Raw genomic sequence first — 287,705 nt, 5'->3', positions numbered from 1 at the left:
CTTGAGCAGGGTGCCCACCTCTCTGAGTTGCAGTTTCCTTGTCTGTAGACCAGGAGTAACACACTCACTGGGAGAGCTGTTCAGATTGCAAAGCTGTTCAGAATCCCACCATGCAGCATTCTAGAGAGGCAGGGAGTGTGGAAGATGACAGCTATGGGGGTAGCCACTGAAAGGGGGTCAGCAGGGTTCATGGTGAAAGTGCATTATCTGCTAGGGTAGTTCGGGAGGGATCTTGTGGCTGGCATACATTAGCTCGGCTTTAGAAAGGGTGGAGTACCTGCTCAGCACGCATGAGATTCTGGGTCTCATTCCCAGCTCTACAGAACCCTACCACGGTAGTACCTGCCTGCCATCCTAGCAGGTGAGAAGTCGATGTAGGATGATTCAAAGTTCAAGGCAAAGCCGGGTATGGTGGTGCACACCTTTAATCAGGAGGCAGAGGCAGGCCGATTGTTGTGAGTTCGAGGCCAACCTGGCCTAAAAAGTGAGTCCAGGACAGACAGGGCTGTTACCCAGAGAAGCCTTGTCTGAAACAAAAAAACAAAAACAAAAAACAGGCTGGGTGTGGTGGTGCATACCTTTAATCCTTGCACTCCGGGAGGCATAGGCAGGTGAATCCCTGTGAGTTCATAGGCCAGCCTGGTCTACATAGTGAGTCCAGGACAGCCAGAGACACACACAGAGAAACCTTGTCTCAAAAAACCAAAACCAACCAACCAAACAAAACCGAAAAGATGAGCACAGGAATAGAGGGGGCTAAGGCCACATGCTAGTGGCACTTGACAAGATCTAGAAACTGTTTTCTCTCCCCTTCCCCTATTCCCAAAACATTTATTTATAAACTAAAGGAAATGTCAGGTTACTCTGGCCCAATATGCTTAAAGTGTAGTGTTGGGGTCCGTGTAAGAGGAACAGCAAAACAGCTCTAGCACTCATGGAATGTGGCCCACCAGTTAGCAAACCCACTATGGGTGTGTCTTGGCGAGGCACAAGCCCGGGAACTACGTGTCCTGAGGACTTCATGCTGTTATGGAGCACAGCTCTGCTCGTTACCTTTGCGGTCCTTATAATCCCCTTAATAGGTGAATTGTCTGAGTACTATAAAGGGGGCTCTCAGCCCCTCACTGGGCAGTGTCATTGACATACTCAATAACAATGCTTGATCTCTTTCAGGCATTGCTGCTGGAGTAGATTAATGATTCAACCACCATCTCTGAAAACAACCTGCAGATGTAGATTGTTAACAGTGATCACTACCCTTAGGGAGGATTGGGGAAAATAGACTGTTCAACAAGGTTAGGTAAAGATGCTTTTGCTAGTGGCTCTGATGTAGAAAGACTTAGGGAAAAGCAGATTGTTCAGCAAAGTAGGGTAAAGTTGGTTTTCCTATTGGTCCTGATGCAGGAAATCTTAGGGGACAATCGAAGTTAATAAAAAGTACTGCCTTAATAGTAAATCTAGAGACTTTTTTGAGGTTGGCAAAGCAAGAACAATGGCCCATAGCAGCATTGGCTGATGTGACTCTTTCAAGCTGGGCTGATGGCTGAGATGACAATTGATTTCCTTATTCTATTTTTCTGCCCTCAGCTTCCTGATATGATTTAATAAAACATAGTAATGAGTAGATGAGCACCTTTAGTACTTAAAGTAGAAATGGGTGATTATTTTTATATAGGAGTTTAGAGTTGTGATTCTTTTTTCCTTTTGTTTTGTTTTGTTTTTTTTTTTTTTGATTTGTGATTCTTTTAAGATCTTTGTAAGATGACTTCTTACAATCATTGATTCCTTCTTTGTAACTGCAAACTGCAGCCTGCCAGTAAAGAAAAGCTGGCTGAGAGATTCCCTTGCTTGCTTATACTCTGTAGTATGTAATAAGTTGCTTATGTACAAATGTATGTGGGTTCTCAGAAATAACTTGTTATTCATGTTTGTTCCTCACCCATAATATGTAAAACATTTGATCATGTGAAGGTATTGGGGAACATGTTTTTCTTGAGTATATCCATTGTAATCATTATCTATAGAGAAATAGAATGTAAACACATTGTGATTTTTATTTTTCTCTTTTTAAAAAATTATTTATTCATTGTATATGAGTGCTTTATCTGCAGAAGAAGGTGTCAGATCACATTATAGATGGCTGTGAGCCACCATGTGGTTGCTAGGAATTGAACTCAGGACCTCTGGAAGAGTAGGTGGCCCTCTTAACCACTGAGCCATCTCTCCAGCCCCACACTGTGATTTTCATACTGCTTGAAAGATTTTGTTGGGGTATTTAAACTGTGAGAATAAGGAGAAGGATAAGAAAATGGATGAGAATAAGGATACAGATGAAAATAAGATAATAATAAAAAGAAGAACAAGCAGCTTGTTGAAACCTACGTGCTGGAGTCTGGCTTACTTTGTTGTCTAGTGTAAGTGTGTGTGTGTGTGTGTGTGTGCGCGCGTGCGTGCACGCGCTCACACACGCATGTGTTTCTTTTCTCTCCTTTCCCTTTCTTTTTTAGACCCTTGCCACCATCAGTTCTAGCCTCCACTAGGAGCCATCAGCTCTAGCCCCCCACTAGGGGCCATCAGCTCTAGCCCCCGCTAGGAGCCATCAGCTCTAGTCCCCGGTTGTCACCATCAGTGGAAGCTATTGCTGGTAACTATCAGTTCCGGCTTGGAAGCTTGCCCTCAGAGAAAGTCCACATGGTCGCCAGCTAGCCAGCAACAGGATTCATGCCCCACCTCAGTTCTCCCCAGTTGATGTCGAAGCTGGACGTTGATAGTGTAGGTCCTAGAGACACTGGGTAAGTTAAGACAGCAGGAAGAAGGGTTTAGGTCATCCCACGGATAAGAAGAAACTAATGGGTTACTACAGGAAGGTAGGGTAGCTCCCAGCACACAAGGGACAAACAGGCCCATGAGGTATATAGGTGGGGAAGTCTGGATGTATGAGCTCAGGGTAGTGTTTCTGGGATGTTCTGTAAAGACTTGGTTTTTCTCTGGTGTTCAAAGGGTGGACTGAGAGAACTGAGAGGAAAGTACAACAGTCCACTGAAATACTACGAAAGCACCAAGGGATCCAGTATGGTTTTTTGAAGTGCTGTTCTGTAAAGCACCATATAGTAGTCCCCAGTTACCCTTCCCCACCCCCCCCCCCCATCCAGCTGAGCCAACCCTCCTGTGTTCGGTTTCATTCATGCCACTTTGGAATGAGAGAAAATTTCCAAAGCTACAACCTTTATATCCACCTTAACTTTTAAAAATTTGTGAACGAGAGCCAGGTGTGGTGACTCAGGCACATCTGTAATCTCAGGACTCCAGAGGCAGAGGCGAGTCTAGTCTACATAGTAAGTTCCAGGCTAGCTAGGATGAAGAGAGAGAGCCCTTTCTATGGAGTGGGTGTGTCTAGTTGGAGGACACAAGGCAGAGTCAATTACTGACTCACAATATCAAAAATATAATTTCGAGGGCTTTCCTTTATCATTACCCATGATCCTTCCCTCGGGGACAACTCTTCTAGGATGAGACATGTGCCTAAATCCAGACCTGAATGCCAGGGCTGAGGAATCGGGGGCACTGAGGGTTTTTTTTTTTTGTTTGTTTGTTTGTTTGTTTTTGTTTTCTGAGAGCCAAGGTGAAGGCCATTTCTTTGGTGCCCCAGCTTCTGGCCTTTTGCTGGGAGAATGAAGCCCAGAGGCTGCCACGGATCACTAGCTTGAAGGGATTTTTTTTTGGCAGCCTCTTCCACGAAAACATAAGTGTCCCCCCTCCCCCCACACCCCCACCCCATGGTTAATAAGAAAAAAGAAAAGACACTCAAAGATAGCTTTGTTGTATAGAAAGAAAAAAATATAAATCCACTTTAATGTACTTAAGAACTCTTCTGCGCTACATCAGGCCAGGCACTGGTCAGGCCTGGCCAATCTCGGGAGCAGGTTACCTGACGGAGTCCACCTCTACCAGCACATGGAGATTTATTAGCAGCACACCCAGGCAGGCAGACACTAGGCATTCGCTCTGCATCAGTCTTAAATTATGTTTCTAAGGTTTCCTAATAAACTTAGCATGTCAGTCTGAAACGGCCACTAGAAGCTTAATTTTCCCTCTCTCTTCCAAGGAAGATCACAATCCTTGCTCCCAACATCTAAGTCCCGTGGTATTGAGGCTGGGTACCAGGGCCAACCTGGTTCTTCACTCTCCTGTATTGATTCTTCTGACAGTTAGCTGGCTGCAGGAGACCTGGGACTGGACTAGGGGCCCAGCTGTCATCTGACCATTGCAGGCCCAAACTGCATGGGGAGGAGCATCTATATTTGGGTGGGGTCAGGAACAACCTAAGATTGAGCTCTCCAGTCCATGTCACCTTCAACGGTTCTGGATGAAGGGGAACAGGTGGCGCAGAAGGCCAGTGCCTTGTCCTCCCTGATTGCCCCCTGCCTTCTTCTCCTTGGCTGGCTGAGCCGCCGCCCCTTTGCTGTGTGTTCCCATGGACTTGAGGCGGGATGAGCTTGGGGCGCGTCTCAGCGACCACCCGGTAGTGGTGGTGGTGGAGGTCGTAGTGCTGCTGCTGCTGCTGTTGGCCTTGTCGCGCTCTTTGTCGCGTGCCAGCTCCCAGTCTTCTGCACCAGACAGCTCCCGCAGGCTCTGAGAAGCATTGGGACGCAGATAGTGACAAGGCCGGTGGCCACTGTAATCGCGACGCGTGGGGTCCGCCCCCAGGGCCCCCACCAGCACCTTGATGACCATATCATGGCCCTGCAGAGCCGCCAGGTGGAGCGGCGTGAGGCCACCGCTACCTGGGGCACTCACATCAAATGGCAGTCCCCTGTGCATGGCAAAATCATGCAACAGAATGAGCTCCTCGTGGCGCCCGTGCTTTGCCAGCCAGTGCAGCACATTGTAGCCCGTGATTGGGTCGTTCCGCATCAGCAAGCTGGGCTCAGCCTCCAGCAGGTCCAGCAGCACTTCATAACGCCCCTCGGCGGCCGCCAGAATCCACGCGTGCTCCCGCGGCTCAAGGCACACTCGGCTGCTGCCTTGCCCGCTTGAGCGGCGGGACCCAGTAGTGGCGGGCTCCGAGCGCTCCTCCGACAGCCACCCAGCGGGAGCCGCCCCCTGCAGCCCCAGCAGTTCCCGCAGCGCCCCCCGCCGGCGTGTACCGCTCGCCCTGGTTACCGTCTGGGAGCTGTGGAACATAGGCTCCCGGGACAGGATGGCACTGTCCGCGACGGCTTTGCCCGTGTACCTGCCAAGGCTACAGAAGTCAGTTCTGTAGGAGCGGCGCTGCTGGACGCTGGGCTCGATCTGAGGGGCGCTGGCCTCATTCAACTTGGCTGGCCCGTCCCAGGCCTTGGGCAGCGGGTTCGCGTCTCCTTGGGACTCGGCCATGATCTTCCAGCTGCCGCCCGGGTGGCTTCGATGTCTTAGCGTTCGTTGGCCTTCCAAGGGCCCCACAAGGAGAGGAACTGGCGCTAGTGGTGGGGAAGGAAGCGTCTTGAGCAACTGGGCTCCGAGGGAGGGAGTGAAGAAGGGGAGGAGAAGGACGGGTGGGAGGGAGCAAGCCAGGGGAGGGTGCCTTTGTGGGCGGTGGGGGGCGTGGAGGGGTGGGCGGTCCAGTCACGTCCTATATACCAGCTAGGCGTCTACGTTCTGGGTACCACTGTCTGGGCGAGCGAGCGCAGCGACCTCAGGACACAACCGGCTCCACTCCAAAAGGCCAGGTGAGCAGTAGCCCGGCCTTTGGCACCCGCCAGGCAAACACGGAAGGGGGTGGGGTGGATATGTAGTTCTCTGGTCACCCCGGTTCTCAGCATCCCTTCAGCTGCTGGCGTGAAAGGCTCCTAGGGTCGCGCTTTCCTCTGGGGACTGTGCTGGGCTTCCAGTCAGCCTTCAGGAGCTCAGTCTTCTAGTTTCTGGGGCGATCGCTCCCCACCTTCTTTTTTCCTTCACTCTTATCACTTCAGGAATCTTCCTGCACTTTGTCCCTGTGCGCTCTCTCCCTAAGCCTTCAGGGAGGCAGCTCCGCCGCCGCTGCCGCTCAGAGTGAGTCAGGCTCCTCTGTCCGGCTTGTTCTGTTACCTTGACCTTCTTTGCAACACCAGAGTGCTGTTGGGGATTCCTCCAGAGAAACTTGAGACCGGAACTTGGTAGAATAGGTATTCCCCAAAATTCAGCCCTGGATCTCTGCTTGCCTCTCTGTCGTCTCCCCTCTTTACTTCTCTGGGTTGGTTTTGAGAAAGCAGCTGCAGCCCGTGGCACACGCCTTTAATCCCAGCACTCGGAAGGCAGACCGCTGTGAGTTCGAGGCCAGCCTGGTCTACAAAGTGAGTCCAGGATGGCCAAGGCTACACAGAGAAACCCTGTCTCGAAAAACCAAAAAAGAAAAAAGAAGAGAGAGAGAGAGAGAGAGAGAGAGAGAGAGAGAGAGAGAGAGAGAGAGAGCAAGCAGCTGCAGGTGAGAAATTTAGCTGTCTGTCCTCTTTACAGTGTCATCCCTGATATTTCATTAGGAGATTTGCTGATGTTAGTAAATCATAGCTTCTAGTTTATTGAAAAATGTGGATAGTTTATCTTTTTAGCCTAACATTAGATTAATCTTAGTCTTTCCGTTTACCAACAGATGATTTTGCAGTTTGCTTGATTTTTGTTTTTGTTTAGAGACAGTATCTTATTCTAGCCCAGGCTGGCCTGGAACTGCAGGTGAACCTCCCTGACTCCAGTCCCAAGAGACAACAGTTCTTTTTTTTTTTTTTTCCTTCCGAGACAGGATCTCTTTGTGTTAGCCTTGGCTGTCCTGGACTTGCTTTGTAGACCAGGCTGGCCTCGAACTCACAGCGATCCACCTGCCTCTGCCTCCTAAGTGCTGGGACTAAAGCGTGCGCCACCACCGCCTGGCTAAGACGACAGTTCTTATATCTTGGAGATAGGGTCTTATGTGGCTATGGCTAGCCAACAATGACGCTGGATTTCTGATCCTTCTTTGTCCTCCTGAGGACAGGGTGCCATACTACTCCGTCCCCCAAGACAGTAGATTTTTTTTTCCGAGACAGGGTTTCCCTGTGTAGCCTTGGCTGTCCTGGACTCACTTTGTAGACCAGCCTGGCCTCGAACCTACAGCAATCCACCTGCCTCTGCCTCTCAGAGTGCTGGGATTATAGGCGTGCATTGCCACACCCTGCTAACACAGTAGTCTTAACCTCTCCCCTGTGATGTGGTGTTAAGGAACTTAGCCTACAAGCAAGAGGGAGGAGCCACAGAAGGTTTTTGAGCCAGGGAGGGACACAGCCATGATTCAGGTTGTGTTTGGAAGATGATTTCGGGAGAGGTAGAGGCTGGAAGCCAAAGTATTCAAGCAGCCCAGATGAGGGTGGGTGGTGACCAAGCCAGCCCTCTCTTGGATGTTACAGTGCCACCAGCCATGGGCAGTGTCACACAGTGGCTTTTTTCCCTTGCTGTTCAAATATTCAGGGTCATCTCTAAATTGTGTCTTTTGTGACAGTATATGAATTGTAGACTATTTTTAAAAATATTGACTCTACTATACACTGGCAGATGTTTTATGTGTGTTACTTCTTACTTCTCCCCCGCGGTCTTAGGAACGAAGAATCATTCCTACTTTCAGTTTGCAGAGAAGTTCGACCACTTGCCCAAGGTCACCCAGCAGGAAGTGGCAGCATAAGTCTGGGTGACACGGTAGCCTTTGTTCTGGCACAAAGAGCCTGGCATTCAAGCCAGGTTTATCTGCTGTAACTCACTCACATGGGCAACAAATTGTCACCAAATGGCAGAGTGTGACCTAGCTGATGCTATCTCTCATTCTCCTTCCTCTGCTTGGACCACCTTCCTGTCTCTCTCTTTTAAGTTAATCAATTTATTTGGGGGTTATTTTTGATATTAAGGTTTTATATAATCCACGTTGGCCTCAATCTCCTGATTCTCCTGCCTCCACTTACCAAGCAGTGAATTACATGCTTCTGTCATCATGCTTGGCTCTGTTTTTTTTCCCCCCTGAGACAGGATTTCTTTGTGTAGCCTCGGCTGTCCTAGACTCAGTTCATAGACCGGGCTGACCTCGAACTCACAGTGATCCACCTGCCTCTGCCTCTCAAGTGCTGGGATTAAAGGTGTGAGCCACCATGCCAGGCTTGTTTTGAGTTTTGAGATAGGATTGTTTTACATAGTTCAGGCTACCCTGCTACTCACTGTATAGCACTGACTGGTCTTGAACTCTTAGCAATCCCCCTGCTTCAGCCTCCCATTTCCTTCACACTCCCCAGCCCCCAGACAGGGTTTCTCTGTGTAGTTGTGGCTATCCTGACCTTGCTTTGTAGACCAGGCTGGCTTCAAACTCACAGAGATCCCCCTGCCCCTGCCTCCCGAGTGTTGGGATTAAAGGCGTGCACCACCACACCTGGCTTCCTTCACACTCTTCTCTAGTAGAATTCTTCATGTCTTTTTTTTTTTTTTCTTCCCCGAGAGAAGGTTTCTCTGTGTAATAGCCCTGGCTTTCCTGGACTCACTTTGTAGACCAGGCTGGCCTTGAACTCACAGTGATCCACCTGCCTCTGCCTCCTAAGTGCTGGGATTAAAGGCGTGCACCACCATGCGCAGCTTGTTGTTATTTATTTATAATATTTATTTATTTATATATGAGCGCACTACCTGCATGTACTCCTGCGGGCCAGAAGAGGGCACCAGATCACATTATAGATGGTTGTGAGCCACCATGTGGTTGTCAGGAATTGAACTCAGGACCTTTGGAAGAGCAGACAGTGCTCTTAACCTCTGAGCCATCTCTCCAGCCCCTTGTTGTTATTTTTGATTGATTGACCTAAGGCAATTTCTTCATGTTTTTTGTTTGTTTGCTTGATTTTTATTTTTTATTTTTTGTTTTGTTTTCAAGACAGGGTCTCTCTGTGTTAGCCTTAGCTGTCCTGGATTCACTTTTGTAGACTAGGCTGGCCTCGAACTCACAGCGATCTGCCTGCCTCTGCCTCCCGAGTGCTGAGATTAAAGGTGTGAGCCACCACAGTTAGCCTGAATGCTTCATGTTTTAAGATCAGCCTCAGCATCCACCTTATCCAGCCAGCCTCCTCTGACCCAGCCCAGAATGATCCTTTTCTTTCCCAACGCCCTGTTTCTGTCACTGCATTGTCATCCAGCTTGGAGGGTATTGCCTATTACATATCTCCTCTTTCTCTGACAGCTTACCCCGTTCATTGTACTTCTCCTTCTTTCTCTGGCAGGTCAATTAAACTCTGAACTCTTTGATGACCGTACCACACTATCCTTGTACATGCAGAAAAAATAAATAGATGCTACACTGCTCGGGTTGTCAGCCTGGGAAAATGTGATTTTGTGGCAACTGTGAGTGTGAGTGTGCGTGCAACTCCATGGAGCAAGCGTCCAGGGCAACTCTTATTACTGCATCAGACCAAATCTGTAGGGCTCAGAAACTCATTGATTTACTCAACTTATAAAACTAAAGAAAAAAATGTGATTAAGTTGTTTCTTCCTTGAGGCAAATGGCCAAAGCTACCTCTTGGCCTCTGTGGAGTCCTTAAAGATCAAGCCCAGTTCCAGGCCAGAGTGGACTCCAAGCTTTCGTTTTCAAAATGAATTCTGATTGACAAGCAGCTATTCCGTTGCTCTGGAAACTCCCCTCTGTAACCCCAAAATCTGTAAACACAAAACCACATGCATGCACACACACATACACTTCCAGAATATGTGAACAGCTGCAGTGACATTTTCTTTAAATCACAATGCCAGCATGGTTCATTTTCCTTGCTACTAAGCATGCAGTTAGCTCCCTTCCTATCAGCATTAATAACATGTCTAGTTCCGGTACAAAGACTGCAAAGGCGGGCACCTGCCAAGCACTACACACCCATGACACGTGCTCTTATTGAACTTTATTTCCAGAGACCAAAGCCACATTGCCTCTCTACTAACTTGTTTCATCTTTCCTTTGAAAGCCCTTTTGTGGATTCTTTTTCAGGGAGGCTGCTGAGAATCTGGTCTGAGAGTTTTCTTCAGCCTTCGGGAGGCTAGGTGAGGAAGGCTCTGTCCCAGAGAACTGTCACTCAGAAGGCCCCCTGGGCAGGGAGGGAGCTTTCCTGTCAGATCCCCTAGCTTGAGGGCCATGCACTTAGCTGGAGTCCGTGTCCCTTCCAGTGTGGGTAGGGATGGGGAAGCCTCAGACTTGGGAAAAGGCCAGATAACCTTGGTCAAAATAAAGACAGCCTCGAGTCAAAGAGCTAGGTTTTAATTCACTAATGTTCTAGCCAACTTAAAGATAAAAGAGAGACAAAGACAGGGAGCTAGAAGAAAAGAGAGATGAGAGTGTCTGCCTCACCCCTGAGTTTTTTAAAAATATATTTTATTAATTTACTCATATTACATCTCAAGTGTTATCCCATCCCTTGTATCCTCCCATTCCTCCCTCCCTCCCGCATTCCCCCTAACTTCCTTCCCCTATGACTGTGATTGAGGGGGACTTCCTCTCCCTGTATATGCTCATAGGGTATCAAGTCTCTTCTTGGTAGCCTGCTATCCTTCCTCTGAGTGCCACCAGGCCTCCCCATCCAGGGGATGTGGTCAAATATGGGGCACCAGAGTTCATGTGAAAGTCAGTTCCCACTCTCCACTCAACTGTGAAGAATGTCCTGTCCATTGGCTAGATCTGGGTAGGGGTTTGAAGTTTACTGCATGTTTTATCCTTGGCTGCTCTTGCCATAGTTTAAGCAGGACTCCTGGGCCCAGACCTGTCTGTCATAATGTTCTACTTGTAGAGGGTCCTAGAAACCTACAAGTACCACCCCTGAGTTTTAAGCCAAGGGTATGTAAATTGCAGGAGTCACACCCTGGACACCCCCTGGGGCTTGCCTCTGGGATCATTCAGGACAGCTTTGATATATGTTGCTTCAATGAGCCAGCTTTTGACACCTTTTGGCCTGAAGTCTGTGCGGTTTACCTTGAAAGTGACTCTGCAAGGAACTAACCAGCCTTTTCACCCATCTTGTCTAGGGTCTTAAAGGGGGGGGGCAGAGACTGCTGCCAGCAGGGTGTACATCAGCCTATTTCAAAGCTTAAGAGGAGGGGGCATGTCCTCCACCTCCAGACAAAGGCCCACACCTCCATGATGCCCACAACCACAGAACCCATGTGTATTTCAGCAGCAAGGGAATGGGGCGGAAGGGGTGAGAGACAAAAGGGATGCTGTCAATCTACTGAATGACTGAGATGCTAGTTGTATGAAGCAACTGCTGGACTTCGTCTCACTTGCATGTCCAGGATAGACCCTAGGTCCAAGCAAGTACTCCACTACTGAGCTACATCCCTAGCTCCCATCTGTTCAAGCCTCTGGAAATGATTGGCCCAGAGTTAGGGGGTAGCTATGTGTACCACCAGGGCCACCAATGCCACACCAAAAGGTGACTGTAAGGTGGGTAATTTGTATTGATGCTGCTCTGTCACCTCTAATGCCTCTGTGGTTTTAGGCGTGGATCCTGTACAGAAGAGAGAATGTTCAGAGAGGCTCTAGTGATGTTGTCTAGGCTGGCTTTCACCTTAAGATCTTGCTGCTTCAGTCCACTGAGTCTTGGGATTATGATGTGTTCCACAAAGCTGTGCCTAAAAGGAGTCTTTTTGGTGTTGTCTTGGGAAAGGGCCTCACTATGGAGCCCAGGTTATCTTCAAATGTGGTCTTCCTGACTCCACCCCAGATGCTGAGATTAGAAGCCTGCATCAGTGATTCTAGCTAATGCACGCTTGCTTAATTTCTCAGGAACACTGGTCAAAGCCATGTGTAGCCTATGATGTCAGTGGAATTTGGCAGCAGACATTATAGATTCCAAGAAACACACTAGTGCCCAGCAGGCAAGAGAAAGCTGTATAGAATATGGTAAGTAAATCTCTTAGACTCCCAGAGTCCTCTGTCAAAGAGGAAATGAAGAACATTCTGGAGGCTACAGGTGTAGTTTCCTTCCAAAGACCTATGCTAATGTCAAAGATTTGGGGGCAGGGTTATGAGACAGAGTCTCACTAATGTCCTTTCTGGTCTGGCACTGCTTCCCAGATACTAGAATTAAGTGTGCACCATGACGTCCAGATATAATGTCATCTGGTTCTTAGTGAGATAGAAATCTGGTTTTGCACACTATGTGGGTGTGAGTGTGTGGTAGTTGAATGTAAATGTTCCCCATAGGCTCCCACGTGACTGCTTGGACCCCACTTGGTGGGAGGTGTGGCCTTGTTGGAGGAGGTGTTCCACCAGTGGTGGGCTTTGAGCTTTTCATGCCGTTCCCTCTCCCCTTTCAAGATGTCCACTCTCAGATGTCCCTGCTGTCACACCTTGCTTCACCACCATGGACTCCAGCCGGCTGGAATCATATGTCCCAAGTCAACCCTTTCTTTTATAAGTTGCATTGGTCATGGTGTTTAGTCATAGCAATAGAAAAGTAACTAACTCAGAGTGTGTGTCCCAGAATGGATGTTTGAGTGGAGTGGTGGTGGTGGTAGCAGCAGCAGCAGCGTGTGTGTGTGTGTGTGTGTGTGTGTGTGTGTGTGTGTGTGTACAATGTCAGATGTTGATCTCTGTCATTTTCCCCTTCTTGAGGCTTTTACAGTCAGAGCTATTATTAAATTTAAAACAATTTTTGTTTTATTTATTGTGCATATGTGTGATTTGTGTGTGTGTGTGTGTGTGTGTGTGTGTGTGTGTACATGTGCTCAAGAGCACAAGGTAGTGTGCATTCCTGGTGTGGGTATGGAGATCAAAGCATAACTTTGTGGAGTCGGTTCTATCCTTCTACCTTTTTGTGCTTCTGTGGATTAAACTCAGGCCACCTGCTCTGTATCATCGAGGGGAGCAAGCAGCCTTCCTACTGAGCCATTTAGCCAAGCCAGGATCTCTTTTTCAGTATTTCCCTTCCTGACTATGAACAAGCTCTACTTTATACTTTCCCGGTACTTTGAGTTTTTTTTTTTCCTCTATTCTTTCACTGGAAAAAAAAAAAGTTCAAGTCTTATTTTGTGAGCTGGGGCTACTCAGATTAGAAGGTCGTGTAACCAAGTTGAAGTGTATTTGAATCACGTGTTCACACTACTCAAAATGACCGGACAGTGGGCAGGGAGCAGAAAGGAACCTTTCGGCCTGAGTGGAAGCAGGAAACCTGACTTGACACTAGGGATCGAACAGCCTGGCTGGAGCCCAACAATCCGTCTTCAGGTGTGAATTGTGAAGAGAAACGGTATTCCGATTTCATCCATACTGTGATGCTGCCCACTGCCTCCTCCAGGAAAACTCTGCAAGTATTACCATGTGCCGACACACGAGGGCGCTCTAGCAAGCCAATGAGTGAGAAAACTTGAGCCGCAGGGGTCCAGTTGGAGACAGGCTTTGCACGTTGTAGGTAATTCAGGCTCCTGCCACGCCCCCGACTGCTCAGCCTTGGCTTTTAAGCAGCAGCAAGGAAAGGAGTACTGGTGCCAGGACTTGTAAGACATAGATGCCATCCTGAAGAGGAGGGGAAGTATGTGGAGACGGAGAGGAGAGGACAGTGAGCAACACAGTGGTTTTTCACCTTATTCAAGAGATAGGAGGTGCTGGGTGGTGGTGGTAGTGCGCGCCTTTAGTCTCAACACTCAGGAGGCAGAGGCAGGCAGATCTCTGAGTTTGAGGCCAGCCTGGTCTAAAGGGTATACAGAGAAACTATGTCTCGAAAAACAAAACAGAGAGGGAGGTGGGGGTGGGGAAGAGCGCACGAGCGCTTTAGGAGTTAATTCAGTGTTAAAATGCTTGCTTAGCACGTGCAGGGCCTTGGGTTCCAGTCCCGTCACTGAAAATAATTGACTTCTGTAATAGTTAAGGCTTGGTATAATACTGTTTTAGATTTTTTTTTTTAAGGCATGTTTTTATTTTATTTTTTTATTTTTATTCTTTTATTTTTTGGTTTTTTTGTTTGTTTGTTTGTTTTTTCGAGACAGGGTCTCTTTGAGTAGCCTTGGCTGTCCTGGACTCGCTTTGTAGACCAGCAATCCGCCTGTCTCTGCCTCCCAAGTGCTGGGATTAAAGGTGTGCACCACCATGCCCGGCTTCTTTTTCTTTCTTTTTTGTATGTGTGCATGTGTGTTTCTTGGGCTGGGACTGAACTCAGGTTCTCACAAGTGCTAGGCAAGTGTGTTCTACTACTGAGCTACATTCTCAGCCCTCTCCCCTCCAGTTTAGACAAGGAGTTGTGTTATCTATGCTGGTCTTGAACTCCTGCACTCAAATAATTCTCCCACCTCAGGCCTCACCCTCAAGTATAGGCTCAAAGATCCTGGATCTTTTTTTTTTTTAAGATTTATTTATTATGTATACAGTATCACATTATAGATGATTGTGAGCCACCATGTGGTGGCTGGGAATTGAACTCAGGACCCCTGGAAGAGCAGCCAGTGCTCTTAACCGCTGAGCCATCTCTCCGGCCCCCAAGATCCTGGATCTTAACATTTTGTTTGTTTGTTTTTCAAGACAAGGTTTCTCTGTTTTAGCTCTAGCCTCCCTGTGACTCACTCTATAGACCAAGCTGGCCTTGAACTCAGAAATCTGCCCGTCTCTACCTCCCAAGTGCTGGGATTAAGGGCCTGTGCTGCCACCTGCTGGAACAAATCTTTATGTGCAAATGTGCTTTGCCTGCATGTATGTATGTGTAGTGCTCACCGAGTCCAGAAGGTGACACTGGATTCCCTGGAAGTAAAGTTGCAGACCGATGTGAGCCACCCATTGTGGATGCTGGCAACTGAACCTAGGTCCTCTGCAAAAGCAGCAAGTGCTCTTAATGACTGAATCATCTTTCCAGTCTGAGCCCTGGCTCTTTTGTATTTTTAACCATCTCTTTAATTTAGGCAACACGTCAACAAGGTTTGTATAGAAGACAGTGTTTATCTCCAATTCATACATAGGACTGGGGGGAGGTCAAGTGATCTGCCCAAAAAACTACCTGGCTCAAAAGCCATAGAGCATTCTTGGTATTGGTGGTGTGTGCCTCTGAGGTCAGCACTTGGGAGGTCCAGGATCAGATGCCCAAGGTGATCCGTGCTTTCAAAAGCCCACTCCAAGGCCCAGTGTATCTCCCTCTCTGCCTACAGACCAGGGCATAGCTCTCAGCCACTGCTCCCAACAGGACAGCAATCCACTAAGCCTCTGAAACTGTAAGGCGGCTCCCAGTTCAATGCTTTCTCTTATAAGAGTTGTTGTGGTCATACTATTTCTTCACAGCATTAGAACAGTGACTAAGACAGTGTTTTAAGGCAATACATAAAAGAAGGGTAGGGTAGGGCTGGAGAGATGGCTCAGCAGTTAGGAGCACTGACTGCTCTTCCAGAGGACCCGGGTTCAAATCCCAGCAACCACATGGCAGCTCACAACTGTCTATAGCTCCCAGATCTGACACTCACAGGCATACATGCAGGCAAAACACCAATGCACATAAAATAAAAGTAATACATTAAAAAAAAGAGGGGTAGGGGAAGGGGTCGGGACAGTTAAAAGAGGCCTGAGGTTCAGCTTCCAGCACAGCTCCCTGTAACTTCATTCCAGGTGACCCACCACCATATTTTGGCCTCTGAGGGCACTGTATGTATGTGGCACACCTGTGTACACACACACACACACACACACACACACACACACACACAGGAAGAGAGGGAGACAGACAGAGACTGACAGACAGACAGACAAATAAGTAAATAAATAAACCTTTTTTGAAAAAAGAAAGAAGAAGCCGGGCGGTGGTGGCGCACGCCTTTATTCCCAGCACTCGGGAGGCAGAGGCAGGTGGAGTTCGAGGCCAGCCTGGTCTACAAAGTGAGTCCAGGACAGACAAGATTACACAGAAAGACCCTGTCTTGAAAAAGAAAAACAAAAGAAATAAGAAAAAAGAAAAGAGAAAGGAAAGAAGAAAGCCAGGTGAGGTGGCACTCACTTTTGATGACAGCACTCAAGAGGCGGAGACAGACAGACTTCTGGATTTGAGGCCAGCCTAGTCTATAAAGAGTATAAAGGAGAGATAGGGCTATATAGAGAAACCAAAAGAAAAAACCAATCATAGACACATACACACCCAACCAAAAAAAAAAAAAAAAAAAAAAAAAGGAAGGAAGGAAGGGTTTGAGGGCTAGAGATTAAGTCAGCAGGAGATTGATTGGTACATTCAAGGCCCTGGGTTTGATCTCTATTACGGCATTAAAAAGGTGAAAAGGAAAAATAAAGGTGAACAGGAGCTAGATAGAGCCTTAGGTTCTGGCCCCAATACCCCTGTTTTGTGGTTTTTTTCCTTTTTTTTTTTTTTTTTTTTTTTTTCTTTTTCTTTTTTTTTTTTTTTTTTTTTTTTTTTCCGCTTTTCGAGACAGGGTTTCTCTGTGGAGCCTTGGGGAGGTGGAGGCAGAGGAAGGGTCTCTGTGATTTCAGGGCTAGCCTAGTCTACATACCTAGTAGTTCTGGGACAGCCAGGGATCCATGGTGAGACCCTACTTAAAACATGTTGCCCTTCCTGTTACATTTTGCTTTGATTTTCAGAAGCACTGATAGAATCCCTTGGCATACATAGGCAGCTACTGTACCACTGAGACACCCGCTTGTTTTGTTTAGTGTACTTTTTTTTAAAGATTTGTTTATTTATTATGTATATAGTGTTTCACCTGCATTATGCCTGTACACCAGAAGAGGGCACCAGATCCCAGTATAGATGGTTGTGGGCCACCACGTGATTGCTAGGAATTGAACTCAGGACCTTTGGAAGAGCAGCCAGTGCTCTTACCCTCTGAGCCATCTCTCCAGCCCCCCTGTTTAGTGTACTTTTTGGCTGTATGTATTGAATGTGTGTTATTGCTTGAGCCCGTGCCACAATGCATGTGTGGAGGTCAGAGGGCAACTTGTGGGTGTCAGTTCTCTCCTCCTACCCTATGGATTGAGCTCAGGTTTCAGGTGTCTCAGTAAGCGTCCACTGAACTACCTTGCCTACTGTGGTGGTTTGAATGAGAACAGCCCAGGAGGCTCATCTATTTAACTACTTGGTCCCAGTTAGGGACTGTTTGAGAAGGATTAGTTTGGCTAGGGATTTGTTTATTGTTCCTGTTTATAAACTTATTTTTCTTTCTTTCTTTTCTTTTATTAATTTATTCATATTACATCTCAATTGTTATCCCATCCCTTGTATCCTCCCATTCCTCGCTCCCTCCCTCCCGCTTTCCCCCTACTCCCCTCCCCTATGACTGTGACTGAGGGGGACCTCCTCCCCCTGTATATGCTCATAGGGTATCAAGTCTCTTCTTGGTAGCCTGCTATCCTTCCTCTGAGTGCCACCAGGTCTCCCCATCCACGGGACATGGTCAAATGTGAGGCACCAGAGTTCGTGTGAAAGTGAGTCCCCACTCTCCACTCAACTGTGGAGAATGTCCTCTCCATTGGCTAGATCTGGGTAGGGGCTATAACTTATTTTATTTTTATCTTTACTATGCTTTTGTTTTTATCAAGACTGGGTTCCACTGTGTAGTCTTGGCTATCCTTGGAACTCTCTGTAGACCAGGCTGGCCTCGAACTCACTGAGATCCACCTGCCTCTGCCTCCTCAGTATTGGGATTAAAGGCATGCGCAACTACCTACTCTCTTCAAGTCTTTTATCATTGAGGGTTGTTGGATTTTTGTCAAGGGTTTTTTTTTTTTTTTTCCCATCTAATTTCATGATCATGTGGGACATTTCTTTCAGTTTGTTTATTTGGTGGATTTCCGTATATTGAACCACCCCTGCATGCCTGGGTTGAAGTCTACTTGGTCGTGGTGAATGTTATTTTTGATGTTTTTTTGGGTTTGGTTTGAGAGTATTGAGTATTTTTGTATCAATGTTCATGAGTGAAATTGGTCTGAAATTCTTTTTGTTGGGTTTCTTTTGTGTGGTTTAGGTATCAAGTTGACTGTGGCCTAGTAGAATGAGTTTGGTAATGCTCCTTCTGTTTCTATTTTGTGGAATAGTTTGAGGAGTAATGGCATGTTAGCTCTTCTTTGAAAATCTGGTAGAATTCTTCACTAAAACCATCTGGCTCTGAGGTTTTGTTTTGTTTTGCTTTGCTTGTTTGAAGACTTTTAATGCCTGCTTCTATTTCCTTAGGGGTCTATTTAAAGTGTTTATCTTAATCTTGTTTTAAGAACTTGATCTTAATTCTTTTTTGTTTTGTTTTGTTTTTTGAGACAGCAGGGTCTCTCTGTGTTAGCCTTGGGTGTCCTGGACTCACTTTGTAGACCAGGCTGGCCTCAAACTCACAGAGATCTACTTGCCTCCGCCTCCCGAGTGCTGGGATTAAAGACATGCGCCACATGCTCAGCTGCATTTGCTTCTTTTTGTTCTAGAGTTTTCAAGTGTGCTATTAAGTTGCTTGTATGAGACAGCTACAACTTGTTTTATGTAGGCACTAGTGCTAGGAACTTTCCTCCTAGCACTGCTTTCATTGTGTCGCATAAGCTTGGGTGTGTTGTGTATTCATTTTCATTGAATTCTAGGGTCTTTAATTTCTTTATTTTGTCTTGACCCAGCTGTCATTGAGTAGGAAGTTGTTCAATTTCCATGAGTTTGTAGGCTTTGTGTTGTTTCTGTTGTTGTTGAAATCCATCTTTAGTCCATGGTGATCTGATAGGATGTAAGGGATTATTTCCATCTTCTTGAATCTGTTGAGGTTTGCTTTGTGACCAAGTATATGGTCAATTTTTGAGAAAGTTCCATGAGGTGCTGAGAAGAAGGTATATTCTTTTGTATTTGGTTGGAATGTCCTGTAAATACCTGCTAAGTCTAACATATATGTACATTGATTTATATCTGTTATCTCCAGTATTTCTCTGTTTAGTTTTTGCTTTATGCCCTGTCCACTGGTGAGAGTGGGGTGTTGAAGTCTCCCACTATTAATGTGTGGGGTTTGGTGTATGATTTAAGCTTTAGTAATGTTTCTTTTACAAACATGGGTGTCCAAGCGGGGCGTGGTGGCACCCGCCTTTATTCCCAGCACTCAGGAGGCAGAGACAGGTAGATCATTGTGAGTTGGAGGTCAGCCTGGTCTACAAAGTGACTTCATGACAGCCAAGGCTACAAAAGTAAACTTTGTCTCAAAAAACAAAAACAAAAACAAAAAACGTGGGTGTCGTTGCATTTGGGGCATAGATATTCATAATAGACATGTCATCTTGGTGGATTTTTTTTTTCAAGACAGGGTCTCTCTGTGTAACCTTGGCTGTCCTGAACTCCCTTTGTAGACCAGGCTGGCCTCGAACTCACAGCAATCTGCCTGCTTCTGCCTCCCCAGTGCTGAGATTAAAGGTGTTTGCCACCACACCCAGCTATTGGTGGATTTTTAAAAATGAGTATGAGGTGCCCTTCCCCATCTGTTTTGATTAATTTTGCCTGAAAGTCTTATTTTATTAAGTATTAGAATGACTAAACCAGTTTGCTTCTTAGGTCCATTTGCTTAGAAAACCTTTTCTCAGCATTTTACTCTTGAGGTAATATCTTTGATATCAAGGTGTGTTTCTTGTATGTAGAAGGATGGATCCTGTTTTCACATCCATTCTGTTAGTCTGTGTCTTTTTTTAAATTCAAGACAGGGTTTCTCTATGTAGCCTTGACTGTCCTGGACTCGCTTTGTAGTAGCTGGAGTTATGGAAGGTTCCATGGTCCAGCAGTGTGAGTCTGCACCTGAATCACCCTAGCTGTTCTTTTGGCTAGTGTGGCTTGCCGGGGCTGGACTGGAATTTTCTATGCAGCCTAGCCTGACCCCAAACTTGTCGTTCTCCTGAGGCCTGGGTTTATAGGTATGTAGCACTACACACTGAAAAAGTCTTACTTTTATACCATGAACCATATTGTTAAATCACACATTTGAGCTTTTAATATCTTTGCTTCTGGGGTAGGGGAATCTTATCAAAGTATCCTTTCATTCGTATAAAAAATTCTGTATTTTGAGGTTTAGTTTTATACATTTGCATTACATTTGTGTGTGTGTGTGTGTGTGTGTGTGTGTGTGTGTGTGTGTGTTGGAAACATGTATACCACAATGTGTGCTGGGGGCTTTGGGGGAACAGAGAACAACTTTCAAAAGTCAGTTGCCTCTTTCTATTACGTAGGTCCTGGGAATCAAGCTAAAATGGTGTCAAGCACCCTTAACCCTTGGGTCATCTGTTTTTCTGTCTCTGTGTGTCTTTGTTTTGTTGTTGTTTGTTTTTCTTTTCCATTGTTTTTGCACTCTACTAGTCAGAACAACGTTCTGTTCAGTGTTTCTATATTTAAACAAATCACTTTGGATCCTAATGTATCTTCTCCTTTACATTTTCCCTTAGGCCAGAAAGGTAGTATGCTGAGAATTCCCTCATCTTAATAGATTCTAGCAAATACACACCTGGAATTTTAGAGACATGTAGCTTCGCTGCAGGTAAAACTGCCCGTGCTGTCTTTTTGGTATAATGCTGATTGTTCAAGTCATTATCAATGATTTTAGATGTCTCCCAGAAGTGTTTTCTATAAAAGGCACGCATTTCAGTTTGTCACCACAGTGTTCCGTGGACATTATTTTGACTACTTTATCACTGATAAGTGAAATATATGTATCCCCAAAGGCTGGATGAGTGCTCGTCTTTTTGTTACTAAACAGAAACTTCAGGGCTTCGGGAAGGGGGCTGCTTAGTGCTAGAGCACAGACTTTAGCATCATTTACCTGACTTGGGTTCCCTCTCCAGTGCTGGGGGGAAAGAGAAGCCTTTTCACTTTTGGTTTTGTAGCCGTGGCTGTCCTGGACTCACCTTGTAGAGCAGGCCGGCCTCGAACTCACAGAGATCCACCTGCCTCTGCCTCCTGAGTGCTGGGATTAAACCATGCCGGGCAAGAAGCCTTTTCTAACCAAGTGCTTTACGAGAAAAAAAAAATCACAATTCTCTTTCTTCTTTGTTTTTTTTTGTTCTTGTTTTTGTTTTGTTTTGTTTTGTTTTTGAGACAGGGTCTCATATAGCCACCAAAGGACGTACATAACCTTATCCCACCTTTTCTGATGAAACCTATAATGACAAGGATGTTTGATGAGCACCGTGCGTGGCCCATGGGATTTCCCATGCAGGGACAAGGTGGTTCTGACAGAATGCTTCCTGGTTGAGGTGGGTGTCCCATGCTTCCTTCTAGAAGAAATTATGATATGAGCCCTTGTTGAGTACCTTCCCCTCCTGGTTGAGGTGGCTGCAGTGGCAGCAGAGCTTGGCATCTCCCTCTTCCTCCACCACCGCCATTTAGAGGCGATCTACTGGCTCACGACAGAAGAGGAAGGCCTGGAGACCACTATGATGGCATAGCTGGACTCAGTGCCGATGCACTGCATAGACACAGTAGACACAGGGAGCCCATCAGAATGGCAGATGGCTTATATACCTGGATATGTTAATTCCTATGCAGGGGTTTATGGCTCATATGATAGACTTGTTGAAGCTATTATTACTACACAGGTAACTAGTCCCAAAGATTTGGCCATCGCTGTTTTTGACAAAGGTGGTCAGTGAATTTAACAAATCTGGCATGAGTTGGGAGCCTCAATCAAAATTGAAGAGCCTTGATCCAAATCTTTGATCATTACCATCACAGGGACATAGGAACACATACTGTTGTGGTTTGATTGAGAATGGCCTACATAAGCTCATATAATAGTCCCCAGTTGATGAAGGATTAGGTGTGTCCTTGTTGGAGGATGTGTTTGCTTTTCAAGACAGAGTTTCTCTGTGTAGCCTTGGCTGTCCTGGACTCGCTTTGTAGACCAGTCTGGCCTCGAACTCACAGTGATCCACCTGCCTGCCTCTGGGCTTTGAGATTAAAAATATATATATATTTATTTATTTATTTATTTTTTAACATTGTTTTTTTTATTAATTTATTCTTGTTACATCTCAATGTTTATCCCATCCCTTGTATCCTCCCATTCCTCCCCCCCCCATTTTCCCATTATTCCCCTCCCCTATGACTGTTCCTGAGGGGGATTACGTCCCCCTATATATTCTCATAGGGTATCAAGTCTCTTCTTGGCTACTTGCTGTCCTTCCTCTGAGTGCCACCAGGTCTCCCCCTCCAGGGGACATGGTCAAATGTGAGGCACCAGAGTACGTGAGAAAGTCCTATCACACTCTCCACTCAACTGTGGAGAATATTCTGACCATTGGCTAGATCTGGGAAGGGGTATTTATTTATTATGTATACAGTGCTCTGCCTGCATGTACACCTGCAGGCCAGAAGAGGGCATCAGATCACATTATAGATGGTTGTGAGCCACCATGTGGTTGCTGGGAATTGAACTCAGGACCTCTGGAAGAGCAGCTAGTGCTCTTAACCTCTGAACCATCTCTCCAGCCCCGGGCATATTTATTTACCTATTGTATCTAGAAGTTAGTTTTCTTAAGTAATTTATTTAATTATGTAAATTTTATATGAGTTCATTTCCATCTGTTTTTAGTGTGATGCAGTTTTCTGAAAGTTTTTCTAAGAGTAGTGAAGATCTCAAGGGGTCCTGCATCTCTATTTCCATCTGTTTCTGTTTTAAAAGGCAGCATTTCCTTGTCCATAGGTGTTCTACATCTGAGATGTCATGAAAGTGTTGCCACCCAGCAGATGCAAGGGTTTTAGTACCGTACACACAGAATTGGGGGAAGGATGTGCAAAAATTAACACTGGAATTTGGAACAGCAGCAGAGTGAATATATTTTATTTTGTATCTATTGTTGGTGGCTTAAGATATCCATTTCCATGTGATTATTGTTTTTTTGTTTTTGTTTTTGTTTTGTTTTTTTTTGTTTTTTGAGACAGGGTTTCTCTGTGTAGCCCTGGCTGTCCTGGACTTGCTTTGTAGACCAGGCTGGCCTTGAACTCACAGAGATCCACCTGCCTCTGCCTCTCAGGTGCTGGGATTAAAGGCTTGGGCCACTATGCCCAGCTCCCCATGTAATTATTGTGAACAGCTTGCTTTATGGTCACTGTAACTTTAGGGAGTAGGAGAGACAGGAAATTAATAGTCCCCATGTCCCTGGAATTTGTTCAGAGCAGTGTGCGGAATGTAATGTTAATACATATAATTGTGTATGTACAAATATGCACAAACATGTATATGCTGTAGCATAAAGATCAGCACACAGACAGAAGGTGGTAGCACACGCCTTTAATCCCGGCACTCATGAGGCAAGCGGGTCTACAGAGCAGGTTCTAGGACAGCTACACATAGAAACCCTGTCTGGGAAAAAAAATCAGCATGCTTGAAGGCAGCCTTTCTTATCCGCTAAGCCATTGTCCCTGGCCCCTGGGCTTCCAACTCTTGGTCCTCCTGCTTCCCCTACAAGAGCTGGATTCCAGATGTGTGCCCCCACAGCCAGCTGATTCCTCATCAGAAGCAGTTTGTATCCTTCCTTTTGCTTCGTAATGGGGCCTCTGAAGAGTTAAGGGCAGGGGTGGGAGCTGCACAGCTGCAGTCTTTCTGCCATCCTCCTCTTGCCCACTGTGTCCTTCCAGGATCTCAGGTAGACTGTGCTTGCCTGGTAGGAATCTTTTCAAGCCAGTTTTCCATTTGGGGAAGGACTGGTTTAAGTAAAACCAGATGACATAATTTGTGACTTCATAGACCCAATACAGAAAATGCATAACTTTGGGACATACTAAAAATAAAATGAGAAAGAATGAGCGCCGAACTTTGATGTTGTCACTCTGATCCCTTCACTGTTTAGCGATGACCTCCTTACAAAGGAAGTGAGGGAGCCCTTGGCAAGCCATGTTTTGGGTACATTTAATTTAATTTCTTCATATATATATATATATATTTAACATTTATTTCATTTGTGTGTGTTTGTGCATGTGTCTGTGTTAGTGTATGTGCACATGTGTGTGCAGGTGCCCATAGAGGCCCAAAGAGGGTATTGGATCCCTTGGAGCTGGAGTTATAGGTGGCTGTGACCCACCCAATGTGGGTGCTGGAAACCAAACCTAGGTCCTCTGGAAGAGTAGCAAGTGCTCTTAACTGCTAAGCCATCTCTCCAGCCCTATTTATTTATTTTGCTACCAAACACATTTAAGTAGATGTCCTAATATTTTTTTCCATGCCTCAATGAACTGGTTTTTGTATACCACATTTTGGAGATGGTTTATTACATCGCGGCTGTTTTCCAAATAATGGCTAGACATGATGGAGGATGGCTTGTAATCTCAGTAACTGGGAGGTACAGGAAGGAGGACCTTGGGTTTGAACCAGGCTGGGCTACATAGCGAGTTCCTGGAGTATACAGCCATATTCTATCTCAAGCAACAAAACAAGAACAGCTAAGGTAAAGTGGCTACTGACAAGTGACAAAGCTAAGGCAGGGACATATGCTACGGTGTGATAGGGCCAGTATGCAAGTCCTTTTGTTAACCTCAGTGCTGTTTCTCCTTCTGGTTAAGTCAGTGGAGTAGTATTTCTTTTTTTTTTCTTTTTTTTGGGGGGGGAGGTTTAGAGACAGGGTTTCTCTGTGCAGCCTTGGCTGTCCTGGACTCACTTTGTAGACCAGGCTGGCCTCGAACTCACAGCGATCTGCCTGCCTCTGCATCCCGAGTGCTGCGATTAAAGGCGTGCGCCACCACGCCCGGAGTAGTATTTCCTAATTGTACTATCTCATCTGGAAGTGCCTTTCCCTCCGGGAAAGAGTATGACAGAGTAGGGCTGGGATTAGAGCAAGGTTGGGCAACACCAATGCTGTGCCTGTGACACAGTGCTAGGCGTTCCGTCCCCTCATGTGTTCAGGAGACAGCTACTACTAGAGGCTCTGGGACATGACTTACCCAACCAACCCCAAATGCAGTGTCTCCTAACCAACAGGTGAAACAGCCAGCCTGCCATCCATCTGCTCCAGTACGATGTTAGTTGTGTGCTAGCTAGGCACTGTGTAGCCTTCCATGATACTCTCTCGCTGGGTTGTCATAATGGCTTTCTAAGAACAGAGTTGTCAGGCTAGGAGAGATGATGGCTTTGCTGTTAAGAGCATGTAAGAACTTGTCTGAGGTCACTGACAACTAATTGATGTGGTTGCCTTCAATCATTGCTTGAGATGGAGAACAGACAGAATGGCCTTTCTTGGGGAAACGGAGTTCAGACACATCTAGAATGGTGCGGACTGCAGATTGGTGTTTCGCTAATGAGATAAGAAAGGAAACTGGGGCCGGTGGGATTTCTCAGGGTGTAAAAGCAGAGCCTGATGACCTGAGTTCAATCCCCGGGACCCACATGGTGGAAGGAGAGAACCAAATCCTACAGGCTGTCCTCTGACTTACACACACACACACACACACACACACACACACACACACACACACACACACATCATGGCACTGCCACCATACAAATGTAATTTTCAAAAAAGAAGCTGGAATGCTGGGTATTATATGACATACTTTAAAAAAAAAATAAAAGAAAGGAGCTGTGCAGAGTGGCACACCCCTGTAACCTCAGCACTGGGGAGGGGCACAGGCAGGCAGATCTCTGAGTTGGAGGTCAGCCTGGTCTACAAAGTGAGTCCAGGACAGCTAAGGCTACACCAAGAAATCCTGTCCCATAAAAACCAAACAACAACAAAACTCAAAGAAAAGGAAAGGAGATCAACCGGTTCTCAAACTTAGGATGTACTATATAGATGATACAGATATCGGTACAGATATCGGTATAGATATAGAGTTTTGAGTTCTAGCTCCCTACAGGACATAGCATGCTTTGAATGAGAAAGGTCTGGCCCCAGAAGCCCTGGCCCTAGGTTCCAAGATAAAGGCTTAGCTGCTAACTTCCAACTGGAGCATGTAGCCAAACCTACCTACAGATTTTCCTGGCTTTTGTCTGGTCCTTTTGGTGAGTGGTGATGCTTCCAGTGGCAACATAGAAACATTATAGAACTGTGACAATGCTCTACCACCCAAGAACGGGATCAATTGCTTTTTAGATTTTCAAACCTTTGCTGTTTCTGACATAGAGAGTCTCTCTACCTCCCTAGTCAAGGCTGGCCTGATACAATGTAGTAGTCTCAAACTCGTGGCCATCCTCCTGCCTCAGCTGAGATCACAGGTGTGAGCAGCTATGCCTGGCTTGTGGCTTTTAAAAATTATTTTCTAGAAGTACCTGTTGCTGACAGTAGAAATTTGGGAGACGAAGCAAAAACTTTATCTTCTAGTACACACTTACAGAAGCATTGGTATTGACAGTGGCCCTGGTCTGTCACCTTGAGAACAAGAGCAGTTAACACCAAGTAAGTGATCTGTCCTAGAGTGGTCCCCCAAAGAGTTTGGAAGTAATTTGATCTCCCATGAGTTGAACCCGAAGAGGGTTTGTGAGAGGCAGGGAGGCCTGACCTTATTCCTCTTAGAAGATTTCTAAGAATAGGGTGCTTGACAAAAGACTGAAGAGCCAGTCTAGCCTGCTTTTCTTCCCCACCCCCTTTTTTTTTTTAATTTTTTCGAGACAGGGTTTCTCTGTTACACAGAGCCCTGAATGTCCTGGACTCGCTTTGTAGACCAGGCTGGCTTCGAACTCACAGCGATCCACCTGCCTCTGCCTCCCAAGTGCTGGGATTAAAGACCTGCCTTCCTTATACTGATAAAAGCTAACACCAGAGCTACCAAGATGGCTCAGTTGGGAAAGGTGCTTGTGGCCAAGCCTGAGGACCTCAGTTTAATCCCCAGCACTCCATGGTGGAAGGGAGAGAACCAAGTGATACTAGCTGTCCTCTGATCTCCACATATGTGCCATGATATGCAGGAGTAAACCCGCACACACGCATAAACACAAAAGAAGTAAAAATGTAATAAAAACAGCTTTTAAAAGTAGCCAATGGGCTGGAGAGATGGTTCAGTGGTTAAGAGGACTGCCTGCTCTTCCAGAGGTCCTGAGTTCAATTCCCAGCAACCACATGGTGGCTCACAACCATCTATAATGAGATCTGATACCCTCTTCTACAGATAAAGCACTCATATACAATAAATAAAATAAATAAATCTTTTAAAAAGTCCTTTTTAAAAAAGTAGCCAATGGAGCTGGGTGTAGTGGCACCGCCTTTAATCCCAGCACTTGGGAGACAGAGGCAGGCGAATCTCTGTGAGTTTGAGGACAGCCTGGTCTACAAAGTGAGTCCAGGACAGCCAGGGCTACACAGAGAGACCCTGTCTCAAAAAACCGAAAAAAAAAAGTAGCCAATGGACAGCTCATTCTCCACATGGGGAAGGGGGCAGTGGGAACTGTCTCTGACATGAACTCTGGCACCCTGATTTCATCACTGCCCCTTGGTAGAGGAACAGGAAGCAGGCTACCAGGATGAGACCTGATAGGCTGTGGCCATATAGTGGGGGAGGAGGTCCCCTTCGGTCAGAGGTCTAGGGGAGGAGGAATAGGGCAGAACATGAGGGAGGATGGAAATGGGAAGATAAGAGAGACAGGACAACAATCCCGGATGTAATCTGAATAAATTATAATAAAATACTAGCTGGATGTGGTGGCACATGCCTTTAATCCCAGGATCCAGGGAGGCAGAGGCTTGTGGACCTCTGTGAGTTAAGAGTCCAGCCTGGTCTACAAAGAGAGTTCCAGGACAACTGGGAAAAAAAAAAAAAAAAGCTTGTACTTGCTGAGCTCTTCCCGCCACTGCTCCAACTCTTAAGTTTTCAAACACACCTTACACCTTACCAGTTGGTTCCATTCTCACCCCCATTTTCTAGGTATGGAAACTGAGGCCCAGAGTAGTTAGGTGTTTGCCTGAGACTGTACTGCTAGTATGTAGTGAGGCGGTGTGACTTTAGTTCAGTCTCAGCTCAGAGCTTACGCTCTGCAAATCGCTGCTTTGTGGGCGGGACCTTCAGTGCATTGACTCAACGGAATGGTTCTGATGACAGGCATCCCAGATGCAGAGGAACTCAATAGGGAGAGTGGCTGTGGTCACTAGCATCTTTCCTGGTGGTGCAGGTGACTGCCATCCAGGCCTTGGGGTTCGGGTTTGCTCATCTGGGAGACCACAGCCTCCTCATGTGGCACAAACCGTACGAGATGGACCTCTAACTGGAGTCATTCTAACTGACCTGGGGTGGTCAGCTGGCGCTTTTTGGTGGTTTTGTTTTTGTTTGAAACAGAGTCTCTCAGTGTAGCTCGGCCTGTTCTGGAATTCGCTATGTAGACCAGGCTAGCCTCTTACTCATGGAGGTGCACCTGTCTCTGCCTCCCAAGTGTGACAGCACACATGGCATGGTGTTGTTTGTTGATGGCAGTCTGCAGGTGTATGGGTTGTTTGCCTAAAGCATTCTGGCTTCAAGTGTGCAAGAATCTGGCGGAGCATTTGCTGGTCGCGTCATGGTTTGTGATCATGTAGAGATCAAGAAACAGGACCTGCGTCTTAGTTGGCACTGAGCTGGCAATGATCATCTGTGCCTTCTGTGATCTTAGAAAGCTGGAGAGAGAGCCTAGTGGTTAAGAGGACACAGTTCTCTCCCAGGGGACCAGAGTTTACTTCCCAACACGTATATCAGGCAGTTCACAATCGCCTGTAACTCCAGTTCTTGGGGAACCGACACCCTTTTCTGGCCTCCCCTCAGGATCCCACACAAATGTACATACACACACTCAACCACACACAAGTGCATATTTTTTTTTTAATCTTACTTTAAAAAGATTTAAAATGTGAAGAAAACTGGCCGCACCTGGCATCGCTGGGCTAGTGACCCAGAAGCCTGCAGTGGTTCCCACATGTCAGGAAGTGGTTCCAACTCTTTTGCAAGTTCAGCTCCTCCCTGAGGAATCTAGTCCCAGCTCCTTACAACCCATTCTGGTGGCCAGCTGGCATCATCGCCGGGACTTCTGTTCCTAGGGCCCCCTGGCAGCCAGCTTGGCAAGAGTGGTCTGGGAAGAGTAGTCATTTGATTTGTTTCCTGTCGGCCAGACACTTGGAGCTGCTTGGAAATGTGCGCAGATGCAATAACTAGATGTGCTTTCACCAGCCTAGATCTGGAGAGGGAGGTGGGGGAGGGGGTGGGGGTAGGGGGAGGAGATGTACTCCTTCCAGAGCAGATAGGGCTTGCATGCCTGCTCTAGAGAGCTGGGCAGACTTCACGTTTGCCCACACATTTCAAATGCTGTTAAGTGCTAGGGATCCGCCTCCTGCGTCTCCACCTGGGCTCACAGAACACGTGTTTCCCAGGACTCCTGCTGCAAAGGAACAAGACAGATGCGAACATCCAAACGGCCACACATACACACATCTGTATGAGTGAAAAACCGCAGATGGATGAGACTTTGCTACTCAAGCTATAGGAATGCGGAGTTGGATGGAGGCTCGTGCTCAAGGGTTGGAGTTCATCGGGAGCAGGGACCAGGAAGGGAAGGGCTTCTTGATAAGAAGTGACAGGGAGCACTAGACATGTTGAACTGAAGGAGAAGATATATTGCAAACGTGGCCGCTGCCTTTACAAAACAGGATGACCGGCCCATGGGAAAGATGACCAGGATGGATAGGTGAAGGCAGAGTGGGCGACTGCAGTGATCACGGGGCTTGAGAGTCAGGAATCTGGGTGAATTCATGTCTCTGCGACTTACTAGGCCTCCTCCCCTTGCTCAATCGCTCTGTCTCTCCTAGCTTTGGTTCCCCCACTGCTGTAGTGGGTAAGACACTAGTTTCTTCACTGCGCTGCTGTAAGGATGCCTGTAAAAGAGTGCTTGGAATCTGCAAAGATAGTCAGCAATTGGTATCAAGTCTCAGAGCAGAGAGCCTGGTCCAGTGGGTGATACCGACAAATAGATGGATTTCGGTTAGCTCCTTTAAGAAGAGCTACCTTTCTTGGTGCGTCTAAAACTTTGATTGTAAATCAATAGTCTTCATCACATCTTCTTCAAGGCTGTCAAATACAAATAGCCAAAACACTAAGAATGTAACATTTACATAATTCCTGATTGTTTCATGGTTCTTCTTGCTGTATGTAGTTTATTGTATATATGTGTAATAATATAAATGTATATGTAAAAATATGTTTAATTAAAAAAAAGTAGAGCTACATGCCAGGCATGGTGGCACATGCCTTTACTTCAAGGCCAACCTTGTCTACAAGGCGAGTACAGGACAGTCAAGGCTACACAGAGAGACCCTGTCTCTAAAAAACAAAAACATCAAAAAAAAAAAAAAAAAAAAAAAAAAAAAAAAAAAAAAAAGCTACCTAACCTGATAGGGGTCATATCAACCAGTTTTTAAACACTATAGCAAAATATCTATCCTAGAAAACTTAAAGGAAAAAAAAAAAGATGTATTTGGGCTTCTAGTTTTAGATGCTATCAGTAGTCGGGGTATGAGCTAGGTGTTTCCAGGTTCTTTTTTTTTTTTTTTTTTCCCAACCATTCTACTGGTCCTTTGATTTGGTCTAAGGCTGTATTTAGTGTGAGAAGAGAGAGAGGTTGGTTGGGGATGGACGGGCAGCAGCAGAACTCAAGCGGTGAAGTGTTTTGAAAAGGAGACCCAAAGGGCTTCATGGCGTGGATGTGATCTTGCTGCCTCCCTCCCTCACACCGAGTTTGGATGCCACCTTACCCTAATTGTGCCGGTCCCTGACCCCACTACCCCATTCGTCTTGTCAGTCACGTCCCTTTTCTCTCTTTCCCTTGGGCCTCCCTCTTAGAGAAGGATTCGGCTGTTTTCGTGGCTCCCTGTCCTACTTTCGTTTTCGCGGCCTCAGGGGACAGCCTGAGAGTCCAGGCCTCGTTCGCTCTGTTCGTGTGGGACAACGTCCACCATTCGTTCGTTCCGCTCGGGAGAGGTGGTGGGTACCCAGGTCAGCGGTGCGTGCGTGTCCCTCAGAGCAAGGGAGGACCCTCCGTGGTCACGCCAGGAGTCCGTGCTTTCTTTCCTGCGGCGGGCGCGTGAGCGAGCGATCTGTGTTGGGTTCCCAGGATGATCCGGCGGGTTGTCGGGTGAGGTTTCCAGGTTCTTGGTGTCCTGGTTTGTTTTCTATTGCTTTGATAAAACACTGACAAAAACCTTAGGGAGGAAAGGGTTGATTGGTTCTTGCAAGCCTCAAGCCACAATCCATCACTGAAGGGAGTCAGGACAGGAACTCAGTGCAGCAACCTGGAGGCAGAAACTAAAGCAGACACCGTAGAGGGAAGCTCCCTACTAGTTTACATTCTGTGGCTTGCTCAGCTTCCTTTCTTTTTTAAATTAAAAAAAAATAATTTATTCAGATTACATCTCATTTGTTATCCCCTCCCTTGTATCTTCCCGTTCCTCCCTCCTTCCTGCTTTCACCCTATTCCCCTCCCCTATGTCTGTGACTGAGGGGGACCTCCTTCACTTTATGGTCATAGGCTATCAGGTGTCATCCTGGTAGCCTGCTTCCCCTTCCTCTGAGTGCCACCAGGTCTCCCCACCAAGGGGAAGTGGTCAAATTGGGGCCACCAGAGTTCATGTCCAAGTCAGTCCCCGCTCTCCACACAGTGATGGATAACGTGATGTCCATTGGCTAGATCTGGATAGGTGTTCTTGGCTTACTGCGTGTATTGTCCTTGGTTGGTACAGCAGTTTGTGCATCAGCCTACTTTCTTATATATCAAGGCCCACCTGCCCAAGGGTGGCACTACCCGCACTGAGTAGGACCCTCATACATTAATCCTTAAGAATGAAGATGCTCAAGGATTGTGAGCATTGTTTGGTGCCTCCTTTATGGGGTTCGTAGGCAGGAGGAGCTGGCTCTCGATTTCGGTTGGTAGATTGGATCATATAATCATTTTCCTATTGAGCTTGTCCTTGTCATAAAGCATCTGATTTTATTCCTATGCACACCCTTACACGTAGGCATCCAGTGGTAAAGAGGGGATTCTCCATTAAAGTGCACTTGAGGCCACAGTTCTCCCTTACTGCACATGCGCTGAAAACTGGTTCAGGCCATAGCACCCTTTCCTTCTTTGTACTGAGACATATATTTGAATCGAAACTAGGTTCATTTGTCAGGGGAGGAAAAAAATCTATTCTATTGCTCAGAGAGGGTGCACATATAGGCTGGTGCGGTTGCTAGGTGCATTGTTCAGAGTGGAATGTGTGTGCTAAGCTATTCCTTATGCTTGTCTGCCTCACAGAGGGGTGCAGTTGATGGTGTCTCAGCCTCATGGGTTTGGGCCTGAAGAGAGACAGAACATCATGGTACAAGAATTCATGGTAGGGGTTGAGAGATGGCTCAGTGGTTAAGAGTACTCCCCTGCTCTTCCAAAGGACCCGGGTTCAATCCCTAATACCCACATGGCAGCTCACAACTGTCTGTAACTCCAGGACCTAACAACCTTATGCCAACGCACCTAAATTAGAATTAAGTAAATATTTTTTTTTTTAAAAAAGGAAAGAATTCATGGTAAAGTCAGGCACGGTAGCGCATGCCTAGAATCCCAGAACTTGAGAGGTAGAGTCAGGAGCTTCAGCAGCTTACAGTCATCCTTGATACACCGGGCCCTGTCAACAGAGTGAAAGCAAAGAGTTCATGGTGGAGTGAGCCAAGAAGCAGAGAGCCAGACCGGAAGAGGCCAAGGACAAATCCCTGGGGACTTTCTTCCTCCAGTCAGGCCCATCTCCTACCTAATAAACCCATTTATCTATGAGCTCAATAGTGCATGATCGATTAAGTCAGCGTCCTCACAGTCAGTCAGTAGCCTCTCAGGAGCACTACCACTTGGGGACTTTTGGGGCTGTCATATTTTATTTCATTTTTAAAATATCTTATTTTTACTTATGAAATATGGATGTATATTTCTCTGTATAAGTACGCACGCTTCTCTGTAGTGGGCACCCACAGAGGACAGAAGAGGGTGTTAGAGCCCCTGAAACTGCCCAACATGGGTGTGGGGGGGGATTAAATGATAGCCCTCTGGAAGAGCACTCTTATCATCTCTCAAACCCCTATCTTATTTTCTTTTTCTTTTTTTGGTTTTTTTTTTTTTTTTTTTTTGAGACAGGGTTTCTCTGTGTATCCTTGGCTGTCCTGGACTCACTCTGTAGACCAGGTTGGCCTCGAACTCACAGCAATCCACCTGCCTCTGCCTCTCGAGTGCTGGGATTAAAGGCGTGCGCCACCACGCCTGGCCTCTTATTTTCTTTTTATTTATGTGAGTATGCCCGTAAAGGCCAGGAGGGGGCATTGGGTCTGCTGGAGCCAGAGCTAGAGGAAATTGTTAGTCGCCTGATGTGGGTGCTAGGAACCAAACTCTGGTCCTCTGAAAGAGTAGCAAACACTCTTACCTGCTGAGTCGTCATGTCAACCCCCAGGGCTATTTTCTATTCGATTATAGCATGAGTTTTCTGAAGCAGGCAGGTTCATCTTCCTGAAGATGTTCAAGCAGCTGCTGGGCCAGTATTTTCTTGGGAGCTTCATGGAGGAACTCCTGTACATAGAATGCTGGACCATGTATGAAGGATTGTTTTGTTGCTATGACAAAATGTGTGACAAACGCAACTTAAGTTTGATGATACAGGTTGCCATGGCAGGAGAGGCAACATGACAGGAACTTGAGGCAGCTGGTGCTCAGCCACCTTTCTCTTTGTATTGAGTACAGGTGCCAAGCCCTTGGGTTAGTACTGTACACAGTGAGGGCCTCTTATGACATGCCCAGAGAGGCTCGGCTCCTAGGGGATTCTAGACTTTGTCAAGTTGTCAGTCAGTATGAACCATCACACAGCGTCACTGCTAAGGGCTCCTCCAACCCTTAGGGTTGAGGATTTTACCCTGTGTTTCCACAAAGTCCAGTCATTAGAATGTATTCTCCACCCTACACTTCTGTCTTTGATTCCACTGATTTTGACCTACACAAAGGCCCTGCCCCAAGAGTTATCACATTAAAACAATTATTTATGTGCATGTGTCTACGTAACCGTATGTCACATGCGTGGATGGCCACGGAGGCCAGAAGAGGGTGTCAAAATCCCCTAGATTGGGAGTTATAGGAAGTTTTGAGCTACCTGAAATGGGTGCAGGGAATTGAACTCAGGTCCTTTGGGAGAGCAGCCCAAGCTCTTAACTACTGCGCCATCTCCCCGGCCCCAAAGTCAGTTTATTATTATTATTTTTTTATGGTTTGAGAATTTCAGACATACATATGTATTTTGCTCAAATCTATCTGCCCAATCCCACCCTCCAATTCTTTCCTACCTACTCAATGTTTTCTTTTAAAGGACATCGCTGCAATCAGCTCACTGCCACAAAGGAGGAGTCTCGCCAGCTCTTAGTTTGCCCTCCTACCCATTGCTGCCACTCAGCCCAGCTCATCTGCAACAGTAGCTCCAACTGCCACCCAGATGTAGCATCGAGCAGGCAGCTGCTGGGCTTGGCCATGCTCCTAGGTGCCTCCTTTGTCTACTTTGCCAGCCTCTGGACAGATGGTCCTAATTCTCTTCTGGGCAGCCCTTGCCAGTGGCTGCTGTTTCTCCAGGCACCACTGTCTTTAGAATTTCCCTCCCAGTGGGGAGCTGGAAACGACTCAGACAAGATCTCCCTCCCTCCTTCTAAGATCCCAACGACAGACTACAGTTGCATCCCACAAACATTCTCCTTAGGAAACCCATGGCTTTATTGGGCTCTCTCAGAGAATATGAGTGGGTGGTTACGGGTAAAAGCATGGGTGACCCTAAAACAGCATCACTGGAAGCTCTGCACCCACTAGGGACAGTGACACCCCCATGGCTGCTTAAGGGGAACATCCTGGACCTAGCCCTATTCAGCCCATCTCCTCTAACTCCTTCCTGAGACCCCACACCCACCCCCAAGGCCACAGGCATACAGCTAAGAAGCCCCTGACTCTCCTACTCCTGCCCTCTCCAAGGAGGCACCGTCCATAGTGTCAATAGTTACCAAGCCCAGCTGTGATTTTTATTTTTTATTTATTTATTTTTTTTTTTGCAAGCATACACAGCTGGTCTTACAAAGACGGCAGCAGTTTGGCTCACAGGATGGTGCGGGATAACAACCACTGTTCTCTGGGGCAGAAGCAGGCAGCTTGTTCACCCCCAATGCCCTGTGGAACCCCCCCCCCGAGAATACTTGGCTTCAAGTGGGGCCTCTCCATGAGCATAGCTGGCTGCCAGCTGGCCAGCTCCACAGTGACTCCAGAGGAGAGCTGCCAAGGCCTGGCCTGGACCAGTGGCGCTGAAACACAGCCCCCTGATCCCCAGGGGGAACCCTGATTTCCACACTTGTAAGTGGCTCTCCCATCAGGAATGTGTTACTTCGCTGCTTGGGTGTTAAAAGCTGGCTGGAATGGGCACCCTAGGATGGCAGTGGCGGGTCGGGGGTGGAATGTTTGGAGTCCAGGGTCTGCCATTCATCGGCGCTGGGACCTTAGACAATGCTTATCTTTCCGAGCCTCCATTTTCCCATCCAGAAACTGGCCATGCAAATGACACCTCTCTTGCTTCAGCTGTCTCCCAAGATGATGACAAGGGCTGCTGCAGCTGCTTGGAGGTGGGGTGGCAGCATGGCAAGCAAGTCCTGAGTCACAGATTTTTTTTTTTAATTGTGGGAGAAGACAGCATTCACTATTGATTCTTTGAAGTGTTCAAGTTCACACAAAGACATGTCCCTCCTGTTCTGGCATCTGCTTCCCGTCCTACCCACAGAACATTGCTGTCCTTCCTACTCTTCTCTACTGGAAATCAAAGCCAGGCCCCTCCCTCATGCTAGGCAAGTACACTAACACCGACATATGTCTGTAGCCCTTTTTTCCCCCTCTTTACAAACTACGACCCAGATAGGCATGGGCATGACTGCGATCCCAGCACTCAGGAGACTGAAGCACCAGGGCCTTTGTACATGCAGTTTCTCTTTCATGATAGTCTCCATCCTTTGGTGAGGTCTGCTTCCTCACTTTGTTCTGTCCTGGTTAAATGCTGTCTGGCCAGGAGGACTCTGGAGAAAATTGCCGTGTTGCTGCTCTTCCGTTCCCATTACTAGCTTTGGTTGTATCCACAGATGTCACCCACACCACCTAACACAACACATACTATATCTGCATGACACTAAAAATGGAATTAGGAGCTGGAGAGATGGCTCAGCAGTTAAGAGCACAAGCAGCTCTTCCAAAGGACCTGGGTTCAATTCCCAGCACCCACACAGCAGCTCACAATTGTCTGTAACTTCAGTTGTAGAAGATCTGACACCCTCGCACAGACATGCATGCAGACGAAACACCAATGCCCAAAAAAAATCATTAAAAAAAAAAGGAATTTAGGGGACTCTGTTCCTGGATGAAAATAATTATAACAACATAGTCTTGTTCTTTAATGAATGGGTACCTAGCGGTAGATGCATGGTTTGGCCACAAGGGGGCAGAAAAGCTCTCTACTCAGAGGAAAGCTAGGCACCCTTGTGTGCAAATGGCGATCAACCAGCAGATCTTTAAACAACTGGGCACCACCCACACCAGGGTCATCATATGAAAAGGAAAGTATAGTTTAAGTCTCAGCTCAATTATTTACTATATGCCCTTGGTTTCATTATAACCTATAAAGGTGTTCACCACCACTGCTCAGCTGTGCCTTGTTTGGGGATACCATTTTTCTTATCTACAATAGCTAGTGAATCTAAGTACTGAAATAAACTGAGAACCACATCTATAGTGTTGTTTTGGGTTAAAGTTTGCTTTTAGATTTATTTATGTTGTATATGAGTGTTTTGCCTGCCTGCATGTTCGTGCATCACGTTTGTGCCTGGTACCCTCAGGTCAGAAGAGGGTGGCCAGATCCCCAGGAACTGGGGTTATGCATGATTGTGTGCTATTAATTGGCCATGGTCTTCTGTAAGAACAAGTGCTCTTGAACACTAAGGCTTCTCTTTAGCCCTTGTTTTGTGTTTTTCAGACACGGTTTCACCATGTAGTCTAACTGGACTCTAACTTACTAACCTCCTGTCTCATCCTCCTGAGTGCTGGGATTACAGGTATGGGTTACCACACCCACTTTGTGTAATATTTAAATCAGGTTACACAAATCTGGCTCAAACATTTATCATTTAGTTATGGTGAAATCATTCAATGTTCTTTCCTCTTTTTTTGGCTTTTCAAGACAGGGTTTCTCTGTGTAGCCTTGGCTATCCTGAACTTTGTAGACTAGGCTAGTTTCAAACTCATAGCAATCCACCTGCCTCTGCCTCCCGAGTGCTGGGATTAAAGGTGTGGGCCACCACGCCTGGCTTCTTTGTAACTTTTTAAAGTGTACCATATGTTAGCTATAGTTGCTGTACTGTGTAATGGCACACCAGAATGTCTTTCTCCTCTCTATAACCTTTTCCTTTTGAGCAGTCTCTCTCTCTCTCTCTCTCTCTCTCTCTCTCTCTCTCTCTCTCTCTCTCTCTCTCTCTCTCTCTCTCTCACTCTCTCTCTCTCTCCCGAGACAGGGTCTCTCTGTATAGCCTTGGCTCTCCTGAACTTGCTTTGTAGACCAGGCTGGCCTCAAACTCACAGCGATCCGCCTGCCTCTGCCTCCCGAGGGCTGGGATTAAAGGCGTGCACCACCACTGCCCGGCTTTGAACAGTCTCATACCTCAGGCTGGCCTGTAACTTATTATATAGCTCAGGCTGCCCTACGATTCTCCATCTTCCCGCTTCTCCATCCAGTTTCCTTCCAATTCTGAGATTGACATTGGTCTACCTGTTGTTTGGTGTCTGCCGACCAACCCTTCTTTTTCCTTATTGTGGTCAATGTCACTGCCATATTATTTTTGAGACAGGGCATCTCTTTGTAGTTCAGACTGACCTGGAGCTTCTGGAAATCATCCTGCCCCAACCTTACAAGTGCAGGGACTACGGGCCTGAACCACCCCACCTGACTCATTCACTGATAGGTTTTGCCTGTCCTTCCTCCTTGCTTACACTGGTTCCCGGTAACCACCATTCTCTTCCCAGCTTCTATGAGATCAGCTGTTACATATTCATATGTGATGGGTTAGATGCCCCACCACTCAACATAGTGATCTCCAGTGCTTTTCATGTTGTTTCTAGTAGCAGGCTTTCCTTCTTATGGTTGAATAGCATTCTATTGTGCATACGTGCCATATTTTCTTTATCAGCTCCTAAGTTGATGGATTTCGGTCCTTAGGTACTTCCTGTGGCCAGTGCTGAGATTAACACACAAGGACAGATGCCTTTTGGACATACTGATTTCATTTCCTCTTGGTACATACCCATCTGGGAGATTGCTGAATCATCTGATAGTCTTACTTTTATTTTTGGGGGGACCCCTGCCCCAGCCTGTTTTCCATAACGGCTATGTTAATTTACACTCCTAGCTTGCTCTGCATCCTAACCCTGATTACAGCTGTGACTTCATGTATCTTCATGAGCTTATGGGGAACTGACTTCTGCCAATCTGCAAGCTCTCTCAGGCCAACTTCATGTCAGTACTTCCCACAGCTGTGTTGTAGACCCTAGCACAGTGCTGGGTGCATATTACCTGCTCACCGAGTACCAGAGAGATAAGGGGAATGAAAAAGGATACTGATTTCTTCTTCTTCTTCTTCTTCTTCTTCTTCTTCTTTCTTCTTCTTCTTCTTCTTCTTCTTCTTCTTCTTCTTTCTTCTTCTTCTTCTTCTTCTTCTTCTTCTTCTTCTTCTTCCTCCTCCTCCTCTTCCTCCTCCTCCTCTTCATCATCATCATCATCATATTTTATGTATATGAGTATTTTGACTACATGTTTGTCTGTGTACCACATGCATGCCCATGTTCCTACAAGCTAAAAAAAAAAAAAAAAAAAAAAAACAAACTTTTATTGTACCTTACTATCAATTGCATATAAATATATAAAAAGTGAGCGGCCCCTATCCTCCCTTGGCCTCAAAGCCAAGGTCCTTGAAGAACTTTGTTCCTTTCTTTTCTTAAGCACTGGGTCTGATTGCCCAGAGAGGGTACTGCCTTCCCCCAAGGTCAGACAGGAGAAGAAGGGGAGGAGCTAGACTCCGGCGGGGGGGGGGGGGGGGTGGGGAGGAGGCTCAATAGCTGTGTGGGAAAACTGTTCCTCACTGCTGGGCCAGTAGGTGTCTGCCACTTTTCTTGAAGTTTCTGCATTAGCAGAAACACCCCCACTACTATGAGGAGGACTCCCAGAGTGGAAAAGACCACGGTGAGGGCTACAATGGCCTCTAAAGACATGTCTCCATTGGAACTGGAGGCCAGAAGGTTATAGGCCACCATGTTGGTTCTGAAAGTCAAACCTGGGTTCTCTGGAAGAGCAGCAAGTGCTTTTTAACCCCTGAGGCCCCTTTCCATCTCTGGGCACTGTTTTCTTTTGCCCAGAGCCAACTTCTAGCATTGGCTGTGCCACTTCATATCCAGGAAATTGGCTATTCTGGCCTACTTCTGCCAGGAGGAGGACTGGTTGATGGATGAAGCCATATACACGGGGCCAAGGAGTAATGCAAGCTAAGTATGCCGCCACTTTCAGTCACGGCTGTATTAGAAAAATGAAAACAGTCAGATGTGGTGTTGCTGGTCGTTATTCTCAGCACTTGGAGGGATGAAGCAGGAGGAGCTTGGGTTTGGGTCTAGTCTGAGATGGTTTGGGTCTAGTCTGAGATGGTTTGGGTCTAGTCTGAGATGGTTTGGGTCTAGTCCGAGATGGTTTGGATATAGTCTGAGATACAGGGCAGTTGCAAGCCAAGTTGGAATATATAGTGAGATGTTTGTCTCTAAAAATAAGATGAGGGCCAGGCGTGGTGGCGCACACCTTTGATCCCAGCACTCAGGAGGCAGAGGCAGGCGGATCCTATGAGTTCGAGGCCAGCCTGGTCTACAAAGTGAGTCCATAACAGCCAAGGCTACACAGAGAAACCCTGTCTTGGAAAACCAAAATAAATAAATAAACAAATAAATAAAACAATATGAGGGAGCGAGAAGAAAGAAAGGAAGGGGAGAGAATAGGAGAGGAAGAGAAAGAAGGAGAGGGACTGTCACTTCAGTCATGTTGACAAATGGCTTTGGATAAAGGAGGTGTTTAGATGGCACTGAAATCATACTTTCTAGGGCTTGGGGACACAGTGGTCATCAGGATTGGCATGACCTCTGCCCTTGAATAGAGTGGACCAGATAAGCAGGACATTATAGGACCACATGATTAGTCATCTCAGATGCACAAGCACTGTGCGCTCTGGAGTCCAGAAGTGGGCCTTGGTCTAAGTCGGGAGTGGGGGGGATAGCCTTGAACTTCATTTTTCTTCTTTTGCTCAATTTTTGAGGTCTGACTTAAGACCAAGTCAACGTATAAAGTAAAGCATTTAAGTGGGGATTGCCTACCGTTTCAGGGGGTGAGTGCATGGCCAGCATACTGGGGGAGCATGGAGGCAGGCAGGCAGGGTGATGGAGCAGGAGCTGAGAGCGTATACATCCATAATTGGGAGGTAGAGGAGGGTGGGGCTAGCATGGACTTGTGAAACCTCAAAGCCCACCCCCAGTGCCACACATTTTCTAACAAGGCCACACCTCCTTATCCTTCCCAAAAGAATTCTCCCAACTAGGGACCAATCATTCAAATATATGAGCCTGTGGAGGCCATTTTCACTGAAACCACCCCAAGGCCCCATCTCACTCATAGCACAGAGTAGCCTCAGATATACCATGAAGTCCAGGCTTGCCTTGGATCCCCAATCCTCTTGCTTTAGCCTCCTGATCATCTGGACTTGTAGGAGTAAGTCACTATGCCCCCTGAACCCAATTGACCCCACCCAAGTCATTGATGGTGGGGAACTGTGAAAGGTGTACTTTCGAAGAAATTTGAGCAAGGCACTCTCACAGGAAATCACTTGACTATGGAGCCCCCAAGCGTGGCTCTGCTTTGATGAGCAAGATTAACCTCCTCAGGGAAGGAAGCTGCAGGTCTGAAGCATCTGTCACTCAGTAGCTTGGACACTGTAACAAAGGCAGTGTAGAGAGCTTAGTGTAGGGCGATTCACAGGCAAGGGGTAAATTCGTGGTTTGGAAAGGTCTTGCCTATGCTGTATTGAAGACACTCTGGTTAAGCACTAGGAGTGACGACAGCTCAGAGGAGAGGTGATTCTGGGGAGTGGTTGCATATCTGAGAGATGTTTGCCCTAGCAACAACCCATTGTCCAAGGTACACAGTAAAGGCTACGTTGATTTAGTGGGTGAATACTGTGTTTGTCTAAACCCCCCATTGGACACAGTTAGATAACTCAGTAACAGCGAAGAAAATGGATGCCTCCTGTACCCAAGGAGCTCCCGCCCCAGCCCATCTGTCACAGAGAAGCCACACAGAAGGGAAATGACTAGAAGGCAGTTACAGAAATGATTAGTTTGGGTTTTTCTTATTTCTAGTTTATGGAAAAGATGCAAGGTCTCTGGGAAGAGATCTAGTTCACAAAGTATCTGTTCTCTGAGGGTGATGCTGGTCCTTTCTGACTGGGTCATGTACCTATGTCAACCTCTTAGCTGCCATGGAACCAGTGTAGTCAAGATAAGGCACTAAGTGAAGGGGTCAAAAGCTAGTCCCATGTCATCTAGAGGGCAGCACAAAGATGTGGAGCTTGACAGTGCTGCTGGATTGGGAGGTGCTACTCATGGCAGAAAGTGTCAGCTTAGCCCATGTGACAGAGGCAGTGACTTACCCACTCTGTTCAGGCACCACCTTGCTGATGTCTTTCTATGTGTTTTTGTGGATTTGTTTTCTTGACAAGATTTCAAATAATCCAGGCTGGCCTTCAGCTCACAGTCTTTCCCCAAAGATTTGTTTGTTTATGTGTTTTACATATATATGGGTATTTTATCTGCATGTGCAGTGGCCCATCACAAGAGGGCATCGAATCCCATGGGACTATGGGTATAGATGATTGTGAGCCACCATGTGTTTGCTGAGAGTTGAACTCAGGACTTCTGAAAGACTAGCCAGTGCTCTTTACTGCTGAGCCATCTCTCCAGACTCTATTGTGATATTTTCATCTTCTGTGTGTACACTCCAAGTACTGGGATTGTAGGCAATATCGCCATGCCTAGTTTATGAGGAGCTAGGGATGGAAGCCAGAGCTTTGCGCATGTCAGCCAAGCACTCTTATCAACTGCACTACATCTCTAGTGCTAGGTGTTTTGTGTTTTGCTTTTGTTTGTTTGTGTGGTGGTTTGAAAGACAATGGTCCACACAGGCTCACCTGTTTGAATGCCTGATCCCCAGTTGGTAGAACTGTTTGGGAGGGATCAGGTGTGTGGCCTTGTTGGAGGAGGTGTGTCACCAGGTACGGCCTTCCTCTCTGCCGTGTGATCGTGTCTCAATACAGGAGCCCTCAGCTGCTGCTCCAGCACCATGGCTGTCTGCTTGCTGCCATGCTCCCTGCCATGACGCCCATGCACTCCAATCCTCTGAAACTGATCCTAGGGCTTCAGCCTCCTGAACACTAGAAATACATGCATCCATATACAGCACTTTGCCTGTGTGTATACCTGCATGCCAGAAGAGGGCGCCAGATCACATTATAGATGGTTCTAAGCCACCCTGTGGTTGCAGGGAACTGAGCTCAGGACCTCTGGAAGAGCAGGCAGTGCTCTTATCCTCTGAGCCATCTCTCCAGCCCAAGGGTGCAATCTTATCCCTCAGTGTTAGTTGCAATATTTTTTTGAGACAAGGTTTCTCTGTGTAGCCTTGGTTGTCCTGGACTCACTTTGTAAACCAGGCTGGTCTCAAACTCACAGCGATCCACCTGCCCTTGCCTCCCAGGTGCTGGGATTAAAGGCGGGTGCCACCACCACCTGGCCCATTAGTTGCAAATTTTGAGGGGGAGTTTTTGCTAGAAAAAGAACATCTAGGGCCTGGTGAATGCCAGAGAAGCACCCTTACAATTGAACTAATCCCCTAGGCCATGAGAAACACTTTTTGAATATGATTCATACTGAGAAATTGCAATTTTCATTGTGGCCCAGCACACACACACACACACACACACACACACACACACACACACACACACACACACAAAACATACACATGACACCATCATAAAAGTTTCAAAATATAGTTAGATATTTTATTTTATATTTTACTGAACAGAAAATGCTTGATTAAGCAGGGCGGTGGTGGCACATGCCTTTCATCTCAGCACTCGAACTCACAGCAACCCACCTGCTTCTGCCTCCCGAGTGCTGGGATTAAAGGCAGGTGCCACCACTGCCCAGCCAAACGACTTTTTAAAAAGAGGACAATGAATGGATGACATCAGGGGGCCTAAAAATGTCCAATGTCATAAATAGGGTACACATATGCAGATGTGTGTAACCTATGTAAAAATGTATGATAGGTCTACACACTTCAGATGCGCAGACTGCTATTATCATGTTGCGGGGATGGCCCATGGTCAAGAACAAACATGGGGAGCACAGAGAATGAATTCAGATAGCTTTGAAGCCTGGCTCTGCTACTTCCCAACCGTGTGACCATAAGGGCAGGAAGGGAAGTCTTCTGAGTTCTGCATCCCACACCTCTACCATAGGGGTCATATGTGTTCCGAGGATGCGGTGACTAGTGAGCGTAATACAGCTGCTGGGCTCCCAGCACCTCTTAGGAGAACATCAGAGTCTGTGAGGGTCTTCCTCCCCTGTTGTGCTCTGTGTATCTGTTTCAGTATTCCTTTTGTGGAATGGTTTTCTCTGCTATGCTTGCCCATAGAGTTGGAAAACATTAGCCTTCAGCTCACGGTGTACCCAGTGCAATTCCGGCCACATCTGGACACGGTATGCTTCTTAGTCCCAGCGTTGAACCTATGACTGATACACCAGGTTGATTCAGGTGTTCACCCATTATCCAAGTAGCCATGGTAGAGAGAAGAGGTCTGATGGATGAGGTAGAGCCTAGGGGTCAAATTATGATTGCCTGAGGTTTGCTGAGGGTTAAATTGTATCCCTCCCTCCCTCAAAAGATGTGTCAAAGCCCCAAGCTTCATTACTGCAGAGCATGACCTTATTTGGAAACAGGAGTCTTTAGAGTGGAGTTCAAATGAAGGCTTCATTTAGGATGACTGGTGTCTTCATCAAAAAGGGGAACTTTGAATCCAGAGATGGGAGTGCATAAAAGGGACAGTAATGTGAAGACACACAGGGATGAGATGACCACATTAAGATGAAGGATCGGAAGGATGTCTCTCTTGAGACAAGGAGCCCCAAAGATGCCAGCAAAGCGACTCAGGTCTTAAGAGAGGCAAGGGCAGATTTCAGAGCGAACAAGGCTATGCCACAAGCTTGATTTTGGACTTTCCGCTTTCCAGAATTGTGAGATAATAAACTCCTGCTATTCTCAGCTCTGTTACTTCACTGGGTGGGGCGGGCGGGGGGTGTAGTACTTTGCTACTGTAGCCCTAGCAAGTGGATGCAGGCAATGCTTCCCAGGGAAGAGAAAACATGAGTCTAGAGCAGGCGGATGCCCAAACCAGAGACCATTCTGCTCAGCAAGCCCCTTCCACTGTCAGCCACTCTCCTTTCGGAATGAACCCATAATGCTTAGTGACACAGTATCCTCTGCAAGTGGTCCTCAAGGGGACTTGATAGGAGATGGCTGTTTCCAGAACACCACAGCTACTTGAAATCTACCGCCAAGTGTTTATTTAGTGCCTCCAGCTCCTTGATTCTGCACTAGGCTCAGAGGTTTAAGACAAGGGAGCGTGGGGGCAAGGGGGATGGGGACAAGGTGATAGCACTTGCTAATGGCCTGAGTTCAATTTTCCACACCTATGGCAGAAAGAGAGAACGGATGCCTCTGCATCTGGACTCACACTGTGGCACATGTGTGCCCCTACTCGCACATGTCATACACATGCATGATAATAAATGCATTTTCTAAAAGCCAAGGAAAGCAGGGTATCGTAACACATATTTTTAATCTCAGAACTCGGAGAAGCAGAGGCAAGAGGATTTTGGGAGTTCAGGGCCAACCTGGTTTATATGGTGAGGACAGTGGCAGGCAGAGCTGCATACTGAAAGTCTGTCTCCTTACTGCCAGTTTCCAAGTGTATACTTATCAAATAATTGTCAGAAACTGATTTCTTGTCTTCTAATTGCATATACGTCATTATGTTGAGAGAAATGAAAACTTGCCTTCGGGCAGACACCTTGTTCAAGAGCAGGGAAAACTGGGTATCACAAGGCTCTCTCCTGGGCCTGATGAAATGATGTGTCTTGGGGCTGAGGAGATGCCTCAGTTGCTGTATGTAACCATGAGGACGTAAGTTCAGATCCCCAGTACCCGTGTAAAAAGGAAGCTGCCCTACTGTGCACCTGTAAGCCCAGGGCAAGGAACAGTGACAGACGGATCCCTAAAGACTGGCCAGCTCCAGCTTTAGTGAAGGGCCAGCTCTCAAAAAAAAAAAAATCAATAATCAATGTGGACAGCAAAAGAACAAAACATTTAACATCAGCCTCTGTCCCCCACGAGCACGTGCACACACTTGCATGTACACCTGAGAGAACATGTGAACACACTCCAGACGTGCAGAGGCACACACACTAAGCACACATATCCAAGAAAACCGCTTCTCGTTTGTTCCTTTTTTTTTTTTTTTTTTTTCTGAGGCAGGGTTTTATTATGTAGGACAACTGGCCTCAGACTTGCTATGTAGCTCAAGCTAGCCATTTATTTATTTGCTTGTTCTGCATACAGCACGTATGTGAAGGTCGGAGGACAGCTTACAGAACTTGCTTCTCTCTTTTGACCACGTGGTCTCCAGGGCCATGCCTGTTCTTGAATTTTTTTTCTTTTTTTTTTTTTTAAATTTTGTGTATTGTGGGTGTTTTGCCTGCGTGCATATCCATATGCCACATGCATACCTAGTGCCCACAGAGGCCAGAAGAGGGCATTAGAGTCCCCACAACTGAGGCTGCATATAGGTTTTCCCCCAAAGGCTTGAACCTTTAAGAGCACACTGATCTAGAACTTGTAGGTGGTGTTCCAGCCCAGTCTCCTGAGTGCTTGAGATTTCTGTGCTACCATGCCCAGAAAATATTTGATGCAAATAGAAGTTATTTGGATCTCCACTGGCCACTATACCCTTCCCACCTGCATTTATTTAATTCATTTTTTTTGTTTTATTATATTTTAATTTAACGTCTATGAATATTTTGCTTGCATGTATGTATGTGGGCCACAAGTGTGCCTGGTGCTTACAGAGGCCAGAAGATGGCATCAGATGCTTTGGAACTGGAGATACAGAGGGTTTTGAGCTGCCATGTGGTTGCTGAGAATTGAACCAGGCCCTCTGCCAGAGCAGCCAGTGCTCTTAACTGCTGAGCCAACTCTCCAGCCCACTGATCATTTATTATTACACATTTACTATATAACATGGCTATGTTTTAGATGCAGTGGGTATATGAAGAATTTAAGTATGATTTGTTTTTATGAGTATGCACAGCCCACTTTTATAATCTTGGGAGCACTGAGGGGCTGAGGCAGGAGAATCACAAGTTGAAAGCTATCTGGACTACAGAGTAGAATTCTGTCGCACAAAACTATGGTTTGGTTTCCATGGACTACCAGCTTGATATCTGTGTACTCTTTCCTCAGAGTAAAAAAAAAAAAAAAAAAAAAAAAAAAGAGCACATGATGGGCACGATCTAGCATTTAAAACCACTTCAGGAGCAAAATATTACCAGGGCCTAAAGCAGAAATAAGAAATTGACTGTAGATGAGCAGATGGCACCAGAGTGAGTTCAAAGCGAGTCTGGAGAGCTCAGTGAAACTCTGTGTCAAGCAGTCCGAGAGGGCTTGGGATGGAGCTCAGTGAGGGTTAGGGCACGTGGCAATCAATCACAAGCACCACGCCCAGAAAACAAACTTCCTAAGCTAGGAAAAGAAGACATCTGACTGAGGACTCAGAGTCGTCATGACACTCAGAGAAATAAAACATTGAAAGAGAGCTGGGCAGTGGTGGCGCACACCTTTAATCTCAGCACTTGGGAGGCAGAGGCAGGTGGATCGCTGTGAGTTCGAGGCCAGCCTGGTCTACAAAGTGAGTCCGGGACAGCCAAGGATACACAGAGAAACCCTGTCTCAAAAAAACAAAACAAAACAAAAACCTTACAGGCAGTGGTGGCACACACCTTTAATCCCAGCACTCGGAAGGCAGAGGCAGGTGGATCGCTGTGAGTTCGAGGCCAGCCTGGTCTACAAAGGGAGTCCAGGACAGCCAAGGCTGCACAGAGAAACCCTGTCTCAAAAAACCAAATAATAATAATAATAATAATAATAATAATAATAATAATAATAATAATAATATTGTTGATGATGATGATAATGATAATAATAAAGAAAGAGAACTGGGTGTGGTGGCTCACGCCTTTAATCCTAGCACTCGGAAGGCAGAGGCAGACAAATCGCTGTTAGAGGACAACAGCCTGGTCTACAAAGTGAGTCCAGGACAGCCAAGGCTACACAGAGAAACCCTGTCTCGAAAAACCAAAAAAATAAAAACAAAAAATAAAAATAAAAAAGAAAGAAAGAGAAAGAGTTCATAGGTCCACCCAGTGTAGTGGAGTTCAGAGTCCCCCCCCCCCCACGCCAGCTTATTGAAAGGTTAGAGTTGCCCTCATTAGGAACTTTGTCTCCACCATGGGGGTTGGCCACAGAGAGTCAGAAGAGTACCGGATTGGGGTAGAAAATGAGTGACCTGAGGCAATCGATCAGAGGCTGTAGATGAAGCCTCAGGGACATCAAGGACAGATGCTGAAACAGAGGTTCAGAAACCAGACCACAGATGGCTGTAAAGCTTCATTGTGGAGAGGAGGGTTTGCAGTTAGCTAGCTAGAGATAATGGTGGGCAAGTGAAGTAAAATTGTATGCAAGCAAGGAGAGTCCAAGGAGATGCATCAACCACACTTGGGTGGATTCCTGGGGGCATTAGGCATTGAGTGTCTTGTATTTTGGGTTGTGAGCTTAGCCTTTAAGGGCAGAGCCATCTCTCCAGCCTGATGGTGAGTGTCCTAAATGTCATCTTGGAGCTGGCAGTGCAGCCCAGTGGTAGAGCACTTGCATAACATACCTGAGGTCCCAAGTTGCACAAATAGCACTACAGCAGTAAGAGTGAATGAGAACGCAGGGAAGAAAACCAAGGCTTGGGGGCTGGGAGAGGTGGCTCAGGGGTTAAGAGCACAGTTCGCTCTTTCAGAGGTCCTGAGTTCAATTCCCAGCACCCACATGGTTGCTCACAGCTATCTGTAATGCGATATGGTGCCCTCTGTGGATTGCAGGTGTACATGCAGTCAGACCACTGTTTACATAATAAATAAATAAATAAAAAATCTGAAAGAAAGAGAGAAAACCAAGGCTCAATGCAAGGCAGGCAGCTTGTCAGTTGAGTAGAGAAGATGTATCAGTCTCCCGTCGCTTGCTGTCTGCAGCCTTTAGAACACCCAGATAAGCTTTTTGCTCTGCTTCTCTGTTCACCAAGCAGCCTCCTTATTACTGTGCACATGGATCTCCAGCTCAGGGACAATGGGCTGAGTTCTCTCTTGTCCTTTATTTCTCAACCTGTTTTTTTCCCCCAAAGTGGAATGTACTTGATCATTCTCTTATTACAACAGTGATAAACGGTACTTATAGAAGAAATAGATGTGCAAAAAAAAAAGAGCATAACAATCACGAATAATCCTTGATTCCAGAACAGCTGCTGTCAAAAATTTCATGTGAGTTCAGATCCTCTTCATGTGGCTTTGTGCATACAATACATACATACATGCATACATACATACATACATTCCTATGCATATATTTTTTTAAAGATTTACTTTTTATGTATACAGTGTTGTGCCTGCATGTACACCTGCAGGCCAGAAGAGGGCACCAGATCTCATTATAGATGGTTGTGAGCCACCATGTGGTTGCTGGGAGTTGAACTCATGACCTTTTTTGGAAGAGCAGCCAGTGCTCTTAGCCTCTGAGCCATCTCTCCAGCCCTATGCATATTTATTTACCTTTTGTATCTAGAAGTTAGTTTTCTTAAGTAATTTATTTAATTATGTAAATTATATATGAATTCATTTCCATCTGTTTTTAGTGGTACTGGGCATTGAACCTCATTTACTTGTTTATTTTGTAAGTATTGCTGTATAGCCTAGGTTGTCTTTCAGTTGACTAGTAGACCGGGATGGCCTCAAACCCATGATCATCTTCCTGCCTCGGCTGCCCGGGTGCTGGGATTATAGGTGTGTGTCGCTGTGCCCAACTTGGTTTGTTTGTTCATTAGACGTGAAGCATTGACGAGATGGCTCAGTGGATAAAGGCACTTATTGCCAAGTCTGAGGACCTGAGTTCAATCCCTAAAACCCCCAGGTAGAAGAAGAAACCCAATTTCCCTAAGCTGTTCTCTGACCTCCATATATTTCCTGTGGCAAATACAACTCCCAACCTCACATACAAAATAAACAAATGAAAAGACAGCCATGTTACATAGTATTAAAATGGAGTTTAGGGTTCTTTCATCATCTTTTGGTAGCTATTTTTTCATAACTTTATTGTAAATAATGATAACAATTCAATTTTTATTGTCAGTTATATTATCATCATCATCATCATTAGTAGTAGTAGTAGTAGTAGTAATCTTGTGTGTGCATGAGTTATGGGCATGTGTGTACTTTGGCATATATGTTTTGGAGGGGAGCAAACCTTGGGTGTCAAGCCTCACCATCTCATCAAATTACACTGCAATTACAGACACACCCAGATTTCTGTGGATTCTGGGGGCTTTGGTCAGGTCCTTACGCTTTCGAGGTAAGTGCTGTATCCACTGAGCCATCTCCTCAGCCCTACATGACCATTTTCAATGGCCACACAATATTCTGTTGTGTGAGTTCTCTGTGACTTCTTTAAGTAGGGTCTCGTTGGTGAGCACTGAGGTTGTTTCCAGTGTTTGCCTACTGCAAATAACACCTCAGTCAGCATCCACCCAAGTAGACCGGTGTGCACGTGAGTGATCATGCGCTTGGGATAAGTTCTCAAGGGCAGAATAGTGAGATCAAGCCGTGTGAGCACCTGAAGGGCCACTTGGTCTCCGTGCAGGAGCTGTCAATCTGCACCCCACCACCTGGAGGAAGAGAGTGCTCATTTGCTGCAGCGCTTGCCCATAGTGGGCAGTTTCAGTCTTTTTAGGCTTTGCCAATCCATGGGCACAATGATAGGTTATTGTTGCTTTAATTAACATTTGAAATTGTTCCTGAGATTTATTCATTTATTTAACAAATATAATTCAGACCTGGTTGGATGTCAAACACTGCGTTAGAAGGAGACAAATGGGCACAGATGTTGATCTTACAAAGGTTCAATCTAATGAAAGAGACAGAAAGTCATGAAATAGTCTCGTAAACAAAGGCTACACACACACACACACACACACACACACACACACACACACACACACACACACGGCACGAAGGACAAGTACAAAGAGCTCTCTGAGCATAAAATAGGGGGAGTTGGGCTTTTTGGGAAGGCTTCCCTGAGCGAGTGGTGATTGGGTTGGTGAGTGAGGGGGGATGCGCATTAGCAGGTAAAGCAACAAAGGAAACATTCTATGGGCCAGCAATGTGCTCAAAGGTCCACTGGTAGAAGGGACCATGCTGTGCTTAGCACGGTGAGTTGAGGGTGAGTTATGTGCTGTGCCATGACTTCTGGACTTTCAGGGCAGGTCCATCATCCTGAGAATTTTGGTGTTTATCTCAAATGTCAAAGAAAAGCAGGATCAGACTTATGCTATGAAATGATCATTATGGCTGAAGTGTAGAGGACAGATTGGGGGGGGGCAGAGAACATAAGAAGATGAGGCAGAGGGGGTTTGTCCAAGAGGTGATGGGGCTTGAACCAGTGTGGTGGTCTTGCAGATGGAAACCAGTACACAGACACAGACTCTGGCAGGATTAGGATGGCTAAAACGGAAGCAGGAACTGCATTCAAAAGTCTTCTCTAAGGAGCTAATGGTAGTTAGTGGTTGCTGGAGAGGGAAAATGGCTTTCTGCAGTGCTGTAGACATTAGTAGGTTACCCATGCTCAGTAAATAACCCCTACCCATGTTCCTGCAAGCAACCCTAATTGAACTCAGCAAGTAGCTGGTACGATGGGCACACTTTTAATTCCATCATCAAGGAGGCAGAGGCAGGTGGATCTCTGTGAGCTGGAGAGACCAGCCTGGTCTACAGAGTGAGTTCTAGGACAGCCAGGGCTATACAGTGAGGTGTTGTTTACAAGCGAACAGACAAAACCAAACCAAACAACAAAACAAAGCAAAAGCCAAACAGACATGAAAGTATAAGGAGGACTGTAGAAGAAGGAAAAGCTTCTTTAGAAGAAGAGGCAGCAGCCGGGCATGGCGGGGGCACCCGGTGGAGGACAGAGGCAGGCAGATCTCTGTGAGTTCGAGGCCAGCCTGGTCTACAAAGTGAGTCCAGGACAGCCAGGGCTACACAGAGAAACCCTGTCTCAGAAAGAGGAAGAGGAAGAGAAAAAGCTTTATTGGAGGGATATGAGAAAATGATAGGGGTGAAAATGACACACATATATGCACATACTTTTTTTTTTAACAAAAATACATTAGGGGGCCAATAAAAGGCAGAAGGAAAGAACTGACTCTATGAAGTTATCCTCTGACCTCCACCCCCACACCCCATCACCCACACCCATATCTACACATCATCATCAATGCAACTTAATAAATTTTTCATGTGCGTGCATGTGAGTCTGTGCACCACCTGTGTGAGGTGCCCTCAGAGGCCAGAAGAGGGCTTGGAGTCCCTGGATCTGGAGTCACAGATGGCTGTGAACCACAGCATAGGTGCTGGGAATCAAAACTGGGTCCTCTGGAAATCTCTCCAGCCCCAGATGAAATACAAAATTTTAAATGCAAAACAAAAAAACAAAGCCCAATTAATTTTCAGTTGGATGTGGTGGCATGTACCTGTATTCTCAGCCTTGGGAGGCTGAAGACAGACGCTCATAAGTTCAAGACCAGACAGGCTTAATATAGTAAGCCATTCTCCCATCATAATCCCTAACCATCCCCCACCCACCCCCAAAACCACCCAAAACACCAATTGCCAGCAAGCGTTGACCTATCTCTATTCTGAGGTTATCTAGTTAATGAACCGTGTCCCAGGTTAGGCTCCCTTCTTCCACTCAGGGCAGGCACGGTTCATCCTATGACCTCCAGTCTTGCCTTTGTGGAGCTTTTGTAAAATAGCATCTTGACTGAGATAGAATTCATGTGCCCCACAATCAGCTCTTTAAAAATGTACAACTCACAACCAGAGAGATGTCCCGGCAGTTCAGAGCACCAGCTGCTCTTGTAGGGACCCAGGTTTGACTGCCAGCACCCACATGGTGGCTCAGAACCTTCTGTAACACCAGTTCCAGGGGATCTGATGCCCTAGTCTGGCCTTTGTGAGCACCAGGCACACATGTGATGCACACACGCACACATGGGCAAAACATCATACACATAAAATAAAAGTTATGTACAACTCACTGACTCTTAGCATTTAACCATATATGTGTGGCTTTTACAATCACCTATTTTTGGAACATTTCATCACTTTAAAAAAAAAGCCACCCCATACCCATCAGCAGTCCCTCCCCAGTCCTTCCTGCCCTCCAGCTCTTGGCTGTAATTACTAATTACTACTACTAATTTGTAATTAGTGGGTACCAATTCACTGTCTATCTCTGTAGAATTCTTTATTGTAGGCATTTCACACAATTAGAATCATGCAGTGTGGGGTTTCTTTTTATTTCTTTCTTGGTTCTTCATTTAGTCTGTGTTCACAGTTCATCCATGTTGTAGTGTTTATCAGAACCTCACTCATGAATTGTTGCAGACCATACTGTACTGTGCGGACACACTGCATTTTATTAAAAACCATCCATCTACTGATGGCATGTTTTACTTCTATCTTGGATTAATGCTGCCATGAACACTGATGTACACACTTTTGTATAGATATACGGTATTCTGAATGGTGTATATTTGCTATACATTATATTTTCATACACGAATATTATGTACCTTGCTCATCTAGTTCCTTACTACCCTTTCCTGTCCCCGCCTTTCCTGCTGGTCACCTTCCTCTTTTCAAGTAGTCATTCTATTTCCATGTAATGTGTGTGTGTGTGTGTGTGTGTGTGTGTGTGTGTGTGTGTGTGTGTGTGTGCATTTGTGGTGGCTACTGATACTGGGCATCTTGTTACAGTGGCTACATGGCAATCATCTTCTCTATTCACATCTTTTGCTTTAAAATTAGTTATTTGGTTTATGTGCTTGTGGCAATTCTTTATATATTTCATCATAAATGTCATCAGATATATAGTTTGCAAAAAGTCCTCCATTCTTTTTTTTTTTTTTTTTTGGTTTGGGTTTGCTGCATGCTGTTTTCACCACATGCTGGGATTGCTCTCAAAGCTATAGAACTTTAAATCTCAGCATTGACACACTGTTTCAATTCATTCGTTCTTTTTTTTTTTTTTTTTTTTTTTTTTGCTGTTTTGTTTTCTGAGACAGGGTTTCTCTGTGTAGCCCTGGCTGTCCTGGACTCACTTTGTAGACCAGGCTGGCCTCGAACTCACAGCGGTCCACCTGCCTCTGCCTCCCGAGTGCTGGGATTAAAGGCGTGTGCCACCACACCCGGCACGTCCTCCATTCTTTAGGTTCCCTTTTCCATTTCTTGTTTGGTATCCATTAGAGCACAAAAATTTTAGATTGTAATGAGGTTAAACTTATCCATATTTTAACAATACTAAATTTATTTTGTTGATACAAAAGAAGAGGGAGGGGTTAGAGACATTTCGAATAATAAGAGTGCTTGTCTGTCATGAACAAAGGCCTGGGTTTGTTCCTCATAGAGCAGTGGTACTGGTGTACAGTTGTAATCTCAGCACTCCAGAGTTTGTTTTGAGACCTGAGGATCGAGAGTTCAGGGTCATCCTCAGCTACATACTGAGTTCCAGAATAGTCTGGGACACATGAAACCCTGTCTCAAGTAGGAAAGGAAAAAGGAAGAGAAGATTGTTTTCAGGGATTATGCTGGGTGAGTAAAGCAGTGGTCACGAATTCTTCGCCAATGGCCAGGACGTCACCAGCACTGATTAGGTTGCTTTCCTGTAACACATGCGGTCCTGCTTGTTGGTCTTAAGAAACTTCTCTTTGCCACAGACACAACCAATCAAAATGCAGAGTCAGAGTCGCGGAGCACAATCCCAATGGACACATTTACAAAACACCCCCACACTTCATGCTCAGGGAACATTGCAGAAGAAGGGACCAGAAAGACTGTAAGAAACAAAGATTCAGGGAGGTTTTAGGCAGTTTGCTGTGAGACTGTATCTCCTCAAAACAACAGAAGCTGCACCCATAAAGTCTCATCAACATGACCACTCAAATGTGAGCTAAACAAGGATGACACTGAAAAGCCAGCCAAACTAGACAGGGAAAAGTCTACAGGGTCCCAAGCCTACACAAACAAGCAGGAGAGGTGGTCTTTCCCGGAGAAGAGCACACCAATTGATTGTTCAATGCCAAATATATATATGTGTACACACACACACACACACACACACACACACACACACACACACACATATAATAACAATGAAAAAAGAGACCATGAATTTAGGAATATATGTATGTGTATACACACATATATAATAACAATGAAAAAAGATCATGAATTTGAAGGAGAGTCAGGGAGGGATATATGAGAGGGTTTGGAGGGAAGGACGGGAAGGGAGAAAGCTACAGTTATAATCTCAAAAAGAGAATAAATATTTTAAAAGTACACATAGGACTGATAAAAATGTTAAAAAAAAAAAAAACAAGTCACTTTTACTCAGGTGTAGCAGCAGCCACATTTTAAAAAAAGATTTATTTATTGATTATGTATACAGTGTTCTGCCTGCATGTACCCCTCACACCAGAAGAGGGCACCAGATCTCATTATAGATGATTGTGAGCCACCATGTGGTTGCTGGGACTTGAACACAGGACCTTCGAAAGAGCAGCCAGTGTTCCTAACCACTGAGCTATCTCTCCAGCCCGTGCAATCACATTTTATGTAGATAAAAATAGGTAGTATCTGAGCAAATAAGAAGACACACCCCAGCTGGTTTTTGTAAGGATTATACTTTGCAGTGTCATGATTGAAGAGTATGAGAACGGGCGGAAACAATGATGCAAGGAAGCTAGCACAGCTGCGTGATAAGCCTTAAGACAAGGACTGATACTAGACGCAAAAGCAGATAGCTAATAATAAGGAAAAGGTCAATTCGTTAGGACAAAAAAAAAAATATATGTCTACCTGATAAAAGAGTTTCAAAGTTCACGAGGCAAAACTTGACAGGGCTACAGGGAGACATGCACAAATCCAGGATTGATTTTCAAGCATTAAATAAATCAACCTCACATTCCATTCCTGGGAGGAAAAAATCTCACTTGGTTATATTATGTTCCTATGTATTTATAAGTTGATGTGCTAATATTCTGTTAAATACTATCTATGCTTTTGGTTTCATATCTAAGGATCCATTGCCTAGTACATGATCACAAAGATTTACATTTAAGGGGTTTATACCACTGGTACTTACATTTTTTGATGAGTACACATGTGTGACATGCATGTAGGTGTGCGGTTATGTGACCTGTGTGTCCCATGCAAATGCAAGAAGGGGATGTTAGATATGTTCCTTTATCATTCTACCTGATTTCTTTAAGACAGAATCTGCCCTCTGAGTTTGAGGCCAGCCTGGTCTACAGAGAAAGTTCCAGGACAGCCAGGGCTACACAGAGAAACCATGTCTTGAAAAACAAAACAAACTAAGCAACCAGCCAACCAAACAAAGACAGAATCTCTCACTACACTTGAAGTTTGATGCTTGGCTAGGTTGGCTACCTAGTGAACTCCAGTGATAAACCTGTCTCTGTTCCCCAGTGCTGGGATTACAAATGTGCAGTCATACCTAGATAGTGTGGATTTGAACTCAGATCTTCATACTTGCACAAAACCTCTTACCCACTGAGCCATGACCCCAATATAGTATTTATATTTTAAGTCTTACATTTGAGTCATTTAAATTTAATTCTTTTTTATTTTAATATTTCTTATTTTTCACACATACATTTATATTATTATACATATATAAAATAAACTACATATATCAAGAAGAACCATGAAACAATCCGGAACTATATAAATGTTATGTTCATAGTGTTTTGGCTATTTGTATTTGGCAAACATATTTCCTATCTTGGTGAGTTTAAAGTTCTGAATGTAAATCAATATCATATCTCATCTATATCAACTTAAAACATCTATCTAGACTTAAAAACATCTTCACCTCTAACTAAGCTTAATTGGAAAACTAAAAGAAAACATTTTATCAATGGTTTGGAGAGATGGCTCAGCAGTTAAAGAGTACTGGCTGCTCTTGCAGAGGACCTGGGTTAGATTCCCAGCATGCATATAAATAAGTTTAAAAATTAAAAAAAGATTTTATCATTTTTATTTTATGCATGTGTTTACCTGTGTGTGTGTGACCTTTGCCCACAGAAGCCAAAAGAGGGCATCTGATACTCTGAAACTGGGGTTACAAATGATTGTGAGCCTCTGTGTGAATTCTCAGAATCCAATACAGGTTTTCTACAAGAGGAGCAAGTGTTCTTAAATTTTGAGCCATCTCATAAGACTGCTTTGTTTTTGAGGCAGAGTCTCACTGTATAGCCGAGAATGGTCTCAAACTCCCAGCGGTCTGCATGTGCCTCAGCCTTATGAGTACTGGGAACACAAGCACATAGCATCATACCAAGTTTGCCTTTTTGTACATGGGATGTGGTAGGAATGCAACTATTCTTTTACATGTAGATATCCATTTGTCTTAAAATACTTGGTTTGAGAGATTAATTCCCTCATTGAATTAGCTTGACAACTGCTCTGGTCCCTCCCCCAAATCCATGAATTGTGATTATAACCACTAGGTGATGGCACTAGAGGTGGGGTCTTTGGGAGATAAGCCTCAGACAGAAGAGAGCACAGAAGAGAGCTAGGTAATACCTTCCACTATGTGAGGACATAGCAAGAAAGTGCCATCTGTGAGCCAAAGAGAACTTGCCAACACCTTGATTGCAGATTTCCAAGCCTCTTGAACCAAGGAAAATAAATTTCTGTTGTTTATAAGCTGCCTGGCATATGATATTTTGTCAATAGCAACCTGAATGTGCAAGACAATACTCTTGCTGAAAATCAATTGACTATAAACCAGAGGGTTTATTTCTGTACTCAAATCTATTCAATTGATCTTTATGTCTATTCTTAAGCTAGGACCTTTCTGTCTTTTTCCCATTGTGTGTTTGTGTGTATGCGCATGGCTTGTGTGTGTGTAGGTACACATATGTGTGCTTGTGAGAGCCCACAGTTGATGTCAGGAATCGTCCTAGATGCTCTTCTACATTGTGCACTAGGGCGGGATCTCTCAGTCAAAGCCAGAGCTCACATGTGGCTATTCTTGCTAGCCAGCTTAGCAAGTGCTCCTGCACTATTCGGCCCCCCTGGGGAGCCTCTCTCTCTGCATCTTCTGAGGCTGAAATTGCAGGCTGGATGCCATGCCACTACCCAGAATTTGCATGGGTTTCTGAGGATCTGGAACTACAGTCTTCGTGGTTTTAATGCTTAACCACGGAGCCCTCTTCCTAACTCCTCACTATCTTATTGTAACTTTGTGATGAGCCCCCACCTCTGTCTCTGTCTCTGTCTCTCTGTCTGTCTCTGTCTGTGTCTGCCTGCCTGCCTCTCTCTCCCTCTCTCTCTCTCTCTCTCTCTCTCTCTCTCTCTCTCTCTCTCTCTCTCCCCCTCCCTCCCTCCCTCTCTCTCTCTCTGTATATTTATGACAGCATCTCTTTTTACTCCAAGCTGCCTCGCACCCACAATCTTCTTGCCTTGGATGTGATACATTTTTCTTCTTTTGGAGTATTTGTTTGAGACTTGGTCTTGCTAGTTAGCTCTGATTGCCTTGATATTTGCTTTTTAACTATATAGCCCAGGCTGGCCTCAGACTCACAGCGGTCTCTTCTCTCTCTCTCTCTCTCTCTCTCTCTCTCTCTCTCTCTCTCTCTCTCTCTCTCTCTCTCTCTCTCTCTCTCTCTCTCTCTCTCTCTCTCTCTGCCTTTCTTATCTCAACCTCTCTAGTGCTAGGATGACAGGCATGTACAACCACATTTGGTTAGCATTTTTTTCGGTTTCTTTTTTGATGTTTTGCACTTTTAGGAATCAAATCTAGGGTTCTACATATGCTTAGCAAGTGCTCCTGCACTATTCGGCCCCTTTGGCACCCTCTACAAACTATTTTCACTATTCTGTGTCCTTTAAATTGCCATAGGAATCTTGAGATCAGCTTTCCAATTTCAAGAAATAAAGGTAGCTTTGGTTTTGATATAGATTGTTTAAAATCTATAGTGTATTATGGACTTTTAAACAATTTTGGCCTTAATAAAAAAACATTACAGATACATTTAACAAAAGAAACACAACAGCTTGGAGAGATGGCTCAGTTGGTGGACTACCTGCCACACAAGCAGAGGTCTTGAATTCTGATCGCCAGCACCCACACAAAAAAAGCTTGGGTGATGGAGGTACTGTGCATCACGAACTCCAGCACGCAGGGAGATGGAGGTCATGAGAGGTGGAGACAGGGCGGACCCCTCAAGCTCGTTCAACACCAAAATCTAGCCAAAACTGATGAGTTTCAGGTCCAGTGAGAGACCCTGTCTAAAAGATAAGAAGATGAACAATCTAAGGAAATCACCCAACAGAACTGTCAGGCTTCCCCACACTCACCCCCACTCACTCACACTCACCCCCACTCACACTCACCCCCACTCACACTCACCCCACTCACACTCACCCCCACTCACACTCACCCCCACTCACACTCACATGGCCACACATACACACCACAGCCGATGCAAGAAAGCCAAGGCTGCTTCTCTTGGCAGGTGCTTGCCTAGCACGAAGGAGGCCCTGGAGTTGATCCCCAGCCCAGAATAAAACTAGTCCCCTTTAGGAAGGACCCATATCATGAGCTGGTAACGGTGGCTCAAGCCTGTAATCCCAGCTATGGGGAGGTAAAGGCAGGAAGAACAGAAGTTCAGGGTCATCTTTGGGCAAACTATAAGGACAGTTTGAGGCTCACCCGAGTTTCTTAAAACCTGTCTCAAAAAAGCAAAACAAAAGCAATTTATAAAACAATATCGAGCAGGGCATGGTGATGCATGCCTTTATTCCCAGCACTCAGGAGGCAGAGGCAGGTGGTTCTCTGTGAGTTCAAGGTCAGTCTGGTCTACAAAGTGAGTCCAGGACAGCCTAAGGCTATGCAGAGAAACCCTGTCTCAAAACAAACAAACAAACAAACAAAAAAACCACTGGGCGTGGGCGGCGCACTCCTTTAATCCCAGCACTCGGGAGGCAGGGGCAGGCGGATCGCTGTGAGTTCGAGGCCAGCCTGGTCTACAAAGGGAGTGAAGGACAGCCAAGGCTACACAAAGAAACCCTGTCTGAAAAAAAAACAAAACAAACAACAACAACAAAACAAAAACAAAAAAAGTTTGTCAACTTGATTTTTTCCCAAAGAATCAGCCTTCTGTTTCATCCATTCTCTCTGTTGCTTTTCTGCTTGCTTTTTTTTTTTTTTTTTTTTTTTTTTTAACTTCCACTCTAGTCTTCTTTCCTTTGGTGTTGTGGATTTTAAAAAATTATTATTTTAAAAATATTTATTATATTATGTATATGAGTGTTGTGCTTGTATACATGTATGTATATTACGTGTGCACATGGTACCTGAAGAGGTGAGAACAGTGTTGGGTCTCTGAGAACAGGAGTTAAAGATAGTTGTGGGTCACTATGCGGATGCTGGGTATCAGTGCCCTTAACTGAAGGGCCATCTTTCCAACCTTCTATTATTTTACTCTTGATGATGTGTATATGTGTGTGTTGGTGTAGAAGTATGTACGCCTAAGCCTAGTGTCCACAGAAGAGGTATAGACAAGGTTGTTGGATCCCTTGGAGCAGGTGATTGTGAGTCACCTGACATGGATCCTCAACACGAGCAGTGTGTGCCCTTAAATGCAGAACCATCTCTCCAGCCTCTACTGCGGGTTTCATTTGACCTCGCTTTTGTAGTTTCCTGGCGTGGAAGGTTAGGCTATTTGAGAGCTTTCTTCTTCTTTTTAGTGTATGTATTTAGAGCCCCACATTTCCCCCTATGCACTGCTCTAGCATTGCTCCTTAGCTGGTGGTATAGTATGCCATCGTTTTCATTCCTCATAAGAATTTTCCTCATTATCTTGTCATCTCTTCTTTGGCCCATTGCCGCTAGTGAAACTGTGTTGCTGACCTCTTTCCTGGTTACAGATCTCAGGCTTCTGGTTTCTTCTTTCAAGGACACTAGCCCCATTCAGGAAGGCCCCACCCTCATGAGCTAATTACTTCCCAAACATCCCAACTCCAAATACTGTCACAATAAGGATTGGGGTTCAGCCTATTAACTTAGTAGGGAGATGAACATGCTATGTATACTGGAAACTCACTAATTTGCTTAATAACCATATAGATGGGGCTGGAAAGTCGCTCAGTTGGTTAAGCTCTTGCCTAGCACTGGTGAAGCCCTCTGTTTGATCTCCGGCACCACACAAACAGGGTCATGGTAGTTCAAGCTTCTAATCTCAGCATTTGGGAGATGGAAGCAAGGTCATTTTTTGGCTGCATTGCAAGTTTGAGGCCAGCCTAGGATACTTGAGAGCCTGTCTTAAAACAACAAGAGAAAAACCCAAGAAAAACCAATTGACATAACTTTTAATTATATAACAGTGTTGTTTGAGCATCTAACAGATTTTGAAGTATTTAATTTCCATATGATCCTATACTGTAGGTTCTCTTCCTATCACCATCTCAATTATATGAGAAAACAAGCTTCAGGCCACATAGCTATCACGAGGCTTAAACCTAAGAGGTCTGGCTTCAGATTCCGTTAAAAAAAAAAAATGCCACGCTACAGGAATAGGAAATGGATGAACAGGCTCTACCAGCTCAAACTGAAGCCATTAAAAGGTCAAATATGTTCACTTGCTATTGGTGGGGTATGTGCACCAAAAGGCATGCAGGATTTAAACAGTGTAGTATTTAAGCCAAGAGAAGCTGGGTGAGTCCAGCTGTCATTGCCTCAGACCATGCACTTTGCAAATCCGATTTACCACATGAGGTGATGGAGGATGCTGCAAAGAGCATGCATCTTCTCAGCCCTCAAGCTCTAGCCACCACCAGCTACCAGCTTCCGGGTTGCCTGGAAGAGGCTGATACCAGATCTGAAGATGTACTGAACTGCAGCCGCTAGTCAAGGACTTTAGGGGAACAAGTCTTCCAATCCAACTTGCTAGCCCTCAGGTGATTTCCGACATTGTGTTTGCTCATGAAAGTGACAATACATCCGAACACACTGAACTTGAAACAACAGGAGGCAAACAAGACCTCTGCTGATTCGTTCAGAGAAGCGCTGACTCCAACTGGCCATGTGGATTAGGCAGATGGCAACTTGGAGTCTCTCATCTCCTATTGAGGGGCTGACTTGTGCCCAGCGCACTCATAGGCTTTGAAGAATGCTGTGCCGTATTTGGTGGGAAATAAGTCATGGTCACATGAGGATTCTCTTCTCTGACTATGGCTGGGTGGGGGGTTGGGAGGGTTGGGAAGGGTACAAAAAAGGGTTTAGAGTATGGGGTTCTGAGAGCTCAGGGCTGGAGGGGGGAAAAATCTCACTTTAGGTTAGATGTACAGAGCCAGGGACTCACAAGCCCAAAAGACTGGAGTCATAACAGTAGGGACAAGGCCAGCCTCAGGATGTGCAATGCCTAGCAGAGGTCTGGCACATTTGACTGTTTTGTCTTTTGTGTGGCAATCATGGTAGAGTGTAGAGGCCCACCTGAGTATAAGACAGTGATGGGATAGGTGGATGAGGCTCTGTAACAGCAGCAGCAAGTGCTCTTAGCTGCTGAACCGTCTCTGTAGCAACCCCTGTCTTTTGTTTGTTTTATTTTGTTTTCGAGATAAGGTTTCTCTGTGTAGCCTTGGCTGTCCTGGAACTCACTCTGTAGACCAGGCTGGCCTTGAACTCACAGAGATCTTCCTGCTCCTATCTCCCAAGTCCTGGGACTAAGGATGTGTGCCACTAGTACCCTGTAGTGAGATTTTGAAATGTTGGTTTCTTAAAAACAAACAAACAAACAAACACACACACACACACACACACACACACACACACACACACAGACATAAACCGGACAGGGTAGCACATGCCTTTAATCCCAGCACTTTGGAGGCAGAGGCAGGTGGATCTCTGTGAGTTTGAGGCTAGCCTGGTCTACAGAGTGAGTCCAGGACAGCCAAGGCTACGCAGAGAAACCTTGTCTCAGAAAAGGTAAAACAAAACAAAACAAAAACCTCAGAAATATTGTAAGAATATGTTTTCATTTTAATCCCAGGTGTGGGGATAAGGGACTGCTTCACAGCAGATGACTATAATTTGCTTCAAGGTCTAGCACAGGCATGATTTTGCCAGATGCAGATAGTTTCTGTGATTGTGTGATATTTGGAATTCTGAGGGTTTTTCATAGGGTATATAAGTGCTAGAGCCACAATAGGTGGGTTGTTGGGTGGTTGTTGGTGGCTCAGGGGGAGTTGATTGCAGTTTGTTAAGTAGTGGTGCACAAAGAAGAAAACCAAGAAGTAATTAGATACCCTGACAGCAAATATCAAACTTGCCCCAAGGAACTAACCAGCAGGAAGCAGCCTAAAGATAAAGTTGACCCCTTTCTCACCCCTGACTTTATTCAAGGATTTCATGCCTTTCCTCTCCGTCCCCTTTTTTTTTTTTCCTCTCTTATATCTAATGTTAGGGGTTGAAAGGGAAAAAGAAAAGGGGTGGAGAATGGTGGGAAAAAGGAGAACCCACAAAGTAGCTAAAGTTCAGTTACAGTGCCCAGGACTACCTCACTTCCTTAAAATTGTCAAAACCAAAGCCTCTATCACAAATCTGTCAATGGGACTCATCATGAGATAGGGCCAGACTAAATAGCTCCTACTGGCCTAGTTCATTTTGTTAAATACCAGTGTCCTATTCATATTATTGGGTCAATCAATACTGATCAATGGCCAACAGTAAGCCTGGAAATGTGCCCCGTTGAGTTCACACAGTTGATTAAACTCTTAGCGAATGCTTTTGCATTATTGTTCGTACAATACACATTATTGAATAGATAATAAGCCATCTTTTATCAATGATTTATTCCATACATATTTGTATTTTTTACTAGATGACCTGCAATAGCAAATGTGAGTAGTCTGTCTAAGCAAGCTTTCCTAAAACTTTAGGTATTTTGCTTGGATTTATAATCAGACCCACAGCAATTAATTTTTTTAAAAAACATTTTCTCATCGGTCTTCAGAAATTTTGTGCAGTATATTTTGATAACATTAACCTACCTTCCCCCATTTGCTCACAGATCCACCGCACCTTCCCTACCCACCCAACCTTATGCCATGGCAATTTATTTAAATCCCTACTTTCTGACACGGGATTTGAGAACTACTATTTTTATTGCTATCACTGCTGAAGGCTGATGCATTGCCTTTGGGAACCAGGAGAGGGGATGGCTTGTGAATATCCTATTATGAGACCTTTGATCTCACTTGAACAGACAGTAACAGGCCCTACATTGAGATGGGCTGGGAAACCATTTGTAGTAGAAGCCCATATCATGCCCAGAAGCAGCTTTGGCTCTTTGGCAACTTGTGTCACAAACCGAGCGCATCAGGTCCCCAAGTTCCACAATAAGAAGTGTATTCTCAGGTAGATGAGCCGCCATGTCATGCAGCAGCGCAAAGGCCATACGAGGACTCCTTTATGATATGACAGCATGGAGGATGCTTAGTTTATCTGATGCACTGACTGGCTTTAAGTGAGAAAAATGTTTCCATAAGATAGGACCATACATAGGTTGACCATAAAAACAAACAAGGACACCAGTCACCAATTGACTGAAGGTACTTAATGTGTATTTGCTAGAGTAGATAAAATAGCTGATCAGTGGAAAGGAATGTAGATTCAACTTTGAAAAGAAGGAAGCAGGCTATTTAAAAGTGCTCTCTGCACTGCTGTGATATTTAAAATACTTAGCTGAGGGACTAGGGATGTAGGACATTTGATTTAGTGTTTGCCTAGTTTACATAAAGACCTGAGTTCCATGCCAGCACATTATAAACAGGGCATTTTGATACATATCTGTGTGATCGCAGCACCTTGGTGTAGAGGAAGGTTAATTCAGAACATGGCTGCTCTGGCAAGAGATCACATCCAAAGATCTTCTGTGTGATCTGGCTGGAATACAAACATGTCTTTAATCCAGGGGACAGAGGCATGCAGATCTGAGTTCAAGACCAGCCTGGTAGAGCAAATATCAGGTAAAGAAAAGCTTAGATCCAGGCATGGTTGATATATGCCTTTAATCCCAATCAAAGGTAAAGTTAGTTTGTAGAGGGAAGCACCCATGTTTGAAAGTGAAGTTGAGTGGCAAAAAAGGTGACGAATCAGAGAAGATTTGACAGAATAGGACATGCCCAACTCTCATGAGAAGACGGAGGAAGGGAAGCTACTTAAGAGGCAGTTTTTCAGAGAGAGGAGGCAGTTTTACCAGGACAGCGAGAGATGAGTTGCAGAGAGAGAACTCAAGTGAAGACGAGACAAGGGAGAAAATGAGAAGAAGCCAGGAGATTAGAGCAGATCACTGAGTTAGTTTGAGGACAAGCAGAGCAATTCCAGGTCGAGAGAGAAGCCATATTAAATCAATCAGCTGGGAGAAGAGTTTGAGCCAGAACAGCTGAGCTGAACCAGCCAGCCCAGAGCTCAGAAAGAACTAGAAAGAGTGAGCTTATTCAGCAGTAAGTCTCAGAGGCTGAGAACATTCTAGGCGTAGGTTAGATTGTATGGAGGCTAGACGCTTCCAGGACTAGGCCTAAGTTAGCAGAAGGAGGCAATAAGACTCCCAGATAACAACTGAGCGAGGAGAATGAAATTACTTTTACACTTGGGAGGCAGAGGCAGGAGAGACTAAAAGTGCAAGGTCATCCTCACCTACATAGGGAATTCAGAGTCAACTGGAATGCATGAGATTTTTCTGGAGAGTGGAGGAGGGAGGGGGATCTGAAATATTTAGTTAGCCAAATATACACTAATCAAAGCAGAGTACTAATTTAATAGTTTACAAAAAAAAAAAAGTACAATACCAGGGGGCAAAAATCTTTGAGCGTAATGGTGATAGATTTGGGCATATAAATATTTCAGTCTCTTTACACAGAATAGGAACAAAATTAATGACTTCGTATGCTAATCCACATGGAAAGGCATCATAGGAGTTAACAAGAGAAAGACAAGCATTTCAGTGTAAAAGTAGGCAAAAGGCACATACGGGCAATTCACAAGACTGAAGAGCTACAGCTGGCCAGCAACTGAACATCCCAATCCTCTTTTCTGCTGCCAGTGTGCTTTTACCTGCTTGCCAAGCCCAAGATGTCATATTGATAACTTGAAATCAGTCGCGGTGAGAGTATTTACCCCATGGAAATCAGCAAGTGACGTAGAAGCGGGCTCGGTTTTTTTGTTTTTTGGGTTGTTTTTTTTTTTTTTTTTTTTTTTTTTTTTTTTTGGTATATTTTTTTTGGCGAGCTAGCTATTAAATATTTACTGGCTCGCTACTGGGTGCAGTCAATCAGTGCCTATCACCTGGACCTTTCCCAAGTACACCGAAATGTACGCATGTGTTCTGCCCTCGCAGTGTCTTTAAAGAAACTCTGAGCCCTACATACTTCTGCTTTCTTTCGCAGCTGATTGTGTGTGCTGAGTCTCTTTCTTCACGTCCCAGCCACTCTTCAACACACTTAAGAGGTTTGGGGGCTACCAGCCCATCTCTGAAATAGCTCTTGCTGATCTGAAAGACCTCCAAGAAGCTGGGATTTTATTTTATGAATATGTTTTTATCTTCATTGACCCCATCCCCCCATCCCCCCCCTCCCCGTGTGTGTGTGTGTGTGTGTGTGTGTGTGTGTGTGTGTGTGTGTGTGTGTGTGTGTGTGTGTGTGTGTGTGTTTCTGGCTGTGGAGCCCCAAGGACTCTCTCAGGCTAGGAAAGCACTGAACCCCAACCCAGACCTCCTGGGCTTTCCCACAGCAATCAGTTCTGTTGACTGTTACTTTCTTCTTGAAATTCTCTCCCACTTCTACTTCCATTTCCCTTCATTTTGGTGGCGCTGGACGTAGACCCCAAGGCCTCACACATGCAATTCGTTCTATCTGCTCAGCTTTGTCTTTGCCCCCGCTCCCACTTCTAAGTATTGGTATTTTCCAGAAATTAGTCTCCAACCTTCTCTATTCTCCCTGTATGTAATCTCATGGACTTAAATCCCATGTATACACACCAATGATTTCATGTTTATATTTCCCCTCTAAGCTGTACTTTCCCACTTGATGTTGTCCCTTCCAGTGTCAAGAGAGTTCCTAGGTTGATATTACTCTCCACATCACCAAACCCGGCTTGATTTTCTTTTCTTTTTCCTTTTTTTTTTTTTTTTTTCCCTGAGACAAGGTTTCTCTGTGTAGCCCTGGCTATCCTAGAACTTGCTTTGCAGAACAGAGATCTGGCTGCCTCTGGCTCCGGAGTGCTGGGATTAAAGGTGTGTGCCACCACCACCTGACTTTACTTTTAAAATTTCTGCCAAATGTGTCCTGTTATCTCCATGTCCGTCACTCTGTCAAAGAAGCCATGATCAATCACTCTGCTGGATTGCCTCAATAACCTTTCTGCTTGTAGTCTCCTTCTCCTTAGTCCACCCCACCCTGAAGCCAAGGATGTTCAAAACATGACTGTTGTTGGCTTCAGAGGAATTCTCTCTCTCTCTCTCTCTCTCTCTCTCTCACACACACACACACACACACACACACACACACACACACACGCACACAGACACACACAGACACACACACACACATACTCACACAGACACACACACATACTCACACACACATACTCACACAGACACACACACACACATACTCACACAGACACACACACATACTCACACACACATACTCACACAGACACACACACACACACATACTCACACAGACACACACATACACACACACATGTTCTTCAAGGCATTGGACCCAGGATCTCACGCACAGTAGGCAAACACCATCACTGAATGCATCCTCCCTCCACTCCCGTCTAGAATCTCAGGATAAAAACAATACAACAGCCTCGGGCCTTTCACTATCTTGTTCTGTGCCACCTCCACTCCAGACCCTGGTAATTCCAGCCACACTAGCTTTCGATCAGTACTCTACTGCTGAAGCCCAGGCCCAGCCCCAGCCCCAGCCCTGTCTGTTTCCTGGAACACAGACTTCACACATGCTCTTTCTTTACCCCGAGTGTTCTTGTCACTCTTGACTACTCTTATGTAATTTTCAGATCTCAATTCAAACATCACTTCTTCCACGGAGATCTACGCACTGATACCCTAAACTACTCGACGAAGTTCCATCACTCTTTTTTAATTTTTTTTATTTTTAGGTTTTTCGAGACAGGGTTTCTCTGAGTGTATCCCTGGCTGTCCTGGACTTGCTTTGTAGACCAGGCTGGCCTCGAACTCACAGGGATCCACCTGCCTCTGCCTCCCGAGTGCTGAGATTAAAGGCGTGCACCACCACGCCTGGCTAGTTCCATCATTCTTTAACCTGTTTTTCTACAATTATCTACTCTCCAGTTACCCTAAATCACTCCTTTTTGTTTTGTTTGTTCATGTTTTTGTTCGTTTATTTATGTTAAATTTTTTCTTTCTTTCTTTCTTTCTTTCTTTCTTTCTTTCGTTTGGAGAGGGAGGCAGGAGCATTCCACAGTGCATATGTAGAGATCAGAGGACAACTTGCAGGAGTTTGTTCTCTCCTTCCATCATGTGAGCTCCTGGAATTGAGGTTTAACTCCAGATCCTCTTATGTTAAGGCTTATTGCAGAAAAAAATTGTTCATCTAATAGAGAACTGGAGAGGAACAAAGAGTAAAAGATGAGCCCTGGATCCCACATACTCCTGTCACAGAATGATCTCTAATGAGGCTCTGATTCTTGAATTTTTTCTTTTACCACTTTTCCGTGGTGCCAAGTTGGGGATCAAACCTTTAGTGTATTGGCCTTTAGGGGGTAGTTAAGATCTAAGTAGAGTAATGGGGTACCATGATGTTTTGATGCACGCATACATTGTTTAAATTCAGGTAAACACATGCACATTTTTAATGATCCCTTTCAACAGTTTATCATTCAATTACGGTGAGAACATCCAAAATAATTTTTTATCTTTATGAAAGATACAGTGCATTATTACTATCTGTGATAACACGACTGCGTAATAACACACCAGAACTTTTGGGGAGGCAGCGCTGGGACTGAACCCAGAACCCGTTGTATGTTAGAGAAAAGCTGCACTACTGAAATGCATTCCTAGCTCTAGAATTGGTTTTTTTTTTTTTCATTTTAGAATGTTGTACATTTTGTTAATGTGTTTTGTTTTTTTGTTTTTTTGTTTTTTGTTTTTTTTTTTGCAGAAGGTCTCATGTAGCCATGCACTTGAGGAGAATCTTGAACTCCTGATTTTCTTGCCTTCCCTCCCAAGTGCTGGGATTACAGACATGCGCCCCTTGCTCAGCTTTAGAACATCTTCTTTTTATCTACCCCATTTCCTGGCCTTTCCCCATCCCCACTGGCCCTTCTAGTGCATATTAAGCGCCACCCATTAAGAAACATAGAGAGACTAGACAGGCGGCGCATGCTCATAAGCCCAGCACTCAAGCAGAGACAGGAGGGTCAGAGTTTCCTAATCAAGATGGAGAGATGAAGTGCCAGAAAAGAGCAGTTATTGCTCTTTCAGGGGACCTGAGTTCTGTTCCCAAGTTTAACAGCCTGGATCTCCAATTCCAGGGGAGCCAACCTTCTTCTGGCCTCTGAGGACCCCTGCACACATGTCACATACACTCACACGGATACATACATATACATAAAAATAAGTATTTTAAAAATTCAATGTTATTCCCGGTGTGGTGGCACATGCTTTTAATCCCAGCACTTGGGAGGCAGAGGCAGGAGGACCTCTGTGAGTTCGAGGCCAGCCTGGTCTACAAAATGAGTCCAGGACAACCAAGGCTACACAGAGAGACCCTGTCTCAAAAAACAAACAAACAAAACAAAACAAAACAAAGAAACACACACACTTATATATAAGTTTTTGCATGCCTCTGTTAGTTTCTTTACTCAGCAGCCATTTGGCTGAGCACCTGGCAGACACTGCACTGTACTGGGCCTTGGTTGCCAGGGCACCACAAGGACACCACACCTTACATGCACATATGTTCATGGTAGTGCCTATGAACTCAAAAATTCCTCTTCATGCCAGGTGCAGTGGCAGATGCCTGTAATCCCAGCACTTTGGGGGACAGAGGCAGGCAGATCTCTGTGAGTTCAAAGTCAGCCTGGACTACAAAGTGAATCCAGGACAGCGAAGGTACACAGAGAAACCCGTGTCGGAAAAATAATCCTCGTCATAAAAAGCATCCCCCCCTCTTTCTCTTCCTCCTCCTTTCAAAAAATGGAGACAGACTAGCACTTAAGCCAAGATTGCCTTGAGCTTGACTTGTAGCTGGAATAACCTCAAATATGCTGCTTCCCACTTCTGACATGCTGAGAGCACAGGCATGCTGGGGATGTGGTGCTGGGGATCAGGTCCGGGGCTTCCTGCACGGTAGGTGGACAAGTGCTCTATCAACTAAACAAACTACCCAGTCTCTTCTTTCTCTGACCTCTGTTTTTTTTTTTCCCCTCAAGTTGTTGTGTGTGTGGGGTTTTTGTTTTTTTTTTCCCTATCACGAAAGATCTTTTCAACCCTCTGGAAGGAGGAGAGGAGGAACAAAACTTAGCCACTTACTGACCACTTAATGAGATCTCTTCTCTCCTCAGCCTTTCTGCCTACCCTGTCCCTGAGAAGGGAACTAGGACCAAAGACTGGCAAGCACAACTCAAGCAGTTTCCAAAACCTCTGTAGAACTGAGTGTTCTTTGTCTAGATGGACAGCAGGTGAGTAAGAAAGGAACAATGGTGTCGCAGGAGATTTGAATTACACACTCCAACCCAGGCTGGGAGGTCCAGCGTTGTGAAGAGATCTTGTTCGGGTTCTGAAAGCCTCTAGGGACAGGAGGCTGAGGGTGGCACATCCGTTGGGCACCAAGGTGTCTGTGCTGAAGTGTCCCCAGTGCTTAGGAGGCAGTCTGTGTGGGATGTGTGTGTTGGGGGTGGAGGCTGGCAGGACTCCTGGGGAACCCCATTACCCCATTATGGCCTCCATCCAGCTCAACCCAACTGGTAGCAGCTTTGAAGTCTCTTTTCAGCCAAATGCCATGTATACACCTTGAGAACAAGGTGCCAATATCAGAGCTTGGCCTGGACCCTTTGGCAGGGAAGACTCAAGGGCTATCTACCAGAGGCCTAACCTGGAAGCTGCCAGCACTTCTGACTCCCCACCCCCATCTGGTTGAGGCCCAAGCCTTAAAGTAGTTCCTCAATTTGAGCCTTGGTTTAATGTGTTTCTGCTGTACCAGTCCAGGGCCTAGCTGTTCTCCAAGTGTTCACGAGGGTCTTCAAAACTACCGCTGGCTGCTCCTCTTCCTGTGGTCTCTGATTGTATCAGGTCCGCCTCTTTAGCCTACCCTCTTGAGTATCAAGAACAATTATGGAAGGCAAGAGACACATTGCCTCCCGAATCCTTAGTTCTTCATGGCTACCCTTCCTGCTACCTGCTCTTTATGGTACTTTCTTTTGTTCCGGGATCACTTAATGGACTACCACATCAGGCACTGGGGACATGTTTCATAGAGTCCATGTTGTCAACTTGTATACGTTACATAAAGAGCTCCCAGAGAGAACAGGAGAAGCAGTCACTGCCAGGTGGGATTGGAGGGCCAGGGGAGTTCTTTTGTGGTGACTGAGGTTCCCTGACTCCTCTCTCCACATACTTTCTAGGCCTGGCCTTTGTGTGAGATCCCCTCCCCAGTACCTTTCTTTTTTGGCTGCCTCCTCCTCAAGAGAGAGAACTAAAGATCCTATCATTTTGGAGCCAGGCGTGGTGGCACACGCCTTTAATCCCAGCACTCGGGAGGTAGAGGCAGGTGGATCGCTGTGAGTTCGAGGTCAGCCTGGTCTACAAAGTGAGTCCAGGATGGCCAAGGCTACACAGAGAAACCCTGTCTCGAAAAACCAAAAAAAAAAAAAAAAAAAAAAAAAAGATCCTATCATTTTGAAGAGTGAGGTGTCCCTCTTCGGCCTCTGGCAAACCATATCATGCCAAGTCCATCACTCACTCATAAGGCAACAAAGCCAATCCCAAGACAGAGAGAAGGGGATTCAGGGCTGAGATGATGGGGAGACATACCAGGGAGAGGACCACAGAAAGCAGTCTGCTGGGAGGGAAAGGAGAGCAGGCAGGTGCTCTAGCTTTGGATGATATGAGCTCTGTTCCAGGTCAGCCATGCAGTCCTGGGCTGAGTTAGTATTGCAGCTGGATACAGTGAGTTGCCCCTCTGTATCTCTGTCAGGCTCAACGGAGCTGGAGACCCTCAGCTCCCATTCTGAGACTCCCTTCTGGCTCCCTAACCTAGAAAGTGGTATGCTCTGCATCCCTGTTTATCCTGTTCATCCTGAGGGCAGGGACCAGTGAGGTCAGTTTTTTTTTTTTTATCAGGGAACCAGGTTCCCTGGAAATTACAGCCTACTGCAAGCGAGGCTTGGGAACCTTCGGACAGGAGAGGCAGGCGTCCTCCACAAGTCACAGCTCAGTTGTGGGGCTGCAGTGCGGCTCCCCCATTAACGCTTCATTTCTGAGCTATAATGTGGTGGCGCTGCAGGTGCCGCAACCCCTGCCCTGCCACGGCCCCACCCCCCACCCCAAGGAGATAACATGGTTAGGTAGGATGGACTATAGTGAAGCATTGAGACTCCAGAGGCCAGTGCTCCCATGCAAGCACCCGGGTTTCTCCGTGGGGAGCCTGAGGGGTTATGGGGGCTAGGAAAAGAAAGAGAACTGCAGATCCCAGCCTAGGAGCAGAGAGGGGGAGGGGCTGGACACCCTTCCAGCCTCAGGTCTTGGGGGGGGGCGCTCAGGATGTAAGGGAAAACGTGTGTGTATGTGTGTGTGTGTGTGTATGACAATTCAGCAGAGGTCGGGACGTACCACGGAGCCCAGTAGCCGCAGGGAGGGGGGTTGGAGGACGTGGTCACCGAGGGGAGCCCCCGCCCCCTTCACAGGGGCCGAGGCTGGGGTTGCAGAGAGAACTGGAACTGGGCTCGCCTTAGGGGAAGGCAGCTCGGCCAATCCGTCCCCTCCCACACCCTACTCCAAGGGGGTGGGTGATAGAGGAGAGGTTGGGGTTGGAGCAGCAGTGAGGGGGCCCCTCCCTGCACCTCCCCCCACCAGACTTGGTCGCGCCCGAAGTGTAACACTTTCTCTTTGTCGGAGGAGCTCCTCTGTTTCCTGTGCAGCGGCTCCCGTTGTGGAGGCACCCGAAGCAGCCCTGGCGGACCAAGGAGCGATGGCAGCGGCCGATATAACTCGCCAGGTGGTGAGTGCGGGGCTTGAGTACCAGCCCCTGGGCTAGGGGGTAAGGTTGGGGGGTTGGGGACGGCCGAGCAGACTTGACCACGAGGAGGGCAGTAGGGGTAGCATTCAGGAACAGAGGCAACGCGGGACTTTTTGCTCTGGGGGTCAGCCGCTCAGTCCACCCTCCCCCCAGCATGTCTTGGAGATCTGTGGTGGCGGGAGGGTGGGGGGCGGTTAGCAAAGCATACTGGCGGGCAGCTGAACTTGCATCGCGGGAGAGAGCTGCAGTGAGCGCCTCCGCCTCCCTTGCTGCAGCTGCGGCCCCGCCGCTGGGGCGTTGCCGAATGAATGGCCGCATGAGTCCGGAGCCCTAGGTGCCCCTGTCCACTTAGCTTGGCAGTGGCCCTGCCACAGCTGCCTGTTGGAACTCCAGCTTGTTCAGAAAAAGGGGCGCGGAGCTGGGGGTAGCCCGACCGAAGGCATAGTGTGGTGAGGGGGGCGGGGAGATGACTGGCTGGAGTAGGGTTTCTCCATATGCATTACATATGTGACTGCGTCTGTGTGTGTGTGTGTGTGTGTGTGTGTGTGTGTGTGTATCAGTGTATGCACATATATGTGCACCCTCCTGCCTTCCCTGTGGCAGGGTTATGTGTCCCTGAATGAGTCGGCCTGTTTCTATGTGCTCACCTCTATGGTGCATGTTCCTGTGTTCTCGAATGATTCTGTGTCAACTTGTACCCTGTCCTGCAGGGTCCCATTTGTGCCTCTGTGGAAGAGGAGGAGGGGTGCAGTTCACCCTGGCCTATAGGTGACTGGCTGCATATTTTGGCATGTTTCTGAGTGATTCTCTGAGGATCAGTCTTGGATTAAGTGTACATGGGCTTATATGCTAAAACCTGTGGAGCAGACATCTTTCTGTAGAGGCTGGAGAAACCAGCGTGAGACTTCCAGAAACAGTGTTCTCTTCATTTTGGTTGGTGACCAACTCTATAGAAACAACAACAATCATTTTAAAAACTAAAGTTTTCTAGCCTGGGATGTGCAGAGCAATCATACCCAAGAACCCAAGAGTCCATGTTTGTCTGATTCAGATCAGAAGTTTGGTTACAGAGGGCGATGAAAATTGGTGGGAACAATCTAGTTTTTATTCCACCAGCACCCAGAATGAGGTAGAAGTTGGGCAGTCATAGCCCACTACCACAAATAACTGCTGGATGAAAGATAATAACCCTGTTACCTCACATTTATTTAGAGAAATTGCCTGTACAATGTGAGTCCTGTGCCAAAGGCCGGAGTGGGAAGCAGCCCGTAGGTATTTTGTGTAATTGCAATTGATTTGTTTTCTAAATCTGAGTCCAGAATCTGATAGCATTTTTTCTCTACAGATAAAGAAATTTATTCCATTTCCTGTCTGGCTTTTGGAAAATCAGGGTCATTTATTTGAAACCTAATCTACTCTGTGCACCCCAGCACAGAGCTCCTCAGGCAGTCATGGTGTGGAAAGCCGGGGGGGCCGATAGGAGAGTGCCTGCTGATGATGGAATTTGAGAGACTTCTCAAGACTGACACTAATATTTATTGCTTCTAGTGTTCTGAGGACAAGCAGGGTGATTTCTCATCTGCATTTTCAAGATGCCATAGTTTTAAGTAGATGAATCAGTTTCCTGGATTACATTTGCTCTGTTCTTAGTGACCAAAAAAAAAAAAAAAAAAAAAAACACTAATGATTTTTTTCCTTGTCATAATGAATCTGCACCAACCTGCCCTCACTAGCCTCCCTTGCCTGGGTTAGGATTGCCAGGCTGATGTTGGCGCGGGAGACCGGTTCAGAAGGTTGTTGCACCTTAGGCACAACTCAGGCAATCCAGAGACCATCTTTGTTCTGCAGATGGAGGGGGCGGGGACGGCTGCAAGGGGGTGGTTTGGGGTCCCTTGGTTGGCTTTGGGTGATTCCAGTTTGCTCTGGCTGGCCTTACCACATTGTATATTGAAAAACATAATTGCATGGCGAATTCGGGAGCAGCCCAAGCACTTGAGACTTTGTTATCATGAAAAATGGGGTTCTGGGAAAACTGACGTCAATCTCTACGGCTTCCCTCCCCCAAGCCAGGGAAGCTCTTATTTATGTGTCATTTGTCTCTCTGCTTTCCTTTGTGTCTGCAAGAAGTTGTAATTCACCAGGGGAAGCTGGAATTAAGTCAAGAGACTTTGGGTGGCGGGATGCTTCTGGTTTCTTCAAAGGAATATGTGTCCAGGGCTTGCGAAGAGAAGACTAGAGAGTCAGGCTACGTGTTGTGAGCTTAGAAGTTCTTCTTTGTAAACTGAGGCACGATGATGCCATGTGAGTGGTGTCTTGCTGTGTGTGCTTTGGTATCTTCCCTGAGTCACTGGAGGGTCACCATGGACAAATATTGTTAGTGGTGAAACTGGCGTGGGAGTGGTTGAGTAGGGCCTACATTTGTGACTGTGCGCAGCTTGGAAGTTCCTAATTCAGTTGTGTCCCATCTGAATGAACAGCACAAAGGATTCTGGATGGCAGCACTATTTCTCCACTGTTGCTGTGAGTCCTTGTGTGATTGATGTGAACAATCCTATGGCCGGCCCTTGTCTACTATACCAAAAATGGGACAGCATACATAGTTCATGACTTTAAAGCTTCTAGTCTAGTTGGAGACACAAATTGTGGATGTAGAGAGAATTAAAGAAGTAATGAAAGATCTGTTGTGTGCTTCCTACCTGTGAGGTGACCTGAACTGTCGCTGTTGTGTTTAGAGAGGTTACTTGGCTGACTCATCCAAGGTTACCTAGGCAGGAACAGTGCCTCTCCTCCCAGGGAGATAGGGAGGGAGGGAGGGAGGGAGGGAGGGGGGAGATTGATTAGAGGAGTGCTAACCCTCCATGTACGGCCTCTTCCTTCAAAGGAGTTCCTGTCTAAAGGTGGAGGCAGACACAAGTCTTTATGTAGAGCTGGGCTCAGTGGGTAAAAAACACTTGCCTCGAAAGTCTGACTTTGGGGTTTGATCCCCAGAATCTACAGACTCAACACAACTCTCTGGCCTCTGCACACCTGCCATGGCATGCAAATCTCCCCGCGCCCCCCCCACAACCATACTTGAAAAATAATAATGTTTTTTTTAAACTCCTTATTTAATTATCATTATCCTAAGTGCTAAAGGAGAGAGCTACTGCCTGCCATGAGAAGTCATTATAGGGGACCTAATTCAGCTATGGATGAAGGCTGTGATAAGAGAGGCTTCCTGAGGACTTCCGGGTTGGAACAGGGTAGGTGTGAAGATAGGTGACATCACACTTCTGCCACTTGTTTGGGAGCAGTTCATTTGTCAATTCACTCACTGTTTTTATTCATTCTTCAACCTTCATTTCTTGGGCACTGACTCAGCTAGGTCCTGTGCCAAGGGCTGGGGATGTAGTGGTGGCCAAGGCATGGAGGAACCCTGCCCCCTCTCAGAGCTGCCAGATGAGGCAGGAACGAGCCCTGTTTCCTCTTGACATTTTAAAGCCAGGAAATGAGAGTGTTACTGGTGTATTTATTACAAAACTTCATTACAGTAGGCTAATAGGTCTGCATAATAAAATGGAAAATTGATGTGTAACCATATGCATAGCATTTGCTTTGTGGAGTGGCTGATATACACTTTTCTATTAATTGCTGGCTTTGTTACCAGTATGGCCCCCACACCTTGTGTCAATAAGGGAACAGCCCCATTGCTTTAACTTGAGCAAGCTAATTATGAAAGTTAGTCTGCTGTGGGGGGGAGTGGGGGTGGCGGTGGGGGGCGGGAAGCACTATTTCAAAATTAAATAGCACTGATTGCCAGACTTGCTGGGAGTTTTGAATTGTCAAAGCCATGACTTAATATTAGCCTGGACAATTGAGAAAGCCTTTATTTGCATCTGCATTGAGAATACATACAAGACACTGGGAAAGAAGAAAAGGGGATAGGGGAAGGAGGAAGGGTGAGGAAGAAAAAAGAAAAGCATACATAAATGTAAGATGCTTAGCTCTCTCGGGATGCTATGTTTGATCTCATTTTCCCCAACAACTTCCTGGACAGGTATTCCTAGCCTCTTCATTTTGTGCCTTCAGCAAGAAGAGACTTAATCCACATTGTTAAGGCTGGTCAGTGGATAAAGCAACGAAGCACCCACCAGAGCACAGTGACTTCCTTTTTAAAAAGTACTAGTCTTTCCAAGGTGTTTCTAAGAAATTAAAATTTGGCCACATCCTCATTTCCCCCTCTTCTTGCAGCTGCCAACATCCTCAAAGTGGTCAGAGGAGAGTGAACTCGGGAGACCTGGAGACCCTCTGGTGTTAAAACGATTCTCAGCTTAAATCCAAGATAGCACAGTCACGGGTTGTGTGGGTTTTCTTCTTCTTCTTCTTCTTTTTTTTTTTTTTCCTCTCTCCATATTGCTTTAAATAAAAATCTTGGAGCCACCAGCCATGTAATGATGGATTATTTTAAGTAACAACTGGAGGGGGTACAGAATAAATTAGAAACACAGACCCTTCCTCCTCAGTTTGGCAGGAGGCGGCTTCTGCTGCGGGGATTTGAAACCGTGGGTTTCTCGGCTGCCTGCACAGAGGAAGGAGGCCACATGCTCATGTCCTCCTCCTCCTCCTCCTCCCCAGTGTCTTCCCACTAGAGACAGCCATCTGCTGAAGTATGCAGCAGGCTCTCCACTGGCCCTGGAGTTGGGTCATTCCTGTGACCAGGGAAAGCTTTCCAGGCCTTCTCAGGGTTCCGGTTCCCTCTGCCAGGGCTCTCTCAGACCCCTAAGGAGGGCCCTGGGGTAACAGGAGCAGAGCTCTGCTCTCACAGTCCTGATGAGGTGCGAGGTGGTGTTCAGTTTCCTTTCACAGCAGAGGCCCCCAGCTCTGAACACTGGCGCAGAGGCAAGAACTGGGTTTTTTTTTTCAGATCCCCATTAAACGAGACCAGATGGAGGCAGAGGCAAATTCAGGCTCCCCAGAGGGCAGTTGGGCATTCACCCAGAGGCGTATGGGTAAACCTTTTCTTTCTTTCTTTAAAAAAAATTTTTTTTTAACAGATTGGAGGTAACAATGACCAGAACACTTAGAAAACTGTCCAAACTGTCTGACTTGAAGGAAATGTGTGTGGCTTTTGTGGGAAAGTTGACCCACCCAGAGTGGGGGGGGGGAGGATTACCCCCGGCCTGAAGTGGAGATATTTTACCTAGACAATGGCTCGTTGAGTTAGGTAGACTCATTAGCTCTGGGGCTCTTGAGTAGAGCTGGGCAGCTGGCCAAGCCTAGAATCAAGCTGGAGTCAGGAGAGAGACTAGAGAAGGAGAGAGAAGAGTAAGGGAGCAAGGTGAGAATTGAAGCCCACATCTTGGTGGCATGGGTTGCCTTAGTTGCCGGCTGCCGGCCAAGAGCTGTCCTGGTGAGGCCACAGGCTCATATTCCTTCTCCTTTCTCACTCCTACCTGCATCAAGCTGGGAGCCTCATGGACTGGAATTTTAGCAGCAGGAAGAAATACATCTGGTATTTAAGTCATATTTTCCATCTGAGAGAAGCCGTCTGCCTGGGTCCTAGCATCACCCTCTGCTGCTAAATCACTGGATGACTCTAGAACAAGTCACTTCCCAGACTCCGGGTCTCCGTTTCCCCCTTTGCGAAAGGAGCCCTTGGGTTAGGTGATCTTTAAGGGAGTTTCCAGCTCTCACGTTGTCCTGTCTTTATGTTTCAGTGTTCTCAAGACTTCATTCTGTTAGGTCCTTGCCTGCTTCTGCTTCTGAGGTGACAGAACTGAGCTCCGCCCCTTCCCTCCTTCAGCCTCTAGCTGAGTGAGAGGAGAGTTTTGGAGAAGGAACTTGTGCTTTTAGCTCAGCAGGGTCTCTGTAAGTGAACTAGAAACAACCATTTGAACATTGTCTGGAGATATACATACATACATACATACATTTTCGAAAGCTACATGATGACTGAATGTTTGTCTATGGAATCCCACTTCAAACGCACTAGGACAGTTGGCTACTTGATGGAGGCCTGCTGTGAATCCTTTTTATAGAATAAGGAACCACTTTGGAATTTATCTTTGGTAATAAAATCCATTGCCTCGATCAGCTTTGCCAAAGAGATGCTTTCGTCCTTGTCTAGTAAAGATGTTCTTCGTGTTTCCTTGAGGTCTCTTAAACTGCTTCTCCATGGAAGCTTTGGCAAACCTAATTTCTCCTTAGAATGGTCTCCAAATTTCTTTCCCAGCCCAGAACAACAGTATCAGCCCATGAAAACGCATGGCATATGATGTGTTGGGTTCATTGGTTTTTACCTTTTTTTTTTTTTTTTGGACCTTCTTAATGTTGTGTGGCTCTCAAGGCTGATGTATACTTTCCATCCCGTTGACAACATGGAAGGCTGCCGGGAGGGTTTTATCAAGGACTTTCAACACGTTTTAGGACATGTGCTTTGTCTTCTGATTTGCACAGCTCTATAATTATGTTGCATTGTTTAATAGTAAGTTATATATTATATGTAATAATAAGTCATAATAAAAGCTGATAATAAGAATTTATTGTATGGTTGGTAAAACAGCTGTCTTATATATAATAAAATTACCCAGATGCTAAAGTCTGTACTTAACCAAACTTGCTGATTATCTCCCTATGAAGCATTTTCTGGTTGAAGTTGAGGATTTTTTCTAAAATATCTGAGGCCACTTTCCTGCCTAGGAATGTATCATCATAGACTCTTTTTTCAAAACAAAACAAAACATTTTTTCCAGATTATAAAACTAAAGTATGCCTACTCTAGAAAAATTGGAAAACCAAAAGGCTCTCCCCAAAGTAACCCGCTATACTAGTTTTCTCTCCTCCCTAACCACTCGTGTGTCTGCAGGGTTTTTGTTTTGCTTTACATAACGGTTTTTGGCAGATGCTTCATGCCATTCTGCACTCTTATAAACTATTTTCATTAGTTGCTGGATATTCCATCATATATCATTGGATAGGTGAATTGCTTTCGAAAGTCTAGGAGATGTGTGGTTTCTCAGTGCCAGGTTGATGGTGCAGTGAGGTAAGGGGTGAAGGATTGGGCCCACCACTGAGCAGTCAATGAGGCTGCTGACAGACGATCTCATTTCAGCATTTGTCTCCTGATGTTTGAGTGCAAAAGACCAGAGGAGAAAGTTAAGGGAAAGCCAAGTCATAGGTCATGAGTTCCAAATGTTTCCCCTTCATCCTTTAGGATGACACGTGCTAAGTTAGCTACCTTGGCTTTGAACAGAGACAGGAAATTCTCTATTGACACAGGTGGGCCCTGACTTCCCAAGAGGCCTCACTTAACAACTTGCTTTCTCTACCAGGGCTGTTAGAGGACAGGCAATGGGCAGTGCAGGACAGCAGTTGCCTATTGGGTGCCACTTTACTTTCCAACCGAACAGCCACGGGAGAGAGCTACACAGCTGGAAGCGCCATACCTCCTTGTTCTTAGCATGTATAACACACATTTTCAATTAAAAACTGAAATTGGTGTGGCCTCAGGAGGAGGCGGGAGAGAGCAAGAGCTGTGTTTCTGCCTCTGCTACCAAATGTGGTATAACGTATTTCAAAACCGCAGGTGACTGCAGATGAGAAGCAAACAGGAAATGGAATTGGGAGGAGGGAAGTGGGGACTTTCTCAGTTCTCTGGAGCATCTCTTCATTTTGCCAGCCGTTAGCTCCTTTCAGACTATATCCTAACTAATTGCCCCCACTGCAAAGCTCAGTGAGCAAGACCTTTCCCTTTTTATTATTAAAAATATCTTGTAAATTATGCAGGCAACATGTGAGTTCATCTGTGTTATAAGAGAGTCAAACACTACAAAAGCGGATGACACCTCTGATTATGCCCCTGTTTCCATTTCCTGTCCTCTGAGGTAACTACCGGTATCTTTTGGTTTGGTGTCTTTTCATGCATCTGTCTAGGTATTGTCCTCTATTTATGTGCATATGATGCACCTATGGCAGACCTTTCGTGCATACATTACTCATTATGCACATTTTTCTTCAACTTGTGTTCTATAACCTATGGACCTGCGGCATTCTGGCTGCAGATTGTTCCAGAATATTTATGTTAATACATTTTTTTTTGGCTGTCTAGCATTTAAGGAGTTTCTAGCTTTTCCTTACTATAAACAATGCTTTAACACATTTCCTCAGACATGGATCTTTGTACACCTGGGCAGGCTTCCACAGAACAGATTCTAAGGATGGTTGCACGGTTATGGTAGATTAACGATTTTGATGATTGTGGCTGTGAACATGGTGACACCTGCTACTCAGGATAGCAAAGGTACCGTTTCAGTGTCAGATGTGCTGGGCCAGGTTGCTAGTCCCATTTCCTCTTCTGCACCTTGTAGTCAAGTGAACATTCAATTAACTGCAATCAGAGTAATTAGGATCTCAATTGATTATACCAACTTAAGAAGGACTAAAGAGATAAGGCATCAGCTGCGCTGTAAAAGAGAGGGAAAGACATTTCCAGGGTTGTCCTGGGGTCAGTGTACATTTAGCCCAGCATTTTGTTCGTAATTTGCATGCATAGTTTTCAGTCTGCATGATGATAATCTTGGTGTAAGATTTCTCAGAGCAAGACAGGTGCTCTCTAGACAATTTCCTTAATCAAGAACCGTACAAATACTTCACCACAGAGATTGAGACAAAAAGTTGGCTCCTCAACCCAGTAAGTAGCAAGAAAAACACATCAAGCAGCTCCTATGTTCCAAGTTTCCAGGCTCACTAGTTTAGGTAGAGTGGACCCAGAGTTAATGCACAGAAGATATAGAGATCCCAGGTCACCGGTGATGCCACGAAAGGCAAATCGATGGTCACTTTTCTGTAATTCTTAGTGCTTTTACTTTTTGCTTCAGATGACAGGAAACTATTGGGTCATCTTTTACTTTTCTGATTATTTCCCCCTCTTGGGAAAATCCCCTTTGTCTCCTCATTATTTGTGGGTGTTTCCCACATTCATTCTGTAGCTTACCCCCTTGACTACCTCTCAGAGAGCACACCCAATTTTATGTCTCTCACTCCTAAAATTTATATCTCAGTCTTAAATGCTCTCTGCACCTAAAACCCCATATTGCTAACTACTTATTGGCTTCTTTTCTCTTTGTTATCTCACCTTGAAATCAAATTTTATTTTCTTTGATACGTGTAAGGTTCTTACAAATCAAACAGAAAAGACATAGTTTTTAAGTGGGGAACATGACTAGATAAGTTATATACATGACAAAAAATAAACAGTTAATATTCTTCCGAGACAGGATTTCTCTGTATAGCCTTGGCTGTCCTGGACTTGCTTTGTAGACCAGGCTGGCCTCGAACTCACAGCGATCCACCTGCTTCTGCCTCTCAAGGGCTGGGATTACAGGCGTGTGCCACCACTCCCAGTTCGCAGTTGAAATTTTTTAATGTTCATTATCACTAATGAAATGCAAATAAAAGAATGTGATACCATTTTCCAATGAGTCATTTCACAGTAGATAAAAGTCCATGAAATGTCATGGATACACAGACACATATAGTAATTCAGGGAAACACACATTAGTACTGCCCTCTGTTAAGTGAGGTATCAGTGTTCAAAATGTGTGAATCTTTTGACCTGGCAAGATAGCTCAGTGGGTAAAGGCACCTGCTCCCAAGTCTGACAACTTGAGTTTGCCCCCCAAGGTCCACACAGAAGGAGAGAATTGACTCTTGGAATTTGTTTCTTACCTCCACATATGCACTGAGGCACGTGTGCTGCCATAGGTAGGTAGGTAGATAGATGTTAAAAATACGTAGACCCTTTGGTCTAGTAGGCTTCAATTTTAGGAAATAGAGACATTTGAAACCCTGCAAGAAGACTGTTGTTGGGTGTTTTTTTTTTGTTTTTTTTTTAAGTAGAAAACTTGGAGACACACACTAAATATCCAACAATAGAACATACATTAGGAAAAGGCGGCAGATTCCTGCACAGGTAGGCTATATGGCCAGGAAAAAATAATGATTTGGGGCCTAGAAAGATGGCTCAGTGGGTAAGGTCTCATCCCGTGCTTGCAGAAGATCTGCATGTGATCCCGCCATGTATATCACACGGCTTACAGGTGCTTGTAACTCCAGCTCCAAGGATTCTTCTCTCGTCTCTGCGGGCACCTGCACTCATGTACATGTACCTACAGACAGACAAACAGGAGTGTGCATCTTTGAAAAGAAAATACAGATCTTTAGAAAGATGCTTCTGAAGACATATACTTAATTACTCACGAAAACATATGCCCTAAGTGTCAGGGTATTAGATCAGATTATGGGAAAGGAACAGATAATATTATCCCTATTTTGTTAAAGAAAGGTATAACTGACTGGCAGGAAATACATAGACCTGTTGACCATCTTGTGAGATTGAGAATATGATCGATGATTTTTATTTTCTTCCTTATAATTTCTGTGTTTTCTAATAAGTTCTGCTGGGTATGATGGCCCAGGCCTAGTCTGAACACCTGGTAAGTAGAGGCAGAAAGATCAACGGTTTAAAAGCATTTTTGGGGGGGGGATATGTTGACTTTGCCACAAGCATGGGCTCCATAAGACCCTCCCTCACAATGAAAATTTGCCAAACCCTTACCATGTGCCCACCATGATCTCCCACAGCAGTATAAAGAGCCCCAAACAGCAGAGGGAAGAGCATAGGCTTTGCTCCCCAAGCAATGGGCTTGGGAGATTTGGGGGCATTTTTGAGCATGGAGTGCCGTGATCCACGTAGTATTTAAAAGAATTTTTTTAAAGATTTGTTTTATGTGATGAGTGTTTTGCCTACATGTATGTGTACATACAATGTGCATGCCTGGTGTGCCCAGTTTCTCAGGAACTACGGTTAGGAAATAATTGTGAGCCACCGCATTGAGTGTTGGGAGCTTGTCCTACCTACAGGGTACTTGACTGCCTGACAGAACAAGACCGTAGGGGCAGGATATGTCTCCACTGTTGAAGTGACCCGGTGACATTCACACATTAAAGTAACCTGACATGACTGGAGACTCAAGAGTGGGGAACTGGGCCTGGAGGTAGAGAGCTTAGCAGCACAGCGTGAGGATTGGAGCTGTGCACCACCACGCCCCATTTATGTGGTGCTGGGGATTGAACCTAGGGCTTTGTGTGTGTTTGCCCAAGCATTCTCTCAACAGAACTCCATCCTAGGCCCCATATTTGGTAATTCTTTTCATCGTGGAGTGGAGTGAATTTTTAAGGTAAGGACTTCTTCCCATTGCTTGCTAGCTTTAGTTTGAGAAGTCCTTGGACTTTTGGGCCACATAAAGTTTCCTAGTGCTGAATTTGGAGACAGGAAGAGATGATAAAATATGGCTCAGAAAAACCTCAGCCCTGAGTCTGTCCCAATTTTGGGGCCTGCTACGTAGGAGGCTCCCTGGAGAGAGCATATTGGCTCTGAAGTCTCTTTGCTTCTCTGAGGGCTGAGAACCGGCAGCGGTAAACTTCCAGCTTACTGTTTGCTTTAAGCAAGAATGAAAAAAAAAAAAAGGGAAATGGGGAAAGGGAAGTGGAAAGGGGTGGAGTGAGTACACAGCAGTGTGATGTGCATCCCTCATGAAGTTCCTCAGCTTTAGGTGAGCAAGGAATGCATCAACCTGACTCTGTGACGGCGTGTGGCAGTGGGTCAAGTGCGCTCTGTTGACAGTTTGTGCGGAGAGATGTGAGAGGGGAGCAAACGTGCCAGATGGTAGACACCTGTGCAAGCTCTGGGAGGATCCGATGGCTCTGATGGGAGCAAGGACCGTCCCCCCCAATGCGCCCCCCCCCCACTGGGTTAAGGAGTTGTCTGACCACATCAGTTGCTGAGGAGCTCCTCCACCATCACATCCCATCCTTTTGGGTGTGGACACCTAGTCCAGCAGCAGGCCCAGTCAACATAGGAGCTGCCTGCTGGCACAGCCTGGGATGCTGGGATGGTCCTCTTGGCGCAAACCGTGGCCTTTTGGGTTGCTTTTGGCATCTTGCTGGTTACGGAAAGTTTGGTGCGGCCTCACCCCACAGAATCTCTGCCTGCTTCCATAGCCCATCATTCCTGGGAAGTCCTGCCCCCAGCTTCCATTCCCCACCCTTCTCCTGACACCTCACCCTCTGCTGCGACCATTGGCAGTAAGCATATTTCATGAGTGCGCGCAGGCCCCTTTCATCCTTCTCCTTGCTTCCTTGGAAGGCTGCCTGAGTTTGAGACTCTCCTTGTTTTGTAAAATAACTATAAGAAGCTTTGGCCCTGTGCTTTCCAGGGCTGGGAGTGGCTTGGCTGACCCCTGTGGAGTCAAGGGAACCAGAGGAAACCTGGAGGCAGTTCCCTCCAAGCTTAGAGGGAGCTAGCTACAAGTGTTTTACTGCATGATGGGCCACTTTGTGGTCCAAAGTTCGCGCCCCACCCCACCCCTCCCCTGTGGTGATAAGGGCAGCTACTCTCTGACCACTTCCCACATGCCACGGCGTTTATGTGTCCTATGTAATCTGCACATTAGCTACCAAACTCCTGTCTTTATAATGGGGAGACTGAGCTGGGTGTGATGGTGCACACCTTTAATCCTAGCACTTGGGAGGCAGAGGCAGGCTGATCGCTGTGAGTTCGAGACTAGCCTGGTCTACAAAGTGTGTCCACTATAGCCAAGGCTACACAGAGAAATACTGTCTCCAAAAACCAAACCAAACTAACGGGGAGACTGAGAACTTATTAGAGTAAACTTCATGCGGAGGTTGACCTCTGACTCAGACATGCCTGATTTAAAAGTCAGTTCTTTAAAATTATTTTTACATTTATGTATTTATTTATTCACCTTCTCTCTCTCTCTCTCTCTCTCTCTCTCTCTCTCTCTCTCTCTCTCTCTCTCTCTCTCTGTCTCTGTCTCTCTCTCTCTCTGTGTGAGTGTGTGTGAGTGTGTGTGTGTTGGGAGGGGCTAGTGCCACACAAGTGTGGAGGTCAGAGGACAACCTTTGGGAATAGGTTCTCTCCTTCTACCATGTGAGTCCCAGATTTTGAACTAAGATCGTCAGGCTTGGCATCGGGCACCTTTACCCACTGAGCCATCTCGCCTGCCCAAATCTGTGAGCTTAACCTCTCCCTCTCTGCCGTGCCACCTTTGTAGGTTTCCAAAGTGTCCTGAGCCTTCTGAGGGCTTTGGGATGTTTGTTGAGTGCGTGGACACACATTAAGTTCATTACAGATATTAATAAACAGGCTGGAATCCTCTGGTCCCCTTTAAAGCACATCCTATTGTCTCATATGACAAATGTGGAAGGGAAGTGAGTGTCAGGGAGGTTCGCCCAGCCTCTAAATGATAGAACGGAGATCTCACCCAAGTTTGCATGGGCTGGTTAAGCTGCCCACCCCACATAGTTTGCTGTGTCTAGAACCACAGTGCTATTTATTACTGAACCTACTGACTACCTGTACCCAAGCATCCATGATTTTCAAGCTGATGGGTCATTTTGCTTTGAAGTGTATGTGTTGGGGGCACGGAGAGTGCAGGCCTTTCTGGTTGTTACTTCCTGGCACAGGATGGAGTGCATGTAGATGGGGTATGGTGATCCAAATGGCTTTTAAGCACATTGTCATTTTTCCCCCTCCCCTCCCTCTCTCTCCGAATTAGGACGAAGGTTGCCGAACTGTCCCCCTGGCTGGACATGTGGGGTTTGACAGCTTGCCTGACCAGCTGGTGAATAAGTCAGTCAGCCAGGGCTTCTGCTTCAACATCCTGTGCGTGGGTGAGTATTTCCAGGGCAGGAAATTCTATTACAGGATATAGATCCTTAATGTCTAGATGTGGCTTTGCAGGTAATTAGGTTAAATAATGTGTCATTCTCATGTAGTTGCAGGCTTGTTTCCCCACCCCATCCCACCCCCACACCTCTCTTCTTCTCTTACCCTTTTGTTTATTTTTGTAAGCACCCAGCTGTAATTAATTTTGTCCTCTGCCCAGCCCAGAATCTAGGGCCATACCTTGGGGGCGGGGGGTGGGTGGGGGGGCGGCGGGGCGGGAAATAGAGCTTTGTGAGCCTCAGTGGAAAATTTTGTTAAAGGGGACTGGCTGGCTGGCTGGGTTATTGTTGTCCGGTTCTTTTTGACTGCAGAAGATAAGAACCAGACAGGATTGGGAGCAAGGTGATGGCTAAGGAAATAGATGCCCGCCGTCTAGTTGTGGGTAGTTGGCTGGGTCTCTGTACTTTGTCTAGGCTTGGGACAGTTGGAGTGGAAGCATAGGAATCCCACAGCTGTGTGCAAAGATCTTTTATCCCCCCCCCCCCCCCGACCTGTATCTGCCTGGGTTTGATTTTGTTTTCAGACCGAGTCTCATTCTGTGGTCTAGCGGGGCACGAAAGTCAACAAGTCGCCCAGGCTAGCCTCTAATTCAACGTCTCCTACCATAACCTCCCAAGTCCTGCGCTTACGGTGCTGCACCATCACACCTAGGTGGGGAGGCGTTGTTTTTAGTCCCCTTGCTGTGCTAATCATGGCACAAGGAGAGTTCAATAATATTTCTGAAGTGAATGAATGAGTGAAGACCCCAGGAGCCACTCATTATTTTTCCCAACAGTTGCTCCCATTAGTTGGTTTGGCCCCAAAGTCTGCAAAGTGAGGCTTGGAAGCAGTGTTCTTCTCCTTGTGGAGAGGAAAACTGAGGCGGGCAAGGAAGGCATTTACCTGAGGAAACATGGGAAAGAATGACAGAGCCAACAACAAAACAGGGATGCAGGCCTGACTGGCCTCTTGTTCGTCTCACTGCCTCTAGCCACTGCCAGCAACATCCCTTGAGACCATGAAAGTACTTTAGAAACCATTGGGTACTGTCGAACAAACATGAGGAACAACTGTGCCTTGCCGTTCTTTAAGAAGAATGTGTTTTGAAACCTTAAAAAACCCCCAAATTTACAAACACGGTGGTAACATATAATTTTCACCCCACAGTGCAAGAAGGTATACCTGCATATTTTCAGTGAGTCCGTTCCAAACCTTAATGGTTGCATAAATACCATAATAATGCCAATTTTCACACTGGCTGGAACACTTACACACTTGTGCTAATTTTCCTTTTCTGAGTTTTGACTAAAGCATATGTGGGAACTCATTCACATCATAGATTCAAACTACCACTAATTAGGTACTTTACTGTTTAATGTACTGACAAAAATCCTTTTCTGTCAGATGTAGTAGTATAGGTCTGTAACCGCAGCACGTAGGAGGCCGAGACAGGGGAATTGTGAATTTGAGTCTAACCTGGACTGCACGATGAGACCTTGTCTCAACTAAGTAACTAACAGTCTTCAAATTTTGTTGAAGTCATTTGTTTACTTGGGCTTTGTTTTTCTTCTCCTTCATCTCCAATATTTTGAACCAAGCCATTTTCTGGAGGGAATTCACTGAACTTGTAAGGACAAGCAGAACAATAAGGTCTCGTATAAATATGGGTGGCAGGCAGTCAGCTCAGCTCACTCTCTAACAAAAGCAACTCCTGTCCATGTATCGGCTTCAGAGCCCAGGAGACAACATATGTGCTTCATGGGACTACACATCTGAACCCGTGGTTGCCAAGTCCTCGAATGCTGAAACTCGAGCACACAGCCATGTTTAGGTGCTAATTAGGATGGGGATACAAAATAAATGCAAGCCAGGGTAATCACCCTCAAGAACAAATGTCACCACGTCTAATATTGGCACTACCAAATTTCTGTTTAACTAACAAGATCAATCTTTGGCTAATGGCCAACTTATTTCACACAATATTTGATGACTGAAATATTCCAGTGCACACACATACCAGATTCCCTTGGCATTCCTCCCAGAGTGCCGTATGACCTGTGCTGAAGTTGAGATGAAAGCAAAATGACAAAGCCACTGTAAGCAACCTTTCAACCTCGAGCAATAGACTGGACTGGTAAAGCTCTGTGAGTCAGAAAGGCCCCTGATGGTAAAGTGTAGGGAAATTTGTCATATGGATCTTAAGACTCCCTGGGGCCCCCAGGATGAGGCAGCCAAGATCAAGACAAGGTGAGTAGGGCAGTCTCTCTCTCTCTCTCTCTCTCTCTCTCTCTCTCTCTCTCTCTCTCTCTCTCTCTCTCTCTCACACACACACACACACACACACACACATACACACACAGGAAGGGAGGGAAGAAAGGGAGAGCCTTTCATCTCCCAAGAAGTCATGTATTTTTTTCTTTCTCTTTCTGCTTGTCAAGATGCAGGAAATGGCTCTGCTCCTATAATGTCCCTAGAAGGACCATTAAGTAAAGCAGTTCCTGTACTGGATCCAAAACTGCTCACAGCACACACGTTCCCACTCTCTTGCTGTATTCATGACCGTTACATTGTTCAGAGAACCCTCACCTTGCGTCAAGGTCACAAATGGCTCTAGGTCTGCCATCTCAGCCCAGCCATAATCCTAGGGACTGTCATTGACACGGCTGAGTCCACGGTGAGGTTGCTGAAGGTGATCTTCGCTCCTGCAGGAATTTTGGTTACTATATTCTTATGCCTCATACCTGTGGGTGCCTATCAAATTTACCTCCTTGATGGCTGTTATAAAAATTATTCGGTTTGGTTACAGAAATTGTTCACCCAAAGTATTTTTAGTGTTGAATTATGGCAGTGCTAGCCCTGATTATTATTAATTGAGAGCTAGGATAGGTTTTCCCCCCATTATTGTTTATTTTCATGTTGGCTTGCTGATCTTATTTATACCCATACCCAACAAAGCAAGTATTATACATTCATGTATGCCTATGTGCATGTGTGTTTGTTGAGATTGACAGAGAAGGGAAAGAGACTTTTCATGAACCCACAACCTAATTCTATAGCGCCAATAATTGCCCTCTGTGATTGTTATGATTTTCAGCTGAGCACATAGACAGCAGCATATTATGACCTCAGCCTGATATAACTTCTAGGGTTGGCAGTAGTTACCTAGTAGGGTGATTTCCTCCTTTCCCCGCTCCATCAAAAATCATATCCCAATCAATCCCTTAGCTTTGGAAAACGTGAGGATCCAGGTACTGTAAGTAAGCATCCATGTAGGAGGTCTCAAAAGAACCACCTGCGCCAGCAATCCCGGTGCTTCATACGGCTGGGAAAGAACCCCAAAGAGACTTGCCCAACCAAATGTGCTGGCAGCGCTAATGGCCATGAGAGGCTCAAAGGCTCATTATGATAATATTTACTTTGAAGCTGCTCAGGATTCCAGGCTCAACTGGGCTTTGTTAAACTTGGAAAATACAGGGACAAGCAGGGTTGAGGCTTTACTGTGGGAGGTGAGGTGTGCAAAGGGCACCTAGTATCCCATGGAGGTCAGGGGCTAACGTTTCCATCCCTCTGCCTCTGGGGAAAGGCAGTTGTTAGCACAAGGTGGCTACAGGGCTTGGTCACTGGCTCACAAGGCATCATGGAAGAACCTGAGCCACGGGTTGTGGCATCCACTGATTTCCATGGTGTCATTACTTCCACCACAGCTGATTTGACGCTATCAGGCTTACAGCAGACGGGCTTGAGAAGAGGTGCAGGAAGCCGCCTGTGTTGGCTGAAACACCACCAGTCTGCCAGGCCCCTGCCAGAACAGGAAAGAGAGAGGACAAGGTCGTATAGCCAGGCGTGACCTTGTCTCTCTCCACAGACTCTCACGGCCAGCTGTAGTTCCTGGAGAGTTTCCTTTGGGACACCTCCCTGTTGAACTCAGTGGCCATTTCTCTTGGCTTATTTCACCATGTACAGCTGAGTGAGATTTCTCTCCAAGTGAACAGGGACTGTGGCTATCTTGCTCTTAGTTATATCTTTGGCCCCTATAACTGTTTCAGAGGCTCTTTAAATACTTGTTGAGTGACTAAATGAATGAATATATCAGGCTTGTGGGCCTCACTCCAGTATATTGGTTCAAAGCATGGGCCACAGATATAGCCTGCCTTGGTGAAAAGACTAGCTATGCTATTTATTAGTTTGTGACCTTGGACTGTCATTTCCTCTACAGTGTGTAGAAGAGGAAAAGCAGGTACAGAGGGGAGGAGGAACTTGCAAATTCACAAAGCTAGTGGGTAACAGGTTAACCTGACTATAAATTAAGGGCAAAATGTAATATCAAAGGCTTGTCCAGGTTGTAGTTGAGAGGTAAAGCTTTTTAGCCTGGCCTGACCTGGAACTCACAAACCTCTTCCTGCGATACAAACACCTGCCACTTTGCTCAGCCAGAGATAGAGCTCTTGCTTAACAGGACCAGCTTTCGTCCTCGGGCTCCATTACTAGCATTAAAAAAAATCATTGTGCCAGCTGGGCAGTGGTGGTGCACACCTGTAATCCCAGCATTCAGGGAGGCAGAGGCAGGCGGACCTCTGTGAGTTCGAGGCCAGCCTGGTCTACAAAGCGAGTCCAGGACAGCCAAGGCTACACAGAGAAACCCTGTCTTGGAAAACCATACAAAAAAGTGTCTACTTTATAAGCTTGCTGTGAGGAACAAATAAAGTATACAGAAGCTGAGGGCATGGTTCGGTAGATGAGAGCTTGCCTCACATGCGTGAGGCCCTGGGTCCCATCCCCAGCACTACAAAGACAAAAAGAAGATACGTGTTGACTCACAGCAACGCTTGGCACAGAGCACATAAATCTGCTACACTTGGGAGGCTGAGGCAGAGGACTGAGGAGTTCAAGTCATTGTCTTAAAATCAAGCCAAATCCAAAACATGCCCAATTATAAGTAAGTATATACCATTTGAGTCTTTCTGCTTCTGGGCTAACTCGCTCAGTATGATCATTTCTACTCCCATCTATTTGTCCACAAATTTCGGGATTTCCTTGTAAAACTCAAGTCCAGGTGGATTAAAAAAAACAAAACAAACCTCAACATAAAACTTCCATCTTCTTTTATTTTTATATTTTATTAATTTATTCATATTACATCTCAATGGTTATCCGTCTTCTAATGCTGCATTTATTGCATTTCCCAAGATAGGGAAGTTCTTCTCTTCCAGACTGTCATGGTCTAATATCTAGTTGCCACAATCCTTCTGGCTAGCAGGCATCTGGGTGGTCAGTTTCCTTGCTGTTCCTCCCTGCTGCTTGCCCTACCCCACCCAGCCCCCGTTTCTCCAGCTGTGCAAACAGGGTGGGTCTCTGGCTCTGTGGAGCTGCTCCCAAGACTGTCTAAGTGAGGCTTTCTTTCGGCACTCTCAAGTGGACAGAGGAGCCTCTGAGAAGTCTTAGGATGTGGAGGCAGGGAGCCCATTCGGGAGAGCTGGGGAGAGTGGACCCCTCTACTGTCTGGGAGCAACAGGGATATTTAGTAAGAGCTCAAGGGGCAAAGAGGGATGCAGTTGAAGAAAATTCACTAGACACAGGAAAAAACAATGGTTAAAATGCGCCTGAAACATGGGCGTCCAGAAAGAAGTGGAGTTAGAGCATGGTGCTCATCTTTGCATTCTCACCTCTGAGATTCTAGCCCTGTTTACAGCTGAGCTGCAGCAATGTCTTTTGGTGGGGGGATCGGTGGTGTCTTCTGCTGCATACTTGACTCTGTTGCCTCCCGTGGCAAAGACCCCACCGCACCAGATTTTTCTTGGGACCCGACTATTACTTTCTTTAGGGTTTCCCCAAAGACAATCTCTGTCCCTGCTGGATATAGGAGACCATAGCCTGAAAATGCAATCTGTGTGAGGAACGTTTTCGGTTTACCTTGGCAGTTCACCTCATTAGTCACACCTGGCTGTGAAACCGGCCTGGGCAAGAGGCAGGTTTGGTTCCCCATCATGCAGTTCTATGCACTGCCTTGCACGTGTGCACTGTTGGTCTCCAGGGGGAGATATGTCAGGTCAGGAATTACCCAGAGTAAAGCCTAATGGCAACTATGAGTATAAATCAAAGGTCACACAATCTCTCCTTGGCTGGAGATGGCTCGGGGCTAGTAAAAGAGTATTATGGTCTAAAGTGTTTAAAGAATAGTTCAGGGCCATTAACTTTGTTTGTTCGTCTGAGACAGGGTCTTTCTATATAGCCCTGGCTGTCCTAGAACTTACTCTGGAGGCCAGGGTGGCCTCGAACTCACAGAGGTCCACCTGCCTCTGCCTCCTGAGTGTTGGTATAAAGGGCATGTAACACCATGCCCAGCCTGACATTAACTATTGCTTTAAAGACTAGGCCAGTCTTAAACTGGGTATGTACCAGAGGTCCATCGTAGCCTTCTTACTTGTCTCCATGTTCCGAGTGGGAATACAGGTGTATGTGCTCCCTTGCTCAGTTTCTTCAATGCTGGGAATCAAACAGGGCTTCAAGTATATGTGTGTATGTATGTGTGTATGTATATATATTCTAAGCACACACTCTACTCACTGAGCTACATCTCCAGCTTGGCTACTGACTTTCATGTATAGGATTTCTGGTTCTCTTGGGGTGGCATGAGGAGCCAAATACAATCTGAATTCACAGGGATTATAAGTGATTTTAGTGCCTAGCCCAGCTGTGGCTTCATATCAGAATTCTGCCTAACTCCATGTCCCCTGATCCTCTCTGCTGTGTGACTGGGTTGTCTCATTCCCCCAAAGTCTCCTTGGTTCTAGGCAGTGGCTTGGTACCCTGTAGTCTCCCAGGAATAACCTCCGCAAACCATGAGCAATTCACCATAACCCTTCCCCCATTTTCCACCCAAGTGTGAAATTCTAGTGGTTGGGTTTATTAGTGTCACACAGCCAGCGTGCTAGTTAAGCAGGCAAATGCCTGGTTTGTTTGAAATTTAAGGAGAATAATTTGTGGCTTAAGGTCATTCCTCAGTAGACAAAAAATGATCTCAGTGAAAGGCTATCTAGGCTGGGAGAAGCCAAAAGTAGATACAGTCTCCCCAGTGGGAGACACAGCTGTGACATCTGCATGGAACATAGCTTAGGCCTGGCAGAACCTGAGGCAGGCAATGAGCGAAGGCATTTATTTGACAATTAGTATGTATTTACATGTTCTACTTAGAAAATACAGGAAAACTAAAGAAAAAAATGGAAATGACATGTAAGCCCACCAGTCAGAAATAAGCATTAACAAGACTGTTATATCTCTCTATAGTCTATTTCTAGGGATAATTATGCTCCTCTATCTGTAGGTATAGCATTTCTTTCTCTGCCTCTAAAAGCAGGATATGCTCAAGGTAAAGCTTCAAATAATAAAAATCTGAAGAGTAAAATGGAAATTTGCCCAGTTCTCTAGTATTTCAAGCTATTTGTTTCTGGCATGTGTGTTCTTTCCCTTTTCATATAATTAATACTATACATTCTATGTACTTTGGCATGAATTTTCATTTAGTGTTTTAGTATATATACTTCTCCCTAAACACATATGTGAAATGTGCTACGTAACGGCTACGTACATAGTCACTGTGTAATATTTTTTTACTTTCCAGGGGAGACAGGTTTGGGCAAGTCCACCCTCATGGATACCTTGTTCAACACCAAGTTTGAGGGGGATCCAGCCACCCACACACAGCCTGGTGTTCAGCTCCAATCCAACACCTATGACCTCCAGGAGAGCAATGTGGGACTGAAGCTCACCATTGTGAGCACAGTGGGCTTTGGGGACCAGATCAACAAGGAGGACAGGTAAGGAAGGCAGGGGGTGGGAGGGTGAATGGAGGAACTATGCAAAGGAGCTTACCATGGGAAGATTGGAGAGGGCACAGCTTCTGGGGCACAGCCTGTCTCACTAGAGCGATGGGTGTAGGCAGCTCGGAAACATGGCATCATTGTAGGGTCCCTATCTACAGCAACTGTGCCACTCCATATGCTTTGCCAAAGAAGGGTGACTTTCTAACACATGGGAGTGGAGCCTTGATTTCACTGAGCCTTGTGCCAGGCCCTTCTGTACTCTTAACCACCTAAAAAGGATTGGCTTAATCTCTGCTCTTGAGGCATTCATGGGAAAGGCTGGTCTTAAGCAAACAATTTCCATAGAGAGGACTATGATCTGTGAAGGACAGAGTACAAAGAGGTAAAGGATGGATTGCAATGAGACCATAAGGGCAAGAACAGTCCATACCATGCAGACAAGAAAGACAGGCCTTCACAGAAGAGCCTCTAAGCTAACTCTTGATGGGCTTGGCCACACACATGGGTGATGGGAGAGAAAGGCAATCCAGGAAACAGTCTGTTTCTTCAAAGGAAAAGTGGTCCAGAGAACTGTGCTATGGTCTAGGGGGCTGCAGCCTAGTGTGTTTCAGCAAAGAGGCAGGCGTCTTGAGAAATCAATGAACTTTAATCTTTGGGGTTCCTATGTGCAGGAAGCCCCTTTCACAGCCCCGTAGCTAACTTTTAGGATAACATAGTCTTTTTCTTGGGTTTTCATTTGAATTTTATAAGCATAAGTCCCCATTAAACTAGAACTTCCTCTGGGCTAATAATTGAAGGGAGCTTGGGAAAAATAAAAGGAGGTAAATGGAGATCAGATCTTGGAGGGTTTTATAGAATGTGCAAATATGGAGCCATTCAGAAGTTATAAGAAGCAGAATGTAGTCTGACTGGCTTTTGAGAAGAATCCTTTGGGCTAGTGTGGAGATACATTGACTGGGTAAGCAAGACCAATCAGGAAACTGAGGCAAGAGATAACATAGGAACTAAGAGAGGGAAGAGGGGCTGGATTCCGTCGATATAGGGTAAGTAAAACTGATAAAACATAGTAGGCAGAAGTATCTAGAACAGGGTCTGAATTTCTGGCTTCGGAGAATAGTTCAGTTATGATGGCCTCCTAGGAGATATGTAAGAGAACTGGATTTTGAAGTAACAGAAACAAGGCATTCTGAATTTGAGCTACGTGTAGAATATCTACATGCTTGATAACAGTACACAGTTGACCATGCAGAGTCACAAGTCCAGAGAAGGTCTAGGCTAGAAACGTAGGTAGATGATATGTATGTGTAAGCTCACCCACCAATCGGGGGGAGAAGGATGCTGTGCTAGACACAGAAACCTCAGGATGTCAGTGAGGTCAGCAGATGGAGGAGATTGTAAAAAGGGACCAAGAAGGTCTAAGCAGAGAGAAAGGAGGTGAGCCAGAAAAAGCTGTAGGACTTGGGGGTGCATGTGAGGGGTGAATGAAGCTCTGAGATGAGGATGTGATAAAGGGTGGGCTAGGGGAGGAAAGGCTGGTGGGACACGCATAGAAAGGGCCACTCAGCCGTCCTTTAGAAACAGCTTTGTGTATACAAGTGTAGGTGCATGTACCACAGCACATGTGTCATGGTGCGTGTGTGGAGTTAAAAGGACAACCTCTTGGCTGATGGTCGTCATCTTCACCCTTGTTTGAAAGTTTTTCTTTCTGTTCTAGGCATATGCCAGACTAGCTGGCCAGAAAGTGACTTCTCCTGTCTCAGCCTCCCATCCCGTTGTAAGGCCGCTCGGATTACAGATGGCTGCTACTTTCCCCAGCTTGACATAGGTTCTGGTGATGTGAACTCAGATCCTCATGTTTGTGTGACAAGTGCTTAACCCACTAAGCGTTCTTCCAGGCCTTTGATTTTTTTTTTAAAGATTTGTTCTATTTTTAAGCATATGTGTGTGTGTGTGTGTGTGTGTGTGTGTGCATACAGATGACTGTGGAGGCCACAGAAAGGCAACAGATTCCCTGGGCTGGAGTTGTAGGCATTTCTCAGGTGCCTGATGTGGCTGCCGGCAATGAAAATTGGCTTCTTTGGAAGAGTACAAACTCTTAACTGCTGAACCATTTCTCCAGCGTCCTGGGTTTGGTGGTGTATCCTTGGCTTGCCTGAAGCTCTCTTTGTAGACAAAGATGGCCTTGGCCTCACAGAGACCCATCTGTCTTTGTCTCCTGTGTGCTGGGATGAAAGGCATACACCACTACACCCAGCTTGCATTCGCTTTTTGTTTTTTATTTGTTTGGTTTTGTTTTTGTTTTTGAGACAAAGTCTTGCTATATATCCCTCTCTGGTCTGGAACTTGCTCTGTAGCTCAGGCTGTCCTCTGATTATTTGTGATCTTCCTACCCCTGCCTCCTGAGTGCTTGGATTATAGGTGTGCATCATCACACTCAACCTCCATCCATCATGTCCAGAGAAGCACATATTAATCCCTCAGGGGCTCTCTTGCTTCTTAAATGCACTGTATCTAAAAACTTCTATTTCTCCCTTGTCATTGGCTATTGCTGTGAAGAGACACCCAAACCAAGACAACTCCTCTAAAAGAAAGCATTTAACTGGGGGCTTGCTTACAGTTTCAGAGGGTGTGTCCATGACCAGCACAGAGGAGATGAAGACGGCAGGCAGGCATGGTGCTGAGAGCTTTTTTTTTTTTTTTTTTTTTTTTTTTTTTTTTGCTTTATTTATAGGAAATCATCCTTAAATTTTGTGATTCTTTTTTATTAACTTATTCATATTACATCTCAATAATTATCCCATCCCTTGTATCCTCCCATTCTTCCCTCCCTCCCATTTACCCCTTACTCCCCTCCCCTATGACTGTGACTGAGGGGCATTTCCTCCCTCTGTATATGCTCATAGGGTATCGCAGAGGCTTGTTTTTTGTTTTTGTTTTTCGAGACAGGGTCACACTGTGTAGCCTTAGCTGTCCTGAACTCTCTTTGTAGACCAGGCTGGCCTCGAACTCACAGCCATCCACCTGCCTCTGCCTCCCAAGTGCTGGGATTAAAGGCGTGCGCCACCACCGCCAGGCTCGAGAGCTTTTATCTTATGCACAAGCACAAGGTAGAGAGCCACTGGGCCTGGCATGGGCTCTTGAAACCTCAAAGCCCACCCCTAGTGACACACCTCCTCCAAAGAGGCCACAGTTTTTTGTTATTGCTTTTTGAGACAGTGTTTCTCTATGTAGCCCTGTTTATCCTGGACTTGCTTTGTAGACTAGGCTGGCCTCGAACTCACAGAGATCCACCTGCCTCTCCCTCCCAGGCCTGTGCCACCATATCTGGCTGAGGCCACAACTCTTAATGTTTCCCAAACTATTTACCAACTGGGAACCAAGGGCCATTCTCATTCAAACCACCACAAACTGTATCTAAAAAATTTTTTAAAGTTTTATTTATGTGTATGAGTACACTGTCTTCATGCACACCAGAACAGGGCATCAGATCCTATTACAGATGGTTGTGAGCCACCATGTGGTTGCTGGGAATTGAACTCAGGAAGAGCAGACAGTGTTCTTAACTGCTGAGCCATCTCTCTGGCCCTAATTTTTTTAACCTCTCCATTAATGTCATATTCTTGCCCTTATAATGAATGAACATGTGTAGCTTCTTTAAAAATATTTTTTTCAGCTGGCCAGTGATAGCGCACGCCTTTAATCCCAGAGCTCAAGAGGCAGAGGCAGGTGGATCTTTCTGAGTTTGAGGCTAGTCTGGTCTACAGAGTGAGCTCCCAGATGGCCAGGCTATACAGAGAAACCCTATCTCTAAAAAGCAAACATTTTAAACAATTTATTCTTTGACAATTTTATAGACGTATATAACAGATTTTAAGTCCATCCTCCACTTACTTCTCCCACTCCTACATGTCCCTCCCTGTATCCTTCCCCCATCCTTTTTCTTTCTAACTCACTGAGTCTGATTGGTACTTCTTACATGCATGTATCCACGGGGGCATGTGCAACTTATCAGCAGCTGTGCTCTGGAAGAAAATTGGCTCACTTTGCCAGCAGCCATCATCTGCCAGTAGCTCCTCAGCTAGGAGAGGGTCCTCGTCAACTCTTCCCCTATCTGGGCTGGAATGTTGTTGAGTGGCTTGATCCTGTGCAGGTCTTGTGTAGATAACAGTAGCAGTTTTGGACTTGTGAGTCCAATGGCTGTGTTTTGTCCAGAAGACGGCATTTCACAGCATTCCTCTCCATACTTTTACATTCTTCCATCTCTTCTTCTTTGCTGTTCCCTGACCCATTGTCGAGGGTTGATGGAGATGTCCCATTTAGGGCTGAGCACTCACACCCACGTATTAGCCCTTTTTGACCAGTTATGGACCACTGTGTTAAGTGCTATCCACGGCCAAAAGAATCTTCCTGAGCAAGGTTGAGAACAGCACTGATCTATGGGTAGAAACAAGTGCTTAGATAACAGAGCCACTCAGCAAACTAACAATAGCAGGTTACCCCCTAGAGCCTATTAGTGTCCCAGCCATAGGCTTTTGACAAAGCATATAGTAACAGGCATGAATTCCCTCTTGTGGATGAGCCTCAAATCCAGTTAGAAAGTAGTTAGTTACCCCATGACAGTTCTGCCATTACTGAAATGAACACAGCTTGCCTGGCAGATGAATATTCTAGGCTCTAGCACTGGATAAGGTCATCAGTGCCTTTTCTACCCCAGTGGCCTGTGTAATACCCCCAAGCACTACACTATGAAAGCTAGCCAGTAGAAGTTCTCAGGGCAGTTGCAGATTGATTTCTCTGTGTCCTACAAAATAATATAGTATCTTTAGAAATATGGTCTTCATATCTAGTTAGCCTGGACAACCAAGAGCATTAGTAATAGCCTCCAGGGCCTGCAAGACCAATAACTCAGAGGGAGGTATGTCATGCCTGGCACTTAGGTTTTTGTTTCAAAACCCATGTCTCCTAAGACCAGCATTGTGCACCCATTCAGTACACCTCTGTTCAAACTGTTTTGTTTTTAAATTATTATTTGTGCATGCGTGCTGAGGATTAAGCTTCAAGCTTGTGGCCTTTGAAGTCAGAAGAGGATGTTGGATGCCCTGGAACAGAAATTACATAGTTGGGAGCTGCCACATGGGTGCTGGAACCAAACCCAGGTCCTCTGCAAGAGCAGTGAGTGTTCTTAACCCCTCAGCCAGCTCTCCAGCCCTAACTTCTATTTTAAATTGCTTACAAAGTAGTAGCTTTCCATAAGCCTTTTTCATATATTCTTACTTGGGGTTACCTCTCTCCCTCCCTCTGCCTCCCCATCTTTCCACCTTATCTCTTCTTAGACTGTTACCCCCCTCCCCCCCGTAGACATGTAGTTTCCTTAAGAACTGAAACAGTCTGCTTTCTATATGAAACTCTAAAAGGAAGACACCTCTCTTCGTTAAATAATTACATTTCCTTAGACATTTATGTATCAATTAATGAATTTAATTACTTATTGTGTGTGTTTGTACACATGTGTACTGGTGCCATGGCATATTGTGGAGCTCAGAGGTCTACTTTGGGGAGTTCTACCATGTGAGACCCGGAGCTCAAACTCACTTTGTCAGGCTCTGTAACAAGTGCCTTAATTTGCTGCATCATCTCACTGGCCTCAACCACTTTTCCCCCTTTTACTAGATTGCTTATTATGTTACTCTTGTTTGGTTGAGCACCATTTATACCCTACTCCCATCAGTTGAGTCGTTGGACCGTTATTCTGAGCATTACTCTGAGCTGCACATTTTTTTTTCAAAGAAAGTCTTCAGTGAAATTTCTAACAGTCCTTTCAGTTGTAGATGTTCCACGTATGGATAGTGTCTTGATCATGATGGTCTGGGAATACTGAATAGATACTGTCTCTTAGATGCTAACCTATCTCTCTTTGATTTCTAGAATATCCTTAGTAGCTTTTTTATGATTATAAAACTGATAGCTGGACATGGTGGTGCATGCCTGTAATCAATCATAACACTTGGTAGGCTGAGCCAGGAAGATAGAGTTTAGTGCCAGTGTAGTTAACATACTGAGAAGTTGTCTTTAAAAAAAAAAAAATTCCCAAAACCTAGCTAACCAAATGAATGAAATATATGATACATACATATTTTTAAAAAGCAAATAGTGCAAACTCAAATGCTAATGCTTCCCTGAGATTGGGGTAGGAAGCAAGAATGAAGTAAGCGGCAGTCATCTGTAATAAAAAGCAGTTTATTTTTCTTCTTGAAATACTGGAGCTTGAGCCTAGGGACCTTTTGCATGCTAGACAAACACTCTACTACTGAGATACATCCCCAGCCATTTTAAATTTTTCTTATTTTGAGACGTGGTCTCACTAAACTTCCAACTCTGTCAGTCTGTACCACAAACAGGCTTTGACTTTGGGGTCCCCTCAGCCTCTCTAACAGTATAACTACAGGCCAGTGCCAGTGGGACCTATAAAGTCAGTGTTTTCTATATGCTGTCAAGGGTGTTTTACCAGACATATCCATATTGCTGCATTAAAACAGGTCTTCAGAACAACCTGCTCTTTCTTTTTTTTCTTTTTAAATTATTTATTTATTTATATTATTTATATACTTATTTATTTTTGGTTTTTCTGTTTTTATTTTTCTTTTTTACATATACATTTATATTATCACACACATTTATAATAAACTACATACAGCAAGAAGAACCATGAAACAATCAGGAATTATATAAATGTTACATTCAGAGTGATTTGGCTATTTTTATTTGGCAACCTTGAAGAAAACATCTTTCCTATCTGGATGAGTCTAAAATTGTGAATGTAAATCAATATCTATCATATCTCATCTCTGTCAACTTAAAACATCTATCTAGACCCAAAAGCATCTTAATCCCTAAACAACTAAGCTTCATTGTAAAACTAAGATACCTGGTCTTCAACCCCATCAGAGACTTGAGAAGGAAGAAAATGAATTGCCTGAGTAGACAGGAAGTGCAGGTTAGTAGCCACACCCTGCACTTTCCATGGCATATGTTTAAACAAGGACAAAACAACCCACACTAGGGGAATTCAATTTTGATGTTACACCCGGGTACTTCCAGTAGTTGGTAATCCAAGTGCTTAAGAGGCTGAGGCAGAAAGATCAAGCCCTGCCTTATAAAAAAAATATTAAAATAGGGACTGTTGTAGTTTAGTTGGTAGAGTACTCGCCTAGCATGCACAAAGCCCTGGGTCTGATATCAGCAGTGTACCAGGCATGGTGGCACACACCTGTAATCCCAGCCACAGGAAGGTAGAAGCAAGAAAATCTGAAGTTCAACGTCATCTTCACTGCGTAGTGAGTCTGCAGCCAGCCTGGGATATTTGAGACCCTGTCAACAAACAAACAAACAAACAAACAAACAAACTGATTGGTGCTACTTTTCTGTTCATAGTGGTGCATGCCTTGAATCCCAGCATGTAAAACAGAGAAGCAGGAAAACCAGGAATTCAGGGCCAGCTTCAGCTGCAGAGTGAGTTTGAGGCCAGCTTAGTTATATCATGGAACATTGCATAAAATCAAACACACACACACACACACACACACACACACACACACACACCTTGCCGGACATGGTGATACATACCTCTAATTCCAGTTCTTAGGAGACAGAGACAGACAGATCTCTATGAGTTCTAGGCCAGCCTGGTATACTTAGTGAGTTCAAGACTAGCGAGTGAGACTTTCTCTCAAAACAAACACCCCAAACAACCAACTAATACATAAAACCCCCAAATACTTAAAAAACCCTGAACACTACTAATAAATAAAATAAGAAAAGAAATGGGTGCTGGATACTAGAGAACCCAAGGGTGAGGCTTTTCAAGATAGGCTAGAGAGAAGAGTATCTACGAATTTAAGGTTGCTCTCGACAGGCCTGGGTTCAGATCTCATATTGCCATTTGCTAGACCAGGGGCCTTTGGCAAGATAGTTCAATTGCCTCTGCATCAGTTTTTAAGTCACTTGTAAAATGGGTGTGATGACCATAATAATCATTTTGTTTTGTTTTTTGTTTGTTTGTTTGTTTTTCGAGACAGGGTTTCTCTATGTTAGCCTTAGCTGTCCTGGACTCTCTTTGTAGACCAGGCTGGCCTCGAACTCACAGAGGTCCTCCTGCCTCTGCCTCTCGAGTGCTGGGATCAAAGGTGAGTGCCACCACGCCCAGCAACCATAATACTCTTTATTGATATCAAGTTATGCTATAACATAGTACACATGGATGACATAAAAAATACTAAAATCTTGCCGGTTCAGATAACTACCTAATAATAGATAGAATGTATTCTTGTGATCATGATTTTTATTGATAAGAATCAAAGGAGGGCAGCATTATGTAGCATTTAGGAGGAAATGATAAGTGGTATCCAAAGAAAAGGAAAAATTTTTAAACTCCACTGTGTTTGGCAGCATGCAAATTTTCAATGTATTTAGGAGTGATCATTCCCGGGAGACTGTAGGTAGAAATTAGGTTGCCATTCTTACTTGTGAATGAGACATAGAAGCATCCGAATGGGGGTAAAGTGATAGAAAAGAAAATTGAGTACAAGGTCAGATTCATGTTTGCATGGAAATCTCACATCTGTAAGTCAGCAGGAGGAGAAATGGTGCTGGGAAAAATAGGCCATCCATTTAGAAAAACATAAAATGAGACCCTCTCACACAAACACTGCTTATAAAAATAGATTCCTGTTGGACTAAAAACAAATTCTAAAAATATAAAGAGAAAATGTCGGAGATTATTTTTATAACTCTGGGGGTAGAGAAGGCTTTTTGAGTTGTGAAACAAAGTCTAAAAATCATAAGAGAAAGGCGCATTGGGTCTAAGTTAATTACAGGAAAAGTGCTTTGGGGATGGAGCCATGATTAATGGTTAAGAGCACCCACTGCTCCTCCAGAGGACCTGAGTTCAATTCCCTAACCCACATCAGGTAGCTCATAAGTACCTGTAACTCTACCTCCAAGGGACCTAATGCCTCTGTGGCAGACACTTGCACTCACATGCACAGACCCAGCCACACACATGTAACTAAAAATGGTAAAAAAAAAAAAAAAAGATAATAATAAAACATTTTAAAGTGCTTTATGTTTCAAAATGTAAAATACACAAAGCAAAAGTGAAAACAAGCTACAGATGGGGCAAAAAATATTTGTAACTATATAATAGAAGAGGATGTTAATGAAAAAAGGGCTTCTGCAGTTCTGTGAGAGAGAAACAGATGATTGACTGCAAAGGGTAATACAAATGGGGCAATCAACATTATGAAGTGATACAAATGGGACCATCAACATTATGAAGTGATGCCCATTCAGCTTCCCCAGCAATTAAGGGATGAAAAATACAACAACCATCTACTTCCCGCTCAGAGTTGCAAAAATAAAAGCATGATATAATCGCCACTACTACCAGGGAATTTCATTCACATGGGTGTGTAAATTGATGCAGATTTTTTTTTGGAGGGCAAATTTGGCACCATCCATTCGATTTTTGGATGTGAATAATTCATGACCCAGCAATTCCACTTTTCTTTACGTTGCCCATGCTTATAGGAAGCAATAGTGTTCACTGCAGCATTGGCTATCAAATGAAAATCCTTTAACCTGCCGAACTATGCATCAGTAGAGCAGCAACATTAGCTGTGATGGGACCATACCAAGGGAATGTATTTGCAGTTTATATTCACATGGATATAGCATCAGGTCATATTGTTACAAAAATGAGAAGAAGCTGAATCATGGTGCCACTTATGAAAAGCCCCCTTCCCTCACAACAAATAACCCTCTCTACATCTGCAGATAAATATATAGGAAAGCTCTGGAATAATATACAACAAACAGAAAATAGTGATTGCTGATAAGGCAGGAAGAATGTATATATAGATTGTATAATTGAAAGGATGCTGTTTTAAAAGAGGAAATAGATAAAGTAGGTGTAGACAGTGGATTTGTAAAGCAAGGAAGGAGATAAGGCAGTGTGTGATGAGAGATAAGGAGGGCAGGGACAGGTTTTTTGGTTTTGGTTGTTTTGGTTTGGTTTGGGTTTTTTGTTGTTGTTGTTTGGTTTTTCAAGAGAAGGTTTCTCTGTGGAGCTTTGGCTGTCCTGAACTTGCTTTGTAGACCAGGCTGGTCTCAAACTCACAGTGATCCACCTGCCTCTGCCTCCCAGAGTGCTGGGATTAAATGTGTGCATCACCACAACAGTTCTTGAGGATAAGAGAAATGATGAAAGCTTAATCAGGAACAGGAAGTTATAGGATAGAGAGTAGGGGGTAGACTTGAGAGAGAATCCACAAAACTTAGCATCCAAGTGGGTACAGAGGATCTTATTCAGTTTATCAACTGCTAAATGTCTATAGTGTGCCAGGAACAGTGTGAGAGGTTAGTGACCCTAAGAAACATGTTTATTTGCTTGTTTGTTTATTTATTTATTTTGCATGTGAGGACAGTGTTATGTGACAAGTGTTATGTGGGGAGACATGCCACACACATCTACTCACCCAGATAAGGAGCCCACAACAGACAAAATACAGATCCCACCAAAGTCCAATTTGGTGAACCAGTGAGTTTTATCCGGGGTTATTTATAGAGTACAGGGAGGAGCTACTTACAGAGGCAGAAATGACTCAAGGACAGCTGCATCTTCAAGGTCCACTCCAGCTTGGGTGACAGACAGCTCACAAAAGCGAGGAACCTCTAGCACACTGCAGTCTTCAGGCAGCTCAACAGGTTGAAGAGTGTCCTTTCTAGGTGCCTCGGTTGATCTAAACCTCTTCCAGGCTGCTGGGCCTGTTTTCTGCTTCTTCCAGTCTAAAAAATATTCTTTGAAGCTCGACTTATTTGAGAGTCTTCTTTGCAGGTTAGCCAGAGTGAAAGGGACTCTTAGCAGTCTTTATTACCTACTCTTGGAAGTGAGGAGCCTAAGTGAGTCTGGTCAGTTTCAGGAACTTCCTGAAGCTATTTTGAGTCGCTTACCTTCTACCTTAAGGAACATCCCTACAGTATGAAATGTTTCTGTTTCTGAGGAAACGACTACACAATAGCATCTGTGTTAGAGAGCTGGTGCCATGATACATGCCTGGAGGTCAGAAGACAACTTGTGGGAGTTCTTTCTGCCATGTGGGTCCAGGGCATCAAATTCAGCTCAGCAGCAAATGGCTCTTACCTCTGACTCATCCTGCCATCCTACTTCTGAAATACAAAGCACAGTGTTTGGTTAAGGAGCTTTTATCTTAGGGGCGGGGATAAATATATATGCAGATTCTGCTTAATGGGGTTAAGTACAGCAATAAAGATGTGAGGGGTTCAAAGTAAGGAAACAAGGAGGGATAACAATTGACCAGACCTTGATAAGACAGGGGAGCAAGTAGTCAGGAAATGCTGGGCTAATTCTTGAAATCGTCAAGGATAAGTACAAATTAGCCACCCTGCATGTAGTTAGTATTCAGTATATGATTGATGAATGAATGTATGAGCTGTACATTGGTAGGGAAAATAGAGTACCCATAAGTTTTTATCACTTGATAACAAATGTATCCATTAGATGTATTAACTAGGATGCTGACATGGGGTAGAAAATAGTCTACAGTGAGTTGAAGAGTGGATTAGATTTTTTATTTTTTATTTATTTTTTAAAGATTTATTTACTTATTATGTACACAGTGTTTTGCCTGCGTGTACACCTGCAGGCCAGAGGAAGGCACCAGATCTCATTACAGATGACTGTGAGCCACCATGTGGTTTCTGGGAATTGAACTCAGGACCTTTGGAAGAGCAGACAGTATTCTTAACCTCTGAGCCATCTCTCCAGCCCCTTGAGCCATCTCTCCAGCCCCTAGATTTTTTTTTTAAGCTAAATAGATTTTTCTTTTCAAGAAACTTCTATTTGAATCGAGGCATGGTAGTATAAGCCAACAATCCCAGGACTTAGTAGATAGAGGTAGATGGGTCAAAGTTCAGGATCATAGGGCCAGAAAGATGGTTCAGCAATTTAGAGTATATAGTGCATTTCTAGAGAGCAGAGTTAAATTCCAGCACATATGTCAGGTGGCTGTTTAACCACCTGTAACCATAGCTCCAGGGAATCTGATAGCTCTGACATACCCAGACCTCCACATCCATATGCACATCTCACTCCCACATACACACATGATTAAAAATAAGATGAATTAAGAGATTGGGAGAGATGGCCCAGCAGTTAAGAGCACTCTCCCACGGGACCTAGGTTCAATTGCTAGTACCCACGTAGCAGCCCTTAACCATCATCTGTAATTCCAATAGTAAGGATTTGTCACCCTCTTCTGTATCCACATGGTGCATATCTGTGAATGCGGGTTAAACACCCATATACATTAAAAAACACATATTTCTTATTTTTTGGTTTTTCATACATTATATGTTGATCATAATCTCTCCCCTCTCCCACATTTCCACAAATCCTACCCATTTCCTTACCCACCCAACGTCATGTTCTTTTTCTCCAAAAAGAGGGAAACCAAGAACACAAAATAAACAACAAAAGCAAGCCCCAAAGCAAAAAGAAAAACAAACCACCAAACATAACAAAAACACACACAGAAAAATATGGAGTCTGTGTAGTGCTGATCAGTGATTCCTCCTGAGCATGGAGCCTGCCTCAGAGGACAGTTGATTTAGCCACTGTCAGTCTATCGGAGAAAACGGATTTCCCCCTTTCCAGCAGCTGTCAATTGCAAATCGCTTCTTGGTTAGTGGGTGGGGCTTCTCAGTGCTGGGGTTGTGTCTGGCTTGAAGCTGTGTAGGTCTTGTGTATGCTGTTACAGTCTCTGTGGGTTCGGATGTGCATCAGCTCTATTATGGCCACAAGATGCTCTTTCCCTGGAGTCATTCACCACCGTTGGATTTTATAATCTTTCCATCCCTTCTTCTGCATAGACCCCTGAGCTTAAGAAGGGAAGGGGTTGATAACAACATCCCATTTAGGGCTGAGTGCTCCAAGGGTCTGTGTTAATAACCATCTATTCAAGGGCCATTTTCAGCTACAGAGTGGGTTTGAGGCCAGCTTGGGCTACATGAGACCCTTTCTTTAGGAAAAAAGATCTGAAAATGAGAGAAGAAAGAGACCTCTCTGCGCTCATTAAATATTTATTGGGTATTTGTGCTAGGTACAGGTTTCAAACTTGACTGCTTAGGGAAGGAACAGGAGTGTGGTTGGGGAGGTTCAGGGTTGAGGAGGCTTGGGTTGGGTTCTGAAAAGTTCTCTTTTGAGATGATGGAAGACTAAAGTACGCTTGTAAGTTGAGGGGAAAGAGTCAGTGGGAAGACAGGAGACGGAGTGTGGAGCAAGTGTTCCAGACTCTGCAAGGGATGTGCACAGGGACCACAAGCCTTGAAAAGATGAGAGATGCAGCATCCTTAGACTAGAAGGACACGGGAGAGTGGGTCCATTTTTTTAAAGCACAGGGAATGAGCGTGTTTGAGCTTCGTGGCCTCAGGGTTGTTGGTAAAGTCAGCTGTCAAGACTGTCATGTGAGTTCAGGCATCATATTGGAGCTCGAGCTAGCAAATGGAAGTCTGGAAGGAGCAATGAGAACACTGGGCAAGGAGCCAATCGAGGCCAAGTAAACAGGCTATTCTATTACTCCAGAGGCGCATATGAAGTTAGAGGCTGAGCCATAGTCGTAACAGCTTTTCAGATTGTCCCGTAGGTCCGAGGCCTTGGGATGTCCTGTGGCGTAGCCATGGCCATGTCAAAATATACATTCACGCAGGACTTCTCTCACTTGAGATTTCCTCTGCTCCCTAAAACAGCCTCTTGGGACTCTATGAGAATGAGCGTCTATGATTGGTCAGTATGTGCAAAGACGAGCAACTGCAGCTTCCTCCTCCCAGATGTTTACAGCTTGAGATGCTCACTTTCAGAGACCTCCTGTAGAGATGAGCTAGCCCTTGGCCCTGTGCTGTACCCGATGAGCACAGCAGGCCTCCAGCTGGTGGGGGTACAGATGGCAGAGCCTAACTTGATCCCAGCTTCACTGTACAGCTCTCTAGCCTTTCTTTATTCCCTTGCCATCCCTAAGGTTCTGGGACCCAGAACACGTGGGAGTTGTCAGGCCATGAATTTATAAAGGTATCAAGACCCACAGTTTTGTGTTTGTTTTCCACTAACTTTGGCGGCAAGAGAGCGGTCAGAACCTGAGATTTCTTGTTATTATTTTTTGTTTGTTTGTTTTGGTTTTTTTGAGGCAGGGTTTCTCTGTGTAGCCTTAGGTGTCCTGGATTCACTTTTGTAGACCAGGCTGGCCTCTAACTCACAGAGATCTGCCTGCCTCTGCCTCCCGATACTGGGATTAAAGGCATGTGCCACCATGCCCAGCAGTTTTCTTTTCTTTTTCGAGACAGGGTTTCCTCTGTGTAGCCTTAACTGTCCTGGACTTGCTTTGTAGACCAGGCTGGCCTCGAACTCACAGAGATCTGTCTGCCTGTTATTATTCTTTTACCAGGCCAGCAGGTTGGAAGGACAGGAATGGAACAGAGCTGAGGGTGTTGATAAGAATGTTTCAGAAGCCGGGAGGCGGAGGCAGGCAGATCGCTGTGAGTTCGAGGCCAGCCTGGTCTACAAAGTGAGTCCAGGACAGCCAAGGCTGCACAGAGAAACCCTGTCTCGAAAAACAAAACAAAACAACAACAAAAAAATGTTTCGGGATGGGCACCGTTTTGCACGTCTGTATTCCTGGCTACTACAAAGGCTGAGGCAGGAAACATTGCTTGAACCCAAGAGTTCAAGACCAGCCTGGCCAACATAGCAAGACCCTGTCTCAAAAATGAAAATCTGCTTCAATTGACCAGTCGTCTGATCCAACTTTGCCAGAGAAAGAGCTGAGATCAGGAAGACATTGATGTTCTATGAAATAAGGAAAGGGGCCAGATTCCTGGAGCGTTCTGAGGAGATAAATCATGTTTAGAGGGCTCAAAGACTTGAGAGACAGCTAGTAGATCCCGGGTCGTGGGCAGAGTGTTGGCTGTTACAGGGAGGATTTCTTGGGTGGGGAGCAAAGGGAGCCAAAGTTATAAAGTCAAGGTGGTTACAGCATGTGGAGCCTGAAAGTTGATGAAAGTCAGCAGGTACATTGTAATCACTGAGAGTGGGCAGAAAGATCAGCCCAGGTACCACCAAAAGAAGATGGGCTAGGTTAATGAATGATAGCTATTCTCCGCAAATGAAATGAGCCAATTCAAGCCAAATTCCAGAGTATATAAAGGCAGGTTTACCCTTTGGTGGAGTCACTGATGTCACAGGAGGAGGTCAGGGAAGTCAGGCAGGGAGACAGAAAAGGGGGACGGGGAGATGGGGGCACAGAGAGAGAGAGAAAATATGAAGTGGGGGGAGAGGGAAGGAGAGAGAGAGAGAAAGAGAAAGAGAGAGAGGGAGGGAGAGAGAGAGAGAAAGAGAGAGAGAGAGACAGAGACAGAGAGGGAACCAAAATGTCTGGATTATATAGTGAATGGCCTCTCAGGGAGAGGAAGCCCAGCCCCTGGCCTGGAAAGTTCAAGTAGGGACTGAGGGATGCTGGGAGAACCTGGAGGCCAGCTGCGTTAGCATGCTAAATAGGCACCTCAGCTGCTTGTCCCTGGTTTGAATCCCAACAGCCTCCAATGAAAAGAGGCTTTACATTGACATGGAGGAGGTGTCTAGAGGGATTGCCCAGAAGAGCTACACGCTTGCTCACCTTATCTCACCTCAAAGTGCATGGGTTGTTAGGGAAAAGAAACATATCCTGGAGATGGCTGCTGGGCGATGATAGTGTCTCCAGGGGAGAATTAGGTTTCAGTCAGGTGAGCAGGTAGATGCCAGATGCCAGCACTCCTCAGACTTTAAGTGTACTCAAGCCACTGAGACTCTTGACAAAACTCAGGTAAAGTTAACGATCCAGTGGCATTTAATACACTGTCAAGTACCACGATCTGTTGTTCAGCCATTGCCTCTGTGTAGTTCTGGCACTGGACAAGTCTCCGTTCCTTTCTCGCCTCAGCTTCTGGTGAACACTGTGTCCTCTATCTCTGTGATTGTCACTGTTCCGGGTGCCTCATATAGATGAAACCATGAAATTCGTCTGTATATGAGTGCCTTCCTCCCTCCAACCTCTCACTCCCTTTTCGGTGTTGGGGATTGAACGCAGGGCCGCACATGTGTCAGGCAGGTTATAGGAGAATGTCTTTCTATCTAAAGGTATTTTATTGTACGGGTAGTCCCCATTTTCTTTGTCCAGTCATCAGCTGTTGCAGTTGTATGGCTGTGGTTGACAGTTTCTCGTTCCTCAGCCATGCAGTACATTTTAGCTCCCTGCCTTTCTTCCTCTTGCTTAAGCTTGTCAGGCTGCCTTCGGCCTAGGATCATTATTCTGTGCCTAGTGCTTGGACTGCCCTTCACCTGGATCTCACTGTGGCTTGCAGCCCAGATATTATACCCTCCGAAGCTGTGCTTGGTCATGGTATCAAAAGTAGCTGAACACCCAGTACTTTCTAATCAGTACTCGGTTGTGGTGTCTCCATAGTGCATCTCCCTACCAGAAAGGAAGACGTATTTAGACCATTGTGTGGTTTAGATCATTTGGTACTGTGCTGTGGCCCATGGCCTCATTCTCAAAATAACTTTAAATGCCTAAAATGTACGAGTTATATTAAAAATACAGTTACCAGAATATTTTTAAGTTATGATTTAGTTACACATATGCTTCTCTGTTAGGTCCCAAAATAATATCTATTTGCAGGCTTAATAATTACCAGAATACAGAAACAATGATGGATGTAGATGCTATTTTGACATATGTACAACCACTGGCCTAGGAAGAAAAATATGAGTGATCTCTAACTGGATAGAAAAGTCACAGGTGCTGCAGACAGTACTATAGATTATTGTCTAGGTTCATAACAGAAGAGAATAGCAAACTTCAGTTAGACATGTATTTCGAAGAAAATAACAAACTTCAGTTAGACATGTATTTTGAAGAAAATAACAAACTTTAGTTAGACATGTATTTTGTTCCTGTCCAAGTTTGGGGATTCTCTAAATTCTATCCATGTGCTCCTTGAATGTCTGTGGACTCCATGTTTAGAATTGTATGGATAGGGCTGGAGAGATGGTTCAGCAGTAAAAGAGCACTTGTTGCTCTTCCAGAGGTCTCAGGTTCAATTCCCAGCGCCCACCTGGGGCCTTACAACTGTCTGTAACTTCATTTCCAGGTAAGCCATCGCCCTCTTCTGGCCTTCATAGACATTGGGCATGCATATGGTGCACATGCAGGCAAAACACCTATCAAGTTAGAAAAGTGCATGGATGGCTCGAAAAAGTATCAGTCTTGCTGCCTTAAAAGGGAAAAGATTAGCCAGGCGTGGTGGCGCACGCCTTTAATCCCAGCACTCGGGAGGCAGAGGCAGGTGGATCGCTGTGAGTTCGAGGCCAGCCTAGTCTACAAAGCAAGTCCAGGACAGCCAAGGCTACATAGAGAAACCCTGTCTCAAAAAATAAAAAAATAAAAAATAAAAAATAAATTAAAAAAGCTTTAAAAAAAAAAAAGGGAAAAGATTGATTGTGATGATGAAGAAGGATGGAGTCGGTTAGGGAAGAAAGTGCTAGAAGCAAAGCCATGTTCTAGACCTCTCCATGGAAACTAGGGCGTGGGACATAGAGAAACATTGTTTTGGAAGGGGCATGAGAAAAGCAGTGCCTTGAAAAAAAGGGGGGGCCATGCGTGGTGGCGTATACCTTTAATCTCAACACTTGGGGAGACAGAGGTAGGCTGATCGCTGTGAGTTCGAGTTCAGCCTGGTCTGGTCTACAAAGTGAGTCCAGGCCAACCAAGGCTACACAGAGAAACCCTATCTCCAAAAACCAAAAAGGAAGGAAAAAAAGGGCTGGTAATACAGTTTCATATAGAGTAAGGGTTTTCCTTGCCCCAGAGTGAAGTTGAGCAAGGATAGCAACATGTAAAGACAGGGCCACTGTGGGGAGATCAGCCATGGGGGCAGAGGTGAGGGAACTTGGAGAAGTAGGTGAAATCCTTACTGTAAGGCAGACAGCAGGCCAGACACCGGCAGGACAAAGCTGACTAAGTCAAAAGATGAGTCACCCAGCTTTCAGATCGCTCTAAACCGAATCCTGGTGGCCAATGGGCTGGTTTGGCAGGTCTGATCTATGCACCTCCTCAGAGATGCTGAGAGCCAGAGGCAGTAGGAATAAGATGAATGCTGGAGTTCAGATAGTCGACAGGAAGGAAGCTGAAGAAAAAAAATTAAGCTCTTCTGTTTCCTCCGCCCCTTTGGGTGAAGCAAAAAAAGAAGTTACGTAACAGAAGAAAGTAAAGCCATGGCCTGATCATAGAACTCAAATCAGCTACCCATCTAAAAATTAGCTACATCTGAGGATTGCATCCTCCACTCTCACTGTGAATTCTTCAGGGACCTCCTAAGACTCTTTGCTACCAAGGGATCATTTGCGCTTCAGAACAGTCTTGGCTGGGGTGGGTGGGAATCAAAGGAAGAAAGAATGATATTTTTAGATTTTTTTCCGCCCTTTAGGGTGCCAGAGATACCCTGCACCTGGGTCTCTTCCTGTATGCGCTTCTCAGGATGCAGCATTCGGTGGTTCTTTTTTTAAATGATGCTTTCCTCCTCTCTCCTAGGGGCCTCTTTCACAAAGGCTCAGCTTGGGAGCTGCTGGAGGTGGGAGGTGTTGGTTGGGCTCATGCCTTCCTTTGATCACTCTCTTCTGGCGATGGAATCTGACAACTCCCTGCCTGGGGCTGAGGGAATGATCCTCTTCTTCCCTAAAGGGAGGCAGCCTCTCTACTGGAGAGGCAGTATGCAAACTGAGGACAGGAGAAGGGAGGTGGGGCTGAAGCTGAGATGACCTAGTTAGAGCTTAAAGATGATGCTGGGGTCTGATGACACAGAGGCAGATAGGATGGCTCAGTGGGTAAAGATGTTTGCTGCCACCACCACGCGGGTGATATGAGGCCTCATCCCTGGATCTCTCATGGCGAAAAGATAGAACTGACTCCCACAAGTTACCCTCTGACCTCCACACTTATCCCATGGCACACACCCCCACATTCACCACACCCCCCGACACACACACACATGCACTCACACACCAAATATATGTATTTTTACAAAAAAGAAAGGAATGAAGAGAATGCCAGGGCAATTGGGGTGGCTTCAGTGCAGACAGGGCTAGGAAGAAAGGAATTTCCAGAAAAGGGAGGAGGACTGAGCTGACTATTCTTTTTTCGAGTTTTTAAAAATTAGCATATACTAATTATACATGATAATGGGCTTCATTATGATACTTTCGTGCATGTACATCATGTGGTTTTTATTTTAATAGTCACATTTTCATTTATTTGTTAGCGTGTGCAAACACGCCTGTGTGCGTGGGTATGCACACCATGGTCCATGTGTAAAGGTCAGAGGGCAGCTACAAGAGGCAGCTCTCTCCTTCCATCATCTGGTCTCTGGGAATCCAGTTCAGGTCCTCAGGCTTGATGGCAGATGCCCTTCCCCACCCAACCATCTTACCAGCTCTCTCTTCTACTTTTATGCCTTTGTGTATATACGTAAACAAGTAAGTTCAATTAAGGTTACTTATAGGAGCATGGATACGCTATTAGCTATAAAAACATGGGCAACTCAGCAGTGGCTACACTACTGAAGAAAATGTCATTCCCTCCCTTAGCAACTACTAACTACCTATAGACCTTCAGCCCACTGTTTTAGGAGGTGTTGATGAATTGGGTGTGGTGGTCCACAGAGCTAATTCTAGTACTTGGGAAGCTGAGGCAGGAGGTTCATGGATTTGAGGCCAGCCTGAGCTCCGTAATGAGTTCCACACCAGTGTAGGCTATGTAGCAAGACTTTGTTTCAAAAATAAACAAATAGACCTGTGCATGGTGGTGCACACCTTTATTCCTGGCACTGGGGAGGTAGAGACAGGCAGATCTCTGTGAGTTTGAGGCTAGCCTGGTATGCAAGTTCCAGACCAGCCAAGGCTACTATGAGACCCTGTGCCAAAAATGAATGAATGAATGAATGAATGAATGAATGAGTCTTCATGGAAGCTGCCTAGAAGAGCTTTGCACAGCTACTCAGTGAGCTGGGGGGGCTATGTAGATGATATGGGGGATATATCTTTATCAAAGTTTGTCTGGTTGCTTAGGTGAGAAGTACAAAACTTTGTGGCTATCAAGGTTGTTCATTGATGTGCTCCACTCACTACTGCAAGAATGAACAAAGATCCCGCAACACTGCTACACAGTTTCTCCCAGGGCGGGTGACAGAGAGGTCTTATGTACATAGCCCCAGTCCAAAGCCATGGTGTGGGGAGATGCAGAAAGCATCTAATGGGCTTAGATTGACATCCCAATATGGAGGAACGTCTTCCTACCAGTGGCTTCCACATGGCTTCAGCGCCTGTGGGTTTGTGAGAACATGAGCTCCTGTCAAGGAGAATCAAGCGAGCCAATATCACATATGTATTTTTACACTGCTGGGTTACAGAAGGGAGTTTTGAGCCTAAGAAGAGAAGGCATTAAACTGATCCCTGAGGTGGGCAAAGGCAGGATTGGGATGAAGAAAGGGTGAAGAAATAAGCTGGGCTCGTGTGGGGACCAAGACATCAGCCAGAGTCGACAGTAGGAAAGCCCACTGAGAAGAGATGGAGAAGCCTGAGGAGATGAGGGAGGGTCCAATTACACAGGATGCTTTGCATTCCTATATGGGACTGGCCGGTCAAAACCCAAGCATTTGAAGCCGTTTCTGTCCTCTCCACTCTAGCTACAAGCCCATCGTGGATTTCATCGATACTCAGTTTGAGGCCTACCTGCAGGAGGAGCTGAAGATCCGGAGAGTGCTGCACACCTACCATGACTCGCGCATCCATGTCTGCTTGTATTTCATTGCCCCCACGGGCCATTCGCTTAAGTCTCTGGACCTAGTCACCATGAAGAAGCTGGATAGTAAGGTATGGGGCAGGAGCTGGGGCTGAGCAAGCTGGACTCTTACTTACTGAGCTAATACACAGGGGATGCTGGATTCCAGCAGAGGTTTTGTGGCATCCTAATCCAATCCTTTGTCCCCTTACTGCATAAAGATGATGTTATAGATCCTGCATTTGTGTCATATGCGTTGCCACCTGGATTCCTAGGATTAGCGATGGATTTGTCCTGCGTGTTCTTCTACCCTGTTCTGTCTTGGAAATATGGATGGATGTAGACAGGATGGCTGCTTAAGCACGGGGGTGCTGGTTTGCCAGTGGAAAAGTGTCTTTATTTTCCTTCTGAAAATTAGATTTGTTTTACTTTTTTTTTTTCGAGTAGTTTTACCTGCAAGTAGGTACACCTGTGCACCACTGGCATGCCGAGAGCTGAAGGAGTTCAGAAGAGGATATCAGATTCCCTGGAATTGGACTCGGGAAAGGTTGTGAGCCACCAAGTGGGCGCTGGAAACCAACCCTGGGTCTTTTGCAAGAGCACCAAGTGGTCCGCACTACTAAACCATCTCTTCAGCCATGTACAAGGCCCTAGATTCAGTTCCCAACACCATAAAAGCAAAATAAATTGAATGTTGGATTCTTTAGCATTTAACAGATTATTTATTTATTATGTTTACAGTGTTCTGCCTGCATATCTGCTTGCAGGTCAGAAGAGTGCACCAGATCTCATTATAGATGGTTGTGAGCCACTATGTGGTTCCTGGGAATTGAACTCAGGACCTTGGGAAGAGCAGGTGGTGCTTTTAACCTCTGAGCCATCTCTCCAGTGTTGGATTCTTTACAAAGCCCAAGGACTATAGTTTTTCTTCCCTAACATTTGGCATGCGCCAGGCACTGTGTGCTTATTCATGTGATTTTGTCCATTTTTTTTTCTTTTCCATTTATATATGTGTGTATGTTATTTATGTGTACGTATGCATGTCTGCGCATGTGAGGGTACACGTGTGGAGGTGCATATGCTTATGGGTGCTTGTGCATGTGGAGACTGAAAATTGATATTTGCATTGTCCTCTATAGTCTCTCTTTCACCTTATTCATGGAGGCAGAGTCTCAGCCAAACCAGAACTTGCCCATATTGTTAGTCTTGCTAGCTAGCTTGCTCTAGGAATCCTCTGTCTCTGCCTTCTGAGGCTGAATTATAGGTAGGCTGCCATGCCCACCCAATGTGTTTATAGGCTCTGAGGATCCTAATGCAACAAGAGCTTAGCTACTGGGCCCTGTTTTTCGCTTTGTTGTTTGTTTGTTTGTTTTTGTTTTGAACAAAAAGTGTTTTATTTTATTTTGTTTTCATGGATTTAATTTTTATTTATTTTTTAATCAATTTTTTCATATAATATATGCTGATCATGACTTTTCCCATGCCCCAACTCCACACAGGCCCTATGCAGGCTGCCATAGTCTCTGTGAGTTTATATGCGCATCAGTCCCATTGTGTCTGGAAGATGCTGTTTCCTTGGAGTCATCCACCACCTTTGGCTCTTACACTCTTTCCACCTCCTCTTCCACATAGATCCCTGAGCCTTGAGGGGAGGACTTTGATGAAGCCATCCCATTTAGGACTGAGTGCTCCCAAATCTCCCTTTCTGTACATTGTCCAGTTGTGGGTCTTAGTGTTAATTCCCATCTACTGCAAGAAGATGGCTAAGCAAGGCACTGATCTATGGGTATAGCAGATTGTTGTTCGGAGTCCTTTTATTGTAATGTTCTTTTAACAGAACTGTGGTATTTGCTTTTCCTCTAGGTCCGTGGCTTATCTAGTCTCAGGTCTAGCAGTGTCAGGCATGGGTTCCTATCTCATGGAGTGGGCCTTAAATTCAATTAGATAGTGGTTGCTTACTTTCACAGCATTTGTAGCACTGTTGCACCAGCATCTCACTCAGACAGACAGCCATTGTAGGTTGCAGGGTTTGTAGCTGGTTGGGTGGTTGCCTGTCTCCTTTGGTAGGGTGCAAAGTACATTCCAGTACCACGACCACAAGTCAGTAGGGGGTGAAGGCTCTAGTTAGGCACCAGCTCAACTTTGATCGATGAGATCTATAAATAATTGACTTCCGCAATATGGACTGGGCACTGTTTTTGTCCTTCTAATAATCTAGTGTATTTAGGCCCTGTTAGTCACATTTTACATATGAGATCATTAAGGCACAGAGAGGCAAGAGGTTTGTTCAAGGTCAGACAACTTGTAACTGAGCTGAGAACTGGCATTAGCTCTGTAACTGTAAGTTATTTTAGTATACAAAATTCTAATTTACATGTAATCATTTGGTAGCATAGCCATTATAAAAAACTGAATGTCAGCTATAATCAGGATAAGACCAGTTTTTCCATTTTTTGCAGCAGTGAGCTTACTGCTCATGAATAATAGGCCACTCCTGAAATGTCTTCATGCCCAGCGTGCCACTGTATAGGGCAGCAGTGAGCCATGCGGTGGGCAGCCTGGTGGCTAGGGTGCATTAAGTAAGAAGTCTTTGGCTTATGTTGATTGTGTACCAATGAGGGCTTGACCAAAAACAAAACAAAACAAAAAGAACAAGAAGACTTAGATTTGCTCACTCTTCCGCCTTGGCAAAGATTCTGATCTTTTGACCCCCCAAAGGCTTCAAGACAGATCACTGCAAGGTCTTGTCTTTCACGAGCATCCCTAAGCCATGTGGTATGAGCCTTCAGGAAACTTTGAAAGTACAAAAGAGAGAGTACTTCTTCAGTTCTAGAGCTTTCACATTCTCCTCTCAGAGCCTCAGGTCTGAAAACCATTCAAAGCTGCTCCAATGGGGTCTGCGAGCAGGAACAACTCCATTCTCTGCAGGAACCCGTTCTTTTAGTGTTCTCTGTCTCCCAAAGCCATGCCCATCTCAGATTTCTTTACCTTTGGCAATAAAAGTTTTCTCTCGTACTGGAGGGATTTCAAGGGTCATGGTGCAGGTGAGTTGAACTTTGAGCTTGCACTGGGCCTTTCTCTTGCTATCTGCAATTAAGCATCCACACCTGCTTTCTTTACCCAGAGACAAGCCCTACAAGACTCAAGCATTAGTAACTTGTGCAGGGTGGTGCTGGGGGATTGGGGGCATGAGACAGGATCTCATGAGGCTTAAAGCCACCCTCGAACCCACTATGTAGCTGAAGATGACCTTGAGTTGATCCTCCTGCCTCTACCTCTCCAGTGCTGGGATTATAGGTGGAGCTGAGGCTGGACCTACACTAGCATCCTACCGACTGAGCTGTATCCCCCCAGCCCCTGTCTAACATTTCTGCATAGGTTTCATGCCAGGTTGTTAACACTATATCTTCTGTGCCTAACTGGCTGCTGCAAGTAAGAGAGCCATGTGTTCATCATCACCAAGTCTGCTACTGCTTTCTTTTTCTGATACCTCCCATGTGGATCTATGTTATATTTTGTTGGAGCGTGTTTAGGTTGAATGGGTTGGGACATCTTACTGTTACCAATGAATGTCTACCTTGTCAACTCTAGATTCCCTGCCATCTTTCTTCTTTGGCTCACTCTAGCAGTGACCTTCATTCCAAGGTATCACCTGCCTCACCAATTTATATCTGAACTGGTAGATAGCTCATAGATGCTATTAGCTTTTGGGGGGGTAAGGCTGACTTGGACTTGAATTTCAGCTTTGCTACTTATCTGCTCTGTGGCCTTAGACTGGTTACTTAACCTCTGTGTGGTCCAGTTTCACAGTGGTAAAACATTAGTAATAACCCCTTCTGGGAAAGTGATTGTTAGGATTAATAGGGTACTTAGTTCAGTGGCCAACACCTAGTAAGTACCCATGATTGTTTATTATGTTGTTGTTTGGCTAAGGATGGAGAGTGCTGGACCTGCCTGCTGAGCTATCTGCTCTGGGAGCTGATGGGAACCCTATAGGTCCTGCACTGGTGAGTTGCTAGTCGGCAGCAGTTGATGCCACTTTGTCCCTCATTTTCCCAGGTGAACATCATCCCCATCATTGCTAAATCTGATGCCATTTCTAAGAGCGAGCTGACTAAGTTCAAGATCAAAATCACCAGTGAACTTGTGAGCAATGGAGTCCAGATCTATCAGTTCCCCACGGATGATGAGTCGGTGGCCGAGATCAATGGAACCATGAATGTGAGTAGGCCCACAGAGGGGTTCAATTGGCTAGTCACGTGTCCTAATGAGCAGTCCTTGACAAGCTGCAGTGAAGTGCCTTCATCCGTCCATCTTAGTGTGGTAACTCTTGATTACCAGAGTCTCAGGTATGGGTGACAGAAGGTCCAGAGTCTGAATAGCGTCTGTCTTTAGTGATGGCTGCTGAAAAGCTTCAGTGGCCCAGAGATTCGTACCAAGGGAATGGCTGACCTTAGGCTGAGTGTTGAGCGGGGGACTTCAGACCTCTCCTTCCACTCTGCTCCTCCTTTTTTGGCTCATGTATGTATGTTCATATGTGCGTGCAGAGGTTCATGTGTGTGGAGATCTGAGATTAATGGTGGCTGTCTTCCTCAATCCCTCTCTCATGAATTTTTTGTGGTAGGGTCTCTTGCGGAAACCAGAGCTCATAGTCTCATAGTCTTGGCTGGCCAGCATGCCCTGGGGAGGGGGTCCCATCTCTGCCTTCTAAATTCTAGGATTACTGGTAGCCTCTGGGTCTGGCTGACTTTTGTGCGAGTGCTGAGGATCTTAAATCCTTGATTACAAGGCAGGCACTCACTGTGCCATCCCTCCAGCCCACAAACCTCCCTCTTAATACCCTCCGATCTAGGCCAGGCAACATTTCAGACTGAGTGTCAAGACAGGCATACCTCGTTTGTCTCTGATCCCAACAATGAGGAGTGGTGAGTGAGCACAGCAAAAGACATAAAGGCTGAAGAAGCTGATTGGCCCCAGAGTCAAAGGGATGAGTTGTTGTCCGACAATTAATCCCTGTTGTCGTGGAAAGAGCAATCAATTTCTTTTTTTTATTTAAATAATGTATTCAGATTACATGCTGATTGTTATCCCCTCAGTTGTATCTTCCCATTCCCCAACTCCCTCCCTCTTTCACCCTATTCCCCTCCTCTAGGTCTGTGACAGAAGGGGACCTCCGCCCCCACCATATGATCACAGCCTATCAGGTCTCCTCCTGGTAGCCTGCTTCCCTTTCCTCTGAGTGCCACCAGGCCTCCCCACCAAGGGGAAGTGGTCAAATAGGGGGTACCAGCCGGGCATGGTGGCACACGCCTTTAATCCCAGCACTCAGGAGTCAGAGGCAGGCAGATCGCTGAGTTCAAGGCCAGCCTGGTCTACAAAGGTAGTCCAGGACAGCCAAAGTTACACAGAGAAACCCTGTCTCGAAAAAACAAACAACAACAAAAAAGAAAAACCAAAAAAAAAAAGGGGGGCACCAGAGTTCATGTCAGAGGCTGTTCCCGCTCTCCACCCAACTGTGGACAATGCGCTGTCCATAGCAATTGATTTCTTTTAAAGGGTTTATTTATTTTTATTTTATGTGTATTAATGTTTTCCCTGCATGTAAGCACGCCATGTGCCTGCAGTCTCCAAGGAGGCCAGAACCCCTGGGACTGGCATTGCAGATGGATGTTAGCTACCTGTGGGTGCTGAGAATCACCCAGGTCCCCTGCAAGAGCAGCAAGTGCTCTGAACAACTAAGCCATCTCTCTAGCCCCAGTGCTGTTATTTTTAACCACTGGGGTTATGCTTTGCCTTATTAAGTGTGAATGAATTGGAAAAAAAAAGAGTCCTCTTTTCTCGCCTCCCCCACCTCCCCCCTACTAGAGGAATGAGTAATAAAGAAGGCAGAGAGAGTCAAACACTCCCCGGGCTTCTTTACAATGTGTTGATGCTGTTGCTGTGAAAGCTTCAATGTTGTGATTTCCAGGAGACAGCTAATAGCTTTCAGCAAGCCTCTGCTTCACGAACAGATTGCTTTTTCTCTATTGAGAGGCATCAGTGTTTCCTAATGACATAATGTCAGGGGACAGCCAAACTCAAGAAAGCCTTGTAATAAAAGCCGTTTTTTAGCAAACTTTTCCTGCTGCTGCTGCTGCCCTCTTAAGTTATCATTACAACATCAGCTGCCACCTCCTGTGAATTGGCCAACAAATTAGCATAGCCAGGCAGCAAGTCCCCGGCTGGCCTGATGTCCTGCTCATGAGCAGCCGGGCGCAGCCCACCCAAGATAGCTTTCTTAGTAGAAAGAAAGCTGTCAGCAGCCTTGACAAGCCCCACTCCACTGACTCTAGTCACAGTGTCTTGTGGGGTTGTGTTCCCTGTGACCTGGTATGGATATGGTTTAAAAAAAAAATAGCTCTGTCTTCTCCAGGAGTCAGGGCATTTTGATGGAAGTGAGGGTCTGTATGAAACTGGAAAAGGTACTCAGCCTGCAGAAAAAAAAATGGGAAGTGACTTCCTGGTGTAGCTTGCACTAAGGGCTGGCAGCATCTAGTCACCTCAGGACTTTAGTCCCAGTACATAGCTTCCCAGCTCAAGCCGGGTGTAGTGGCGTACACCTTTAAACCCAAGCACTAGGGAGGTACAGGCAGGTGGATCGCTGTGAGTTTGAGGCCAGCCTGGTCTACAGAGTGATTCCAGGACAACCAGAGCTACTCAGAGATCCCTTGTCTCGAAAACAAACAAACAAACAAACAAACAAACAAACATAACTTCCCAGCTCATTCCCTGGTTACCACGCAGTGTTCAATCTCGTGGTTTGCTTTGCTAAGAACAAATAGGACTGGTAAGTTTTCAGCGGTTTGAAGGTGTCCCACCCAACTACATCACTCACTGCGTTATGGCTTAGGAGTGACAATCACCCTTTCTCTGCTCTCAGCTCAAATCTGGCCTGCCGATTTGGCCTCGTTGGAAACTTGCCCTTGCTAGGAAATAACAGTTCTCAACCATCCTGCTGTGGCAGTGAAGAGATTATGCTCCCCCCGCCCCTCCCCCCGCCACCGATACTCATAACAGCCCATCACTTTGAACTGCTAAATTAAAAGCTCGGGATGTGGTGGTTGCCTGCCTGTGATCCCAGCCCTGAGGCAGGAGACGACTCCTCAGTGTTCGAGTCTAGCCTGGGTTATATATAACAAGACCTTGCCTCCAAAAGAAAAGAAAAGTAAGCTAAATCTGGTGGGTGCAGGATCATCCCTCTAAGTAACATGGCTCAGTATTCATTCCCTTGCATTCCATCACACTCCTTTGAATGGGAAGGGAAGAGAAGGGGTACCTTATAGCTAGTTCATATCCGTGGGAGGGGCCTGTAGGGGAAGCCTCTGTGTTCTATATGGTGAACTGGGAAACAGGAGGGAGGGGGGTCTCTGCTCTAATAAACGCAGGAGTGCTTTGCCCACCTGCCACCACTACAACTGTGTCAAAGTCTCTAGAGAAACCAAGGTATATGCAGTGGCATCACCAGCGATGGGGAGGAGCTGCTTGGCTGCTCTGGGACCGGGTGCTGGCCTTCCAGTTCCAGATATGGTTCCATATCTCCAGCCCCTGGGGCCACTACACAGCCAGTTGTGTAGAGGCAGTTGGAAGAGGCAGAAGGTTTTTACCTAGTGACTGAAAACTATACAGGTGTTCTGTTGTTCCCAAGTAGGAAATATTCATGAGGGAGCATGTGTGGCTTCACCCTTGGCTTTGAGTTGGTTCTAGAAAAACCTTATTTCAGATTGTGGGGGCAGGAGCCGGGGAAGTTGAGGGAAAGGGATGGGTTTGCTGCATGCTGTTTTCAGTGTGTGCTGGGATTGCTCTTAAAGCTATAGACTTTAAATCTCAAGATTGTTACACTGCTTCAATTCATTCTTTTTTGTTTTGTTTTGTTGTTGTTTTTCGAGACAGGGTTTCTCTATGTAGCCTTGGCTGTCCTAGACTCGCTTTGTAGACCAGGCTGGCCTCAAACTCACAGCGATCTGTCTGCCTCTGCCTCCTGAGTGCTGCGATTAAAGGCGTGGGCACCCAGCTTCATTCATTCTTTTGAGACAGGATCTCACTGTGTAGCCTAGACTGTTCTTAAACTTGTGACCTTATTGCCTCAGCTTCCTGGTTGCTGGCATTAGAGAGCTGAGTCACCCTGTCCAGCGTATTGTTTAGCTGCAGTGCTGGTGTGGCATATTGATACACTTGCAATCTCAACGCTTGGGAGGGAAAGGCAGGAGGATTTGAAGTTTGTCATCCTCAGCATCACAGAGAGCTGGAAGACATGAACTATATGACACCCTTTTAAAAATCAACAACAACAAAATTTTAATGCTATTCTTAGAATAGCTCAAACTATAGCCAGAGGCTAAAAAACGGCCCAGTTACTTGATTAAGCTCAATTAATTGGTTATTTGGTAAGCATTGGGTTTGGTTCCCACAGAGACATTGTATTGGTGCCCAATAAGGGTGCATCGTTGGATTACAAGGAGGCCCATAGGCCCAAGTCTGTCCTTTCCCTAAATCCAGCAATGGTGTTCCCATTGTTTCCATGTACGTCTGTTGGAGTGACCAATGATATTTGAGTGAATTAGGTGACAGTCTTGTTTAGCCACTAGTGGGAGCCTGAAATGGGGGCAAGTAGAACCAGACAAGGAAGCCTTGTCTACCGTGGTAAGAAAACAAGGCCGTTTAGTATACGTCACCAGACAAGATCCTGATGGAATTTCACAGCCTAAAACCAAACCAAAAACCATTCTTCTGGTCATCAAAGCATAATACATGTGGTCGAGCAAGAATAAACTAAGTCGTGACAGTTGGACCATCAGACAACTTTCAAATAGACCAAGGGGAATTTTAAAGGAGACATGAGACTGGAAAGATAGTGATAGTATTCGGAGCCTTGCAGGGCCTGGTGATGCAAACCTACCACCTCAGGCAGCCTGGAGGCTGAAGCAAGTTTAAGATGTGCTTAGGCTACAGAGTGAGTTCCCAGTCTGGGCAACTTAGTGAGACCCTGTGTGTCAAAACAAAAACTGAAAAAGAAGGCTCAGATATATAACTCAGTGGTAGAGTATGTGCCTGACACATCCAAAGCCCTAAGTTTAATTCCTAGCCTAGAGAGGGGCTGGAGAGATAGCTTACAACCTCCTGTAACTCCAGCTCCAGGATATCTCCCCCTTTCTTCTGGCCTCTGTGCACACCTGCATTCACACGCACATGCCCACATACAGACGTACATATACACAATTAAAAATAAATCTCTTTTCCTTTTTGTTTTTTTCCAGACACGGTTTTTCTGTGTAGGCTTGACTGTCCTGGATTCACTATGTAGACCAGGCTGGCCTGGAACTCACAGAGATCTGCCTGCCTCTGTTTCCCTGAGTGCTGGGATTAAATGTGTTTTCAAAAGAAAAGAGATTGGGGGGGGGAGCGAAATAAGATAGTCGATGGTGGCACATGCCTTGAATTCCAGCAGAGGCAGGTAGTTCTCTGTGAGTTCAAAGTCAGCCTGGTCTACAAAGTGAGTTCCAGGACAGCCAGATCTGTTACACAGAGAAATTCTGTCTTGAACAAACAAAACAAAACAACAGCAAAAAAGAAACAAAAAAGAGCCAGGTGGTGGTGGCACACACCTTTAATCCTAGCACTCAGGAGGCAGAGGCAGGCGGATCTCTCTGAGTTTGAGGCCAGCCTGGTCTACAAAGTAAGTCCAGGACAGCCAAGGATATACAGAGAAACCCTCTCTTGAAAAAGAAAGAAAGAAGACAGACAGAAAGAAAAGAAACAAAAAGAAAGAAAGAAAAGAAAAAAAAAGAGGAGGAGCGATTGGGCCTTTAGTGGTTAGGTAACCACAAAGGCTGCTGCTCCCTCACTAAAGATTAAAGGTCTTTAGAAGAGAGGCTTTATGCAGAATTTAGCTAGCTTCGTTGCCCACCTTCTGCAATGTAACAAGAAGACCCTCATCAGATACCCAAATGTGCTACTTCTTTGAGCTTAGATTTTTTTTTTCAGCCTCTAGAACTATGAAAAGAAAGTCCATTTATGTCCTTTGTAATTTACATGGCCTCAGGTATTTTGTTGCAGCTGTACAAAATAGACTAAGCAGTGGATCTGGGGCCAGATCCTCCAAGCCAAGCCTGAGGCTATATGCTGTTATATCGCTCTGCACCTGGGAGACGGCCAATCTTGGTGTCTCATCATCAGAGGTTTGGGTAGAGTCACACAGGGTCCCCTTATCAGTCTGCTCATCTAGTGTCAGCAGGAGCCTTGTCTTGCAACTACCAAGAGTCTCCTCCCTGGGGATACATAAATGAAACATAGAGGTAGTCATGCAGCCTCCTGCAGGGACCTGAACAAAATGGGAGGAAATCTGGCCTCCATTTGGGGGAGGGTGGCGGGGCTATCATCATGGCTAGGACCTAGTAGTGTGATTGAAAATTAAAACTCAAAACAACAAAAAAAAAGTAAGTTAAAACTCCTCTTTATCTTGCTTGATTCCATTCTGGTTGTCATAGGCACATGTCTTTCTAGAGCCGCGGGGTCAGAGCTTACTCTCAGTGAGCCCTGGCCTGCTGTGCTTAGTTGACTTCTAGCAGATGCTGTCTAGCCAGGACACAGAACGTAGACCACCCTAGGTGGCTTGGAAAGACTGGCAGCCAAAGAGCGGTGGCCTCACTGCTTCCTGGAAAGACCTAGCATTGGAGTTCAAGCTCTCTGTCCCGGCTCCCTCTGATAGTGTAGAAGGTTTATATTTATGGCCCTTGGAAATGATCTTGTTTGCCTGAACTTTCCAGAAATATCTTTGCTGCTGTGGGAGGTCTTATGAAGCCTCGGCATTCAGTTTGGTGGGGGCTGTGTGTTTGAGAATAGTTGAGGAGCTAGAGGAATCAAATGACAGGAGTTTGAGGAAGAGAGTACTAGAGCGACCCTGTCATTCTGACGTTGTCCCTTGATAAAAATAACAGGCCTAAGGGAAGACTGGCATTTGCTATGCCTTTTATTTTCTCCTTGTGTTTTTGTTCTTTCCCACTTCGCACACACAGCCCTCCTCCATCCCTTTAGAGCTGAGCACCCAGGATGCAAGCAGATGATGATACAGCCTGGTTGTCTTTCTCACCTCCTCCCTCAGTCTAGCCCTCTGCAGTCGCTGCCCCTCATTTCTCCTACAAGCACCAAGCTCATGCCCCTGCTAGAACTTTCCCTTTTCTCCTTGACCCTACTCTGATAACCTCGCTGTCTCAACCCAAGGAGTATTTATGAAGTCCCCACTATGTGCCCTTGGTCACATACTATCTAACAGGATTTCAAGTATGAAATTTAGATTTTCCCAACGAGAGTTCAAGTTCTCAAAGTGCAAGGGACTGTGTCGTCTACTTTTTTTTTTTTTTTTTTTTAATGTCCTTTATAGTGCATCATCAAAGCTTGTGGGTGAAGACATGGTGACTTGCCTTCTAAGCTCACAGGGTCAGTGAACTCTTGTCTCGGTGGCAAAAACAAAGGCAGAGTCCAACTTAGTCAATGTAGGCTGTGTTCTCATACTCTAGAAAGAGAGCATCTGTACCCAACCCCTTCTGATGCCCACCCACCGACCCACCCCCAGCAACTGTGACTGGGACTAGAGATTGTTAGGCCATATATCTGCTTGTGTTCCTGCTCTGTGTTGGACCATGCCATTGGTATCTGTTATTGTGAATTCCAGAGCAGAGAGACGAGCACTAGGCCTCTTCTCTCTGCATGGCTGTTGAGCTCTGGAGCTTAATGAATGCCCCTTAATGCTGATGCACTGAGTGATGTTGCAGACGGGAGGGCCCCAAGGCCTCAAGATAAGCAGCAGTTCCATTGTGGGGTGCTTGATGCCTTTCTTCTGGTGTTCTAAGTGCTTGTTTGCATCTGTTCCAGGCCCACCTGCCGTTTGCTGTTGTTGGCAGCACAGAAGAAGTGAAGATAGGCAACAAGATGATGAGGGCGCGGCAGTATCCTTGGGGGACTGTGCAGGGTGAGTCTCCTGTAGATGGGCTGCACTCACCGAGCCCCTTCATTGTTTCTCTGCCGCCCCATGCCATGACAGGACAAGTCCCTAGCTTATCCCTAGCCCCTACTACTCAGTTTGGGTCTCAAAGAGCCATAGGGGTCACTAGCAGCAAGCTCTGGCTCCATGCCTGGATTCTGTGATGTGAGCAGACTCCTTTTGTCCCTAATGAAGAAAGGGCTCCCTTGCAACATCCCCCAAACAAGGCAAAAGATGAATGCATTTGGCGGAACATAGAAAGGACTATCGGAGTGAGTATGCCGCTAGGAGAGGCACAAGAATGTTCACAGCAGGGTTAGTCATAATGATAAATTATTACAAACAATGAGGAGTCCATAAATAGAGACTGGATAATTGGTGAAATGGTCATATAATGGGATCTTAGAAAATCAACGAATTACAGTTACATCTGCGTGAATGGATCTCAGAGACACAACACTGAGCTCAAGAATGCACATGATAGCTTTCTATTTATGAGTTCCAGGGGTAGGCTAAAATAACATGACAGTTTTATAAATTCATGCATAAGTGATGAATGATAAAATAACTTTTTAGACACACACACACACACACACACACACACACACACACACACTGAGAGCTGGAGCAATGACTCAGAGGCAAAGAACACTACTATTCTTAGAGAGGACCTGAACTCTGTTCCCAGCAGCCATGTCATGAGGTTTCACTCCTACCTGTTACTCTAGCTCCAAGGAATCAGAACCCTCTTCTGGGCCCTGCAGGCACCCATACCCACACACAAAGACAAATGAAAATAAAAGATAAATGTTAAAAAAACAAAAACAAAAACAAAAACAACCTGGGACCACTGAGATGGCTTGTAGGGGAGGAGTAAAGGCATTTTCCTCCAAGTGTAATGGCCTGAGTTTGATCTCCGGAGCCCACACAGTGGAAGGAGAGCTGACTTCTGAAAGTTGTCCTCTGACTTCACACGAGTTCACTCGTATACACCCATACCCCTTCACACTAAAGCAATATTAAAGTTAAAAAAATATACACATGAGCCAGGCGTGGTGGTGCATACCCTTAATCCCAGCACTCAGGGAGGCAGAGACAGGTGGATCACTGTGAGTTCGAGGCCAGCCTGGTCTACAAAGTGAGTCCAGGACAGCCAAGGCTACACAGAGAAACCCTGTCTCAAAAAACCAAACAAAATAATACACAGATGAATCCTAAACCCCAAATACAGGATAGTGCATACATTTCATTGCCAGAGGAGGCAAGGAATAGAGAGGGAACCATGGAGTCCAAAAGAGGCCAGCAAGGGCTGGCTTCCAAGGAACTGCTAACATTAACTTTGGTTGTGGAGATATTTACAAATTGCATGTACCTAATTCATATACTTATATACATATATATATTTGATTATTTCATAATTTTAAAGAATCAGATATATCCTACATATATTCATCACGGTTCTTTTGGTTTTTTTATTTTTTGTTTTGTTTTGTTTCGTTTTGTGGTGTGCCTCACATATATTATGCGACCCTTGCCAGGTCAGTAGGTAACACAAGCCCTAGGACACTGCAGTGGGAAGAAGTTTGAGGCCCTGAGTCTGGCGCTATAAACCAGGCCTCGGCTAGCAGTTTCTCTGTAAATTCATCCCAACCCTTGGACAAATCAAATACTGGGCACCCAAAAAGAGTAGTGTACATCTGAAAGCACAGTACGAGGGAGGGGGGCTGCAACTGAGATGAAAGGACCGTGAGTTCAAAGGCAGCCTTGAGAGACTGTGTTTTGAAACAGCAAAGATGAGAGTTGATAGTGAGCTGTCCACCTCACACACAAAGGCTGGCATGGTTCAGAGCATAGCAAAGTCCCGCTGATAGTCACGGGCTTTCACTCCTTCCCTTTCTTTTTGGGGTGCTGAGGATATAACTGAGGGCCTCAGGCATACGGGGCAAGTGCTCTGTCACTGTACTATATCCTCAGTTCTGTGTTACAGCATCAGAGACAGAAAGCAGGCCTCGTGCATCCTAGATGCACACTTTATCCCTGTCTGCATATTGCACGGGTAGGAGAAGACTGTCAGAGCTGTGCTCAGTTTTGCTCTTCTCTGATGTTTGGAGCTGGAGATATTACACTAGTGACATTGGGATGTGGCTTCTGGACCAACAGTCCTTTGGAGACAGGAGCCTGAGGTGGGAGGAGACAATTCAGCAGACACAGTTCTGGTGACTTTCTTCCTCCAACTTGGACTGCCCTGCTCTTATGCCAAACTTGGGTTTTCATTGGTGGTGCTAGTGGGGCTTGTTTAGTTTTTCCTCCTGAGGAAGGTTGTAGCCCAGGTAGGCCTTATACTCACTATGGAGTTGAGACTACCCTTGAATTCCTGACCCTCCTGCCTCAGCCTCCTAAGTGCTCAAATTACAGGTGTGTACCATGATGCCTGGCTCTAGAGTTGGTCCTCCTGACTAGGGATCACTGTCCTGAGGTGGAGAAGCAGATACATGTAGCTTGGTCCTAAGGACTTACTTTATTAATGCAGATTTTTTTTATTACTGGGATTTTATTTTATTTGTTATAAATATTTTTTTATTTTTTACATATACATTTACATTATTACACATATATACAATAAACTACCTGTAGCAAAGAGATTTTATTTAATGTAATTGAAGCAAAATGTATAAACAATTTATATTGCAGGTAGAAATAAATAAAAATAATAGTGTTAAAAAATAATAGTCTTAAATATTTTCATATTAGTTTGTGTTCAGTGGCAGCAGTTCTTAACCTGTGGTTTATGACCCCTTTGGGGGTCAAACAATCCTTTCACAGGAGTTACATATCAGACATCCCACATATCAGATATTTACATTATAAGTCATAACAGTAGCAAATTAGAGTTATACGGTAGCAACAAAATAATTTTATGGTTGGAGGTCACCACAACATTAGGCACTGTATGAAAGGGTTGCAGTGTTAGGAAGGTTTGAGAACTACTGGTCTATGGTGATGCGTAGCGTTCATGTAATGGAAAGGGCCTTAAGCAGAAACAGTAGAAAATGGACCACTCTGGACTTTGGACAAATACTTCTGATGACCATATCTGACCATTTCTGATGGTACAACTATGCTCAACTATGTCATTCATTCCTGAACCTCTCCTCTCTGTCCCTACTGTCCTTCCCCAGACCCTGAGAGACAGAATCATGGGGAACTCATCTTTTCATCATCTCAGACACCACTATCCACCTCTACATGGCCAAACACTACCATCCAACACACTGGGGACAGACCTGGCGACATCCTGACAGAGCCCTGCTTGCAGCATGGCTCTGGCCAGCAATCCTCTTTGCTGTGATTTAGTCCCCATCTCTCACATTCTTGTCCACTACCCAAAATGAAGACCTTTGCCTTCAAAGAAAAGAAATGGTACATGCTTTCTCCTGCTTAAGCTTGCCATGGGCAGGCCGTTATGGGCCCTTGGCAAAACACCTCCTTGGAAACTTCTGCCACCCACATGGGCCACACCTGAGGTCTGTCCCTCCTTGTCCCCATCACCTGCTGCTACCTTAGTTCTTTTTCCTTGCTCTTTGGAGACTCATCTATGGTCTCTGCCTCTCCCCTACACTAGCTGGGTTTGAAGCCTGAGTCTGCAACTTGCTCTCTATATGACCTTGCCTGGCCTTCTGGAGACATTGTGGAGATTATGTTCTGTTATCTGCCTGATAAATTCTGTTAGTCCTTCCAGAGTCATCCAAGAGATTTTATCTTTGGGGAAGCCTACACTGTCTTGGGAGTTTGTAGGTCCCCCTCTTCTGGGCTTTTACTGCATTGCAGCCACCATACCTCTGTGTTTGTAATTTTAGCATTGCCTTATATTGTTCTGTTTACATGTGCTTTTCCACTAAACTGCAGGTTCCTAAAAGTGTAACCCTAAGATTTCATTTCTTAATTCTCATAGTTACACATAATGCTGGGAACAGAGCTTCCACAAATACTTATCAGCTGGGTGGATAGACAGATGTGCACGTAGCGTCATGTGCAAAGCAGTGCAGAGCAGATGTTCCTGTGGAAGTCTGTGTGGTGAATTTGCATTGAGGCATTAATGAAAGTTCTTAGATAGTCTCACAATAGTACAGTTTTTATTATTGTTGCCCTTTCATAAGGTTTCGTTCCCAAGTTTGACAGAAAATAGAATCAGAAGGTTAAATTTGTAGGTGCCATATAAGCAGCCTGCAAAGCAATGTCGCCCTTAGACATTGTACTTCTCACTTCATCCATTTCTTCTTCTGCCGGCCTTCCTTTCGATATACTTCCAATGCCCCAATCCCCGCTATACAGTTGAAAACGAGGCCCACTGCGATTTTGTGAAGCTGCGGGAGATGCTGATTCGGGTCAACATGGAGGATCTGCGGGAGCAGACCCACACCCGGCACTATGAATTGTACCGCCGCTGTAAGCTGGAGGAGATGGGCTTCAAGGACACCGACCCTGACAGCAAGCCATTCAGGTACCATTTATGCCAGGCCAGGCCAGGCCAGCCTGGCCCAGCTCAGGATGCCTTGCCCTGGTCAATCGGCAGGGGAAGAGGGGCCTGGGGGCTAGCTAGAGAGTCCAAAGTAACTCCTGGATCTGCTTGAGTGTTTCCTCTCTGTATCTGCACATCTGCCAGAACTCCCGCTGCCTGCTTAGAAAAGCAGGGAAGGGAGGGGGCTCGGAGCAACCATTCTGATGATCACTCATTGCTTTAGCCCCTCCTTCCCATATATAGTGGCTGTAGTCAGCCAGGCTCACACAGACCCTGAGCTAGAGCTTTGTTCTATTGGATGGCACTTTGGGACTATCTTCTCTTCTCACATCCTTTATCTGGCTCTCCTGGTACTTAAGACAGGTTTCCAATATGTTCTTTCCCACCTTCGCTCTTCTCAAAACCAGGCATAGTGACACATTCCTGGAATCCCAGGGAGGCTGAAGCAGGAGGATTGCCGTGAGTTTGAGGACAGCCCGGGGTACCTAGCAAGTATCGCACCAGTCAAAGCTGCATTAGCAAGAACATTGCTTTAAAAAAAGAAAAGAAAAGGAAAGCTGGGTATATGATTTGGTAGTAGAATGCCTGTGTAGCATGCACAGGCCATGGTTTATCCCTAGCACCAACTAAATAAGTAGATAGGAAAATACAGAACAGGACCATGAAGCCGTCACTTTGCTTGCATTGCCGACCTCCATGATGCTCTCTTCCTCCACTGCCTTAGCATTTCAGGGTGAGTTTTGGTGTGACCACTGAAGATGAAGAATCCCTGGTGTTTCCTTTAAATCAGAACCTAGAGTGCTCTTTATTATGCCGGTGGGAGCCGTAGACCAATGAACGCCTCTGCTCTGTATGTATAATGTGTGCCATCAGCCCTGCAGTTTGAATTACCATGTGCTGCCCTTTACTGTAGCTCCATCTCCTTTCAGGAAATGTCAGGCATCCATGAGCAAGGCGGGGGCGAAGGGATATCTGTGAGTGGGGGAAAGGCTTTCAAATGGCCTCTGGGATCCTACAGAACCTGTTTATAGCAGAAAGGGGCCGAGGACACTGTACAAGCAGTCCTTTGGGGGACGGCTGCCTTAAGAATGGCAGCGTCCTACTCGTCTTGGACAGGACAGGCAGGTCAGGGCCCCAGAGCTCCTGAGCTGTGGTGGGGGTGGGGGTGACGTGGGGACTTGTCTCTAATGGAAGCTTCTCTGGCTCTCTCCTCCTCTATGGCTTTCATCTGCATCCTGAAGAAGCTGTGCTGCTGTCTGGCCATTTTTAGTCCTGGCCTTTTCCTTTCTCTCCCGTCCTCAACACCTGTTCCTGCATCTTCACACTCGTCCCTCTCTTTCACTGGCCTCTGTCTACCTTGCTTGTCAATACTCCCACCTGAAGTACTTTTTTTGGCCTTGCTCTTTCTTGCCAGCCATTCCCCTCTCAAGAGGTTTGTCTGTGTCAGAAAGGAAACATTTCTGTATCCACTGTTCCTCTTCCTCCTCTCTTCCTCACTTCCTCAACCCACTACACCCTGGCTTCTGCCTGCCTCCAGCTCTCTACAAATAGGCCTCTCTCCAAGGCCTGCAGTTGTAGACCGATGGGCAATGTCACTGTGGCCTGATTTTTGCCTTTGATTTGATTGTGAAACTTTAATTTGGCTTTCTTGAGATACCCTCTGCCTTCAGCTGTCAGTATTGGCCTGGCCAGCTTTATCCCTCTCCCTTCCTGTCTTATTGCCCCTTGGTCTCACTTTCAGGCTTGTTTTCTTCAGCTCTCTCCTTTAAATGTTGATCCTCCCTCGGGAGTCCTTCCACATGCCTCAGCTCTTTCATACTTCCATCTCTTGGTTTTGGTTCTTTCTATTCTCGCAACCTTAACCAGCACCTAGCAAGCTGATGAATCCAAAACTAAAACTTTACCATTGACCTCTGAACCCATTGGTGCAACTGCACCCTGGACATTTGCATTCAGGTATTCTATGGGTGCCTGACCCGAAGCTCCAGCGGTCTCTCATCTAGTCCATCTTCTTCTTCCTCCTTTTCCAGCGTTTCCTGTTCCTGTTCTACCATCTACCTAGTGGCCCAAGCCAGGAACTAGAATGAATTTCTTTGGGGGGGTATATCAAGAGGGCTAAATGTAGATTGTAAGCACTAAGATTTGGAGAAAGATAACTCGCGAAGAAAGGAAGATAGACTTGAGAAAGCAGGTAGGTATGAGCAAAGGGGAGCCCCAAGTCCTGGGAATTCTGCAGCCCCATCGTTCCTCCAGATCTCTGCATTTGCTAGCAGCCTTTAACACAAAGACCCTTCCCATTCCATGCCTGAATTGCTGGAAAGCTTCCTTCTTAGGATAGCCAAGTGGACTTCCTCATCTTCTAACTGATGGAAGCCACTCGATGGATACAAATCCACTTCTCTAATGTGGGATCCAAAGCCTGTCCTCATCTTCCAGACGCAGGAACCTCCTGTCTCACTCCTCCTCCATGGTTCACAGGATGCCCCCCAGGAGTACCACTCTCCACTTGTGCCTTCCTTCCCACACTGTGTCTCTTTGGAGCACAGTCCTTGTGTTCTTCACCAGGCTGACTCTTACTTTTTAAAACCTAAGTGCAGGTTCGGGGCAGTGGTCTTGATCCAGGCATCTCGCATTAGATCCTAAGTTCCTTTAGGACACGCGTGGTGACTCTGGGCTTTAGATGCTGAACAACTAGCAACAGGTCTGTTCACACTGGTCACATAAGTGGTAGGTAAAATCTCAGCAAGTGTGTAGTGAAGTGGCCAATCAATGTGTTCAATTTCAGAGCCAGGGCCTGGCAGTGCAGTGCCGTGGGAGGGAGGTTTCAAATAAAGAGACAGGAGGCCCAGCTTCTGGTTTCAGCTCCACCTCTAACCAGGGGTGCCATCTTAAGCAAGTAGCTTCACCTCTATGAGCAGAGAGAGAGAGACAGAGACAGAGACAGAGAGACAGAGAGACAGATTAAATTTCTAGAAGGTATCCAGTTCACCAGGGCTCCTCTGCCTCCTCCGGTACCTGTGTGACATTGCTGTTGCATGCCAAGCCAGCTGTCATTTCCTGCCCCACCCCCACCCCCACCTCCCCTTTGTGGTTCTTGCTTCCCAGTTCTCTGTCAGAACCAGGGAAGAATTAGTGCACTCAAGGAGGATGGTTGGGACCCGTTTTCTTGACCAGGGGTTGCCCCAGTGGCAGTGGAATTGACTTGATCATATCTACAGTTTACAGGAGACATATGAGGCAAAAAGAAATGAGTTCCTAGGAGAGCTCCAGAAAAAAGAAGAGGAGATGAGACAGATGTTTGTTCAGAGAGTCAAAGAGAAAGAAGCCGAGCTCAAGGAGGCTGAAAAAGAGGTAAATGCAACCCTGGAGACCAGGCAGGCAGGAAGGAGAGGCTGACTGTGGCAGGAGGGGCCCTCAGCCTTGACAGAGCTAGCTGGAGGGTAGAGGGACTTGGGGGCTTTGGGAAGGGCTGGTGTGCAGCGTGGATCGACAGAGATTCTGATGACACCTGTGTCTTCTTGACCTTTATTTCCTAAGGCTGGGACATTTTCTCATTCTGTTAATTATTTACAGCCGTTGCCATCCAACACGGTAGCCACTAGCTGCAAGTGGGTGTTTCTTTTAATTTGAATTAATTAATTTATTTAGGTTTTGAAACAAGGTCTACGTAGCCCAGGCTGGACTGGAACTCACTATCTAGCCCAGGCTGGCTTCAAATGTTAAAACCTCTTGCTTGACCATCATAAGTCTTAGGGTTTCAGGCATGCATTACAATGCCCAAAACTATTTTATTCATGACAAATAATAATTGCATATATTTATGGAACACGATGTGCAATTTTTATGTTCATAGAATAGGATTATTAAATCAGGCAAATAAGTCACTTCATATAATTATCTTTTTAGTTCTGTTGGAAACACTTAAAATGCCTCAGTGAGCAAGAGTGCTTGCCCTTCAAGCATGGGGACTTGGGTTCAGATTCCGAATACCCACATAAAAAGCCGGGCATAGCTGCACATGCCTGTATTCCCAACCTTGGGTGCCAGATATAGGTGGATCCTAAGATGGGCTTAGCAGGAGGAGACCTCTACATATGGGAGATCCCATTACAAAATCCCCTAAAGGTTGGGTTGGCCTTGAGCAAATGCCTTCATTTATGAGATTTTCAGTTTCCTCATAAAACAGACATAAAAGCAGATCGTATGCCAACATTGTTGTAAGCTAGCCATGGTGGCATATACCTGTAACCTCAGTATCCAAGGGCAGAGACAGGAGCTTTGTGAGTTCTAAGTTAGCTGGAGCACCACAAGACCCTGACTCAAAAAGAAAAAAAAAAAAAATAGAGTGCTGTATTGATGAAAAGAGTTTTTATATCTCAGATTTAGTGGTTGGCTTGTAACAGACTCAGTAAATATTATCAACGACACCCAATAGCTACAGAGGTTGTTTTAAATGGAATGGTTAATCAGAATGCATTGGTCCTAACCATTTCAGGAGCGGAGATTATGAGAACGGTTTACAGCAAGCAGCAGAACAATCCTTGGTGCCACCATGGTAGCCACTAACAGGAATGTCTCCTAATGTCCCAGGGTCCTGTAGGGTTCCTGTCACGTTGTTCCCTCCGACTCTGGTCTTGGCTAGGGTGGAGACTGCCGGCTACTGCTGGGGGACACTCTCTAACTTCCTTGTGCCCTTCCCCCAGCTGCATGAGAAGTTTGACCGTTTGAAGAAACTGCACCAGGAAGAGAAGAAGAAGCTGGAGGAGAAGAAGAAATGCCTGGATGATGAAATGAATGCTTTCAAACAGAGAAAGGCAGCGGCTGAGCTGCTGCAGTCTCAGGGTTCGCAGGCTGGGGGCTCCCAGACTCTGAAAAGGGACAAAGAGAAGAAGAAGTAAGTAGCAGGCTGCTGGGGTGTGTGTGTGTGTGTGTCTGTGTGTGTGTCTGTGTGTCTGTGTGTGTGTGATCTTTCTTTTCCTGTTCATCCCCACCCCTCCATCCACTACCTGGCAGGATCTAGAAGCCAAGGGGGAGTTGGTGGGCATGTGTGAACTGTGGGCTGACAAGTTACACTCCCGTACTGGTCACTGTCCCTGTGGCACCCAACTATGAGTTGCTGAGAAGAGGAAAATGGTATTCCCAGGAGTGTAGCTTTTCTGTTTGTCTCATGGGGGAAGGCTCTGCAAACTCCTGGCAAATGGAAAGGGAAGAAGGGGAGAAAGCGGGAAACAAAGCATGAGAGCTATATAAAGGAATAAGAAGAGGAACAGAAAGGATGGGCAGAGCAGAATAGTGGAAGAAAGAGAAGCTCTCTTAACAGAAGCTCTAGGCACTGGCACCGAACCTGGAGCAATGGCTCTCAACCTATGGGTCATGACCCCTTGGGGTTGATGACTCTTTCACAGGGGTCGTATATCAGACATGCTACACATCAGGTATCTGCATTGTGATTCATAGCAGTAGCAAACGTACAGTTAGGAAGTAGCGACAAAATAATGTTATGGCTAAGGGTCACCACAATATGAGGAGCTGTCGTAAAGGGTCCCAGCCTTAGGAAGGTTGAAAAACATTGCCCCAGATATGTAATATCATGGAGCTTACAGGTCTGCTTGCTCCTCCCACATCTGAAGGGGAGGGGTGTCAACAGTCTAACCCTTACCCTGCCTCCGTTCTCAAAAGCTGCAGCCTGTGAAAAGTAAATGCTGCCGCTGACGGCTGAAGCCTGTCTTCCCATCTCCCATTCCTTTGCCGTGCCTCTTTCTGCTGGCTGCTTAGTTATGCCCAGCCCTGGGGCGGGGGGGGGGGGGGCTAAGAACTTAATAGGGGAGTCTACAGATGCCAGTGTCCTCGTGTAGCCCATTCAAGCTGCGGGAATGATCCTGAAACCATTTTGTTTCCCCACATGTTTGGGGACTTCACAGTCCCGGTGTCTACTTGCAGAAATGACCCAGTCCTCATTTTGGAGCCGGAGAAGAGGAAGACAACCCGGACTCCCTTGTGCTCTGTAGTTGTTTCTGCAGCAGGGCTCAGAGGACGCCAAGATGGAGTGATTAACAGTGTCCTTACTGAGGGACCCTGAAGGTCCCAGAGGTGACCATGGGTATGACCTTCAATTTTGGGCCACCAGTTTGAGACAGCCACTGGATGCTTCCCAGAAGAAAAGCATACCATTTTGCCTCTGTGTTGGCTTCTCACTGAGGAATCACACCATGAGTGTGATTTAATATTTAATCACTGTTTAGCATTTCAAGGCACTGAGTCGCAATCTTATTATCCAGTTTGAACATTTTCACCAACTTGGTCCAGAGAATGTTTTTTCCAGAATAGAATCTTAAAAACTACATATCACTAGATGGTGGTGGCCAGCCTGGTGTACAAAATGAGTTCCAGGACCGCCAGGGCTACACAGAGAAATCCTTTCTCTAAAATCCAAAAGAAAAAAAAAGAAAAACCAACCCAACCCAACCCAAACATATTAAATACAATAAGGGTTTTTGTTCCGGTTTTGTTTGTTTGTTTGTTTGTTTTTTAACTAACATTCAACTAGCCAGATGGAAAACGTCTTTGGATCCACCATCCATTAACTTACCAGTGGTTATATGCTAGTCATACTAGCAGGAAATGATTAATATTTGTCTTTTTAACTTTTGTCATCATCTTGTAGTGAGAGTGGTGTGGGTGGAGCCTCAGGCTCTGCACATGCTAAGCAGCACTTTACCTCTGAGCTGTATCCATGCTCTTGGATCCCTATTTTAAAGATCAGAAACTACTCAGTTTTTATTTCATCTATAACCTCTGCCTTCAGAACACTGTCATTCTTGTCACCTCAGTCCCTAGAATTGTCTAAAATTGGAAGATCACCTGGCTTGTTCAGGCTGCACTGATGCTATACACCAGCGGTTCTCAGCCTTCCTAATGCTGGGACCCTATACTATAGCTCCTTATGTCGTGGTGACCCCCAACCATAAAATTATTTCATTGCTACTTCATAGCTGTAAGTTGCTACTGGTATGAATAGTAAATATGTGTGTTTTCCAATGGCCTTAGGTGACCCCCGTGAAAGAGTTGGTCAACCTCCCCAGGGGGCCATGACCCATAGGTTGAGAACCACTATTGCACCGTCCTTTTCTAGATGTTCAGTGAAAAGTCTTCCCAGACCAGACACTTTCCCCACAAATGACTGAATTCCTCCCACCCCATACAGAAGACTCTAGACAGTGGGACAATTTCTCCCATTCTTCAGAAAATATCTGGGGTTGGGGACAGTGCTCTTTTCCAGTTCTGAGATGGGTGAAAACCTTACACTACCTGGACTGTGGCACCTTACACTAGCAATCAGAGCTAGCACAATAGTCTGTCCCCATCTATAGTCTAGTATGTATGAGTGGCCACAGGTCTGAGCTCCTTATGCATGTCTATAAGCAATTATATAGCTTCTGGGAGACGTGCCACTAAGCTTAGGCTACTCTGTTCCCACGGTGCTTTTGCTGGTGATGATTTGGGGGTGGAGGTGGGGGTGGGGATAGAGATTGTGGTAGTTAGACAAGCTATGCTTGGATTTGATCAAGTTCCAGATTTGGGACTAAGAGAACACCAGTGTTTCGGGCGGTGTCTACCAAGCTGCCCCTCCCCTGTTCCTTTCCCCGTTTCTCCTGTTCTCCTTTGACCGCTAACATTTCATTATTTGTGTCAATTCATGATATTGGATTTCTCCTCGTGCTTACTCCATCTTCATCAGCTCTTACTGTTTTACAGTTAACTCTGCTGTTTGCTGCATGCTGCATGAGACCCAGGGCCCTGGTAAGCTTTATTAACTCTAAATAGAACTGGCAGTGGCTTCTAGAACGCCTCTCCCCAACCCCCACCCTTGTAACATACAGAGCTAACCATAAAAGCAGTGGCTTCATTGGACCTGCTCGTTTCCTCCGGAGACTTGTACTATGAAGATGTAATCTGATGTGGTTTTAAGTGAACATCCTCTATGTGGAATGTCTGCTTGCCTGATTGGAGGTGTGTGTTCTCGAGAGAGCATTTGCAGACCTGGGGCGGCTGTGTAGCATAGGTAGCTAGATTATGTGACCAAACAGGTAAGGTTTCAGTCCAGATTTTTTTTCCATAAAGAGCCATAATCATGACATTCAAAATGAATTGTGATGACTAAGGAAACCACTGGGATCACAGTCCCTACCTGAAATGTCACGGTTAGTATTGACCCCACACACACACACACACACACACACACACACACCCCAGATTTAGGAATGGCCATGAGAAATTGCTTCTGTGTCTCCCTCTAGTTCCTTATCTGAGGGGTTCAAGTTCTCCAACTTCTTTTGGTTGTATGCCTCCCCAAAATATAACCAAGGTGGAAAATGATGAAGACCTCAGTCAGATACTATAGGGAAATCCTTACATTAGCAATCACTTAGAACTCACTTAGTTCTGTGAGGGCTGGCAAGGTGGCTCAGCAGGCTGCAGTAACAGCATTTTCCTTTCACAGAATGCTATTTATGCCTGGCAGCTAGAACCCACATAATGGTGGAAGGAGGGAACCAACTCCAAAACTGCTTCACGGATCACGCCACACCATGGCATGTGTGCCCACAAACAATATTAAGAAATTATTTTTTTTTAAGTTCAATTCTGAGCCAGGCATGGTGGCACACACCTCTAATCCCAGCAAACTCTGTCTCGGAAAACAACAACAACACAACACAAAATCAAAACAAAACAAAAATCAAATCAATTCTGGGTCTGGAGAAATGGTTCAGGTGGTTAAGAACACTTGCTGCTCTTCCAAAGGAGCGGAGTTTTGTTCCCAGCACCCTTCCATTAGGCAGGCCACAGCTGCCTGTAACTCTAGCTCCAGGGTATCTGATAACCTCTTCTGACCTTTGTGGTCACCTGCACATACCACACACACACACACACACACACACACACACACACACAGAGAGAGAGAGAGAGAGAGAGAGAGAGACAGATAGACAGACAGACAGAGAGAGAGAGAGAGAGAGAGACTTTAAAATGTAATTCTGTAAGTGCAAGCTTCCTGAAAACCTCTGCTAAGAGGTGAGTAGGCAATTCTTAGTAAGGAGCCCTGAGGGTAAACAGAACAGTCTCTGCTATCACACAGCCTTTAAGCGGCGTGAAAGCACTCATTATAGAATAGGTGGAAGCAGTGATTAAGCACCTTTCCGTCTCCTCTACCAAAACCAGGCAGTGAAGGGAAATTGAAGATAAAGGTTTCTAACCCTACACTTAGATTGATTTATTTTTAAAACTCAACCTTGGAAACTTTCCAATGTAGATAAGAGAAGAGATTAAGAGGACAGTTCAGCCCCACATCCCTGGAGCCCAGCCATCAAAGAATCCTTGACCTACAGCTAACCCTGCTTCCTCAATTACCCCAGACATGCTGGATTATTAGAAGGCAAAAGCTGGACCATTTCATGTGTAAAATACATAGAACATATTTCTAGGAGATAATGATGCTTAAAAAACAAACAAACCTAAAATGTCTAGTTGGTCTTGGAAGTACCCCAGAGGTCTTATAAATTGCCCTTCTTACTTTTGGCTTCTTTGCCTTGGGAACTATTGAAAAGATATCCCCTGCCTCAGCCACACAGTGGTTTAAATGGGAAGCCTATTGTCAGTCACCAAACCAATGGCTGCAGCACTAGACACTTCAGGCAGCTGCCAAAGGCATCCTCTTTCCAAGCAAATCCAGCAAGGAAGTCCATCCAGGCTTCTGAAACAGAAAGTCCAGGAAACTGAACCAAATCAACGTATCCTAGAAGAACAATGAAAATGATTTACTGCCTGGTTTCAAACCACGTCCTGGAGCCCCTGCTAGAACAGTGGTGTCAAATAGCAGCTTTCTACTGAGGAGGACTAAATTCCTAGAATACCTGCTCACCACGATGTGCCAGGTGCCGAGGCAAGTGTCTGACACGTAGTAGGAGCTCAGCTCATAGGGAATTTCTTTCTTCTACCATCTTCAATGAATGCAGGACAGATGTATCCTGGGGGATTCCGTTTTGGCTAATTCAGATTTCACTGCACGCCAGTCGACGCGATTTCGTTCAGATTTCCCTGAGTGCATCTTTGTTAGTGGCCAGCCCTACAATGAACCCTGGAGAAGTATAATTAAAGCCCTGCTTTAAAAGTAAGAGAAAAGGGATAAATAGCCAGAGCAGCCAATTTCAACCCTATGTAGATTGTCTTTTCGTGGCAAGCTTTTCCGTAGTAGACTGCAAAAACAGTTCTAGATGAGTTGGTCCAAGATAGCCTTAGCTGCCGAGATTCTGAAAGCAGCAAAGTTTATGTGCCCCCTTCCCAAAACCTTCACTTGGGAGACTGATAAGTAAAGCCACATGGAATGCAGGCAGAATGAGGCTCGTATTTGTAGGAGAGCAGCTACATTCATTGTGGAAAATTGACTGCATAGTCTCATGTATGCATGTTCTGCTAACTGCACTCCCACCAAATGGCCCTTATTTAATAGGATGGATGTTGCGTCCATTTTTTTGTTTCGGAAAAATACTTGAGAAAATCAGCTGAGGGGAGGACAGTTCAGTTCTGTTTGCGGTCACTTGGCCTCATTGATGTGCCCAGCATAGGTCCTGGCAGAGCCTCATGCTGGAGGGGTGGCCTGGGACAGAGCTGCTCACTTCATATTGACCAGGAAGCAGAGAAAAGAGGCAGGGGCAAGGTAGAGCTTTACAGGGCTTGCTCTGGTGACTGACTTCTTCCAACAGGCTAACCTTCCAGTAAAGCCCTCATGTTATGAATCCTTCAAAGGATTCCTCTGTTAACTCAAAGCCCTCAGATTCCAGTTACTTCCTCAAAACCTTTTAGCTGACAAAGAAGCCTTCAATACATGAGTCTTTGGAGCACACACCATATCTAAACTATTTTTAAAAATCTTTCTTCAGGTCATAAACAAGGATTCTGATGCATAGCTAATAAGATTCTCCCAGTGGCAGGAGAGTCCTGAGTAGATTCTCTTATCCTGGATGTAATGGCACTTCCTTTATGACCACAAGCCTGTCAGTCTTCACACATGTGACACAGGGACCAATAGGACTTGACCTACATATAACATAGGAATAAAATCCCAGCAGGAAACAGGTCAAAATGTTACATGAACACAAACCAGTGATGGGCTTCTGTAGTTCAGGTTGACAGGTCACTGGTTGGAACACCACCCCATGGCATATACTTAACAAACAGGTATTGGCTTTGGGTAGCAGTTGGTCAGCTAAGCTTGCTCTGAAGGATGCCAAAGTTGTGCCCTTAGCTACTTCTTATCCTGTGGAGCAAGGGGGCATGGTATGGTGTCTGGTGGCCTAAGGTCACTAGAGATTTGGTATTCATGGATAAGTGTGTGTATGTGTGTGTGTGTGTGTGTGTGTGTGTGTGTGTGTGTGTGTGTGTGTGTGTGTGTGTGTGTGTTGGGGGGTTGTTTGTCAAGAACAGATTTTAAACCTTTAGTTTGCTTTTTAATGCTGCTAGTGCTGCCATTCATGTGAGAAAGCATGTTCACAGGAGCCAGTATATAAGACTTTAAGACTATCTAACATAGTTATTCTACTTTATCTATTAGTTATGACTTAATTTCCTTCTGACCTTTTTTTTTTTTTCTTTTGGTACATCTATCCATCCATTCATTAATCACCCTTCTCTTTTCATTTTCAGTTTGGGCTTCCTGTAGACACGCCCTTTCCTGTGCAACAGAGCTGGCCCTCCCTCCCTCTCTTTATTTTCCCCTTAATATGTTTGGGGGGGGCATATGGCCCATGCCCTCCCTTTCCTGCCTGCGAATGTTTATAGAAGCCCGAGAGTCAGATGATAATGGTTGGCCTCTCACCAAGACGCCAGCAATCACTTGGCTTGAAGTACATTCCATCCATACCTCAGTCCCTCTCCTAGGACCCTCAGCCATATGTGCCTCCATTCCCCATCCCCATCTTTGCCAGACTGTCAAGTGTTTAATGGGTTGCTATTTGCAACTTTTCATGTACTAGCATTGAATTTGACTGATACTGTTTCCTTGAGGTTGTTTCCATCCACCATGGCTGGATAAGCACCAGCCAAGTTCAGAGCTATCCCCACAGACTCCTGCATCCTAGTCACTGCGACTGTTCTCCCACTTCTCTAATCCCCGGAGCCATAGCCCCTTATATAGGCTCTACAAGAATTCTCGGTGATACCTATTTCTTCTACCATCTTAGCCCAGCCCTTTCTTGATTCCATGGATTCAAAGTCACTTAACACCAGCTGTGTTAAAAGTCAGCTACACATTTATTCACACTAAGCCCTTCCTATACAAAATGCAACTGCTGGGACAGACAGCATATATTTCCCCTCTCTCTAATTCTGGGTACCCCACAGATACAAAAGGGAAAATAAACCAGAATGTTATTACCAGCCTAGAGTCTTGAATAGACTTACAGAATTCTCCTTGGGGGTTTCAGCATGCCATCGGCCATTTCTTGCCACCCCACTGAGGTGGAATAGCAAGAATAATAATCCTCGTTTGCAAACTGGTGAGCTGGTTCAAGAGTCTGGTCTTGGGGTTGCCTGCATGAGTATTCTAGTCTCCTCGATGAATGTAGTGATGGGTTGGATCTGCATCTGCACACACGCCACTTCAAAGACAAGAGACCAGTAGCTGGAAGGAAGAAAAGAGGTGCTGTACTTGAAAGGTCATATACGTTGGTCTCGGAATTTGATGTGTTCAAAATAGTATAGTCTTAAGTTTTATAATGGGTCCCACCTGGTTGTGGGTTTTGGAAGCCCTTTGAGGTACAAAGCCTTCTACTGTCAGGGCCACGAGGCACAGTATGGCCTTTGGTGTTTGGCTAGTGACAGAGCAACAGCTAGAGGCGACCTGGCAATGATCTGTGGCTAATATGGCGTCTCTCTGCCCTTCCTTTGCAGTAATCCATGGCTGTGTACTGAATAGTATGCCCCGCTACAGCTGGACTGGACTCCACTTAGCCTTTTAAGCGAAGGTTCTTATTTTAACTGACAACTTTTTTTTTAATGGTGCCAAACAGCTGGGCTTTCCATCCCTGCTGTGGTACTTCAAGCCTCTTTTTTTTTTTTTTTTTTTTTTTTTTTTCCTTTTGAGTTCTGCAACTTGCTTCTGCCTCCCAGTCCCACTGACATGGACCATGATCCTCTTCTTTCTTTTGCCATGTTTCAAAGGTGGTTGTATGAGCACTACCTCTAAAAAAAAAAAAAAAAAAAAAACACAAGGTGATAATAAAGTCACAGGCCTTCTGAGCGGTTGCAAAAGGGCAGGGGACGTTCTCTGCACTCATAGCTAATATCCTGAAGCCAAGACTAAGCTCAATGCAGAACTAGTTAAAAGCAAGCAAGGCAATGTGTGCACTTTCTCTTTTCTTGTTGGCAAAGACAGAAGACGACTTTGATATGTACTGGCCAGTGGCCAGAGGCAAGTGCAGGGTGACAATGGGAAAGCGTGAGCTATTTCCTGGGGTGGGGGACACACACGACCAACTGGAAGTGGAGAATTTCAGGAAACCATGGAGGTCAAACAAAACAAGCCACTGCCACCAAGAGCACAAAGCCCCAAAGCAGAATCCCTAAATATCTCAGACATAGCTGTAGTGGGGCTTGGGGGTGGATTAAGGCTGTGTGGTTCTACTTGAGAAAGGCACCTTATTTGTAGCCATGGGGATCTGTGGGGTTTTGTTTGTTTTTAAGACAGGTTCTTTTCTATGTAGCCTGGGCTGGCCTTGAAATCACAATGTAGATCAGGCTGGCCTCAAATTCCCAGTGTTTTGCCTGCCTGTATTTCCTGAGTGCTGGGGTTAAAGGCTAACACCAGCACATCCAGCTGCCTTCAGGGTTCTAATCCGCCTTCCCAGACTGCCAACCAGAAATCATCTTTCTGAAGAAGTACTTGCATTTTTAAACGAGGCATCTCGAGTATTTGAGCTACACAACCTTCCAAAAGCAAGCAGGACTTGTATATAAAGTGGGGAGCTTTTTGGGTGGCATGGCTGATATAAGCCCCCCCCAGCTATAGGAGGATATTGATACGTAGAGAAATGAAGGGACTTATCCAAGGTCCCACTGCTGTTTCTTGGCAAAGCCTAAGCAAAATTTCACCAAGGGATCCGAGTATTTATCTGGAGACAAGATGGTTTTTGGTTTTGGGTTGTTTGGGGGTGGGGGTGTTGTTTTTTGTTTTTTTGTTTTTTGTGTTTTTTAAAAAAATGTTCAGAGAAACCAGTCAGTACTAGAAGAGCCTTGAGGGTTTGGTGGGCAGACCCAGGTGAGGAGAAGACTCCAGGCCATTTGCCATGATGCCCAATAACCAGTTAGTGTTTCTGTAAGTCTGGACCAGGACAAGGCCAGTGTATATATTTCACTGGTGCACTGTGTGGCTTCTGGTAATTAGAGAATGTCTGTGAACATAAAAAGCAATCAAAACCTATTAAAATAATTGAGATCGTGATAAATTTCATTGAGTAGCTCTTCTCACTGTAAATGGGAAGGTTTTTGCTTTTCTTCACTCGACCATCTTTTTAATTTGTACAATTATTACAATTTTTAAAAAATACACTGAGCTCTCCGTTTGTTTCTAGTGAAACAAAAACCAATCATTAGAAATGGTCTGTGCTTTTCTTTTCCCAGACTAGAATGGAATGGCATTTTTTGAAGTGTACACACACACACACACACACACACACACCCTTCATTTCTCTTAAGCCAAGAAGTCTGCTTTCTCTATACTTAGTTTGGATCCTTTAAAAATCATTTGGCATTTACATTTGGCTGTTAATATGTGTTTATTTTTTCATTAAAGCAAGACAAGACACATTAAACTGGCGTGTGGTGTTCTTCAAACCTTCTCCACAGATTTTCCCGTGGTGATAGCCCATCCGTGACCTGTTCCTGTCTTCTCAGCATTTAATCTGTGCTACCTTCCACTGCCGACTCCCCTCACGTGTCACTTTGAATGTCCTTTCTCTTTGGCTAATTTTGTGTTTTCTCTCTCTTTCTCTCTCCCTCTCCAGCTTTTTTTAACCTTGTCTTCAGCAGCTGTACTAAGTCTAAAGGAGAAGACTGCCATTATAGAAGAGTTAGTTAGGGCTCCATATTGTCTCAAGCAAGAAACCAACCAGTTCCCCTCCCCTGCAACCGCGCACATATACACCACACTCAACAAGTGTACATGTGTCCCTGTGTCCAGGCAAGAAGCTCTCTTCTGACTCACATGGTGTTTTACATGGAAGTGTCTTGTCCTAAACTCACGAGGCAGGAAAAGAATCATCAGAGCTGGAAATGGACCAAATGTAACCTCAGACAACGACAAGACCACTCACCCAGGTGTTAAGTGACTGGGGCAGGGGACCTCAGCTGTGGGTGTGGAAGTGCTGTTCACAAGGTTTTGAGTTTTATGTTTGTTTTGTAAACAATTCTTTGGTTCAATGGGTTGACTGCCTTCAAACGCTATTAAGATGATTCTGAATATGGAAGAGAAAGTTGAGTGACATTTGCCTCTTCAGCACTCACGGGCCTTCTGCAGATCTCAGCAAGGAGGGAGAAGTGGAGCAATTAGCATTCAGCTGGAGGAATAAGGGAGGGGGATTTAAGCCTAATGAAAGCAAAGTTCCTCCCCACAAACTTCCAAGGGGCTTGGGGGGCGGGGCTTTCTGCTGTGGGTAATCTGCCTTGAATTCATTGGCTTTCCTTAACAGCCGAACGCCGTGTGAATGTGCCCATTCCTGTATATACACAGCACAGACACCACCTGTCTGCCGTCTCAGCTCTCAAGAGAGCCTCTCTGCATGTTCGCCAGCATCTGTGTGTGTGTTTTCCTTTCTTCTCCGTGGTTCTTTTTGCTCAAAGGTGTGCCCAGTCACTGCCCATCTTGGGCTTTCATTTTCCACGAGATACATCCCAGAACCAGCACTGTTTAGCTCATGATCTTTCTAATGTCCATGTCAATTTTCAATAAAATTCAAAGAAATGCTCAGTGGCTCTATGATCTGCTCCCATCAGTTGGTAGCACGACTCACTCACAGTTTGTTTTTAGGAATGGGTGGCCGCCTCCTGAGTGGCTAAATTGGGTGTCTCAGAGGAAGCCCATGAGCACACTAAGTCTTCCTCACTGCACTGCCCCTCCTTTCTGCCTCCTGGTCCTGAAATTGCAATAGGACATGGTGGCTATAGCACTCTTCTGCTTTCCACTTACTTAGCACTAGTTAGACTAATCAAATGAACTGAGTCTCAGCCAGTAAGGGGGGGAGGGGGTGAAGACAGAAAATGTCATTGCCCCGAACAAGATCCAGGTAAGTTTTAGTTGTGGAACAAAACCAGCTCTGTGCTACTTCCCTCATTTTCTCCTGTGGGGTGAACATTTTCCCAATGTCGTGAGTTGAAAGGCATTCTGGAGATACTAAGCCTTGGGTCTCTCAGGGATGCCTCACAGGTGTTAAGGTAGGCAAAAGGGAGAGTGGTCAATTGTCAAGAACTCTGGTTGTGAGTGAAGTGAGGCTCGCTTCCCTCGGCTTCCTTTGCCTTATGACCAGATGCTAAGGAGTCATTTCTGTGAGAAAACCTGGGAACCTCTGCTTGGGTACCAGAGCAAACAGCATTGACCGGCCTCTACGTAGCTCACACACTAGGGGGCAGTAGAGTAAGACTATACTCGCTTAAGATGGCAAGGGGCGCGCGGGGGGGGGGTGGCGAGGGAGAATCCTAATAATTCTGTAGAGGTGTGGGAAAATGCGGGATTCATAGCCTGTTAGAATAGCGGGACAGATGTGTTAAGAAAGCCAAAAAACGGCCTGGCAATACGGTGAGGCGCCAGGCGCACAGCCCAGCTGTCTGTGTTCCATCCCCCCGCCCCCGTCCCCCGTCCCATCACCCCCCACCCCCCACCCCCCCGATCCTCATGGTGGAAAGAGAGGCCTGATTCCTTGCAAGTTCTCTCTGATCTCCCTACACACACATGCCCCAGCACTCTATCCCCACTCCCTCAAAAACAAGAAGGAGGAGGAGGAGGAGGAGGCCAAAATCTGAGTTCAAAGCCCCGGATTCTGTTTCCAGTGCTAATAACAAAATCCAAACCAGCCAAAGCCAGGGATGGGGCCACATTCCTATTATCTCAATATTCAGAAACCAGAGGTCAGAGGACGTCCTGTCTGACCGAATGTAGTGACTCCAAAGCCAGTCTGGGTTACATATCCAGACCCTGTCTCGATAAACCCGGCATGGGTTGCGGGGGATGGGGCGAAGGGGAAATACCAGTGCATCCTTTACAGAACTAATAAAACTTGTTGAAAACAAGAAATACAAAGTATCTGGGCATTAGGGCCAACGAGATGCCTCAGCAGGGAAAAAAAAAAAAAAAAAAAAGCCTGCGGTCCAGCCTAATGTTTCATCCCTGGCACTCAACTAGTGGAAGGAGAGAAGTGACTCATGCAAGTGGTCCTCTGAGTGTAGGTCATGTGCTGTGGTGTGGGCAAATGTGGGCACACACTAAGTATATAAAGATGAAGGGAAAAAATTCATTCATGGATGGAGCTGGAGAGATGACCCACAGGTTAAGAGCACTTGCTGCTCTTGCTGAGGATCCAGTTCCTAGGACACAAGCCCCTGTAACTCCAGCTCCATGCATTCCCTCTCCCTCTTCTGGCCCCTGAAGCTCCCGAATCCACATGCACATAGCCACCCACAGGCACACATACACATGATTCCAAATAAACCGTAAAAAAGAAAAGTTGTTCGTTTGCTAAATGGGGTTCCCTGGTTTGGACCCCTCCCATTCAGAACCATATCAGTTTGCACTACTGCTTGCCTTGGCTGACATGGACTTTAGAGTGTCCCTGCCCTAGTGGGGTAGGGATGTGGTTCGGTTGGTAGAATTCTTGCCTGGTCCTCAGAGCCCTGGGTTCCATCCTCAGCAGAAAATGGAACCAGATGCCTGTGATACAGCACTGAGGCGGTGCAGAGAGGAGGATCAGGAGTTCAAGGCCAGCCCTGGCTATTGTATCATGTTCAATGCCAGCTCGAGTAATGGGTAATCAGGGCCTTCTCTTCTATAACCACAATTGTCAACTTCAGTAATGAACTCGTTATTATCTCATTTTAATCAATCGAACAATTTCATTTACAGAACTTTCCCTCAAAATGCAGGATCTATACATTTTGCCATACATTTTGCCTTGTCTTTTAAATATCCTTTAATTTGGAACACAATTTCTTTGCCTTTATGACACTGACCTTTTCTTTTCTTTTTTTAATGTACGAGTGCTCTGTCTACATGTATATCTGCATGCTAGAAGAGGGCATCAGAGCCACCAGGTGGTTGCTGGGAATTGAACTCAGGACCTCTGGAAGAGCAGCCAGTGCTCTTAACTGTTGAGCCATCTCTCCAGATCCCTAATATTTTATTTTAAAATTACGTGTGTGTGTGTGTGTGTGTGTGTGTGTGTGTGTGTGTGTGTGTGTGTGTGGACAGGGCCGCCAGTGGAAGACAAAAGAGGGTGTGTGAACCCTTGGGACTTTAGTTAGAGCAGGTTTGCGGGTACTGGGAATTGAACTCTGGACCTCTTGTAGCGTAGTATGCATTCTTGATCTCTGTGCCATCTCTCCATCCCCAACACTGAGCTTTTTGAAGTCCCGTATTTTGCATTTGTAAGCTGCAGAATGTGGGCTGTCAAGAGAGCTCCGCAGGTGGAAGGCTTGCACACAGACCTAACAACCTGAGTTGGAGTCCCAGATCTTCCAAGGTAGCAGGAGAAAACCAAGTCTGGAGAGTTGTCTTCTGAGTTTCACAAGTGCACCACCGCACACATGCACCCACGTATACAATAAATTAATAATCAATTAATTAACAAATGAATCATTTTCATTGGGGGGGGTCAAAGTGTTGCCTCATTGCTCCACTACAGAATTGCCAGGCTTATTCTCCCCGTCTCCCATCAACGATCTTGCTACTAAGAAACCTATGTGGGAATACTGTAAGTCCTTGCACACGCCTTGCTCCTCATCGAAAATCTCCTCCTAGATTTAGCATCTGTTGCTAGCTCTTGCCTGAATGAATCTACAAAATGATTTTCGATTTCAGCTCTCCTTCCGCCGCTGCTAGTCAGTGTCCTGTTACCCCACAGTAAGCACGGCCGTTTCTTCTCGCTCACTTACCTACTTAACATCATGGTGGATTTATGACCTTATATAATAAATGTGTTTGTGTATAGATAGGGATTTAATTATTTTATTAACTTTTAAATGTAGCATACAGAGTGACGGGTGTCACTGGGACATTGTCATAGATCCAAGTCATTACACTTTGTCATTTGTCCCCCTCCCCGACACACTCCTCCTGCTCCTGTCTTGTTGGTTCCCTTCTTCCTTTGCTCCTCCCTTAAGATTTTTCTCTCCCTTCTCATATTCCTCTTTGGATTTTCTACTTCATTACTGTTCCTAATTATTTTGGTGCTCAGGTTACCCAAACTTGGCCTAATTGGAGATTCCCAATTATTGCTTTGAATCCATGAGTAAATAAACATTCCTCGAGTGCATTTGCGTTAAGGAAGATTCTGGTCAAGAACTCCGAGGGATGAAAGTAGAAGTATAATTATCTAGAACAAAGGGGACTAATTGGAGGGGAGGGAGGACAAAAGCAAGGGGGATGGGGGAGTATGTTAATGCACAACATCTACTCATGTGGAAATGTAAAGGCTAATCAATCAATAAATACTTCAATAAAGGATTTTGTGTGAGACTGAGACAGCAGGATTGCTGTAGGTTTGAAGCCTGGGCTACAGACTGAGACTATGTCAAAACAAAAGAAAACAAAGCCAGGTGCAGTGGCAGCACGCAGGAGACAGAGGCAGGTGAGTCTGAGTGAGTGTGAGGCCAACCTGGTCTACAAAGCAAGTCCAGGACAGCCAAGGCTGTTACACAGAAAAACCCTGTTTCAAAAAACCAAAACCAAAAACCAAACCCCAGAAAACCAGCCAGCAAGCAAGCAAGCAAGCAAGCAAAAACCTCTCTAAGGATTTATACGCAGATAATGGCTGCTTGAGGAAGAGATGTTTTCTTCCATGGTGTAGCAGATGGTGAGATGTCCATGCTCCTGTAAACAAACTCTGACCCATGCTACTGTAAACTTCCCTAATGAATCTCACTGGGTTACCAAAGTTCAAAGGAGGTAGGAAGAAGGGGCTTAGCAGGAGGGGGGAGGGACAAGAGAGTTACAGTAATGGGGAGTGGTGGGTGTGATCAAAAGAACCATGTACCTTGTTCCAACACACTCACTCACTCACACATACTCACACCACATTAGTAATGCTAATGGGACTAGTGCTTAATCACACACACACACACACCACAAGTGAATTTTGGACAGTCTAATTTGTGGTATGCTAATGAGACTAGTACTTAATCACACACAAATCGTGCAAAATTTTCTTTTTTTCTGGAGACGAAACTGTTTATATTTGATAGTGGGAATCATAAACAGAACACCATTATGAGTGTTCTAGGAGAAATTGCCCCTGGCCTCTTTTTCTTGGATATCTGGGAATACAGGAGACTGAGTCCAGGACTTCATACACTCTAGGCAGGTGCTCAACCACTGAGCTAAATCTACAGCCCACTAGATCAGTTTCACTCCTTTTCAGTTTACAATTCAAATGTCAGATCCTCTTGCTTGTGCCCCGCCCCCACCGCTCCTTCAGCTAATACTCTCTAAAAACAACCCTACAGATATACTCAGAGATGCATCTCTTTGATGCCCTAGGTAATTTTTAAATTGTTTTTGAAATTAAAATATAATCACATCATTCCTGCCCCTTTCCCTTTCCTACCTTCATGCTCTCCTCCGCAGCCCCTTGCTCGATCTCAAACGCATGGCCTCTGGCCTTTTCTTTCATTGTTGTTACACATACACACTCCTAAATATACAAACACAATCTGCTCAGTCTGTATAATGTTACTCGTATGTGTATAGTTTGACAAGCAAAATTAATCACTACAGGTGCGAAGATCCTATAGCAATTTTATAATTTCAAAGAATACATAAGAAAGATAGGTATTTACTCAAGTATCCAGAAATTCAGTGACAAATTTGTAAGATACACAGACTTAACCACCCAGGCTAAGACTACACATGTTCTACACAAAATGAGTTTTTCTATGAACCACCTGTATAAGCCAACTTAGGAAATGGACCATACATCTGTCACTCAAGAATCTATAGAATACTTCCCAGTATAATTATAACTCCCTAAGGAAGAATGTCTATGGAATATAATCATGTCTCAATTCAAGCATATTTTGGGTTTATACCAAGAGGAAAAATGGTAAAAAATTGGGACCTAGGGGTGTCAGCTACAACTGTAACTGGTCCACAGGACTAATGTAGTTTCAGAATTAGTTGTTTCAGAATCAGTGCTAATAGGGGAGTCTTAAGTGCAACTCTGATCAAGATTTGTTCTGAGCCAAGAGGATGGTGTTTTCCCTTTTTCTCAGATTTAAGAAAAGATGTGTTATAAGTGCAGTGCAGATTGTGATGAGGGTCGGTAGCATAGCTACGTGTTAGTTCTGTGCTGCTCTTCCTGAGGTTGCATGGCTTCTAAAGAACTGAAGTCTATTTCTCAGCGTTCTGGGGGACGGGAAGTCCCAGATCAAGACGTGAGCAGATGTGCTTGTCTGATGAGGGATGTTCTTGGCTCCCAAGATAGTTTCTTGTTGCTGTGTCTATCAGAAGAGAGCAGTATTGTGTCCTCATATGGGGAAGACAGACCAGACGGTCGAATGCTGGATGAAATATGTTTTATAACGATCTAATCTCTATCAAGAGTGCATAGCCCAGGAGGACTAATCAACCCTTAAAGATCCTATCTCTTTTTCTGTTCTTGGTTATTTTTTGTTTATTTGTTTGTTTGTTTTGTCTTTTCTTTTCTTTTTCCGGTTTTTCAAGACAGGGTTTCTCTGTGTAGCCTTGGCTGTTCTGGACTCACTTTGTAGACCAGGCTGGCCTCAAACTCAAAGCGATCCACCTGCCTCTGCCTCCCGAGGGCTGGGATTAAAGGCGTGCGCCACCACGCCCTGCATCTTTTCATTTTTTTAAGATGAGGTCTCACTTAGCCCAGGCTGGATTTGTAGTCACTTTATAGCAGCAGCTAGCTCCCAAGCACAGAAATTGCACTTGAGCCTATCACACCTAGCTTAAATCCCTATCTCTTTTTTTCTAAAGATTTATTTTATGTGCACTAGTGTTTTGCCTCCATGTAGGTATGTATGTATATCACATTCATGCCTAGTACCCACAAAGGTTAGAAGAGAACATCGGGTTCCTCTAGAACCAGAGTTACAGATGATTGTGAGCCACCCTGTGGCTGTTACAAGTCAGGTCCTCTGCAAGAGCAACAAGTGTTCTTAACCACTGAGCCATCTCTTTGGCACTGAGACCTTGCCTCTTTTTTATTTAATTAATTTATTCAGATTACATCTAAATCTTGTATCCTCCCATTCCTCCCTCCCTCCCACTTTCACCCTATTCCTCTGCCCTATGTCTGTGGCCAACAGGGACCTCCTCTCCCACCCCCTACCATATGGTCACAGCCTATCAAGTCTCATCCTGGCAGTCTGCTTATCCTTTCTCTGAGTGCCACCAGGCCTCCCCACCAAGGGGAGGTGGTCAAATATGGGACCCCAGAGTTCATGTCAGAGTCAGTCCCCGCTCTTCACTCAACTGTGGAGAATAAGACCTTACCTCTTAATGCCCATCACATTGGCCAGTAAAATTCAGCAACTGAATTTTGAGGGGTACATAACCATAAAAGCCTGAGCTTAACCCAATTATTAAAACAGCATCTTAAGAGGTGGACTCTAAGAAACTAGACCGGTGCAAAGAGAAAGACATTCATTCATCGGAGTAGCCTATGGCATGCCCATGGAAGCCAGTGCAGGCATTAACAGCAAAAGAGGAACTCCCTGTTTTCATAGACTGGACATTTATTTTATCAATGGAAAAAGAGTCAGTTGTTTTAATGTGTTTCTTTCTCAATTTTTTATTAGAAGATTTAAGAGATACAATACTAACTTAAGAACAATATCAAGACCAGAATAAAAATTACCCCACTGAGTGGAAATAGTTAAATGTGTAGGAATGTGCATAAACAGAATACAACAATGTATTCAGTAACATTACTAATAACAAGAGGAGATAAACCTAGAAGGAAATTTGCACACTTCTTAGCAGAACAATCTCAAGAATTAAATTTTTTTCTCATAAATGATTAGGTGTGGACCCATTCAATGAGTTTTGATATTTTTAACTATAAACTCTGGTGAAAGAAATTCTCCCCCTCCCATGCATCCCTTTAAACTTTTCTGGCATCTGCCCTCCCTCAGTGCCTCATAGACACACATATATAAATTAGAAGTTAAATTTGCCGTTCTTGTCAATCTGCAAGTTGAGCACAGAGGTAAGTATCTGTAATCCAACCACCCAAAAGGCCTGGGAAGAAGTGTAGGTTCGAAGCTACCCTTAGTTATATAAGACTCTCTCTCTCTCTCTCCTTTTTTTTTTTTTAAGTTGAAGGTAATAGGTCAAAAGACACCTTGTCGGTAGTGCTGATGGTAGTGCAAATGTTAAATCTATGCAGGATAAATTTTCATCACCAAGATTGTAATCTATACAATGATTTGGCCATTACGCTGCCCAGCAGCAGCTTTTAACTAGTCTTTTGGAGGCTTCTTAGTAAACTGAAATATAACAGCATATGATGATATACTTTGCAATCCCAGCACATGGAAAGTGCGGGACAGAAGTTCAAGATCACCCTTGGTTTCAGTGATTTGGAAGCTAGCTTGGGCTACCACTGAAGAAAAGCAAAACCCAAAAATACATTGATGCGACACTGAATAGTCTGCAACCATGATCAGAATAGTGTATTATGTTATTTTATTTGCAAGTGTCTCATTTTCAACCACCCTTTCATAAGCATCTCCAAAGCTGATGAGAAACAAGGCATTGATTTTTCAAGCTCTTCTCTGAAGAGGCATCTAAGAGAGCTAATCGGGAAACCATGCCAAGTGTCCCTGAAACCTACAACCCTTCCAAAGCCCACAGCCTCAGGCAGAGCCCACAGCCAGGCATCCCTGCCAACTAATCACCAGAGGGCACCTTCCAGGGAATCATGATACTCTGGAACCTAGGCTTCTATCAGTTAGTCCCCTACCCAGAGTCTCCGCCCTCCGCTGGTCACCAGAGTGAGTCAATGGTGAGTAACGTCAGAGGAAGGAGAAAAATGCCAATCACGCGAGATTTAGCGACGTGATTTTGAAGTTGGAGACCGGCTGCGGCGCGTGCGCAGTGGCCTCACAACCTCAGGGTGGCACGCGGGGAGGTAGGCTGAGAGACCTGAGCCGGGCAACCCAGCGTGCTGGTGCTTCTTTTTTTCCTTGCTGTTACTCTCTCACTGTATGGGTCTGAGGGTCCGAGGAGGCTCAGTGTAGCAGGGCTCAACTCCTCTGGCCTGTGCGCCGGGTATATGAGGAAACCCTCATGTTCCCACACTAGTTGGAACGGTGTGCCCGGCATAGAGACCAGGACCGTTGTTAACCATTTTCCCTGTGAGCGTAGTAGCCCCCAGGCATACACTCCCGTCCCCTTCCCTCGAGACTTGGCCTTGACCGTCCCTCACACGGGTCCAGCCCCTCCTCACCCCCGCCACCACCTCGATTGCCCGTGGTGGCCAGTTTGTCGGCATCGTCCCTGGGGGACGTCCCCACTGTGAAGCAGAGAAGATGGCTGGAGGACGTCTGCTGCTGGGGGGCGACTTCCTGTCGCCGCCGCCGCTGCCCCCCCTCCCGCCGCCACCGCTGCCCCCCCTCCCGCCGCCCCCGCCTGAACCAGTGCTGGAGCAGTGGCGCTATAGCCACGAAAGTGACTGGCAGTGGGCTCTGCGGCGGAGCTTCATCTGTAGGCACCTGCACAGCTATCCCGGAGCTGCTCTCGACCAGCTCCTCGCGCTCTCTGCCGCCTGGACCAACCACGTTTTCCTGGGCTGCAGGTGAGGCTGATGTTAGGAAGTCGAGTTAGGGACGAGGGTGGGAGATGGGTGATGAAGGTTGCCTTAGGGAGGAGGGCAAGGGACAGATGATAAGAGTTAGGTTTACAGACAGCCCAAGGGAAGGAGAGGGTCAATAAAGGTGGTCCAGATGGGAACGGACAGGATGCGGATGATGGCTTGGAGACTTACGATTTTAAGATTTGCTAGATAACACGGAGAAGCTTCACTAGTGGTTGGGCGGTGCGGTGGGATGCCGTGGTGGCCGGCAATGACATAACACAACAGCACACGAGGGCACTGAGATACTCCTCCAGAATCAGAGCTGGAGATAAAGTAGATCCTGAAAGAGGATTATTGAGAGATAGTCGTTGTGATTGGTGATAAATAGCAGAACCTCAGACCTGTATTGGGTCTTCCAAGGATGCGGCATCTGCAGAGGATTTTCGGTGGAGCTTAAGGGGGGAGGACAAGGAACTCCGCGGTTCTAACCCTAGGCTCCTGGCCACTCTCTTCTTCCATCTCCATTAGATAAAGCACACTCTTGTCCTCGCAGCCCCCCAGCCAGGTCTTACAGTCTTCTCCTGGGGAGGCGGTATGTGTCAGGTCTTTGAGCTGCAGTGTCAGGCTTGCTTGTAGATTGGCGCATAATGTACTCAAACAAAGAAATGGATCTATCTGCTGTAAAAATGGATTGCCCTCTTTTCACCCTAAATGGACTAGAAGGAATTAACATTTGGCCTCTGTGTGAGGTTTTAGGGTTGTATGTGTCTCTGTTTCCTCCTTTCCTAGAACCTGGTAGCTTCTGAACAGGCCTCTTGGAAAGCACTTTGCGTTCTATGGAGACTGCAGTATGGTTCCAACGCAGTTTTTTTTTCCCCCTTTGAACAGGATGCTTGAGTCCTCTGTCCTTCAGAACCTCGAAATTGGCCTTATCCTAGACTGATTTGTTCAGTAGACTGGGAAGATTCTTTCTTTATATTTCTGCCTAGTACCCAGTTTGTTTTTATTAAGAAAAATGAGAAATTCGGGAAAATGATCAGATTTGGTTCAGCCAAATCAGTTCTACGGACGACTGTAAACAACGCAGAAGAAATTGTCTATCCTACTCCAATAGTTGAATATGCCATCCAATGAGAAACTTTGCTTTGCCCTGTCACAGAATTTTTTTCTAGTTAACATAATTTCCACCTCTAGAGATAATGACTATTTGACTGGAAGAGCTAGTTGCTCCTGGCAAAGCCTCAGCAATTAATTGTCAAATAAATGTAATTTATCTAACAGTGTGTACCTTTATCATACAATCCTTAGTCTTAATACCACAAAAGGCTATATGGAATAAAAATCCTAAAAACATCTTCAATAGAGGGAGATAACTATCCTTTGTGTTCATAACTAAACTTACCTTCCTGCTAGAATGCAGGCTTTGTGGGGGGTAGGATTTTACTCTGTTATTCTGATTCACATGTTTGTCCTCAGTGCCTAGAATAAATCCTGTGTAGTATTCTACTTTAGCATAATAGCTGCTTAGTAAATGTCTGGGGAGTAATAGATGTATACAGCTTTGTGACATATAGCATATTTTGAACTTTCTATCTTATAACCACCCTAGGGGTTATGGGGTATCTTCTTTTTTTTTTTTTTTTTTTTTTTTTTTTTTTTTTTTTTTTTGAGACAGGTTTCTCTGTGTAGCCCTAGCTGTCCTGGACTCGATTTGTAGACCAGGCTGGCCTTGAACTCAGAGATCCACCTGCCTCTGCCTCCCTGAGTGCTAGGATTGCAGGTGTGAGCCACCATGCCCAGCTTCCTTTTTACAGCTAAACCAATGGAGGTCAAGAAATTAAGTTACTGTGCAAGGTCTCACAACTGTTTCCAATCTGATGCTTTTTCCCCTGAGACACAGCTGCCATGTTTGGGAAAGATGGATGAGAAGCAAAAGCAAGTAACTGGCATAAGTCAAATCTCTAAATCTTAGGCTCATGCCCTAAAAACAGCAGCTTCACACATAACCAGGGTATAAATACAAACCAAGCCAATGGGGGTTGGCCTGAAAAGCACTGTTTGCATTAGATCTGACCATTAGCCCAAGAGAACTTTGAAAGTCTGTGACTTGGTGTGGTCTTTAGTCCGGTAGGCCTTGTTAGATCTCTCTTTGGGTGCATAAAATCTACCTCCTCAAAGTTGGCAGGGCTCTTGTTTTGTGTGACAGACTGTTCTTCTCTCAAGTGAATTGCAGAAACTTGGTGACATGGCCCTTTGTTAGCTCAAATTATTAACTGGTTGTTCAAAGGATTCCATTTGAGTAGAAGCTGAGATTAAAAAAGGAAATCTGAAATTGAGATTCAGAGGGTGTTTTGTTTCCTTTCGGTATATTGACCATTTCTGTGGAACAAGTTTGAATTTGTTTATATGTGCATGCCTGAGAGAGAGAGAGAGAGCCAGAGAGAGAGAGAGAGAGAGACAGACAGACAGACAGACAGACAGAGATGGGGGGGTGCAGATATTGAGTGTCACCTCTATCATTCTGTGCCTATTGTTTGAGACAAATTCACAGAATCGAAGCTTAGCAGTTAGGTTAGACTGACTGGCCTCTGAGCCTCTGGGGTCTGCTATCTCCTCTCTGCCAGCTTAGGGCTTGCCCAGACCACAAGGACACCCTGAAATAATAACAATAGCAATGACCTGTTATGTTTATTAAAAGACAGGTTCCAGGGCTCCTACTCCCAGGCTTTCAAATCAGAAGATCTGAGGAAGGGCCTCAAAATTTTTTTTCTGTCAGGTTATCAGGTGTTGCTGATATTGCTGATTCGAGGGCCAGTCTGAGAAACACCACTTTATAGGATAAAGTAATAGATTGATGTTTTTCAACCTACTTTTTTTTTGAGCCAGGATTTCATGAAGTCAGTCTGTCCTTGAGCTCGCCATGTAGCTGAGGATGATCTGACACTTGTGATTTTCCTGCCTCCGCCTCTTGAGTGCTGAGATCTCAGGGTGCACTACCATGTCCAGTTTTATCCATGCTGAGGATCGAACCAAGGGCTTTCTGAATGCTAGGCAAGCACTCTGTCAATCAGTCTACATCTAATAATCTTTCCCCATTGTCCAAGCAACCAGGAAGCTCAGAGAACTTTCCCCTCACTTTTTCTGTTTTACAGAAGTACAGAGAGTATCAAGAAGTCTTGCTGGCTGTGACAGCTCATGCCTAGAATCCCAGCACTTAGGAGTCTGGGACAGGAATAATTTCCCGAGAAATTTCTAAAATGGTTTCAAAACATTAGTCTTGTAGCTAATGAAAACTTATTAGTCCTTTGATCAGTTACATATATGACGCTTATATAATTATGCATATGAAAGCCAGGGTGTCTGTGCAGTTTTTACTTACAGATTATAGCTTGTTTGCTGCTGTATTTGTTTTGCAGGACTGAGTGTAGAAACTACAGTTTCATGCATGCTGGCCAAAGACTGTACCATGGTGATCCTCTCACAGCCATTTAAGAAGACATAGTGTCTAGATTACCTGGAATATTCAGTTTTCTAGTCTTGATCCATAGGACTTAGAAGCAGAGTTCTGCCCTACAATCCCTGGCTTATTAATCTTTTGTTAATGTATTAATAGAGAAATAGAATGAGCAGCTACCTTAACTTCTTTACCCCAGTACAATTCTGGAGAGGTTGGAAGGTAGATTCCAGATATATGTGTGCTGGGAAACATAGCTTTGCACATACATACACAAGTCATTGGTGAAGGAAGTGAGAGTGGGGGCACTTTTGAAAACTTCACCTCTAAGCTATACATGTATTAACTTGGACCATTAAGAATCTTCAAGTAGTTTTCTATTTTGAAGCCCTAATTTTTTTGTTTCTTTTTCTTTCTTTTTGTTGTTGTTTGTTTGTTTTTTGAGACAGGGTTTCACTGTGTAGCCCTGGATATCCTGAAACGCACTCTGTAGACCAGGCTGGCCTCCAGTCCCCAGAGTCCTGCCTGCCTCTGCCTCTTGACTGCTGGGATTAACTCGCCGGTTAAGAGCGTGCATTGTTGTTGCAAAGTTTCTGGGTTTTATTCCCAGCATCCACATGGAGGTTTACCACTGCCTCAGGCACCACACATACATGTGGTACCCAAGGCATACATGCAAGTAGAACATTTATATACATAAAATAATAATTTAAAAATACATGTGCAACTACATCTGGCTTTTAAGTTAGTAATCTTAGCATTTTAATTTAGATTTAGTAGAGCTACTTAATATATTTGTAAATTACTTATAAGCATCTATTATTGAATACTTACTAAATTTCAGGTTCCATTGTATATAATGATTTATGTTTCTCTTGTAGCTGTTCACATAGATGCAATTGTCTTGTGACCAAGACTGTGATATCTATGCAGAAAAATGTGTTGTCCATTATAAATCATCTTTTAATAATATGCTAGACATGGTAGGTGAGTTAAAAAACATCCTGCTTTCCAAAAGCTTGGTGCATTATAAACTACATAAAGAACCTCAAGACCTGTTGTAGTTCTATGGTTTTTGCCTTACGTATTTACAGCCGAATGTGTGATCTAATAGGCATATAAATATGTGATGTGCATGCATTTAAAATTTATAATAGACTTGCCTTATAATATTTTGCTTCATATTCCATAATACAGAACTAGGCAGCCATTGAAACCCATACGGCAGTGGGCTGGGCAATATAGCTCAGTAGTAGAATCTCTGCCTTGAATGCTCAAGTAAGTCTGTGAGTTCAGTTTTCAGCACGGCAAAACCAAGATAGAATAGATGTGGTAGCAACATAAAGAAAACTTTACAATAGATAACAGATCAACACAGGTGATCAATTAGTAATGAGAGGGCATAGAAAACAAACAAAAAGAATATAAAGTAGGGACTGGAAAGATGGCTCAGAGGTTAAGAGCACTGCCTGCTCTTCCAAAGGTCCTGAGTTCAATTCCCAGCAACCACATGGTGGCTCACTACCATCTACAGTGAGATCTGGTGCCCTCTTCTGGCATGCAGGTGTATATGAAGGTGAAATACTGTATATTTAAATAAATCTTAAAAAAAAAAAAAAGAATATAAATTAACCCCTTACACGATACTGAAGTTATCACTGGTTGAGATGTGAAATTTTTCTTGGTCAGTTTTCTTTGGAGTTAAAAGTATTATTTTTTAGTATATTATGAAAAATCACTATGGAAGATAGTAATAACTTGACCTTTATTCTTGGGTGGGTATTGAGATAATTTTAGGAATAGAAATAGAATTCTAGTGAACTTATTAAATATTCTAAATTTTTTGTATAGTATTTTGACTAGTCAAGCATTAGATAACATAATGGTTTCTCCATTCTTATTTAAACCTGCTGGGCTTCTTTTGTATTATGAGTCCCTAATAAAGGACAAAATCTGACTGTGTTGGCAACCTACGCAAGGGTTTATTTTTATAGCCTCTGGGAGATGGTGAATTGTAGCAATTGTAATGAATAGGGAGCAATAAATAGGTACAATAATTACCGGTGCTGGAAAAAGTGAGAGACAAATGAACACGAGTGAGGGAGCCCTAGGTACATCCTTCACAGCATCATATGGCCTGTGTACCATTTTCAGGTACACTGTATATTCAGAGACAGGTTCTAACTGGAGGTCTAGAGAATTTTGACTAGACCCAAGGCTAGTGGCTGAGTTGTACCACCAATTTTTGCAAAGATGAGATTAGTGCTTTTAAAAGTTGTGGGCTTTGGGCTGGAGAGATGGCTCAGAGGCTTAAGAGTACTGTCTGTTCTTCCAAAGGTCCTGAGTTCAATTCCCAGCAACCACATGGTGGCTCACACCCATCTATAATGAGATGTGGTGCCCTCTTCTGGTGTGCAGGTGTACATGCAGGCAAGAACACTGTATATATAATCAATAAATAAATCTTTTTTTAAAAAGTGTGGGCTTTGGACTAGAGAAAGGGCTGAATGGTTAAGAGCACTGGCTTTCAGAGGACCTGAGTTCAGTTCCTAGCGCCCATATAACAGTTCACAACTGTCTGTAACTCCAGTTCCAGGGACACCCTCTCTGGCCTTATGGGCACCAGGCATACACATAGTACACAGACATATGTGTAGGTAAAACATCAATAAACATAAATACTTTTTAGAAGTAATGAATAAAAAATGCTTTTAAGTCTTTTGCTTTCATCTTTTCTTTGGGAAATTGGACTCCCCACATCCAAAAGGAAGTGATGTATAGAATGTGTGATGCTTTAGATATCTTTTCTGATGCTCAGGTAAGAGTAAATAAAAGTACAGTTACTCTTGGTACTCAAGTACTGATGATAGCTGTAATAACAATCGTCTGTAAGACACTCAGGCTGTAGCTAGCTTCCCACAGTCTCACATTGGTGACTACTAGGTTTGGGTGTATGCTTTACAAGGAAAGCTGTCTGGTGGGCATGGAAAACTACTGCACTGGAAGGGGAAGATGTTCATCTTCAACCTCACACCGATTCTGGAAAAGCTGTACTTGTTTCTCAAATTCAGGACTTTCTTCCCAAATGTTACCAGTTAGGCCAAAAAAGGCTCTGGAAATAGGAAGGTGACAACAAAACTTTAATTGCACCTACTTTTTAAACTGCTGTGCAGTAAAATTGTTATCAAGAAGCCGATCTAGCCTGCTGTGGTGCACACATATAATACTAGCACTCTGGAGGCTGAGATGAAAGGCTAGCCTGAGTTACACAACAGTTGTATATTGAGACCCTGTCTCAAAACGGAAAGATGGGGTTGGTGGAAGGAAACAATGAGAAGAAACACGGCACCTATAAGGCTGGTGAGATGCTTCAGGCATTTGCCACTAAGCCCGGCAACCTGAGTGGGATTCCCAGGACTCACATGGTGAAAGGAGAGAGCCAGTGCTCACAAGTGGCCCTCTCACCTCCCTATGTACAATGTGGCACATGCGCAACCCCCTCCGGGCATGATAAATAAGTGCGATAAAGCAAACCCAGTAGTACTCTATCAGTTTCCCTCCATGATTATAAAGTACTACACTTAGGATAATGGCATTGTCATCACCAACAGATCTTACTCAGAGTCCTCTAGTTTTACTAATATGTTTGTGTTTCATTCTGTATAATTCATCAGGTATAGATTTTTGGTTTTTTTTTTTCCCCCCTGTGGCACTGAGGATGGAACTGCATACTAGACCAGTACCCTATCACTAAGCAACACCCTGAAACTGTAGGGTTTTTAAGTCAGTCACTATAGTCAATATGTTTTAATATTCTGGGCAGGTGAGATGACTCCGTGGGTAAAGGAGTCACACAAGCCTGATGGCCTAAGTTTGATCATCCGGAACCCACAAAAAGGCGGAAGGAGAAAACTGACTCCAGTGTTGGTCTCTGACCAACACATGTGGCAGACACCATGGTGTGTGTTTTGTTTCTTTGTTTGCTCATTTGTTTGGTTTTCAAGACAGGGTTTCTCTGTGTAGCCCTGGCTGTCCTGGAACTTGCTTTGTAGAGCAGGCTGGCCTCGAACTCACAGAGATCTGCCTGACTCTGCCTCCCTGAGAGCTGGGATTAAAGGTGTGCTGGACCACCACGTCCAGCTGTAATACGTTTTTTAAAGAAGATTTTTAATATTCCCGGTGTATTATTATTTTAAAATAACTAACCTAATACCCTCCCACTCACTGTGACCTGTATCAGTGGTTGTTTCTTTTTTCTTGCTATGTAGTTTTCTATTGTGTGTTTGAACTAGAATTTTAACCATTCACCTTTTGAAGATATCTGGGCTGATTATGGTTATGCCTATAAAACTGTCGTGAGCATTCGTTTACATTTTTAAAAATTTTTATGTACATTGGTGTTTGGCCTGCATGTATGTCTGTGTGTGTGTGAGGGTGTCAGATCTTGGAGTTACAGAAAGTTGAGAGCTGCCATGTGGGTGCTGGAAAATGAACCCGGGTCCTTTGGAAGAGCAGTCAGTGCTCCTAACCGCTGAGCCATCTCTCCAGCCCCCATACAAGTTTTTTTGTATGAACATAAATTTTCAATTCTTTGGGATAAATGCCCAGGACCAAGGGTTATATGGTAATTGATGTTTAGTTTATTAGAACATGCCAAGTTGTTTTCTAGAGTAACTATACGATTTTATAGTCCCACCAGCAATGTCTAAGGGATCCAGTTTCTCCACATTCTTGCCAGCATTTGATGTCATCACTACTTTATTTTGGCTATCTTGGTATGTCGATAGTGTCTTTCAATTGCATTTCCCTGGTGGCTGATGGTGCTCAACATCCTTTGTTCATTTGCAGTTGTCTGTACTCTCCAGTGATGGGCTCTATTAATGACCTTTGTTGGTGAGGGGTGTACATATATACATGTGCAAGCATGTGTGCAAGTGAATGCACCTGCAGAAGCCAGAGTAGAATGTCAAGTGTGTCTTCCTTAGGTGTTCTTTACTCTTTTTTTTTTTTTAAGATGGGGTTTGTCACTGAACGCAAAGCTCACTGTTTTGGCTAGGTTGGCTGGCCAACTAGCTGTAGCATCCACCTGTCTCTACCCCTCAATGCTGGGGCCACTGAATGCCCAGCTTTTACAGAGGTGCTGGGGATTTCCATCCTGGGCCTCCTGTTTGTACAGCAAATGCTTTTACCCTCTGAGCCATCTCCCCAGCTCCTTCTGTTCATTCAAAAGCTTGATTCTGGTCCTCTTGAGTTTGGAGCTAACAAGTTCTTGACAAGTACAAAAATATTTGCCCCAGTCTATAGTTCGTTTTCTTTGTAGAGTCTTTTAAGATTTGAATTCTGAGTAGGTCCATTTTACCATTGTTGTCAGTTTTAAGACTTTCATTCATTTATGTTTGGGTGTATTTAGCTCACACATATGTCTGTATCATGTGCATCCTGGAAATTCTAAAGTTATGTATGTCATGAACTGGTTGTGAAATTATTGATGGTTAGCTGCCACATGGGTGCTGGGAACTGAACAACAAGCACTCTCCAGCCTACACTTTTTTTCGATCATACTTCTGGTGTTAATTGTAAGAACTACTTGCATAGCCTAGATTTTTTTTTTTTTTTTTTTTTTTTTTTTTTTTTTTTTTTGAGACAGGGTTTCTCTGTGTAGCTTTGGCTAACCTGGAGTCACATTGTAGATCAGGCTGGCCTCGAACTCACAGCAATCCGCCTGCCTCTGCCTCCCGAGTGCTGGGATTAAAGGCATGCACCACCACTGCCCAGTCTCCTAGACCTTCACAGTTTTCTCCTACTTATTTTTTTTTTTAATGGAAGTTTTACAGTTTTACATTTTATGCTTTTGTAAAGTGAGGGTTAGGTTTGCCTGCCTGGTTTTTACATATAGGTATTCATTTTTTGCAGAGGCTCTTCCTCTGTGGGGTTATATTTGTAACTTTGTCAACACCAGGTTTGTATTATTTACGTGACTCTAGTTCTGGGTTCTCCCCTGCCTACACTTCACCAGTGCCTTGCAGAGTGATAGTAGGCGATCATTTCTTCCTTAATTAGCTGTAATGCTTTGGTAAAAGTTTTCCTGGGGCCAGAGAGAGTGTTCTTACTGTTTGTGAAGAGGAGTGGAGTTTTGTTCCCAGCGCCCACATTAGGCAGCTCACACCTGTAATTAAGAGCTCTAAGAGATTGGGCGCCTCTGGCCCCCCTGCGGCACCTACGCTCATGTGTGCACACCTCCCCCATGAATATACATAACTGAACCTAAATCATTTTTTTTTTAAAGATTTTTATTTTATTGTGTATATAGTATTCTGCCTAGTAGAGGGCCCAGTAGAGGGCACTAGATCTCGTTGTAGATGGTTGTGAGCCACCATGTGGTTGCTGGGAATTGAAATCAGAACCTCTGGAAAAGTAGACAGTGCTCTTAACCGCTGAGCTATCTCTCCAGCCTGAACCTAAATCTTTAAAAGAGGGTTTCCTTGACAACACTTTGGTGGGTTTTTTTTAAAGATTTATTTATTAGGTATACAGTGCTCTGCTGGCATGTACACCTGCACACCAGAAGAGGGGCAATAGATGGTTGTGAGACACCATGTGGTTGCCGGAAACTGAACTCAGGACCTCTGGAAGAGCAGTCAGTGCTCTTAACCTCTGAGCTATCTCTCCAGCCCCCACTTTGGTGGTTTTAAGAAACACTTTATACAGGAAAATACAGGGTAATGCCTGCTTTCTTCCTTTGATATTGTTTACAGAAAGTTGGTATCTTTCACCCTTCAAAGGTGACTGATAAGGTTTGTAAGTATTGTGAACCAATGGATTTGAACAAATTTGATGTGTTTCAATCCATGCTACCTATCAATAATATTCAAATAGGCTCATGGTACCAGGAGTTTAATCTGATTGGCTTCTGGCACAACTCTTGTGACCTTTGACAGTTTCTTTGTTTGTAGGCCCAAGATCTCCCAGGCACTTCTTAGACATTTCCTGCTCCAGATTTGGAAGCATGCATTTCTCTGAGGAGCATGGTTTCTTTTCATGAGAAATGAAAGCAGCTACAATTGGGAATTTGGCAACCCGGCTGTCCTTAATACTCTTAGTATTTTTGTAAGCATATAAATGTAATTGTTTACATGTAATATGTATATGAAAGAGAAAAATCACGAGTGTCTACTTATTTTCAATTCACGTGTTAAAAATAAGACTTTGGGCTGGGTGTGGTGGCGCATGCCTTTAATCCCAGTACCTGGGAGGCAGAGACAGGTGGATTGCTGTGAGTTCAAGGCCAGCCTGGTCTACAAAGTGAGTCCAGGACAGCCAAGGCTACACAGAGAAACCCTGTCTCAACAAAACAAAACAAAACAAAAACACTTTTTGGCTGGAAATTATGCCCTTTAAAATTATTTATTTAAAAAAATAAAAACATTATTTATTTGTATGTGTATGGCTGAGTTTTGCCTGCATATATGTCTGTGCACAACATGCTTGCCTGTTGCCTGAGAAGGACAGAATAATGTTGTATGCTCTGGACCAGGAATTATGAACAGTTGTAAACTGCCATGTGGGTGCTGAGAGTCAAACCCGGTCATTGGAAGAGCATCCTGTGCTCTCAACTGATTTCTCTGGGCATGAGTTTGTATATTTTATGCAGAAAATCTTGATTTAATGCCCAATGAATAACTTAAGTATTCGTTATACAGGTAAATATTTTAAGTCTGATGATTCTTTGTTTTCATAACAAAAATACTCTGTTGATAAAGTCCTTTGGGAGCAATGATAAGGCTATCTCACTTAGAAGCATAAAAAGTATATCTATGCCTATTTTAATTGTAAATTATGTTAATTTATAGATACAGCCCACGCTTGATGGAAAAAATTCTTCATATGGCCGAAGGTATTGATATTGGGGAGATGCCGTCATATGATCTGATGCTGCCCAAAGCTTCCAAAGGCCAAAAACGCTACCTTTCAACCTATGATGGTAAGTATAACTTGTTTCTGGAAGGTGGGATTTAAAAAAGCGTGGCTTCTTACAATGATATGAATGTGGCACATGGCATCAAATAACACTGGTAGAATTGAATTCTATGCAAGATGAATGATTTTTTAAAATTTTCTTTTTGAGACAGAGTCTTTCTGTACAGCTCTGGCTGTCCTGGAATCTACTTTGTAGACTAGGCTGGCCTTGAATTCAGATATCCACCTGCCTCTGCCTCCCAAGTGCTGGGATTAAAAGTATTGCCACCAAGCCTGGCCCAGGTAAATGGTTTCTAACACACAATTTTTGAGGATGCTAAAAAGAACTAAAAGTACAGAAGTCTCAGTATAATGCTGTCTTTGAAGTCTATCCCATGGAACATGCCTCTAACTAGAAGAGGCTCATTCTGAGAGCATCTGAGCATCTGAGTAATTAAGTATTCTGGGACAGGTCCAGATGGACTAGCTTTCTACTGAGGAATGCTACAGGGAAAAAGCACAAGTCTCTGCTATAGCCTTTGTAGTAGGTCTCCGTGGCTTCAAATGTGGTACCCCCCATTAACTACCAGTTCCAAGTGTTGTTTGTTCTAGAAATACAGGTAACAGCCTTTTGTGCAAGACAAGTCAGAACTAAAGGTTTTGGTTGAAAACTGTTGGTTTTTGCTAAAGCAATATCATAGCCACTCACCTCTGATATAAAAGAGATTTAGTAAGCATATCTGGTTCCATCATTTCTGTTTCATTAGTCAGCTGAAGTTCTTCTGGGGACCTTTTCACACAGGTGGTAAGCGATTGTCCCGGTACATCCAGCATATGTGGAGAGTATATTTCACTTGTGTTTTAGCTCTTTTTTTTTTCTTTTTTCTCTTTTGTAAAGGCATCTCCTGGTCATGCGTGGCGACAGCCTATATATGTGATTAGATGAATTATTTCCTGCTTAGAGTCTTTCTTTATACACAGAGGGAGAGGGAGTGTCGCTGCTCATGGTAGAGTCTTACTATGAATCCCTTTATCCAGGTGACTGGAACAGACCTTGTACCGACAGTGCAGTTTTCAGATAATACGGTTGGTGCTATTTTCCTGCTTGGTTCTTTTGAAATATTCCCATTTTAATGAATTGTAAATTTCACTCATTCTATAGGTCAAAATCCTCCTAAAAAGCAAGCTGGTTCCAAATTCCATGTGAGACCTCGTTTTGAGCCTGTACATTTTGTAGCTAGTAGTTCAAAAGCTGAAAGACAGGAAGATCCTTATGGCCCTCAAACAAAAGAGGTAAATGGACGAACACATTTTGCCAACATGCCAAGAAACTTCTACCAAGATTATACTCAAGACTCTTTCAATATACAAGATGGAACGTCTCAGTATTGTAATTCGTCAGGATTTATTTTCACAAAAGAGCAGCCTGTAACAACCAACATGTATTTTGACAGTGGGAACCCTGCCCCAAGCAGCGCATCCCAGCAGGCAAACTGCCAGCCACTTCCCGAGCCTTCTCCTTCACAGATGTACCCTGAGTCAGTGGTCGCCGAGAAACAGTATTTTATTGAGAAGTTGACAGCAACTATCTGGAAGAACCTTTCTAATCCAGAGATGACTTCTGGATCTGATAAAATTAATTACACTTACATGCTAACTCGTTGTATTCAGGCTTGTAAGACAAATCCTGAGTACATATATGCTCCTTTAAAAGAAATCCCTCCTGCCGACATCCCCAAAAATAAAAAACTTCTCACAGATGGTTATGCTTGCGAAGTTAGATGCCAAAATATCTATCTAACTACAGGTTATGCAGGCAGCAAGAATGGGTCCAGGGATCGAGCTACTGAGCTAGCTGTGAAACTCTTGCAGAAGCGGATTGAGGTTAGAGTTGTCCGGCGGAAATTCAAGCACATAATCGGAGAGGACCTTGTGGTGTGTCAGATTGGTATGCTTTCCTATGAATTTCCCCCAGCTCTGAAATCACCAGAAGACATGGTAGTACTGGGAAAGGATGCTTCTGGGCAGCCTATTTTTAATAGTTCTGCCAAACACTGGACCAATTTTGTCATTACAGAGAATGCAAATGATGCCATTGGCATCCTTAACAATTCTGCCTCATTCAACAAAATGTCAGTTGAGTACAAATACGAGATGATGCCAAATCGCACATGGCGGTGTCGAGTATTCCTGCAAGATCACTGCTTAGCTGAAGGTTATGGAACCAAGAAAACAAGCAAACATGCAGCGGCTGATGAGGCTTTGAAAGTTCTTCAAAAAACACAGCCCACTTATCCATCTGTCAAAAGTTCCCAGTGCCACTCGGGCTCTTCCCCCAGAGGATCTGGGAAGAAGAAAGACATAAAAGATGTTGTGGTTTATGAGAATTCTTCCAATCCTGTGTGCACATTGAATGACACGGCTCAGTTTAACCGAATGACAGTTGAATACGTCTATGAAAGGATGACAGGTCTGCGCTGGAAATGCAAGGTGATTCTAGAGAGTGAAGTCATTGCAGAAGCAGTTGGGGTGAAGAAAAGTGTCAAATACGAAGCTGCCGGAGAAGCTGTGAAAACCCTCAAAAAGACCCAGCCGACTGTTATCAACAACCTGAAGAAAGGGACTGTTGAAGATGTGATTTCAAGAAATGAAATTCAGGGCCGCTCAGCAGAAGAAGCTTACAAACAGCAAATCAAAGAGGATAACATAGGGAATCAACTGCTGCGAAAGATGGGTTGGACAGGAGGGGGTTTAGGTAAATCTGGTGAGGGCATACGGGAGCCTATCTCAGTCAAAGAGCAGCATAAGCGAGAAGGGCTGGGTCTAGATGTAGAGAGAGTCAATAAAATTGCCAAGAGGGATATAGAACAGATCATCAGAAACTACGCCCGCTCTGAGAGCCACTCAGACTTGACCTTCTCCACAGAGCTCACCAATGATGAACGGAAGCAAATCCATCAGATTGCTCAGAAGTATGGCCTGAAGAGTAAGTCTCATGGGGTGGGCCATGACAGATACCTGGTGGTAGGTAGGAAACGGCGGAAGGAAGACCTACTAGATCAACTCAAACAGGAGGGCCAAGTGGGACATTATGAGCTCGTTATGCCCCAAGCAAACTAAGAGTTTACTAGGTATCTTATAAATGCCACATGAGGCAGAGTTACAAATAGTAATTTTTAAAACCTCCATGTTCTGGTTGAAGAGCATTCTTAAGATGTTTCACCTTGTTCATTTCAGATAGTGCTTTATTAGGTATCGGAACCTGGAGAATTCTGTCCACTTGTATTAGCTTAATCCAGCAGTTGATACTGTGCCGTTACTGTTCGTGTCTTTGATACTGCTCTGTCCCTCAGATTTTAGTAGTTTGTACGAGCAAAAACACCCATCTAAGTGCAATTTCACCCTGAGGAAAATAATTCACATTATAAAGGGCATACATAGCACAGCAATCTGCAACAATATGTAAACTCAATGCTGACTCTAATTAAACTACAGCTAATTCTAGATTTACTTAAAATGTCAAGTCATTTTGTATTATCAGTTTTCATCTTTGTGTGAAGTCAGTTATAGAACGTTTAACAATAAAGTGTGCTGTATGTGTAAATGTCCTTACCAACTAAATGATGTATAACTTTCTTAAAAGTAATTTTAGTGTGTTTTATTTATAACGTTTACCCTGTGATTTCCAGGATATTGGAAGTGATTTACTGTATCTTGTGATATACGACTTTTAATAAATTCTAGTCTTCATGCTAAGAGAGCACTACTTGAGAGAGATGTCGAAAAGTTTCCAAAAAGCCTTGATTCGATCAAAAGAAAGGAAGCTTGAACTGTTTGTTCTTGGTGCCTTGCAGAAAGACTCAGAGCAACTCTCCATTGTAGCTTTCACACGGTCTGTGCACCACATCCAAGGCAACCACAGCTGTGGGAGAGCTTGGTAAAAGACTGAAGATACATTGGTGCTTTGATGAAAAGGTCAGTTGGCTGGTCCCCCTCTCAAAAAGCTTATTATGCCCCAAAGCCAACTTTGTAACATACTTAAAACGGCTATTTTCGCTTATTTCCGGAATGTAAAAATGTATAAAATTAAAGAATTAGTTGTATGCTTCCTGAATAAAAAGGAGCCAAAGTTGATCAAAATGGTGGTGTAATTATTTCTGGAGATCAGCCTAATAGCAACATTTTGGGTCTTTGGAAATGATGGTTGGACAAAACATTTCAGTCAGAGCACATGTGGATAAATGTAGTGATTTAACAAATGGGAACAGAGTCTGTCACTCGTCGTGGCTTTTTTGTTTTGTGGGGTTTTCCCCCCCTAAATGCCAACATTCTAGCTTATCAAATTTTTGGCTGTTTACTTTTGTTTTATTGTATCTCAGATGAATCAAGTAAAATCCAGCAATAGGGCATATGAATATTAATATTGATAAACAAATCCAGAAAAATGGTGGTAAGGACTTTTAGGTTGTTTGCAACGTTTTTTTTCTAAAAAGTTTTTTTTTAATAAGTATGTGTGTGTGTGTGTGTGTGTATGTGTGTGTGAAGATGGAGTGTTATATGCATGTGAGTGCATATGCCATCGGAAGCCAGGGGTGTCAGATGGAGCTGGTGATACACGCTGTTGTGATCCTCCCGACATGGGTGCTGGGGACTGAACTTTGGAACTCTAGAAGAGCAGTATATGCTCTTAACTGCTAAGCCAGCTCTTCAGCCCCCATTTGCAGTATCCGTGTTTGGCATGTAACTAGCCCACAATACATGGTAAATTCCTTCTTGTCCTCCCCTTTTCTATCTTATGCTAAGAAGCTAGAGTAAAATGAGCATTTAAAAATAGAGGTTAGCTTTCTACCTGCATCTCTTAACCTACATTGGCTAGCACAGTATAGCTTCAGCTTTCTACTCCTTTTCCATACCATAGTCTATGTACTTACTGTATTAGTTTTGGTAGGAAAAAAATGTGTATTTTATTTTGGTGCTTAATACTTTAGCAAAAGCAGAGAACTAGGGTAGAACTTTCCTAGATCTTGCGATTATAATTTTTTTACCTGCAAAATTCACTCCCACTTGGTAAGTTGTTAGAGCACTGTGTCTTTGGTTCTCTGAGCGAGGAGAGATGGTTCTTAGCGATTACAAGCTGTGGAAATGTGGTTGGCTTTTCTCTTGTCTTTCTTCCTCCCAGAATGTTTGTTGTTTTGTTTTGGAGGAAAATGCTAGGGAATCTAGAGTCAAATTTGTTTTGTGATAATTGGGTAAAGTATATAGGAATTGAGATCATTTGGGGGGGGCAGATAACTTGATAGCGCAGCTTTAGTGGAATTAGAGCAAAGTCACTAACTGCGTAAGACTAAAGTAATGTGGAGAAATGAGGTTGACATGAGCTGCTGACGACTTTGTTGTTTCAGTTTCCAATTTTCCCTTTAGTTGGTCCTTGCATTTTCCTTTTCTAAGAGATAGTCAGTTTTAGCCCGGGAACTTTGCTGACAGTATATGACAACTTCATTTGATGTGTATTAAATATGATAAACTGGACGCTATGCATATGTGCTTGTGCTCACAGAACCTCTTTTTAATCCCCCACCCCCTTGATTGCAGGACTCCATCGGGGTCCTTTTCTTTTTTCCTGTTTTAGTAGTATTCAATGTGTTCACTTGCTGAGTAACCCTTGAAATGGATCCTAAATAAAGGACTCTAATTACAACTTTGGTTCTTCAGCATACCCCCTTCTGCACATAAGCAGGTGCAGAATTGAAGATAAGTTTGGGTCTCAAAAAGGCACCTTGCAAATCTGTTTTAACTTTCTTCTAATTACATGCAGACAAAGCAGCTTGTGTTAAAACTGTGAAGGAGAAAAAGGGTGATTTGTACTAAATGTTCCAATGAGTGTTTAGTGGTAGCTTTGACTATTTCTATGTCAGCTTTACTGTTAAGGTTGTAAAAGGATTATCCCATGAAAAATTGGAGATGGTGTTTCTCAGGAAGTATATAAAATAAAATGCTACTAAATTGGCCTGTTCCCAGTCTCATCCTATTTTTCAAATATTAAGAAGTGTCAATATATTTAAGGTGCCCCAACAAAGCAGGGTGAAAAAGTTAATTCAAATACCAGAAAAAAAAAAAAAAACAGGGGCTCTACTTTAAAGCAGAAATTGACTTAAGGAGAAATACTAAATGTATTTGAGGACATCACTCCTAAGTGGAACAATGCAGTTAATGTGGTATTTAATAGTGTAGATTGAGCTCTCCCATGATGAGGTTTAATTACCCTTCAAAAATGACTGGGGTGCATGCATCTTTTCCCTATTAATAAGACACAGCATATCATAGTCTCTTTAAAATGAGATGGTTGCTCCTCACTCAGGAAAGCCTACTTGCATTTCAATGTATCAGAGGATACCTGCCTTCACACGTTTACTAAAAATTATACAAAATTTTTCAGTATTAAGTGATTATTCATTGTGTATCTGCCTGAATGTATGTTTGTGTACCATCTGAGTGTGGCCAGAAGGCAGGCATCAAATCCCCTAGAACTGGAGTCAGCAGTTGTGAACAATCCAGTGTGGGTCCTGGGAACTGGAACAGGGTCCTGGAAACACAGCAAGTATTCTTAACCAATTGCCCTCCACCTTGCCATTATTTTCCTTTGAGACAGGGTCTCATTATGTAACTGGCTGGCCTGGAACTTGCTCTGCAGACAAAGCTGGCCTCAAACTCAAGAGATCCGTCTGCACCCCAAATGCTGGAATTACAGGGGTGCATAAACATGTCCCACTAAGCTATAGATTTTTTAAAGAGGTAGACTGTCAAGATCAATGAGTTAGAGCTTGGTCTCTGGGGATACTAGTAAAATACTTATTATCATGCTTTTTATTGCCTACAGTGTATACCAAATTAATTCATGCCAAAATATTTGAAAAGCAGTAAGTGTGACTGTAAAGTTGAAGGGGGGGGGGGGAAGGTTTTCTGACAGTACTAGCTGTCTATTCCCAGAAAGCATTTTGTTTTTGTTTTTGTTGTACTTATTTTTAAAAGGGAAGATAAGTAAAAAGTAAATAAAAGTAGGAACTAAATTTTAAGATTTTTTTTATTTACAACTTTTGAAAATGTACAGTTTTTACATGGGTTACTTGTGCAAAGTTAGAAGTGCTATAAACGCATAAAAGATTAACAATTAAAATATATTAGACAAAACATTTACAAGCCTTGCCCCATACTGTATATTTAAAAGTGTAAATATCCAAAGAAAAGTTGCAGATGTGGGCATTAAGAGTCTCAAAACACTGAAAGCATGCATCAGTAACTCAGGATTTTTATGGGAAAAGTTTGCAAGATATGTTCCCTTCCTTGAATCATAAAAAGAAAAGTTTACTTATGCTCCTTTGAAATGATTAGAGGATCTTTCGTTTTTCCTAACTTAAAAAAAAAAAAAAAAAAAAAGACAGCTTCTAGTCCTATTCTCAAACCTCTTTAAAAAACAAAAACTCTGAAGGCCAGGATTTTGAAACAATTGAGTTTTGCACTATGAATATCTTGCAAAAAGTGGACTATGTCAGTTATTAAAATGCTTCAGTTTGTTAGCTGGGTCCTTTAGCAGTCTCCTTGATACTAATAAGTGCCATCTTGCAGTTCATATTGCTTATGATAGGATTTTTCAGTTTTCCTTCCCCTTTCAAATAATGTGTCTATAGATGCATTCCTGTTTTCTTTAGGCCATATTCTAAATATTCTTTACCAAATCAAACACAAGGAAGGACTGGCCAGGATGAAACACAGCAGCAATCATTTTGTTACAAATATCATCCTGGTCACCAGGCTATACATAACATTTTATCTTAAAAGCTTAGTATAAAAAGTACAGTAACCTGATAACTGCTTGGAGGCTGGAGATGAGATACAACAAAAGGACATATGCAGTTGTAATGTTTGCAAGTAACCCAGGTACAGTACATTGGATTTCAAATAGTATCTCTGCCGCTCCACACAGAAAGGGGAAGAAAAACTTGAGAAGGGAAGACAGAAACAGCACAACAGCTATTTTGTTTTTAATAAAGTAAATGTAATGAATTAGGAATAAGAAGGTGATAAATGCATCAATATACACTTCTCTTATAGCCAGCCTCTTCTTTTGCTGCCAGCCTCTTTTGCTCTACCCTGAGTCAACAGTCACGCCAGCTTTGTTCTACTATTGCAGAGACACGCTTTTCATACTCCCGCTTGTTCTCCTGGTACAGCTGTGCAGCCTGGCTGTTTGCTGGACTATTGGGATTAGGTTCATCCAATAGAGACTTCAGAGAAAAGATAACATTATGTCAATTCTTCAATACAACAAGACTAAAAACTGTTGAGAGCAAACAGCTATTTTATCAGTTGGTGACAACACCACTGTTCCAAAACAAGTTAAATTTTCCATCTTCCATATACTAACCTAAATCAACTGCAAATAGCTCAGGCAAATATACACACCCATACACATTATTTCCTGGTGACCTGGATATTAACAGTCTACTCCCTTTTACTTAATACAATAAGCTTGGTCCAAAAAGTTAAAAGGTCAAAACACTCACTAATATAAAAACATCAAACATTAAACAAAACAAAAAATCACCTGTATGGATGTTAAAATGGAAGACACATCATAGGTTGGGCTCCAACGGTTCTGGAGTATATCCAGACATATACTACCGTCTGCATACACTAAGAACACAAAAGTAGTTATGTTAAATATAAGACTAATAAAGACAAAAATGCTTAAGAATACTTTGCTTTTGAAGTTTAAAGGTTCCTAGTTAACCGTCTAAAAAGGTAGGATAATCATTATTAGGGAAATACAGTGATCAGGAAATAATAAATGGTATAAAATTGGAAGGCGGTGCTTATTCTGAAGAGTCCTCATGTTCAGGGTGTCATACATATTTTCCAGTGGGTACCCTAACCATAGAATTGTGGGAAATTCAGCCCGCCAAATCTGAAAAATATATATATCCTATTTGTAATAGTAACAACTTAACATTCCCAAGGCTTAAAGATAAAAGTCTTATTAACACCTTAAAGAAAATTATCATTACTAGAAAAAAAAAAGGTAGAAATCAGAATCATGTAGACTAGCAGCACTTTTCCAGCAAACTGTCAGGTCCTTCAACAGAATCTGGTATTTGGTTGAGTCTGGGGTGGGACCACCAGAATCTGTAGTATTCAAAATGTTCCGTGGTAATTCTGATTTGTACCTGTAGTTGAAAAATACCTTTTCTGAATGCTGGTGAAAATAATTACAATACACAATTATTTTAATTTTGCCTGTCATTAAACAGGACCCCCAATAGCATCCTTATTTTTGTTTAATAAGTAACAAAGATCACAAAGCCAGCAAACTGTAAAGACTACAAGCGAAGGATGGTACCATCCTCTTGCGTTTTTAGGGCTACAGATCAAGACAGTAAAGACCATGAACAAATTCCAATTTCTAGAGAAAGGAAGATATCTAAGGAAATACTCAAGAATGACACCAATTTCTAGAGAAAGGAAGATACCTAAGGAAATATTCGAGAATGACACGTAACAGCAGCATTTGGAATACCACTCTAATAAGCATTGTAGGACCTTACAAGAACATGTTTAAAATACTTGCCATTAGGATGAAACATCTTAGAGATAAATCTAACAGCAGGTGGTTTATTTGGATATTCTTCAGTGAATTCAATTGTAAGTTTAAATGTTCCTGTAGTGAAAAAGAAGGGGATAAAATTTTGTTTTCTTTTGTTTTGTTTAACAGTACTTTGCTTTTAATGCTGGGTTTTTTTTTTTTTTCAGTTATTAAATGAGATAACAAAAATAGTCAACATAAACAAAATTGCTTTTCGCTGTATGTTAGTCACTATGCATTTTGAAAATATCCTTCAAATGACAAGGTACCGAGTCCCAAATTTTACTTTATTTCTTTAGACTAAGAGAACTGGGGACTAATGATACAGCTCAGTGGGAGAGCACTTGGCTAGCATGCAGGGAGCCCTAGTTTAACCTCCAGTACCCCTCAATACCTCAAAGGCCTACTGCAATCAGCCATCACCTTAAAATTGACAGGAGAAAGGGTTCCAAAACCATTGCTAGAAATGAAAACCCATAATTGAATTAATACATAAACTAAGCACAGAAAGAGATTGTTTTTATATAGTAGTATTATAATGAAAACTTAATTGAACATAAGCCAGAACAACGTTGTAGTGCTTCTTAAAACCCTTGTTTGACCCATAAAGTATTTTTAAAAGCATCAATGCAATCATTCATTCTAATGGAGGGACTAACAAAAATAATTATATTTGGTTTATACTACATTAATGCCTCCTACAAATTTATCTTTAATCATATGTTAAGGTTACTGGCATTAAGAAGAAATGACTTTTAAAGCCAGTCAGTGGTAGGACATGCATTAAATCCCAGCACTTGAGAGGCAGAGGCAGGTGGGTCGCTGTGAGTTCAGGCAAGCCTGGTCTACAAAGTGAGTCCAGGACAGCCAAGGCTACACAGAGAAACCCTGTCTCAGGAGAAAAAAAATACTTTTAAAATATATGCCAACTTGAGGTTAGCTGGAGGCCCTAAAACATACTAGGTTATAGATACTCTGGACATCATTCAAGAATTGTAGGCTGTTGTGTTGTGGGGAGATGGCACATTCATTAAAGTGTTATTTTTAGCTGTGCTTCTTAGTTTTAAGAAAGCAATTAGGCTTTTTTTTTTCCTTGAAATTTACTTAAAATCTCTTCAAGTAAACCCAAGAATCAGTCAGTCATGGGGCCTGATGAGGTGACTAAGTGCTTGGAACCCAGATAAAGGTGAAAATACAACTTCCATGAACTTGTCTCCAGACCTCCATTAGCACAGCCTGGCATACATAGAAACACATCAGACAGACGCACAGACACACACACTAGCATGAAAGAATCAGGCAGGGTGGTGATTGTGCACACCTTTAATCTCAGCACTGGGAGGCAGAGGCAGGTAGATATCTGAGTTCAAGGCCAGCCTGGTCTACAGTGTGTGAGTTCCAGAACAGCCAAGGCTATACAGAAAACCCGTCTCAAAAAAAAATATACATATATGTTTATATATATATGCTTATATATAAGTGTGTGTGTATGAATGAGTCATTATTATTACCTGGTTAGTATGCATGTGCATTACTATGGCCCATTTGATAAATTATTTACTGCAATAAAGTAGCCTACACTTTAGAGTATAACCTATTACTAGTACCTTTAAAGCTGGCAATTTATTTTCTGCTGAATTTCATTCATAGTTGTATTCCTACTATGAAAAAAGAATACTGTGGTATTTCTACTGTTAAACCTGACACATAACAATATCAAATTTTTTATTTTCTACTACTAACCTGGCCTTGCTATGAATGTATAACAAAAGGCACTAAGCCTGAAAACTTGAATTTGATTCCCAGAACCTATGAGGTTAAAGGAGAACTACTAAGTTGTCCTGTGATTTCAACATGTGTATCCACAAGCATATAGAGAACAAATTTTTAAAAAAGAAAAGAAATGCCACAAAGCACCCTAGACACACACACACACACACACACACACACACACACACACACACACACACACACACGGAGGGATGGAAAGAAAGAATTGCTTATAAAAGCAACATGGGCCTGGGAGTATAGCTCAATAATAAGAGCATCTTGTTTAGCTTGTTCCAAGCCCTGGGTTATATTTATCCACAGCATTTAAAAAAAAAAAAAAAAAGGAACAACTGGAATAGTACCATTTCCCAAACTACTGTCACTCTAAAACTGTCTTCTTTTGAAGGCCATATATACAGTAAAACATTGAGAAATGGACAAACTACAGGGCATCAGAGCATACTTTCTGCTCATCACCTCCTGCTTCCAGTTTTCCTTTTTGTTGTTTGAGACCAGGTCTCTAGTAGCCCTGGCTACCCTGGAACTCCATGCATAGATCAGGCTGGCCTTGAACTCATTCATAGAGGCTCATCTGCCTCTACTCCTGAGTGCTGAGAATAAAGGTGTATCGTGCCACACCCAGCAATCTTCCTCTTCTTGAGGAATCATGATCCTTCCTTTCCAGTATTAATGACTGAAATGAAAGAAAAGTGGAAATGGTAGACCATGTTCAATACTTAAAATTCCCTTATGTATAAACACAACTGGATTAGTGATAAAATCTCACTAAGTTATAGATAATAGGTTTATGATCAAGAAGCTGCTCGAAAACTGGGCAGGCTTAACAGCACAGAGACCCCAGCTACTCTGAATTAAACGGCCATTAAATGTGGTATCCAAAACGGGTAAAGCAATACACAGGGAAAGCAACAACAAAAACCACAACAGACTCAAGAGTAAGGGCTGTAGGTTTAGGGGATCCCATGCCCTCTTCAAGCCTTTATGAGCAACAGGCACACACATGGTACATAGACATGCTAAAACACTCAGATCTTTGGTGCTATATTTGACTAAACCTCAAGTTTTTCATATGCAAAAGGCAGCTAATAATTAGTGAGACTTAAATGTGGCAGATGTGTATAGTCCTACAATGTTCTCCATAAATGAACAATTACTTTAGCTATAATTCTGTCTTATTTATCTAGACTTGGTTGAGTGAGAAAAACCCAAACTCTGACATTTACTACCAGTCATAAACACACAAGTAAATTCAGATATTAAGCAGCATTCATTTTCTGTCGCACAGCAAATATATAAATTGAGTATATATGCAGTCAGTTCAAATTCCTTGGCTAGAGCCCTCTACCTAACTGTGGCCTGGACAAGCTAGCTTACCCTAGCTACAAAGTAGTGAATCCAGTCTTTCTAAAACCTTTAGCTATCTTCAGAAGAAAAACAACTTGTTTGTTTACTTGATTCAGAAATTAAGACTTACCCAAATCTTACTCAATACATACATTAAAAAGTCAAAATTTCTTTCAGTTACATTAAATAAGCACAGCCTCTTCAGGAGAACCCTTAATACAATTTATGAGACCTAAACAAATGTTAAGACAATTTAAAAAATTATAGGCTATTAAACAACCTCATACTAGAGCTCACCTTCAGAGGGCTAGGCTCCAAAATAATAAAAAGTGAGGATTCATCATTGTTGTGTACAATCTTTACTGATTTTTTTCATCTTCCTGAGGAGGCCAAAACATTTTAAGTACCAACAGAAATAAACATGGAGCCCATAAAAAATATATATAAATGTCTAGGTTATGGCAATAAAGACTGACATGGGTTGAATTAATAAGTATATGTTCTGCCTAAAGACTTAATATTCAGTGTTTTTTAACTTGAAGTTAAGAGTCAGGCCTGATGGCCTATGTGGCACAACCAACCTCTAATCCTAACACTTGGGATGGGGAAGCAAGAGGATTAGGAATTCAAGGTCATCCTCAGCCACATATTTAGTTTGAGGCCAGCCTGAACTACAAGAAACCCTATCTCAAAACACACACACACACACACACACAGAAATCATATTAGTCAAAGAAAACTTTTCCTGGTCATATTTCTTGTCGTCTGACTAACTTAGAAGCCTGAGAGGAAAAAGCAAAAATATATGTACTTAAAACTTTTTTTGATGACTGAAAGAAAATTCATCATTCTTAGTGGTCTTTAAAAGATACCTTTCTTAAAAAAGATATACACACTCAAATTCTAAAGGTCACATATACCATTAAAAATAACTGTAATTATCTCACTCCTAATAATTTTGAATATGATAAAGAATATATCCCATAACTTTATGCTTTATACATATTATACATACTTAGCTTATATACAAATTTATATATATATGTTATATATATATATTTTTTTTGGTTGCAGGCTGGCCTCGAACTTACAGAGATCCACCTGCCTCTACCTTCCCAGTGCTAGGATTAAAGGCTATACAAAGACAGTTTAACAAAGTATTTCCTTACAGTGTTCTGGTAGCTGAAGGTTTCCAGAACATATTTTCTCTCATCTTAAGTATGTTAAGCTATAGCAAACAGCCTTTAAGAATTCCCTTTCTCTGGTGCATGTACATGTTTAATCCCAGCACTCGGCAAGCTACAAAGAAATCCTATCTGGGGGAGTGGAGAATTCCTTTTTTCTCGATTTCCTCTTTTGTTTGTTTTTTGAGACAGGGATCTCGTGTAGTCCTGGTTATCCTGGACTTACTTTGTAGACCAGGCTGGCCTCAAACTCACAGAGATCCACCTGCCTCCGCCTCCCAAGTGCTGGGATTATAGGTGTGCGCCACTGCGCCCAGCTTGGGATTTCCTCTTTTTAACTAGGTCCAGGTTAAGAAACATCTACTGAGGAATAAAGAAAAGTTGTGAGGGCTTTAAATTTGGAACACATTTGAGACAGAAAAATCAGCTGTCATTTATCTCTACCAAATTTCTTCCGTAATTATAAATTCTCCTAATTAGGAGTAATGAAAAAAAAGGTCAGAATTTGTTTTTGCCAGTCAGAGCTCTAAACACCCAAGGAAGCATCCATATACCAGAATCAAGAGACATGTACGGTCATTTTGCCTAACTTCTTTCAGCGCTGCCAGGTTAGAGATAGATATACACCATCAAAAACAAAGCCAGGAAATGTCAAAGGCTGTACCTAGGATAAAACAGTCTGAGCAAAATGGGGGGGGGGGGATGAAAATAAAGCCCACTATTGCTAAACAGTCTATACCAGTGGTTCTCAACCTATGAGTCCCAACCCCTTGGAGAGTGTTAAATGGATCTTTCACAGGTGTCACCTGAGACCATTAGAAAACAAAGACATTTACAATATGATTCAGAACAGTAGCAGAATTACAGTTCTGAAGTCTCAATGAAAACAATTTTATGATTGGGGAATACCACAATGCTAGGAACTGTATTAAAGGGTCCCAGCATCAGGAAGGTTGAGAACCACTGGCCTACACATAAAATATACATATGAAGACCTAGCTGACACAAGCCAGATGGTAGTGGTGCACACCTTTGATTCTAGCACTCAGGAGGCAGAAGCAGGCTGATCTCTAAGTTTAAGGCTAGCCTGGTATTCAGAATGAGTTCCAGGACAGCCAAGGCTACACAGAGAAACCTGTCTCAATTAAACAAAGCACCCATCTTGTAAAGTCTGGCTAGCTCTTACATTAAATTCATCAAAGCAGTATGCCCTAGAACCATTTTCTCCTGTGTCATTTCTTTTTTCTTGCAGCATGGAACAGCAGCGACATTTACCTGGTCAGTGAGGTAGAAAGCAAGCTAAAAGAATTCGGTGATAGCAGGGCATGGTGGCGCACGCCTTTAATACCAGCACTTGGGAGGCAGAGGCAGGTGGATCTCTGAGTTTGAGCCCAGCCTGGTCTACAAATTGAGTCCAGGACAGCCAGGGCTGTTACACAGAGAAACCCTGTCTTGAAAAACAAACAAACAAAAAATTCTGGTGACTATTCAGTTTCCTAAAGACGCCTTGAGTATTTGAGACAAATTTTGTCACTAGCAGTACCAAAAAAACAATCTGACTCAACAACATAACTATATGAAGTATTTTTAGGAATGTTTTGGCTGTCACCTTTAAACTGAAGTGTGTGTGTGTGTGTGTGTGTGTGTGTGTGTGTGCGTGCACATTCAGATGTCAGTAAAGAAAGATAAGTTCTTGAGAAAATAATTACAGAAAGATTATTTTAAGTACCCCAAACACTAGAGAATTTCATAAATTCAAATAGTTCTAATCATACTTTAAAGAATTAAAACCAAACATACAAACAGACACACTCACTCTTTGATTGTATGCAGGTAAACTCTATCACTGGCAATTTTGATTAGGGTGTTGTAGTATAGTCATTCGAGAGATTACCAAATAAGGGAGAATACATGGGCGTGGGATAAGTGAAGAGTTCCCAAGGCCTCGTTATAGTATTTATTTCAACTACACAGGAATCTGTAATTATGTCAAATTGGAAGGGTTTTTTTTCTTTGTTGTTTTATTTTTGAGACAAGGTTTCACCATATATCTCCGACTGGCCTGAAACTAGGCAGAACAGACTTATCTCAAACTCATGGAGATCCACCTGTCCCTGCTCCTGCGCCTTCCCTTCCAAGTTCAAGGATTAAAGGCATAGAACACCATGGCAGCATTCAAATTTTAAAGCTGTGACGTGCAGTTAATGTGTGGTTTCCAAAGTTAAACCTAAATCATCTAAAAGTTATACACCTCTTGCTACAAACTCAACATGCAGGAAGGCTGGATACTGGCCAATAGGGCAATCCTCACTTCTGCAGCTGTTTTGATTTCTCATCAGATGATCTTAATGAAAGCACACCGTGTACATCAATTTAAAATCAAGTGGCAGCCGGGGTGGGGGGAGTGGCGCCTTTAATCCCAGCACTCGGGAAACAGAGGCAGGCGGATCACTGTGAGTTCAAGGCCAGCCCGGTCTACAAAGCGAGTCCAGGATTGTCAAGGCTACACAGAGAAACCCTGTCTCGAAAAACCAAAAATAAATGAATAAAATAAAATAAAATCAAGGGGCATTTAAGAGCATCTTTAAAGCAGTGAGGCTGATGTGCCTTCTAAGTCATATTGTAGAAGCCAGGTTAGTGTGTGTGTGTGTGTGAGAGAGACAGAGAGAGACAGAGAGAGACAGAGAGAGAGAGAGAGAGAGAGAGAGAGAGAGAGAGAGAGAGAGAGAGAGAGAGAGAGAATCTTGCACCCATTCAGCCAGCACTCAACAAACTGCACACTAAGCACTACTGGGCACAATTCTTGCCCTTGGGATGGAATGCATACTAGACCAGATGGTCTCGGGTGGACAGAATTATCACCGTGGGGGCTGTATTTAGCAGGAACAGAGCTCGAACCTCCACAATCCTTAATGCCAGGCAGTACTTCTTTTAAAAAGTAGACTACTTCTACCCAAAATGTATTAAAAACGGAGGAAAACACCTGAAAAAGTACAGTTCTGGTTAAGCACGGGCCCATCCAGAACAACCCACTACACACACTGGAGCTTTTAGTAGGCAGAGAGGAGGCAAGGCAAAACAGGTTCTTTAAGTAGGGGGCGCTTACTGATGACAGGGAACCCCTTCCCCTGATGAGGAGGCTCCCAAAAGGTGGGTTAAGAAACTCTCTTACCATCCTCAAATGGGGTCCCTTCGGGCCTGCAACGCAAAAACAAAAACAAAACCCAGTCAGTAACCGCCCCGCCAAGAGGGACCCCGTCTTCCCGGAGCCTCTGAGGAGGCGGTGGCTCTGTCAAGGTCTGCCATCCCTGCCTCCTGTCCACCACCGCCGTTTTGTGTCGGGGAAAGCCGCTCCGTTCCCTTTGGGGCAGAGGCAGCGCAGGCCGCCGCCGCCGCTACCACTCCCCACCCCGCCCCCCTAAGAACCCCAAAGGGCTCCCCTGGCAGCGGGAACAGAGCTAATCGAGGCAGAGGCTCCGGGGAGGCGCCTAGGCCCAAACAACCCCAAATATCTTCCCGTTCGCCCCCCTCCTCCCCCGCTCGCGGCTCGTCCAGGGGCCGGCCCGGGTCCCTCATCCCCAGGCAGCGGGCGGAAAGCAGACTCACCCGAAAATGACCGCGTTCCAAACCAATATGTTGTTCTCCGATGGAGCCCCGCTCACTCCGGCTGGGGGATCCTCCTGTAACCTTCAGAAACACACGCCGGCTCCCCCTTAGTCCCCCGACGCGAGGCCGGCCCCCCTCACCACACCCCGAGCCGCTCCTTTTCGGGATCCGCCCTGTGCCCCCAAGCAGGCAGCCCCCCAATCGCCTTCCCCCCCCCCCCAATTGACGACGACTACCTCTTGAAGTCCCTCATCAGGCGCCGCCGGGCCGGGGTCGACATGTCTCTAGCCGGGTCAGAGGAGGAGCATAAACCAGGGTCTACGGTCCCCGAGGAAGCCGAGGAAGCCGATGAAGCTGCGGAAGCGCCTAGGGGAACGGCACTGCCTCTCCGAAGTCGAGGGTCTGTCTGGCGCCGGCTAAGCACCACCCCTGAGTAGACCGGGGCTGAACCAACCTAAAGAGAAAGAGGGGTGGAGGTGTGAGACGCCTTACGCCGGACAGGCCATACCAAGACGCGCACGGGGTGGAGGGTGGGGCAAAGTTGTTAAGTCACTCAAGCCCCAGGCCTGAAAGACCCCGCCCAGGACAGCGGGGAGGTGGAGGCCAAGTTCGAGGCGGCGAGGGCGGGGCAAGGCTAGCGAGGGAGCAAACGGAAGCCTTCGTTTCGCGGGGTTTTAAGAGAACAACCGCCCTGAGTCCACTCGCTGATTCGAAAACGAACCCTGCGAAGTTTTCTTATTATATGCACTTACTTTTTCTTTTTTTTCTTTTTTTCTGTTTGGAGACTAGGTCGCCCTTAGGCCAGGCTGACCGCGACCTCACAGTTTAGTTAAGAATGACCTTGAACTCCCCATCCCCCTGCGCTTAACACCCCCCCCCCCCCCCCGAGTGCTAGGATTACAGGAGTGCACCACCATGCCAGTCTTTAATACCATTTGTTTTGTTGTTGGCTCCCCTCCCCTTCTTTTCCTTTTCCTCCTCCTATCTTATTTTTTATTTTTTATTTTGTTCTCTTGCAATAGTATCCAATGTAATACAGGCTAACTTAATGAACCTGCCAAGGGCTGTGACGACAAGAATATGCCTTCTTTTCTTAACCCTTCTTTTGTTTTGAGAAGGAATGATTTCTTAAAGTGCCAATTTTAATCAGGTGGGAGAAAAGAGGACAGAAAAAATTGGTTAAGAAAGAAGAGAGGAGGAAAGAGTTGGCAAAGGCAAACCCATTCTCAAAAGGCAAGAACATTCGGGTCACAGTCCTGCAGACACAAGAGACTAGGGTAACTAGTTAAAATTATGGGAAAAGTAAAAATAAATAAAGGGGTCTTGACTGTGAAAATGGACTCTGGATCCATATTCTTTGGGATGAGGGTGCACAACTTAATCCCAATATTTAAGCCTAGGGCTGAATTGAACAATGTTGGGATGTTGGTGGAAATGAGACATTCAGGCAGAGAAAATAGGCTTTTTACAGTTGTTATAGGCACTCACACTTTGTCTCTGGAACCACATTTCTCCTTGGCAATTCAAGAAGCCAAACAGCTAGTTTAGAAGACTCCAAGGTATGAGACTCTCCAGCTGCAGAGAATTGTTAGGACAGAAGATCAGAAGGAAAGGTAACAGTAGGGTGCTCTTGGGAAAAGCTGCAGCTTGCAGGGAAGGCTCACAGGTCAGGTCGTATAGGGACCTGCAAAAGCAATAACAGTTTGAAAGAAGCATCTTTAAAGAGCAATCCAAAAAGCTCTTAGTAGGCAGACAAAATACACCTTTAAGAATGATGGCACTTAGATAAAGGCAGGTTGGCGTTTCAACCCAGAGAGGTTTGAATGCCGAACTAATGGAATCCTTGGAAGGTAGTTGAGCAGGGAAGTGGCACCATTAGCTCTGCTAATCAGAGTTTGCTCCCAAGAGAGAGCAGCTGCAGGCCTCTTGTGCTACTGTGGGGGGAGAGAGACTTTACCATGCACTCTCACCTCCCAGTGACCAGCCGCATGGTTTATTTACCCTGGCACCTACTGCAGCTTCAAAGTCTTCAACAGAGATTTTTCTCTCCCATTAGATCTCTCCCTCCCTCCTTCTCTGGAGGGGGTGAATAAGCAGCACTTGGCAACAGATTAAATGTGATGACAAGAAGTCAAAAGTTCCTGAAGCTTTAAACCCCCAGATAAGTGGAGATTTGAAGTGCTCGTTAACAGAATTAAGTAGAAAGGGCGAAGGACACAATGGGAGAGGAAATTTCGAGTAGACCTTTCTGAGCTACTGGGCCCGAGGGGAAGATGTACGGAAATCACCAGACGCCCAACAAAATTGATTTTAAGCACAGGAATAGGAAGTGCATGCCAACAGTGACGAGTTTACTAGGGGGTCAAGAGCAAGCACCTTCCTGGCTAACAATTGTTATCTCCCGTTACTTGCAGCTTATCAGTCAAAGCAAGTTTCCCTAGCAGTAGTGTTTTTGCAGCTGTGGTCAGAAAAGGGTGCAAACCCAAATTTTAAAAATCCTTTCCCTTCATCTAGGAACTTGAAATCGTCTGCTTCACACGTGAAACTAGCAAAAGCAAGGCCTGCAAAAACAAGAGCATCTGCTTTCTAGCACCGCTCAGCTGACCACCATGAACTGTAGGCCAAGACCAGTTCCTTGTGGTTGTAGGACTCACTGGGGGGAGGGGGGCATTTCATTAGTAATTGCCAAATGGAGACCACTTCCACCTCCCAGAGGCCACCTCCGTTCTGTGCTATGTGACCTACTCCCTTTTTAGTGATAAACAGAATATTTCTGTCTTATTAACTGCTTCTCACACGTTGAACCTTTTTCTTCAAGGAGAACCCAGGGTACTTTTCTCTAACTTATCTGATTAGAGCAGACCCAAACCGCAATAATCTGTATATCTTAAAAACCCTCTAACTTCAGGCTCGAGTTACTTTTTTCAGGGGGCTGAAAAACAGGAGCTCAGTGGTGGAGTGCTTGCCTAGCATAGGTAAGCTGAGCGCCGTGCCCAGTCCCTAGTGCCTAAAAAAATAAAAAACCAAACAAGATCGATTCAGTTTCTCCACTGTAGAATCTAGACTGTTTGGTTTAATATCTAGACAACTATGTCAGTGCACCAAGGACCAAGAGTCTTTGTAAGGGGTGGCATCAAACAGCCCTACCTTCCACAGCAAAAGTGGGACCTACAGGAGGTGTGCGGGAATCCCTTGGTGTCAAGAAATGGCACCACCAAAGGACCACCAGTCTAGTGTGCTCAAGATAAACTTCTGAAACAAGCCCATTTCAGTTCTGTTGTGAAAGACACAAAACCCCAAACAGTTTATATAAAAGGCACCACCATGAACAAGTGCATGGAGCTAAACCATATTCTGGAGAAGCAGGTACCCTGGTTCGGTTAATTGAGGAGTTCCTTTGTTCCATTTGTTGTTTACAGTAGGAAACAAGAGCTTACTCTATAGCCCTGGCTGTGCCGGGAAACCGTGATGTTATGTAGCCTTAGCTGGTCTCAGTCTCATGATGTTCTGCCCGTTTTAACCTCTTGAGTGAGGAAGTTGCAGGTGCAGACCCTCATACCCAGACTGGAAGAGACATTTCCCAGAGAAATAATAAAACCTCAGCTTGGGGGGAAAAAAGAGTAACAAAGTTTATTAAATGCCCTTAAATGCTTTTGTGAGAGTTTGAGGATGAGAGAGAGAGAGAGAGAGAGAGAGAGAGAGAGAGAGAGAGAGAGAGAGAGAGAGAGAGAGAGAGAGAGAGAGAGAATATATACTGTTGAGAAGCAGCATGCAAGCTGGGCATGGTGTCTCTAAGTTCAGCATTGGGGAGGCTGAGGCGAGAGGAGTGCAAGTTCAAAGCCAGTCTAGGTTGCATCATGAGACTGGGAAGAAGAGAGAGAGAAAGGGTTAAGGGAAAGAGGAGAGACGAGACAGACAGAGAGAGAGAGAGAGAGAGAGAGAGAGAGAGAGAGAGAGAGAGAGAGAGAGAGAGAGATGCAGAGACACAGACACAGACAGAGAGACAGAGACGAGAGAGAGACAGGGGGGGGTAGAGAGGGCTCTAGGCAGATCCTCTAGAGGCTCAATTAAAGGATTCCTTTATTGACTCGTTATGTGTCTGAAAGTAGTTACAAAATACAGTGGACGCATTTAAATTTTCTGTGGACTTGTTTGTTTTTATTTTTGAAAAGTTTCTTGTCTTTCTTGAACTCTATATACTCAAGACAAGTCAAGGGTCTGGATCAAAGTAATTTGTTAGCCCCAAGACACCTGTCTGGGCATAGTGTTCTCTGATTGAGGAATGGAATTGCATCTGGGGACACTGAGTCTCCCAGACTCCTCATGAAGCAAGGTTGCCATAGCAAGCAGTACCACGAGTTGTTTCCCAGTACAGATGCTTATCAGGCTAGAACACATTACCTGTAGCACAGTTAACCAAGCATTCTTTCACCTCCATCTCACCCTGACATCTTCATAGCCAAGGGTTCCACTCTGTCTGAGAGCAGAGGTTCATTCACTCACTTTCGTGGCCGGAGCCTTTGTCAGCTCCCTGACTGTTATCAGAAATGGCAATTGAATGCTTCTGACTTGCCCTGCCAGCTGCAGCTCTGCAGATCAGCAGCTGAAATTTCTTAGAACTCGGGACTGAGACACCAAAAGTTTTCCTAAATTCTCAAAGAATAAATTAATATACTATTAAATGTTTGTAAAAGGTTTGCTTTTTTTGTTTTTGGTTTGTTTGTTTGTTCGTTTGAGACAGGCTTTCTCTGTGTAACCGCTCTGGCTGTCCTGGAACTCGCTCTATAATCCAGACTGGCCTCAAACTCACGGACATCCAACTGCCTCTGCCTCCTAAGTGCTGGGATTAAAGGCGTGCGCCACCACTGCCAGGCTGCAATTTTTTTTTTTTTTTTTGAGACAGAGTTTCTCTGTGTAATAGCTCTGTGTGGTTGTTCTGGACTCACTTTGTAGACCAGGCTGGCCCCGAACTCACAGAGATCTGCCTGCCCCTGCCTCCCAAGTGCTGGGATTACAGGTGTGTGCCACCATATCTGGCTTTAAAGGTTGGCATTCGTATTTGTCTTTTTTTTTTTAATGTGAATTAGTATGAATGTGTCAGATCCCTTGGTACTGGAGTTACAGACAGGTGTGAGCTGCCATATGGGTACTGGGAATCGAACCCAGGTCCTTTGGAAGAGCAGACAGTGCTCTTAACCACTGAGCCATCTCTCCAGCCCAAGGTTTGCATTCTTATATAAATTTGCAGTGAATGTGATTCCCAAGCTCATATTATAGTTCCAACAGCATTTTCCAGGTCATAATGCAAATGCAAAAACATCTCTATTTCAGAAATCAGTGCAACTGTACAATTAAGGGGCATCTATTCCAACTTGTATTGAAAGCTATTAATCTGCAATGCAGGGGCATGCTACAAGGTAAATGTATTTGATTCCCTGCACTAAGGAAAAATAACAAACATCAAGAGTATATATTATGGCTGGAGAGGGACAGCTCAGTGACTGAGAGCCCTGGCTGCTCCTCCAGGGGATCCTGGGTTCAATTCCCATCACCCACATGGCATCTCACAACCTTCAGTAAGTGGAGTTCCAGGGGGTCTGATGCCCTCTTCTGGTCTCTGTGGGCACTGAACACATGTGATGCACAGACATACATGCAGGCAGAACATCCATACATGTAAAAGTTTTAAGAGTATAAACTATGAGACGGTAGCCTATGATCATATAGTGGGGGAGGAGGTCTGCCTCGGTCACAGATCTAGGGGAGGGGAATAGGGTGAAAGCAGGTGGGAGGGAGGAACGGGAGGATACAAGTGATGGGATAACAATTGAGACGTCATCTGAATAAAATAATTAAATAAATTAAAAAATAAGTAAAAGAGTATAAACTAATAGAATTGTATAAATGCCTTTTCAGTGATTAATGTGCTGAATTAAAATAGTATCCTGTGGACTGATAGAAGTATGTGGTAGTATTTATCTCTGTGGGAAAAACTCAAAGATCAAATGCAAAAATTTTATTACAGATAAATGTTACTCTATCAATATCTGCAACTAAATTTACTGATCAAGAATACTTGAGCCTTAACTATGAGAAATATTATTCCTTTTTACGATGCATGCCATCCTTCTAATCAGGAATCTATATTAGTAAATCTATATATTATATATATGTTACATTTTGAGATTTTGTTCAATAAAGGGCTTATGAAAATGTATTTCCTCTTATGTAAATTCCTAGACTATATTCTTGATTTTGTTTCTTGCTCCTCTACCCTAAGGGATTCATTCTCTAGTTCTTTACAGAAAAAAAAAACCACTCTCTAATTTCAGCACTAGACTAAGCCACATGAGGGGTGAGACCACTTGCAATTGATTCCAGAAGCACAGTGCCTAACGCAGAACAGATGATCCACAAACATGGACTAGTATGGCATAAAAGGGGTGACAGTGGTTTAAGACCTAAGGGTCAACGATTGTGATTCTCTAAGACTTTCATGAATAATTCTCTTATTCTTGGGGCTAGGTGTATAACTAGTAGGAGAGTACTTTCCTAACGTGCACAAAGCCCCTGCTTCAATTTTTGAACAACCCAACACAACAAGAGGAACGATCTTGGCAGGGGTGTGGTGTTTGTCTGTGTTTTCCACACTAACGAGGCTGAAGCAGGAGTGTTGTGAGGACAAAGCTAGCATGGAGCCTGCTGCCAAGCCTGATGGTCTGAGTTCTATTCCTGGGATCTATCTTGCAGATAGTGCATGCGTGGGCGTGCGCGCACGCGCGCACACACACACACACACACACACCACATACATTAATAAATTTTAAAATTTTAAAACTGGAAGTTTGAGGCCAGCCTGGTATACAAAGCAAGTCCAGGACAGCCAAGGCTACACAGAGAAACCCTGTCTCAAAACACAAAAAACAAAAAACAAAAACAAAAACAAAATTAAAACTGGAGACTGGAGAGGTCATAGGTCCAAGGCACCTAATTACCTTCTTCTTCTTCTTCTTCTTCTTCTTCTTCTTCTTCTTCTTCTTCTTCTTCTTCTTCTTCTTCTTCCTCCTCCTCCTCCTCCTCCTCCTCCTCCTCCTCCTCCTCCTCCTCCTCTTCAGTGAGAGGGGGGGAGGTTGGAGACAGAGTTTCTCTGTGTAGCCTTAGTCCTGGACTTGCTTTATAGACCAGGCTGGCCTCGAACTCACAGCAATCTGCCTGCCTCTGCCTCCCAAATGCTGGGATTAAAGTTGTGTGCCACCATACCTGGCCTAATTACCTTCTTATATTTATGTTTATGCCCATAGGCTAATGCTGTTGTCAACTTTGATTGCCGAAGCATCTTTTTGCAGTGGGCAATGGTTACTGCAGAGACGCACACCTGGTCAAAATGCTGAAGAGTCTTAATGTTGGAGGCTCCATCCTACATTGAACATCTTAACCATCAACTTCAGGAACAAGGAAATATCCTCAAGGAGAGGGTAAGAATATAAGAGCTGAAGGAAGGGTTGGGAGCAGTTGGAACACTGCTTTCTGGACATGCTTTGCTGCTCCCAGCAGCTGTGCTTACTGCCTCTCATCATTTTGTCATGGAGGGGGAACTGGCTCATTAGATCTCAGCCTTTCTTGTGGAGCTGTAGGCAGTTAATGATTGCAGAGGGGGGTGGGGGTGGGACCCAGCTGGGCGTGGCTGTGCATGTCTTTAATTCCAGCACTCAAGGAGGCAGAGGCAGGTGGATCTCTGTGAGTTCAAGGCCAGCCTGGTCTACAGAGTGAGTCCATGACAGCCAAGACTACACAGAGAAATTCTGTCTTGAAGAAAAAGAAAAAAGAAAAAAAGGAAAAGATAGATAGAGATAGAGCCTGAGAGAGAGAGAGAGAGAGAGAGAGAGAGAGAGAGAGAGAGAGAGAGAGCCTTCCTTCAGTGGTGTAGGCACGGGTAGATTGCCCACACTCTTGTAAGTAACCCTTCATATAACTCCTCATGCACACTCCTTTAAGTAACTATGCAACAAGGGAGAAAGTCAGTGGAGGTGGGAGAGGGACAAGATACAATAATGAGTGCGAAAGATTTATATGATCTGTGGTGGCGCACATCTTTAATCCCAGCACTCAGGAGGCAACGGCAGGCAGATCACTGTGAGTTCGAGGCCAGCCTAGTCTATAAAGTGAGTCCAGGACAGCCAAGGCTACACAGAGCAACCCTGTCTCGGAAAAAAAATAATAACAAGGGTGAATATGACCCAAACACATTAAATACATGCATGAAAATGTTGCAGTGAAACTTATAGTTAAGCATAATTAATGTATGTTAATAGTTAAAAGTAATTTTGATATATGCATTAGTATTGGCTAGCATTTATACCTGTGCACCACAATCGTGCCTGGTGCCCATGGGAGCCAGAAGAGGGTGTTGAGTCTCCTGAAACTAGAGTTATTGATGGCTGTGAGCCCCCATGTGAGATCTGGAACTCAAGTCCAGGTCCCCTGGAAGAGCAGCTAGTGCGTCCACCCACTGAGTCATCTCTCCCCTGCATCCCCCAACTTGTAAAAAGAAGAGTCTTAGATATATTTATTTATTTATTTGGTTCTTTGAGACAGGGTTTCTCTGTGTAGCCTTGGCTGTCCTGGACTCACTTTGTAGACCAAACTGGCCTCGAACTTACAGCGGTCCACCTGCCTCTGCCTCTGCCTCCCGAGTGCTGGGATTAAAGGCGTGCGCCACCACCGCCTGGCTGAGTCTTATATTTTAAATAATACATCTTTGTTGAAGGTTTGGTAAATTGCTTTACATTCCAGTTGGTGTACATCCTGGGTATATCTTGTGCTTGTTTCTCTAGTCACTAGCTCCTGCAGTCTTCACATAAGTCTTTCTTTGAAATAAAATAGTTCAGTGTTGATACTTGGATTGTTGAAATTATTTTTTTATAAATAGTCTGGTTTTTATTTTATTTTAACATATTTTATTAATTTATTCATATTACATCTCAATTGTTATCCCATCCTTTGTATCCTCCCATTCCTCCCTCCCTCCCATTCTCCCCTTACTCCCCTCCCCTATGACTGTTCCTGAGGGGGATCTCCTCCTCCTGTATATGCTCATATGGTATCAAGTCTCTTCCTGGTAACCTGCTATCTTTCCTCTGAGTGCCACCAGGCCTCCCCTGTTGAAATTATTGAATGTGAATTGTCTTGATGTATTTATTCTAAGTTTCCCCAGGCTCTTATCCTCCAGAAAGAGAATGTTGGGGAACTTTCTGGGATTGGAGTAGGAAAGATGAAAGATGGGCCCACACACATAGAACAAACAAGATCAGCAAGATTCCTCTAATGGAAAACTGTTTACATGATTAAGGCTTAGTATCCAAAATATATTAAGAACCCTGAGACTTGATGATAGAAACCTAACCCAAAATTCATGAGGGCCTAGGCTTGATCTCCAGCACTGTAAGAACTGTTACAAGTCAGTAACACATTGACTAATTAAAAGTGGCCAAAAGATGTGAGTTGGCATCCATTCAATGGAGATGTACAAATGATATATGAAAAAATGCTCAACATCATTAGTTTTCAGGGAAATGCAAATTGAAACCACAGTGAAGCACCACTTCATACCCACCATGATGGCTATGACAAAAAAGACTGACAATAGGGGCTAGAGACATAGCTAAGCTGTTAAGAACACTTAATGCTCTTTGCTGAGGGCCCCAGTTTGAGTCCTAACATCCATATCAGGTGTTTCACAACTGTTGCTAACTCCAGCTGCAGAATACTGCAACTGGTCACACATCCGGCTTTCACAAGCACCACACAGATGTTCCATACATACATATACATAAACAAATAATATATTAAATGACAGAAAAACAATAATTATTGGCATGGTTACAGAGAAATAAAACCCCCATACATTGCTGATAGGAATGTAAAATTGTGTACTGTTTTGAAACACTCGAGAAGGTTCTCAAAAGATTAAATGTAGACTTGCACTTGATCTAGCCATTTCCCTACTATGTATATAACTGAAAGAATTGAAAAGAGCCATCCTGAATATGACCTGTACATACATGACCATTGTAAGTTGTATGTGAATGCCCATTGTAGCATGATATATACTAGACAAAAAGTGGAAACAAGAGCTGACCATTAATGCTCAGATAAATAAACAAACAAAAAAAAGTATTTCCATACAATGAAATACTATTCCAAATAACCTAGACCCATGGGGGCTTACAGAGACGGAAGCACCAATCAAAGAGCATGCATGGATTGGACGTATACCTCCTACACATGTGTAACTGATGGGCAGTTTGATTCTCATGTGGGTCTCCTAGTAGGTTCAGTGGGTACTGTCTATGACATGGACTCTGTTGGCTGCTTTCGATCACATCTCCCTAACTGGGCTTCCTGGCCTGGCCTCAGTGGATGAGGAGGAACTCAGTCCTGATATGACTTGATGTGCTGGGGTGGGGGGGGGGCTCCCATTTTTCTGAGGAGAAGGGAAGCGGGGATAATGGGGAAAAGGGTGGAAGGGAGGGAGCTATGATTGGGATGTAAAATGAATATATAAATTAAAAATAAATGTAAAAGAGAAATATCATTCAACCATAAAGATGAATTAAGGTCTATAATATGGAAAGAAGGCAGGCAATGACTTAAAATAGGTATGAGATTTCCTTTTGAAATGATAAAAATTATTCTGGAATTTGATGATGGTATTAGTTACACAACTTTGAGTAAACTTTTCCCAAATTGAGCAGGGCGTGGTGGCACTTGCCTTTGATCCCAGCACTTGGGAGACTAGAGGTAGGATGTGAGTTCGAGGCCAGCCTGGTCTATAAAGAGAGTCCAGGACAGCCAAGGCTACACAGAGAAACCCTGTCTCAGAAAAACCAACCAAAAAAAAAAAACTATTACCGAATTAGTTTACTTTTTTTTTCTGAGACAGCATCTCACGGTGTAGACTCAGTTGCTTTTACTTTTTGAATACTGAGATTGAAGGCCTGCAACTATGCCTGGCTAGTAATACACTCTTAAAAAGTGAATTATGGACTCTCTACCCTCTCTCTCTTACCCTTTCATCCCCTTTCTCTCTTCCTCTGTCTCTGTCTCTGTCTCTCTCTCTCTCTTTGGGTTTCCCCCTTTTCTTCTCCTCCCCATGCCCATTTAATAAACTCCTCTATAACATAAAAAAAAAAGAAGGAATTATGGCCGGGCACGGTGGCACACGCCTTTAATCCCAGCACTTGGGAGGCAGAGGTGTGTGTGTGTGTGCGCGTACAGATGCACACCACAAGTCAGAAGACAGCTTAAGAGAGTTAGATTGCTCTTGCTATCCATTGTGTGCGTCCTGGAGAGGAAATTTAGCTCATCAGGCTTCATGGGAGTCATTTTTGCCCACTGAGCTTCCTCGTTGCCCAAATTGAATTGTATCTTTTTTAAAAAACGGGTTTTTTTGTTTTGTTTTTCAAGACAAGGTTTCACTGTGTAGCCTTGGCTGTCCTCCTAGATTCACTTTGTAAATTAGGTTGGCCTCGAACTCACAGCGATCTACCTGCCTCTGCCTCCTGAGTGCTGGGCCACCACGCCTAAGCTTTAAAAAAAGAATTTGAGTTGTGTCTTAAAAAAAAAAAAATCAGCATGGCCATCTTACCAAAAGCAATTTACAGATTCAATGCAATCCCTATCAAAATATCTACACAATTTTTTAAAGATATTGAAAGTTCAATTCTCAACTTCATATGGAAAAACAAAAAACCCAGAATAGCTAAAACAATCCTGTACAATAAAAGATCCTCTGGAAGAATCTCCATACCTGATTTCAAGCTGTACTATGAAACAACAGTAATTAAAACAGCATGGTACTGGCACAGCAATAGGCTGGCTGACCAATGGAATCGAATCGAAGACCCAGATATGAATCCACACACATATGGTCACTTGATTTTTGACAAAGAAGCCAAATCTATTCAATGGAAAAAGGATAGCATCTTCAACAAATGGTGCTGGTCTAACTGGATGTCTACATGTAGAAAAATGCAATTGGACCCATATTTGTCACCTTGCACAAAACTCAAATCCAAGTGGATCAAAGACCTCAACATAAAACCAGAGACACTAAGCCACTTAGAGGAAAAAGTGGGGAAGAGCCTAGAACACATTGGCACAGGAGACAACTTCCTGAACAGAACACCAACAGCCCAGGCCTTAAGGTCAACAATTAATAAATGGGACCTCATGAGGCTGAGAAGCTTCTGTAAGGCAGAAGACACTGTCTCCTCAAAACCCAGCTATTCCACTCCTTGGAATATACCCAGAAGATGCTCCAGCACACAACAATGACATATGCTCAACCATGTTCATAGCAGCCTTAGTCATAATAGCCAGAACCTGGAAACAGCCTAAGTGTCCCCCAGGAGAAGAATGGATAAAGAAACGGTGGTACATTTACACTATGGAATACTACTCAGCTATTAAAAACAAGGAATTCCCGAAATTTGTCAACAAATGGATTGAACTAGAAATGATCATAATGAGCGAGTTAACCCAAAAGCAGAAAGGCTCAAATTGTATATACTCACTTATATCAGGACACTAGCCCAAGGGGCATGTCTCATGAAAGTCTTCACTTACCAGGAAAGTAGGACAGAGGGGAGGACATCCTATTGGGTCTCTAGGTGAGAGAAGCATGGGAGAATGGGGAAATAGAAGAATCCAGAGGGTCCTAGAAACCTACAAGAATAACATTATGATGGGCAGATCTGGACCCAGGGGTCCTGTTCAAACTATGGCACCAGCCAAGGACAATACATGCAGTACTCTTCAAACCCCTACCCAGATCTGGCCAATGGACAGGACGTTCTCCACAGTTGAGTGGAGAGTGGGGACTGACTTTCACACGAACTCTGGTGCCCCATATTTGACCACATCCCCTGAATGGGGAGGCCTGGTGGCACTCAGAGGAAGGATAGCAGGCTACCAAGAAGAGACTTGATACCCTATGAGCATATACAGGGGGGGGAGGTCCCCCTTAGTCACAGTCATAGGGGAAGGGAATAGGGTGAAAGCGGGAGGGAGGGAGGAATGGGAGGAAAGAAGGGATGGGATAACAATTGAGATGTAATATGAATAAATTAATAAAATATATTATAAATAAATAAAAATCAGCAATACATGCTTGCAATCTCAGTACATAGGAGGTAGAGGGAAGGGGATTATGCATTCAGTGCTACCTTGTACTAGATAATGAAACCCTGCATTTAAAAAAAAAGGGGATGTAGGGGCTGGAGAGATGGCTCAGAGGTTAAGGTTAAGAGCACTGGCTGTTCCTCCAGAGGTCCTGAGTTCAATTCCCAGCAACCACATGGTGGCTAATAACCATCTATAGTGAAGTCTGGTGCCTTCTTCTGGCCTGCGAGTGTTTATGTCGGCAGAGCAATGTATCCATAATAATAAACAAATAAATCTTAAAAAATAAAATGGGATGTAGAGATAGCTGAGTGGTTAAGAGAGCTGGCTGCTCTTTCATCTGTAATGGCAGTTGCAGAGGATCCAAACCCTTCTGTCTTCTGTGGATACCAGGCACAAATGTGGTACACAGACATATATGCAGGCAAAAACACTAGTACACATAAAATAAAAATATATAAATCATTGAAAAATTATGGTTAAGAGCACTGGCTGGTCTTTCAGAAGACTCAGGTTCTATTCCCAGCACACACATGGCAGATCACAGTTCCAGTGCATCTGGCTCCCTCACACAAACATACATGTAGGCAAAACACCAAATGCACATAAAAAAAAAAATCTAAAAACCCCCAAGAATTTAAGAAATGGGGCTGGAGGATGTAGCTCAGTGATAGAATGCTTGTCCAGAATGTGCAAACATCCTATGTTTAATCCTCATTACAGCAGGGGGAAAAAAGCTTCTATTAGGATCCAGAGGGTCCTAGAAACCTACAAGTAGAACATTATGATAGGCAGATTTGGGCCCAAGGGTCCCGCTCAAACTAAGGCACCAGCCAAGGACAATAGAGGCGGTGAACTTTAAACCCCTACCCAGATCTAGCCAATGGTCAGAACATTCTCCACAGTTGAGTGGAGAGTGTGATATGACTTTCACATGTACTCTGGTGCCTCATATTTGACCATGTCCCCTGGAGGGGGAGACCTGGTGGCACTCAGAGGAAGGACAGCAGGTTACCAAGAATAGACTTGATACCCTATGAGCATATAAAGGGGGAGAAAGTCCCCCTCAGTCACAGTCATAGGGGAGGGGAATAAGGGGAAAATGGGAGGGAGGGAAGAATGGGAGGATACAAGGGATGGGATAACCATTGAGATGTAACAAGAATAAATTAATAAGTTTTTTTTTAATTAAAAAAAATATATTTAAAAAATGCTCCTATTTCATTAGATACTCATTCTGAACACAGCCAGTAAAATCAAAATATTTACTGGTATATTTAAAATCTAGGTTATATGTATATATGTAATGTATAGTCCTTTATTTGTTTTACATATATTCATAAATATTCATGGGCAAGAGAGATGGCTTAGTAGGTAAAAGTGCTTGCTGCTAAGCCTGAAGATCTGAGTTGCATCTTTTTAGATCCACAAGGTGGAAAGAACAAAATCCAGAAAGCTGGCCGGCGCGATGGTGCACACCTGTAATCCCAGCACGCGGGAGGCAGAGACAGGCGGATCTCTGTGGGTTCGAGGCCAGCCTGGTCTACAGAGTCCAGGTCACCCAAGGCTACACAGAGAAACCCTGTCTCGAAAAACAAACCAAAACCCAAAAATGGAATATGAAAAAAAAAATCCTGAAAGTTGTCCTCTGATTTCAACATGGGCGCAACACACACACACACACACACACACACACACACACACACACACACACACACACTCACACACACACACGCGTGCGCTAATAAATAAATACAATATTGATGACTATATAGAAATAAAAATAACTTAAATAACACCGAGGGTGTTAATAACTAAAGCTGTCCCAACTAACTGCCTAGCTAGGAGCTTCTGTCAACTCAGCCTCCCCCGCTTTTCCTGCCGCCCCCGCCGCCCCCGCCGCCCCCGCCTCCCCCGCCTCCCCCGCCTCCCCGGGCAAGTTAGCGGGATGGGACATTCCGGAAGTTAATCTGGCCGCTACCAACACGTGACCTGGGTGGAGCAATAGTCTAGCGCGTTTATCTGTGACGCCATCTCCGCGCGACGCTTCATTTCTTTCGAGTTTTCTGGCTGCTGTGGCGGAGCTATGCCGAAAGTCGTGTCCCGGTCGGTTGTTTGCTCCGACACCCGAGACCGCGAGGAATATGATGACGGCGAGAAGCCCCTTCACGTCTACTACTGTTTATGCGGCCAGATGGTCCTGGTGCTGGGTGAGTGGCGGGAAACGGCGGCTGCAGCGAAACGTCCGGCTTTTTCTTCTTTCTTCCTTTGGTTTCTCCCCCCGCCCCGTTTGTCCGTTTTTTGTTTTTCCCCTTTGAGACAAGCTCTCATTAAGTTTGCTCAGGACGATTTTAAACTCATTGTGTAGCTTAGACTGGTCTCGAATTTGCTGTTGATCCTCCTGCATTACAGGCGTGCAGCGCCGCTCAGTTCAAGCTTGGCTTGAACTAAGACTTCACCAGCTCTTGGAGGAAAATGAGGAACAGTTCAGGTGGAGGGAATCTGGAAGCATTAAGAGCATGAGATATGATGTCCTTGGGAAACTTCAATAGTCTTTGGTGGCCAGAGCATGGGTTACTAGGCTCAAGATATTTTCGGTGACGAAATCTTTCTCCATTCCTTCAGATTGTCAATTAGAGAAATTGCCCATGAGACCCCGGGACCGGTCTCGCGTGATCGATGCTGCCAAACATGCCCATAAGTTTTGTAACACAGAAGATGAGGAGACTACCTATCTTCGGAGGTAGGGGCTTAGTGCTCTAGTTGCCTGCTGTGTTGAGGTCTGTTTCTGAAGAATGTAAATTATCCTATGTAGTGTTAAGCAGCTCCTACAGTTAGGCCTGATACTTTGGCATTTGTGCTAATATCCTAACTTATTTTAATGCAACAAATTATTTATTATACGTTATTTATTTATTTTTTTCTGAGACAAGAGTTTCTCTGTGTAGCCTTGGCTGCCCTGGACTCACTTTGTAGACCAAGCTGGCCTCAAACTCACAGCAATCCGCCTGCCTCTGCCTCCCGAGTGTGCACCACCACGCCCGGCTCTTTATTATACTTTAAATGGTACTGAAACTTGATTCTCTTGGTATTTGATAGCTATGTTGTTCCAATTACAGGTTTGAATGAGTTGGTACAACCTGTGTAACTTTTGTTGTTGTTATCAGTATTATTTGTAGGGCTGGAGATGGAATGGAGACGAGAGCCTTAGCCTTCCTGGGTGAGCACTCTCCCAACAGAGTTACCTCCCCAGCCTATAATCTTATGTGTGCCTTGTGCCAGGTACTGAGCTAGCTACCAAATCTGTGACTATCGAATAAGTCACAGTCTTTATTAAAGAATCAGTGAGAAAACAGGCTTCTTAATTGTGATAGAAAGAAGTGCTGGCGCTGTGAACAAAGGCTATGGGAAAAGAGGTGGGAGAGGGTTGTTTTACATGTGTTGTGGTAAGGAAAGGCTCTGAAAGATAGTGGAATTTGTGCTTGGCTTGACCTAAGGCTACACCAGCTCTTGGGGGAGGAAGAGGAGGAGGAGAGGGGAGGGGAGGAGGAGGAAGAGGAGGAACAGTCCAGGTGGAGGGAATCTGGAAGCCTTAAGAGCATGAAATATGATGTCCTTGAGAAACTTCAATATTCTTTTATAGCCAGAGCATGGGTTACTGTTTTACAGAAAAAGGCTTCATACGTTCTGTGGTGAGGAAGGTGAAATGCTTTTCCTGAAGGCAATGAAAAGCCATTCTTTGTGTGTGTTTGTGTTTTGGCCGGGAACTGTTGCACATGTGTGTGTGAATGCTTGGCCAGCGGACCACCTTGGTCTTATTCCCGACTGCCTTCTGCTTTTTTTTTTTTTTTTTTTTTAAAGAAAGTTTCACCAGGTGGTGGCAGCAGCAGTGGCACACGCCTTTAATCCCAGCTCTCAGGAGGCAGAGGCAGGCAGATGTCTAAGTTTGAGGCTAGCCTGGTCTACAAAGTGAGTTCCAGGATAGACAGAGATACACAGAGAAACCCTGTCTCAAAAAACGAGAAAAGAAAAAGAAAAAGGAAAGAGTTCCTCTTACTAGCCTAGACCTTGCTAAATAGTCTACACTGCCTGGCTCGTGGAGCTGCCTGGCTCAGTGCTGGCATTACACAAGGGCACCACCAAGCCTAGCATTTAGCTAGGTTCCAGGTGATCAAACTCAAGTTCTGTTTGCTTGCAAGGCCGGGGGTGATTTACAGACTGTCATCAATTTCCTGTGCATGCGTGTATGTGTGTGTGCGCGCGCGCGGGGATGTGTCCCTGTGAGCGCAGGGGCCTGTAGAGGTGAGGAGATGCTGTTTGATTCCCCTGGAGCTGGAGTTCCTGGTGGTGGTTGCCAGCTATCTAATAAGAGCCCTGGGTCTTCTGCAAGAGCAGTGTACTCTGAGTCACTGAGCCATCTCATAAGGAGGGAGTGACATAGTTGGATATGTATGTATCTAAATTGAGGAATTTTTGGTGTGTGGGGAGGATAAAGTTACATAGAACAAGTGTAGAGCAAGGGATAGGGCTATAACTGCTATAACCCAGTTGGAGTATTGACAATCCTTGGTAGGACACATAGCGGGTATGGTAATAACACACTTGTAATCCCAACTCCAGGGAGATAGAGGCAGGCAGATTAAAAATTCAAAGTCACCGGGCTTGGTGGCGCATACCTTTAATCCCAGCACTTAGAGGCAGAGGCAGGCGGATCACTGAGTTCGAGGCCAGGTCTACAAAACGACTCCAAGACAGTCAAGGCTAAACAGAGAGACCCTGTCTTGAAAAACCAAAACAAGACAAAACAAAAAAATTCAAGGTCATCCTCAGCTATATATAGCCTAGGCTTACTTGAGAGCTTTTACATGCCTACAAGATAAAGCAGATGGGAGGGAAAGAAAGAAGAGGACTGAAGATTTACAAAGCAGACAAAAGAATTGGACAAAATCCGAAGAACCTAAGGATGCAGGGAATAAGACAGGAAAGGGGCTAGAGCAATGGCTCTGCAGTTAAGAGCACTGGTTGCTCTTCCAGAGGACCCAGCTTCAATTTCTAGCACTTACATGGTGGCTCACAACCATCTGTAACTCCAGTTCCATGGGGTATGATGCTCTCTTCTACAGACATACTTGCAGGTAAAGCACCAATACACACACACACACACACACACACACACACACACACACACACACTTTTTAAAAAAGAAAGAGCTCCACAATATGTATGAAAGCTGAATAGTCACCCACAGGTGCCTGGTACCACAGGAGGTCTGTCCTGTAGAATAAAGTCCACCTAGTCAGCAAATATTTCATTTTCTGAACTCCTGTTTTATGCTGAGCACTATCTTAGACACTTGAACACACTGGTATATTAATATGCTAAATCTGCTATAGTAAAATACCATATCCTGGGTAGCTTTAGGAAACAAAAGTTAATGGGCTCAGATTTGGAGCCTGAAGTCTGAAAATTGTCAGCTATGATCTTGCTGACTTACCCCCTCCTACTGCCTGTGTGTGGTGTGTGTGTGTGTGTGTGTGTGTGTGTGTGTGTGTGTGTGTGTGTGTGTGTGTGTATGTAAGAGAGAGAGAGAGAGAGAGACACGGAGACGGATGGAGGGGTGGCGGTGGCCTGGAGATCAAAGATCTACCTGCCTTTGCTTCCTAAATTCTGGGATTAAGACCATGTACCACCAAGCCTGGCATTTTTTTGTTTATTTTTTAAAATTTTTCTTTTATGTACGCTGTGTGGCAGTAGTGGGTGGGGCATGCTTGGGGCTGCCATAGCCTGCCTGTGGAGGTCAGGGGACAGCTTTTGATGGTTTTTTTTTTTCTACCGCATAGGTCTCAGGGACATACCTTGTGTCATCAAGTTTGGGGTCAGATGCTTTACTCTCTGAGCCTTCTCTTTCACTCTTCTGGATTTCCCCCCCAGCTATCCTTAGTGTTCCTTGGCTTAACAATGCATCACTCCATTATCTACCTAGATCATCACGTGGCTTTTTCTGTGCCTTTTCATTTCTAGAAATTTTATTTCCTATGTATGAATTTTTGCCTGCATGTATGCTTCTGGAAGTGGAGTTACAAATGCTTGTGAGTTACCTTGTGGTTGCTGGCAATAGAACCCGAGTTCCTTGGAAGAGCAGCCAGTGCTCTTAACCTCTGTTGTTGTTTTGTTTAGTTTTATTTTGGCAGTCTCGCATGTAGCATAGGCCTTGAATGGGACACATAGTGGAAAATGACCTTAGTTCCTGGTCCTCCTGCTTATACTTCCCAAGTGCTCGGATTACATGTGTCACTTTGTCTTAGGCTTTATCTTCAGCCATTATTTAGATAACTGATTTTGAAAGTGTCTACTATTTTTAGGATCACTGTAATAATTATATATAATGTTTATATAAAGTTCTGTATATAATATTATATATTAATATGTATTATTCAGTTAGTACAGAAAGTAACTTAATACAAGGAGGCTTTAGGCTCCTGTGACATAATAAAACTAGTCAAGAAAACTACTTCGTGACCCTAGACTGAAGTAGAAACCAGAAATCCAATCAGCCTTACCTTTGGGGTGAATCAGCCTTAGCCATAGCCTTTCTCAGTGTAGAAAGTAGTGCCTTATTTATGGCCAGGCCACTCTTAGGGTTCAGAGTTCTTAGCACTTACCAACAAGCAAGTACACGCCCCTTTGACATCATTCATGCTCTAGTCATAAGCAGCTTCACCAAGGGCTCATTCTAAGCTCTTCTGCTGGCTAAGGCAGGATTCTAGTCCATTCTGCGTGGTCCTCCTTTTCTCCAGTGACTGCCGAGCACACAGCCCATGGCCCATCTTTCCCATCTACTTCTTGAGTGAACTTGGACAATTTGGGTTACTTTTTACTTTTTTGCTTTTTGAGACAGGATCTCACCATGTAGGTGGCTGGCCTTCGACTCAATTCTGCTTTAGCCTTCCTGTGCTGGGCTTACAGGCAAGTGCCACCACACCCAGCTATGTCATTCTTTTTCATTCTAGAACTTCTAAGTTATCTAATTTATCGGTATATGATTGTTCATTGAATAATCTGGCAGTGTTTTTATGTCTAAAAGTGGGAAATCCTTGACTTTTAAGTCCTAATGACTTCAGACAATAATTCTCTGTAGTAATTCCATGAATACACTGTGCATATATGGAGTATTTCCTTTGGATGAAATCCTATTTTCTATCAGGACTGTGGCAGCAGTATAATGTCTTCATGAGGTCTTTGTGACTTCCTCAGACAGTATGGAGATACCGCCTCTGCTGCCGTTACAAATTCTTCCATTTAAGTACTTAACTTCATCAGCCAGATGTGATGGCTTAAAACTGTTACCCTAGTATGTAGAAGTCTAAGGCAGGAGGATCGCTTGAGATAAAGGGCAGCCTGGGATACATACGCAAACTCCAGATCATCCTGGGAATTTCAATAAGATCTTATTGCAGAAAAAGCTTTCTCCTTATTAAGATTAATTCACCAGGCGTGGTGGTGCATGCCTTTAATCCCAGCACTTGGGAGGCAGAGGCAGGCGGATCGCTGTGAGTTCAAGGCCAGCCTGGTCTACAAAGGGAGTCCAAGACAGCCATGGCTACACAGAGAAACCCTGTCTCAAAAAACCAAAACCAAACTAAACCAAAGATTAATTCATTTCAATTCATTCACTGATTATTGTACATCTGTGTGTCTAGTACTTTTAATTTTATGCATATGGTATTTTGTCTGTGTGTATGTTTATTTTACCACATGTGTACCTTGTGCCTGCAGAGGCTAGAAGAGGGCATTGGATCCCTGGAACTGGAGTTACAGACAGTTGTGAACTGCTGTGTGGGTTCTGGGAATTAAACCTGGACCCTCTGGAAGAGCAGCCAGTGCTCTTAACTGCTGAGCCCTCTCTCCAGTTCCTAGATGTAGTGCTTTGCTCGGCTCTGGCGATAGAGTGATAAAGCAGAGTCTGTGTGATCTCAGGGAATAGATGATAGAAAATTAATACATCAAAAATTCAAGTAATTAGTAGGGAGGGTCACATGAGAATGTCTTAGTGAAAGTGGTCAGGGAAAGGCCTCTGATTAGCTTACTTATGAAATGGCATCAAAGTAGATGAAGAGGACAACCGTAGCAGTGTGATGAGCAGAACATTCTAGGTAGAGGGAGGAACATGTATGTGTGTAAGCTGTCAGCTGTGTGAAAGGACATGTTCTTTCAAAGAACTGAAACAGGAGGAGGACTGATTTGGCTAGTGTATATGAGGAGGCAGACAGTGTATAAGATGCTGCAGCTATGTTCTTAGGAGTTTGGATTTTATTCTTTAAAGAGAAGCCACTTCTGCCTCTATTTTGAGAGTGGTTTGAAGGAAGAAACAGATTGGTAGCAGATTCTAGAATAAGTGGTTGGAATTTCTTATTTCAGATAGGAATTCAGATTGGAGAAGTCTTGGCTGTGTTATACATGGCAGAGAGTGAGAGCAAGAGAGAGAAGTTAACTGCAGTGACTATAGGATAATCTAAAGATTCCCACACAATCAAAACAAAAAAAAAAAAAAAAAAAAAAAACAAAGACAAATGACAAACTGAGAAAGAAATACTTGGAGGGCCCATTAATAAATAGTGCACGTCTCCTTAATGTAAAAGAAAAAGGTGACTGAAAAGATATGAGCTAATGGTTCACCAAAAAATAGACAATGGTTGTCATGTTGGTGCTAAGATGTATAGCTTCAGTTTAGGGGGGAGGAAAATCCAAGTTTGGAGGGCCCATTTTCTTTTCTTTTTGTTTCTGAGTCTTGCTATGTTACCCAGGTGAGTCTCAAATTGTGATCCTCCTGCCCCAGCCTTCGGAGTAGCCATGATTATAGGCACATGCTACAGCACCTTTGAAGATCTAATTTTTCACCTGTGAAATTGAGCAGGTTGCAGTCAAATAGCATACACCATCAATGCGGCAATAGAGAAACAGAACTCTCAATATATTGCTGCTAGTATAGACTGGTTCAAGTTCTATAGAGACTAATTTGGTGCTGTGGTGGTTTGCATGAGAACAGCCCCCATAGCCTCATATATTTGAATGCTTGGTTCCCAGTTGGTGGACTGTTGGGAAGGATTAAGAAGTGTGGCCCTGTTAGAGCATTTATATCACTGGGAGAGTAGGCTTTAACATCAGCCCAGATTGTTTATAATACGTAGTCCAATGTAAACACTATGATATAATTAATACTGTATTACTTAGGGGATAATGTCAAGAAAATACATATTTTCAGGACTGATACAACTTTTGTGATATGTGTATGTGTTGCATGCACATTCAGAGTCTAGATCTGAATGTTGAGGTGTCTTCCTCTGTCACTCTCCATTCTATTCCCTTGAGACAGGGTCTCTCACTGAGCTAGAAACTTTGTCATTTCTACTAGGCTGGCTGGCGGCCCCTGACTCTCAGGATTTGCCTATCTCAAACCCCCCAGTTCTGGCATGGCCTGGCTTTTTGTGTGGATGCTGGGGATTCTAATTTAAATCCTTGGTCTGGCAGAGCAGGTATTCTTACTCATTGAGTCATCTTCCAGCCCCTGATACAACTTTTGTCTAATATTTTCTATCCATGCTTGGTAGAATTTACACAAAGGGTTGGCTCTGCAATGGGTTGCTGCTAGATTGTGGTTATTATTGTTGCTAACATAAGTCCAGCCCCTCTTGTAACTATTAATATGGCTACCCTTTTCTCTGCTCAGTTAGCATGATACCTGACCGCTATTAGTTGGTTCAGTACATGGCTTGTGAAAGAAGGAATGCATGCGAGAGGTGTAAATTTAATACATGCTTAACTAGCCAGCATATCTATGAAATGAGGAACTTCTGAGCTTTTGGCATGAACTATGCTAAGTGATGAAGAGAAGAAATGAGCTAAGAGGTTAATCGGGTATGAGATTTGCTCTTAACTTTTGATTTTTAAACTTCCATTTTCTGTGCAGACCTGAGGGTATTGAACGCCAATACAGGAAGAAGTGTGCAAAGTAAGTAAAAGCATGTGTTAGGAAAATAAGTCTCTCCTGGCCTCAGTAATCTCCAACTCCTTCAGACCAAATGCTAATAATATGCTTCCCAAAGACACTAGCTAAATTCCATCCCTGACCAGCTGATTACAAAGGTAAGGAAAATGAGGGCCTTTCTTTCTTTCTTTCTTTCTTTCTTTCTTTCTTTCTTTCTTTCTTTCTTTTTTCTTTTGAGGCAAGGTTCAGGCTAACCTTGAGCTTTGGATCCTTAACCCTAGCCTCCCAAAGTACTGGGATTATAGGTATGAGTCACTATACCAGGCAAAAACTTGAGGGTTTTGTTTTGTTTTCGGTTTTTTTGAGATGGAGGTTTCTCTGTGTGGCCTTGGTTGTCCTAAAACTAGCTCTGTAGACCAGGTTCAAACTCCCAAAGATCTGTCTCTGCCTCCCAAATACTGGGATTAAAGGCATGTGCCACCAGTGCCTGGCTTCTTTGTTTTTGTTTTTGTTGTTGTTGTTGTTTTTTATTGTTGTTTTGTTTTGTTTTCGAGACAGAGTTTCTCTGTGTAGCCTTGGCTGCCCTGAACTCACTTTGTAGACCATGCTGGCCTTGAACTCACAACGATCTGCCTGCCTCTGACTCCCAAGTGCTGAGATTAAAGGCATGTGCCACCGTTGCCCAGCCAAATGCATATTTTTTAATACCTGGTCTGCCTTTCTCTTTCTTCTCCATTTCCCTCTCCTCTTCTCCCTTTCCCTTCCTCTTTCCCTCCTTGCCTGCCTCCCTCCCTCCCTCCCTCCCTCCCTCCCTCCCTCTCTCCCTTCCTTCCTTCCATGTAGGGGTTGAAGGACAACTTGTGGAATGTTCTCACCTTTTTCCATGTGGGTGTTGGGGATCAAACTCAAGTTGCCAGGTTTGGCCACAGGCTCCTTTAAAGACTCAGCCATCTCAAGCTGGGCATGGTGGCGCACGCCTGTAATCCCAGCACTCAGGGAGGCAGAGGCAGGCAGATCTCTGTGAGTTCGAGGTCAGCCTGGTCTACAAAGTGAGCCCAGGACAGCCAAGGCTACACAGAGAAACCCTGTCTTGTGTATCAGTCATTTGTTTCTCTTTATTGCTGAGTTATCCCATCCTATTCGTTCATTTACTCATTCAAGGTGCTCTTTATTTTGAGTATTCCATTGTACTGGTTTGTTTACCCATTCATAGTGAATTTGAGTTGCTTGTAGCTTGGGCTATTACCAGTACCGTTGCTCTGAGTATTATAGACAGGTCTTAGTGTGGGAATGTATTTTCTTTTGGAGTGGAATTGCCTTGGTCATAATGTAAAACGTGACACAATATCATTTAGTTCCAAGATTATGTAAAATTGTATCATGTGGATTGTAAAGCTAAGAATCTTAAAGGATGTTGTTTAAAGCAAAATTTCTAGCTTTAGGTTATTAATAGTAAGAATACTAGTGAATTCAGTTTTTGTTGTTGCTGTTTTGAGACAGGGTTTCTCTGTGTAATAGCCCTGGCTGTCCTGGAACTTGCTGTGTAGACCAGGCTGGCCTCGAACTCACAGAGATCTACCTGTCTCTGCCTCCTGAGTGCTGGAACTCCAGGCCAGCAACTATGCATGGTGGTTAAGTTTAATCTTGATATTAGGACAATTGTGTCTTGCCTCTCAAAAGCCTCAGAGTAGAGGGATTGAAGCAGAGGAAAATAAGTAGAAGATAGGAGAGAATTTGAGTTCCTAGCCATACTGGATTCATGAAGCTGGCTTTTATTATATCTTATAGGTCTTTTTTTTTTTTTTTTTAGCTCAGAAAGTATAATGGTCAGCCTCAGAAAGTGGCAGCTGTACAGGACTGTGTTTGCCAAACACTGTAGTGGCTTCTGTCCATTTTTTCTTGATGCTGTAAAATGAAACAGCAAAGTGGCAGAATGCCTAAAGCAGTGCTGAAGCGCCTGGGAAGAGTGGCAGCATTAGCTAGCATTGCCTAAACTTTGTCTAATGGCAATAATTACATGCGATGCAGATGAAAATAGTAGCCTCAGGCCTCACTCACCTCACCCCTACCACCCATTTGCCAAACCAGAATATTCTGAGAGAGACCTAGAAATCTGATCAGAAATTTCAACATGCACCCTAATTGAGTCTTATCAAGTTCTTCTGGGTAAGCATTTTATGCCAGAAACAAAAGTGTTCTCAGAAACTGAGTCTACTTTTGCAAACTTTGAGGATGTACAGTGTGAAGCCTCCCAGAGACTCACGTTGCCATTTGCAGGTGTGGACTGCCGCTCTTCTACCAGTCCCAGCCGAAGAATGCTCCTGTGACCTTCATTGTGGATGGAGCAGTAGTGAAATTTGGTCAAGGCTTTGGGAAAACCAATATATATACTCAGAAACAAGAGCCTCCTAAGAAGGTAATTATCATCATAGGACACAGACTGGTTAATATAACTACACATTTAGCCCCAAATTTAATTAGCGCTGGAGATCAAACCCAGGACATGTTAGGCAAGCGACACTGAGCTGTAGCACCGCCCCCTAATTTTTAAAATAAGGGTGTAATACCTAAGACAATTCCATTTATAAATGAAATATTTATTAAGAAGATGCCATTGTTGTGTATAAGCAGATGTCATAGAACTGTGACATTTATTTGCTTTATATATACATTAGAAGTTGAGGTTAGAAATTGTGTAGTTTTTATTTTCCTTTTCAGTTATTTTTCTTTTTAGAGTAGAAACAAGTAAATCCTCAATGAATTAGACTGGTTTTTAAATCTACTTAAAAACCCTCAGTAGTGATCTAGAGAGATGGCTCAACTGTTAAAGGCTGGGCTCACAACCAAAAAGATAAGACTTTGGTTCCTAGCACCCTTGGGTATCTCTTCAGCCACCTGTTTGCCTGGTGCTGGTGCACGCCTGTAATCCCAGCACTCAGGGAGGCAGAGGCAGGATGGATCACTGTGAGTTCGAGGCCAGCCTGGTCTACAGAGTGAGTCCAGGACAGCCAGGGCTACACAAAGAAACCCTATCTCGAAAAACCAAAACCAACCCTCCCCTCCAAACCAAAAACCAAAAACCAACCAAACCAACCAAAAAAAACTTCAAAAACAAAAACCCCAATAGTAATGGTTCAAAGCATTGCCATTTAGCTAGCCAGCCTGTCCTTAAGAGGCAGATCTTCACATACCCCTCTTGTCCACAGACATGCACACAAATGCACTTGTATACAGCTCATGGATTCTTCTGGGGTGACCCTAGTTTGATGGCTTTTCCTTCTATTCTAGGTTATGATGACCAAACGGACTAAAGACATGGGCAAGTTCAGCTCCGTTACTGTGTCTACCATTGATGAAGAGGAAGAAGAGATAGAGGCCGTAAGTGCTTCTGCTTTCGGGGGATTTGGAATCGGGGAGGGGGATTGAGGTGACTCCAGGGTCAGAGTTCTTGTGGAGCAGTACAATTGGCAGCTCAGCTTTCATACCCTGCTCTGCTAGTAGGAAGTTCTATGCTATTGGACTAATGCCTGCTTCTCTGAATGGGAGGGACATCTGTAAAATGAGAACAAGGAATTTGGGCCCTCTCATCACTTTTTAATTTTAAACCTACTGAACTGGATTCAGGCCTGAGAGCTCAAGTCTATAATTCCATTACTCTGGAGGCTTAGTCAGGAGGCTCGCAAGTTCAGGGTCTACATGTACTACATAGCAGAATTCTGTCTCTAAAACAAACAAATAATAGATAAAGGAGGTACTGGACTGAATCATTTTCAATCCCTTCCAGTCTGGCTCTAATGATTTGAGTAGGTCTTTAGCAATACCAGCAGTTAACTTTTCTGTTTTCAAGTGTTTTTACGAAGGGTTGTTATCAAATGATCGCCATGGAAACCCGATCTCTTCAGGGTTATTGAGACGATGAAGAGTTGAAAGTGTAGGGAGGCCTGCTGTTAGGTACAATTCCTGGCCTTGAGTAGTATAACTACTGAGGTCTTTGGTGTAGCTCTTGATAGGTATGCTGGTCTCAAGGTTCTTTATTTTTCCTATAGAGGGAAGTTGCTGACTCCTATGCACAGAATGCCAAAGTGATTGAAAAACAGCTGGAGCGCAAAGGCATGAGCAAGAGGCGGCTACAAGAGCTGGTAAGTGGCATGGAGGGGAAGGGCTCAGGCCTCCTGGCTTGGATTCCTTGCTTTCAGTGATTTGCAGGGGCAGAGGGAGCCTTTAAGAAGCTGTTTGGACTTACTGGTATAGTTGGCTGCGAGCGTTCTCATGCTGAGCTCTAGCTGTGTTGATAAGCCCTGCTCTACAATAGCAGTTGGAGTCTAAGGCCTAAATTAGAAATCTTATTTGATAGGTCTAGCTAGGATGACATTTTACTCTGTTGCTCGTGCTCTGAGGTCAGGAGTTAAGGGCCAGGTTTTTGAGTGTTCTCCAGGGTGCGATGGCGTACAGATGAATGACCTCAGCGTACCCGATTTGGTGCTCTCATTGCTTTTAAAGTACTGCTAGTATTCTGCCGTAGCCATGGGATTGCCTTCTGTGGATGATGGGGCCTACTTTCTTTTCTTTTTTTAATTATTAATGAAATTTGTTCTTTGATAATTTCGTGTATGGATGGATAATATACACTCTGGTTGCTCTTACCCCCACCCTCTCTTCCTTCAACTCCTGTCCACGTCGAAGTTCATTGTGTTTTTTTTTTTTGGATACTAATGTTTAGATAATAATAGCTGCTTATTTCATTGACCAGAGATTACCGAGTTGATGCTTCACCAAAAACTATACAAATGACTTTTAAATTTTTTTTTTTAAGGTTGGCATACAAAGTAATGAGTTTCATTGTGGCATTTTCATAACTGTGTTCCATTACCTTTGTTCTCATTCTTTCCACTTTTCCATCACCCTTGCCATGCTCCTTGCCCCCTCTGATTGGTTCCACCCCCATCCCCCCAGCCCTGACAGTATTAGTCCAGGCTGACTTTGAATTCCTGATCCCCCTCCCCTTAGTTCCCTGGTTTCAGGTCTACACTCTGTTTTCTTAGCACTCATGTTCCAGCGTTCCTCCTCTCCCCTTCATGACCTTTCTAGATTCATGGCCCATGACACACATACACATATGCTTTTAAATTACGTTTCATGAACCAGAGTTTTAAGTTGATAAGAATAAGGAGTCTAAAAGCACTTTTGGCTTGTCCACCGAGCGGTAGAGGAGAGTGGACAGTTAGAATAAAGAAGAAATATTAAGAATTCCATGTTATTGTGTTATATCAGGGCATACTTTTTTTTTTCTTTCTAGGCTGAATTGGAAGCCAAGAAAGCAAAAATGAAGGGGACCCTGATCGACAACCAGTTCAAATAACCAGGATCTTTCTGAGTATAGACTGGAGGTCAGCACTTAAATCAGGAAGAAGAGCTTCAAGATGTAGTGGTCTGCTTTCTAATTTTCTAATTATGTCCTAAGAGGACAACCATCCCATTGAGTTTTCCTACGTTGTTTTCCTTTTCCTTAACTCCATTTCATTTGCTATCTAGGAGATAGATTATTTTTAGAATTATTGTATATATGTTTTCTGTCTTTCTTGCCTTTGATACAAGGTTTTATTACATGCCAGAGGCTGGCCTTGAACTTGTGGTCCTCCTGTCTTAGCCTCTCCAATGCTGTAATTATAGGGCCGCACCACCATGCCTGGCTTCTGTACCAGCCATCGTTTTGTTTGAAGTACACTACTTCTGCGTTGTCGTTGGGGCTAGTAAGTGTCTCTGGTGTCTGAGGTAGATGTTTTTTATTTCTTCCTCAAAGTTAATACAGTGTTTAAAAACTTTAAAAAAAAATATGGTATGGGAGGAAAGTGGCAAGAATTAAGTTTAAAATTATAGCCAGGTGGATCCTTTTAAGAACCTGTGTCTCTGATCTTCAAACTGTTCTTACATTTGACTGTGGTTTGAATCTTTCTGTTGTTGTCAGTAGAGATCACTGAGAACCCTAAGCCTACAGAAGTGTTTCTTTATGTAAAGTATTAGAGTGAACCATCCATATCAGACTTCATAATTAAAGAAGGAAAAGCCATGTGCCTGGGGGTGTAGAAGACTACATGCTAGGCATGTGTGAGGACATCCCAAGCACTAGATAGATAGATAGATAGATAGATAGATAGATAGATAGATAAAAGAAAGCCAGATTGCAAGATGCAGGGGTAGGATAGCTCAGGTCTGAATTAAAATATGGCCTTGCTAAGGAACCCAAAGGAGTTAGTCAGTCATCTGGGAGACTACTCTGTGTGAAAGCACAGGAGCAGGCAGAGTGAGCGTAGATCATCTGTGGGGCATCTTGTTTTCCATTTGCTATTTGCAGAAGAGCATTTTAAGTGTGTCCTTCTACTTCAGTTCTGTCAATAGCCGCACGATACTTGCCCTGCTCTTATCTCTTTGCCTGTATTGCAAGGCATGAGGAAACATGGAGTGTGTTGCCCTCCTCATCTTATCTATGGCAGATTGCACTTTTTAATCACTCAAGGCTTGCTTGTGAAGTGTTGCCAGGAAATAGGCTCTTTGCCTTTTTTTCTGACTTCAGTAGGTTAGAGTAGAAGTATAATTGGGCTAGCATGAATGGGGCCAGAGTGGATTGGGGATCCTGGGAGTGCGAAGGGTGGGGCTATGCTACCACTTTCCCGCTTCCTCTGCAGCCAGTTGGGTTTTTCTATAGCTGATTCTTCTCCACCTCATTTCCTGTGGTAGTTGTGAGACAGAATTAACATCGTGTGGACGGCCAACTGTGTCCACCAAACAATGACTTGTACTTTTACCCCACTTTATTCCCAAGTTCCTATGTGTACAGCTTGGATATGCCAACACCGCCTTGGAAATTCAGGTTTCTATTCTCTGGCCACAGCCTCTGATTGTTGCTAGTTTCATGTGCTCAAGTCCTTGCAGAGCTTCTTAGGTGTTTTTAGATTTGAAAGGTGATTCTTTGCTTTGTAATAATGAAGCATAATGTTAGTCATAGCAATATTAGTATTCAGTAGTCTCCATTGAGTCCTTGGCTGTGGAAAGCACTTTAGAGGTATTAGTTCACTCTTAACAATACCTCCTGTGAGATAAGTTAACTGTTGTCATTGCTGTTTTACAAATGAGTACTCTGAAGCTCAGAATTTTCCTTCTCCAAGGTCCACTAGCCAGTAATTGGTAAAGCCAGAATGCTGACTTTAAAACTCAACCCTTTTTGCCGGACATGGTTGTGCATGCCTTTAATCCCAGCACTCGGGAGGCAGAGGCAGGTGGATCACTGTGAGTTCCAGGCCAGCCTGGTCTACAAAGCAAGTCCAGGACAGCCAAGGCTGCACAGAGAAACCCTGCCTCAAAAAACCAAACCAAACCAAAAAACAACCCTTTTAACGATGCTGAGCTGCTTCTCCTGTAGAATCTTGTGTAGTTTGATCAAACCATAATTTCATTTTGAAAAAAACCAAGCGAAGTGTGATGTGAAGCTGCCCAGCCAGAGGACCCCTAAACAGTTCTGTGGTTGTGCGTCTACAGATTTTCTGAACTATTTGCTCTTAGGTAAATTCTAGCCATTTCAACATCGGGGCTTAAGCTACATGCTTTGCTTCTCCTAAAGATTGTGAAACATGTTGTTGGTACCAAGTACATGTGTACTTTTCATTATATTGAAAGGTATGAAAACAATATGATGTACTTTCTCTCTCAGCATCTCGTGGTTTTATTGCCAATGTGTTTTAATGTTAATAAAAAGAGCCATATTGAAATTTGGAAAGTCATATTCTTTTCTTCTTTGTCTTCCTTTTACAAATAATCAATTGTGACAAAAATGTAAAATACTCTTACTCTAATAGTTGGTGACATGTGGGATTTTAACATTTAAGAGAAATTGAGAAGCTTTTTAAAGACTTAACCTGTCTTGTTGGGGGGGTGGTACTGGCATGTGCATGTAATTCTAACGCATACAAAGACCACTCTAAATGCCGTAGTAAGCAAGACTCTATCTTAAAAAAAAAACAAAACAACTAATAGAATGGAATAAACTAAAACAAGTTGGTTTTGATTATCTTAAGATTCATATTCCCCAGCACTCGGGAGGCAGAGGCAGGTGGATCTCTTGACTTCGAGGCCAGACTGCTCTATAAAGCAAGTCCAGGACAGTCAGGGCTGTTACACAGAGAGACCCAGTCTTGAAAAACCAAAACCAAAACCAAAAAACAAACAAACAAAGAAGAGCCCAGCGTGGTGGCGCACGCCTTTAATCCCAGCACTCCAGAGGCAGAGGCAGGCGGATCACTGAGTTCGAGGCCAGCCTGGTCTACAAAGTGAGTCCAGTACAACCAAGGCTAAACAGAGAAACCCTGGAGGGGGGGGGGAGGGAGACACACACTCATATTACCATAGGTGGACCATATTTTCTTAGTCTGCTCTGATTTGTGTGTTTCTCAGGGGCATCTACTGATTTTCATTTGATTTCCTAATCACAGATGATGTCGAACATACTACTTTTATTACACTTTTTTAAAAAAAGGTTATTATCTTAGCCATATTTTTTGGTTGTTGTAGTGGATGTAAACATGTTTTTGTTTTGATCCAAAATATGGGATGGGGAACAGACTTGTGAGAGAACAGGTGATATTTATCCACTTAGAAGTCGAGCCACCTTCTCGTGTGTGTGTGTGTGTGTGGGGCACCTGGGTTTTTGCCAGATGAAACACCCTAGTTCAGACTCAGAGAGACAGAGACAGAGACAGACAAAGAGTGTGTATACAGGAGGTTGGGGCTTTTTGGGTCTTGGTATTGTTTGGCTGTTCTTTGCTCCACTTTGAGACCCTCCTAGATAGCCATGTCAGAGACCGCTTCGGGGCTCAGGGTTCCGCCTGCTGTTCCAGGTTCCAGCAGCAACTTTGGTGGAATTGCTGATCTGCTGAAATCACTCCCAGGAACTGAACCAACAAGGTCTACTTCTCTTGATCCTATTAACGCCTTTTCTCTCCCATCTAGGGTAGGTGGATTGGAAGGGAGGTATACGCATTAAAGAACCCCAAATAAAGTAGGGTTGGAAAAGATGAAGCCTATGGTGTGTTTGTTTTTAGATGGGGTCTCATGTAGCACCTGGCTTTTTTGTTTTGTTTTGTTTTTAGTTTTTTGAACCAGAGTCTCATAGAGCCCAGGCTGACTTCACATTCCCTGTGTGCCTGAGGCTGACCTTGAACTCCAGATCTTTCTGTCTACCTCCAGAGTGGTGGGATTATATACTTAATGGGTTTTAGTTTTAGTGGGTGATTTTTAGACCTTTTAAATTATATGTGTGTGTGTGTGTGTGTGCCTTTTGCCTGCATATACATATGTGTATTGCTTGTGTGCCTGGTGCCTACAGAGGTCAGAAGAGGTTATGAGTGGGTGCTTGGGATGGAAACCAGATCCTCTACCAGAGCAAAAGGTGCTCTTAAAACTAGGCAACGCCTGTATAGTATGTGGGGGTCCTAAGGACCAACACTCACTACAAAAACAAAAAATTTCTCCCAAAAGACAAAGCCCAGTATACAAAATGCTCTAGCCCCTTTCGTTAATTTTTTGGAAATGGGAAATATTTTCAAATCATCCTAAACTTGATGGCTGTGGGATTTATTTATTTATTTATTTACTTACTTACTTATTTACTGCTAGCAAAGATTGAATCTAGTATCTAGTGGCTGCTTGTCAGGCTCCACCAGTAACCTGTATCCCTACAGCAGGAACCTCTCCTTCCTGCACATCCCAAGTGCTGGGACTACAGACTTGGCCTACCGTCCAGTTTCTCTCACCATTATTTTGTTGTTTGTTTGAGACAAGGTCTCACTATGTAGCCCTGGCTGGCCTGGAACTAACTCGCTACATAAACCAGAATGGTCTCAAACTCAGGGATCCACCAGCCTCTGCTACCCCAAGGGCTAGGATTAAAGGCGTGTGCCACCTCCCCTGACCCTTTAAGCCATTTTTAGTTATGTGGTTCAGTAGTGTTAATTTACATCTATAGACCTTTCTATCTTCTACCAAAGAACCTCCTTATGGAGATGGCTTCAAACGTGGCAAACCAGCCACTGGGCAAAATGTCCTCGTTTCTGCCACCAACAGAATTCTGTTTAAAAAGGGGCAAGTTTGGATGCAAGCTGAGTCGAGGCCAAACTCTGCCAAGACAGGCTAAGCACGTCCTCAATAGTTCCTGCCTCACAAATATGTCTGCCAGATATATTGGGCCAGAAGGCTGAAGATGGTGCTCCAACATTATACAGAGTGTTGGGAGGGGCTAACCTGCACTACTGGTTCACTCAGGCATTTTAGTTTTATTCCTTCTCAAGTCTCTGAAGGGGTTGAAGACCAGATAGTTTAGTTTTACAATCAAGTTTAGTTGGTTAGGGGCTAAGATCTTTTTGGATCAAGATAGATTAAAGTTAATAGAGATGAGATATGATAGATACTGATTTTCATTCAGAAATTTAGACCCAACAAGATAGGAAAGATATTTACTTCAAGTTTGACAAATACAAATAGCCAAATCACCATGAACATAACATTCATGTAACTCATGATTGGCTCATGGTTCTCCCTGCTGTATGTAGTTTGTTTATTCATGTGTAATAAGTTAATATAGAGCCGGGTGTGGTGGTACACTCCTTTAATCCCAGCACTCGGGAGGCAGAGGCAGGCGGATCGCAGTGAGTTTGAGGCCAGCCTGGTCTACAAAGTGAGTCCAGGACAGCCAAGGCTACACAGAGAGACCCTGTCTCAAAAAATAATAAAATAAAATAAATATATATGTTTTAAAAAAAACCCTAAATCTGAAACCATACACACATTGACAACTCCCTTTTCCACACTTTTCCTAATCCCTGGTAATCACTGCTGTTCTTTCTGCTGTTACTAGTTTGTCTTCTTTAGATAGTTAAAGTAAGTGGAAACATTTAGCAACTTTTCTTCTTCTTATGGACTTACCTCACATGGTGTGAGGCCTCATTTATCCATGCATGTGAGGAATTGCCTTCCCTTTTAAGGTGAATACTAATTCCCTAGGATGAGTACCACACTTCTTTCATTCATTGTCATTTGGATAATGTTGCAGTGAATGTGGTATGTAAAAAAAGCCTTTGGACATCCTCGTTTCAAGTCTTTTGGATAAATATTCAGAAGTAAGATGGCTACAGGGTTTTGAGTTTTGGGGAGAATGTTTTTTTTTTAATTAATTTATTCATATTACATCTCAATGGTTATCCCATCCCTTGTATCCTCCCATTCTTCTCTCCCCCCCATTTTCCCATTATTCCCCTCCCCTATGACTGTGACTGAGGGGGATTACCTCCCCCTCTATATGCTCATAGGGTATCAAGTCTCTTCTTGGTAACCTGCTGTCCTTCCTCTGAGTGCCACCAGGTCTCCCCCTCCAGGGGACATGGTCAAATATGGGGCACCAGAGTATGTGAGAAAGTCAGACCCCACTCTTTACTCAACTGTGAAGAATGTCCTGTCCATTGGCCAGATCTGGGTAGGGGTTTGAAGTTTATTGCACATATTTTCCTTGGCTGGTGCCATAGTTTGAGTGGGACCCCTGGGCCTAGAATGCTTTGTTTTTGCAGTGGGCATTGAACCTTGGGTCCTTCACATGCTATATAAGTACTCAATCACTGAACTGGATCCCTAGCCCTTAACTTTTTTTTTTTTTTAATAAAATTTTTGAGACAGGGTCTTGCTAGATTTTTTTCAGGTTATCTTTGAACTCACTCTGTAGCCCAGGCACACCCTTTTCTTTCTTTCTTTTTTTAAAAATTATTTTTATTTCACATGCACGGGTGATTTGCCAGCATGTATGTCTGTGTGAGGGTGACAGAACTTCTGGAACTGACTTACAGAAGTTGTGAGCTGCCATGTGGTTGCTGGGAATTTAAGCAGGGGCCTCTGGAAGAGCAGCCACTCCTCTTAACTACGGAGCTATCTCTCCAGCCTGTTCTTTTCTTTCCCTTTTTAATTTTAATTTTATTTTTTGGCTTCCCAAGGATTACAGACTCCCACCACCAGGCCTGGCTATTTGTAGTTTTTCCAGGAGATTTCATTCTGTGTTCCTTAGCTGTTGTGCTATTTTGCAAACTTTTATAATCACAAACCAATAGTATACAAATGTTCACATTTCTCTATACTCTTATTGAAATTTCAGAGTATTTTTATTTCATTTCTTTGATGATTGGTGCTGTTGAGTACCTTTTCATGGGACCTTTTAGATACCATCTTTGGAAAAAGTTTTTTTTTCGACACACATATTTATATGTTAAATTTCCATCTGTGTACCTTCAGTAAAATCTGCATTCAGCTCTTCTACCCTTTTTCTTGTTTGTTTGTTTGTTCTATTTTGGTCTTCTTTTTTAAAAGATTTGTTTATTTTATTTATTGCATATGAATGCTTTAGCTGAAGAAGAGGTATCAGATCACATTATAGATGGTTGTGAGGCACCATGTGGTTCTGGGAATTGAACTCAGAACCTCTGGAAGACCAGGCAGTGCTCTTAACCTCTGAGCCATCTCTCCAGCCCTGGTTTGGTGTTTTTGTTTTTTTTGTTTTTGTTTTTTTGTTTTGGTTTTCTGAGACAGGGTTTCTCTGTGTAGCCTTGGCTGTCCTAGGCTCGCTTTGTAGACCAGGCTGGCCTCATATTCACAGAGATCCATTTGCCTCTGCCTCCTGAGTGCTGGGGTAATATAAATCTTATGACAGGTTTTTGTGTGTGTGTGTAGCCTTGGCTATCCTGGACTCATTTTGTAGACCAAGCTGGCCTCAAACTCACGGAGATCTGCTTGCCTCTGTCTCCTTGAGTCCTGGGATTACAGATGTGTGCCACTGCACTGGGCCCATTTTTAAACGTCCTTTTTTTGGTTTGGTTTTGTTTTTTGATTTTTTTTTTTTTAAGTTTTTCAAGACAGAGTTTCTCTGTGTAGCCTTGGCTGTCCTAGACTCACTTTGTAGATCAGGCTGGCCTCGAACTCACCGTGATCCATCTGCCTGCCTCTGCCTCCTGAGTACTGGGCTTAAAGATGTGTACCACCACGCCTGGCTTTTTGAGGGTTTTTAAAAAATGATTAATTATATAGTCTGGATCTAAGTCCATATAGGTGTATGGTTTATAATCTCTCAGTCTGGTTTGTGTTTTCATAGTGTAATTATTTTTTTAATTATTTATGTTTACTTTTATTTGTGCATGTGTGGCCGCTTGTTTGTGGGTACCTGTGGAAGCCAAAAGAAGGCATTGCATTCATCTGGAACTGGAGTTACAGATGGTTGTGGGTGTTGGCAGCTGATCTTGGCTCCGCAGCAAGAGCAGGTGCTATTAACCACTGAGCCAATTCTCCAGCATCCAGTACCTTTCTTGACGCAATCATAAATATCTTCGGAATCAAGACGTTTTAGTTTTGACAGTTATCTCTGTAGTCTGTTTTCTTGTATAATACCCAAGTCGTGTGTCAGTTTATTTTTAGCACACAGATGTCTAGTTGTTTTGACACCTAATTATTGGCAAAACTATTTTTCCTTCGTCTATTCTTTTATAGTTTTGTCAAACATCAGCTCATGGCTGGATGGTGGCACATACCTTGAATTTCAGCACTCAGGAAGCACAGGCACTTTGTATCCCTGTAATTTCGAGGCCAGCCTGGTCTACATAGCAAGTTCCAGGCCAGCTAGGATTGCATAATTGAGACCCTGTCTCAAAATTAACACTATATTTTATCCATTATCATTTTACCCAGACAATACTTTTCTGTTTTCCTTTTTGATTGTGAGGCTCAAACCCAAGAATTTTTGTTTGTTTGTTTGTTTGTTTTTCAAAAACTGTTATCTTATTTTTGAAATTTCATGAGAGTAGACTTATGTTCTCATCATGAAAAATTAAATGTACAAGGAAATTCATATGTTAATTTGCCTTAGCCCCTCCGTAATACGTATTTTCAAAACAGCAATTTGCTCATGATAAACATATTGGAAATATATTGCATTTGACAAATGAACCATTTTGGTACCAAGACATTACTCATCCAAATTCAGAGAGATCAGAGGCCAACTGTCAGGAACCATAACTCTAGTGGGATCCCTAGGACAGTGCCTCTCTACTTGTGGGCCACGACCCATTTGGGAGTTGAACAGCCTTTTACAGGAGTTGCCTAAGACCTTCAAAAAACCCAGATGTTTACATTATGATTCCTAACAGTAGCAAAATTACAGTTATGAAGTAGCAATAAAAAGAATTGTATGGCCGGGGGTCGCCACAACATGAGGAAATGTATTGAAGGGTCACAGCATTAGGAAGGTTGAGAACCGCTGTTTTACGAGCTATGATCCCTTTGCTTGTACTCACTTTCGTGCCCAAGTTATATCCACACAAAACCCAAATCCATAGCAGAGTAGCCGATATTTATGTCTTTGCTTACGGGAAATCAAACCCAAGGTTTTATGTGTTATATTCTACCACTAAGCACCCTTAATTCCCTTTACTTTAGTTGTGTTTCCAAGGCTGGCTGTAAACTTATGTGCTCAAGTGCTTCTCCTGCCTCAGCATTCCAAGTTAACTGTGACTGTAGGCATATGTCATTGTACCTGGCTATAGAGTGCCTTGATTTGATTATTGTAGCTTTATGGTTAGTTTATAACATTGGATCATGGCTCTTCCAGTTTTGTTTTGTTTTAAAATTATTCTTGGCTATTCTGAAGTTTTGTCTTTCTACTATTTTGTTGATTAGTATTATTTCTATGATTTTTGGGATTTTGTAAAATCTGAAGATCACTTTAAGGATAATTGACATCTGTTTAGGTCTTTGGTTCTTTTCATTAGAGTTTTATAATTTTCCACGTACAGATCCTGTAGACAATTGCTTAAAATGTATACTTGGGTATTCACTTTTTTTCTAGTGCTGTTATAAATGTAACCTTTTTTTTCTTTTTTAAAAATTAAATTTTCTGCTTTTCAAAGTTTTTCGTGATATGAATGTTTTGTAAATGCACCATGTGCATGCCTGGTGCCAAAGGAGGTGAGAGGCCGGTGTTAGGTACCCAGGAACTAGAATTACAGATGGTTGTGATGTATGGGGGCTGGGAATGAAACCAAAGTTCTCTGCAGGATATGATCCTAGCCCATGAGCCATCTTTCCACTCTTATTTTTTCTGTATTTGTGTGTGTGTGTGTGTGTGTGTGTGTGTGTGTGTGTGTGTGTGTGTGTGTGTTTTGTTTTTGTTTTTGTTTTTGTTTTTTTTTTGAGATAGGGTCTCATGGAGCCCTGGCTGAGTTCAAACTCATTGTATAGGAAGAGAAAGACCTTGAAACCCCTGTTCTGCCTGTCTCCACCTCCCAAGTGTTACATCGTGCACCACCACACCTGGCTTTTTGTTTGTATTTTTACAAAATTCCAGTGAGCTGTAATATTCCATTCTGACCTTTCTATTTAATTGGCTTTGCTTGCTATTCCCCATTGCTTTTCTTTTCTGGTCCCCTGCCCCTCCTGTATCACTTTACTCCCAGAAAATCTGTGTCACTTTGGATCACTGTGTTCTGATACTCTAGTCCCTCCCGTAAAACCTTTATCCTCTGTTATGAGCCTCTCTAGTGTTGTGACCGAAAGTAGGATCCACATAGGAGAGAGAATGTGTGTGTGGTGCTTGTCTTTCTGTCTTTTGAAGTCTGGATTAGGTTGCAGAATTCAGGCTACAAACTCTCAACTTAGAATCACTCACACGGTCTCCCTTCTGGGAACTTATACCCTGATAGTGGAATGGCCTCGTACTGTAAATGAGTGCAGTTTGATGGCTTGACTATATGGTTCTTGGATGATATAGGATCTTATTACAGATAGTCAGTTGTTCAACTCAATGATTGTTTGTAATGCTTTTTCCAGACAGGGTTTCTCTGTGTAGCCTTGGCTGTCCTGGGCTCACTTTTTAGACCAGGCTGGCCTCAAACTCACAGACATTGACGGGCCTCTGCCTCCTGAGTGGTGGAATTAAACATGTGCCCCACCACAGCCTGGCAAAGGAGACCCCTAATAGTATTAATAGCAAGGACAGCAGGCACCCTCACCTTGTTTATGACATGAATGGAAATGATTCTAGAACTTCATCTGAATTCTATTTAGAACTTTGCTCTGTATCCAGAATCTTTATGTCTATGTCTGTGAGACTGGTGGATGTTTCTTCTCAACTTAACCTTCGTTTCCTTCTGTGAGAGTCAGAGTTGTGACATCCAGTTGTCATTCTCGAGTTAGTTCAATTGGTAGTGGGAGCCAAGAGCGGGCCCCCAGAGAGCCCTGAGGGCCCCACGGCCCATGGCAGCAGAGTCACCATCAGAACCAGGAAGAGCCTTGGCCTAGGCTGCCTGGCCCAGTGACCAACACCTCAACCATGAGAAGAAAGGCCAAGACCAAGCCGCTGCCCAGGCACTCCACTGCCCTCCTCAGTGCAGCAGCCACCAAGCCCAGCACCAAGCTGCTGCCCACGACCTCCACTGCCGCCCTCAGTGCAGAAGCCACCAAGCCCAGCTCCAAGCCGCTGCCCACAACCTCCACTGCCACCCTCAGTGCAGCAGCCACCACACCCAGCTTCAAGCAACTACCCATGACTTATAGTGCCGCCCTCAGTGCAACAGCCACCAAGACCAGCTCCAAGCAGCTGCCCAACACCTCCACTGCCGCCCTCAGTGCTGCAGCCACAAAGCCCAGGAGCAAGCAGATGCCCGCCACCTCCAGTGCCACCCTCAGTGCAGCAGCCACCAAGTCCCGCTCCAGGCAGCTGCCCACGACCTCCAGTGCCACCCTCAGTGCAGCACCCACCAAACCCCGCTCTAGGAAGCTGCCCACCACCTCCAGTGCCACCCTCAGTGCAGCAGCCACCAAGCCCTGCTCCAGGCAGCTGCCCACCACCTCCAGTGCCACCCTCAGTGCAGCACCCACCAAGCCCTGCTCCAGGAAGCTGCCCACGACCTCCAGTGCCTCCCTCAGTGCAGCAGCCACCAAGCCCTGCTCCAGGCAGCTGCCCACCATCTCCAATGCCACCCTCAGTGCAGCAGCCACCAAACCCCGCTCCAGGCAGCTGCCCACCACCTCCAGTGCCGCCCTCAGTGCAGCAGCCACCAAGCCCAGCTCCAACAACAATGGCACAGGGAGTGGAGGCCCAGGGGCCCCCACATCAGAGGCACCTGCCAACCTGGACAAGAAGAAGGTCATCCAGACCAAGGTTTTGGGAACAGTAAAATGGTTCAATGTAAGGAACGGATACGGTTTCATCACAAGAAATGACACCAAGGAAGACGTATTTGTGCACCATATGGCCATAAAGAAGAACAACCCGAGGAAGTACTTTCACAGTGTAGGAGACGGAGAGACCGTGGAGTTTGATATTGTTGAAGGAGACAGGGGCGCGGAGGCAGCAAATGTTACAGGCCCTGGTGGAATCGCTGTTCAAGGCAGTAAATATGCGGCAGACCGGAACACACGCTGTGCAGATCAGAGGGGTCCTCCAGGCCATCACCAGCATAACTGCCAGAACAGCCAGAGTGAGGAAAAGAGTGAGGGAGGGAAAAGCTCTACTGAAGGCCAGGCCCCACAGCGCTGGCCATTTCCTGAGCGAGGGTCCGCACCTTTCACTATGAGGAGACGCTGTGGGCGCCGACCACAGTGTTCCAGCCGCCCTGGGCAAGGAAAAGCGATAGAAGGTGCTGACAAGCAGGGTGCACGAGAGAAAGGCAGACCGGTGAGACCGAATATGTATCAGGGCTACACACCAAGATCCCGCAGGGGCCCTCCTCGCCAAAGACAGCCTAGCGAGGACCACAAGGAAGAGGACAAGGAACATCAAGGAGCCTCTGAGACCCAAGGTCTGCAGCCACCTCAAGGTCGGCGTGGCCGCAACTTCACGTACAGATGCAGATACCCGGAGCTCCCTAAACCACAAGCTGGCAAAGAGACAAAGGCAGCAGATCCACCAGCTGACAATCTGCAGGCTCCCCAGGCTGAGCAGGGCGGGGCTGACTAAATGCAGGCTAACTATCACTACAATCAGCCGGCTTGGTCATCCAACCAGGAAAAATGAAAATGAAATTTGAGCCACAAGAAGAGAACAATGATTAGATCTGCAGACCTTAAGCGTGCTTGCTTTTTTCCCCGTTGACCAGATACTCTAGAACTATCTGCATTGTCTGTGCTGCATCAGGTTATTATTTTTCATAACGATGTCCCTTTTTTTTAGTAATGGCAGGCATGATTTTTTTCAAGGCCTGGTTTTTCTCGATACAACTTTAGTGGCGTTTAAATTGTTAAACATCAGGTCAAGTTCAGATTTTTAAGAACCTTTTTTTTTTTTTGCAACTTTATTTTTAAAACATCAATAAACTGCAAGCACACTTAAATAAAGGTCTTAATATATATATAAAGTTGTCATTCTCAGTTATTTGAAACAAATTCTAACAAGCCATGCTAGAACTCCATGCCATACTGTGCTTACCCCCAAAATAGAGGGGGGGGGAGGGAGGGAGGGAGGGAGTGAACACAGGAGGGAGGGAGGGAGGGAAGGGGAGAGAGGGAGGAGGAGGGAGAGACAGAGAACATCCTGAGGGTCTTGCTGTGTTTTCCAGGCTAATCTCAGTTCCTGAGCTGAAGCAATCGCCCAGCCTCAGCCACGTGATTTCTGGGATAAAAGCAAGTGCACCACCACTCCTGCTTGAGACCACTGTCTTCTTTCTTTGGTTGTGTAAGGCAGGCTTCTGTGATATAGCTCTGCCTGTCTTTGAGCTCCTGACTTTCCTGCGTCTACCTCCTGGGTGCTGGGATTACAGAGACATGCAGGATCATGCCTGGTTCTGAGACCATCACATCTGTTGTCTTAATGTGTATCCATGTCTGTTCCTTTGTCTTTTCCCTGTTCTCCCTTTACATGCACGCGCACACACACACACACACACACACACACACACACACACACACACAAATATATCAGGTACTAAATAATATCATTCTTCATACTATTCTGTAAACTGTTGTTTTCTGTCAACAGTCCACCATCTTAGGGGCACAATTGGTAGAGTGCTTGCCTAAGTAGCCCAAAGCCCTGATTTTATCCCCAGCACCGCATACAGCCAGCCATAGTGGCACACCCCTGTAACCCCAGCACTCCAGAGGTGAAGGCAAGGGAATAAGAAGTTCACACTGCCGCCAGGCATGGTGGCACACACCTTTAATCCCAGCACTTGGGAGGCAGAGGCAGGAGGATGTCTGTGAGTTCGAGAGCAGCCTGGTCTACAAAGTTGAGTCCAGGACAGCCAAGATTACACAGAGAAACCCTGTCTCGAAAAACAAAACAAAACAAAACAAAACAAAAAAGAAGTTAAAAAAATCATCCGGGGCTACAGAGTGAGTTCAAGGCCAACCTCAGACATGAGACCCTGTCTCAACAACAACACTCTGTGCAGTAACCTCATGCCCTTTGAGCACTATGCCACACCCCCCTCAGCTGTAGGTAAGCATCTGTAAGTCCTGTCATGGGAGCACTTCAGCTCCAGATCGCTCCCTCCCCAGCCTCCTCAGCCCTGTCCCTGGATCACCCCCTGTCCTGCATCATCCAATTGCACTCACCAATATGCAAAAAGGCTGTTATTTCTCCCAAGGTATCAGAGCTTCAGACCCACAACGTCTTCTCTTCCTGGGGATCTGCTGCCGGCCTCTGCCTCCCATGTGCTGACATGAAAAGCATGCGGCCGGCCTGGTCTACAAAGCAAGACCAGGACAGCCAAGGCTAATAGAAAAACCCTGTCTTGATAAACAAAACAAACAAACAGCATGGGCCACCATCGCCTGGCCCTACTCAGTGTTTTTGAGCCAGCAGCTCTCTTATTTCTAGCAGATCAAATTGGGGCCTTTTTTTTTTTTCCAGATCTTTCTTTCCCTCCAAGCACCCCTCCCCCCACAAGCAGATGACCTCTGTCTCCAGAGCACCAGTAGCAGAGAGTACACTTGGATGCTTCTGTCCTTTGGGCTTTGCAGTCCCCGGGGGAAAGATGCCTGTCTTCCTGCTCAAGGCTAATGTACTACCTTTCAGCTGTCAGCTGTCTCCGTGTGTGCTGCTGGAGCAGGGGACATGGTGGTGAGGAACGCGGTTCACATCTTAAAAGTAAAGTGACAGGAACTACTGAATATGAAAATGTGAACTAAGGACCTGTGACATGGCTCAGCAAGCCTGACAATTTGCATTCAATTCCCAGACTCCGTGATGGGACGAGAGAACTAACAGTTGTCCTCTGACCTTCACAGGTGTGCCCTGATTGTGCATACACACACACACACACACACACACACACACACACACACACACACACAAGTAATTCATTTTTTTTCAAGTTGAGGAAATTTTTAATTAAAATAATGTGATGTGAAGGTGGGCAGATGGCTTAGCGAGTATGTTACTTCCCATCCCCGTGTGGGGAATTGGAGTTCACATCTCCAGACCTCATGTAAAAGCTTGAGGCGCTGTGTCTATGGGGAGATGGGAGGCAGAGACAGGAAACCCCAGGAGCTTGAGGCTAGCTAGCCTGACTCGGTGTCAAGGTGCAAGATGAGGGTCGATAACGAAAGTTGTCCTCTGATCCTGCGCACATGTACTTGCCCCCCCCCACACACAAGCTTTAAAAACACAGTGTAAAGTCACAGAGAATTATCAGTCATAAGAGAGGTGGGCTGAGAAGAGGGGCCATTTCTAAGCCATGTGAGTATCTGAAAAAGCTGTCTGGGCCAACACCTAAGGGTCAGGGGGAAGTGTTCCAGCTGAGGTCATTGGGAAGTACAGAAGGAAAGGAGCTGCCTGTGGAGAAACCAAAAGGATGGCAGAGTGTGTCTGAGTGAAAGAGCAGGAAGTAAGGTCAAAGGAGCAAGTGGAAGCCAGGCCGTAGAAGTTGGAAACTGTCTGAAACGTGAAAGCCAAGGTGTAACATCATACAATTCATGGCTTTCATTTTATAGTAAAAATAAAGAAATAATTTTAAAAAACATTCAAAAATTAAAGTGCTAGGAATTGATCCTAGGGCCTTGCACTTTCTTTCTTTCTTTTTGTTTGTTTGTTTGTTTCTTTTCTTTTTTTTTTTTTCTAGAGAAGGTTTCTCTGTGTAGCCTGGCTGTCCTGGACTCACTTTGTAGACCAGGCTGGCCTTGAACTCATAAAGATCTGCCTGCTCTGCCTCCCTGAGTGCTGGGATTAAAGGCATGTACCACCATGTCTGGCTACGGCCCTGCACATTCTACACAAACATTCTACCACTAAACTATGTCTCTGGGTTTCTGGTTTATGCTTTTTTCCCTTATCTTTTCTTTGTTATGTTTATGTATGTGTTTGTGTGTAAGTACACCCACATGTGTGCAAGTGCTCATGAAGGCGAAAGGTGCTGTATTCCCTGGAGCTGGAGTTATGGGCTCTGATGAACTGCTAGTTGTGGGTGGGAATCAAAGCCTGTCCTCTGGAACAGTGATATGTGCTCCTAACTGCCCAGCCATCTCTGTATCCCTGATCGTGCGTCAAAGTAGTAGCTGCGATGTGGAGGATGGCTTGTGGGGAAGCAAGAATGGAAGCAGGGAGGCTAGTTAGTGGACCATTTCTCCAGTCCAATATGAGGTATGAGTAGGGAGAACCTGTTGAAAGGAAAGTAAATACATTTGAGATGTGAGCTCGCTCTCAATTCTATCTGCTGGATGAGATGCAGGGAGTGAGAGGAAGAGAAGAACCAACGATAGGTCCTCGAATTATGTCTATAATAATTGGGTGAATAAGTACCATACTCTTTTTAAAAACTGTCTTATCTTTCATTGTCTGGTGGGGTGGGGTGGGGTGGGGTATCATGGTGTACACTTGGCAGTCAAAGGAAAATTTTGTGGAGTTAGTTCTTTCTTTTCACCCTGTAAGTTCCAGGACTGCACAGAAAATGTCTTTTCCCACTGAGCCACGTTGCCAGCCCGGAAGTGTCATTTTCTTAGATGAAGAGGAACAGCTTTGTAAAAAAGGCAGTGACCATGCATTGGACATGTTTCTGAAATGCTTATTGCCTATGTAAGTGGATCTATCAGGTAAGCAGTCAGATGTTGGATTAGTCAGACATTTTGTCATTGTGACGAAAAGCCTGAGAGAAGTCATTTTAAAAAGGGACTTAGTGTGGTGTGAGGTTTCAGGGCTTATGTACAGGGTGATAATTAGCCTCCATTGTTCCTAGACCTGAACTGAGGGAGAACATGATGAAAGGAAGTGGAGGAGCAGAGCCAGGAAACAGTAACAGGAAGTGGCCAGGGCAAGATAAAGCCCCAAGAGCATGCCTCCTGTGACCCTTTTCCTTTAACTGTCACTACTTTCCTACTGGAAGGTCTACTGCTGTCCAATTTGAAAATCTGTCAATGGCTGTAACCCTTACAGTCCAGTTGCCTCTGGATCATCTTCTGGGCATCTCTCAACTTAATCAAGTTGGCAAGATGAATGATAATAGAGATGGAATCTTTCAGCACAGTTGTGGATGGCTTGCTGCAGATAAAAGTTTGGGAGTTGTCTAGGACTGGAGAGATGGCTCAGCAGTTAAGAGCACTTGCTCTTTCAGAGGACACAGATTTGGGCCTCACCACTTATATGGCAGTTCACAACTGTCTGTAACTGTGGCTCCAGGAGGTCTGACAGCTTCTTCTGGCCGCCACAGGTACCAGGCACACATGTTATACACACAGAGAGAGACACACAGAGTATATACATATATGTATATACATACAAACACACACACATACATACATATGCAGGCACACATACACATAAAATAAAAAATAAACAATTATCAGAACAGGATGAGGTTGCTAAAGATAAAAGTATAGCCAGCAAAGAGAATAGATCTTAGGGAACTGAATCCTTTGGTACCATATTATGGCTAGAAATAAAATCATCAAAGAAGACAGAGATGCTGTGGCTAAGGTTGGAGGATGGATGTTAGTACAGGATCAGGGACTACGCAGTACAGCAGAAACACCAGTCCAGTAGCAAACTACAGAGGAGGTACGATTGCTGTTGGAGACAGCAGTCATAGCAGAGAGAAAGGAAGGGAAATACCTCGGCTTCTCTCCTTGTCTCCTCTAAACTTCTGGCAGTAATTCCCATCAGCCAAACATATCAGGAAGTCAGAAAAGAAAGGAGCCTGGGAAACATCATTGTCTTCTGTACTCAGCATAGCAGGAAGAAGCAAATAGGCAAACAGCCAGCCTGAGTTTAAAGGAAGAGGAAATGATCTTCTGCCAAGTGCCAAAGATGAATATGACGAGAGCTTGGAAATGCCTGTTGCATTTAGCAACAAGTAAAAGGTTGGTGACCTAGAAAAGAGATGTTGGAATTGAGCAGTGTCAGCAAACACCAGAAAGAAATGAGTTCGGGAAAGAAGGACTAAGAGCAATTGCAGCTTTGATTATAGAGAAAAAAAAAAATCAAATGGTTTTGCTGCAAAGTAACAGAGGGGAATGAGGTGATATATGGAGGGAAAGAGAGGCTGACAGGTACTCTCAAGATAGGAGAAATGACAGCATATTTGAATATTGGTGAAAAATAATCTGAGAGGAGTAAGAATGGTTGATGCAGGACAGGGGATTGTTGAGAGACAGAGCTGAGGAGGCTGGAGAGGGATCTGGAACTAAAGTGGGGGAAACAGTCTTCCCCAGGGAAGGGCACACCAAACGGTTATCCAGTACCAAATGGTTGGTCCTGGAAACAGGCAATTTTTTACTATAAAATGAAAGCCATGAATTGTATGATGTTACACCTTGGCTTTCACGTTTCAGACAGTTTCCAACTTCTGCGGCCTGGCTTCCACTTGCTCCTTTGACCTTACTTCCTGCTCTTTCACTCAGACACACTCTGCCATCCTTTTGGTTTCTCCACAGGCAGCTCCTTTCCTTCTGTACTTCCCAATGACCTCAGCTGGAACACTTCCCCCTGACCCTTAGGTGTTGGCCCAGACAGCTTTTTCAGATACTCACATGGCTTAGAAATGGCCCCTCTTCTCAGCCCACCTCTCTTATGACCGATAATTCTCTGTGACTTTACACTGTGTTTTTAAAGCTTGTGTGTGTGTGTGTGTGTGTGTGTGTGTGTGTGTGTGTGTGTGTGTGTGTGTGTGTGTATGCACAATCAGGGCACACCTGTGAAGGTCAGAGGACAACTGTTAGTTCTCTCGTCCATCACGGAGTCTGGGAATTGAATGCAAATGTCAGGCTTGCTGAGCCATGTCACAGGTCCTTAGTTCACATTTTCATATTCAGTAGTTCCTGTCACTTTACTTTTAAGATGTGAACCGCGTTCCTCACCACCATGTCCCCTGCTCCAGCAGCACACACGGAGACAGCTGACAGCTGAAAGGTAGTACATTAGCCTTGAGCAGGAAGACAGGCATCTTTCCCCCGGGGACTGCAAAGCCCAAAGGACAGAAGCATCCAAGTGTACTCTCTGCTACTGGTGCTCTGGAGACAGAGGTCATCTGCTTGTGGGGGGAGGGGTGCTTGGAGGGAAAGAAAGATCTGGGGGAAAAAAAGGCCCCAATTTGATCTGCTAGAAATAAGAGAGCTGCTGGCTCAAAAACACTGAGTAGGGCCAGGCGATGGTGGCCCATGCTGTTTGTTTGTTTTGTTTATCAAGACAGGGTTTTTCTATTAGCCTTGGCTGTCCTGGTCTTGCTTTGTAGACCAGGCCGGCCGCATGCTTTTCATGTCAGCACATGGGAGGCAGAGGCCGGCAGCAGATCCCCAGGAAGAGAAGACGTTGTGGGTCTGAAGCTCTGATACCTTGGGAGAAATAACAGCCTTTTTGCATATTGGTGAGTGCAATTGGATGATGCAGGACAGGGGGTGATCCAGGGACAGGGCTGAGGAGGCTGGGGAGGGAGCGATCTGGAGCTGAAGTGCTCCCATGACAGGACTTACAGATGCTTACCTACAGCTGAGGGGGGTGTGGCATAGTGCTCAAAGGGCATGAGGTTACTGCACAGAGTGTTGTTGTTGAGACAGGGTCTCATGTCTGAGGTTGGCCTTGAACTCACTCTGTAGCCCCGGATGATTTTTTGAACTTCTTTTTTGTTTTGTTTTGTTTTGTTTTTCGAGACAGGGTTTCTCTGTGTAATCTTGGCTGTCCTGGACTCAACTTTGTAGACCAGGCTGCTCTCAGAACTCACAGACATCCTCCTGCCTCTGCCTCCCAAGTGCTGGGATTAAAGGTGTGTGCCACCATGCCTGGCGGCAGTGTGAACTTCTTATTCCCTTGCCTTCACCTCTGGAGTGCTGGGGTTACAGGGGTGTGCCACTATGGCTGGCTGTATGCGGTGCTGGGGATAAAATCAGGGCTTTGGGCTACTTAGGCAAGCACTCTACCAATTGTGCCCCTAAGATGGTGGACTGTTGACAGAAAACAACAGTTTACAGAATAGTATGAAGAATGATATTATTTAGTACCTGATATATTTGTGTGTGTGTGTGTGTGTGTGTGTGTGTGTGTGTGTGTGTGTGTGTGCATGTAAAGGGAGAACAGGGAAAAGACAAAGGAACAGACATGGATACACATTAAGACAACAGTTGTGATGGTCTCAGAACCAGGCATGATCCTGCATGTCTCTGTAATCCCAGCACCCAGGAGGTAGACGCAGGAAAGTCAGGAGCTCAAAGACAGGCAGAGCTATATCACAGAAGCCTGCCTTACACAACCAAAGAAAGAAGACAGTGGTCTCAAGCAGGAGTGGTGGTGCACTTGTTATTATCCCAGAAATCACGTGGCTGAGGCTGGGCGATTGCTTCAGCTCAGGAACTGAGATTAGCCTGGAAAACACAGCAAGACCCTCAGGATGTTCTCTGTCTCTCCCTCCTCCTCCCTCTCTCCCCTTCCCTCCCTCCCTCCCTCCTGTGTTCACTCTCTCCCTCCCCCCCCCTCTATTTTGGGGGTAAGCACAGTATGGCATGGAGTTCTAGCATGGCTTGTTAGAATTTGTTTCAAATAACTGAGAATGACAACTTTATATATATATTAAGACCTTTATTTAAGTGTGCTTGCAGTTTATTGATGTTTTAAAAATAAAGTTGCAAAAAAAAAGGTTCTTAAAAATCTGAACTTGACCTGATGTTTAACAATTTAAACGCCACTAAAGTTGTATCGAGAAAAACCAGGCCTTGAAAAAAATCATGCCTGCCATTACTAAAAAAAAGGGACATCGTTATGAAAAATAATAACCTGATGCAGCACAGACAATGCAGATAGTTCTAGAGTATCTGGTCAACGGGGAAAAAAGCAAGCACGCTTAAGGTCTGCAGATCTAATCATTGTTCTCTTCTTGTGGCTCAAATTTCATTTTCATTTTTCCTGGTTGGATGACCAAGCCGGCTGATTGTAGTGATAGTTAGCCTGCATTTAGTCAGCCCCGCCCTGCTCAGCCTGGGGAGCCTGCAGATTGTCAGCTGGTGGATCTGCTGCCTTTGTCTCTTTGCCAGCTTGTGGTTTAGGGAGCTCCTATCTGCATCTGTACGTGAAGTTGCGGCCACGCCGACCTTGAGGTGGCTGCAGACCTTGGGTCTCAGAGGCTCCTTGATGTTCCTTGTCCTCTTCCTTGTGGTCCTCGCTAGGCTGTCTTTGGCGAGGAGGGCCCCTGCGGGATCTTGGTGTGTAGCCCTGATACATATCGGTCTCACCGGTCTGCCTGCTCTCTCGTGCACCCTGCTTGTCAGCACCTTCTATCGCTTTTCCTTGCCCAGGGCGGCTGGAACACTGTGGTCGGCGCCCACAGCGTCTCCTCATAGTGAAAGGTGCGGACCCTCGCTCAGGAAATGGCCAGCGCTGTGGGGCCTGGCCTTCAGTAGAGCTTTTCCCTCCCTCACTCTTTTCCTCACTCTGGCTGTTCTGGCAGTTATGCTGGTGATGGCCTGGAGGACCCCTCTGATCTGCACAGCGTGTGTTCCGGTCTGCCGCATATTTACTGCCTTGAACAGCAATTCCACCAGGGCCTGTAACATTTGCTGCCTCCGCGCCCCTGTCTCCTTCAACAATATCAAACTCCACGGTCTCTCCGTCTCCTACACTGTGAAAGTACTTCCTCGGGTTGTTCTTCTTTATGGCCATATGGTGCACAAATACGTCTTCCTTGGTGTCATTTCTTGTGATGAAACCGTATCCGTTCCTTACATTGAACCATTTTACTGTTCCCAAAACCTTGGTCTGGATGACCTTCTTCTTGTCCAGGTTGGCAGGTGCCTCTGATGTGGGGTCCCCTGGGCCTCCACTCTCTGTACCATTCTCCTTGGATCTGGGCTTGGTGGCTGTTGCACTGAGGGCAGCAGTGGAGGTCTTGGGCAGCTGCTTGGAGCTGGGCTTGGTGGCTGCTGCACTGAGGGCGGCAGTGGAGATCTTGGCCAGCTGCTTGGAGCTGGGCTTGGTGGCTGCTGCACTGAGGGCGGCAGTGGAGATCTTGGCCAGCTGCTTGGAGCTGGGCTTGGTGGCTGCTGCACTGAGGGCGGCAGTGGAGATCTTGGCCAGCTGCTTGGAGCTGGGCTTGGTGGCTGCTGCACTGAGGGCGGCAGTGGAGATCTTGGGCAGCTGCTTGGAGCTGGGCTTGGTGGCTGCTGCACTGAGGGCGGCAGTGGAGATCTTGGCCAGCTGCTTGGAGCTGGGCTTAGTGGCTGCTGCACTGAGGGCAGCACTATAAGATATAGGTAGCTGCTTGGAGCTGGACGCAGTAGCTGCTGCACTGAGGCTGGCTGCTGCACTGAGGGTGGCTGTGGAGGTCGTGGGCAGCTGCTTGGAGCTGGGAGGGGTGGCTGCTGCACTGAGGGCGTCAGTGGAGGTCTTGGACAGCGGCTTGGTCTTGGCCTTTCTTCTCATGGTTGAGGTGTTGGTCACTGGGCCAGGCAGGCTAGGCCAAGGCTCTTCCTGGTTGTGATGGTGACTCTGCTGCCATGGGCCGTGGGGCCCTCAGGGCTCTCTGGGGGCCCGCTCTTGGCTCCCACGACCAATTGAACTAACTCGAGAATGACAACTGAACGTCACAACTCTGACTCTCACAGAAGGAAACGAAGGTAAGTTGAGAAGAGACATCCACCAGTCTCACAGACATAGACATAAAGATTCTGGATACAGAGCAAAGTTCTAAATAGAATTCAGATGAAGTTCTAGAATCATTTCCATTCATGTCATAAACAAGGTGAGGGTGCCTGCTGTCCTTGCTATTAATACTATTAGGGGTCTCCTTTGCCAGGCCGTGGTGGGGCACACCTTTAATCCCATCACTTGGGAGGCAGAGGCAGACCGACCTCTGTGTGTTTGAGGCCAGCCTGGTCTAAGGCCCGAGTCCAGGACAGCCAAGGCTACACAGAGAAACCCTGTCTGGAAAACAATGAGTGATGTAGATGCTTAAAATAAACTTATAAACTCCTCATTGCTCCAATTATGTTCTTTGATAGGAGGATAAAGATGGACAGGGATGTTTTACAATTGTGATAAATGTTCATCTGTCAAAAGAATCATGGAGCAAGCATACTTAGCAGTTCACCTCACGAAATTCAGAACTGGACAAGGATTCCCTTGGTTACATCATGGTTAGGCAAGCTCAGTGAGCACTAGGCTATGGAAAAACCCTACCCTTGGTTATCAGTGGATTGAAAATAGTAGCTGGTAGAGTGAGAGGAGGAAAATAAACAAAACCCTCAAGTCTTGAGAAGAAACAAATCATACCATCAAATACTACTTATAGAAAATCTGGCTGTGCATCTAGGATACCTAAGATAATTAGAGGATAAAGATTTGCACTGACAAATGAATTAGGTTCTGCTTTTCCAGAGGACCTGGGTTCAATTCCCAGCACCTACATGGCAGCTCACAACTGTCTGTAACTCTAAGATCTGTCATCCTCACAGAGACATACATGCAAGTAAAGCACCATGCACATATATAAAAATAAATAAATTTTTAACAGAGTTCAGAACAGGGCATAGTGGTACATATCTTTAATCCTAGCACTTAGGTGGCAAAGGTCTCTAGTAAATTCGAGGCCAGCCTGGTCTTCCAAGTGAGTCCAGAACAGCCAGGGCTAGTACATAGAGAAACCCTGTTGAGAAAAACTAAATATAAAGAAATACATAAATATTAATAAGCTCAGATTTCAGTAAGAATAGCAATGGCATGTCTGTGTGTGAGTGTGTGTGTGTGTGTGTGTGTGTGTGTGTGAGACAGAGAGAGAGAGAGAGAGAGAGAGAGAGTAGTTAGAGCCTAGTAGACTTTCTAGTAATGCAATAGATGCTTACTCAATAAATATCAATGGAAGGAATGAATGAAACATTTATTGATTGTTGACCAATGCTACTGCAACAGTGCCCTCTCCCTCTCTGTGGTACACACTGTGATGTGTTTCTCTGCTCTCCACACTCATGGCCTCTGCCTACAACAGACAGATGCTGAGCTATCTGTGTGCTAGAGAAAGAAGCAGCAGATTGAGAGTAGAGTTTGAAGTTTCCTAGCATGGAGGTGTACTAAACACTGAATCGATGTCAATACTAACTACCTTGATTTGATCTTTACATATCTGAGAACATATATCGAAGTATAGCCATCCTCCGTAAGTCAGGGTAACTATCATATGACAAACAACACATTTCAAAGAATAAATGGAAGAATGATTCAGGCCTCCCAATCTTGCCCTCCAGAGAGCTCATGGTCTCTCCAGGAAGAGGAGATGGAAGTTGTGGATCTGATGCTCTGATACCTTGGGCATTAACAGCCATTGTCACATGACTTGCATGGCCCTTGTGCACTCCTGAATCCTGTGAGACTCTCATAGCTTCTTCATTTTCAGGACTCAATACCAGCAGCTGGCTAGGCCTATCTCGCAATAGGGCGGTTTTACTCCTGTTTAGGAGCTTCCCAAAAGCTGGAGCCTGTACTCCAGCGCCATAGTCCTTTAGGCCAGTGTCCATGCCTTCCTCCCCACATGTGATCCCCTGAAAACTCCCTTAAAAACTGTGGCTGGTATTAACTAAGAGTGTATTCATAGGGAGATGGGGTGGAAAGATGACTCAGTGGTTAATACCACTTGCTGCTCTTATAGAGGACCTGGGTGGGGTTCTTGGCACCCACAGAGCAGCTTAACAATCTGTAACTTTAGTTCTAGGGTATCTGTCGCCCTCTTCTGGCCTCCCCTGGTACTGCATGTACCTGGTCCGCAGACATACATGCAGGCAGAACATTGCTACATCTAAAATAAAAATAAATGAACTGTGGTGGCACACACCTTTAATCCCAGCACTCAGGAGGCAGAGGCAGGTGGATCTCTGTGAGTTCGAGGCCAGCCTGGTCTACAAAGCGAGTCCAGGACAGCCAAGGCTACACAGAGAAACCCTGTCTTGAAAAACCAAAAATAAATAAATAAAATTAAATAAAATAAATGAACTCATCCTGTACCCCAAGGACAATATTCATTATGTGTTCAGACACAGGTCCCCTTACCCCTCCTTGACTTTATCATGTATTTCCTCCCTTTCTGACCACCATCTTAGGCATGCAAATTTGAATAGATTTTCAACAAAATTCCCTTCTCACCACATCCATTTCCTCCCGTTTTACTGGCTAACTCTTCTTTTTACGTGTTTATTGAAATGTGGTCTCAATATGTAAGACAGGCTGACCTTATATTTGTAAATGCTTCCGCCCTCGCCTCCCCGCCCAGTGCTAGGATACTTGGAGCTCACCCCCTTTCCTTCTGTCCCTTAACTGCTTGTGGTCATCAAGGCTCCATTCTTAGGCCTCTTCTCATTCATCTCATTCATAGCCATGGCTCCAGCCACCCCCTGTTATTAATACACAGTCAAACGGCCAAATATATCTCTTCAGCTCAGGCTCTGCTGCTGAGGCACCTTCACGTCCAAGTGACATTTGTCATCTCCACTCCAAAACCGCGCATTTCTGCCACAACATATCCACAGTAGCCCTGTTATCCCTTGTTTCTGGCTGTCTTTCAGTTCCAGTGACTACCAGGTACCCACTTACTCAGGCCAGAAATCAGATTTCCCTGATATGACCCCTTCCCCTTACCACCTACCTCCCCAGACCACCATGGCCTCCTGGCTCTGCCTCTTTAAGGGTTCTCAGATTCCTGCATTTCTTCTCACCTCAATGTCCTAGTTAGGTTTTAAAGCCATGTGACCCTGAATGACTCCAATAGCCTTCTCCTGCTTTAATAACCCTGCCTTTCCTACTTCTTCTAGACCAGACTGAGCTCCATCTCCACATCCAGAGTGGAGGTCCTCTAAAGCAGTGGTTCTCAACCTGTGGCTTGTGACCGCTTTGGGTTCGAGTGACCCTTTCACAGGGGTCGCATATTAGATAGTTCCATTATGATTCATAACAGTAGCAAAATTACAGTTGCGAAGTAGCAACCGAAATAATTGTATGGCTGGGGGGAGGGGCATCAGCACAACATGAGGAGCTGTATTAAAGACTCGCAGCGTTGGGAAGGTTGACAACCATGGCCTTTTAAAGCAAGCAATCTTGGAGCATGGTGTTCGTCTGCTCAAAATGCCTCCAACGGCTTCCTGCCGCCTTCAGAATGAAGTAGGGTTTCTTTCAAGTGCCACTCCTCTCCACCCTATCTTGTTTACCTAGCCTCACCAAAGCTGCCACTCGAACATAACTCACTATTTGAAGTCATTGAACATGTCCCCTTCTGCCATGTCCAGGGCCTTCTTTGTACATGCCCCCTTCTTTGAGAAAGTACCTTACTCCCTGCTGACCTCCTCCTCTTTCGCATCGGTACAGAGCTTCGAGTGCCTTTACCTACTCTCCAGACTCTCAGAAGCTGATTTAGGCCCTCGCCCTGTCCCTCCTCTTCACAGACATCTATTGGTCCTACCGCACCCACCCTGGTACCTCTCAAGTTAACTTCCTTGAAGCCAGAAGTTTCATGCCATAATCCCAGGACCCAGCATAGGCTTCGGCCTGTGCTTTGTTGCTCACTGAGTGCTTGTTGCATGAATGACTCATTGAAGTACGTACGAATGAGGAGGAACAGGAGGAAGAGAGCAAGGGACGTGATGGGAGGCAAAAGGCAGATGCTCCTGTCTCCCAGTTTAGCTCTGGAGACACATCCTGTCATGGCCTGAGTGACACACTCAGATGATCCCAAACACTCTAGCAATCTGCTTTTGTCTCCAGATCACAGTGTGAGTGTGACCTGTCCCTCATCTTCCTCCTCCTCTCCCCTCTTGTTTTTTATGCAGGAGATGGGACCCAGGGTCTCCTAGAGGCTAGGTGAGTGCTTTGCTACTGAGCAATGCCTGCAGCTTGTAACTATGGTCTCTTCATTTCCCTGAGCAATAAGAAGAAGAAATGGGACGGATCTCAAGGAGTCCTGCCCTGTGCCCAGGACAGGTCCGGAAGACCCTTTCTCAACTGCTCAGTGGCCATTTCTACCTTGGCCTATAGGTGGATATGATGATACCTGGAACGCAGGGACTTTCCAAGAAACTGTGGCTTCTGCAACTGCTTTTCTAAAAGAACAGCAGTTTTGCCACTCCAGCTGCTACAGGAGGATGCCAGACATCCTGAGACATTGATGCTTTCTGCTGTCACAGTGGCTAGGCCGGGGCTGAGGCTGGTCCGCGCACAAAAGGCTTTTCTCTCTTCCCTCCCTCCTTCCCTCCCTCCCTCCCTCCCTCTCTCCCTCCCTCTCTCCCTCTCCCTTTTCCTTTCTTTCTGTCCTGAGGAAGGAAGCTAGAGCCTCGTGCATGCTGGGAAAGTGCTCTGTGGTGCACTGAACTCCCAATCCCAGTCTCTTCCATCAGCTGCTTAAGTGGATCATTAAGACTGGGTTTTGTTGTGTAGCTCAGGCTGGCCTGGAACTCACTATGTAGTCCAGGCTGGTCTCAAACTCGGGACAAGCTTCTTGCATCCATCTTCTAAGCTCTGGGATTATAGGCATGAGCCCCCCCTTGCCTGCCTCTCAAACTTTTCTCTCTTAATTCAGTTTTGCTAGGCAAATATTTTCTGTGTGTTCTGTGACCTGGAAAAAAAATGAGTTGATTTGAAGTGTCATAGAATCTCTAATAACGATGGTTAGATACCAAGAATGTCGTGAGTGCCTAATTGGGGCCTTGACATCTTAGAATCTATTCATAAATTTCCCTGTATGAAAACTTTTTCTTGTTTGTTTTTTTCCTTCTTTTTTTCTTTTCTCTGATACAGGCTATCATATATCCCAGGCTGGTTTCAAACACACTGTGTAGCCAGGGATCACCTTGAGCTCACGATTGTCCTCGCCCCACCCCCAGAGTGCTCGGATTGTAAGTGTGAATAGCCACAGTTGTTGTTGTTGCTGTTGTTGTTGTTTCTTTGTTTTTTGTTTTTGGAGACAGGGTCTCTCTGTGTTAGCCTTGTCTGTCCTGGACTCGCTTTGTAGACATAGACCAGGCTGGCCCCAAACTCACAGTGATCCACCTGCCTCTGCCTCCCGAGTGCTGGGTTGTTGGGTTTTTTTGTTTTGTTTTTTTGTTTTTTTGGTTTTTTTAGTACTCGAGATCCAATGCAGGGCTTCATACATGCTAGGTAGTCACTCTAAATGAGCTATATTCATAGACTTCCTCTGATTTAAAGTAAGGCTGGGGACTTTGTTCGTCCCTGCTCTATACGTAAGGAAACCAAGGTACAGCAAAGCTTTAGAGACTAGCCAACTCTAGCATTGTCAGCGCTGAATCAAACTGACCAGGAATAGATAACTAGCTTCTAATGCGAGAGGGCAGCTGGCTGAGTTCCGGCAATATAAGCAACCCAACACAGTGAATTTATACTCTGCCCACAAGAGGTCAGTAGGTCCTCCAGGAGCTGAGTGGGCATGGAAAGGCCTGCACAGTGCAAGGCAGGGTGTCCTCTGTGCCAGTGGCTCCCTGGAAGGGATTTCTAATGCAAGTCTTCCCAGCCATTCCTCCACATCTCAGAGGTGGCGGGTGGCCAAGGATTTGATTATCCCAGGCAAGCTCTGCAAATTTCTTTATATGTATGTGTGTGTGTGTGTGTGTGTGTGTGTGTGTGTGTGTGTGTGTGTGTGTGTATCGCTGTCCTCAGAGTACAATAAGCCACCTGTGAAGGGAGGGCAGTGCTAATAGACAGACTTCCTCCTGAAAGACTGTTGCCTCTCTCTGTGTCCCCTTGGCCAGAACCTGAAGAGCCACATAAAAACCTTTTGATTTAGAATCCAGAGATCTGGATTTGGGTCCTGACTCTTCTTATCTGAATCATCCAGCATGTTGGTTAATTTCTCTAAGCACCAGTCTCCCTGTTGTGGTCACAAGGACTGACAACCGCTGTCCAGGCTGTTCTGAAGGGTTATGTGGTCGTTCATCTGAAAAAAAGCACTGGGTCGCCTGTCTTTCCCATGCATGCGATCAGACTCAGGCAGGCAGGACATTTAGGCCCAGGGTCTGGCATGTAGTAAATGCTGATTTAGTGACAAGCTCTCTTTGAAGGCCAGGCCATGAACTTAGACTCACAGTTGGAGGCAACCTAAGCAAACAAGTAGGAGGGAGAAACTACCATTAAGGAGGTTCCCCTCCTTATTGCACTGGGGAGCCAGGGGCCAACAATGCCTGCCTTGTTGCTTTCATAAGTGCTCTTCTGAATGCCATAAAACATATGGAGTGGTGGCACACATCTACGCTATCACCACCCTAGAGGCTAAGGCAAGTAGGCTGTGGGGGCTGCACAGGAGGTTTGAGAACAGTCTGATATACAGAGTGAGACTCTGTCTCTAAAACAGCACCACAGCTGGATCAGGGTTCAGTTCTCAGCATTCATGTTGGAAGCCTCACAACCACCTGTAAGTGCGGGTCCAGGAGATCTGGTACCCTCTTCCAGCTTCCAAAGGTAACCCCAGCATGTACATATACAGATGTACATACGCATTCACATAAATAAAAATAAGTGTTAAAAGAAAATACAGCAAGTTGGCCGGGCGGTGGTGGCACACACTTTAATCCTACACTCAGGGAGGCAGAGGCAGGTAAATCTCTGAGTTTGAGGCCAGCCTGGTCTACAGAGATAATTTCAGAACAGCCAGGGATACACAAAGAAACCTTGTCTCAAACAAACAAATTTTAAAAAAAACTAATACAAAATAAAAATTTAGCAAGCTAGGTAGGGGCATGACTCAATGATAAAAGAGTGCTTAGCATGCTTGGGAGGAGGGCAGGGGGAGGAGAGAGAGAGAGAGAGAGAGAGAGAGAGAGAGAGAGAGAGAGAGAGAGAGAGAGAGAGAGAGATGTAGATAGATAGATCTAGAAGGGAGAAAAGTCACACTGTGCCTTTACAGATGGATCATGAGGCATACAGGCCCTTTTGTCGGCAACATTTAAGGAAATTATTTATTAAGGAATTTATCCATGGCTTTGAGAAGCTGCAGCATCCTTTCAGCCTGCCTCACCAAGAGACAAGTCTTAGTCACACTTTTGCTTCCTCTTAAAGTGGAATGCTGTTCTTTGAAAAGCTCCTTTCCTGAGCTTCTAGTGGTGGTTATCCTGTGGGGCATCATAATCCTCTCCTTTTCCTCTGAGGTCGCGGGTGCCAGTGGTAGCAGTAACTCCATCATTGCAGTATTGGAAAGTGGAGACCTTCTGGAACAGGCTCCCTTTCCCACCTTCCGCATAAGCAGAGCAAAGTGCAAGGATGCACAGGAGCTTGTTCACGGTCTCTCAACAATACTGGCAAGGCCACAAGCTTGTGGTCAAGCAGCTTGACCACTTTAATGGAAGTTTTGTGGACTTCCCCATTGCCCCTCTCTCCCTCATCCTCCCCTGATTTCTTTTCTTCAGTCCATCCAGGCCACAGCTAGCAGCTAGGCCAGAGTGACTCATCCCCTGCAGGGTCCAGTGGTCCAGGCACTCTGTTAGCCAGGTGCCTGGCCTTCCGAGGAGCCAGGCAGCTTTGCTGTGAGTTATCTCAGGAAGACTTGATGGAGCCGAGCTACTGTCAGGATACATCAGCCTAGAGCAAAGGGGGCCTGGGGATGTGGTACTTTCTAGGCTAGCAATGATAGGTCTGGCTTTCCAATCAGGCCCATTTCTGGGTAACATTTTGGTGATGTTAGAACAAAGTCAGTTCACTAGAAGAACTGTTGCATTTCATTAATTTCTCAAGGAAAATGGAAAGAGTGCCTCCCATGGGGCCTGCCAAGTGCCAGTTTTGTGCCAAAGGACCTGCTAGGAACAAAAAGGGCAAAGTCTCTGCCTTCTTACGTTTTACAGCCTAGGGCCATTTAAAAAGTGTTTATTGGTTGCTTTAAACACACATACACACACAAAAACACACACATGTGTTTTCTCCTCACGTGTCTGTCCTCTTAAGTTTTGGTCAGGGTTGAAGTACCTCTAGGACCTTTGAACTTTGTATTTCTGCTGCCAAAATGGTTTTGAACCTTGCGCTTAGCCAGTACTGCTAAATGTTTAACAGCCAGCTCTCTCTTAGGGGATCCTATGTATGTGTGTGTGTGTGTGTGTAAATAAGGTAATGATAAATTGAGTTTCTGTATACAAATAACATATACTAAGCATATGATGTTACTTATTGTGCATTTTTTTGTTTTTTGAGACAGGGTTTCTCTGTATAATAGCCTTGACTATTCTAGACTCGCTTTGTAGACCAGGCTGGCTTTGAACTTATGAAGATCCACCTACCTCTGCCTCCCAAGAGCTAGGATTAAAGGCATGCGCCAGTGCACCCAGTTTGTATTATAAATGATTTGCACAAAATGCTTTCGTTTTGCCAACTCATTTCTATGTAATTGCAATACAGTTCTGGGTAGAAATTGGTTGATACTTGGCATTCATGTGTGAACTGGTGAAGATGGTAGACCATCATTTGCCCTCAATAAGGACAATTTCTTTGATAAGAAGGCTAATTATTTTCAAACAGTGGAAGCCAAAGTCCCCCCCACCTTTTTTTTTTGGCTTATTCATGGTGCAACATATGGCAAGCCTTTCGGTTTAGTCTGAATAACATCTTCTTCCATCACTTTCTCAGATTCAGTCAGCAGAGCATCGAGTCAGATTCTGACTTTCAGGATTTGCTGACTGCTGGGCTCTAAATCTTACTACCATAACTGATTGCAAGCTGACATCTACAATGCAATATTCAGAAAAGAGGTCATTGCCCAACTGTATACACTTCAATTCCTCAGGCATCATGATGTAAATAATTTTAGGTACATAGATAATAATACACAATAGTAAAATGAAGTGATGAATTTGGGACCGTCATCATCTTAGTTTTCAATAGGATTTTAATTTTATGTATTTGCTTTTGATTTTTACATTAGAGATTGAATCCAGGGCCTTGAACATGCCATTGAAGTATTTCCCCCCAACAATTCCATGTATTTTTCTTGTATTTTTGTTGTTGTTGTTGTTTTAGATTTATTTATGTATTATATATACAGTGTTCGCCTGCTTGTACACCTGCATGCCAGAAGAGGGCATCAGATCACATTATAGATGGTTGTGAGCCACTGTGTGATTGCTGGAAATTGAACTCAAGACCTTTGGAAGAGCAGTCAGTGCTTTTAAACTCTGATCCATCTCTCCAACCCTATTTTTCTTCTTTTATTATGTATGTGTATGCGGTGTGTGCACATGTTTATGTGTGTGTGTGTGTGTGTGTGTGTGTGTGTTGTGTGTGTAGGCCTGACATCTGATGTCTTCCTCAGTCTGTCTGTATTTGGTACATTGAGGCAGACTCTCTCACTTGAACCCAGAGCTCATAAGTTCATTTAGGCAAGCCAGCCAACTTGTTCAGGAACATCCTGCCTCTGCTTTCGGTGGATCGGGATTACAGGTAGGCCACCAAAGCCTTTCAATGGGTTTTGGAGGTTCACATTTTCACCGTCAGCACTTTATCTGATGAGCCATATCCCCAGCCCTCATGCACAGTTAACTAATAACTGTGTTTAAGTGGTTAATGCAGTTTCTGAAAAAAAAAAAAAAAATGGAGCAATCAGTTGTCATTGGCCAGGAGAAAGAAGCACACCTACAAGGCCAAGTGCACTTCTAGATCCCCCATGACCCTCTTTCCTCCTCCAATTTCCCTTCCCCCATTCATTCCAGACCCTCCAGCCTCCAGCCTTGGATGGCAGCGCTTAAGAGTCTCGAGTTGACCCTCGCTGGCACCAAAGCATGCTTGTCATAGGTTGGTGCCCCCTTCTGACTTGGCCAAAGACACACTTGCCCTGATTCTAGAAGACGTATCTGGCAAGCCGTTGAGCCTAAAGGAAAGAAGAAAGATGTAGGAAGCACAGAGGCTTAGCACTTTGTCCACTTGGCCATGCTCCACACTGGGCTGCAATTGATGGTTGAAAGTGTTCCAGAGAAGCCAGGAGGACTGACGCCTATAGGCCATGGGGCAGGAGGGGTACAAATCCTTTTGTCCTGACTTTAAGGTCTTACCCAGAGCCCTGGAACCTACTTCTGAGTGTGATTCCATGTTTGCCCCCTGGAGAGTACCTTTCTGCTCTGTTTTATTTTTGTGTTGAAATAGGCTCTCGCTGCCTCTCAAGCTGACCTGGAATCCACAGCAATCCTACTGTCTCAGTTCCCCAGATGCTGGGATTACAGGTATGAGCCACCATGTCTGTCTTGGAGTCTCCATTATTTTTTTGTTTTTGCTTTTGTTTTTGTCTTTGCTTTTTCGAGATAGGGTTTCTCTGTTATAGCCCTGGCTATCCTGAACTATCTTTGTAGACCAGGCTGGCCTCAAACTCACAGTGATCTCCCTGCCTCTGCCTGCCAGAGTTCTGGGACTCCAGGCCTGTGCCACCATGCTTGGGTGGAGACTCCATGTTAATCCTTGGTTGCATTCAGCAGAAGGAGTTGGTAGCTGTGAGCCTTTGGGTCTGCAGTTGGCCCTCTTGCTGACAGCCAGGATGGGCCTAAAGGGTCTCTAGTGGAAAAGCACCCAACATCCTGGCCATCCGTTGCGTGTGTAAGCTTTGTATGAACTTCGTCTACTTGAAGACTACGTGTGCTTATCTGCTCTCCTTAGGTAACCCTTGGGCAACTGATAGGGTGTGAGTGCTCCAGTGCAGTTTGAGGCCGTGTTTTAATGCCTTCCTCTATGGTTAGTGCACAGAGAAGTGTTCGTTGTTGGCACCTAGGTCGAAAGCGCTCCATTGGCATAGTCCCCAGCTCTGTCCTACCCAGGACTTAATACAAACATCAGCCCTCAGTGACTGAATGAATCAAGCAGTCCAAGCCTGGCTGACAGTCAGACTTTCTTTCTGGCAAAACACAAGCACAGTGTGGAGTCCTGCAGGGGAGCCGTCATCTTGGACAGGAAGTGTCCTTTTTTACTGCTAACCCTTAGACACTGGGCGAAGGGGAACCTCAACCTTTCAACATACACTCACTAGTGTACACAAACACACACACACAGACAGAGACACACACAGGTTTTTATGAGCCAAATTGGTCTATAACCAGGAAGTTCGGGTGCCAATAATTTTTCTCGCAGCTTTTCTCCACTGCCCTCTCCCACCCCACCCCAGGCACATTGCTGCACCCCGTGTCTCTGGAGGCTGGCGGAAGTGCTGACTGGGAGTGGTTTGCTCTTGGCTTCAGTCTGAGAACATCCTGTGCAGCTGAGAGAGTGGCTCTGCCCTCTGTGTAACGCCCAGCATGGGAAGCCACCAGGGCGAGGACACAGATGTTACAGGGTCAGTCATGCTCAGATGGAGAAGGCCCAAACCTCAGCAGAAATTAGAAGCCCCTCACTGGCTGCCAAGACCTGCCCAACACACACATCCCAGGATTGACCCAGCTTCCAGAGTATCTGGAAGAGTGGAGGTGGGAGATGGGGGTCTACAGAAGGGCATGACTCTGTATCTCAGTGTCTAGCACCTAGATTCCCATCGTCCTTATGATTATGGACAATAATGATTAAAGTGATGTAAAATCACCATACAGAGTTGGTTGTGGTGGCACACAGCTGTGATCTCAGCACTCAGGAGGCTGAGGCAGGAGGATCATGACTCTGAGGCCTGCCTGGCAACTTGGGAAGATCAAGAAATAAAAATATTTACATTTTTCTGGGAAAATGTTTCTCTGTGTAGCCCTGGCTGTTGTGGAACTCATTCTGTAAACCAGGCTGGCCTCGAACTCAGAGATCCACCTGCCTCTGCCTCTGAGTGCTGAGATAAAAGGTGTGTGCCACCACCACCCAGCTAAAATTAAAAAGAAAAATTAAGGGCTACTGGGGCTAGAGAGATGGCTCAATGGTTAAGAGTGCTTGCTGAGACAGGTGTGGTGGCACAAGCCTTTAATCCCAGCACTTGGGAAGCAGAGGCAGGCGGATTGCTGTGAGTTCAAGGCCAGCCTGGTCTACAAAGTGAGCCTAGGACAGCCAAGGCTACACAGAGAGACCCTCCCTGTCTTGGAAAAACAAAACTGTTTGCTGCTCTTTCAGTGGGTCTAAGGTTGATTCCCAGCAGCCAAGACAGGTGGGTCCTCAGGCACCTATACACATGTGACATACACATGCACACACATATAAGCATGCACATAAAGCAGTATAAAGTCAAGATATTTTTAAAAGAGCTGCTGAGTTAACTCCATGGTAGAGCATTTCAAACCTTACAAATCTTTCTTCCAACCCTCTAGGGGAGTTCATCGTGGTTGTGGCTTCCACCTGTCCCTCTAAACTCTGGCAAGGGAACATAAAAAACCCCAACCTTGTTACAGGTGAACCTGACACCCCCAGAACTTTATTCCAACTACTTTTCTGGGGTGCTTCCCCACCAGAATTTTTGGAAAGAGACCATGTTCCTCCTCCTCTTCCTCTTCCTCCTCTTCCCCATCCTCCTCCTCCTCCTTCTCCTCCTTCTCTTCCTCCTCTTCTTCTCCTCCTCCTTCTTCTGTTTTTTTTTAAAGACTTATTTATTATGTATACAATGTTCTGCCTGCATGTGTGACTGCTGACCAGAAGAGGGCACCAGATCTCACTATAGATGGTTGTGAGCCACCGTGTGGTTGCTGGGAATTGAACTCAGGACCTCTGGAAGAGCAGACAAGTGCTCTTAACCTCTGAGCCATCTTTCCAGCCCCTCTTCTTCTGTTTTTGTTTTTTCAAGACAGGGTTTCTCTATGTAATAACAGCCTTGGCTGTCCTGGACTCTCTTTGTAGACCAGGCTGGCCTCAATCTCACAGAGATCCACCTGTCTCTGCCTCCCCGAGTGCTGGGATCACAGGCATAGACCACCACACCCAGCTCCACTGTGCCTTCTTTATCTTTGTACCTCGGGTATGATATTCTTCAAATACAACAGCCATTCATGAAAGCATTGTGATGCACCCTCTGCCCAGGCAGTGATACTTTGCATCTGCTCTGCCTTTGCGCATCCTCGAACCACAGAATGTACCCTAGGTTCAGATTCTGACCATGGTGTGCAAATCTCTAGGATCTCCTTGCTGTTTTCATTTTTCTTTTTTTGTTTCTTTTTTTTTTTTTTCCCCTTTTAAGACAAAGTCTCACTATGTATCCCTGGCCAGCCTGGAGCTCACTGGAGCTCATCAAGCTGCCCTCAAATTCATAGAGAACTGCCTGTCTCTGCCATCATGCCCAGCTTATTTTCACTTCACCCCATTCCTCCATCCTGAGATCCTTTCTAGTCTATATCTCGCCATATTCTAAAAATCTTTTATTTAAGAATACATTCAAATTTCCAAGACTTAAAACAGTGGAAGAGATAACCTCATAATCTTTTCCATAGTCACTTTCTGTTAGCATTTAATTGCATTGTCTTTGCCATTTGTGTTTGCACATTCAGCTCACACTTTGCGGATATGGGGGTAGAAATAAAAATAAATCCACAAATATATACACTTGCATAAGCATATATATATATATATACACACACATTTGATGAATGTGTTATACTTATGTGTATGTTCACATATATGCAATGCATATACACTTTGTATATGCATTTTATGTGTATCCTACATACATACAAACATACACAGAGACAATTTTTGGAGACATTTTAAGGTAAGTTGTATATACTAGGGTCTTTTACCCCTATTCTTTCATATGTGCCTCTTTTCAAAGATATTTACATTTACTATTTAAAGATTATGTATACGTGTCCATGCATGTGAATGCAGGTGCTCACAGAAGCCAAAGGCATCAGAAGCTCCTGGGGCTGGAGTTACAGGGAGTCAAACTGGGGTTCTCTGGGAAAGCAGTACATACTCATAACCTCTGACCTATCTCTCCTGTGTGCTTCTTTTGTTGTTGTTGTTGTTTTTGTTTTATTTTGTTTTTGGTGTTTTTATTTGTTTGTTTAGTTGGTTTTTTGTTTTAATATTTATTTTATTATGTATACAATGTTGTCTGCTTGTTTACCTGCAAGCCAGAAGAGGGCACCAGGTTACATTATAGATGGTTGTGAGCCACCATGTGGTTGCTGGGAATTGAACTCAGGACCTTTGGAAGAGCAGGTGGTGCTCTTAACCACTGAGCCATCTCTCCAGCCCCCTGTTTTTGTTTTTGTTTTTTTTTTAAGACAAGGTTTCTCTGTGTATCTCTGGCTGTCCTGGACTTGCTTTGGAGACCAGGCTGGCCTCGAACTCACAGCGATCTGCCTGCCTCTGCCTCCTGAGTACTGGGATTAAAGGCGTGCACCACAACCACCTGGCTAAGAGGACAACTTTCAAGAGTCAATTCTCTTCTTACACGTTGGAGACTGGTGACTGAATTTAGGGAACCATATTTTTAATGTGCCATCTTAGACATATATAGGGATGTGGGGGAACAGATAGAGGGCATCACTGTCAGAAGACAAAGTCCAGAAAGGCACCAGAGACATTTGATTCATCCTTGTATTTTCTCCTCCCCTCCCTTGATTTGTGTTACAGAACTTTGCTCATAGCATGCACTCAGCGTTTGCTGAGTCCACATGTGTATACTGGTTGTTAGGGATTCCTCCCCACACCCGTTTCTTTAGAAGCCCAATAAACCACATTAGGCAAGATCTGAGTCCTAGAGTGATGTGCCCTCTGACCTCCTGCCAGTCTGTATACCTGGATCCAGCCCTGGTTGCTCATGAAGCCAAGAAAATGTGGTTGTGTGTAATCAGGGTTATCAGGATGCATGGGTGAACCTCTGAGGGAATTGGAGAGCTGCCAAGGGCCCCTCTTGAAGCGCTGAAGCCTTCCTAGTTGGTAGTCTCTAGTTTCTCCCAGGGTCTCACCCCCGACACGTCACCTAGGTATGGAACCTGACTGTGGAAGCCCTTCTGGGGCTGCGCCACTTGGGAGACAATGCTATTTATGTCAAGCTAATGCAGAAGTAAGAAGCCTGGGGTGGGGGTGCCAGGGAGGCAACGTAACTCCAAATTTGAAAAGCACAGAGCACTTCCAGGGTCCTGGTTGCAGAGTGCCATTATGGCTGAGATTCTGATGGGTGCCAGGGTGATCTCTTGCTGGGCAGCCCTCCTTTCTCCCGTGGCTCCCCAGGCCTGCTGCCATAGCAGCAAATACATCTTTGGGGAAAGCTGAGAGTTTGGCCCAGCTTAGCTGCCAGAACAACATTTCCCAGAAGATACTGATGGCGAAGCTCTCCAAGGAGGATTCTTCTCAGCTCCTCAGGGGAGTAGTCAGGCTGCAAGAACAGCGCCGGCCTCAGGAAAATGTTAGCAACTGCAAAGCATATTGTTTTGCTTGTTTTGTTTTATAGTGCTAAAAATGGAACCTTAGGAGCCCATGCAAGTGTTTTACCACCAAGCCCTTTTTTGGAAAAAGATGGGTTTTTATGAATTAATTTTGTTTTTGTTTTTGTTTTTTGGGACAGTGTTTCTCTTCTAGTCCTGGCTGTCCTGGACTCACTCTGTAGATCAGGCTGGCCTCGAAGTCACAACGATCTGTCTGCCTCTGCCTCTGGAGTGCTGGGATTAAAGACCTGCGCCACCACGCCTGGCTATGAATTAATTTTTTGAGACAAGATGTCACTATATAGTTCTGGCTAGCCTGCAACTTGCTATCTAGACCCCAGGCTGGCTTCAAACCCACAGAGATCAACAACCTACCTCTGCCTCTCAAGTGGTGGATTTAAGGGGGGTGCACCATCACTCTCAGTCTTATTAATATTTTTGTTTGAGACAGAGTCTCATTGTGTAGTACAGACTGGTCTTGACTTCACTACATAGCCCAGTCTAGCCTCCAAAACACAATTATGTACTAATTTTTAGTTTAATTTGGAAGTTTTTGATTTTCAGAAATTTTGCATTATGAGATGACTTTATTATTTTGAATTCATCTTAATTACCATGAGGTTTAGGGGCTCCCCCTATGCTTCATCTCAATACCAGCACAGGTGGGAGAAGTGAGGAAGGAAACACCTGTGATGTTTGTGTTTCTCTAGTTCTTGGCAAGGAACCCAGGGCATCACACATTTGGGGCAAATGCTGTGTCCCCAGCTTGCAAATTCTGCCTTTAGACCGGCATTTTACCTAAGTGCAGACTATTCTGTAGTTTCTTTCCTTCTTATACAGATAAGACACATACCATAGCCGGGCGTGGTAGTGCACGCCTGTAATTCCAGCACTCAGGGAGGCAGAGGTAGGTGGATCTCTCTGAGTTCGTGGCCAACCTGGTCTACAAAGCGAGTCCAGAATAGCGAAGGCTAACACAGAGAAAACCTGTCTCAAAATAAGCCAAACAAAACAAAACAAAACAAAACCAAAAACAAACACATGGTCTATAAGAGCTGGTGGGTAACTCAGTCAGTAGAGTGCTTGCCTAGCATGCACAAAGTCTTGTGTTTGATACCTAGCACCATGGAAACCCGGCATGGAGCCCCATAGTCCCAGCACTCCTGAGGTGGAACCAGAGGGATCAGCAGTTCAAGGATATCTTTAGCTCTATAGTAAATTTGAAGTCACCCTGGATTAAATGAGAATGCATCTAAAAAAGCAACAACAGAACACGCACACCCATTTGTATATGGGCAATACAAATTGATCTCAATGGGTTATTTAAGAAAAAAAAAAAAAAGGAGCCGGGCATGGTGGCACTCGGGAGGCAGAGGCAGGTGCATCTCTGTGAGTTCGAGGCCAGCCTGGTCTATAAATCAAATCCAGGACAGTCAGGGCTACACAGAGAAACCCTGTCTTGAAAAACAACAAACAAAAAACAACAACAACAAAAAAGACATGAAGTTGGGATGAGAGGGGGCCAGTGAGGGCTGGATCCAGGAGGAATCAGTAGGGGCAAGACTGGGAGTGACTGTGATCAAAATATATTATATACATATATACACTTCTCAAATAATCACTATAAATATTGTATTAAAAATGAATAGCAGGGCATAGTGGCACACTTGGGAGTCGGATCTCTCTGTGGGTTCAGGGTAAGCTTGGTCTACAAAACGAGTTCTAAGACAACCAGGGCTGTTACACACACACGAAAAAATCCTGTCTTAAAAAAGAAAGAATGAAAGAAAAGAGTAGGAAGGAGGTGGGGAGTGGAGTGGATCTGGGAGGAGTTAGGGGAGGAGTCTCAAAGAGTTAATAACACTATTATACTTTTTAACACATTGCATTCACTATATGCCAGGCACTCCATTATGCTTCACAATCTGGAGGCTTGTTGCGTTCTTCTAACAGTTCTGTAAAGAGGGTACAGCTGTCAGTCATCACTGCCAGTGGAAGATGGGAACACGAAGAACCAAGCAGCACTCCCAACGTCACACAATTTGTAAGCCGTAGAATCTGAATTCCAACCTGCGGTGACTCTGAGCTCCATTTTCCTTACGATTCTGCTCTGCTGCCTCCTTGAGTTGACAAGCCGTGTCATCATAAGGCGGGCAGAGGGCCAGCTGTCTCTCTTCCCTGTCCCCTTCTTTCCTTGCCTCTTTACTATGACTCAAGTGCAGAGATCCAGCCCTTCCCCCTTTGTCATGGTGGGGGGGGGGGAGGGTGAGAAAGGGAGAGAGGCAGGGAAGGGGAAGAGGCTGGCAGAATGTGAGGCAGTACTGTCTGGAAAAGCTAGCCCTGGGAGGGGCTGAGGGACCCTGAAACACAGCACTGGTCAACCTCCTGTGCTTCCTTTTCTTTTTCTTCCTAGATAAGATCTCACTGTGCCCTGGGCTTGTTTGGAACTCAATATGTAGTCCGAGCTGATCTTGAACATTTGGGAGACCTTCTGCCTCCGCTTCCCAAAAAGCATGGAAGATGCTGAGGTTGTTGACAGTGGAGGAGACAAGCTATAAACTGCATTGACAATTTCTCGGCCTGGCTTGGGCCAGAGTGTGGGTTTCAGGTGGTTTTGCTTTTCCAATGTCTTAGGAAGGAAATGAAAGAAAAGCTTTGTCTTCTAGCCAAGAATGCCAAGGCAGCTTGAGACCTGCCTGAGGCAAAAGCGGGGGTCCTTCCACAAGTTTGGCCTTCTGTTCTTTTTTAACATTGATTTGTTTTTATTTTGTCTGTATCTATGTGAGTGTGCGAGTGCACATCTGCCACAACATGTGTATAGGCCAGAGGACAACTCTTAGGAGTTGGCTCTCTTCTTCCATTTTGTGGGTCTGGGGCATCAGATAGGTAAAGGAGTTTAATAGCAAGAATTCACGCTGGGCAGTGATGGTGCATGCCTTTAATCCCTGGAGAGGCAGGTGGATCTCTGTGAGTTCAAGGTCAGCCTGGTCTACAAAGCAAGTTCCGGGACAGCCAGGGCTACACACAGAGAAACTCTATCTTGGCCAGGGTGGGGTGGGGGAGGGGGAGGGACTAGCAAGCACTCTTAGCCACTGAGCTATCTCAGGAGCTGGAGGCTTGGCCTTCTTACCCTGCCCCTCACCCTGCCCTGTACAAAAGTGTGAAATGGGTCTCTCAGAAGAAAACCACTCTCTGTTGAAGATTCTACAAGCCTGAGTGAGTTCTCAGAACTTGCCTATGGAAGTGGGCTGTTGCAGATCCAGAGCCAAACTGTCGAGAGGTATGCATAGCCTCCTTCAGAGCTGTTCTTTGTCTGCTTGTCTATGGGACTTAACATACCTGTGGCTATCACGTGGAAATTTTGCGGACGTACTAACAGACCACTAGCTTTCACCTAAGGCAAAAGCTAAGAATACCATCGGATAACATGAGGCCTACAGCAGAGATTGCCCCCAGTTTGCTTGTAGCCACCTACCAGATGTTTCCATCAATATATTAGAAACTTATGACTTTTCTTCTGCAATTCTAAAACCTGCATAGAACGATCCCCTCATCTGCATTTGTGCTAACCTGAAGCTGTGATCCCAGGCTATGATCCCCCGTAAACTCTTGTTTATTCTCTTTGAGGTAAGAGCTGCTTTTGCTTGGTCCCAGGTACCAGCCATTCACCTTGTGAATACACACTGGCCCTGGCGCTGCCCTTGGCATTGAGACATATTTCCCAACAGGCCCTGCTCAGCTGGTCTCAGGCCAACAGCACCTGCTTGCTCTTGCCTAAACGTGCTGAGGATTTGGCGGAGTCCTGAGAAGATGGTCAAGAAGTCAGTCTCTAGTGGGCTACAGGATACAAACTACATGACTTGCCCTCTGGGCCCTGTCTGTTGCCTTCTGAGTTATATGCAGAAGGTTTTGATTCCTGACATGACTTTGTCCCAGACACCCTTGCTGAAGTTTACTTTGTGTAGTGCTTCTGGGCACAGCACTGGACTAAGAACAGTATACGCCTTAGATTCTGTGTGGGGCTACAGTAAAGTGTGCTGGCTATGTTTGGCACAGAAGAAAATGAGCCCCAGAAAGACAAAGAGTAAGTGGTAGTGACTGGAATAGAAAAATCAAGCTGCGGTTACGAGCCTATAACCCCTGGCTGGAAAGGCATTTATTCAGTCTCTTCTATTGCCTCCCATAAAATGATTTTTTTGTTTGTTTGGGTTTTTTTTTTTTTTTTTTTTTTTTTTGGAGACAGGGTTTCTCTGTGTAACAGCCCTGGCTGTCCTGGACTCACTTTGTAGACCAGGCTGGCCTTGAACTCACGAAGATCTGATGTTCCCACTACAGCCTGTAATCAAGGGTTACCCAGGAGTAACCCATTCGGTCATACAGGAAAAGAGCTCAGCTTTGTGAGATCTAAGTCAGGGCTGTACCCAGATCTGATGACAGGGAAGGTAAACTTTTGGTTTTGGTTTTGTTTTGTTTTAGGGTTTCTCTGTGTAGCCTTGGCTGTCCTGGACTCGCTTTGTAGAACAGGCTGGCCTCGAACTCACAGCGATCCGCCTGCCTTTGCCTCCCGAGTGCTGGGATTAAAGGCATGTGCCACCACGCCCAGCAGGGAAGGTAAACTTATACATGGAAATAAACACCTTAGAGCAGGCACTGGACCTAAGAAATGGAGAGAATCTTTTTCCAGTTTGTCGTGATGGTCACAGCACCCAAGAGACAGAGACAAGAGGAGTACTACAAGTTGGAGGCCAGCCTAGTTCATGTGTGAGACTCCATCTCAACAAATAAAACAAGAGGCTGGTAGAAGACCCAGGTTCAGGTCCAAGTACCCATATGGTGACTCAAACATCTGTACCTCTAGATCTCAAGTATGAAGGGATCTGATGCCTTCTTATGACCAGCATGGGCAACAAGCATGCACACAGGATGTATTTATACACAGAGGCAAATACTCATATACATAAATAAATTAATTAAAAATTAGAAACCAAACTACCAACAACAAAAACAACAACAAAAATGTAGGAATGTGGATGGCCTCAGTGGGTAGAGTTTGCTGTGCAAGCATGTGAGTGTGGCCACGTGAATTTGGACTCCCCAGTACCCACAGCAAAGCCCAGACACAGTGCATGACCTGGGTGGGTTAGAGATGGGCAGATCTTAGGGGCTTACTGGCCAGCCAGTCAGACTGAAATGGGGAGGCTCCAGGTTCAGTGGGAGATCTTGTCCCAAAAGTTATGGTGGAGAGTGATAAGGGAAGTCACCTGGTACTCACTTTTGACCCCCAACATGTGCATGCACAAGTGAGCACACCTGCATACACCTGTGGACACACACACACACACACACACACACACACACACACACACACACACACAAAGATATAAATAAATGAGGAAATAAATAAGCTATACAGAAAGAATTTCTAGCCAGGTGCGGGTTGCATACCTATAATCACAGCACTCGGGGAAGCAGAGGCAGGCGGACCTCTGTGAGTTCAAGGACAGCCGAGCCTACACAGAGAAACCTTGTCTTGGAAAAACAACAACAACAAATTCCTTATAGTTTATTATTCCTGGGGAAGAGGAAGTTACAGGGACATGTGGGCCTAGGAATGAACATTTAGCAGCTGTGATGTTTGTGTGCTGGCCTCTGGGTCCACTGGGTCATATTCTTGGAATTCTAGGACAGATTAGCCCTCTGTATCTGGGACTTCTACACTCAACCACTGTAGATTGAGAATAGTTTTTTTTTTTTTTTTTTTTGAGGGTTGTTTTTTTTTTTAAGTTTCATGTGAACTAAACATAGTGACTCACATCTAAGATCCCAATACTTGGGATACTAGGCAGGAGGACTGCTTATAGTTCAAGGTCAATCTGAGCTAGCTAGTGAGTTTGAGACCAGCCTAAGCTATAATATGAGTCCCTGTCTCAGGCACCACCCCCTAATCGCATCTGTACTGAACCCAAAGATTTTTTTTCTTGTCACTTTCTTTAAATGACGATATAGTTTAATCTTCATCTACATAGCATACAGATTGTGTCTGTTATAATAAGAAATGAAGCCCAGATTATGATTCCCGGGAGGGCCCTTTGGGGCCTCAGGCAAGAATCTAGCCTGAGATTCAGCTGAAACTTTTCCTGGCTGCCCAGGAAAAGCACACCAATCTCACAGTCACTGCCAAGCCTCATGACCCAAATGTTAATCCCATAGACTCACCACATCATGGAAGGAGAGAACCAACTCCCCTAAATTGTCTTAGACTTTCATAGACATGTGTCTACCCACAAAACAACATTTTAAATGTCATAAAAATCTAGAGATGATTTACAGTATAACTGGAGAATATGTGTACATTACAAGCAAATACTGTATGCTTTCCTGTGGGCCTGATGCACACTTGCTACACAAGTGTTCTAACATTGAGTCTAACACATGGGACTTGAGTGTCTAGTTTTCAGTCTCCTGGGTCAGGGAAAGGGTCCTGGAACTAAAACCACATATAAATTATGGGATAACTGTATGTGTTCAGGGTACAGACGAAAGAAACTTCCAGACTGTCTTATTTCATATTTCTTCTTCCTCCAGTGACTACACTGAGGAAGCATTAGGGCACCTCTTTCTTTGTTTGTTTTTATGGATTTGCCTTGCTGGAGAGATGGCAAAGTGGTTAAAAGCACTGACTGCAGCTGGGCATGGTGATGCATGCCTTTAATCCCAGCACTCAGAGAGGCAGAGGCAGAGGCAGACGGATCGCTGTGAGTTTGAGGCCAGTCTGGTCTACAAAGCAAGGCCAGGACAGCCAGAGCCACACAGAGAAACCTTGTCTCGAAAAAGCAAAGACAAAAACAAATAAACAAAAAAAGATTACTGACTGGTGTTCCAGAGGATCCAGGTTCAATTCCCAGCACCCACATGGTCACTAAGTGAACTCCAGTTCCGGGGGAATTGGGCAGCCTTCTCTGGCCTTCATAGGCACTGCGTACATGTGGTGTGCTGAAATACACACAAGCAAAGCACGCATACACATATCATCAACCAATCAAATACTGAGGCTAAAGAGGAGGAGACGGCTGTGCTAATCACCCGAGATGCTTTCCCATCATGTCACTGACTTTTTATTGTTGAGATCAGGAGCAAAGCAAGTTCCTGGCAAAACCTGCCTGGTCCTGTGCTGGGCTTGGCTGGCCGAGCATCTGCTCAGCTCCACAACAGCAGACTCTGTCCTTGACAGTGTATATTCACCAGGGCCAGCCCAGCAGTCCCCTTGTCACCCCTTGAGCAGCCTTGCTTTCCCTCTGCCTGGAAGCACTTCTTTCTCTGCTTTCCCAGCTTCTGCCCCTCACCCCAGTCCCCCACACTTTCACCAGCTCTGGGTAGCCTGTACTCATCTGCCATGAGTACTTTGCAATTGTTCTGCATTCGGTACATGCATCAGAACTGCATTTCTTTTTCATAACTGCCAACAGGAACACCCCCCCCCCCCGCGCTCCACCCCCCTCCCAGCAGCATTTCCTAAGTGCTGACTGTGTGGCAGGCATGATCTCACTTCTGCATGAAAATCCGCAACCACCCGCTGAGATGGCCACTCCCATTACTCTTCCCCCATTTTACCAATGAGAAGTGGCAGCTCAGGAAGTTAAGCAAGGGAACTCAGCCCATGAACTGGGATCTGAGCCCAAGTCTCTCTGATCCCAGAGCTGTGCTCTGAACTCTCATAGGGTAAGGTGCTTCCTTGCTGTCCATTTAGCTCCTTAAAACTTCTTCCATTTCAAAGCCAGGCATGGTGGCGCATGCCTTTAATTAATCGCATCACTCGGGAGGCAGAGTCCGTTGTATCTCTGTGAGTTCAAGGCCAGCCTGGTCTACAGAGTGAGTTCCAGGAAATCCAGGGCTACATGGAGAAACCCGACATTCCGTTTCTTTTGGATTTCCACCATGCCTTAACCTGGGTTCTGTTGGACGTCACTCTGCCACTTCTAGCCTTGCTAGGTAGATGCAGATAGCAGGACAGCCATGCCCTAGGGACAGGAGGAAGATTAACTCATCAATAATCCGTATGTCTCACACTGTAGCCAGGACTTCACTAGTGTTCGGTTCATCAGCACATCTCAGTTCAAATGCCTCTGTGATCCAAGTTCCTGTTAGTAGGGCAGGGAGAAGGGATGCCGTCAACATCCGTGTTTGTGCTTGCTTGGTCAAATCATTAGACTGCCTTTTAAACATCGTCGAATTGCTGCTGAAACTGGACTTGGCGAGACATCATCTGCCCCCTTGTGGACAGAGCTTGCCTGACTCTTTGAGGAAAGGGAGAGGAAATAGATGCAAGGTCTGAAATTGCCCAGCAAGTCTCACTGCTGACAATCTTGCAAAGCCTAGGGACGGGCCACTCTGACGTCACTGGCCAGGGGCTCCTTGTGAATGTTCCAAGCTTCTTTAGTCTGTATCAAGCATGTTGAGTGACTCTGGTGGTAAATCACACTTCCGGGTGTTGGCAGCATTCTAGCTCGCCTTCTGTTCTTAAACACAAGGCCAGGCAAACACCAACCAAACAAACAAAAGCCCTGCTTTGTTGATTTCCCTCTGGCCTTCTGCTCCTTTCACTAACCCTCTGGCCACTATCCCCGCCTGGAGCAAATCCCCTGACTGTTGTCGCAACAGCCTTATCCCTGGCACTCCTGCCCCTTTATTTATTTCAGCCCATGTTGTACCATACCCTGCCTTCACGGTACTCATCCAAGCCTCTGTTTCGAATGCCAAGCCCTCACTACCTACAGGGAGTCAAGATTCAAGGTCCCAACCTACCAGTCAGACGACAAATGCCATCTGGCTGCCTGCCGCATACAAAGCCCTCTGCAGGGATCTGTTCCAGTCAAAAGGCTGCTGTGCTCTTTTTTTTTTTCTTTTGTTTTTGTTTTTGTTGTGTTTTGTTTTGTGTCTATGGGGGTGTTGTTATTTTGTTTGTTGTTTCTGTCAACTCACATAAGCTGAAGTCCTCTGAAAAGAAGGAACCGCCATTGAGAAAATGCCCCTGCCAAATTGGACTGAGGGCAAGTTTGTGGGGGGCATTTTCTTGATTGATGTGGGAGGGCTCAGTCCACCATGGGCAGTCCCACCCCTGGGCTCCTGTGTTGTATTAAAAAAAGTACAGCTAGGCCAGGGGTGGTGGCCACACCTTTAATCCCAGCACTTGAGAGGCAGAGGCAGGTGGATCACTGTTGAGTTTGAGGCCAGCCTGGTCTACCTGGTGAGTCTAGGACAGCTAACGCTACACAGAGATACCCTGTCTCAACATAATAAAAAAAAAAAGTAAGCTGAGAGAGGAATAGAAAGCAAGCCAGTAGGCAGTGTTTCCTATAGTCACTGCTTAGGTTTCTGCCTCCAAGCTCCTGCCCTGCTTGATAGTTTCTACCTTGGCTTCCCTCTGATCGTGCTCTTTTCTTTCTTTAAGATTCATTTATTTATTATGTATACAGTGCTCTACCTGCATATACACCTGCAGGCCAGAAGAGGGCATCAGACCACACTGAGCCACCATGTGGTTGCTGGGAATTGAACTCAGGACCTCTGGAATAGCATTCAGTGCTCTTAACCTCTGAGCCATCTCTCCAGCCCCCTGATCATGGTTTTAAAAACAGCAATAGGAAGGAAACTAAAACCACTATCTACTACCTTCAAGGGATACAGTATACACTTGATACATGTTATATCCATTAATCTTCAGGACAACTCTGAAGTGGATATTATTTTTTGGAAAGGAAAATGAGTCTTGGAGACATTAAGAAGCTTGCTCAAGTCTGGGCGGTGGTGGCACATGCCTTTAATCCCAGCACTAGGGAGACAGAGGCAGGCACATTGCTGTGAGTTCGAGGCCAGCCTGGTCTACAAAGTGAGTCCAGGCTACACAGAGAGACCTGGACTCGAAAAACCAAAAAAAAAAAAAAAGGAGAAGAAGAAGATGAAGCTTGCTCAAGAGTGCCCAGGCTATAAATAGCAACCAGAACTTAAACTCGGGGCCCTTTGATTCTACTCTTTGCCTTTTCCACAATTGCCACATTCACTTCCTTCAGATAATTTTTCTGGAGGCTTCTCTGTGTGATGGCTACTGTTCTTTTTTTTTTTTTTTTAATGTTTTTATTAGCATATATGAATTATACATAATAGGTTTCACTCTGGCATTTTCATACATATGCATAATGTATTTCAATCATATTTACACCCATTACCCTCTCCTGTCTCCCTTTCATTCATCTTTTTATCAACTAGCCCCCACCCCCTTTCTACTTTCCTCTCCCTCTCTTTTTGGTGCTGGCTACTGTTCTTTATGCTAAAAATACAGGGATGAACAAACCATGTGCATTCCTGGTCTCCCCTTTTAGGGCATCCAATCTCATGGGAGAGGCTATTTTTGCTCTCTGCAGCTGTATTCTCCTAGTTGTCCCAACTCTCACGATTTGTAGGACGTTTTTGTTTCTAATGGCCAAATACATATGCTTCCCTCGTTCCTGCCATCTCTTCCTTGCCCCCTTTTCCTTGATTACGGAAGCGCATGCTGGGAGCCCACTATATGCAAGGGATGGCACTACGTACTGAGTAGAGACTTTTACACAACTGGAAATTGTGTCTCACGGCACTTGCAATTCCTGGCCCTTTGTGCCGCCATTCTGCCTCCGCACCATGACCCTTGTCACGCCTTGAGGCCCTCCCACTGTCAAATTCTTTTGTCAAATTTCATGGCAGTCCCCAGGGCCCATCCGAAATCTTGCCTCTATCGTGGAATCTCCCTTGCCCGCCCCCCCCCCCCCCCCCCCCCCCCCCCCCCCCCCCCCCGCCACAATCATCCTAGCCCTCTCTGAAGTCACGGAACCCGTGTCTGGGAAACTCACGTGTCAGAATAAATGCGTTGAGCACACATTTGGTGTTCCCTAGCCGTACCTCGCCCGTCTCTACACGGAGCTTATCTCTTAACCCAAGAAACATTGACTGAGTATTTATTATGGATTTAAAGGGATGAAAAAGTGGCAAACCTTTGTAGAGGCTCTTTCAGTTAACAAAGAGCTAAGCCGGGCATGGTAGCACACGCCTATAATCCCAGCACTCGAGAAACAGAGGCAGGCGGATCACTGTGAGTTCGAGGCCAGCCTGGTCTACTAAGTGGGTCCAGGACAGCCAAGGCTACACAGAGAAACCCTGTCTCAAAAAACAAAACAACAACAACAACAAAAAAGAGCCATCGTAGCTGTTTTATCATACGGTTGTCACAAAAGCCGCTTCCATTTCATCTCTCACCCAGAAAATTGCAATTCAAATGACTTCCTGAATATATTCTCATCGGGAAAGTGAAAGAATGACAGATCTGACTGCTGGTGTTCTTTGATCAGCCCCACTCCCATGCCAGGCTCTAAGGTACAGAGGCGGAAAATGAGGTTCAGAGAAGGGACATGATGTGCCCGAGGTCAGGTGGCTTAGTGCGCATGGGGGATTTTTTTCATACTCAGTCTCTTGCCGTTCTCATTTTTTCCCTGGTCTGTTTTGCAGAGGGCAAGAATCATGTTTATCAGGGCTTCTACATTAAAGCGAGAGCTTAGGGGGGAAAAACCAAATGAATTCCCCTGCACAAGGTTTTTGTTTTGTTTTGTTTTGTTTTTTGTTTTTTTGTTTTTGTTTTTTTTTTTTTTTTTGCTTTGCACAAGCCATTGCCCCCTGACCCCATATGGTCAGTGAAGGTTCCAAGGGGTAGTTGAGGCCTTTCAGGCATCCTTGTAGGTGTCTCCTTTATCATCTCGAGGCACTATGCCATTGGGACCCTGAAAGTCTCCTTTGGGAACTTCTACAGCAAGTCGAGGCCTGTCAAGCGTTTGTTGGACATGTGCCATCGAAGGGAATACTAGGCATGCTATTGTTGAGGAGCTAGGACTTGCCTAACGCATCCCACACACTTAGCTGGCCAGCCAGCACATGCCCAAATTCTATATCATGCAGTGCTGATGACGTTTTTCAGAGTTCAGGCCAGCAGGCGAATGGCTGGCGCGGTGTTGGGAAGGCTTCCTGGAGGAGGTGAGTCAGACTGCAGTAGTTGCCTGGCAGCCTGTGTGGCGAACAGGCTTCGTGAAGAAGAAGCGCGCCCTCTGCAGGCCGCTTTGAGAAGGACGGCTAGAAATCGGCCTGGAGGTGGCGGAAGGGAGGCGGAAATGACGGGTATTCTGCTGCCGCCACTCCTGTGGCTGCACCACGTTGTGCTGCCACCTCTTCCTTACGCTTCTCTTTTCGTCCAGCCTGACACCACGCGGCTTCCAACCCCCATTAGGTCCATAGCACTTGGGATTTCCGCTTGGGGCGGTCCCAGCCTTCTCCCCTATTTGTCCTTGGTTCTAGGCGTGGCGAGCAGGGGCGTTTCCTTCAACTACACGCCACTTGCTCAGCAGCGATCATATTCCCCAACATGCTGAAAGCACCCAGGCAAACTTTCCCAGGGGATGTCCCGCCATCTGAAGAAACCAGATGAGCAGCTACCGAAGGAACACTTAAGCACTTCGAGTTTGTTTGTTTGTTTGTTTGTTTGTTACCAGGCTTCTGGTAAAATACTCTATTAATCCTCACCACAGCCCTAGGCAGGTGCCATTCTCCAGGTTATTTTCACAGCAGAACAAACGGAAGTACTGAGAGTTTAATGTCTTGCCAGTCTCACATCTGGAAAGGGACTGGACTGCACAAGCACCTCAGGCACTCCTGGTATGTGTTGGATCAGTACCCCAAAAGGCCAGTGTTGCCTGGTCTGAGCCACTTTCGTTTTTTTTTTTTTTTTAAGGTTTTTCGAGACAGTGTTTCTCTGTGTAACAGTCCTGGCTGTCCTGGACTCACTTTTGTAGACCAGGCTGGCCTCTGCCTCCTGAGTGCTAGACTTAAAGGCTTGCCTCACCAAGCCCTGGCTCTCCAGGTCATTTTCTAAACACCACAGCATGGGGTGGCTGGCCTTCTTGAAGTGGAAATGTGTGTGTTGATTAGTGTGGTTTTTGTTTGTTTGTTTGTTTGTTTATTGGACAACTTGACACAGGCTAATACCATTGAAGAAGAGGGAACCTCAACTGAAAAAATTCCCTCATCAGATTGGCCTTGTATGAAAGCCTGTGGGGCATTTTTTTTTTAATTGATGATTGAAATGGAAGGACCTAGCCCACCAAGGGCGGTGCCATCCCTGGGCAGATGATCCTAGGGTACATAGGAAAGCAGGCTGAGCACGCCATGAGGAGCAAGCCAGTGAGCAGCACCCCTCCATAGCCTCTGCATCAGCTCCTGCCTCCAGGTTTCTGCCTTGACTTCCTGCCCTGCTGTAAGTGGAAATAACCTCCCCCACCCCCCCCAAAGGGATTTTTGTTTTTATTTTTGTGATTTTTGTTTGTTTTGTCATGGTGCTTTATCGTAGCAAACTTGAATAATAAAAGCTGCTTTGGGGTTTTTCAGCTGTGGATTTTATATATAGATATGTTACTGGCTACCTCAGTTTCCCCCATCTGGAAACTGCATTGTAAGGCTGTTGGTGGCACAGTGTGGGCGGAGGAGGGGGGAGGCTTGCCCTACAGCAAAAGCTGAAGAAATGACAAAGAGCATTATTGTGAGAGGGAACAGCATATGAGAAAAACAGACCCTACTGGCTTTTTAAGCAGGTCAGAGCCTCATAACCACTCTTAAGTTTTCATCCGCGTTCTGTGGATGGGCTTAAGAGTAGGGTACTTAGGCCCAAGCCTAGGAACATGCCTCGTCTAATAAGCCCTAGTTAGTCACATGGATGTGCAGTTGGTGCAGCTCTAATGGCAGTGTCCTCAGGTGCTCCAATAATACGATTGCTCTTCTCCCCTTGGAGTGGCTTGAATCATCTTGTGTGACAGCCAGTGTTCATTATTGTAGCCATCGCAGCCAGATACCCATCAAGTACTATATGGATGGCTCTGTGTTAGAAGTTCATTTAGGAATGGCCAGCATATGTTCAGAGGGTGGTAAAAGCATTTGAAGTGGAGTCATCTAGGGTGTACCCAAGGTAGGGGAGGGGATTTTTTTTTTCATGTCCCTGCCTCTCAGAGTATCCTAGCTTGCAAAATGGAATGAAAATACAGAAATCATGCTCTGTCCAAACTCCTATTGTATCTATAACTTGCCCCTAAGCATTCTGCTTAAAAATAATAGGTACCCTCATGAAGACTGAGCTGCCCATCAACTACATATGTGTCGGGGACCTAGGTCCAGCCCATGCATGCTCTTTGGTTGATGATTCAGTCTCTGTGAGCTCCCATGCTTCTCCATTAGGTGACTCTGTTGGTCTTCTTGGAGAGTTCTTGTCACCTCCGAGTCCCTCTATCCTTCCCCCAATATGGCCTCTCTTGCCTACTTTTGGATCCCTTTCCCCTGGCTGGGCTGCCTTGTTGGGCCTCAGTGGAGAGGATGCACTTAGTCCTGCTGCAGCTTGATGTGCGGGGGTGGGTTGGTGTGTGTGGGGGGGGGGGGTCCTCTTTTCTGAGTAGAAGGGGAGGAGGGAAAGGGGAAGAGGGTGGGAGGGCAGGACCAGGAGGATAGGAGAGAGGGGGCAGTGATAGGGATGTAAAGAGAATAAGTAAGTAATTGAAATAGATACAAGTCAAAAGGATTCTGAACATTTTATTGCTGCAGAATTGTTTCCAGGTATCAAGCTATCAAACCAGAGCTCATTCATGCCAATCAATAACCAAAGGAACAAACCCTATAGCCTGTCATTCATTCATTCATTCATTCATTCATTCATTCATTCATTTCTTTTTCCAAGGAGCATTTACCACACATCTACTGTGTGTTAGGTTTCTATGTACATTGGTAGGAATTTAAATGTAAAAAGGAATAAGACAGAACACCTACTGGAGATACAATTGTTACCATATAATCAGACAATTAGAATAATTAATCAGTTGAACAAATGTTTCCTTTTTTTTTTTTTTTTTTTTCCTTTTTTTCGAGACAGGGTTTCTCTGTGTAGCCTGGGCTGTCCTGGACTCACTCTGTAGACCAGGCTGGCCTCGAACTCACAGCGATCCACCTGCCTCTGCCTGCCGAGTGCTGGGATTAAAGGCGTGTGCCACGCTCAGCTGAACAAATGTTTCTTAAATATCTGTTACTTGCTAAGTACTGTACTTCCTAGGTACTGAGGTTACCCCCATGAATGAAACAGAATCCGTGCCTTCATGGAACTGACATAAATGGAGTGCTTTGGAAGTCCAGAGGAAAGGTCAGTGATTACTGCCTGGAAGAGCTGTTGAGGAGGTGTGGTTTGAAAAAGAGGCAGGAGAAGGCATGCTGGGAATAGACCCTGAAGGAAAGCTTATACAAATAAGAATGACTGATGTGATGGTAGAAGGGTAAGTGGGACCATGAGCATATGCACTAGCCACAGAACAGAAGGGATGTGCTACTGTCTCCCCATCCAAGGTACTCTCTCTCCATCAGGTGCTGGTGCGATGGTGCTGTGGAGAAAGGCACCTGCTGCCATGCCAGATGAACTGACTCTGACCCTGGGTGGTGAAAGAGGAGAACTGAGAGAATTGACTCCTACAAGTTGCCCTCTGGTTTCCACAGGTATACAGTGGCATGCATACATCCTCTATACAAGGGAGGCAGAGGCAGGCAGATCTCTGTGAGTCCGAGGCCAGCCTGGTCTACAGAGTGAGTTCCAGGATAGCCAAGGCTACACAGAGAAACCCTGTCTCCAAAAACCAAAATAGTGCTAATAGTAATTAATAAGAAGGAGGAGGAGGAGAAGAAGAGCTACAATCAGCAAATAGTCCAAAGCCTCAGGGTTTTTTTGTTGTTGTTTTTGATTTTTTGTTTTTGGTGGTGGTGATGGTGGTGGAGGTGTTTTTGTTGTTGTTGGGCTTTTTTTTTTTTTTTTTTTTGAGTGACACTCTGGCTAAAAGTGAAGAGCTTTCATTGTTCTTTGCTCATGTGCTTGTTATTTGGGGTGTCACCCAATAGGCTAGTTACTCTTGTATCCCAAGTGGGGGCTTAGCATTCTCGGCTAAGACCCTTCATGGAAGACAAGCCCAAACCTGGTGGAGGGGGGTACACAGGACTGATTAAAGGCATGGTGGTGCACGCCTTTAATCCCAGCACTCTGGGAGGCAGAGGCAGGAGGATCGCTGTGAGTTTGAGGCCAGCCTGGTCTACAAAGTGAGTCCAGACAGCCAAGATTACACAGAGAGACCCTGGCCTAGAGTTCAGAGGGTAAGATGCTTGTCATCCAAGCCATCTGATGGTTTCCATCCTGGGGACTTGCTCACACACAAAGAAATAGTTCTTAAAGGCAAACCTGTTTTGGAGAAGTTGACGAAATATGAATAAAATAAAACTTAAATCTAGAGCTTTCGGTATGAGTATTTTGTGCAATGGTGATTCCTACATGATTTCTAACATTGGCTAAAATAGAAACCCACCCACATGTGAAGAATGGAGTCTATAAGCAGTGCTCTTTATGATTAAAATGTCTATTTGGTATCCGCAAAAGGACTTTGTTGGTGGATACTAAAACTATCTGGCTTTCATCTTTCTTTTAGTTTGACAGGCGCTCCATATGTAGCCTAAGCTGGCCTTGAACTCAAGAGATGAGAAATTATAGGCACGCATCACCATGCCTTGTTGGCTTTCATATTTCAATACATTTTATGGCTCGTTTCTGACCGATCACCTTGAAGTATTCCTTGAAGTCCTCTGATAGGTCAGATATGGCTGGACCTCATTGTAACAGTTGTGAAATGGAGCAAATCGTAACATCTGCATAGCAGGGCTGGTGAATTGAATTCATGTAGACTGCTTAGTGCAACACCTGACAAGGGAGAGGTCCAAATAATGGGTCATGATCCTGCATCTGCGGCTTGAGAGGAATCCCTGGTATGTAGTAGTAGCAATTATTTCATCACCAGAAGCACATTTTCTTACTTCAATCTACCTCGTTCTAGAAGTCTGTAAAGAACCACAGTCCCATTTAAGAAATGAGCGAGATGTGCTGGTAGATTTCTATATTCCCACCCCCACCCCCCCCCACCTCAGGAGGCCGAGACAGGACAATCACAAAGATTGTCAGTTCTATGTGAACCTGGGGTACAGAGCAAGACTTTCTCAATCAACCAACTAACCAATCAAATTTATCAACTAATAAAAAAATTCACCTTCCTGAAAAAAGTTCCCTTCTTGAATGTAAAACACACACACACACACACACACACACACACACGGGCACATGCATGTGCATAAGCACATAATTAGATTGCAATTTTCTTGATGGAAAACCTGATGGAATGTGACATGACTCAAGACAAACATGGGACTGAAGTAGGGTTATAATTTCTATGGCCAATTGTCTAATTAGCAAACAGGGTGCTTTGACCCATCAGCCCAAGTGCTTTTATCCCATGACTTTCATTTCTGCAGTGAAGCTACTTACTACAAGGCCTTTAAAAATTATTTTTAAAATATTTCGCAGTGCGGAGCATTGAACCTTGGCCTTGGGCTGGCAGGGCAAGCACTCTGCTCACTGAGCTCCATTCCTACCTCTCACTGCTTTTACAACTCAGTTTTTTACAATAAATGGACTCTTGAACCCTGGGCTTCCTTGCAAAAGTGAAAGGAGATTATTGCCTTTGAAAGGCCTCCTGGGATTGGCAGGTCTCAGCAGTTTCTTTCTCTGGGCAGTGAAATCACGGGATTGGGCAATCAGGCTAGGGCCTCACAGATTCCTTGAAATACTACAAGAGCAAGGGCCCTGGTGATCGCACAGGGTTGGCTGGCTGAGTCGCACTGACTGCTTGTGATGGTGGTGGGGGCGGGGCAGGCCGGATATAATTTTGGCCTTTGCTCCCTTTCATAATCACTGTTGTAAAATAAAACCACATGTGCCTGTTGTTCAGTCCATTCCAGGAGGGTCATTTTCTCTACAGTCTTTGTTTGAGTCACTTTCTATCCACTACATGTAGAAATTTCTAGAGGCGTTTTAAAATTTTTATGTGTGTGTAATAATATAAAGGCATATGTAAAAAAGTAATTAAAAATGTAAAATGTGTACAGGGTTTCTCTGGCTGTCCTGGACTCCGCTTTGTACACCAGGCTGGCCTCGAACTCAGAGATCCACCTGCCTCTAAGAATTCTTGCTTACTACCAAAAGAGACTTGATACCCTATGAGCATATACAGGGGGAGGAGGTCCCCCTCAGTCACAGTCATAGGGGAGGGGAGTAAGGGGAAAATGGGAGGGAGGGAGGAATGGGAGGATACAAGGGAGGGGATAACCATTGAGATGTAATATGAATAAATTAATAAAATTAAATTTTAAAAAATTAAAAAGAAAAAAGAATTCTTGCGTAGCATGACCAAGCCCTAAGTTTATCTCCAGTACTGCAGGAAAAGAAAAATGTACAGACAAAAATAAATAAATAAATAAAATATCATTTTTGTTTGTTTTTCTTTTTGGTTTTTCGAGACACAGTTTCTCTGTGTAGCCCTGGCTGTTGTGGACTCACTTTGTAGACCAGGCTGGCCTCAAACTCACAGCGATCTGCCTGCCTCTGCCTCTGGAATGTCTTTGTTTTTCCAGACAGGGTGTCTCTGTCCAGCTCTGGCTGACCTGGAACTTGCTCTGTAGACCAGGCTGGCCTCGAACTTATAGAGAGCGACCTGCCTCTGCCTCACGAGTGCTGGGATTAAAGGTGTGCACCACCACTACCCATCAACAGTAAAATATCTTGATAAAGCAATTAGCAGTGACAATAATATTTTTTTTAAGCTTGGAAGTACAGCCTAGTTATGTACATGTGCCGAGCATAAGTGAGACCTTGGTTCTGATCCCCAGCATAAATAAACAAATAAATAAATATGTGATGGAGAGATGATAGATAGATAGATAGATACAAATGAGCAACAAACACAAAAACAAATATGTTGCTTAAAATGGGTCTCTAGCATTGGCCTAAGAACTTTCTACATATTAATCCCTTTTATCTCTACATTTTTTTCCTCTCTGAATTAGGACCCATCATTATTCTTGTACTCCAGATGGAGAAACTGAGGCAAAAAAGCAGCTAGGTAAAAAGTTGACTATCCAATGAAACACTGTAGCATTTGAAAAGCCCAAAAGCTGGTGAGCAGTCCTGAGCAGGAAGCCTAGGAGTGGTGTGTTCGGCTCTGGGAGCAGTCAGGTAATAAGGAAGTCCCAAGCTTAGATCTGTTACCTTCCTGGTATACTGCGCTGGCTGGAAATCCCTCATCCCCTCCAACTCCATGCCAGGAATGAATCCCGGATTTACCGAAATATTAGCTTACAGAATTTGAGAGCCTGTCTTTAAAATCTTGTGAAAAGTTTACCAACCCTTCGGAACTAATGAATGCATCACTGGCCCCTTTCTAGAGCTTGGGAGGGGCTATGCAAAGGATGCCTGTGGGGAGGATGCAGCCTTAGCATCATCTCCTCTGTCTGCACTGCCCAGCTGACATGTCTCCTTTCTCCACAGCCAGCCATTGGTGCTCACTCAGACAGAAGGGCTTTCTTTTCACTCCCCAGCGCGGGCCCCTGGAAATTGACCTCTCAAGAGCTATTTAGAAGAGTCTTTGCTTTGGGTATGTCCATTTGGGGAGTAAAACTAGAGGCAGGGCGATGCCTTTTTTTTTTTTTTTACTGTGATTGGGTTTTAAATCTCACAGTGCTAAATGTCTTCCCTGGGTTGGCAAAAGGCATCCTCAGTCCCAGGCTCGATGTTCAAGGCGGGCTTCCGTTGCCTGCTCTTGTCCACATTCATAGGGAGACCCACAGATTAATAGGCACCTTTAATTCAACTCAGTTTTGTCTCTGAAAAGGGTCCAGTGAAAAGCAACCGCCCAAACTGTCGCTTGAACAGTGTTTATGTCTGTTGCTGGGATACCGAAGGCTCTTTGGAGCAGTTGGCTAAGAGGAGCACCATGCCTCTGACCTGGTTCACCTACACATCCAGCAAATAACGGCCAAAATGATAGGAAAGCGCCTCCAAACAGTTGGAGTGTAACACAAGGCATCCCCAAATTACAGCATCCAGTATTTGTTGTTTAAATAAATTTCAACCTGCATACAGAAGGGAGCGTTACACATAATAGGACAAGGCTTTGAAAAGACAGATGTTAATTATTTGGAGGTACATCGGACCACCTCTGACCTACCACCCTGAGCTGTAATTTTGTGCCTCTGCTTCGTGGTCCTGAAATTGATGAAACCCTTTACATTTGTAATTTTGCTTGCCAACACCAGCCCACCCACACAATCTGTAAATGACTGCTATGAGTCAGAAGCAGCATGGTTACAATTGTGTTAGGTATCTTCAAATGTGCTCTGGGGATGATTAAATCACCTAATCCAAGTCCTTTCGTTGCTTCTGCATTTTCTGTCAAAAGGATGGAGCTGGAGAATGTCTAAACCAGATGGGACTTTACAGTTTGTCTTCCCCCCAGAGCCTTTCATGGGTGACAAACTAGGGCTCTGATGTTAGAGATGGTTTGGAGCTTTGATCCCTGGGTGCTCCATAATCTTGGCTAAAACCCCAAAGGAAAGTACTGTTTTGGGGTGTTAATAAAAGGCCACACTCAATAAACCTTGCTTAGGGTCTAGAAGCTACCTCTTCATTGCCCTCTTGCCTCCGACAACATATGTGAGTCTCGGCTGTGACTGAATGACACTCTTCTCAAAAAAAAAAAAAAAAAAAGTGACATTTTAAAATCCAACTAGTGAGACTATGGTTCGGATAAATTAGTATTGTTGTAATGACAAGCATCCATTTGGAAAGGATAGATAGACCAGAAACTGACAATAATGGTGACTTTTGAAGAGGGAGGCTAGGCACGGAAGAGGCTAGGTGTGGAGAGCTTTAGTGCGCATTTCATTACCTTTTCTTTATGACTTGGTTTTGACCGTAACTATATTAAAAACTAAACAACAACAAAAACACACACACAAAAAAAACCCAAAAAGGCAACTTACAAACACCAACCATATCCCGAACTACCAAAGGAGAAATAGAATGAATGCACCCTAGTAACACTGATACCTGAAAAGCCATTGCACACTAATCAATACTTTGACAATATATTTTTTTTGTCTCCCAAAGTATCCACAATGTCAGAGACTGAATGGATTACCCCCCCCCCCTGCCGAGAGCCTGGGGAAGTGCCAGCAATGGTCCTGGTTTACAAGAACTCACTTTGCAGTTTAGGTTTTTAAAATACTTTTGAATTAATAAACCCCTAGTCTAGCACATCTGCATCTCTTTTCGTACAAAATAATGGTTTAAATGACTTACCCTCCACGACAGCTGCTCCTCTGGGAAGGTACCCCTTGTTTCTTTCCCCGGCGCTCTGGAGCAGCCGCGGCACACCGCTTCCAGAGGCGGAGTGGAGAGGCCCTCTGGAATAGGACGCGCGCTGTGCACGAGCTGACCTGTATTCTGGCTCTCTCACCTGGAATCAGACTCCACAGATCCTGTTAGGCATTGAATAGTAACAAAACAACAGCATAAATTAGGGTGTTGTTGCTAAGATTGTGTACCAACAAACGTCCACATGAGCATAATAGATGTAATGAATGCTATAGCACTATCCAGCACAGCTTGGAGAGATTACAATCACTTTGTCTTTAAATTAAATTTCAAAAATCATTGAGCAACAGGAATAGCAAGAACAACGAGAGAACTCCCCCCCCCACCTCATCTGTGTCAGCCACCCAATGACAGGAGGTCTCACTTCTGATCATTAATGCCCAGTCCTACGTTCATTTTAATAGCTGGCAGCTCAGTGAATACACATCTATTGTAATAACCATAAAGGGCGCTTGGGTCCTCTTGTATTGTGGTTGAAACCCTAAGTGGACAGCCTCTCCTTCACTTTCAGGAACAAAATCTGTAACTGAAAGGCCTGGCCTGAAGCTTATTTTATGTCAGTGCCACACAGTATGGTATATCTCGATTTTTGTTTTGTTTTAAGATAGGCTTGAATTAATTCATCGCTGTTGCTGTACTTTGTTCAATAGAAATGGGTGCAGAATAGCAAAATAAAACCTCACATCGGGGTGTTGATGAGATGCCGAGGGGTTTCTTCATCCTCACAACACTCCCAAGGAATAGGGCTAGCATCACTTTCTTGCCTTTTCACCAGTGAGGGAAAGGAGGCTCAGAAATTAACTGACTTACCTGAGACTATCCACTGTGACAATTCAGGTGCTTTTTTGTTTTGTTTTGTTTTTTTGTTTTTCGAGACAGGGTTTCTCTGTGTATAGCCTTGGCTATCCTGGACTCGCTTTGTAGACCAGGCTGGTCTCAAACTAAGTGCTGGGATTGAAGGTGTGTGCCACCACAGTCCGGCTCAGGTACTTCTTCTGATCATAGAATTTTGGAAGCTCAGCTACTTCCTGATGGCCCTAGGTACCATTCAGAGGGTGCCTATTGAATATGTCCTGTAGTGACTGGTTCACATAAACAATTTAGCCTTTGCAACTACCCGGTGAACAGGTGCCATTACCTTCATTTTATGCATTAAAACAAAACAGAACAAAAAACAAACAAACAACAACAACAAAAACCCAGAGACTTAGAGAAATTAAGAAACTTGTCGAACCCAGAGAATCCAGATTTTAGCCCACGCCTCTGTGATACCAGAACAGCATTGCTTTTAAAATATTTCCCTCCAGAGACATCTCAGATGATGCCTTTTTTGTCTTTTCCTGAATGAAGAACGACCATGGAAGATGAATGACTTGAGGCAAAGCAACACTGACTGCCAGCTTCATTCACACAGGAGAGAATGCTGTTGCCTCCTTGACATCATCAGTTGAGAGTTCTTCACTAAACTCTCCCGTGACTCAGGTGCTTGGCCCGTAGGTGCACAGCATCCCCCAGGCATTATTAATAGGTCCCATTATTTGTCTGGGAACACCTTTAACACACACCAGTGAGCGGGGTGTGTTCCCTAGCTTTCTCTGTGCGTGTAATCACCCATCTTACTTTCTATACATGTTGAGACTTGACGGGATGCTTTATTCTTCATATAAATCTCATGGTACTGGCAAAATTTCTGAAGCCCAATGAACAGCTTCCAAAATTGCACGTGCTCCCCTGTGGACCCCAAATAAAAGCTTATCCAATAGAAACAGGAACATTCTCCACCAGCAGGGATGTGAGCATGCCAAGCAAGATGCAGGTGCTGTTTCTCCTTTATAAAAGGAGTTATGAGGTGGTGCCTGTCACCCAGCACTCCATAATCTTGAACAGCATTACCATCTTAGCACTGCAGATTGGTGCCAGCCCTAATCCTCTGCTTTGAATGAGATTAAATAAAAAACGGCTTGAATCAGGTGAAGATGAAAGAAGGCAATTGGATGAAAACTGGGAACTGTGGTTACATTAAAAAAAAATCATTTGTGAGGTGGTATTCATGTAACAGTCCTTTGAAAGTGAATAACTTGCATTATGGTTCTTGTTTAATAGCTACAGGAATAGGAGATAGGAGACGCAGGGACAGGATACCTTTGGGGAGCTCTGGCAGCTATGACAGGCTACAGGCAATGGACCAAAACTTTTCAGATACACTGGCCCCACATTCTGCTAATGAATTGGGAATACTGACTGGTACATATCCAAGTTGTTCCTTGCCAAATTGATCGCTGACAAGGGCTTTTAAAAGTTCTTTCAGCTAGCCAGATATGGTGGCGCACGCCTTTAAGCCCAGCACTTGGGAGGCAGAGGCAGGTGGCTCTCTGTGAGTTCGAGGCCAGCCTGGTCTACAAAGTGAGTCCAGGACAGCCAAGGATAAACCACAGAAACCCTATCTTAAAAAAACAAAATGAAACAAAAAGTTCTTTCAGGTAGGCAGGGTGGCACATACCTTTAATTCCAGCACTGGGGGGGGGGGGCACTTGGGGATGGGGGCAGAAGCAGGGACAGGTACCTCTATGAGTTTGAGGCCAGCCTGGTCTACAGAGTGAGTTCCAGGGCCTCTATTCAAATGTAGTGCTTACCCACACACAAGGCAGATTTTTTTTATATGAAAACAAACAACAAACAAAACTCTTTTTAAGATATTTTTATTTCTTCAATTTTTATTTCCAGGAGTGACTGAAATAAAAAATATAATTGAGTCCCATCATTATTTTCATTATGGAAATGGCTTTAAGAGAAAACTGGTCAGGTGAATATTATTGCTTCCCACTTTTCAACTGGTCATAGTTGCCATTGAGAAAACAGACAAGCCCAGAGAATCTGTCCAGAATGTTCAAGATACAATATATCATACAACATGCCTGTTCTCGGGGAGAACACCTAGGACATAATTATGTGTACTTCTTGATCTCATCATACAAGACAAGCACAAAGGCACCGCCCATGCCTCTGAGAACGTTGGACCATGCGCCCTTGAAAAAAGCCTTGCTTCCTTCATCACGAGCGATCTTCCGCCAGCAGTCAAGTGTGCCTGTATACATGATGTCCGCTGCAGAAAATAAAGACACAGAGCTGATGACTTAGAGGCCAGCAAACACCTCCCAATTCCTAACACTAAAGAAAGCAGAGCCCCACCTTTAAAAAGCAATTCCAAGGTTTGTTTGGTTTTGGGAGGGGTGGCGTGGGGGGGGCATCTTCAGATGGTTTGCTCACAGGCACTTGTGCCACCAACATGGATCCTGTCACCCTCATCCCTTCAGTGCCTACCATGTTTTATGACAGGGGAGACTGAATCTAGGGCCTTGAGTATGATGGGCTAGCACTCTACCACTGAGCTGTATGTCTTTAGCGTCAGGCTACAGTTTTTAAACGCAGCCACCACTAGTTTGTGGCCCTAACTTGCCCCATATCTTGCGCTCAAGCAGAACTTACTCCCTTTGCGTCCAGACTGCATCATCATACGACGGCGAACTGTGTCAAAAGGATAGGAAGTCAGGCCAGCCACAGCAGTGACAGACTGTGCGATCATCCAGCTGATGAAGATGTGAGTATTCTTGGGATCCGGAAGCATTCCTGAAAGTCAGAAAGAGATTTTTTTTTTTCTTCAATCGAAATGCAGTTCTGCTGACCTAGTTTTCCACACCCACCCAACCAACATTTTATCTACCATGAATTTCACATGGGGAGACATTGGCTTCCTTCAGCAATTAGAAACGAAATAAATGTTAGGCTTTTCTCTTAGGTTGCTACAACGATCTCTAGTCCTAGCACTCAGGAGGCAGAGGCAGGCAGATCTGAGTTCGCCAACCTGGTCTACAGAGTGAGTTCCAGAATAGCCAGGGCTACATGGCGAAACCCTGTCTTGTAAAACCAAACCAACTCCCAAATCTCTCTCTCTCTCTCTCTCTCTCTCTCTCTCTCTCTCTCTCTCTCTCTCTCACACACACACACACACACACACACACACACCACACACTCACACAAAATCCAGCTGGTTCAAGCCTAAAATCTCAGCACCTGGGAACCAGAGGCTGGAAGACCTTGAATTTAAGGTCAACCTGAGCAACACAAGAAAGAGACCTAGCTTGAGAAACAAAACAGGCGCTGGGCATGGTGGTAATGCCTTTAACCCTAGCACCCAGGAGGTAGAGGCAGGTAGGTGGCTATGAATTGGAAGCCTGGTCTACACAGTGAGACCCTGTCTCAAAAGAGAAAAGAAAAAAAACTAGGGCTTGGGGGATACAGCTCAGCATTGGATTAGCATGCACGAGGCCCTAGGTTGAGTTCCCAGCATGGCAAATAAATACCCAAAGCACCCACAACTTCTAAGCATATAGCAAACTTACCCTTTGCAGTGTCATAGATACCAAAGTAGGCAGCTCGGTAGATGATAATGCCCTGTACTGACACATTAAAGCCTTGGTACAGGCCCTTAATCCCATCAGATTTGTAGATCTTAACCAGGCAGTCGCCAAGGCCTTTGAATTCCCTTTCAGCTCCAGCTTTGCCCACATCAGCTGCTAGACGGGTACGGGCAAAATCAAGAGGGTACACAAAGCACAGGGATGTGGCCCCAGCGGCACCACCTGATGCCAGGTTCCCTGCAAAGTAGCGCCAAAACTGGGTCCTCTTGTCCACACCACCCAGAAAGATCTGCTTGTATTTATCTTTGAAGGCAAAGTTGAGCGCCTGGGTGGGGAAGTATCTGATGACGTTGGCCAGGTTACCACGCCAGAAGGACAGGACTCCCTGTTCCTTGGGGATACGAACCACGCAGTCTATGATGCCCTTGTATTGCTTATCTGCCGTGATTTGCTTGCTGGCATGCTGCACCTGATGGATAGGAAGAAGGCAATAGGAAAAGTTATAACCACTGAGAGAGGAAAAGGGAAGAACACACACGCCTAATATTCAAGGTTGGTTCCCCTTTCTCCAAATCTAGCTTTCAGAATCACAGGAGCTGGACGATCCTGAGCGCTGATGCTATCCCAGGGCGTTAGAACCGATCTGCACCATCAGAAGCGGTAAGCCTCCACCTCTGCGAGTGGGGCACCCTCAAGTGGATCTATGACCTTTAGACCAGGAAGAAAGGTCATTTCCTCCACGTCAGGTTCAGAGGCATTAGGGTGGGACCTACATAGGACACGGTCACCTTGGTGACCACAGTCAACCTCTCAGGTCTCCTGAGCTGCTTCCTTTCCGCCCCACCCCCACTTTTGTTCGGCCCGGGGAAGGGGGGGGGGGAAGGAGTGGTGACGACTTTCGACCACGAGCGCCCCCTAGAGGCAGAGCGCGCCGAGCGCGCCGCAGGAAGGCTGGCGAGGGGCTGCGCGGGGGCGGACGTAACCGGCACATGCTCTTCCCAGCGTCCACTTCCGGCCTGCCGGCCGGCGAGCTTGCACCGCGTTGTTCGCAGGCTGCGCGCCCGCCGAACCGGTCCGCGTGGCCTGCCCAAAGCTGTAATCTCCTTGCCGTGACCTTGAGGTTTTCGGTAAGGCCAGGTGTTCTGTATTCCAGTGCCTGCTTTCAGGCCTATTGCCCTTGACTCTAAATCCGGGGTAGACAGTGTCTGTCGCGCAGCCTTATCCTAGTTCTCTGTGCTGGGGATGGTCCCCAGCGCCACAGCTCCCTCTGGCCCCAACCACTTGCGCCACTCAAACTCCAGATCCTTAAAGGCTCCTTCCTCTGGTTTGCTTTTCGGTCTGACACTGTGACCAGGCCCCGCCTTCACCTTGCCACAAGTCTAAAGACCGAGTCCCACTTTCCCACTAGGGTACCCCCTTTCTAGGCATATCCTTTACTTCCTGCCTGGGCCCCTCGATCCCAAGACATACCTGTAGCAGCAGCTTGACCCGCTCGATGGGTGCTACCGCCGTCTTGGAGATGGCTGCGGCCACTCCACCAGCCAAGAAGTCCTTGGCGAAGGACACAGCGGCATCTGTCATGGTGAAAGAATAAAGGAAGAGGCAGACGACTGCGGGACAGGACAGGCTTGACAACCGGCTTAGACTCCGGGACTCTGGGGCGGAGCAAAGCAAATGGCCGACTTATATAGTGGCAGCCCGGCGCTGAGCTGCCGGCGTAAGGGGCGGGCCGAGGCGGGCGCCCTGCTCAGGCGCGCAGAATGGCTGAGATGCTGAGTGGTTCGGGACATGCGGGAGGAGCCTGGTCGCCTTTCCAGCCTCGCCTGCCCTTGGCACCTGATTAGACCAGAGTAAGGGGGGGTGAGGTGTGGGTGGCGCAGGGTCTACAACTTGCGACCTGGACCCTGAGAAGTGTCTAAGAATCGGGAGGGATGGTGAAGATAAGTGTGCCCAAACGAAAATACACACACACACACACACACACACACACACACACACACACACACACACACACACACACACACACACCCCAAACAAACAAACAAACAAACAAAAAACCGGGCCTAGGGCCAGGCCTAAGTTGAAGACACTCCAGACAGACAAAATCGCTCTTAAACCCCAGGAATCGAGATAAATATCTAATGGAATAGTAAAAGATTTCATTCAGACACACTTTTTTTGACAAAGAAAATAAATTGGAGACCCAGGACTGGAATTCCAGTGAGGCACAGGAATCAAGGTCAGGCTAGTTCAGGACGGGGTCTCTGTCTTTGTAAAGGTCTGAACATTAACAATCCAAGGATTTTTTTTTTTTTTTGCATCGTTTTTGAGCTTTTAAAACATTACATTTACAAATGAGGTTCATTTATGTTGGTTGCTGAGTTGTTCTGTGTCAAGTTCTGTGAACTTCACCCTAGACCTGACACTATGGGGCGAAGCTTTGTCCAGGAAGCCAGAGAAAACTGAGGTACCAGCTAGGTGCTATCCTGTCAGCATGTCTCAGACTGGCTTGCAAATAGCCTAACTAAGATCTCACTGGGAATTGGCCTAAGAGAGCACAAAGGACTGGCCTCAAGGTGAGGAAATGATTTTAACTGGAAGGCAAATTGAGTACCTAGAAGGACAAGAGGTTTAAAAAGGTTAAGAATGCAGTTGACCTTTGGCTTTTCTAGCTCCAGGTGAAGAGCTCACAGATCTAGTAGATTGCTGAATTCCAGCTGTAGCGCTGTCGGACTCAGGGATTCCCTGAGCCCCTTAATCCTGAAACTGAGTAACTATTCCCCACAAATGACCTTAAGATCAGGAGTACTCCCTCAGTACTCCCTCGGGGTTCAGAAAGGCAGCAGCAGATAATGCGATCAGAAGCCTGCTTCTAAATAATTACTGCTTGTTTTATAGAAATAATTGGGACAGTCGAAAACAGCACTGCACCTGACCCTCAGCTGTCCAACCTTCAGAATTCCCAAAGGCAAAATGCCTGCGGGCCTGTCTACACTTAGGACACAGTGGGTGTTTTAAGGTAGAGTTTCTGTTTCTTTGATAAAACACCGTGACCAAAAACAACTTGAGGAAAGGTTGATTTCATCTTACCTCTTTTCCCTCAGTCAAGGAAGCCAGGGCAGGAGCTCAAACATGGCAGGAACCTGGAGGCAATAGTTGATTAAAAAAAAAAAAAAAAAGGCCTTGTTGCTTACTGGCTTCCTCAGCCTGCTTTCTTCTAGCACTCAGGCCCACCAGCCCAGTGGTGGCCCCACCCACAATGAACTGGGCCTGCTCCAATCAATCATCAAATAAGAAAGGTCAGTCTGGTGTGTGTGGGGGCATATTCTCAATTGAGGTTTCTTTCTGCTCAGATGACTCCAGCTTATAGCAAGTTAATTAACATAAAAGTAGCCAGCACAGTGGGCACATGACTTGTTTTCTTCCCTTGCCCTCTCCCACCTCATCTATAGCTGCCTCCTACAGCTTCCTCCAGGGCTTTCAGGCATTGCTGTGAGTATAGTGTATTAATTGGTAGCTCCAAGAAGCCTAGCAATATGAAACGACGGCCCTAATGTCAGTAGGTCTTTCAAGGAGAGTTTTTGTTTTCTTAAAAGTTTCAATGGTGTACCTTATTTGAGCCAGTATAGCTACCACATACATGTGAGACGGACTCTACCGCTGAGCTACAACCTCAGCCCCTAGATTTTTATTTGGCAATTACTAATAACATACAAAATAAGTTTCATTATAACACCTTTGCACACACTTATCATATAGTGTGCTCGTATCTACCCCTTATTACTACTCTCTTTTCCTCCCCCCACACACACTGGTTAAACACACACACACACACACACTTAAACCCAGATTCTACTTGAGAGGAAACCGATTTGGCTTATCTACCCAGGAGAGCTCCTGTCTCCGTTTCCTGAGTACCACATTCACGTAGGCCATGGGGATCCTGACTCTAGTCCTCGTGCTTGTTTAGAAAGTATTTTACCCATTGAGCTATCTCCCTAACTTTATATCTTTGAAGCAATTGCCAGTGGGATCTGTGGCTCCCTGAGTTCTTAGGAAGTTTTCTATTACTACATAGAAAAGCTTTCTTCGCCGGGTGTGGTGGCGCACGCCTTTAATCCCAGCACTCGGGGAGGCAGAGGCAGGCAGATCGCTGTGAGTGCGAGGCCAGCCTGTTCTACCAGAGTGAGTCCAGGACAGCCAAGGCTACACAGAGAAACCCTGTCTCAAAAAAAAGAAAGAAAGAAAGAAAGAAAGAAAGAAAGAAAGAAAGAAAAGAAAGAAAAAGTTTTCTTCCTTCCTTCCTCCTCCTTTCTTTCTTTTTGGTGTGGTATGTGTGGACTGGTGTGTATGCAAAGGTGCATGTATGTGCGCATGTGTGTAGAGGCCTGGACTTGATGTTGGGTGTCTTCCTCCATGGCTTATAGATTGATGCAGGGTCTCTTGAACCCAGCGTTCCCTGACATGGCTAGTCTATCTGACCAGCTTCCTCCAGGGATTCCAGTCTCTGCCTCCTACAAGGTGCTGGCAGGTCACTACACCCTACTAAGCTGCAGTCCTCATTGTTAGGCTTTTGGTGCTCCAAACGCTACTAACTTTTGCTTCTTGACTTTGTGGCAAGAAACTTTGTTGTGTCCTCTAGAGTCTTTTAAGTGTGGGGTGCTAGCATCAGCAAATAAGGATAACTGGACGTCTTCGGAAAGAGCCACTTTGAATCCATCCTTGTTAATCCTAAGGGAACTCTTTGATACATGTTTGTGAGATGCTACAGTGTTTCAGTGTTTTTCTTTTTCTTTTTCTTTCTTTCTTTCTTTTTTTTTTTTTTTTTTTGTTGTTGTTGTTGTTGTTGTTTTTCCGAGACAGGGTTTCCCTGGGTAGCCTTGGCTGCCCTAGACTCACTCTGTAGACCAGGCTGACCTGGAACTCACAGCGATCTACCTGCCTCTGCCTCCCAAGTGCTGGGATTAAAGGTGTGCGCCACCATGCCTGGCTGCTACAGTGTTTCTTTACAACTGATTATATCAGTCATTCAGGTTTGGAAATGACCGCCCTGTGCATTTCAAATAAGAGTAAGGCATTTCCTGAGAAAGCCATAGTCACTGCTTCGCTGAAACAACAGCTAAAGAAAAGTTGCATGGACTTAAAAAATTTTCCAATGCTGAGGATCAAATCCTGGATTTAATGCACACTAGGAATTATAGAGAATTCTATTTGAAGAGTGTGGGTTTTGTGTATGTCTCTTCTTTTCCCTGATTTCTTTCTTTCTTCACTCATTCGTTCTTTCCTTCCTTTCTTTTTGGAGACAGGGTCTCACCACGTAACTCTGCTGCCCTGTAGTCACCATGTAGATCAGGCTGGCCTGAAGTCACCATGTAGATCAGGCTGGCCTGAAGTCACCATGTAGATCAGGCTGGCCTGAACTCAGGGATCCACTTGTGCCTCCCAAGTGCTGGATTATAGCTGTACCACCACACCTGGCTGACCAACTTTAAAATACATAAACAATAACTAATATCGGTAGATATGTGTGCTCTGTGTGTTTATGTGCAGCACATGTGTGCAGGTGTGCAGCTGCCCACAGAGTTCACAAGAGGACAGTATATTTCCTGGAACTGGAGTTACAGGCAGTGTGAGCCCCCTGATGTGGGTGGGTGTTGAGAGCTGAACCTAGCTTCGCTGTAACAGCTGCAAGTGCCACTAACCACCGAGAAATCCTTGCAGCTCCAGTGTTTGCTTTTTCTGTAGTGCTGGGGATGGGATTCAGGGCCCTGTAAATACTAGACAAACATTCTACTGTGAAACTACATCCCTAGCCTTTTAAATTTTTCTTAACATTTATTTTATTTTTGGTTTTTGCAAATGATAGGATTTCATCATCTGGTTAGGCGAGCAACATTCCATTGTGCATATGGTCCACAGTTTCTTTGTCTACTTGTCGGATGATCGGCGCACAGGCTGTGTCTACTTAAGGGTTATTGTTGTAATACCCGAAATTAACCTGTAAGCCCCACCCGCCCAAGCATCAGGTAACTTCCTGGAATGCTGGGAGTTGTAGTTTTGGGGGAAGTAACAAAGCCTCATGGGAAAGTATGGTGGCCTGTGGGTTTTGTCAATGCCTGCAACATGTCTCATCAGGATCACTTAGCTGGGAAATTCCAGGGAGTGGTCCTGATCAAAGCCCATCTGTTGTTTAGTATTTACTATTTAATAAAATTTGGCCCAAAATAGTGAAATTGAATTTTCTCTACTGAATCTCAGGATTAACATTGTGAACAGTACTGAAATGAATGTGGACAAGGTGTCTCTAATACATGTCCGATTCATTTCTTTCGGGTATATACCTACTAGTAAGATTGCTGAATTATATAATACACCAATCTTTTAAGTAATCTTCGTAGTTTTCCAGGGTAGAATTAACTAATTTACATCCCTACTAATGATATGCAACAATTCCCTTTTCTCTACTTGTTATCTTCTGTCTTGTTGATAAAAGGAATTATTACCTCATTGTGGCTTTGGTTTGCCCTACCTTAAAACTAATGATGAAGAACATCTTTTTTTCCAGGATTATTGCCCAGTTCATAAACCATTTTTTAGGAAATGTCTGATTAGATTTATTGCTATAGTTTCCTGGGTTTTTGGCTAAGATTAAGTGTAGGTGTATTGCCCCTCCCCACTTTTTTTTTAGTTTTTTGAGACAGGGTCTCTCTGTGTAGCCTTGTCTGTCCTGGACTCGCTTTGTAGACCAGGCTGGCCTCAAACTCACAGTGATCCACCTGCCTCTGCCTCCCGAGTGCTGGGATTAAAGGTGTGTGCCACCACGCCTGGCTCTGCTCACTGTTTTTTTTTTTTTTTTTTTTAAAGACAAGGCTTCTCTGTGTAGCCCTGGCTGCCCTAGAACACATTATGTAGACCAGGCTAAGCTCAAACTTAGAGATCCATCTGCCCCTGTCTCTCAAGTGCTAGGATTAAACGTTTGTACTACCACTGCCCAGGTATTGCTCACATTTTAATTGGGCTATTATTATTTCTGTTGGTATTAGGAATTCCTTGTATTGTAGATGTCAACCACTTCCAAATGTACCCTTTTTGCAAAGTTGGAAATTGAGCCTAGGGCCTCATGCATGCTAGGCAAGTGCTATACCACCGAATTATATTCTGAGCCCCCTTATACTATTTTTGCAACTTTTTAAATATAAATCTGAAAGTTATAAACTTTTAAAAGAAAAAGATCAGAAATAAAGAGAGGTCAGGAGAATAAAGAATAATATTAATGATGATGATTATATTGATAATCAATATTGGTCAATTCATTAAAAATTCACTCCTCCAGTGATACGTAGTGGGACTCTATATAAATAACTATTGTGTCTCTGGGCGCTCTGGAAAATACAAATGTAATAAAGAACCAGGAACTGAAGCTAAGGCACTGCCTAGTAGTTCTGAATTAAAACTAGGAAGAAACTCAAGCAATACTGAGGGCCTTGGATATCGCTATACCAATGCCTAAAATGTAGGTAATAAAATGAATGTAACACTTTAATACAAGCAGTAAAACACAATATTATACACATTGTTCAGACACTGTGGGATGGGACTTCTGGATAACACGGTCAAGGAAAGGTAAACCTGGCTGAGAAATACCACAGGCAAATGAAAGAGAACAATGACTTATCAAGACAGTATCACCAGTATCACCTTGACTGAAATGTGAAAACCATTCATCAAAAAGAAGCTGGCCATTGGGGTATACATCTGGAATCTCAACACTTTGGAGGCTGGGGCAGGGGGATTGTGAGTCTGTAGCCAGCTGAGCTTATATAGTGAGACCCTGTCTCAAAAATAACTTAAAAAGGACAAGCAAGATGGTGCAGTGATGAAGAGCCCAGACTCCAGCAAGCTATCCTCTGCCTTCCACATGTGCACCATAGCACAGAGGCACCTGTGTTCACTCTCACACACATTGTGCACGCACACACACACACACACACACAAATCAAACATGTTTCATTTATTTATTTCTTTATTGTAATTTATTCATATTACATCCCGATTGTTATCCCCTTGATTGTATCCTCCCAAAACATTTTTTTTTTTGTTTTTCAAGACAAGGTCTCTCTGTGTAGCCTTGACTGTCCTAGACTCACTTTGTAGACCAGGCTGGCCTTGAATTCACATCGATCATCCTACCCAAAACATTTTTTAAATGGGGTCCTTACTATGTAGACCAGGCTGGCCTCAAACTCACAGCGATCCACCTGCCTCTGCCTCCCCATAAAATAAATTCCTAGAAGAAAAAAGTTACTAAGAATTTCACCCTGGGCGTGGTAGCATAGCATGTAACCTTAGCATTCAGAAGATGGAGGCAGGAAGTTTCAGGCTAGCCTTTAGTACATAGTAAGTTTCAGGCCAGCGTAGGCTGGCTGCACTGGGAGACCCTCCATCCCCAAAATCCACCCCCCCCAAATAGAACTGAGATATGAAAAGGAGATATAAAAATGTGGTTGTGAAACATTGCTCATCTAGATAAAAGATATGAATAGCACTAGTACTGCATATAGCTAGCTGTCAGAGGCAAGGCATTGTGATAGGAGACACACACCATCCAAATACATGCTGGATAATTCATTGTTTAGATAGCAACACATCCCACAAGTTCTTTTCAGAATTTAGTTACATTTCTTTATTCATTATATGTGTGTGTGATAAGAGCTCAGAGGACAGCTTGCCAGTCTGCTCTCTCCACCACGTAGATCTCAGTGATTAAGGTCAGGCCATCCTGCGTGGCGGCAACCACTTTCACTTGGTCCACATCTGCTGAATTCTTGACCCTTTTCCTAATAGTTAATATTCCTCATACTAATGAGAAGCAGCGAGGCATGCTGCTAGACTGAACTTAATGCTGCTAATGAGTGAAGATGCGGTTAGTAAAATGTGAGTGGCGAGGACCTGGACGAACGTGCCTGCCGTCGGGCTCTCCTAAAGAGACACTGAGCATGGTCACACAGACTAGGGAAAGTCTGTGCCTACATGTGTCTCTGCGTC

General features: G+C 44.8%; 8 protein-coding genes across 12 annotated transcripts; 4 read left to right on the top strand and 4 right to left on the bottom strand.

Moving 5' to 3' along the window:
• Nucleotides 1–3,849: 3,849 nt before the first annotated feature.
• Nucleotides 3,850–5,474, bottom strand: Sowahd (sosondowah ankyrin repeat domain family member D). The gene has a single exon (XM_051142005.1). The coding sequence runs from the start codon at nucleotides 5,374–5,376 to the stop codon at nucleotides 4,354–4,356; it is 1,023 nt and encodes a 340-aa protein (XP_050997962.1). The 5' UTR covers nucleotides 5,377–5,474; the 3' UTR covers nucleotides 3,850–4,353.
• A 64,667-nt stretch (nucleotides 5,475–70,141) lies between these two features.
• On the top strand, nucleotides 70,142–147,494 carry Septin6 (septin 6). Of its 5 annotated transcripts, none has more exons than XM_051140858.1 (11): nucleotides 70,142–70,258; nucleotides 72,693–72,795; nucleotides 86,430–86,544; nucleotides 94,197–94,392; nucleotides 115,240–115,426; nucleotides 119,394–119,555; nucleotides 127,242–127,338; nucleotides 131,683–131,851; nucleotides 135,088–135,220; nucleotides 136,573–136,763; nucleotides 144,815–144,987. In XM_051140858.1, the coding sequence occupies exons 1-11, from the start codon at nucleotides 70,248–70,250 to the stop codon at nucleotides 144,837–144,839; spliced, it is 1,389 nt and encodes a 462-aa protein (XP_050996815.1). In that variant the 5' UTR covers nucleotides 70,142–70,247; the 3' UTR covers nucleotides 144,840–144,987. The 5 variants fall into 5 exon arrangements, with proteins under 5 accessions (XP_050996815.1, XP_050996811.1, XP_050996814.1 ...); XM_051140857.1 differs by lacking the exon at nucleotides 70,142–70,258 and adding an exon at nucleotides 139,625–139,669 and having other exon boundaries at nucleotides 72,463–72,795; XM_051140856.1 differs by lacking the exons at nucleotides 70,142–70,258; nucleotides 144,815–144,987 and adding exons at nucleotides 139,625–139,669; nucleotides 143,570–144,049 and having other exon boundaries at nucleotides 72,463–72,795.
• Nucleotides 147,495–156,249: 8,755 nt separating this feature from the next.
• Nkrf (NFKB repressing factor) lies at nucleotides 156,250–172,872 on the top strand. Its single transcript, XM_051142269.1, has 3 exons — nucleotides 156,250–156,945; nucleotides 168,250–168,380; nucleotides 169,518–172,872. Exons 1-3 carry the CDS (start codon nucleotides 156,680–156,682, stop codon nucleotides 171,473–171,475), a joined length of 2,355 nt encoding a protein of 784 aa, XP_050998226.1. The 5' UTR covers nucleotides 156,250–156,679; the 3' UTR covers nucleotides 171,476–172,872.
• On the top strand, nucleotides 168,250–214,526 carry Steep1 (STING1 ER exit protein 1). Its single transcript, XM_051142271.1, has 9 exons — nucleotides 168,250–168,380; nucleotides 193,219–193,392; nucleotides 201,162–201,309; nucleotides 201,725–201,842; nucleotides 209,067–209,108; nucleotides 211,362–211,500; nucleotides 212,373–212,462; nucleotides 213,131–213,223; nucleotides 214,381–214,526. The coding sequence occupies exons 2-9, from the start codon at nucleotides 193,318–193,320 to the stop codon at nucleotides 214,441–214,443; spliced, it is 768 nt and encodes a 255-aa protein (XP_050998228.1). The 5' UTR covers nucleotides 168,250–168,380; nucleotides 193,219–193,317; the 3' UTR covers nucleotides 214,444–214,526.
• Nucleotides 175,765–186,427, bottom strand: Ube2a (ubiquitin conjugating enzyme E2 A). The gene is made up of 6 exons (XM_051142270.1): nucleotides 186,154–186,427; nucleotides 185,918–185,998; nucleotides 185,484–185,509; nucleotides 177,978–178,067; nucleotides 176,958–177,046; nucleotides 175,765–176,637 (listed from the first exon to the last, which is right to left on the bottom strand). The coding sequence occupies exons 1-6, from the start codon at nucleotides 186,195–186,197 to the stop codon at nucleotides 176,509–176,511; spliced, it is 459 nt and encodes a 152-aa protein (XP_050998227.1). The 5' UTR covers nucleotides 186,198–186,427; the 3' UTR covers nucleotides 175,765–176,508.
• Nucleotides 214,527–225,486: 10,960 nt separating the features above from the next.
• Nucleotides 225,487–227,115, top strand: LOC127185406 (Y-box-binding protein 1-like). Its single transcript, XM_051141878.1, has one exon. The coding sequence runs from the start codon at nucleotides 225,487–225,489 to the stop codon at nucleotides 227,113–227,115; it is 1,629 nt and encodes a 542-aa protein (XP_050997835.1).
• Nucleotides 227,116–235,527: 8,412 nt separating this feature from the next.
• Nucleotides 235,528–236,991, bottom strand: LOC127185405 (Y-box-binding protein 1-like). Its single transcript, XM_051141876.1, is given in 1 exon segment — nucleotides 235,528–236,991. A coding segment is annotated over 1 exon segment (1,464 nt).
• Nucleotides 236,992–276,925: 39,934 nt separating this feature from the next.
• Nucleotides 276,926–280,334, bottom strand: Slc25a5 (solute carrier family 25 member 5). Its single transcript, XM_051141397.1, has 4 exons — nucleotides 280,131–280,334; nucleotides 278,643–279,129; nucleotides 277,729–277,869; nucleotides 276,926–277,345 (listed from the first exon to the last, which is right to left on the bottom strand). The coding sequence occupies exons 1-4, from the start codon at nucleotides 280,239–280,241 to the stop codon at nucleotides 277,188–277,190; spliced, it is 897 nt and encodes a 298-aa protein (XP_050997354.1). The 5' UTR covers nucleotides 280,242–280,334; the 3' UTR covers nucleotides 276,926–277,187.
• Nucleotides 280,335–287,705: the final 7,371 nt, after the last annotated feature.

This window comes from Acomys russatus, chromosome X (genome assembly GCF_903995435.1).
Source record: "Acomys russatus chromosome X, mAcoRus1.1, whole genome shotgun sequence".
NCBI lineage: Eukaryota > Metazoa > Chordata > Mammalia > Rodentia > Muridae > Acomys > Acomys russatus.
The sequence above is the reverse complement of the archived record's forward strand: the minus strand, read 5'-3'. Positions and strand labels throughout refer to the sequence as shown.

Excerpts from the sequence above, each read along its gene's own strand:
- Slc25a5 (XM_051141397.1), bottom strand. The coding sequence starts at position 280,241 with ATGACAGATGCCGCTGTGTCCTTCGCCAAGGACTTCTTGGCTGGTGGA. Across the intron at positions 279,130-280,130 it reads GGGTCAAGCTGCTGCTACAG|GTGCAGCATGCCAGCAAGCA; the intron begins GTATGTCTTGGG and ends CCTATCCATCAG. Across the intron at positions 277,870-278,642 it reads TATCTATGACACTGCAAAGG|GAATGCTTCCGGATCCCAAG; the intron begins GTAAGTTTGCTA and ends TCTGACTTTCAG.
- Sowahd (XM_051142005.1), bottom strand. The coding sequence starts at position 5,376 with ATGGCCGAGTCCCAAGGAGACGCGAACCCGCTGCCCAAGGCCTGGGAC.
- LOC127185406 (XM_051141878.1), top strand. The coding sequence starts at position 225,487 with ATGAGAAGAAAGGCCAAGACCAAGCCGCTGCCCAGGCACTCCACTGCC.
- Nkrf (XM_051142269.1), top strand. The coding sequence starts at position 156,680 with ATGGCTGGAGGACGTCTGCTGCTGGGGGGCGACTTCCTGTCGCCGCCG. Across the intron at positions 156,946-168,249 it reads CACGTTTTCCTGGGCTGCAG|ATACAGCCCACGCTTGATGG; the intron begins GTGAGGCTGATG and ends GTTAATTTATAG. Across the intron at positions 168,381-169,517 it reads CTACCTTTCAACCTATGATG|GTCAAAATCCTCCTAAAAAG; the intron begins GTAAGTATAACT and ends CTCATTCTATAG.
- Steep1 (XM_051142271.1), top strand. The coding sequence starts at position 193,318 with ATGTTGGAGGCTCCATCCTACATTGAACATCTTAACCATCAACTTCAG. Across the intron at positions 201,310-201,724 it reads CCAGATGGTCCTGGTGCTGG|ATTGTCAATTAGAGAAATTG; the intron begins GTGAGTGGCGGG and ends CCATTCCTTCAG. Across the intron at positions 209,109-211,361 it reads TACAGGAAGAAGTGTGCAAA|GTGTGGACTGCCGCTCTTCT; the intron begins GTAAGTAAAAGC and ends TGCCATTTGCAG.
- Septin6 (XM_051140858.1), top strand. Across the intron at positions 86,545-94,196 it reads CTTCAACATCCTGTGCGTGG|GGGAGACAGGTTTGGGCAAG; the intron begins GTGAGTATTTCC and ends TTTACTTTCCAG. Across the intron at positions 115,427-119,393 it reads TGAAGAAGCTGGATAGTAAG|GTGAACATCATCCCCATCAT; the intron begins GTATGGGGCAGG and ends TCATTTTCCCAG.
- Ube2a (XM_051142270.1), bottom strand. The coding sequence starts at position 186,197 with ATGTCGACCCCGGCCCGGCGGCGCCTGATGAGGGACTTCAAGAG. Across the intron at positions 185,999-186,153 it reads CTGATGAGGGACTTCAAGAG|GTTACAGGAGGATCCCCCAG; the intron begins GTAGTCGTCGTC and ends GTGTTTCTGAAG. Across the intron at positions 185,510-185,917 it reads TGGAACGCGGTCATTTTCGG|GCCCGAAGGGACCCCATTTG; the intron begins GTGAGTCTGCTT and ends TTTGCGTTGCAG.